Below are 250397 nucleotides of genomic sequence, written 5' to 3'. Positions count from 1 at the left end.
AACTCAACCAGAAACTTTATAATTTAGGACTTGAGAGCCTAGAACATTAACGTCTGAGTTGGAATGGTATTGGCTTCAAGGTTAAAAATAGAGGAACACGTTTTTATTGCCTGTGATTATGACATACTCCCTATGAATACCAGTAGGGCTCAAACGTGTACCGAAGACAGCCAAAGGGTAAATAAATTAACTGAAATGACTCAGAAAGCACCGAGGGAGCCCAAGTGTGTATTTGTAATAAGGGACTTTGTTCTTGAGAACAACCCTACTCAGAACTCAAGGAACAGAGCCTCAAAGAATTATAGCACTTAAATGAGTTTCATTTATAAGCTTTCTCCACTCCTATATACACATATGATGACTTAAAGGGACTATTATTATGTTTGGAAGTTCTGGGCACTTACCAGACATTCAAGCCAATGCACTTTTCCTTTTAACCCAACAGAATACCTGAGTCATGTGTTCTAAGAATGTTTCAAAAAATAGGGACTTTCCTGGCTGCCCAGTGGTTAAGACCTCACTCTTCCACAGCAGGGGGCGCTGGTCCCATCCCCGGTGAAGGTGCTGAGATCCCACATGCCGTGCGTGGCAAAAAAATAAAAAATAAAATTTTGAAAATAGATAAAATAAAAAGACTAAAATACATTGATGTAAAGACCTTGAGATTGTCTTCAATCCCTCTTGCCAGCTGACTGCTTGTAACAGCTTCCTGCTAAGGCAATGCACTACTACTGAAGCCCATCTTTGTAGAATATTTTTTTCTCAGTGATTTGTCTGCACTTAACCTGGCTGCATTTTTCTGTGCCAGGACAAGACCTGGTTGTCCATTGTCTTTCATGAAGGCATCTACGGAAGGTTTTGAAATCCACTGGTTTAGAGGAAAAAGTGCTTTCGTGTTTGATCAGCGTGTAGGCAAAGGACGATTGGAAACAATGCTGAGTCACACTCCAAACAACTGCATTTGCAAACAAAGTGAGAGGGTCCACCATAGGCTTTGAAGTCCCAAATCCGGGTTCTCGCGTTGGCTGCAATCAAGGGCACACCTCCCAGTGACTCTCAGCTTCACTTACCTTTTGGTTAAATACCAATATTTATCGAGCACTTACTATATACTAAGCACTTTTAGTCATTTAAACCTCACAACAATCCTGTGGAGTAAGCATTATTTTCACCCCCATTTTACAGATAAGTAAACTGAGGCTCAGAACGTCTATGAAGCTTGTTCAGTGTTACACAGCTAGAAAACTAAGAAGACCAACATTCAAATTCTCCTCAGTCTCATTTCAGAGTCTGAGCTTTTAGTCACCCTGAAATAGGTCTAATAACAACACTGTTATTGACGGTATGAGGATCAAAAGAGATAATGTGTGTAAAAGCACCAAATTCATATACACATGGGAGGTATTAAAATTGTTAAAATGAGGTCATTTAAGAAAAGGGAAAACTAAGAAACAGTTATATGACATGGTTGTGGAAAAATACTTTCAAATGCCTATAAACCAGAGCTTACTTGTTCCTTGTAAACCAGCTTAGAATTTCCTGACAGTACCCCATCAAAATATGAAATACGATATGTTACATAAATCAGGTATAATGAATGACCATTCCACTTAATTTTTTGTTTTGTTTTTTATTTGAAATTTGTTTTTTAATTGAAGGATAATTGCTTTACAGTATTGTTGGTTTCTGCCAACAGACCATTCCGCTTTAGATTTTATCTGTTTTTGAAAGCTGGGCAAGCTGAAAGACAACGAGAAGCAACTTTGATCCATTGTTAACTCCGAGTCAAGCTGCACTGGTTTGCTATTTTATTTAAGTTGTGAACACATTTGCACAGAAATTCAGCTCAGACACCCAGGAATAATAACATAGGTTACCAGTATTCTAAAAAGTATTATTTGTTGCTTATAGGACAAAAGAGGATCAGAGTCTATGAGACGAAGACATAATGTTCCTTAAATCACCACCACAATCCCAAGTTCTTTCACTTTCAAATAGAAATTTAAAAGGACCTCAACAAGCAGTAAATTTAGAAACACAGTGATCAAGATGTTTTGTAGACATCTTGTAGTTAAAAACAACCCAAACAACAACACAAACCCCCAAGGATATTGAAAAGATTTATTCACGTTCCATATGCTCTTTCTCAGAAATATATAAAAGCCAAGTGTTTGGACTCCAAAGCCAAAATATACTTCCCCCTCCATGGGATCTGTAGGTTCCTCAGATCTACAAAGAACTCGGCTTTTGCTGCATGAGCCTGTCTTCTGTAGTTAGAACTCTGTTGACAGGTGTTGTACGAGATGTAAGAAAAGGCTCAGACCCTTGTCCGTTCCTTCTCTGGGTCAGGAACTCGTCAAGAACCCTTCAGCCATCGGTAGGACAGTGATCATCATTAGGACATGGCCCAACTAGATGGAGTCTCTTGTGTGAACCACTTCTTAGAGTCCAACAACTGGCTTGCCTTTTCCTAGTTCCCATAGTACTGATAGAATTGATTAAAGTGATTGGTTATTTTAGGGTTATGCAGACAGATATGAATGTAGAATAATAGGTAGATCAAGAGTAAAGGAACTGTGGTCACACATATGTCACAAAATGAAAATGAAAACCCCTGTTACCGGATACTGCACCCTTTGGGGAGCCAAGGACTGAAAATTTAGAATTCATCTTTATATCCCTTACATAGAATTTTTTCCAACTTCTTAAGCTTGATGGTAACAGTAATTCCCTACCTTTTTAATTGGGGATATTTTACCTGATGTCTTTTTTTTCTAAATTATGAGTCCATAGATAGAAAATACCTTTCAGAGCTATAAATTTACATCATATTTAGTGCATGTCTAATAATTCATTTTTATTGAAAAGAATAGCAACTTATGAAATTGGGGCTATACCAGAAAATCCACACTGAATGCTTTCCATCCTTATGGGTTATCCTAGCTGATCTGCTGGGTTATAAAGGTTTCTCTTCTGAAAATCAAAGGTTTAGTTGAGTCACAGCACCAGTTATGTAGCTGGTGCTGCAATCGTACTCCTTTTGTCCAAAAATAGGAAAGGGTATGCACCCTAAACAATTTGGAGTGGTTTTGTAAAGTTGTACGTGCTCTGTCCTTGGAGAAGGTAAACCAGAGATGGGTTATCCTAGGAAGGAAGAAACAGGATGAAGTAACTGAATGCCCTGTACAGTGTTCGAGGGACAGGGAATTTTACACTCTTACTGTTTTAATCCCTAGTGAACTCTGTTAACTTCTCAGAGCCCTTGGCCACCAACTAAACGTTTATTATCTGAAGTTGGAACTTCACTTTCATCCTATCAGTGAGAATACTGAAAATCCATTGTAGGATAAATAGAAGAGGATATGTGATGAAAGAGGTGACCAGATTTTATAAATGAAGATTTGCAACTCACTGATGGAATCTGCAATGTTTTGAAAAGGTGCTATTGCAGACTTACTAGCCTAGTGTCCTTTCACCTGAATTTTACTAGTTCATGCACTTTGAAAAGAAAAGAGGGCATGAATAAGGAACCATCATATGAGAAATGAAGACATGAATCCCCTTGAGAAAAATTTTTTGGAGGAGAAAGGCTTATAAAAATTTATCTAGGTACACCCAAACCAAAATGGTTTAATAAAGGACCATTTTGGAAAAGGCAGTCTCATGAATTTTAACATCAAGAGGAAATCAAACAGTTCTACAGGGTATGTGATTAAATCCTTTTCTGTTTTGAGTATTTTTTTTTTCCTTTAGGTTAGCTCAGTTTCTTTAATAGTGAATAGATGCTATTTGTGATGTCAAAAAGGTACTTTGTGGGTTTCAACAATAACAGTAAGGAAAATAATATTGCTAGAGTCATGTTTTAAGATCAACTGATTAACAAAATTCAAGGCCTTGTATGGTTTTTGGATCTTGTGGCTACATCTTTACCTTCCAAGTTTTATTCTGAAGTGAGAGTATAATTTATATTAAATGGCTGAAAATAAAGAATTCCATGCAAGGTCTTGTTTTATCAACATAGCAATAGCAATTGTTTGAGCTGTAAGCTGACATTCATTAGAACTTCTGAATCCATCATATTTTTAAAATTTTTATTTCTTTTTACTAGTTTTCTTTTTCAGTTTTATTGAGATATAACTGACATACAGCACTCTATAAATTTAAGGTGCACAGCATAATAACTTGACCTACATACACTGAAAAATTATTAACAGTAAGTTCAATGACTATAGTTATAAAATTTTTTTTCCTTGTGATGAGAAATTTTAGGATTTATTCCTTTAGCAACTTTCAAATATATTATACAGCAGTGTTAACTGTAGTCATTATGTTGTTCCTTACATCTCCAGTAATTATTTATCTTATAACTGAAAGGTTGTATCTATTGACCACCTTCATTCACTCACATTTTAAACTCTTTTCCAGTCTATTAGCCATCTGAAAAAATGATGATTAAAGATTCAGATTTTTTTTTGCACATTCTTCAAACACGATTTTTTTAAAGTCGCTTGATCCATAATGTTTTCTAATACAGGGTTTCAGCAACATATAATCGAACAAATCTGTGTCTAACAAATTAAACCATTGCTACATTGTTTCCTTTCTCAAAAAAACAAGAGTCCTTCAGCAATATGTTGTAAAAAACCACAAATACAGACTTTTTCCTTTTATATAAAAGAGTAAAAACACTTTCATTTGTTCATGAAAACTGGGTGGGGGAGGAGAGATAATTTATATTTTCCTTCATTATAAGTGCCTCATGAAGAAGATCTGAGTTGAATTTTTAGAAGAGAAAAAGCAGAAGAGACCCTGGTAAGTTTTAAAACCATATATATAGGATGAACACTTAAAACTTCACAAGCTTTCTGGAAGGCCTCAAATGCAAGCATTCAGGGGGGTTACACATGGAAGATAGTAAGAACTACAACTCAAAATGCAGTCTTAAAAATTCACGATCCTTCCAAGCCTTATTCAATCTAGTTTCCTGTCTAGACTTGCAAATTGAACTGGAGAGTTGAAGCAATTATTCAGATAATTCAAAGGAAAAAAATCCCCTCACTGAAAAAAAATTTTGAGGAGCCTAAACTATCTGAATTATTTGTCCTCACTGATCAATTCACCAGATAATTGTACTTCAGTCTGAGAATTTGAAAAGCGCCTTAAGATTTGAGTCAGTAAGAAATTTCATGAGCATTTTTTTTCCTGTGCGTTCAAACTCAATAAAATGTGTATAATTTATAGGAAAAGAAAGGGAGCTCTCGGAGAATCCTCTTTCAAGAAAATTGGAAGCTATTTTAATGAGGGATAGAAAAATCTTGTATTTGTAATGACCCCCCTCTCCCTACTAAAAAGTTTTCTTAAGTCTAACCTTCTAAGTACCTTTCTTTTTCAGATGAGATGACAAGATTTAACCAGAAGACAAAAGACATTCATTAAGCTATCTTCAGCTGGATTTGATACCCTATAGTTATGTTTACATGGTATTTGTATATTCTTGTGAATTACACTTTAAATAAAGGAAGGAATTATAACCAGTGTTTAGTACACATTAATATTTTTTATTGATAGATGCTAAAGTAACAGCCAAGCTACGAAATTGTAAAGGTTCAGAAGTTCAAAAGCAATTGCATTGATCCAGTCAGATAAAGGTAGATAATATTAAAAAAAAATTTTTTTAAACACATTATAAGTATACTTTAAAAATTTAAATAAAATGTTCACATAAAACTGAACTGGGCTGTAAATTTCAAAGTAAAAATTGAGTAGATTAATAGTCCATGAAATATATCAGATATTTAAATTATTTGAAATTTGAAACCCATTCATGCCAGAAATTACTACTGCAAAGGCCTTTCATACACCCTATTAGAAAATTAGAAGCATAATCTTTAAACCAGGAATAGTTAAATAAGTGTTAAAAGGAAGCTTATTATTTATCCTACTTTTTTCAAATATAGACTAATGGAATACATTCAACAGAATCACATTAATTCCGATACTGCTTTAAGGAAGGTTCGGGCACACACAAAATTTAAAAGACAGTTCTACAAACAAAAACATTATCAAAACAATGATTCCAAATCATACATGAAATGGCTGTTGTCTATTCACAAAAAGCCTAAAGTTTATGAAGCTAGACTGATAACATATAAAAAGAAAGCAAAACCCAAAATTAAAACTTCCTCAAATTTAACTTTTAGGGTCTTCCATTACAGTTTTGTCATATTTGAAGTTTTTTTTTCAAGATGGCATGATTAAATATTTTAAACTTTTTTTTATAAAGCTTTTATAAAGCCTGTGGCAAATGCTGGCCTTAATCCCTAAATGTTAAACTAATAGCAACTGTTAAAATGATGTACATATTTTTTTTTAATTTCATGTATTTTCAGAATTAAAGTAAAAATAGATAATTCTAAAATAATCTGAAAGATTAAATTTTGTTTATTAAGAATCAGTTTGGCAATTGTTTTATAATTTAGAAAAAAAGAAGATAGGACTAAAATATGTTTTGTTGGGAATCATAGCTTAGAAATATGTTGAAAGCATGTAAGACATTTTATCATATGTTTACGTGAACCTTATTTTAAAGGAAAGAACCAAATTATAGAAAGAAGATGTTATCCTTGTAAAGTACATTGCTATAATTATTGCTAAGTTGGAACATTTTTATGAAATCATAATTGATAACTATAGAAATTCACTGTCAACATAGTCCTGAAATCTGTCTTTAATAATTCAAAAAATATTTTAAAAGACCAAAATTAACAAGTTTGGACTGATAGTTAACATATAATACTGTTAAAAAGCAATATGATTTTGTATTTTCTTCCATAAGAAATCATTAGTAATTTCTAAATGTTAATACAAATTATTTTTAATTCATAAACCTTTTAGTTTAGGAATAACATTATTGTAAATATTGAAAACTCTTCCTCTGCTTTTTAAAATTTTAAATTCTTGATATTTGAAATACTAATATTTGAAAGGAAGATGAGATAACTTCATTAAAGTTTTATTTCTATGAAAAGCAAGGAGTTGCCAAGAAAGTATTAACTGCTTAAGATTTTTTAATTTCAAGTTTTGAAAAACTGAAATTAAAAAAACTCTGCATTGTATCTATTTATAAAACAAAGGGAAAGTATACATTCTGAATAGAAATTCTATTTAAAACACTTACTAAATACCAAAAGCAGTTTTAACAAGATATATAAAATTTTTAATTGTTTTAGTCAAGCTCTTTTTAGATTTATAAAGCAGAATAACAAAGTTTTATTCTGAGTGCCAAATATTTAATTTAAGTAAGTTGATATTTTATTGCTCAGATTTTTGTAACCTTTAGTTGGAATATAAACCTTCAACTTACTTCAATTTATTTATAAATTCTAAATATAAAGTATAAATTCTAGAATTCATCACATATTTATTTATTGGTTTTTTAAAATGCAAGTAAAAATAATGCATTTCTGTTTTTACAGATAAATCAACTAGTAGCAAGAAACAGAAACCATATGGCATATTGAAGATTTCTTGCATTTTATTTTTTTTAATTTGCTAAAACAATAATTTCAGAAGAAAAGGTTATTTTCATTTTATCTGAAAGTAAAATAAGTAACATTTTCAAAGGAAAATAATACCATTATTTTTCAACTTTCTATTTTTCCAGTTCTTAGGCTTAAATGAAACAGATACAGCAGATTACAATTTTGATGCAAAGGGTAACTCAAAACATGGTTCATAATCTTATCTTACTAAACTAAGTATTTGCATTGCTATAAAAATAAATATTACATGTTCTATGGGGTGAAGATAATAGTAAAATGGGTATTACACAGAATGTAGGAACTGCCACAGAAAGAATCCATAAGGAGGGAAATTTTAATACAGTTTTAGAACCTTCAAATCTATGGCTAACCAGTTGCATTTACTTTGCTTTACTTTCTTAATGAATTAATCTCACGATTTTGAAAGTTACGGAGGGAAAGCTTGGTTTTAGAAGATGCACAAAGGTTAAACAACTCGGTTCTCAGCTACCTGACGCTTACAAACATCCGGTTGTGAGGCTTCATGCAGGCAACAGAGTCCTGTGCAGATTTTTGGTTTTCATACAGAAATACTGACATTATAAAAACACAATAACTGGTTTTATAGTAATTGTATGAAGTTATACCAACATTAAGAAAAATTTTAGGGATAATCCCTATTATCTCCTGAATTTCTGTTTAAGTATTAGTCCTTAATTTGAAAACAAAATTGACTCAATTACAATGAACTGTATTTAAGAAAAAATAATTTAGGTATGTTTTTGAGTTAAAATAACATGATTTAACAAAGTATTTATAATGATATAGAATAAGGACCATAGAGAAAACTAAAATGGCAATTAAAAAATAACCCTAAAATGTCATTTTACTATTTTATTATTTACTATTATGCCTTTATGAAATACCAAAAACGTTTTTAAAATAGTAATGCTATATGTGTTAGCATATAATTTTTAATTAGCTTAAAAATTTCATAGTATTAAAAAAATCTGTATTCTGGTCTCAGAGTAATTGCCAATATCAATGAAAGCTTAATAAGTAAATTGCATCTCTTTCTGAAACATAATTTCAGATATTCTAAATGACTTTCCTCTCTAGATTTTGATCAAACAATTCTGACATAATTCTAACCTTTAGACTCTTGATCATGATAAATAAATCTTTAAGAAGTTTTTTTTAATCAATTTATTTTTTAATTGAAGGATAATTGCTTTACAGAATTTTGTTTTCTGTCAATAAATCTTTAAGAAGCTTTAATTTTGCCTAATGTTAAAAAAATCTTATCTGTATTTTCAAAGTATTATTAGAAAGAATTGAAAAACAGTGGCAAAAAAAAAACAGTGGCAAATTTTTCTTTTTGCCAGTTACAATATAGGTAATAATAATATTTTAAAACTCTCAATGTTAGTCCAGAAGTTTTTGTGTTTATGACTTTTTTTACAAATACCACATAAGAAGAAATACCACATCAAAGATTTACTGTATAACACAGTGAACAATATTTAATACTTTATAATAACCTATAATGGAAATAATCTGAAAAAATAATATATGTATATATAACAGAAGCACTTTGCTGCACACTTAAATCAAAACAATATTATAAATCTACTTTTAAAAAGAAGAAATATAAAATTATGGTTTAAAATGTCTGCAACATACCACATAAATATTACAAAGCAATGATTTTTTTTAATAACTAGAGAAATTAGTTCCCATTCAATACAATTTTCTTTCCTTTTTTAAATAAAACATTTTAATTTTCTTTTTTTATTAGGTTCTCATGTTTTGTTTTTATAGTGATATCCCATTTTACTGAAGAACTTTCTGTTCGAAACTTACCCCGAATAAAATAGATTTGAGCATTCTCAGTGATATTATTGGTTCAAGCTTAGCAAACTATTGACTACATTTCTTTTGCTATCCACATGTTAATAAAAACAGCAACAAGCAAACCCTCTGGTCTTGATCACTCTTCATTATCACGATTGACTAGAATTTTAGAAGCATTTTTAATTCTCAAGATGTGTTAGGCATTCAGATGAGCACTGGCTCATAACTCACAGATAAAAAAGAAATTGGCTACACAAAAAGAATACATTGTGCAAATATAAATGTTAATAAAAATGGACAAGAAGACCACTTCACCGTCTTGCAGTTTTTCAGACTTCGACTTAAAAACATCGTGTCCTAATACACATTTGGCTAGGTTAGAACTAGTCTCCAGAGCAATGTTAACTTGCTAATCCCCCCTCCTTTTTTTAAAAAAACCTGTATTATAACCATAACCAAAGAAATAACAAATGAATAAATACATGGATGCATACATGTATATTCTTTTGGTTTTGTATATTTTATTGTATTCATGGTTGTAACTAAACTGTGATACTACGTTATGCCATCTGTAGACTATCCCAAAGCTCTTCTAAAAAGCTCCAAGATTCATCTAAGTAATTTTCAAACAAGTATTGTTGACTTTTGCAACATCGTTTAACTGGCTTAATCAAAAGTATTACGAGCTATCTAAATGAGCATCTAAGAATGTCACTTATCTTTACTGATAATCCATACCATTAATCTCATAATATTTCACCTGATGTCTGGGTTTACTGTTGCAAATGTTATAAAGTAGTTACTGGGCCAAACATGATCCCAGCCCTACTGTTGTTTTTTTTTAAATGTTGATAGAATTGGAAGTTGATTTACCCAGGACTATTTTTCTGGAGAAACACGGATAATGGGTGGAGGATGGGAGGGAGGGGAAAGGAAGAAATGTCTTTATTCCTCTCTATCTACAAACCTGGAAAGATCTAATAACTGCCAATTCTGACAAAGCCTATTTGCAATCTCTTTGCATCGAACAAATGACCTAGATTTCTCAACAAAATATAGTAATTTTTATAATATTATAGTTTTGCGAATGAGCAGTGTCAAGTGATTCTAATGGGGTCCTGTAACATCTTGGTATTCAAATTGTGATCTTATGTGGTCTTTTTTGTTTATTTGTAACAGGAGTAAGTCTAGTTCATTATCTCTAAATGTACCTTGAAAAAGCTACTATTATATTTTTATTTGTCCTTCATATTTGTACAGTTTTCTCTCTACGTTTTTAAATCTATTAGGTCACCCTAACCGATATAAAATTATACTGTCCTCAGAAGAGTTGACCGGCAGATGATCCAAACCCTTTGGGAATCCCATTCTTGGAGTTTGTGGAGCGTGCCTGGTGCAGTTTCCTCCTCTCTCTTCCTCTTCTCTCTTCCTTATCACTTTTCTCTACATCTTCTGAGAAAAGAATCTGTAAAAGAATCTGTCTGCAATGCAGTAGACCTGGGTTTGATCCCTGGGTTAGGAAGATCCTCTGCAAAAGGAAATGGCAGCCCACTCCAGTATTCTTGCTTGGAGAATCCCATAGACAGAGGAGCCAGGGTTGGGAGGTAGGGGGGGCTACAGTCTGTGGGGTCGCAAAGAATTGGACATGACTGAGCGGCTAACACTTTCATTTTTTCAGCATGGAAGGACATACTCTCTCGCCTACAGGCTTGATAGGCTTTATACCAGTTTACTTGGTGAATTTCTTGTGACTGCATGTTCTTTTCTGTATTAAAGGATCACTATAAAATAGGAAAGCCCATAGGGTTGGGCTTCCCAGCCATGGCAAAACCTGCTGTGAGACCCAGAGGAAACTTACAAATCAATACATTCTCCATAACTGTTTAGTAGGGATGTTGTGTGTTAGTCACTCAGTCGTGTCCAACTCTTTGCAACCCCATGGACTGTAACCCACCAGGCTCCTCTGTCCATGGGATTATCCAGGCAACAATACTGGAGTGGGTTGCCATTTCCTTCTCCAAGTAGGGATGTTGGAGTGTTGAAATTCTTTTTTTTTTTTTTTTGAGGGAATATTTGTATTTGTCTGCTCTCCAATTCAAACAGGATGTTTTTAATTGTTAGCTTTTTTAAAAAAATTGGAATACCAAAGAAAAATCATAATATGTGAAGTTCAAATGTAGACAACAAGCAGAAACTATTGCTTTCAGTTGTCAGTTAGGAGAGCATCTGATTCTGTGTCCAGGAGTGTTAGTCCATCAGTCACGTCCGACTCTTTGAGACCCCATGGGCTGTAGCCCAGTGATGGGCTTCTCTGTCCATGGGATTCTCCAGGCAGGAATACAGGAGTGGGTTGCCATTTCCTTCTCCAGTGTGTCCGGGAGATCTGACTTGAATTCTGAGTCTGGCAGTGACTCTTGGTGTAAACTTTTACAGTAATTTCTTTGTCTGGAAAATGGGGATAACTCTATCAGCCACAGAGGTTTCCTTACAGGATTAATTGAGGTAATGGATAGTTAAACGTTTTGGAAAGGTGAAATCCAGGGCATAGAAAAGAGAACCGGAGAGGAGGAGGAAGTTCTGGATTTTTCAACCTGCTGGTCATGTCACTGTGGGTGCTGTCCTCTCCGATCCCAGTCTATTTATAAGATGTGCAAAGTGAGCTGGTTGAGTTTAAGTCCTCTAGTTACTTTGACAACTTGTCTTTGGGGGTGATGAATGAACCTTAGGGCAAGTGTCTATTGACAAGATAGCAAGGGTCCGAATTACCCCCAAAGTGGGGGTTTCCAGAGTGCTTTTAATTTTTTTCAGCTCTCAGCTTAATGTACTACATTTCTATTTGCTTCTCATGCTTCCATTTTTTTTAGGGGATACTGTCCTGAAGGGTATTAAAAATCACGGGAAGCCCCTGAGCACAAAGGTATCTGTGACAGCCAGAAGCATTTTTGTCTAAATGCCGTGTATTGAAGAATCTTGCAGCAGAGTGGACTGTGGGGGAAGGTTGGCTATTTGGCTGCCTCAACTTCTGTGTTTCTGTGAATTTCATCTCCTTGTAAGAACCTAACTGGATAGCTAACTGAAGGGGTAAAAGGCATGAAGGTTTAAGATGGTTGAGGTTTTACTGCCTTAATTAATATATCACCTCTACTGAAGTTTCCCCAGCATTAGACTTAATGCCCTGTAAATGAAATATTAATCATCTAATAGCTTTCTTTTCTTAAAAAAAAAAATGTACCTTTGCCTTTCTAAAGTTGATTGCTTGGACACATGACTGAGACTACAAAGGAGTTTTGAGTTTTGGTGCGGGCAGCAAGTAGATGGTGGGTGGTTAGGCCAGGGGTAAAAAAATAATAATAATAATAATAAAGTTTTTTGAACAGATTGGGTGGGAAGTAAGGGAACTCAAGTGTCTCTTTATAACTATTTAATAAGAGAGCTCCAAGTCCTCTTGTATCAAGAGGACGTTCTAAAATATATTTTAGAAATAAACACAACTTACTTGTTAAGCTTTCATTGTTATTGGCAACTACTTTAAGAGACCAGAATATAGATTTTTAATACTACAAAAAATTTCTAAGTTAATTAAAAATTACATGTTAACAGATACAGCATCACTATTTTTTTTTTTAAAAGAAGATCTTCCAAACATTTTCCCTCAAAATTCCTAAAGGCAGTTTGTACTTTGTCCAGAGACTGGTTAGTCCTAATAGGTACCAACCGAGCTCCTTTCGACCCATTCAGTAAAAGGAGACTATTAATACTGCGAAACAATAAGGTTCCATATCAGGAGACTGAATGAAAAACAAAAAAATGAGTTTTTTTCCCTCTCTTCTTCCCCATTCCTTTCTTTCATCGTAAGAATTGTTCTCTGTTAAACCCTGAGCTGCTCTGCCCTATGGTACCCTGCAATGAGCTATGGGTTCTCAGAGAAATGACCTACCTTATCAATGTGTGATGGAGAGCTCAATCTGCAGGGATCCTGCCATTTTCCTGAGGCATGGTTTGGACTGCGTCTTGGGTAGCCTCTCTGTCTACAGCCAGCGTCCTGTGCTCCCCTCTCATCTCTCCCTCTCACCATCCCGGGGGCTGGAGAGCGATCGGGAGGCAGTGGTTGGTCACTGCACAGCATGGCGCTGGGGCTGGCTGGGTGTGTGTGTGTGAGGGGCTGGGAAGTGAGAAAGAAGGGATGAAGAAAACGACCAGAGCTTTTCCTTCTTCTGAAAGGTTGTCCGAAGGTACAATTCTTCTTCATCTTTTAGTTTTGCTAGCTGTTCTCTATTATGTCCCTGGCAGTTCCTTGTTTTGAGCTTTTTGCATCCTGCTGAAGAAGATAAGCAGTTCAGAAAGCTGTATGACCTCGGTAAGTCATTTTACCTCTCTCGTCTTTCTCTGTAGAGAGAAAAAATTGAATTAGATGATCTTTAAGGACCCTTTCAACTTCAAAGACCAATGTCTTATTACCGGGGATGCAGTGAGAATTAGTAACACTTATTAGATGAGTAAACGATGCTAACATCCTGTTTCTTGGACATGCTGTAGAGGATGGCATAATATAAGACTACTTATACTGTAAACTTCACTTAGTTACTCTGTGCAGGGGAAAAAACTACCTTTTTTGTGAGGCCATTAATGTTTTTTGATGTGTGTTTTAAGGTTGTTTCTTGTAACATCCCATTGAATGAGGGTAGGAAGGTGTCGAATGTGCCGACCACAGGGGTAAGGGTAGATGCACAGCCTGTCTGTCCATCCGCATGTACACTGACTGGCTCTGCAGACAATGTCACAGGTCAGGCATGGATGTCTGCGTTTTTAGATCTCCTTAGTTCCTTTACAGCATTTTTTTTTTTTAACTTCTTGCACAGTTTCCATGTTTCTTGCCTTTAAATTCAGAAGAGTGGTAAGGGGAGGTAGCCAACTATTAAGTGGTTTATTTTTCTGGAAAGATTTTTATGACTAAAGGAAAAAATAAAAGATTGTCTTTGGATTCTGGTTTCCCATACTGTCTATTGGCCCCTTCTTGGTAGTAGTTCACTTTGATTTCCTCCACCTAAATTATCATATCAAATGTAAACATTTCCACACATATATTTTTGTAAATGTACACGTGGGCATATTGGTGTGTTTTTTTTTTCCTTGTTGGTTATCTACTTTATTTTTGGCGTGTCTTTTCGAATGAGGTTCTTGGGGGGAAGGCACGTGGCTGAGTGTTGCTGAGCATGCCTTACTCAATTCTGATACTGTCAGTAAATCTTTTCTACTTCATATTTTTGCTGTAGTTCCCTTATTATAAAAGAAAAAAGAGAAAGTATAATATGGTACACTTTGGTTACAGGGAAGGGGAAGGTATTTTTATCTTTTCACCCAGTTTTACCTCTGAGAACAAACTAAAATTTGTATTTCCTTAACTAGTTCGGTCATAGGTAAACCAAAAGAAAAAAAAAACTAATTTAAAAAGAATAAGAGAACAACATTTTTAAGGTGGCTTTGAGGCTTCAGGGAGAAGGGGAAGATGCCAAAAGTAAAGGTTGAGAAAAGATGCGGTTTAGCTGTTACAAGAAATGCTCTCACTGAGAATAGCATGGAAGAATAGCCTTCAAGTGTCGGAACTTGCAAAACCCTCACTGACCATCTTCCTTTGTTTGTGTGAGTTCTTGAGAAACAAAGATATATAGATATGGATAAAAGATGTGATCATTTCTAGAAAAACAAATAGTTTGCTGATGGTAGAGAAAAGATAAACTTAGGTAGGTTACTTATTTTCTTTATTCTTCTATGTCCTTCAAAAGTACAAGAGAGGTCTTTTGCCCTAGTCTTTATGACAAAGCACAACTCAAAATTTATGTCAGGTTAATTTCCAGCCTCCTCCCTGAATCCTTCGAAAAGCCTATTTATTCCTCACTCCAAGAAATCCAGATAATCCAGTTGTTCCATCCCTCTCATGGATTATTATAATTTTACTTTTACCAAATTAACCAAATAATTGAAGGAAAAGTGAATTTTTTCCTCTGAATTTCAAAGAATTTGACTGTATAGAAAATTACCACCTTAGCATCTTGTGTGGATGGGGCTATACAGACCTATAGTGAATGATCAGGCAAAATAACCCTATTTTAAGCTATGTCACTATATTCAGGGTTTATGGTCCCTTGTCCCACTCTCTTTGCTCACCAGTGTCCACTGATTAGTGAGGGGAGATATCTATTTGAAATTTCACAGAATCTTTTATCCAGTTCTCATCAGTGTTTGATGTAACGTAATATCGCCATCAGACAAAGGGAGATTAGATGGTGCGTGATGGTCAGTCAGGTAACGGGTGTGGAGCAGTCAGGGTGGGCATTGCTTTCCCAGCACAACTGGTTGGAATTAGCTTCTTTAGAGAGGGCTTTTAATTAAGAACGTATACACTTTCACTGATGACAGAATAAAGACTTAAAAGATATTATCAAGAAAATTATATTCCAAGTAGAGAAATGAGAATATGGCCTGGGTAATAGGGAGTTATTGTTATTTTGGTGGGAGTGATAATGGCATTCTGATTATGTGGGAAAATATCCTTACTTTTTAGATGAACACGGTGAAGTATTTGGGAGTTAAATGCCATGATGTCTGTAATTTCCTTTAGAGTACCTCAGTAAAGAAAAAAGGGAGATGAAGCAAATAATGATTAAATGTTAATAGCTATTTAAATAGAAATGATGTATGCATGCATATTTATTATACTATTTCTATTTTTCTTTGAAATTTTCCATAATAAATAATTAGACCCCCCCAAAAAAAAAACCTTTAGGGATTCACTATTTTGATGCCAAAAATACCACACATTTGATAAAATAAAATTTCATTGAGGTAATATTTTTGTGCACATATAAGAGGGAATAATACACTTAGAATTTCTCTGGTCTAAGGGAAAATTTAAAGTTCTTGGTGATGTTTTAATTCTTAAGAATACGATTGCTGCTAAGTCGCTTCCGTCGTGTCCGACTCTGTGCGACCCCATAGACGGCAGCCCACCAGGCTCCCGTGTCCCTGGGATTCTCCAGGCAAGAACACTGGAGTGGGTTGCCATTTCCTTTTCCAATGCAGGAAAGTGAAAAGTGAAAGTGAAATCGCTCAGTCGTGTCTGACTCTTAGCGGGTGACCCCATGGACTGGCTCCTCCATCCATGGGATTTTCCAGGCAAGAGTACTGGAGTGGGGTGCCATTGCCTTCTCCGTAAGAATATGATTAGTAAGACATAAATTGGCATAAAAAGAAAATCCTGTACAAAAATGTTATTTAATGTTTTTTAAATGCATTTAAAATCCTATAATTGAAACTACAAGAAAAGCACAATAGACACTAAAAAATGAAGATGTGTTTCATTTTATTTACTTGAGCTAACTGATGAAAAGTTAGGTTTCTGACCTTGGGGCAAGGTGGAATGTTGCTTGAAGAAGGTCACAGAAATAAAACTTGGATTCTCAGAAAAGAACTTGAGAGGAAATCAAGGTAGTCAATATCACCGTATAAGCTAACTGCAAATCTGATGTTGATGATATAAATTATGAAATTACAAATTATACCAAGATATTTTATTTTAATTGTCTTTAGAATTGCCAGCTTTATGTAATTCTTTAAAATGTTTCTTTTACCTTTTGAATAGTAATGACCACAATAGCTATGTTGTAACCAAGTAATGTAGTACTTTTATGGTATATTAGTATAGCATTTGTTTCTCACAAAATGTGTGTGTTTGTTTATTGCCATGAGGACACAAACAGAAAATATACCTCCAGTAGTGCAGGGACTGTTTCTACATAAAATTCTAGAGTGCGCAGCTCAGCTTCACCTGTGTTGATGTCAAGCTCTTTGATTCTTTGCTGTACACAAATGCATGACAGAAACTACTACTACCATATTTAATATGTCACATTGATTTAAAGATGTAAATGGCCCCAGTTTTGTTTATACAGGTAGGGAGATCTTTCCTTTTGAACACCTTTTATCTTTTTTTTTCAGTTAATACATATAAAATGGGCTCATTTTCAAGTATAGGGTTCTGTGAGAAATACATTTCATCAAATCAGTATCACCATTTGAAAACACTTTAAACCTGTATTCAACATGGAGGCCAGTTTTAATAGATGTGAAGGGTCTGGTAATCTTGCTCTTCCCAAAACAATCACTGCCGACTTGCAGGTTAACAAAGCTCAGCTGAGCATCAGGAGATGAAGACAGGCAAATCTAGACTTGATTCCCTGAAATTCGCTCCTTAGCAAGAGCAGTGTGGTTCAATAGATAAAGTCCTGGACTAAGAAACACGAGACATGGGATATTTTAAAGTCTTAAAATTTGTGTCTTTTAAGTTAGTCTTGCATTAGTAAATAGTATTTAAAAAAAGAAGAAGGAGAAAAAGTGGGTGTGTTACCCCTGGTTTCCAGTCCTAGACTTTTCCTCTGACTTCTGAACTTAGTGTGTTTGTTAGCAAATTGAGAGCTCGCCCATTAATAACTGCTGACATCTTCTCAAACTGTTTACTCTGTGCCGGGCACTGTTTAGAGTGCTTTACATTAAATTTCTTTAATTCTCACAATCTTAAAAGAGATATTCTGATTATGCTTAATTCATCAATTAAGAGATTACATATTCTGAGGTAATCAAGTGCTGGGTAATCAGAGGATTTTAGAGGTGAGACGGCCCATGGAAATCATTTAAGCAGAGAGGCAGTGCATCATGGTGGTTAAGGGTACAAGCTCTGTCCCCATAATGCATGGTTTTCAAACTTGGATCCTTCACTCATTAGGAATACATCTTGGCTTAATGACTTCACCTTTGTTTGCCTCAATTTCCTCATGTGTAATATGGGGATGATAATAGGTCTGCATTAGAAGATTGATAGGTTAAGTGAGCAGTGTTTAGTCATCTGTCATCTAGGAAACTCATAAATGGTATAGATGAGGAGGATATGAGGAGGATGACGCTGTCAACAGTAGGGTAAGTAAACACTTGTTTTACTTAGAAGAATGTGTTACAGAGTTATTAAGAGATCCTCAGTTAGGTCAGAAAAAGGCAGCTGGTGGCAGTGATGGTCTTGATGGGAAGGATGGAGTTAAGAATATCAGTGATATAGAAGGTTTCTTAGAGAAAGAAAATAAATAGTTTGAAGAAGCAAATTGAAGAGGGGACTGTTAGCCTAGAAAGGCATGAAAAAATGTGTGTTATATTGTAATTGAGCAAAAAGTCTACAGAAACACAGTGACAGCAGTAACATAGAAATGAGGCCCCAGTTTGGGTGCTCATGTGGAGTGAGTCCAGTTTCTCTGGATCATCACAGACACATATAGAAATGTTAGAGCTAAATGGGACCTTGGAGATTGTCCTGTACAACCCCCTCATTTTACATTTCTATGAGAACAGAGTTTGGAGAAATTTGGCCGGGATTACATTACAGCGATGCCAGGGAAATTTGTGGTATGTTTAAGAGAGATTTCAAGTAAGGATGAAGGAAAAGACAGAGGAAGTTTCTTGAGTTGTAAAGTGATACACAGGTAACAGAGCAGAGAAGACAGTGAATTTTCCCAAATTAATTTTAAAAAAGAGGGAGAGAAGGAGGAAGAGAGAGAACTCTAATTTTATGCTAAACGGTGTTCCATTGGATTTGTGATTAATGTATAAAAGTCCATGATAAAGAAAATTCTTTTTTTTTTAAATTATTTTTAGGAACTTGGCTTCTAAAATGAAAAGGAGGTTTTGGGGAGAGTCTGGCAGTGTCGATGCTTCCAGCAGATGAAGAATCAACCCCACCTGCAGCTGGTGTTGAAACTGGTAAGCAGTTAATCTGTTACTGTTTAGGATGAATATATCTTGGCTTTTTTTTTTTTTTAATCACTTTTAACTAAGTTTAAGCTTAGTGCTTTCTTTTAAATAATGAAGAATCTCAACAGGATTGAATGAGTCAGATTAATTTGGCGTGGAGTTCTGAACAGGGGAGGGGACAGAAATCCTCCTAAACACTAACAATGCTTTGCTGCGTTTCCTTTGCAAGGCACTGAGCCAGTGTTGGGTGGAGGGAGTTTCTCTGAGGGGTTTAAAGGCTCCTCACTGTGCTCATTCCCAGTTACAAAAGCATAGGGTTAGTGAGTGAGGACTAGTTTGTCTGTTTACATGGAGAAAAAGCCAACAGCACTGTGTTTCAGTCACTCAGTCATGTCTGACTCCTTGCAACCCCTTGACTGTGGCCCACCAGGCTCCTCTGTCCATGGGATTCTCCAAGCAAGAAGACTGGAGTGGGTTGCCATGCCCTCCTCCAGGGGATCTTCCAGACCCAGGAATCATTCTTTACCATCTGAGCCACCAGGGAAGCCCAACAGCACTGAGGCTGGAGCAAAGATTTTTATGGCTCTGAACCCACTTGTGTTTTCTTTTTTATAAAAAGCATTTACTGATCATGTCAATATTTTAGTAAGAGGCTTTTAGTCTGGCTTTTATTGTTATTATTATTAAAGAAAGAAAACCTTTGCTGTTATTTCTGGCCATATCACTGCCTGCACTGGTGTAGGGTTTGGAGATTTTGGAGGCTGTCCATTTCATTCCCTCAAGCTCACCCAATGCCACAGCCCACCTCCATTGCTGGGATGCTTCAGGAAAATGGGTGGAGTTGAGGAACAGACGCCGGGTTAGTTTAAGTCCCTCTGCTTTTGGCCTGTTGATTCTGCCTTCACTGGCTACTCCCACATCAGCATCGGTTTGGTATACTGAGTCAGAGAATGAAGCTGGAGATGAAGAAACTGAGGCACGGTGTAGTTGTATGCTTATTTTCAATCCCTCAGGAGCATGTGACAGGCAAACTGAGAGGCAGAACTCGTGTCTAGTCTGGGTGGAAACCTTGGAGGTCAATGTGGCTTCCGTCCTAGAAACTGGTTGAGTCTATGGGTGGCCAACTATCCTATCCTCAAAAGAAACCTTTGCTTTGTGTATGCAAATTATACCACAAAGTTCACATCCTTTGAAAATAATGGCTTAAGAAATCAAAAATAGCCTAGGGTCACCTAAGGAAAGGAATTTTTTAGTGCTTGTGCACGTGAATTTTTAAACCTGTACAGTATCGAGGTAGTTTGAGCAAGATTCTTTCGGTGATGTGAATAGTGATATCTGTGGTTGGCATTCTTTCTTGTGGATCTAACTCACCTGAGCTCTCCAACTTGATTCATCCATATGTGAATCCCACGTGGGACGTCCTGGTGAAGAACAAGAAATTGCTGCCTGTCTAATGAAAGCCCACACGTCTCTAATGGGAAGTGCACTTATTTGTATTTAGCGTATGAAGAGGTACCATCAGCCAGACTGTGAAACGTGCATCAAAATGCAACAGAGAAAATTAGAATATGCCCTCAAATGTTGGGGAAATAAATATTAGACAAATTGTGTTGGTGTTTGAAAAAAAAAGAGCTAAGTTAGAGTATGGTAGAATCTTACAGAAGGAAGACTTAGAAAACAGGTCTAGGAAAAGAATTTCAAGGGAGAAACAGAATAATTAATACTTAATTTGAAGTATTAATAGTAGATCCTTCTGTGAAATTAAAGGGAAATGTAAGGAATCTGAAAATTTTCCAAGAAGAAGGTAATTTTTCTTTGGAGAAAAGGCATGATGTGAGTTAATGAATGTAATCCTGAATTAAAGTGGAGAAAAAATTATCAGCACAAAGAGGAAGAGGGAGGAGCAGGATAATTGTTTTTAAAAATTCAGCCTAGATCTTACTCTGTCTTAAAGTATTAGTATTTTTACCGTAGAGTATGTAGTGTTTCACATATCTCTTTTTGCGGAAATTGATTTGTAGTTAGAAAAAGCCTTTTGAAAGTTAGAAAGTTTCGAGTTTGGATTTTTTTCTTTCACATATTGATTTGATATTTAGACTATAGAAAATACATATAAAGGAGGCATTATTATGTATTAGAAAAATCTTAAAATACATAAAGATAGTTAATGGCTTCAATATATTGAAAGGGTATTAAAACTACTGAGCCATATGCATAAGAACAAGATATATCAGTGGCAGAATAACAGAACAAGTAAGGATAGGAAACTACTACCCTGTGATGGTTCTGTGATAAAATTTAAACAGTAAAACAGGATGACTTTTTAATTGACAGCATCTATTTAATCAAATTATATTTAGGCCTTGCTGTCTAAAATTATGACTAAAAAGATTCAAATAGCCATCATCCTATTATGATTTTTTACAGAGTAGAAAGTGATCATATTCATTAACCTGTATCTTTTTCATTTCCATAGGAAAACCTAAAAAGTTTTATCTCCTCATGAACCATGAAGATTCTTTTCAAGTGTGAAACATATCATCTTTAGGTAAGGAAACGTTTTTCCATTGTTTATCCATCTGTTGGAGAGATAGCATTTCAATTAGAGAAAAGAAGTAACACATACGTAAGCTTTGCTTATCCTAACTGATGCCAAACATTATGAAGAGGAGAGAAAGCAAGCTTTTTAAAATTAAATAAAACAAAGTAGTTGGAAAACTTTGATTTAGAAAGATCAATTTCCTGGAAAAAAAGGAGACCCTTTTTTTGCACTTTCTCACAGACTAACATGATAATAGAATTGCCATCATTCCAGCTTTCCTAAGTATTTAGACATAAAGTTAAAATTCTATTTAGAACAATCAGAAACTAGAGATTTTTCAGACAGGTAGAATATTCCTAAACATAAATGTAAACATATATGGAAATAAAAAGTAGACTATTTTGATAAATTTGAAAGACTGGTCGCTGTTTTAAAAGCAGGCCAATGAATTAAAGGTAATTAAGGTTTGAGAGAGAAGGTTAAATTCTGGGAAAGACTCAAAATACTGCTTTGTAGGGTCATAACATAAATATAAACAATTACTTTAAATCAGGCAAGAACTCATCATTTGTGTGTGACCTCTTTTCAGTTTTTGCTTGTGTAATACTGATAGTGTCAGAGAAGAAAAGACAGACTAACTTTTTGAGCATAATAGAATATTAGCAGCTCATTCTATTTTGGGGAGAAATTCTATTAGTGCAGTTTACTTGTATGAACAGTATAAATTACATATATGAAAATCAGATGTTTTAAGGTAGATAAACTAAAAATGCAATTAAAACGTCTAAACATTTAGAGATGCTTCGAAGTATTTTACGGGTTAAAAGAATTAAAGAAGTAGTTACTGAAATTATATATAGAATTTGTTGTAAGATCTGCAATCTGTACATTCTAGCTTTGTCACCGATACCACATTTGGAAAAAGAAATAGATTGCAATGTTTGACGTCTATTAACATATATTCTCAAGAATAAACAAGATTTCCCCTAATTTTAAATAGGTTAATATAGTTACATGTGAATATTTTAAAAATCACAGTATAGAGATTTAGAATTTTAAGAAATACACGTAAAAATTCATGTGAAAAAACAGAACCTAAAAACTTCGGGAGAAAAATAGTAAATTTTTGGTATGAATTTGAAGAATTTATTTCTAGAATATATTTGTTTCCTCCTTAGGAAGAAACTCATGTTAATATTAAGTCTATAGGTTAAGACTTACTTAAATTACTTAATTAGGATATACTAAACTGCTAAGTTATTTTTAAAAGAAGAATTATGGTAACCTGAAAAAAACCAAAATTACTTCTATTGTAATCTTTAAATACATCTTTCTAATGTACCAATTTTCAAATCTCATATTTTAAAGGATAAAAGAAAAGAAAAAATGACTAATCTCCTAATGGAAAATATGACCTCATAGCACTGAGAAGAGAGTTGTAAGCATGTAATACATATAAGAAGAGATAAGTTTCATTTCTGACTTGATTTTGAGTCTTTCTTATGAATCATATATTTTAACATCAGGAGAGTAATATATAAAATATGCATTAAATTTTTATGGTCTGGCAGCTATTAAAAATAGGAGAAAAAAAATGCAACTTCTTCTAGCTAAATTCTAACTAAAGTGTTAAGTGAAAATTAGAAAAATACAGAAGCTAAAATAGTATAATGAACTAAACTTCAAAATATCTATGTATGTATAATTTTTTATGTCTTGGTATGTAGCATTTATCTCAGTTGTTAATGAAATGACATAGTGTAACATGAGTGAAAAAAATAAATGGAGAAGTATTTTCTCATTGCAGTTTACTAGACCAAAACCTTTACTAATAAGCTAAATGTAACATGAAGAGACACGTTTAAAATAGAATATGGTAGAATAGTTTTGCTGAGGACCTATCTTAACAGCAAGGCTTTGTGTTTTTGTTTATGTATTAGGATTTCTGAGTTTTGGGATTCGAAATTCATGATAGATTTTGAATGCCCTTTCAAATGGCAAAATGTTTCAATGAAAAAATCAGATATTGTGTACATTTTATTTTATATTTGAGTACGAGAAAAATGGCAGATACTTTAGGGGAATTCTAGGTGTTGTTTTGCTGCACGCATCAAATTCCAAGCAATTATTTTGTCTGTCAGTCAGTTAGAGGTCTGAGTAAGCTCCTTTGTGTTAACTACAGCTTAGGCATTTAACTAATATTGATAATACAGTGATCTCTAGTTGTGATTGTCATTTTTTTCTGAAATTATGGGCAATATACTTAAAAGAAATGTATTTTAAACCTCATTTTTAATTAAAATGGAAAGACTTTAAAGGAGTTTTTTCGTGAGTAAAAGATTTGCTGTAGTTTTCTGAAAGAATGAAATCTTCGTTCATTTTTCAAATTATATTAAAATGTTTCTTTCCCTGTTGTTTGCTGATATTTTAAATTCAGAAAGAAATAAAGCAACGGTTTATGCTGTATCTGATTATCCATATAGAAAAGGGAAAGCAAAGTATGTTGGCATATAAGGTTTTCCCTTAAAAAAATTACCTTGAAATGTAAAAGATATATTGCCCATAACTAATTTGCCTTATTAGGACTTATTTAGACTCGCATGAATTTATTTAGTCAAATATTTGAGGAAATTCGTCTTTATAAAATAGAGAGATGTAGAATATCATGGTCAGTTATAGGTTAGTCTTTCTTGTTGCTTCCCAGAACTTAGGAAGCAGGTTTTAAACTAATAAAGTTGAGTACCAAAACCTCTAGGCTATTTTAATTTAGAAAAATGCCAGAAAGTTAGAGCGAAGGGGAAGATTAATTGAAGTTAAGTGTCCCCTTGATTGACAAAACATTTGGCACTGTGAGGAGAGCTCTGGAGATAACAAAAAGTTCTCTGTCAGGGATAATTTTCTGGGCAGTTGGCGTTGTTTGTGTGATAAAAGAAGGCGCTGAGATAGTATAACTGTAGCAGCTTGACAAAACTTCCAAAGTTAGTTTCAGATTGTGAGGGTAAAAGTAAGTGCAACAACTAGCAGTTGGGATGGGCAGAAGAGCAGGGTTCGTCAATCCCGGCGCCACGACAGGGTTAACCATGGCGCCGCCCGGTGCACTCTGGGAGTTGTAGGCCGCAGGCATTGTGGGAGTTGTCGTAAAAGTTCGCTTTTTCGCTGTGATGGCCGCCGCTGAGGCAAGAGTTTGGAGTTTCTGCTGTTCCGGACGGCTTGGGGGGCTCTCTGTATCGTTAGAGGGCCCCCAGCAGCCCCCAGGTTGCCAAAGGCCTGTTAGTTGTGTGTTTGGGAGGTGGGAGAGCGGTCTGACGGTTAATTTGGTGGCCTGCTGTCGTTAGATTGGCCAGGGGGGCCTCTGGCGGCTACCGGCTCTGTGAGGGGGGGGTCTCAATCTGTAGGACCCTGGCCGTTTGGCCTTCTGACTTTGAAATTTCGCTGTGGCTAGTGCCTGAGAGTTTTTAGAGTCTGCTTTATTTTGTTGTGGTTTGTGCCCTGCGCCCCTCCCCACTCTCTTACAGCGTTCCACTCTGTCCTTGTACTCGTTGATGCTTACGACCCTGTTTGGGGTTAGATTGGGCTCGTTTTCGTGGGTCTGGTGGGATTTATGCACGAGCTGGAATTTTGGAAAGGGTGGACAGCAGTAGCTTGGGTGTTGTCTCTTTTGTTTTAGGTGTAAGAAGTTGCATGAGTTGTGAGTCTGTCGTTGGTGAGTGTGTGATTCACTTTCTCTTGCTTTTGGTGAACTTTGCCCTTGTTTGCTAACGCTGCGAGGCAGTGGCCGGCCGTTCCTGCTTGTGAAATGCTTTTCTGTTAGCTTGAATGTGTTGATAAATCTTTGAAACCTTCAGAGGAGTGTTTGCAGTTGTTTGTAGTAAGGAATTGTGTGCAAAAATGGATATAAAGCAAATGTCAGTATCACAAGTTCCTTTAGTTCTAGGAAGCAAGCCCCTGTGGCTTCTCTGGTGCCCTGAAGTTGTTTGGAAAGTTTTGTGGGAATCCAATATACTTTTCCTTTTGTTAATATTACTCTTGGCTCATAAGATTCCTCTGCATGTTGGGACAGTTTGACTTCTCAGTACCGGGCAAAAGGAGACACTATGCACTGCCGTTTAACCGCACCTATCCGGGGTAACACCAGATTGCTAAGCAGGTCTTCATCTGCCTTACCTACTGTGCAAACTTGAACCTCACTATTTCTGGTGTCTAGGAAGTTCTTTCAAGTTTGGTGAAGTAGGGGATTTCCAATAATGTACAGTAGATGCTTTGGAAGTCAGGTATCAGTTTTTAGATTGGAAGAGCAGGCCACATTACAGAAATTATTTATAGAGAAAGTCAAAAAAGTATGTTCCATTTTTTTCTTGGTATAAGTGAAAGCATCTGAAACCTGTTTCTGTGTCATTGCATTAACCACTTCCTGTATAATTGAAAAGCCCTTTGATGTTTTGTGATGAAGTGGATTTTCATAATTTTGCTCTTGTCTGAGTTTGCTTAGTGCTTGACTGGTTGAGAGATACTAATGGTAGAAAAAGGAGGAGCAAAGCTAGATGGGTTTGTATGTGTGTTTCTTTTGAAGCATGATTTCAGGTTTAAATTGGGAGACTGATATTGTTGGCTTGCTAATCAGGTAACTTCAGTTCTGCTGCTGATGTAATGTGTGTTTTGTAATCCATAAAGCCCTATCCTTTCCTCTGACCTTACCCCAGTGTGTCTCAGAATATTCGCTAACTTTCCATTTGCAAAAAGATTGAGACACTTATTTTTAAATGATCTGTATTGTCCATATTGGTTATGTTTTGGTGATTTAATAGAATAATGAGTGAGTGAGTTTTGTATCTTAGGAAAACTGGATAGCTGGAAGTTATAGATTTGTAGAATCATTCAGAATTAGTCAAAACCAAGCACAATTTTCTTTGAAAAAAGATACATAAGTTTTAAACTGCCAAGTTACCTCTGACTTGAGTTAAGCAGAACAAACAGTTCATAAGAAGGTGCTCTGAGAGTGGATGGATGTGTGTAAGTTTAGAGATAAACTTAATGCATTTGCAAAGAACCCTCGTTCTTGGGACATTTAACTAGTAGACACATTTCTTCACTAAATGGGGAGAGTTTATACCCAAGAATTCTAACATTTGGCCTCTGAGTTCTTTATTTTGTACCCTGATTTCCATCTCTACTACTCTAGTTCTGCTGCTGGTGTAAAATGTGTTTTGTAATACATAAAGTCAACAGTAGTTTCAGAAAAAAATGTATCAAAATCCACTGCCTAGTGGGGAAGATAATCCCTAAGGTTTTGTATTACGTAGATGTGTCAAAAGCTGTCTTTTTGAAATTTAGGTTTGCATGGGTTTGATGAAACTTTTAATGAGACATAAGCCAAAGGGTAACTTTGAGACATAAGCCAAAGGGTAACTTTCTTGACTTAGACGTTATAAGTGAAAGCCTTTGTTTCTGGTGTTCATTCAAAAAAGAGACACAAACTTAGTTTCAGGTGCAGGCATACTTTGTTTTATTGTGCTTTACTTTGTTGCACTTTGCAGCTTTTGCACGGTATTTGTTGGTTTTTGCAAAATGAAGGTTTGTGGCATCAGTACCATTTTTCCAATACCATTTGCTTACTTTGTGTCTTTGTGTCTCATATTTGTAATTCTCACACTATTTCAAACTTTTTCATTATTATATTTGTTATGATCAGTGATCAGTGATCTTTGATGTTACTGCTGTGACTTGCTGAAGTTTCACATGAGGGGTAGCATTTTTTAGCAATTGAAAAAATTTTTTTTTCTTTTTTTGGCCACACCTTGTGGCATGCAGCATCTTAATTCCCAGGCCAGGGATTGAACCGGCACCCGCTACAGTGGAAGCATGAAGTCTTAACCACTGGCCCACCAGGGAAGTCCCAATTAAGCATTTTTTAGTTAGCAATGGCACCCCACTCCAGTACTCTTGTCTGGAAAATCCCATGGATGGAGGAACCTGGTATGCTGCAGTCCGTGGGGTCACGAAGAGTTGGACACGACTGAGCGACTTCACTTTCACTTTTCACTTTCATGCATTGGAGAAGGAAATGGCAACCCACTCCAGTGTTCTTGCCTGGAGAATCCCAGGGACGGGGGAGCCTGGTGGGATGCCGTCTATGGGGTCGCACAGAGTCGGACACAACTGAAGTGACGCAGCAGCAGTTATAGGTCTGTACATTGTTTTTTTAAGGCATAATGCTATTGCACACTTAACAGACTACACCATAGTGTAAATATTACTTATATATGCCCTGAGAAACCCCAAAATTTGCATCACTTGCTTTATTGAGATATTTGTTTTATCATGGTGTCCTGGAGCTGAAACTACAATATCTCTGACCTATGCAGCAATATAGAATTTGGGAGATAACAAAAAATTGTTTTCATTTTAAATGGTAGCCAGAATTTGGAAACACTTTTGTGGGGAGGAGTAGAATATCTATTTGAGGCTTTATTTAATTGTTCACTTTGCTGAAAGTAAGCATCTCTTATTAATGTGTTTCTGTATCTGTGAACATTGGTGAGTGGTAAAACTGCATGTACAAGACAACAAATGATGCGTTCAGAATTTGGCCCTTGTTTTTTGTTTACATTGTTTGAGGAGGAGGAATTATTGATTGTTCTTTGTGCACTTGCGCATGTATTTTGTCTTCTCCAGTTTCATACATTTGTTTTTAGATTGCAATACTCTTAACCATGGGCGTCCCAGGTGGCTCAGTGGTACAGAATCTGCCTGCTAGTGTAGGAGATTCAGGGGATGCAAGTTTGAGCCCTGGGTGGAGAAGATCCCCTGGAGGAAGAAATGGCAACCCACTCCAATATTCTTGCCTGAAATGTCCCATGGACAGAGGAGCCTGGTGGGCTACAGTCCATGGGGTCACAAAGAGTCAGACATGACTGAGTGACAGCACAGCACAGTACTCCAGTGCACAGAGTGTACTGCCACCCCTCACCTCCGCCTTTCTGGGAGCATGAGGAAAAGTATTTAAATTTTTTCCATGCTTGTCAATTTTATTTTCTGATTTTTTTTCTACATACATTTGTTGGATGACATACGTTATTTTTGCTTGCTGGGCCTCATTTTTTGAAGCTGGAGTATTAGTCATATGATTTTTATGGGCAAGACACAGCAAACCAACAGTTATTTCAAAATACTATGTCTAAAGTAAAAGACATTAATTCATTTCCATCTGAAAGAAAGCAAAATCATTAGCGTATATCCTGACACTCAAAGGATTCTAGCTGTATCTTAAAGGTTCAGAAGACCCTTAAGAGATCATTTTGCTGTGTCCTCTCCCTTCCTTATTTTTGTTTAACTTTCTTAGTGTGCCCTTGTGGTTCTAGAGCTTAAATGACATTTGTGTTTAGTTTGGAATTTGTTTTTCCAAGTTAATGTGCTTCAACTTTTAAAACCATTTTTTTAATCTGAAATATTTGTGATAAGGACATTTTCTTAATAAAGGATTCTTGTCATGTTATAGTTTTATAGTTAAAATGCTATGCATATTATATTTCTGTGTGCTAGGGAATATTATATTTCTATGTAGTAGAGAAAAATGAGTTGATAATTACCTTAAACCTTAGCACAAAGTGCCAGAATTTGTCATCTAAAAAAATCCAGGGTATATAGCTTAGTTTGCTTTTCTGTTATTAGCAGTCTTTAGTTAATGAAGAGATGAATGACTTGTCATTTTCAGACAGGTTTCACTTGAAGACAGTATTACTTCTTGCCCGACACTCTCATGAAATACATATTTTTGAAAAGTTTTATTAGGAAAATATTAGAAGTCCTTAAATTCACATGATAGAAAAAGCAGTTCTGTGTGTGTTTACTAACCAAAAAAAAAAAATTATTTGTAAACTGCTCTTGTAGTTTGTTTTTTTAAACTCTCTAATAAATTTATGTTTCTGGGTTTTAAATTGTTTTTAAAGAAGTCTTTTTGAGGGAGTGAGGACCCTATTGTCATTGAAGTTGTTTTAAAAGAGTGGCCAACTTTTTCCTTTTTATTTTAGTATTAACCAAAGGTGTAAAGTATGTGCAGTTCTTGGTGAGAAATAAAAGGCCCAGTGTATTAGAAAGTAAAAATGTAGACATCAGTAATTTTAAACTTTTTGTGCCACTCATTATAATTGTATCATATAATTTGAATTTTTAATATTATGGGGTTAATTTAAAGATGTCTATGAAATGGCTTATTCTTTGATAAGATCCTGTAATATATATCATTAGTTGTTTGAGATACATAGTGTTAAGTAATTTTTTCATCCTAATAAAAGATTTTTAGAAGGAAACTTAACAGTGAAGTAAATGAAACTGTCTTATATTCTATCTGAGGAGAAAAACTTGTAAAAAACATAATTTTTGTAAATGAAACATTTTGAGATATGTAATATAAAAAGTTTTTATAAATCAATTGGAAAAGATGGAAGGACTAAGCCATGGTTTGATAATTCACAAAAGGAAAAAATCAGTTAGTAATGTGGCAGACTCTCTTTTCCAAAGTCGGCCACAACAGTATCTCCCAGCTCATGTGTTCTGCAGCATATTATTAGAGTGTCATCAGAAGGTGGCATCTCTCCACTTCCTTAAATTTGGGCAAGGCTTTTGAGTTCTTAGACCAAGAGACTATGGTAGAGGTGCTGTGCTTAGACGCTCAGTCGTGTCCGACTCTGTGTGACCCCTTGGACTATAGCCCACCAGGCTCCTCTGTCCATGGGGATTCTCCAGGCAAGAATACTGGAGTGGGTTGCCATGCCCTTCTCCAATGGAACTTCCCAACCTGGGGATCAAACCCAGGTCTCCCTCATTGCAGGTGGGTTCTTTACTGTCTGAGCCACCAGGGAAACCCATGGTAGCGGTGATGATGTACATTTCCAGATGTTGCTGTTAACTTGCCCGACAGCTTCTGCTTCCTGCCTCTTGGAAGCCAGCCACTAAATAAAAAATGCAATTCCCTGAAATCTCTATGTTGTAAGAAGCCCAAGATCATGAAAAGAGGCCCTGGAAGATGAGACAGCAAGTAGAGAGGTCAAGGAGCACCAAGGAACCAGAAGAAGTGAAGTGTAAGTGAAGAAGCCATTTTGGAAATGGATTCTCTAGCCCCAGCTGCCTTGGCTATGTAAATCAGGGGAACCACCCAGTGGTGCCTCTCCCAGTTTTTGATCCCCCAAATATTGAGCAAAATAAAATGATTTGTTTTCAGCTTGTGAGGTTTTGAGTGCTTCATTATTCAACAACAGATCACTGGAAAAAAGTCCTGAGAAAAAAGATTCATTAATTTATAATAGATAGCAGTATTGGAGAATATATTTTCAAGTCTAAATCCAACAAGGAACTAGTACCTACAGTACAATAAATACTTAGATCATTAAAAAAAAACAAGTTACCAATAGAAAAATGCACGAAGGTTATAATCATGCTCACAAAACAGAAAGATATGCTCAAACTCATTAGTAATCAGAGGGGTTCATGTGAAAGCAGCAGTATAATCTCTCTCTACTTAGTAGACTAATAAGCAGAAGGATGAGTAATGTCAGGTATTAATGGAGATGAGGGGATACATACACTGGTGCTGAGAGTATAAAGTGGTAGAACCATTCTGGAGAGCAGTCTGGCAGAATTTAGTTAAATGAATATAAATATTATTAATAAATTGTTTCTGGGTATGTGTCCTCAAGAAGTCTTAAACAGGTCTCCAAAGAAACAAAAACAAGGATATTGATCTCATTTTTTTGTTTGTCTGTTTGTTTTTTGGCAGTAGTTTAGAGTGAATCTGGGATTCTTTTTTTTTTAATTTATTTATTGGCTGTGCAGAGTCTTAGTTGCAACATACGGGATCTATAGTTGCGGCATGTGAACTCTTGGTGTGGCATTTGGGATCTAGTTCCCTGACCACAGATTGAACCCGGCCCTGCTGCATTGGCAGCAGAGTCTTAGCCACCGCACTACCAGGAAAGTCAGAACCTAGGATTCTTAATCCCTTTGGGGAGGTGGGGGAATAGGTAAAATATAGTGGAAACACATGTATAGTACTGTGCCTTACACAGAAGCAAAGGACCACATATACCGACCACATATGCACATATTTTTAAAAATGCAGTGTTTAGTAAAAGTAATAATGAAATCTATAATACCATTTGTATACATTTAAAATACATGGACACAAAAATGTTTTAAAGAAAATACTCAAAAACATGTCAAATACAGGATGATTTCCTAAGGACAAGAAGAAGGTTGCCCATAGAGCAAAAAGAGAGAACAGGAGCAGGAAATGAGGTAAAAAGATACTAAATTAAAAGAACAGTGATGATGATGTGCTATAAACCAAGGCATATGATCAAACTTTCTGTGGCTGAGATCCAACGATAAATCTTCCCAAGAAGAGAAAATCGTATCTGAGAGAAAAAAGTTTAAATGAGATAACTACTTAGAAAAGTGTGGTCAGACAAGCATTCTTATATTTTGTTAGATATACAAACTGGTATGACCTTTGTAAAGGACAGTGTTTACGAAGAACCTTAAAAATGCTCATCATAGCAACAATAATTGTAAATTGAAGTTAAGAAACAAAAACCATGTCAGTAGCACCAGTAAACATGAAATATTGAAAGATACATGTAGCAAAGTATGTTCAAGACCTGTATTCTGAAATTGCTGAGAGAAACTAAAGGATACCTAAATAATGAGAAAACACATATGGAGTAGAGAAAGGCTTATTTCAAGGGGCATACAAGGAAGATGGGTGCTTTTGCTCAAAAAACCTGAACTCCCTAATGTTTTCTGGAGAGAAGTCTTACAGGCAAAATTGGAGTTGGTGGCTGCAGGGTGTGTGTAACTTTCCTCTGATTTTCTGGTGGTAAGATAACAGAGTGGTGCTCCAGCATTGTGCTCAGCCTGAACTTACCATCATCCTCGTGTTTCAGCAGGAACTTCAGTTTTATAACCAGTCAGTCAGAAGTACGCTTACAACCCGGATTTGCATTTGGTGCCTGAAGTGGGGACAGTCTTGTGGGACTAAGCTTGTGGTATCTGATGCTATTTCCAGTAGTGTCAAGACTGAGTTAATTGCTCATTGGTGTTGGAAAACACATTTGGAAATGAACTAAATAAACTTGCTTTCATTTTACTATGACCCATTCTTGAAATCTTTTCTGCACGAAGCCACAGATCCTCTTTTGGTGGCGTACCCCAGAACTCCTCTGAGACCTGGAACGTGAACATCCTCTTGTGCCCAGTTTTCCTACAACAGAACCATAAGACTTCTAGAAGAAAACATAGACATGTGTACTCTTTCACATTGCTCTTACTAGTATTTGGGGGGGGATATGTCACCTCAGGCAAAGAAAACCAAAGCAAAAATAAACAAATGGGACTACATCAAACAAAAATGCTTCAGCACAGCAAAGGAAATTATCAGAAACACAGATTGTGTGATGAGTTTAAGGATTAAGGATTTTGAGAGGAGGAAGATTAGAAGGCCTAATATAATCACACAGTTCCTTACAATTACAGAACCTTTCTAAGTGGTCCACTGGAGAAGGGACCACTTCAGTATTCTTGTCTTGAGAACCCCATGAACAGTATGAGATGGCCAAAAGATAGAACACTGAAAGATGAACTCTGCAGGATGGTAGCTGCCCAATGTGTTACTGGAGGTAAGTGGAGAAATAACTCCAGAAAGAATGAAGAGACAGAGCCAAAGCAAAAACACCACCCAGTTGTGGATGTGACTGGTGATGGAAGTAAAGTCTGATGGTGTAAAGAGCAACATTGCATAGGAACCTAGAATGTTAGGTCCATGAGTCAAGGCAAATTGAAGGTGATCAAACAGGAGATGGCAAGAGTGAACATTGACATTTTAGGAATCAATGAACTAAAATGGACTGGAATGGGTGAATTCAACTCAGATGACCATTATATCTACTACTGTGGGCAAGAATCCCTTAGAAGAAATGGAGTAGCCATCATAGTCAACAAAAGAGTTTGAAATGCAGTACTTGGATGCAATCTGAAAAACGACAGAATGATCTCTGTTCATTTCCAAGGCAAACCATTCAGTATCACAGTAATCCAAGTCTATGCCCCGACCAGTAATGCTGAAGAAGCTGAAGTTTGACAGTTCAGTGAAAACCTACAAGACTTTGTAGAACTAACACCCAAAAAAGATGTCCATTATTGGGGACTGGAATGCAAAAGTAGGAAGTCAAGAAATAACTGGAGTAATAGGCAGATTTGGTCTTGGAGTACAGAATGAAGCAGGGCAAACTCTTAACAGAATTTTGCCAAGTGAACGCACTAGTCATAGCAAACACTGTCTTCCAACAACACAAGAGAACACTCTAAACAGGGACATCACCAGATGGTCAATACCAAAATCAGATTGATTATTTTCTTTGCAGTCAAAGATGGAGAAGCTCTAGACAGTCAGCAAAAACAAGACCAGGAGCTGACTGTGGCTCAGATGATGAACTCTTTACAGCCAAATTCAGACTTAAGTTGAAGAAAGTATGGAAAACCACTAGACCATTCAGGTATGACCTAAATCAAATCCCTTACAGCTATACAGTGAAAATGGCAAATAGATGCATGGGATTGAATCTACTAGACAGAGTGCCTGAAGAACTACAGATGGAGGTTTGTGACATAAGGGTTAGGGTTAAACAGGAGTCAGTGATCAAGACCATCCCCAAGAAAAAGAAATGCAGAAAGGCAAAATGGTTGTCTGAGGAAAAGACAAAAAGCTATGAAAAGAAGAGAAGCAAAAGGCAAAGGAGAAAAGGAAAGATATACCCATTTGAAAGCAAACATCCAAAGAATAGCAAGGAGAGATAAGAAAGCCTTCCTCAGTGATCATTGCAAAGAAATAGAGGAAAACAACAGAATGGGAAAGACTAGAGATCTCTTCAAGAAAATTAGAGATACCAAGGGAACATTTCAAGCAAAGGTGGGCTCAATAAAGGATAGAAATGGTATGGGCCTAACAGTAGCAGAAGATATTAAGAAGAGGTGGCAAGAATACACAGAAGAACTATACAAAAAAGATCTTCATGACCCAGGTAATCACTATGGTGTGATCAGTCACCTAGAGCCAGATATCCTGGAATGCGAAGTCAAGTGGTCCTTAGGAAGCATCACTGCGAACAAAGCTAGTGGAGGTGATAGAATTCCAGTTGAGCTATTTCAAATCCTGGAAGATGATGCTGTGAAAATGCTACACTGATATGCCAGCAAATTTGGAAAACTCAGCAGTGGCCACAGGACTGGAAGAGGTCAGTTTTCATTCCAATCCCAAAGAAAGGCAATGCCAAAGAATGCTCAAACTGCCGCACAATTGCACTCATCTCACATGCTAGTAAAGTAATGCTCAAAATTCTACAAGCCAGGCTTCAGCAATATGTGAACCATGAACTTCCAGATGTTCAAGCTGGTTTTAGAAAAGGCAGAGGAACCAGAGATCAAATTGCCAACATCCGTTGGAACATCGAAAAAGCAAGAGAGTTCCAGAAAAACATCTGCTTTATTGGCTATGCGAAAGCCTTTGACTGTGTGGACGACAACAAACTGGAAAATTCTTTAAGAGATGGGAATACCAGACCACCTGACCTGCCTCTTGAGAAATGTGTATGCAAGTCAAGAAGCAACAGTTAGAACTGGACATGGAACAACAGACTGGTTCCAAATTGGGAAAGGAGTATGTCAAGGCTATATATTGTCACCCTGCTTATTTAACTTCTATGCAGAGTACATCATGAGAAATGCTGGGCTGGAAGAAGCACAAGCTGGAATCAAGATTGCTGGGGAAATATCAATAACCTCAGATAGGCAGATGACACCACCCTTCGGAGAAAGCGAAGAAGGATTAAAGAGCCTCCTGATGAAAGTGAAAGAGGAGAGTGGAAAAGTTGGCTTAAAGCTAAACATTCAGAAAATGAAGATCATGGTATCTGGTCTCATCACTTCTTGGCAAATAGATGGGGAAACGGTGGAAACAGTGGCAGACTTTATTTTTTGGGGCTCCGAAATCACTGCAGATGGTGACTGCAGCCATGAAATTAAAAGATGCTTGATCCTTGGAAGAAAAGCCATGACCAACCTAGATAGCATATTAAGAAGCAGAGACATTACTTTGCCAACTAAGGTTCATCTAGTCAAAAGCTATGGTTTTTCCAGTAGTCATGTATGGATGTGAGAGTTGGACTGTAAAGAAAGCTGAGGACCAAAGAATTGATGCTTTTGAACTGTGGGGAAGACTCTTGAGAGTCCCTTGGACTATAAGGATATCCAACCAGTCCATCCTAAAGGTAATCAGTCCTGAATAATCATTGGAAGGACTGATGCAGGGCTGAGACTCCAATACTTTGGCCACCTGATGGAAGAACTGACTCATTGGAAAAGACCCTGATCCTGGGAAAGATTGAAGGTGGGATGAGAAGGGGATGACAGAGGCTGAGATGGTTGGATGGCATCACCAACTCAATGCACATGAGTTTGAGTAAACTCGGGGTTAGTGATGGACAGGGAGGCCTGGCATGCTGCGGTTCTTAGGGTTGCAAAGAGTCAGACACAACTAAGTGACTGAACTGAACTGAACTTCTCAGCTTTGGTCAGAAAGAGAGATGTGACTGTGGAAGAACAGTCAGAGAGATGCAGGGATGCTGGCTTTGAAGATGTAGGAAGAGGAAGGATTCCATGAGCCAAAGAATTCCTGTAGCCTCTGGAACCTGAAAAAGGCAAGGAATCAAACTCTTCCCTAGAGCCTCCAAAGTGAACAGTTTGATTTTAGTCCAGTAAGTCCCAGGTTGTGATTCTAACCTATAAAACTGTCAGAAAATAAGTGTGTGTTCCTTGAAGTAATTATAATATCAACAATAGAACTCCTACTATTTCTGCGTGTGTGCATGTGTCCTAAGGAAGCATACCTGGTTGCAGCCTCTCTTCTTCACTACACTCAAGCGATAAGGGCCTTCTCTAAAGTCTGCAAAAGCACAAAGATCCATTTGATACCAACAATACTTTAAGCACTGTAAAGGTTTGTCTATTCACTGGAAAAGACCCCAATGCTGGGAAAGATCGAAGGCAAAAGGAGAAGAGGGAGGCAGAGGATGAGATGGTGAGATAGCATCACCGACTTAATGGACATGAACTTGGGCAAATTCAGGGAGTTAGTGGAGGACAAGAAAGCCTGGTGTACTGCAGGCCATGGAATCTCAAAGGATTGGACATGAACACAACGAAACAACAGCATAGTTCTGGTAAACGTATAATAGCCTCTAAATTAGTAGTCATTAAATGAATGAATGGATCATTATTATAGGAGGAAAAATGTAAAAGTTAATGGCAGGGAGCAATAACTTCCAGTTGGAAAGTAAAATCAGTCACATATTTTTAGCTATATAGCTCATCTGTTGGTTCTACTTTTCTCTTAAGTTATAACTCACAGGATTTTCCTTTATTAAACCAAGAATTGGAAAGAAGCTACACTTTTTTGTCTCACCTGGCCCAAATAATTTTTTTTAACTGTCTGCCGGAGGAGAAGCAAGCTGTTAAAGTTCAGTTCAGTCACTCAGTCGTGTCCGACTCTTTGCAACCCCATGAATCGCAGCACACCAGGCCTCCCTGTCCATCACCATCTCTCAGAGTCCACTCAAACTCAAGTCCATCGAGTCAGTGATGCCATCCAGCCGTCTCATCCTCTATCGTCCCCTTTTCCTCCTGCCCCCAATCCCTCCCAGCATCAGAGTCTTTTCCAATGAGTCAACTCTTCGCATGGGGTGGCCAAAGTACTGGAGTTTCAGCTTTAGCATCATTCCTTCCAAAGAACACCCAGGGCTGACCTCCTTTAGAATGGACTGGTTGGGTCTCCTTGCAGTCCAAGGGACTCTCAAGAGTCTTCTCCAACACCACAGTTCAAAAGCATCAATTCTTCAGCGCTCAGCTTTCTTCACAGTCCAACTCTCACGTCCATACACGACCACTGGAAAAAACCATAGCCTTGAGTAGACAAATGTTTGTTGGCAAAGTAATGTCTCTGCTTTTGAATATGCTATCTAGGTTGGTCATAACTTTCCTTCCAAGGAGTAAGCATCTTTTAATTTCATGGCTGCAGTCACCATCTGCAGTGATTTTGGAGCCCCAAAAAATAAAGTCTGACACTGTTTCTACTGTTTCCCCATCTATTTACCATGAATGTTACCAGATGCCATGATCTTCGTTTTCTGAACGTTGAGCTTTAAGCCAACTTTTTCACTCTCCTCTTTCATTTTCATCAAGAGGCTTTTGAGTTCCTCTTCACTTTCTTCCATAAGGGTGGTGTCATCTGCACATCTGAGGTTCTTGATATTTCTCCTGGCAATCTTGATTCCAGCTTGTGCTTCTTCCAGCCCAGCATTTCTCATGATGTACTCTGCATATAAGTTAAATAAGCAGGGTGACAACATACAGCCTTGATGTACTGCTTTTCCTATTTGGAACCAATCTGTTGTTCCATGTCCAGTTCTAACTGTTGCTTCCTGCCCTGCATATAGATTTCTCAAGAGGCAGGTCAGGTGGTCTGGTATTCCCTGCTGGGGTCCTGCCCCAGTTGGATCCAGGGATTCCCCCGGGAGGATGGCGTCGGCAATTAAAAGGATAGATAAAGAGATAAGGAAAGAATTTTGCGGTTAAGAAAAAAGAGGAGAGAAAAGAGGCTGATATTCCTTGGTTTATGCAGAAAGCCAATAAAGCCCCAGCACGGGACTTGCTCTGTTCATGTGGGCTGCAGACGCTCTTTTGAATTGTGGAAGGTGCCCCACCTTAGGCACCTTCTCGAGTGGGTCTTAGAATCCCAGGCAGGAAAGTGAACGCAGAGAGCCCCTGCGCTCCAAGGGATCAGCCTGAAAAGGAAAAGGAAAGAGAAAGAATGACATGGGGAGACCAAGCCTGATGAGCAAGGCCCACACTTTATTTTCCAAAGTAGTTTTTATACCTTAAGTTGTGCATAGAGGATAATGGGGGAAGGGGTAGAGTCATGCAAGGTCAGCAGTCCTTGATCCTTATTGAAGCCAGGCTTTCTTTCTGCAAACTTATCATATGCAAAATTTTAGGTGATTTACATCATCTGGCCAGGAGGCCTGCTAATGTTTTATGACCCTTTCTTCAGAAAACCTATTTTTCTCTAAAGGGGATTATTCTAAAGTCAGGCGCCACCCTCCAAAAGTATTAGATAAAGTTGCATTCCTATAGGGCAAAAGTGTAGTGGGCTATAGCAAGAAAAGAATTAACTCAAGGGTCCAAGGTTACAGACATTAAAGCTACTACTTACATTTCTATACACCAACTATATTAATCAATACACTCCCAGGGACACAGTAGGTAAGGGACATGGAAATTTGGCAGCAAGCATTAGCTCAACAAAGAAATCCTCTACTAGTTCTATTTTTAACAATTTTAACTCTCTGAGAAGCTCTGAATTGTTAGAATATCTTAAGTTTCCCGTGCCTCTCGTGGTTGGGAGGCTGTGAATCTGAACAAACCTGTCAGGCAAGCTAGAAAGTCATCAGAGGGGTTTGAATTGAAACACTCCTATTATGCCCAGGAGATTTATTAACTAGAGTTTTAAGTTGATTTTCTTACAGAGAAAGGTGGTCGGGGATAGCCCCCCATTAATGTCAGAAGAGTTGGTGAAAGTCGTAAAATAGTAAAACAGACAGATTTTGGTTTTGGGGTAGACACTCAGGCAGGTCCGGGGGAGCCCCCTTCGAGCTCTGACTTGCCTTGCCCATCAGAGTTCTCCCGCATGACCTTGTCATGGGTGGGGACTCCTGTGCTGGCTCCCGGCAATTCCCATCTCTTGAAGAATTTTCCACAGTTTATTGTGATCCACACAGTCAAAGGCTTTGGCATAGTCAATAAAGCAGAAATAGATGTTTTTCTGGAACTCTCTTGCTTTTTCAGTGATCCAGCAGATGTTGGCAATTTGATCTCTGGTTCCTCTGCCTTTTCTAAACCCAGCTTGAACATCTGGAAGTTCCTGGTTCATGTATTGCTGAAGCCTGCCTTGGAGAATTTTGAGCATTACTTTACTAGCATGTGAGATGAGTGCAATTGTGCGGTAGTTGGAGCATTCTTTGGCATTGCCTTTCTTTGGGATTGGAATGAAAACTGACCTTTTCCAGTCCTGTGGCCACTGCTGAGTTTTCCAAATTTGCTGGCATATTGAGTGCAGCACTTTCACAGCATCATCTTTTAGGATTTGAAATTGCTCAACTGGAATTCCATCACCTCCACTAGCTTTGTTCATAGTGATGCTTTCTAAGGCCCACTTGACTTCACATTCCAGGATGTCTGGCTCTAGGTCAGTGATCACACCATTCTGATTATCTGGGTCGTGAAGATCTTTTTTGTACAGTTCTTCTGTGTATTCTTGCCACCTCTTCTTAATATCTTCTGCTTCTGTTAGGTCCGTACTATTTCTGTCCTTTATTGAGCCCATCTTTGCATGAAATGTTCCCTTGGTATCTCTAATTTTCTTGAAGAGATCCCTAGTCTTTCCCATTCTGTTGTTTTCCTCTATTTCTTTGCATTGATCGCTGAGGAAGGCTTTCTTATCTCTTCTTGCTATTCTTTGGAACTCTGCATTCAGATGCTTACATCTTTCCATTTCTCCTTTGCTTTTCGCTTCTCCTCTTTTCACAGCTATTTGTAAGGCCTCCCCAGACAGCCATTTTGCTTTTTTGCATTTCTTTTTCATGGGGATGGTCTTGATCCCTGTCTCCTGTACAATGTCACAAACCTCAGTCCATAGTTCATCAGGCACTCTATCTGTCACATCTAGGCCCTTAAATCTATTTCTCACTTCCACTGTATAATCATAAGGGATTTGACTTAGGTCATACCTGAATGGTCTAGTGGTTTACCCTACTTCAATTTAAGCCTGAATTTGGCAATAAGGAGCTCATGATCTGAGCCACAGTCAGCTCCTGGTCTTGTTTTTGCTGACTGTATAGAGCTTCTCCATCTTTGGCTGCAAAGAATATAATCGGTCTAATTTCGGTGTTGACCATGTGGTGATATCCATATGTAGAGTCTTCTCTTGTGTTGTTGGAAGAGGGTGTTTGCTACGACCAGTGCATTCTCTTGGCAAAACTCTATTAGCCTTTGCCTTGCTTCATTCCGTATTCCAAGGCCAAATTTGCCTGCTACTCCAGGTGTTTCTTGACTTCCTACTTTTGCATTCCAGTCCCCTATAATGAAAAGAACGTCTGTTTTGGGTGATAGTTCTAAAAGGTCTTGTAGGTCTTCATTAGAACCGTTCAACTTCAGCTTCTTCAGCATTACTGGTTGGGGCATAGACTTAGATTACTGTGTTATTGAATGGTTTGCCTTGGAAACGAACAGAAATCATTCTGTTCGTTTTCAAGCTGCTAAAGATAGTGTACAATTAGTTGGCTACTATTTGTTGTGCTTTGGAGGGCTCATCTGGTAAGTCTAACAAGATCATTGTCATCTCTTACTCAAGAATGATTGGGTCTTAGGAATACCACCCCCTGTTACTCAGTTTACAGGGGGTGTTGAAAAATTGAAATGCTGGTTATGTCTCTGTGAAATAGATATTGCTAGTGAACTATGTTCACATTATCGATATAGGGGATCTAAACATATTTTCCTATCTCTAGCTCCCTTCTGTTTTTTTTTTTTTTTTTTAGTTTTGCAATAAGAGAATTTTAATAAGCCTCCTCAAAATCTTCTAAATAAGATAGGGAATAGAGAAATAAATAGCCCCTTCCCTGCTGTCCAAGCACCCAGGTATGAAGGCAACTGAGGAAGGAGCATGCCTAAAGGCTGCAGGCTGAACTGTTGAGGAAGGAAGAGAGAGCAGCATGCTGGCGTGCAAGGGGAGTCAGGCAGAAAAGGAAATGGTAGAAGGTGAGTTTAGGCGCCTGTTGGCTGCATTAAACTGTAAAACTTTGTTATACGATAAACTGCATTTATTCCTCACTCCCACATCCGTGAACCTGCTGGTGGCTCAGCAGTAAAGAATCAACCTGCAGTGGAGAAGACCTGGGTTCAGTCCCTAGGTCTGGAGGATCCCCTGGAGGAGGAAATGGCAACTCACTCCAGTATTCTGGCCTGGGAAATCCCATGGACAGAGGGACCTGGAGGGCTACAGTACATGGGGGTCACAAAAGAGTTGGACATGACTCAGCGACTAAACACCACCAACAACATGTATTACATCGAGTATATTAGGAGGTTCAAGGTCTACTGGAAGTTAAATTTCTTGCTGTGTCAGGTTCAGTAGGTTTTAACCAGTTTCTGTTGTTTCCTTAATGGCTAATGGTTGTGCACTGCCCCCTTCCCTCCTTTCTCACTTTCAGGCCTTAACATTTAAGTCTTTAATCCATTTTGAGTTATCAGAAAGTATTCCAGTATAATTCTTTCACCGGTAGCTCCATGGGGCTCAGCAGTGTGTTCCTCTGGTCATTAGAACTGTATGCCTTAGTTAAAGTGTAAGTCACTCGGTTGTGTCTGGCTCTTTGTGACTCCACAGACTGTAGCCCACCAAGCTCCTCTGCCCATGGAATTCTCCAGGCAAGAATACTGGAGTGGGTTGCTATTTCCTTCTCCAGGGGAACTTCCCAAGGATTGAACTTGAGTCTCCTGTATTGCAGGTGGATTCTTTACCATCTGAGCCACCAGGGACACCCTAGGGGTGCCCCCATGTGAGCTGGGCACACCCTCCTGTTGTGGTGGGCTTGACTCCTGTGGGTTCTCTGGTAGGTAGGGCTGACCCCCAACCTGACTGGCTGCAAGGTTGTGCTTCCTGCAATGAATATGGGCTTTCTGGAGCCTGGGGTAGTCGATTCTTGAGGCTGTTTGGCTCAGAGTTACTGGGCAGCTTCTGCTGCTGAGGGTGGGGCCAGGTGCCTGGTGCTAATGGTCTGCCTGGAGGATTACAAAATGGCACTTGCCACACCCGTGTTATTGTGGAAGAATGAGCTCCCCAAAATGACTGGCACCAATGTCTCTTTTCCCAGGGCGTGTTCCAGTTGCCTCCTGCCTTTCCCGGAGCCCCAGTGGGTCTGACCCAGGCTCTTTTCAAACTACTGTTCTGTGCTGGGGTTTGTGAGATTTTTGTGCATAATTCTGTTTTTTTTTTTTTTTTTAAGGAGTAATTAATCACCTTGCTGTTTGTTTTTTAATTGTACATGCTCATTACAAACAAACAAACAAACATAAAAAAGCAGAAAATGATTCCAGATCTTACCACCCAGAAGTAACAAGTATTAATATTCAAGGAACATTATTTTAGACATGTGCATGTATATAGATATACAGGTTGGAGCAAAGTGTCCACAGTGAAGATCCTTCCACAGTTAGTACACACTTTAAAAAAATTACTTATTTATTTAGCTGAACTGGGCCTTAGTTGAGGCACATGGGAACTTTAATCTTCGTTACAGCCTGTGGGATCTTTAGCTGTGGCATGCGAACTCCTGCTGAGGCATGTGGGGTCTAGTTCTCTGACCAGGGATTGAACCTGGCCCCCTGCGTTGGGAGCCACTGGACCACCAGGGAAGTCCCTGTGCACCCTCTGAAGAGCAGAGTCTCTGTTTCCTATAGCTCTCGACCTCCTCCCAAACATAAGCCCTGCTGTTTTCTAAAGCCAGATGTTCTGGAGGCTCATTTTCCTGGAGCAGGAGGTGTGCAGCCTTTGGGCTAGGGAGCCCAAAGCGGGTCTAGGGCCCTCGTGCTTCTGGGAGAGGCCCTCTATGATTATGGTATTTCTGGTGAGTTGCCCACCCAGGTGTGTGGGTCCTGACTATATTGCATCTCCATTCCTCCTACCTGTCTCATTCTGGGTCCTTCTTGATGTCTTCAGTTGTAAAAAAAAAAAAAAAAAAAAATCTTTTCTACTAGTATTCAGGTCATTCAAATAGATAGTTGCTGTGTCAGATCAGATCAGTCGCTCAGTCATGTCCGACTCTTTGCGACCCCATGAATCACAGCACACCAGGCCTCCCTGTCCATCACCAACTCCCGGAGTTCACTCAGACTCATGTCCATCGAGTCAGTGATGCCATCCAGCCATCTCATCCTCTGTCGTCCCCTTCTCCTCTTGCCCCCAATCCCTCCCAGCATCAGAGTCTTTTCCAATGAGTCAACTCTTCGCATGGAGTGGCCAAAGTACCGGAGTTCCAGCTTTAGCATCATTCCTTCCAAAGAAATCCCAGGGCTGATCTTCTGAATGGACTGGTTGGAACTCCTTGCAGTCCAAGGGACTCTCAAGAGTCTTCTCCAACACCACAATTCAAAAGCATCAATTCTTCGGTGCTCAGCCTTCTTCACAGTCCAACTCTCACATCCATACATGACCACAGGAAAAACCGTAGCCTTGACTAGACGAACCTTTGTTGGCAAAGTAATGTCTCAGCTTTTGCATATACTATCTAGGTTGGTCATAACTTTCCTTCCAAGGAGTAAGCATCTTTTAATTTCATGGCTACAGTCACCATCTGCAGTGATTTTGGAGCCCAGAAAAATAAAGTCTGACACTGTTTCCACAGTTTTCCCATCTATTTCCCATGAAGTGATGGGACCGGATGCCGTGATCTTCGTTTTCTGAATGTTGAGCATTAAGCCAACTTTTTCACTCTCCACTTTCACTTTCATCAAGAGGCTTTTTAGTTCCTTTCACTTTCTGCCATAAGGGTGGTGTCATCTGCATATCTGAGGTTATTGATATTTCTCCTGGCAATCTTGATTCCAGCTTGTGTTTCTTCCAGTCCAGCGTTTCTCATGATGTACTCTGCATAGAAGTTAAATAAACAGGGTGACAATATACAGCCTTGACATACTCCTTTTCCTATTTGGAACCAGTCTGTTATTCCATGTCCAGTTCTAACTGTTGCTTCCTGACCTGCATACAAATTTCTCAAGAGGCAGATCAAGTGGTCTGGTATTCCCATCTCTTTCAGAATTTTCCACAGTTTATTGTGATCCACACAGTCAAAGGCTTTGGCATAGTCAATAAAGCAGAAATAGATGTTTTTCTGGAACTCTCTTGCTTTTTCCATGATCCAGCAGATGTTGGCAATTTGATCTCTGGTTCCTCTGCCTTTTCTAAAACCAGCTTGAACATCAGGAAGTTCACGGTTCACGTATTGCTGAAGCCTGGCTTGGAGAATTTTGAGCATTACTTTACTAGTGTGTGAGATGAGTGCAATTGTATGGTAGTTTGAGCATTCTTCGGCATTGCCTTTCTTTGGGATTGGAATGAAAACTGCCCTTTTCCAGTCCTGTGGCCACTGCTGAGTTTTCCAAATGTGCTGGCATATTGAGTGCAGCACTTTCACAGCATCATCTTTCAGGATTTGGAATAGCTCAACTGGAATTCCATCACCTCCACTAGCTTTGTTCGTAGTGATGCTTTCTAAGGCCCACTTGACTTCACATTCCAGGATGTCTGGTTCTAGATCAGTGATCACACCATCGTGATTATCTGGGTCGTGAAGATCTTTTTTGTACAGTTCTTCTGTGTATTCTTGCCACCTCTTCTTAATATCTTCTGCTTCTGTTAGGTCCGTACTATTTCTGTCCTTTATCGAGCCCATCTTTGCATGAAATGTTCCTTTGGTATCTCTGATTTTTTTGAAGAGATCTCTAGTCTTTCCCATTCTGTTGTTATCCTCTATTTCTTTGCATTGATTGCTGAAGAAGGCTTTCTTATCTCTTCTTGCTATTCTTTGGAACTCTGCATTCAGATGCTTATATCTTTCCTTTTCTCCTTTGCTTTTCACTTCTCTTCTTTTCACAGCTATTTGTAAGGCCTCCCCAGACAGCCATTTTGCTTTTTTGCATTTCTTTTTCATGGGGATGGTCTTGATCCCTGTCTCCTGTACAATGTCACGAACCTCAGTCCATAGTTCATCAGGCACTCTATCAGATCTAGTCCCTTAAATCTATTTCTCACTTCCAATGTATAATCATAAGGGTCATACCTGAATGGTCTAGTGGTTTTCCCTACTTTCTTCCATTTCAGTCTGAATTTGGCAATAAGGAGTTCATGATCTGAGCCACAGTCAGCTCCTGGTCTTGTTTTTGCTGACTGTATAGAGCTTCTCCATCTTTGGCTGCAAAGAATATAATCAATCTGATTTTGGAGTTGACCATCTGGTGATGTCCATGTGTAGAGTCTTCTCTTGTATTGTTGGAAGAGGGTAGTTGCAATTCTTGTGGGTCCTTGGTAAGAGGTGAGTTCAGGGTCTTCCTACTCCACAATCTTGGCTACCTCCTCACAATTTTTTTTTTTTAACTTAAAGTATGTATGTTGTATATGTCATATAGCTTAATACTTACAGAGAAAAATAAAGAGAAGATGTACTCCCAATTGCCAGCTGCAATTAGTGGGAATAGGAAATGAGGTGGGATACTTTCTTATATACTTCTGTGAGCTTTTGAAACTAAAAAAACAAATATCAAAACTATATTTTTATATCATTTGTTTCAAAATGACTGGTTTAGTTTTTTTTGTTTGTTTACAGAAGGTCTCATGAAATGTCTGTTCTCTTATAAAGTAGATGATAGAGTAGAAAAGAGCCCTGGGTGTCTAGAGGAGCCCCCTTGGTTCTAAAAACAGGCCTGCTGCACCAGAATAGCTCTTAGGCCAGAAGTTCACCTCAAAGGGTTGAACTTCTTGAGAGCTGAGTAAGTAGCAGAGACTCGTGCTGAAACATGAGAGTGTTAGTGTGACGTTTGCATGGATAATGTGAAGTCACTTTGAATGCGATAATGCAGTATTGAAGCATGCACATGTTAACACTCAGATCTTATGGTAATATTGTTTGTTACAGTAAAGTTTTACTCTTTTGGAAACCTCCTAGTTTCTAACGTCAAAGGCTTTTTAATCATGGCACTATTTCTTTTTTAACCTAGAACTGAACACCTTCTCAACTGAACTTAAAGGAGAAAATAAGTGCAATATTGGGAACTAGATTTAAATGAAGATAAGGTAGAAGACAGAACTGTTACAAGTATGTAAGTTTTATTGTACAGACAAATGAAGGCTTCAGCTCTGTTGTATTCTGAAAAATTCCTAGCTTCTATGTAATTCTCTAATTATAGAACTTTATTTCATTATGTTGAACTAGTCCTGATTTCACCATGAAAATCTGACCTGAAACTCTGTTTACAGTAATATTGAAAATGAATTTAAAATTAAATGTGAATATTGGTATATTAAGAGATACAATTTGGTTGATTCATATTTTTTCCATGTTAAAAATTATTCTCAGCTCTAAATATTTTAAATAAATGAGACTGAAATCCAATGTGGTTGTGTCTGACTATGTTATCTGTGTAACAACCAAATATTTCTAGAGACTATTCTTCATTAAGCATATTTTAAATGCTTTAATTTAATTGGAGTATAATTGATTTACAATGTTGTGTTTCAGATGTACAGCAAAGTGATTCAGTTGCACATATATTAATAGAGATATTAATTCTTTTGTAGATTCTTTTCTCCTACCAGTTATTACAGAATATTGAGTAGAGTTTCCTGTGCAGTATAATAGGTCCTTGTTGGTTATCATACATAGTAGTGTGTGTTCATCCCAAGTTCCTGATTTATTCCCTCCACCGCGCCCTACGTTTCTCTTTTGGTAACCACAAATTTGTTCTCCATATCTGTAATTCTGTTTCTGCTTTGTAAATAAGTTCATTTGTAACTTTATTTTTAAAATTAGATTCCACATATGAAGGGAGAAGGAAATGGCAACCCACTCCAGTATTCTTGCCTGGAGAATCCCATGGACAGAAGAGCCTGGTCAGCTAGAGTCCATGGGGTCACAAAGAGTTGGACACGACTGAGTGACTAACACATGTCCACATGTGAGTGATATGATATTTGTCTTTCTCTGACTTCACTTAGTACGATAATGTCTGAGGTGAAGTGAAGTCGCTCAGTCATGTCCGACTCTTTGCAACCCCATGGACTCTAGCCTACCAGGCTCCTCCATCCCTGGGATTCTCCAGGCAGGAATACTGGAGTGGGTCGCCATTTCCTTCTCCAGGAGATCTTCCCAACCCAGGGATTGAACCTGGGTCTCCTGTATTACAGGCAGACACTTTACCCTCTGAGCCACCAGGGAAGCTTGATAATGATAATGTCTAGGTCCATCCGTATCACTGCAAATGGCGTTATTTCATTCTTTTTATGGCTGAGTAATATTCCATTGTATGTTTGTACCACAACATTTAGGTCGCTTTCATGTCTTTGCTACTGTAAATAATGCTACAATGAATATTGGGTGTGTGCATGCTCAGTTGTGTGTAACTCTTTGTGACTCCATGGACTCTAGCCTGCCAGGCTCCTCTTGTCCATGGGATTTTTCAGGCAAGAATACTGGATTGGGTTGGTATTTCCTCCTCCAGCAATGAACATTGAGGTGCATGTATCCTTTTGAATTATGGTTCTCTCAACTACAGGTTTTTAATTGAAATTTCAGTTCTATACTTAGTTTCTATATGCCCATGAGAAAAGTTACTTAAATGTTTTAAGCCTCCTTTTCCTCATCTTTAAGTATAAGAGTAGTGCCAACCTCACTGAACACTTAGTATCTGTGTACCAATCACTGCTTAAGCAGTATTTCCGTATTTTACAGACATAGAATTTGAATGCTTAGTAGTTAAATCCACCCAAGACCATTCAGCTAGTAAGAGGTAGAAGTGGGATCTTGTCCCGGATATCCCAGACACTGAAGCCCAAAGTTTTATAATATTGCTCCCTCTTTGGAGAATTTTTAATTATTTCATATGCTTGGAGGTATGGCTCTACCAGTCTCAGGAACTATGGTCTACATTAAATTTGAGCACAGAATACTGCTGAAGAGGAGTAGACCACCACAGTTCAGTTCAGTTCAGTCGCTCAGTCGTGTCCGACTCTTTGCGACCCCATGAATCGCAGCACGCCAGGCCTCCCTGTCCATCACCAACTCCTGGAGTTCACTCAGACTCACGTCCATCGAGTCAGTGATGCCATCCAGCTATCTCATCCTCCGTCATCCCCTTCTCCTCCTGCCCCCAATCCCTCCCAGCATCAGAGTCTTTTCCAATGAGTCAACTCTTTGCATGAGGTGGCCAAAGTACTGGAGTTTCAGCTTTAGCATCATTCCTTCCAAAGAAATCCCAGGGCTGATCTCCTTCAGAATGGACTGGTTGGATCTCCTTGCAGTCTAAGAGACTCTCAAGAGTCTTCTCCAATACCACAATTCAAAAGCATCAATTCTTCGGTGCTCAGCCTTCTTCACAGTCCAACTCTCACATCCATACATGACCACTGGAAAAACCATAGCCTTGACTAGACAGACCTTTGTTGGCAAAGTAATGTCTCTGCTTTTGAATATGCTATCTAGATTGGTCATAACTTTCCTTCCAAGGAGTAAGCGTCTTTTAATTTCATGGCTGCAGTCACCATCTGCAGTGATTTTGGAGCCCAAAAAAATAAAGTCTGACACTGTTTCCACTGTTTCCCCATCTATTTCCCATGAAGTGATGGGACCAGATGCCATATCTTCGTTTTCTGAATGTTGAGCTTTAAGCCAGCTATTTCACTCTCCTCTTTCACTTTCATCAAGAGGCTTTTGAGTTCCTCTTCACTTTCTGCCATAAGGATGGTGTCATCTGCATATCTGAGGTTCTTGATATTTCTCCTGGCAATCTTGATTCCAGCTTGTGCTTCTTCCAGCCTAGCGTTTCTCATGATGTACTCTGCATATAAGTTAAATAAGCAGGGTGACAACATACAGCCTTGATGTACGGTTTTTCCTATTTGGAACCAGTCTATTGTTTCATGTCTAGTTCTAACTGTTGCTTCCTGACCTGCATATAGGTTTTCAAGAGGCAGGTCAGGTGGTCTGGTATTCCCATCTCTTGAAGAGTTTTCCACAGTTTATTGTGATCCACACAGTCAAAGGCTTTGGCATAGTCAATAAAGCAGAAATAGATGTTTTTCTGGAACTCTCTTGCTTTTTCGATGATCCAGCGGATGTTGGCAATTTGATCTCTGGTTCTTCTGCCTTTTCTAAACCCAGCTTGAACATCCAAAAGTTCCTGGTTCATGTATTGCTGAAGCCTGGCTTGGAGAATTTTGAGCATTACTTTACTAGCATGTGAGATGAGTGCAATTGTGTGGTAGTTTGAGCATTCTTCGGCATTGCCTTTCTTTGGGATTGGAATGAAAACTGACCTTTTGCAGTCCTGTGGCCACTGCCGAGTTTTCCAAATTTGCTGGCATATTGAGTTCAGCACTTTCACAGCATCATCTTCCAGGATTTGAAATAGCTCAACTGGAATTCCATCACCTCCACTAGCTTTGTTCGTAGCGATGCTTTCTAAGGCCCACTTGACTTCACATTCCAGGATGTCTGGCTCTAGGTGAGTGGTCACACCATCGTGATTATCTGGGTCGTGAAGATCTTTTTTGTATAGTTCTTCTGTGTATTCTTACCACCTCTTCTTAATATCGTCTGCTTTTGTTAGGTCCATATCATTTCTGTCCTTTATTGAGCCCATCTTTGCATGAAATGTTCCCTTGGTATCTCGAATTTTCTTGAAGAGATCTCTAGTCTTTCCCATTCTGTTGTTATCCTCTATTTCTTTGCATTGATAACTGAGGAAGGCTTTCTTATCTCTCCCTGCTATTCTTTGGAACTCTGCATTCAGATGCTTATATCTTTCCTTTTCTCCTTTGCTTTTCACTTCTCTTCTTTTCACAGCTATTTTAAGGCCTCCCACAGCCATTTTGCTTTTTTGCATTTCTTTTCCATGGGAATGGTCTTGATCCCTGTCTCCTGTATAATGTCACGAACCTCAGTCCATAGTTCATCAGGCACTCTTTCTATCAGATCTAGTCCCTTAAATCTATTTCTCAATTTTACTGTATAATCATAAGGAATTTGATTTAGGTCATACCTGAATGGTCTAGTGGTTTTCCCTACTTTCTTCAATTTCAGTCTGAATTTGGCAATAAGGAGCTCATGATCTGAGCCACAGTCAGCTCCCAGTCTTGTTTTTGCTGACTGTATAGAGCTTCTCCATCTTTGGCTGCAAAGAATATAATCAATCTGATTTTGGTGTTGACCATCTGGTGATGTCCATATGTAGAGTCTTCTTTTGTGTTGTCGGAAGAGGGTGTTTGCTATGACCAGTGCATTCTCTTGGCAAAACTCTATTAGCCTTTGCCCTGCTTCATTCCATATTTCAGGCCAAATTTGCCTGTTACTTCAGGTGTTTCTTGACTTCCTACTTTATCCAGGGGCAAATAATTGTTGTTCAATCCCAAAAAGGTATTGTTGTCTGAACTAGAAAGGGCTTAAGTCTGGCGTGTACCACTTCACTCTGCGAAGTCTCTATTTTTTACTTTTAGTCAATAATTAATATTCCTTGAAGTTGAGGTGATCAGAATAAATGTGTGCATTGTTAATAGAAATTGTTCCTGTTAACTGTGTGGGTCATGCCCAGATTTTACAGAGAAAACAATGGATACCAAAATGAGGTGGTTTCAATTTTCAATATTCTTTGAGTTAAAATAACATAATGTGATTTCTAACAGCAATGGAAAGTATGTTTTTATAGTACCCATCCTTATTTATTAAAAAAAATCCAATTTTGATTCCAAAATCAAAATTATTTTAACTGCGTTTAATTTTATGTCAGGTGCTATGGGAGGTGCTGGAGAGATATATGTGTGTTCTTCAAAATCACAGCAAAACCATTAACAGGTATTTGTTGCTCTTTCCTCTTCTCTACTCCACTCCACTCTTCGCCAAATTAATTTGTACTTATTACAATTTTTACCCTATAATCAGTTGGACGTTTGCTTAGTGTCTGTTGCTCCTGCTAGACTATTTTCCTTCCTTCGTCATTCATTCATTCAGCAGGTATTTATTGAATACCTACTAAGTGTCAGGTACTCTTAGATGCACATCTGAGGTGAAGATATGATGTTGAACAAGAAAAGGTCACTGCCTCATGAACTTACACTGTACTGGGAAGATAGACAAAAATCAAATAATCAAAGAATCTGAAAACATTAAGTGTTATAAGGTAAACAAATTAGGGTTATGGGATAAATAGTGACAGGGCAAAGGACACAAGGCTATGTAGTTTATTTATGTAGGACAATCAGTGAAAACCAACCCTATATGGTTAACAGAAGTCTAAATAATGTAATGGACTGAGTTTTGGGAAACAGGAGGTAAAAGGTTCCAGGGGGAGGGAATAAGAAGTAGAACTGCTTTGAGACTGGAATGAACTTGACTTATTTGAGAAACTGCAGAAGGTATGGCTGAAATCAAGTGAACATAGGAGAGCCTGGTTGATACTGCTGGGGAGGTTGGGGTGGACAAACTAATATTGGAGGGTTTTGCTCTGAATGTGATATAAAGTTCGTGAAGGGATGTAAGCAAAAGAATGATATCTAATTTACTTAAAAGAAGTTCTAGTTGCTTCATGGAGAACAAACCCCAAGACAGGCTTCAGGGAGACAAGTTAGGAGGGTACTGCCATATTCCAGCTAAGGATGTTTGTCATTTGGATTAGGTCAGTAGTAGCAGAAGTGGGGGAAGTAATCTGTCAAGTTATACTTTGGAGGTGGAATGAAAAAGACTTGCTGAAGAATTGGATATGGGAATGCAATAGAAAGGAAAAAGAAATTAAGATTGAGTCCTATATTTGGGGCTTTTGAAAGAGGGTGTATAGTGGTGCCTTTAACAGGGGCAGGTTTGGGTAGAATTCTTAAACATGGTAAGTTTGTCTATTTTTATTGTATATCTGAGTGGAGATGTTGAGTAGGGTGGTGGAGATTAAATGTGTGTGTGTATTTATATATATGCAGGTGAAAGTGTTGGTGGCTCATTTGTGTCTGACTCTGTGACCCCATGGACTGTAGCCCTCCATGGAGTTCTCCAGGCAATTCTCCAGGGAATCTTCCTGACACAGGCATCGAACCCAGGTTTCCTGTATTATAGGCAGATTCTTTACCATCTGAGCCATCAGGGCAGCCAAGATGTATATATGTATCCAGAGTCCAAGAAAAAAAAATATATATGCACTTATATTAATAAATGTCCAGAGACATTTGGAAGTTATCTGCTACAGTTGATATTTATAAACAAGGGACCATGGAAGTTCCCTGGTGGCTTAGTGGTTAGTATTCAGTGCTTTCTCCACTGTGGCCCAGGTTGAGGTTGTGCCTCAAGCTGTGAGGCTTATTTAAGATCAAACAAAAACAAATAACCCTCTCCCTCCCTAAAAAAGCAAGGGACTACATTAAATGTAGAGAAGTAAAGAGAGCTGGGAGCTGAGCCCAAGGGCACTGCATCATTTAGAGGGCAGCAAGAGCAAGGGAACAAGCGTCTTTTAAATTCATGGCTGCAGTCACTGTCTGCAGCGATTTTGGAGCCCAAGAAAATAAAATCTGTCACTGCTTCCACTCTTTCCCCTTCAAGTTTCCATGAAATCATGGGACCAAATGGCCATGATGTTAGTTTTTAAATGTTGAGTTTTAAGCCAGCTCTGTTACTCTCCTCTTTGACCCTCATCAGGAGTCTCTTTAGTTCCTCTTCGCTTTCTGCCATAAGAGTGGTGTTACCTGCATATCTGAGGTTATGGATATTTCTCCCGGCAGTCTTCCAGCTTGTGATTTATACAGCCCAGCATTTTGAATGATGTACTCTGAATATATATATATATATACTTTGCATAAGTTAAATTAGCTGCGTGACAGTATACAGCCTTGACATACTCCTTTCCCAATTTTGAACCAGTGTATTGTTCCATGTCCGGTTCTAATTGTTGATTCTTGTCCTGCGTACAAGTTTCTCAGGAGACAGGTGAAGTGGTCTGGTATTCCCACCTGTTTAAGAATTTTCCACTGATTGTTGTGATCCACACAGTCAAAGGCTTTAGTGTGGTCAATGAAGCAGATGTTTTTTTCTGGAATTCCCTTGCTTTCTCTATGATCTAAAGAATGTTGGCAATTTGATCTCTGATTCCTCTGCCTTTTCTAAACCCATCTGTTCATCTGGAATTTCTCAATTCAAGTACTGCTAAAGCCAAGATTGAAGGATTTAGAGGATAACCTTGCTAGCATGCGAAATGAGTGCAATTGTATGGGAGTTTGAACTTTCTTTGACATTGCACTTCTTTGGGATTGGAATGAAGACTGACTTTTTCCAGTCCTGTGGCCACTGCTGAGCTTTCCAAATTTGCTGACATATTAAGTGCAGCACTTTAATAGCATCATTTTTTTAGGATTTTATACAGCACTACTGGAATTCTATCACCTCCACCTGCTTTGTTCTTAGTAATGCTTCCTAAGGCCCACTTGAGTTTAACACTACAGGATGTCTGGCTCTAGGTGAGTGACCACACAGTCATGGTTTTTTGGGTCATGAAGACCTTTTTGTACAGTTCTTTTGTGTATTCCTGCCACCTCATCTTAATTTCTTCTGCTTCTGCTAGGTCCTTGTTGTTTCTGTCCTTCACTGTGCCCATCCTTGCATGAAATCTCCTTGATATCTCCAATTTTCTTGAAGAGATCTCTGCGTGCATGTGTGCTAAGTCAATTCAGCTGTGTCCAACTCTTTGCAACCCCATGGACTATAGCCTGCCAGGTTTCTCTGTCCATGGGATTCTCCAGGAGAGAATACTGGAGTGGGTTGCCATTTCTTCCTCCAGGATCTTCCCAACCCAGGGATCAAACCCGAGTCTCCTATGGCTCCTGCATTGCAGGCAGATTCTTCACTGCTGAGTCACTGGGGAAGCTCCAACAGGTCTCTAGTCTTTCCCATTTTATTGTTTTCCTTTATTTCTTTGCATTGTTCATTTAAGAAGACCTACTTATCTCTTCTTGCAATTCTCTAGAATTCTGCATTCAGTTGGGTATATCTATGTAAGTTATGACAAACCTAGTCATCATATTAAAAAGCAAAGATATCACTTTGCCTATAAAGGTCGATATAGTAAAAACTATGGTTTTTCCAGGAGTCATGTACGGATGAAATGAAAGTTGTACCACAAAGAATGCTGAGCGCTGAAGAATTGATGCTTTTGAACTGTGGTGCTGGAAAAGACTTGAGAGTCCCTTGAACTGCAAGGAGATCAAACTGGTCGATCCTATATACTGGACTACCAGGGAATTCCCAGAATAGTGTTTGTTGAATGAATGAATCTTTACCTCTACTTATCTATTAGATAATTGAGTATCTCTAAGTTCCAGGTACTGTTCTATGTCCTATAGATTCATAGTATAGTATTCCCAATAATCATAAATTGTACTGTGAGTATATATGCATAAAATATATACATACATAAATGCAGCAAGATATGTATTTTTAGCTTATATAACCCTCTTCCCCTCCTTCTACCCTATTCTAAGAAGGATGGAATTGAATATGTGGAGGGCCCTTTGTTGGTGAGCAATGATGATTGGGATATATAAATCTGGGGCTATTCTATAGGTAAAGGTTTTGACAAGAGAGAAAGAGGAGGAAGGTGAGGTAGGAGAGAGTAGTGAGATTTCAGTTGAATTGGACAGGCATCTCCAACCAAAGTTACCAGATTCAATTAAAATAAAATATGATGCCAGCTTAACTCACACTCTGTTGGGCAACTGACAGTTTATGAAGAACAGTAATTAATCCTCTAGGAGAGAGTGGAGAAATAATATATAATCCAATACAAGATTATATCTAATTCATCAAAGATGGAGAAGCTCTATATTGTCAGCAAAACCAAGACCGGGAGCTGACTGTGGCTCAGATCATGAACTCCTTATTGCCAAATTCAGACTTAAATTGAAGAAAGTAGGGAAAACCACCAGACCATCCAGGTATGACCTAAATTAAATTCCTTATGATTATACAGTAGAAGTGAGAAATAGATTTAAGGGACTAGATCTGATAGAAAGAGTGCCTGATGAACTATGGACAGAGGTTCATGACACCGTAAAGGAGACAGGGATCAAGACCATTCCCATGGAAAAGAAATGCAAAAAAGCAAAATGGCTGTCTGGGGAGGCCTTAAAATAGCTGTGAAAAGAAGAGAAGCAAAAAGCAAAGGAGAAAAGGAAAGATATACCCATTTGAAAGCAAACTTCCAAAGAATAGCAGGGAGAGATAAGAAAGCCTCCTCAGTGATCAATGCAGAGAAATAGAGGAAAACAACAGAATGGGAAAGACCAGAGATCTCTTCAAGAAAATTTGAGATACCAAGGGAACATTTCATGCAAAGATGGGCTCAATAAAGGACAGAAATGATATGGACCTAACAAAAGCAGAAGATATTAAGAAGAGGTGGCAAGAATACACAGAAGAACTATACAAAAAAGATCTTCATGACCCAGATAATCACGATGGTGTGATCACTCACCTAGAGCCAGATATCCTGGGACATGAAGTCAAGTGAGCCGTAGAAAGCATCGCTACGAACAAAGCTAATGGAGGTGATGGAATTCCAGTTGAACTATTTCAAATCCTGGAAGATGATGCTGTGAAAGTGTTGCTCTCAATATGCCAGCATATTTGGAAAACTCAGCAGTGGCCACAGGACTGGAAAAGGTCAGTTTTCATTCCAATCCCAAAGAAAGGCAATGCCAAAGAATGCTCAAACTACCACACAATTGCACTCATCTCACATGCTAGTAAAGTAATGCTCAAAATTCTCCAAGCCAGTCTTCAGCAATATGTGAACTGGGAACTTCCAGATGTTCAAGCTGGTTATAGGAAAGGCAGAGGAATCAGAGACCAAATTGCCATCAGCAAGAGAGTTCCAGAAAAACATCTATTTCTGCTTTATTGACTATGCCAAAGCCTTTGACTGTGTGGATCACAATAAACTGTGGAAAACTCTTCAAGAGATGGGAATACCAGACCACCTGACCTGCCTCTTGAGACACCTATATGCAGGTCAGGAAGCAACAGTTAGAACTAGACATGGAACAACAGACTGGTTCCAAATAGGAAAAACAGTATGTCAAGGCTGTATATTGTTACCCTGCTTATTTAACTTCTATTCAGAGTACATCATGAGAAACGCTGGGCTGGAAGAAGCACAAGCTGGAATCAAGATTGCCAGAAGAAATATCAAGAACCTCAGATATGCAGATGACACCATCCTTATGGCAGAAAGTGAAGAGGAACTCAAAAGCCTCTTGATGAAAGTGAAAGAGGAGAGTGAAACAGTTGGCTTAAAGCTCAACATTCAGAAAATGAAGATCATGGCATCTGGTCCCATCACTTCATGGGAAATAGATGGGGAAACAGTGGAAACAGTGTCAGACTTTATTTTTTTGGGCTCCAAAATCACTGCAGATGGTGACTGCAGCCATGAAATTAAAAGACGCTTACTCCTTGGAAGGAAAGTTATGACCAATCTAGATAGCATATTCAAAAGCAGAGACATTACTTTGCCAACAAAGGTCTGTCTAGTCAAGGCTATGGTTTTTCCAGTGGTCAAGTATGGATGTGAGAGTTGGACTGTGAAGAAAGCTGAGTGCCGAAGAATTGATGCTTTTGAAAGGTGGTGTTGGAGAAGACTCTTGAGAGTCCCTTAGACTGCAAGGAGATCCAACCAGTCCATTCTAAAGGAGATCAGCCCTGGGATTTCTTTGGAAGGAATGATGCTAAAGCTGAAACTCCAGTACTTTGGCCACCTCATGCGAAGAGTTGACTCATTGGAAAAGACTCTGATGCTGGGAGGGATTGGGGGCAGAAGGAGAAGGGGACGGCAGAGGATGAGATGGCTGGATGGCATCACTGACTCGATGGACGTGAGTTTCGGTGAACTCCGGGAGTTGGTGATGGACAGGGAGGCCTGGTGTGCTGCTATTCATGGGTTTGCGAAGAGTCGGACACGACTGAGTGACTGAACTGAACTGAATCATACAAGAGGAGGAGGTTTTGTAGGGAGCAATAAGTTTCTTAAATATTACAAAATTATGACTTTAGCTTCAGTATATATTGAACTGTTGACCTTTAGAATTATTACGCTTAAGTCCCTGCCTTTTAGGAAACTCTCAAGTCTTCCTTCAGCAGCCCCTACTGGTTAAGAGATATAACAGACCTGGATCAATCCCTTGGTCAGGAAGATCTGAAGGAGGGCAAGGCAACCCATTCTAGTATTCTTGCCTGGAAAATCCCATGGACAGAGGAGTCTGGAGGGCTACAATACATAGGGTCTAAAAGAGTGAGACGCCACTGAAGGGACTTAGCACGCACTGGATCAGAGAAAACTTCAGGTATCTTATATGATTTACAAATCCCTGCCAGAAAAGGAAACAAAAATGCGTGTGAATCACTGGACAGCATCATACAATTTCTTAAACTTTGTGGTTCTACTCTGTAACTTCATCGAGGTGGTTTTCGTACCCCTCCTTGGACTGCACACTTTTTACACCCTCCCCCCCCCCCCGCCCCCACCTCCCCGCAACACACACACCAAAAAAACCCCGGAAATACAAAAAGAAAGTAAAGGAAAAATCTCAACAGTCCTTTAAATCCTGTTAAAACATGGAGCCTTTCCCTCATCTCATTGTTCATCAATCCATGTTCCCATAATATTTTCATTTATTTTATAGTTCTCATGCCATTGTGTATTGTAATCATTCGACTCCATGAAGTTTATTTGCCTTGAACTTCATCCAGGACTCTGGGAACTTTGTGGTTTAATGCTGGGCGCGGGACGGAGGTCTGGCATTTAGAAGGCCCTTTACCCACTCCAGTATTCTTGCCTGGAGAATCTCATGGACATAGCAGCCTGGAAGGCTACAGTCCACGGGGTCGCAAAGAGTCGGACACGACTGAGCGACTTCACTTCACACACGGATGTGTAACCGCAGTGAAGCTGTGTCGTGCAGTCGCACGCAAACAGGAGAGGCAAGCGTTTATTCGGAAAAGCTTCAGGGAACAACGACAGCACATTTGACAATGATACCGAGTTGTTTAATGAAGATGTGAAAACAAAACCACGGCTCCGCCTCAACTTACTACTACCATCTTGCTATTCACGAGCGCCATCTCTCCTTCCATTGGGTCCTCAAACCCGAGCTCAAACCAGACTGGGTCTGATTGGCCAATCGGAGCACAACCTCCAGTAGTCTCGAGGACTCCTCCCGCCAATGAGAGACTTGGGCGATTGGTGGGGTGAGAAGTCCTCCCGACCCGCGAAGGAATCCTGGGGGCGTGGTGACGCGTTGGGCGAGGCTGAAGTTTGATTGGCAAGTGAGCGATCAGCAGCTTAGAAAGGATACGCGGTCGGGTGGGAGAAGGGAAGGTCGTGGGCGGGGCAGTGGAGCTAGAGTCAGCCAATGACTGGCGCGCTGCTCGCAGAGCGAACGATAGGTCACCAATGGCGGCACGGATATGGTGCTGTGGGCGGGGCTTAGGCTCGAAGGGGCGACGGAGGCGGGGGGGCAGCGCCTATTACTGTCGTGCTCACCGTCACTGCCGGCACCTCTTCCTGGATTCATTCATTCGTTTTTTTTTTTTCATTCACGAAGGTAGTGAGGCCTGGTTGAAAGGCATGGAGAGCTTTTTGCCTGCCACCGGTTTCCTGTACTGGGTGGGCGTGGGCACCGTGGCCTACCTGGCACTGCATATCTCATGCTTTCTCTTCACGGCCGTTCGGGTCTGGGGTTTGGGTAACGAGTCGGGGGTCGGACCGAGGCTCGGTGAATGGGCAGGTGAGTCGAATTCCGCGCCGCCTTCCCCCGACTCCTGCTGCGGCTCGCACGGCTCTGGGCCTGGCCTGGCTCGCGCTGACTAGTTACGGGCCCGGCGCTTGGCCTTCGCGTCCCCAGCTCCCCTCTCCTTCTTTCTGAGGCTCCTGCGTCTTGCGTACCCGCTTGTCCCTCATGCCGTCGCCTGCCTTGCTTAGACTTGTAGTAGAGTTTTTAAACGGAGAAGGCAATGGCACCCCACTCCAGTACTCTCGCCTGGAAAATCCCATGGATGGAGGAGCCTGGTAGGCTGCAGTCCATGGGGTCGCTAAGAGTCGGACACGACTGAGCGACTTCACTTTCACTTTTCACTTTACTGCATTGGAGAAGGAAATGGCAACCCACTCCAGTGTTCTTGCCTGGAGAATCCCAGGGACAGGGGAGCCTGGTGGGATGCCGTCTATGGGGTTGCACAAAGTCGGACACGACTGAAGCGACTTAGCAGTAGCAGCAGAGTTTTTAAGTACTAAACACACTGCTGGCTTAATTCAGCGAATCTAAAGTGCCACTTGGGTGCGGGAGAAATCTGGCCTCAACTCGCTGGGGCTTATGCCTTTTAAGCCATTCCGGGTCCAGGGAGTTAGTTGTCTTGCTGGTTGCTTCCTCAGTCACAGGCTACCTCTTAGGAGAGTTTTTGAAACAAAAAGTCTCTGGCTTGAATACAGGTCCTGTGCCCAGGATGAAAAGCATTCTGTTGCCTTTTGGGGGGCGAGGGTGGAGAAAGGACAGAATTTCAGAAGTCTTTCTGCTTTTTGGAACCTTGGATTCGGCCTATTTCATATAATTTAAAAATCTTTTTTTTTTTTTTTTTAATTCTTGGCTAAACTATCCTGGAGTCCTAATGACTAGCAAGAATTATTGTTTCTTCAAGACGGTAACTCTTCATGTAGAAGTCAGAAATGCCTTCTGCAGAAGGAGATTTGCAGGAAAGAGTATTCCCACAGAGTGAGTTAAACAAACCTAATCATAGTTTCGCGTGTTAGGGTGTCTGGTTTACCATTCCCTCTACGCAAGAATTCTGAAGATGTAAGGGAAAGGGCAGATTAGAGAAGTTGGGAAAATTCCACAAGAAAGTTTTGGTTTTTTCCATTTCTGCCTTTTTTGTTGATTTTCTTTCCCTTTGTTTTGTTTTTATTAGCTTTTTTTTTAAAACCAAGTGATATTGCCATTCTCCAGTTATTCATTCTGCTGTTTTATAATTGATTTTTTAAGTTATGATTGGTTTTATATATAATTCACAGAGCATTTTGTTGAATTTTGGGCTGGTTAGGGGTTGCTTTCAGGCTAGGCTCAAATAAGGTATATAAATAATATTACTCCGTATTCTTAACTTTATTCACTCAAACATTTCAACAACTTAGTAGGAAAAACATAAATTAACCTTTTGGAACTGCAACAAAAAACATCTCAAGTAGGAAAGAATAAGCATCTATTAACATAATACATATTTTTAAAACTTACTGTTTTTTCATCATTGAAAAAGCAAGTGAAGTGCTTAACGTTGTTATAATCAAGATTATAATTTCACTGTTGATAAGCCTGAGTTCTTGGTTGTCTGGTTTGGAAAACTTGTTGACTTTTGAAATAGTGGAATAAGACTCCAGTGTCTTAGAAAATCATATATGAGGATGAATAAGTTTTATAGTTTGTAATTAAAGACTTATGGTAATTTTTTTTAACTATCTAAAATTGACGACAGTGGCTGGTAACTTAAAGGATCTAAGTTATCTATATAATAATCCATAGGAAAAGCCAAGTGTTGTGACCTTGTCATTTCATGAGTAATATTTATATTGAAAAGATTTGACCTCAGAGGAAGGTTTTTGATAAATTAAGGGCAGTGTTTAAAAGATTAGAAATGAGATTTGAACTCGAACACTGGTAATCTAGCAGAGAGGATCATAAAGTGAAATATTATCCAGTTTACTTGTTGGGAAATTTCTCTTTTTTAAATACTTACGTAGAAGAAATGAACAAGTTGTTACTTGTAACATTACTTACATGTGGTGGCCTGAATCTTAAAATACTTTGTCCTTTATCTCTCCAAATTCAGGGAGTGTTTGGAAAACAAAAACTGAAATGATTTGGAAAACAAAGCAGCAGACATGATACTTGAGTAATTAGGGTTAAGTTGTAATTAAAAACAGGTAATTTGTTCAACCGAGTATTAGGGTAACCATGTCAGGGCTCCTGTGCCTGTGGCCCTGAAAGCCAAACTGACAGCTGGTGTTTGCAGCACGATGAAGGTTTATCTGGGGCTTCCCAGGCAGCGCTGGGGGTAAGGAACCTGCCTGCCAATGCTTGAGATGTAAAAGATGTGGGTTAGATCCCTGGGTCGGGAAGATCCCCTGGAGGAGGGCATAGCAACCCACTCTGGTATTCTTGCCTGGAGAATCCCATGGACAGAGGAGTCCAGCAGGCTACATAGAGTCACGAAGAATCGGAGGTGACTGAAGCAGCTCAGCAAGGAAGCAGCAGACCGGTGTGGGAGACAAGTCTCAGATCCACTCTGACTTTGTGTTTAGAGTTTTTCTGTTTGTTTTTTTTTTTTTTTTTTTAAGAGGCTGGGATTAATCATCATCTAGTGACGTTTCCATAACATTTCTTAATCATAGTTTTGGGAGTCAGGGTGACTTGCAGCGACCCCATGGACTGCAGCCTACCAGGCTCCTCCATCCATTGGATTTTCTAGGCAAGAGTACTGGAGTGGCTTGCGATTGCCTTCTCCGAGGAGCAGCAGCAGCAGGGTCTGGTTTACAATTCTCAGGCCAGGTGGCCCATGGCACAGGAGTCTGTGAGCTCTCCTTGCCCTGGAGGAACAACTTGAGTTTGTACATTAATGATATTGACAACAGCAGTTTCAGTATGTTAATGATGTTAACAATAGTGATCGTAGTCTTCTGATTCTGGTTGATTGGTGTTCTGTTAGCACAGGATTGAGGTAGAAGGGACCAGAAAAGAAATAAAGTTTTGGATAAAGAGATTAATCATAAACTCAGTAGGGGAGTTTGGTTTTAGGGGGTCTTGCTGTCATTAGAGAGGCATTGTCTGCTTTCTAATACTGATGTTTAACATCTTCCTCTCCTTAACCAATTATTTTTGCCTTCTAATACTGATGTTTAACATCTTCCTCTCCTTAACCAATTATTTTAAGTATTATATAATAATGTGTGTTGAGTTGGTGGTATATTTTTATACTTGTCATGCTTAAGTCTCTGCATGTGAGTATGTTTAATTCCTCTCCTCCCCCTCACCTTAGATTTTAGAATCTGAGAGGCAGGGACTGTGGGTCCTCCTTTTTTATTTTTTCCCACAGTAATTGGCACATTGATCAGATACCAGGTCTTCTAAACTTAAAAGCCTGGAAAATCCTTGAAATACAGTTGGACTTTGCAGTCCATAAAAATACTCCAGACCATAGATTCCTTAGTCTAGTGGGTTTTTAAGACCGCCCATTACCTGGCCCATCCTCTAGCTTATCAAGAGCTGGGTCATCCCTTCCTTCATTCTCTCCGGTTACAGTCCCATGCAAGTAAATTACTCTGATTTCGCTAGGTCTCTAGTGGGTGAGTTTAGCCGGTTTAGTAGGTAAGTCTCTCTTGCCTGCCATTGTCATGTGACACTTTCTGTATTCCTTCCAAGAACAAAGTCCTGTGAAAGTAGAGTTTCAAGTTGTTTGAAAATCTCTGTAGCAAGTTATGAAAAGAAGATGGCAAACAAAGGTGACCCGGTCTATCAGTTTCCTGAATGTCAACAGGGAGTTTATTACACTTCCCAAGCTGAACCTCCAGAGAGTCAGTAAACCCATTTGAGAATGCCAGAGTGATAAACCTGGCACTTTGACCAGAGTGAAAATGAAAGTAATGCTGGGTATTTTTGTTTGTTTTGTCTTTTTTTTTTTTTTTGGAGCAGGGCAGGTGGTAGAAGGCAGAGAAACAGATGAACTTAGTCATAAAAGTTCTTAAAAATATTTATTCATTTTGCATTTCAGCTCTGAAAAGGAAGTCTGTAGGCCTAAATGAACACAGTCTCCAGATGGGAGTTGGCAGGGTGCTGTGTGCTCAGTCGTGTCCACCTCTGTGGGACCCCATGGACTGTAGCCTGCCAGACTCCTCTGTCCATGGGGTTTTTCGGGCAAGCATACTAGAGTGAGTTGCCATTTCCTTCTCCAGGGAATCTTCCCTACCCAGGGATTGAAAATGCATCTCCTGTGTCTCTTACATTGCAGGCAGATTCTTTACCTGCTGAGCCATCCAGCAAGCTCGGGGGCAGCCTTAAAGCCCTTGGGCTCCAGCTATGTAAGAGATGGCAGGTGCAGCTGGAGGATGGGACCTAAAAGCATGCCCTAGTCTTATTTGGAGGAAAAACCAGAGAGGATGGTTTCCTGGAATGAGAAATTCAGCCTCTGTACTCTGAGCTATTTCCTCCAACCTTACACCGGTCTCCATTGTCTCCTGCTTTGTGTTTTTTTTTCTTTTTCCCTCTTGTTCTTCCTTTCTGTGCAATATTAAGTTTCTTCTAAAGGGTCAAACGTGAGACCTCAGAGACTCAAACCTGGACTTGGAGTCTAGCTCCTCCTCTGTACTTACTAGAGGGTAGCATTGAGTAAAGTAGTAGATATCTGAATCTCACTTTCCTCATCTGCAAAATGGGGATAATACTGGTGCTGTTTCATAGTATTGTTGTAAAGGGTAAATGAGAATACTTGCTCTATGTAAAGCAGATGGTGCAGTGCCCTTGTATATAAATGCTTGATAACTTATTGTTACTAGTCCAAAAGTCATGTATGGATCTGAGAGTTGGACTATAAAGAAAGCTGAGTGCAGAAGAATCGATGCTTTTGAACTGTGGTATTAAAGAAGACTCTTGAGAGTCCCTTGGACTTCAAGGAGATCCAACCAGTCCATTCTAAAGGAGGTCAATCCTGGGTGTTCATTGGAGGGACTGATGTTGAAGCTGAAACTCCAATACTTTGGCCACTTTATGCGAAGAGCTGACTGATTTGAAAAGACTCTGGTGCTGGAAAGATTGAGGGCAGGAAGAGAAGGGGATGACAAAGGATGAGATGGTTGGATGGCATCACCGACTCAATGATGAGTTTGGGTAAACTCCGGGAGGTGGACAGGGAGCCTGGCGTGCTGCGGTTCATGGGGTCGCAAAGAGTCAGACACGACTGAGCAACTGAACTGAACTGAACTAGTAATACTGTTAACCTTAGCAGCATTATGTACCTATCACTTAAGCTAATTGACAATATAAGGCTTAGTAAGAAAAAATTAATAGCTGGTTGACTCCATCTTCAGAAAACTGAGATTACCTTTGCTACTGCAGTTGAGAGTGTTGAGCTTCAAAACTAATTTTCTGTTTATTTTTGTTGGTTGAAGAAATTTATTTATTTCGGTTTCAGAAAAAAATTATTGAAAAATTTAGTGAATAGAATATATGGGTAAGTGGATTTGAATCAGTCAATTCCATTGTCTTTAAACTTTGTAGGTAAAGGATGAGTTCAAAGAAATTTAATAGTGTGTCTTTAGGCTGCTATACCAAAATACTGTAGACTCAGTGGCTTAAACAACGAACATTTCACTCACTTCTGAAGGCTGGGAAGTCAGATCAAGGTGCTGGCAGATTCTGTGTCTGGTGAGGTTTATAGATAGCTGGTTTATAGATAGCTGTCTTCTTGCTCTATCTTTCCATGACAGAAGGGGCCAGGGAACTCTCTGGGGTGTCTTATAAGGGCACAGATAGCATTTGTTAGGGCTCCACCCTCATGATCTAATCACCTCCCAAAGACCCCCACCTCCAATACCATCACATTCAGGGGTTAGGATTTCAACATACATATTTTGTCCCTAACATAGGAATTCAGTCTGTAGCATAGATCCTTCATTCCATTTCTCTCCTGCTCTTTGATCTTGAAAATAAAAATACTGAAATATTATAGCAATTTGTATCTCTGCCTTCTGGCATAGATGGTGATTATGGCAGGGAGGGTGGGTGGAGAGTGTGATCCAACACTATTCATTTGTCCATCCACTGCCCAAATCCTCTTGAGTTCTGGCCAGGGACCAGGAGGATGGCCAGCAGGAACGAAGAGCAAACTGCCCTGTAAAGTGGTGAAGAGCAACGCTCTTGGTTCTATGGCACCTTGCGCAGGAAGGTCAGAGTGGTGTCTGACCTGAGAGCTGAAGGGAAGTGAAGAGTAGCAGACAGAGCAGGGGGATCAGGAGGTGCTAGGCTCCTGAGTGGAGAAGGAGCAGGGTCCTCTTAAAATAAGACCTGAGTTCCTGGAGCCAAAAAAGCGTAGGCCTGATTTAAGATGGGAGTGGAGCTGGGTGAAGGGGCCAGTGACCAGGGCAGTTTAAGAACATGGAAAACAATTGTGGGGATTTTAAGCAGAAGGGTAATGTTGAATTGCAACTTTATTTTTTATTTATTTGGCTGTACCAGGTCTTAGTTGTGGCATGCAGGATCTTTTTTTTTTTTTTAATTTTTAACTTTACAACATTGTATTGGTTTTGCCATATATCAACATGAATCCGCCACAGGTATACATGTGTTCCCCATCCTGAACCCTCCTCCCTCCTCCCTCCCCCGTACCATCCCTCTGGGTCGTCCCAGTGAACCCGTCCAAGGATCTTTAGTTGCAGCATGCACACTCTCAGTTGCCACACGTGGGATCTAGTTCCCTAACCAGGGATCGAACCTGGGTCCCCTGCATTGGGAGCGTGGAGTCTTAGCCACTGAACCACCAGGGACATCCCTGAGTTGCAACATTTAAACATAAATTTTTGCGTCTGTGATCTTTCCAAAGCTGTTGTATTGCCACAGAATTAGATCAGTACAAATTATTCAGATAATTTCCGTTAAAATTGCCTTTAAAAAGGCAAAATCATACTTTATAGTCAGGGAGGCCATTTCTGTGCACTTTCTGGTTATCATCTTTCAAAGACTATGTCTCCCTGGGGGATATCTAATCACCATGGTGTGGAAAGTGCTACTCTTAATCAGGGACCAGATGATAAGGTTGTTGAATGAACCTGGAAACCAGGTCATTGCTTTCTCTAGGTCACTCCATAGAACTGAGGTGTGATAGTTGAGAAGCCTGCCTCACTTTGTTTTGTTATTGATTTTGTCTGGTGAAACAATGCGTTTGCCCAGTCTCTTAACTGGCAGTTCCAGGGAGACTATCCAGTTTCTGAAAAGTTATCCTTACTGGTGTTAAGTGAAGTTATTTCTAGTTAAATGATGCCATCATTGCAGGAAGAGAGGAAAGGCAAGAAAAGAGGAAAGTCTTAAAAAAAAAAGAAAGATTTGAACCATTACTGCCTCTCAAGAGTGTGGCGGTGGGTAACAGTAGTGCTAAGGGGAAGTTTGGCTTTGGGGTCAGAGCAATGTGAGCTTTGCTACGTGCTAAGCTGTTTGACCTTGGGCAAAGATTGCTAACCTCTGAGCATAGCTTCCTTCATCTATTAAATAGGGCCAATAACTTTTCGGGATTATTATGACAATAAGATGATAATGAGGGTCTCATGTAACCTTTTGTGTGTTTTTATGGGTATCAAGGAACACATATTTAGGGTATCTTTATTTGTACACATTGTTCTTATTTGATAAAAGGGGATTGTTGAAACCACGAAATAATGTAGTTCACTCAGCAGGTAAACTATTGGACATCTGAAGCTGTGAATAGATCAGTTACAAGGTGATTCATGCTACTGCAGGAGAATTCCTTGTTTTATGGAAAGATTTACCAAAATCTTGGTTTACCAAAATATGGTTCCCATTAGTGAACCTAAGCTATGATGGACTTAGAAAAATCTGGTCCTATGCAACTTTTCAATGACATTTGTAAAAACCTTAGGTCATCTTCAACTCTTCTTCTGGGACCCATGTACAGTCTGTAAGGAGACCTTGTTGACTTTAACTTCAAAATACCCAGAATCCAGTTTCTTCTATCACTTTGCTGTAAGCTACCAAAATCTCTTGCCGTGATATAATATCAACCTCTTGTCTCTGATTTCATCTCGCTTCCCCTATAATCGTATCTTAAAGAGCAGCCAGGGAACCTGAAAAGCTCTAGTCAGATCATGTGATCCTTTGCCCAGATCCCTCCAATATCTTCAGATGAAAATGCAAAATCCTTCCTGTGGTTGACAAGGCTTTTGACCACCTGCCTCCTGCCTTCTTTTACCTCTCCTCTCTGCCCATGTTTTGTCTCTTTTTCCCTCCCTCCCTTCTAGCTGCACTTTCTCCTTGAACTCGATTCCTTAAACATGCTTGGCCTTGCTGCCTTGACCTTTGGTTATCTCCTCTCCTTGAACGCTCCTCCCCAGATGTCCATTTGGCTAAGCCTTCTTCCTTCCTTCTAGTCTTTACTCAGATATCACCTTCTCAATGAAACCTTCCCTTCTATCTTTAAACCAACAATCCAATCTCCTTCATGCCTCTTCTGACCCTGTTAGCCTGCTCTACTTGGGCTTTATGTCGTTTGTCACCATCTCCCATTCTGCAGGTGTTGTTCATTTCTGATGTTTCGTGTTTGTCTACTCCTATTAGAGTGGTGGCAGCACCATGAAGACAAAGATCTTTTTTGTTCGCTTTTGTATCTCCAGCACCTAGAACAGAGCCTGCACATAAACACTAATACTTAGTTATTGAATGAATGAAAATATTCAGGTACTCCAGTATCTTTGAGGGATAATGTATTTTTTTGTGGGGATTCTCTTCTCTTTCTACATTCTCTTTTTAGTTATAAATCTAAGAGCTATTAGTGGTCTTCCCACCTCTAAAAGTGAGATTATTTAGTCTAAAAACAAAATATAGACTATAACCTCAGGGAGGTGTTCTCATAGTAGAGACCCTGGAATCACACTGCCCAGTGTGGCTTTCTATGTCCCAGACACGCCTGTACTCACCTGCTTCTTTCTGCTTCTGTGTCCTTTTGTTCTTGCAAAGACGTTCAGCCGCTTCAGCGGTTGGTGAACGTTGTTCTCTGCCTAGAGTGACCCTCCTTCTGTTGTTCACTCTTCCTTATGCCTCCTGTTGATGAACTTCTACCTACTTTTCAGAGTCCACATTCTGAATGTTTCTGTGCAGCTGCCCAGATGGAAGCCATCATGTACTTCTGGAATTCTAGTAGCTCTAGTTTTATCCTTTTTTGTGGGCTTTTCCAGACTTTACCTTCTTAGTTGTTTGTGTGTTTGTGTGCACCTGTGCATGCACACATGACTTTGTTCTTAACTATAAACCTGTCAAGAGTGTACAATAAATTATATATAGTGAATGAATATATTTTCTTTGAGATGTATTTTGACGGGGGTGGGATGTTTTCCATTTTGTGGGTTATATTTTGCAAAACTAATTTGTACACCTTTTTTTCTCTTTGTTTTAAAACCTGAAGTGATGCCTTAAAAGCTGGTTGAAATTAAACCTAGGCTGACTAGACAAAGATGGGTTATTGAATTACTGCAGCAGAGCTGGGACAACAGTTTTGAAAGTATGAAATGCAGTGAGAGCAAAAAGATGTCTTTGTGTGTGTGTGTGTGTGTGGTGCTCAGTTGATAAATCATGTCGGACTGTTGTGACCCCATGGTCTGTAGCTCGCCAGGCTCCTCTGTCCGTGAAATTTTTCAGGCAAGAGTAATGGAATAGGTTGCCATTTCCTCCTGCAGGAGATCTTTTCAGTTCAGGGATCGAACTTGCATCTCCTGCATTGGCAGGCAGATTCACCACTGAGCCACCAAGGAAACCCATCCTGTGTAGCATAGGTAATAAGCTAATCTTTTTTCATACATGTGTTATAAAGCCAACCACTATGCCAGTTTAATAAACATTTCAGTATTAATAAAAATTTGGTAATATATTTAGTATTTAAACCCAAGATTTTTTTTTTAACCTCCTTTTGTCTGCACCACGTGGCTTGTGGGATCTTAGTTCCCTGACCAGGGATTGAACCTAGGCCTTCAAGTCCCAATCACTGGATCACCAGGAAAGACCCCTCAAGTCTTTAAAAATTGTTACAAGTAGACTTTGCTTTCATAAGAGAGTCTTTCCCAATGAAGGTTTTAGTAAAGTTTGCTAATTTGTAAAGCTGAGATGAATTAGTGAAAAAATTGAATTCCAGGATGTATTGACCAAAATGTAGTTTTGTTATTTCAAAGGCCTGATAAAATGAACCCATACCTTCTAGAGCCTTCAGACCTTTTGGGGGACATTGGGCTAAATTTCCTGGAATATCTCTTTGGTAGTAAAAGCATTGAGTGGTCAGTGTATATAGTTAATAACTGCTAGAAAGTTAACCACAGAGCATTGAGTATATGCATTTTTTTCCCATTATGGAAAGAAGTGAATACTGCAGTTGGTTGATCATCTACAGAAGTTGAGAAACTTGAGAAAACTGAAAAGTCATAAGAGACTGATGAGAGAATGCCAAAACTGGAAGGACCTCTTCAGTTGAACTATTAGGGAAAGAAGCTGGAAGAGGTGAGATGATAATGCAACCTTTTGTGCGTGTTTATGGGTATCAGGGAACATGACAGAGAATATCTAGGCAAGAAGATCAGTGGCAAAGAGCAGAAAATGGGGGACGCGTCAGTGGTGGGTTGATTAAAAGCAGTGGTAGGAGAGGGGCTTCCTAGTGTCCGGTGGTATAGACTCCACTGCAGGGGGCGAGGGTTTGATTCTTGGTCGGGAAACTAAGATCTGACATGCCCAGCCTCCAAAAAACAAAAAAAAAGTATCTTGAAAAAACTAATGGTAGGAATGATGAGCAGCAGACTCTGACAGCAGAACAGATTTGTGAGGGATGAATTAAGAGAGGAAAACTAGTAAGGAGGGCCAGCAGAGGCGATGGTGGTAACAGCAAGGAAGTTGGCAAAACCGAACTCCATCACACATGCCCACCGCTGGCATGGCGCATAAAGCCTTCTCCCTACAAGAGCCTGAACTCTGAAGAAATGCCGCGTCTCCGTAGCCCCAAGGATACCATCATTTCCTGTTCTTGGTACATGCCTACATGGACATTAAGATCGGGGGACTTCCTCATTATATATGGTGCTTTAGGCCAAGTGAATCGATCCAGTATGTCTTATCTATAGCCGTGGCTGCGCCTATAGCCTTAACTACAGATGACGTTGATGACACTAAATTGCCAAGGAAATATTATATAGGTTTTAGGATATGCGTCTCAAGATGGCCAGGAAAGGGTATACAGTCTCCTTTAGAAATTTAAATTCTAGTTTTTAAAGTTCCCTTAACCCTCCTGGTATGTTAAAAAAAAAAAACCCTAATTCTCCAGATTGATTTTACTGTAATGCCTGGTGGTAATTGCTCACTACCAAGCTCACTTCCAGTGGAAATGTTGCCAAGCTTGCTTTAATGATCACTGAAACTCCCATCTTGTCACATCAACGGAGCTAATAAAGTAAACAAGCTCCCCTAATCTTGCACATTCAGTCTAATAATTTTGCTGTGGAACAGGGAGCAGCTGCTTATCTATGTGTTTCAATACCTGTCATTGCCTGTCTTGAGAAAGGAGGGGATGATCTCCTTATAGATAAGGGGGAAAAAAAAAACCCACAGCAGGTTAGATAACGATGTTCACACATTCTAAATTAGAGGAGGCTGGATTAATGAAATTTTACCATAATGATCACATCTCAATTTACAAATTGCTTTTGTAAGTTTTCTCAGATGATTTCCATAACCAAGTCATATACCAAGACCAGAGGGAGCGGCAGTGACTCTAAGGAGTGGTACACAGCTAGTAAATGACAGAAGAAACTGAATCCATGTGTTCTAACTCCAGGCTCCTGCGAAAGCTCCTGATGAGGAAGTTTGCAGTACCTGTCCAAGAGTCTATATGTCCTAGACTTCCTCAAATGTTACCTGAAAGTGAAAGGTCTATTTCTACCGTATTTTTGTCATGACAATATCCATGGGACATAAGAATCAATTGGAGGTGCTTGTTAAAAATAGAGCTTAGGGCTTCACTCTAAACCCACTCAATGAAAATCTCTAAGAAAAGAACTTGGGGAAATGTATTTTTTTTTTTTTAACAAATTAAGTTGATTCTTAAGCTCATGCGTTTTGGGAAGCACTGGGCTGGGATCGGGCTAGTCTTGGAAGAAGGCAGTGGGTTATACATGTAGGCTTTTTAGCCAGATAAGCTATTCTTAGTACCAGGGCTTGGTTTATAATAGTGTTAAAACTTCCCAGTGATTTCTGTACCAAATATTTACATGTAATTTTGACAGTTAAATGGAGATTCTATTTTAGGCTACTTCTGTGTTTGTGCATTCAAAATAGATTATGAGAAAAGCAAACAAAACTTGAAACTTCTGTATGTTGCTATGCAATGAGAACTACAAGCAGCATACCCAGCCTTTACTAATTGGAGATCAGGTGAGGATAGGGGGCCAATAAGAATGGGTTTTGGTAGATGCAAATAATGGAAAGTTTACTTTGCTTTTGGGTAAGACCATAGGAAGAACAGCTGAAGACTCTGAAAGCTTCTTCACTATAAAGAATTGAGAGAACAGTATGTTCTTATTTTCTGTTTGCAGTTTTTTTTGGTGGTCCCATTTTTTAGTTTATATTTATTGCATTTATAGACAAGAACATTTAAAATCTTTCTTTAAAGGTGGATTTTTACAAAATTGTCTTTATTTATTTTACAAAATTAATGTAAGTGATACTGATTGGGCCAATAGACAGGAGAGGATATTCATTTTCTTAAAAAAAAAAAAAAATTTAAAGTCCTCCAAATGATGAAGAAGCAAAATGGGCTTGGGTTTAACCAGAAGAAATTCCGATTTTAGTGGGCCATCTCGTTGACATTTGTAGTGATTAAACAGTGGAATCAGTTTGTTCATTCATTCAGCAGATAATATGCATTATGTGCTGACTATATCCTGGGCATACAGCACTGGAGCTGGGGATTAGTAGAGAGTAAGAAAGTGTTGGCCTGTACCTTCTTTGTTCTAGGAGAGGACACAGATCATTACAAAAGCAGCTCCAAAAAGTTTATTGGGAGCCAGCTATGGGGGTACCTCTTCAGAGGTTTAAAGGTTTTCTGGAAGAAGTAACATTTAATCCAACATGTGGAAGGAAAGATGATGATGATAGTAATGGTTAATAATGGGAATAAGACAAAATGAAAAAACTTACCACGTACCAGATGCTCTTCTAAGTGCCTCAGTTAATTCAGTTGCTCCAATCAGGTAGGTCTCATTAATACCCCCATTTTACTGAAAGAAAGCTAAGATAAGAGAGTTGTTGTTGTTCAGTTGCTAAATCATGTCTGATTCTTTGCAGTCCCATGGACTGTAGTATGCCAGGCTTCCCTGTTCTTCACTCTATCCCGGACTTTGCTCCAACTCATGTCCATTGAGTCAGTGATGTCATCCAACCATCTCATCGTCTTTTGCTCTATTCTCCTCCTGCTTCAATCTTTCCCAGCATCAGGGTCTTTTGTTGGGCCCTTCTCATCAGATAGCCAAAGTATTGGAGCTTCAGCATCAATCCTTCCAATGAGTATTCAGGGTTGATTTCCTTTAGGATTGACTGGTTTGATCTTCTTGCTGTCAGAGGGACTCTCAAGAATCTTCTCCAGCACCATAGTTCAAAAGCATCAATTCTTTGGTGCTCAGCCTTCTTTATGGTCCAGCTCTTACATCGGTACTGGAAAAACCATAGCTTTGACTATATGGACCTTTGTCAGCAAAGTGATGTCTCTGATTTTTAATATGCTGTCTAAGTTTGTCAGAGCTTTCCTTCCAAGGAGCAACCGTCTTTTATTTTTTGTGGCTGCAGTCACTGTCTGCAGTGATTTTATAGCCCAAGAAAATAAAATCTGTCACTGCTTCCACTTTTCCCCCATCTATTTGCCATGAAGTGATGGGACTGGATGCCATGATCTTAGTTTTTTGAATACTGAGTTTTAAGCCAGCTTTTTCACTCTCCGCTTTCACCCTCTTCAGTTTCTTTTCTGCCGTGAGAGTGGCATTATCTGCATATCTGAGGTTATTGTTATTTCTCCTGGCAATCTTGATTTCAGCTTGGGATTTATCCAGCCTGGCATTTCACATAATGTACTCTGCATATAAGTTAAATTAGCTGGGTGACGAAATACAGTTTCAAAATACTCCTTTCCCAATTTTTTTTAAATTTTATTTTATTTTTAAACTTTACATAATTGTATTAGTTTTGCCAAATATCAAAATGAATCCGCCACAGGTATACATGTGTTCCCCATCCCGAACCCTCCTCCCTCCTCCCTCCCCATACCATCCTTCTGGGTCGTCCCAGTGCACTAGCCCCAAGCATCCAGTATGGTGCATCGAACCTGGACTGGCATCTCGTTTCATACATGATATTTTACATGCTTCAATGCCATTCTCCCAAATCTTCCCACCCTCTCCCTCTCCCATAGAGTCCATAAGACTGTTCTATACATCAGTGTCTCTTTTGCTGTCTCGTACACAGGGTTATTGTTACCATCTTTCTAAATTCTATTTAAATGTGTTATTATACTGTATTGGTGTTTTTCCTTCTGGCTTACTTCACTCTGTATAATAGGCTTCAGTTTCATCCATCTCATTAGAACTGATTCAAATGTTTTCTTTTTAATGGCTGAGTAATACTCTATTGTGTATATGTACCACAGCTTTCTTATCCATTCATCTGCTGATGGACATCTAGGTTGCTTCCATGTCCTGGCTATTATAAACAGTGCTGCGATGAACATTGGGGTACACGTGTCTCTTTCCCTTCTGGTTTCCTCAGTGTGTATGCCCAGCAGTGGGATTGCTGGATCATAAGGCAGTTCTATTTCCAGTTTTTTAAGGAATCTCCACACTGTTCTCCATAGTGGCTGTACTAGTTTGCATTCCCACCAACAGTGTAAGAGGGTTCCCTTTTCTCCACACCCTCTCCAGCATTTATTATTTGTAGACTTTTGGATCGCAGCCATTCTGACTGGCGTGAAATGGTACCTCATAGTGGTTTTGATTTGCATTTCTCTGATAATGAGTGATGTTGAGCATCTTTTCATGTGTTTGTTAGCCCTCTGTATGTCTTCTTTGGAGAAATGTCTGTTTAGTTCTTTGGCCCATTTTTTGATGGGGTCATTTATTTTTCTGGAGTTGAGCTGTAGGAGTTGCTTGTATATTTTTGAGATTAGTTGTTTGTCAGTTGCTTCATTTGCTATTATTTTCTCCCATTCTGAAGGCTGTCTTTTCACCTTGCTAATAGTTTCCTTTGATGTGCAGAAGCTTTTAAGGTTAATTAGGTCCCATTTGTTTATTTTTGCTTTTATTTCCAATATTCTGGGAGGTTGGTCATAGAGGATCCTGCTGTGATGTATGTCAGAGAGTATTTTGCCTATGTTCTCCTCTAGGAGTTTTATAGTTTCTGGTCTTATGTTTAGATCTTTAACCCATTTTGAGTTTATTTTTGTGTATGGTGTTAGAAAGTGTTCTAGTTTCATTCTTTTACAAGTGGTTGACCAGATTTCCCAGCACCACTTGTTAAAGAGATTGTCTTTAATCCATTGTATATTCTTGCCTCCTTTGTCAAAAATAAGGTGTCCATATGTGTGGATTTATCTCTGGGCTTTCTATTTTGTTCCATTGATCTATATTTCTGTCTTTGTGCCAGTACCATACTGTCTTGATAACTGTGGCTTTGTAGTAGAGCCTGAAGTCAGGTAGGTTGATTCCTCCAGTTCCATTCTTCTTTCTCAAGATCGCTTTGGCTATTCGAGGTTTTTTGTATTTCCATACAAATTGTGAAATTATTTGTTCTAGCTCTGTGAAGAATACTGTTGGTAGCTTGATAGGGATTGCATTGAATCTATAAATTGATTTGGGTAGTATACTCATTTTCACTATATTGATTCTTCCAATCCATGAACATGGTATATTTCTCCATCTATTAGTGTCCTCTTTGATTTCTTTCACCAGTGTTTTATAGTTTTCTATATATAGGTCTTTAGTTTCTTTAGGTAGATATATTCCCAAGTATTTTATTCTTTCTGTTGCAATGGTGAATGGAATTGTTTCCTTAATTTCTCTTTCTGTTTTCTCATTATTAGTGTATAGGAATGCAAGGGATTTCTGTGTGTTGATTTTATATCCTGCAACTTTACTATAGTCATTGATTAGTTCTAGTAATTTTCTAGTGGAGTCTTTAGGGTTTTTTATGTAGAGGATCATGTCATCTGCAAATAGTGAGAGTTTTACTTCTTATTTTCCAATTTGGATTCCTTTTATTTCTTTTTCTGCTCTGATTGCTGTGGCCAAAACTTCCAAAACTATGTTGAATAGTAATGGTGAAAGTGGGCACCCTTGTCTTGTTCCTGACTTTAGAGGAAATGCTTTCTATTTTTCACCATTGAGGATAATGTTTGCTGTGGGTTTGTCATATATAGCTTTTATTATGTTGAGGTATGTTCCTTCTATTCCTGCTTTCTGGAGAGTTTTTATCATAAATGGGTGTTGAATTTTGTCAAAGGCTATCTCTGCATCTATTGAAATAATCATATGGTTTTTATTTTTCAATTTGTTAATGTGATGTATTACATTGATTGATTTGTGGATATTGAAGAATCCTTGCATCCCTGGGATAAAGCCCACTTGGTCATGGTATATGATCTTTTTAATGTGTTGTTGGATTCTGATTGCTAAAATTTTGTTAAGGATTTTTGCATCTATGTTCATCAGTGATATTGGCCTGTAGTTTTCTTTTTTTGTGGGATCTTTGTCAGGTTTTGGTATTAGGGTGATGGTGGCCTCATAGAATGAGTTTGGAAGTTTACCTTCCTCTGCAATTTTCTGGAAGAGTTTGAGCAGGTTAGGTGTTAGCTCTTCTCTAAATTTTTGGTAGAATTCAGCTGTGAAGCCGTCTGGACCAGGGCTTTTGTTTGCTGGAAGATTTTTGATTACAGTTTCAATTTCCGTGCTTGTGATGGGTCTGTTAAGATTTTCTATTTCTTCCTGGTCCAGTTTTGGAAAGTTGTACACTTCTAAGAATTTGTCCATTTCTTCCACGTTGTCCATTTTATTGGCATATAATTGTTGATAGTAGTCTCTTATGATCCTTTGTATTTCTGTGTTGTCTGTTGTGATCTCTCCATTTTCGTTTCTAATTTTATTGATTTGATTTTTCTCCCTTTGTTTCTTGATGAGTCTGGCTAATGGTTTGTCAATTTTATTTATCGTTTCAAAGAACCAGCTTTTGGCTTTGTTGATTTTTGCTATGGTCTCTTTTGTTTCTTTTGCATTTATTTCTGCTCTAATTTTTAAGATTTCTTTCCTTCTACTAACCCTAGGGTTCTTCATTTCTTCCTTTTCTAGTTGCTTTAGGTGTAGAGTTAGGTTATTTATTTGACTTTTTTCTTGTTTCTTGAGGTGTGCCTGTATTGCTATGAACTTTCCCCTTAGGACTGCTTTTACCGTGTCCCACAGGTTTTGGGTTGTTGTGTTTTCATTTTCATTCATTCCTATGCAAATTTTGATTTCTTTCTTGATTTCTTCTGTGATTTGTTGGTTATTCAGCAGCGTGTTGTTCAGCCTCCATATGTTGGAATTTTTAATAGTTTTTCTCCTGTAGTTGAGATCTAATCTTACTGCATTGTGGTGAGAAAAGATGCTTGGAATGATTTCTATTTTTTTGAATTTACCAAGGCTAGCTTTATGGCCCAGGATGTGATCTATCCTGGAGAAGGTTCCATGTGCGCTTGAGAAAAAGGTGAAATTCATTGTTTTGGGATGAAATGTCCTATAGATATCAATTAGGTCTAACTGGTCTATTGTATCGTTTAAAGTTTGTGTTTCCTTGTTAATTTTCTGTTTAGTTGATCTATCCGTAGGTGTGAGTGGGGTATTAAAGTCTCCCACTATTATTGTGTTATTGTTAATTTCTCCTTTCATACTTGTTAGCATTTGTCTTACATGTTGTGGTGCTCCCGTGTTGGGTGCATATATATTTATAATTGTTATATCTTCTTCTTGGATTGATCCTTTGATCATTATGTATTGACCATCTTTGTCTCTTTTCACAGCCTTTGTTTTAAAGTCCATTTTATCTGATATGAGTATTGCTACTCCTGCTTTCTTTTGGTCTCTATTTGCATGGAAAATCTTTTTCCAGCCCTTCACTTTCAGTCTGTACGTGTCCCCTGTTTTGAGGTGGGTCTCCTGTAGACAACATATGTAGGGGTCTTGTTTTTGTATCCATTCAGCCAGTCTTTGTTTTTTGGTTGGGGCATTCAACCCATTTATGTTTAAGGTAATTACTGATAAGTATGATCCCGTTGCCATTTACTTTATTGTTTTGGGTTCGAATTTATACACCGTTTTTGTGTTTCCTGTCTAGAGAATATCCTTTAGTATTTGTTGGAGAGCTGGTTTGGTGGTGCAGAATTCTCTCAGCTTTTGCTTGTCTGAAAAGCTTTTGATTTCTCCTTCATACTTGAATGAAATCCTTGCTGGGTACAATAATCTAGGCTGTAAGTTATTTTCTTTCATCATTTTAAGTATGTCTTGCCATTCCCTCCTGGCTTGAAGAGTTTCTATTGAAAGATCAGCTGTTATCCTTATGGGAATTCCCTTGTGTGTTATTTGTTGTTTTTCCCTTGCTGCTTTTAATATTTGTTCTTTGTTAATTTGATTAATGTGTGTCTTGGGGTGTTTCGCCTTGGGTTTATCGTGTTTGGAACTCTCTGGGTTTCTTGGACTTGGGTGATTATTTCCTTCCCCATTTTAGGGAAGTTTTCAACTATTATCTCCTCAAGTATTTTCTCATGGTCTTTATTTTTGTCTTCTTCTTCTGGAACCCCTATGATTCAAATGTTGTAGCATTTAATATTGTCCTGGAGGTCTCTGAGATTGTCCTCATTTCTTTTAATTCGTTTTTCTTTTATCCTCTCTGATTCATTTATTTCTACCATTCTATCTTCTAATTCACTATAATCCTATCTTCTGCCTCTGTTATTCTACTATTTGTTGCCTCCAGCGTGTTTTTAATTTCATTTATTGCATTATTCATTATGTATTGACTCTTTTTTATTTCTTCTAGGTCCTTGTTAAACCTTTCTTGCATCTTCTCAATCCTTGTCTCCAGGCTGTTTATCTGTGATTCCATTTTAATTTAAAGATTTTGGATCAATTTCACTATCATTATTTGGAATTCTTTATCAGGTAGATCCCTATCTCTTCCTCTTTTGTTTGGTTTGGTGGGCATTTATCCTGTTCCTTTATCTGCTGGGTATTCCTCTGACTCTTCATCTTGTTTAAATTGCTGAGTTTAGGGTGTCCTTTCTGTATTCTGGCAGTTTGTGGAGTTCTCTTCATTGTGGCGTTTCCTCGCTGTGTGTGGGTTTGTACAGGTGGTTTGTCAAGGTTTCCTGGTTAGGGAAGCTTGTGTCGGTGTTCTGGTGGGTGGAGCTGTATTTCTTCTCTCTCCTTTCGAAGAGTTGGGTTGCTTTTCTGGGTGCCTGATGTCCTCTGCCGGCATTCAGAAGTTGTTTTGTGGAATTTACTCGACGTTTAAATGCTCTTTTGATGAATTTGTGGGGGAGAAAGTGTTCTCCCCGTCCTACTCCTCCGCCATCTTGGCTCCTCCCTCCTTTCCCAATTTTGAACCAGTTCCATGTCTGGTTCTGCCTGTTGCTTCTTGACCTATATACAGGTTTCTCAGGAGACAGGTAAATGGTCTGGTATTCCCGTCTCTTTAAGAATTCTCCACAGTTTGTTGTGATTCACACAGTCGAGGCTTTAGCATAGTCAATGAAGAAGAATTAGATTTTTTTTTTTTGGAATTCCCTTACTTTTTCTATGATCCAGTGGAAACAATAGAGAGGTCAAGTCATTTGTCTGAAGTCACATAGGTGGTTACGTGGAGGAGCCTCTGGGGTTGGAACTCCTGTGACCTGTCTGCAGACTGCATTGATGAATGAGGAATCGGTGGGTGAGGGGAGTGGGAGAACGGGAGAGTTTTCCAGCTGAGAGAACACTTTGGGTGATGACCCTGAGGAAAGTAACACCTTTCAGAAACTTTGGGCAGATGGTCCTTGGGAGAGGAGAGGCAAGAGATAAGACTTAGAGAAAGGGGCAGCGGGCCAGTCCTAAAGGACCTTGAGAGCCTGTGAGGGTTTTGTTTATCCGAGGGCAGTGGGGAGTCACTGAAAGATTTCCAGCAGTAGATCTCATGATCAAGTGTGTATTTTGAACAGTTTACTGCGGCAGGTTGGAGACTGCATGCAGAGAGAGCCACCCAGGAGATAGGGAGCCCAGCAGGAGACCAGTGGTTGTGTTGGTGGTCAGCCAGGCGCTGAATCATGGTGGTTTGGATCAAGGTCATGGGGGCAGAGACTGAGTGAGGGAGTCAGACAAGAGAGACACGGATACAAGTCCTGGGCCCTCACCGTAGATGTGTCCTGGGCCCCCACCATCACCACCGGGCAGATGGTGATGCTGACCTTGGAAACACAAAGGAAAGGACCAGGGTTGGGAGGAAAATAGTGATTGCTCTGTGGCTCTGTGTGGATGTCCGGCAGTCTTCCTATAGATTAGCACTGGACTGAGCCTGGGTAACTTACCACAGTCCTTTGGCTCAGCAGTCATTTATAGTTGTAAGAAATTATATGCCATTAATACATCTTGTATTTTACAGAAAATTTAGACGGACTTCTGTGGTGGTGCAATGGCTAAGACTCCATGTTCCCAGTGCAGCGGGCCCAGATTCAGCCCCTGGTTAGGAAACTACATTCCACATGCTGCAGCTAAGACCTGGCACAGCCAAATAAATAAATTTTAGAAACCATTATTAAACTTCAACTTTTATTTTTAACTTATGTAAAAGCTGTGATTAGGTATCAAGGGTTAAGGATATATTTAAATTATTGATATTGAAGTGTCATTTCGACTCTATTGTAACTGGAAGACTCTCAAGTCTGACATAACTGCTTAAAGTTCCATTACTATATTATAAGTGTTACTGTAAGAGGTAATTATAAGTTCCTGTCATTTCTAATCCAATAGCCCATTGTTTTTGTCTCCAGGTTTAAAGATATTCAGAGAGTACTTTTTCTTTAGTTAAAAGTTTTCTATTGCAACCTTCATTTAAGCTAGATTCTCATCACTTATGACATTGATGACATAACAGTACTTTCTAGATCTCTATAGTGAAAGTATTATCTTTGATATGAGGAAATAGTTTTCAGGTGTACTTTGAATCTAATTTTAAAAACTATAGCAAAGATTAGGACTAAATATGAACATCCAAATCTTCTAAAAATATTTGCTTCAAAATATATTACTTTTTAAAGAAATTGTGAATTCTTTTTTGTGGGGGAAGCTTCTTAATATTTCTTCAAATGGAAACACTAACTTTTCTCTCCTTTTGCATTCCTGTCCTTGGGTTCTCCCAGAGGTAGATACTGAGAGACAGGGAATCAAGTGCAATCAGTTTTTTGGAAGGTGATCCTAAGAAACACCAGTAGGGAGGGAGGCAGGAAAAGGAGCACAGCCAGTACAGGGGGTATTGTCGAGGCTCTGTGATCACCCGGAGCTAAGGCAGAGCTCAAGCTTCAGAGTTTCTTCACCTGCACGGTCTAGAAGCTCAGATGTTTATACCCCCATGGCCATTAGTCACTGGTTGAGGGCTGTTGGGAGGAGCATTAATCTAAGAGCACTTAGGTCCACTGTGCACTTGCTGGCTTCAGCTACCAGATAACGCGGTTGGGCAAAGAGATACACTTGGAACGTGCTCTGCAATGGTGTGGCCAGAGTGGATGTGGACAGGGCATCACCAGCTTAGCTCTAATTCCCATCATAATATTTCCCCTTGGTTTCTTTCTTTTTTTTTTTTTAATTTTTTTAAAAGTTTTTTATTTTAAGGTCTTTGTTTTTTATGTGGACTTTTTTTTTTGGTCTTTATTGAATTTGTCACAGTATTGTTTCTGTTTTCTGTTTTATTGTTTTGACCCTGAGACATGTGGGATCTCAGCTCCCCGATCAGGGATCAAACCCGCACCCCTTGCATTGGAAGTCAGAGTCTTAACCACTGGACTGCCAGGGAAGCCCCTCATTTTCTATAAACAAAACAACGAATAAAGCCCAAGAAGGAGGAGTTATTTCCTGGAAATAATAAATACAGTAGATGGGAGGCAGAAGTTGATTTATGTTAGACTCTTTCATTGTGGTTGAGGGTTTTGCTACCTGTCCGGGTGGTTGATGGATTGGCCTATGTTAAGTGTTTTTACACTTTTTATAAATACAGATGACTGACTAAATATTGAATAAACCTCATAGGCTTATGGTTGCATTAAGGTATGACTTAATCTCTTCCTCTCCATAATTGAATTCTGACCTACTAAACCGGACATGATTTCCCCAAGGTCAGTACAGGGGAGGGCAGCATTTGAGGAAGTTGTGGCAGATATGGTTGGTTGCATGTTGACAGAATGCCAAATTTATGTAGGTATCGGACAGCCATACACTTCAGAGGAGGTTGGGCCTCTCCTCAGCCCCAGGGGCCCAGTGTTGAGTCGTTTACACTCATCTTGATGATTCCTCTTTCCTTGCCACAAGTTGGGTTACGAATGGGCATGAGCACAGTTCTGGCCACTGAGATGTGGGGGATGTCCTGCGGGGAGGGCTTCTGAGAAGGCTTTCTTCCCCTTTCAGAAGAGGTAGAAAGAAGGGTATTTTTCTCTGAGGGTGTGATGCCTGTAGCCGTCCTTGGGACCAGAGGGGACAAACCAAGGAAAGAACCAGCACACTGAGGTCTTCGAGCAGAAAGAAGGAAAGCATCTGGGTCTTCGATTCTGTCCCTGCGCTGCTGAATTCATCCATTCTGGAGTGGCTGACACTTCCTGTTATTTTGAGTTGACACATCCCATTTTTCTTAAAACTATTTCTGTTACTTGCAGCTGAAAGCATCCTAACCTACAGATTTGGTAGAAAAGGAGGGAGATTTTCTTCTGTGGAGTAAAAATTTTATGATTGATTTAAGGTCCTGTAGACTTGGACAGGGCTTCCCTGGTGGCTTAGATGGTAAGGAGTCTGCCGGTATGCAGGAGACCTGGATTTGATCCCTGAGTCAGGAAGATCCCCCGGAGAAGGGAGTAAGATACTCATGGAATTCTCCAGGCAAGAATACTGGAATGGGTTGCCGTTCCCTGCTCTAGGGGAATCTTCCTGACTCAGGGATCGAACCTGCCTCTCCTGCATTGCAGGCAGGTTCTTTATCATCTGAGCCACCATTTGGTCTAAGTAACTGTTTAATTTTAGGGAGTACCTAGTAATCTGAGGGCTTTGACCCAGTGTGGTTCAACTAAATTGGAAAAAGATCAAGACAGAGGGTGAAGAAGTGAAGGTGAGTTGGGTATATGTCTGTGTGGATCTTCTCCTGTCCTTAGTGCTTGTGCTGCGCTGTGCTTAGGCACTCAGTCGTGTCCAACTCTTTGTGACCCCATGGACTGTAGCTCCTCTGTCCATGGGGATCCTTCAGGCAAGAACACTGGGGTGGGTTGCCATGCCCTCTTGCAGGGGATCTTCCCAACCCAGGGATCGAACCCAGGTCTCCTGCACTGCAGGTGGATTCTTTACTGACTGAGCCACCAGGGAAGCACATCTTTAGTGCTTACTTCTCTCTAATTGCATTATAAGAAGCCAATAAGAAGTCAATAGTATTCATCACCCTGGCAGTGTATTCTTAGCTTTGCCATTTTCCCATATTGAGCTTCCCCTGTAGCTCGGTTGGTAAAGAATCTGCCTGTAATACAGGAGGTCTGGGTTTGATTCCTATTTTGGGACGATCCCCTAGAGAAGGAAATGGCAACCCACTCCAGTATTCTTGTCTGGAGAATCCCATGGACAAAGGAGCCTGGCAGGCAATGTACAGTCCATGGGGTTGCAAGAGTCAGACATGACTTAACGACTAAACCACCACCATGACATCCATTTCAGATATTCCTGATTCGGGACAGCAATCAAGTATAAGGTTAGAGAGTCAATGTTATTTAAATTCTCTAATTTTTAAAGTCTAGGGAACATTCCTGGCAGTCTAGTGGTTAAGACTTAGCCCTTCTACTGTGGGGGATGTAGGTTTGATCCCTGGTCCAGAAACTAAGATCTTGCATGCCACTTGTGGCCAAATAAAATTACAATAAAAAAATATAGATCAAATGGGGAAATACACCATTCGAGTCACTGAAAAGCTGGAGCAAAGATACAAGGAGCTTAGGAACATGGATTCTGCTTTATATCCCAGGTGGGAATATGGCCTTACTGATGCTGAGTTTAAGAACCAGGAGAACCTGCTGTGTGAATCTAAATACTATTTTAAAAAGAAGGTATTGTTTGAGTTCATCTTGAATAGCAGTAGTGCAGAAACCAAGTCTAAAAGGACTGTAGTACAATAAGTAATTCAACCTCACAGGCCCACCAAGACTCAGGTTGGCCCTGCACCACCTCTGGGGCTCAAGGGAAGCTGCACTTCTTTGTGTGGGTATGTATGTCCCTTCTGATAAGAGAGATTCAATAAGGTACTCAGATCTTGCCCTGTGAATGAAGATATGTGTGTGTTCTTTCCCTGCCTTCCTCTTTAAGAGGTGAAACATTCATTGGTTTTTTCGAAAGATGACTATTTTTTTTTTATTTTTTAAGGTAAGATTTTATGGCTGATTAGTAAAAGAATCTGACTCTTTGATAATGGATCAAAGGCAAGTATTAGAAGACTAGGACAGCTAGTATTACTGGTTTTAATTTCGTAGTCTTTATGCTTCTTTTTCTTTCTTCTTACATTTTTATATTACCACTGTATCTGCTCCTTACTTGGTACTGGCACGCCATATCAGGCATAACAGTTATCATGGATAGTGTATCATCTGTTGTCCAGCTGTTTCCATACTCCCTTAATTATTCTTTCATTTAATTGATTCAACAAATATTTTATCATCTTTGGCATGCCAGATACCTCGCAATGTGCTGAGGGGGTTGCTGCTGCTGCTGCTAGGTCACTTCAGTCATGTCCGACTCTGAGGGGGTTAGCAGTGAACAAGTCTTGCCTTTCATGGAACTTGCATTTTAATAGGGAAGAATGGACAGTAAACAAAAAAATAGATATTTGGTAAGTCTTGTGGTGAGATAGACTAAGAAGAAAAGTAAAGCAAGGTAGATGATGGAGAATATCAGAGGAGCAAGGAGAGGAAGTGTGTTGTGCCTGCTAGTTTATATAGGGTGGTTCAGTCAGGTCAGTCCAGTCGCTCAGTCGTGTCTGACTCATTGTGATCCCATGGACTGCAGCACGCCAGGCCTCCCTGTCCATCACCATCTCCCAGAGTTTACCCAAACTCGTGTCCATCAAGTCGGTGATGCCATCCAACCATCTCATCCTCTGTTGTCCCCTTCTCCTCCTGCCAGCATCAGGGTCTTTTCCAGTGAGTCAATTCTTCACATCAGGTGGCCAAAGTATTGGAGTTTCAGCTTCAGCATCAGTTCTTCCAATGAATATTCAGGACTGATTTCCTTTAAGATTAACTGGTTTGATCTCCTTGCAGTCCAAGTTACTCTCAGGAGTCTTCTCCAACACCATAGCTCAAAAGCATCAATTCTTTGGCGCTCAGCTTTCTTTCTAGTCCAACTCTTGCATCCGTACATGACTACTGGAAAAACCATAGCTTGGACTAGATGTACCTTTGTCGGCAAAGTAATGTCTCTGCTTTTTTAATATGCTGTCTAGGTTTGTCATAGCTTTTCTTCCAAGGAGCAAGCTTCTTTTAATTTCATGGCTGCAGTCGCCACCTGCAGTGATTTTGGAGTCCCCGAAATAAAGTCTGTCACTGTTTCCATTGTTTCCCCATCTGTTTGCCATGAAGTGATGGGACTGGATGCCATGATCTTAGTTTTCTGAATGTTGAGTTTTAAGCAACTTTTTCACTCTTCCCTTTCACTTTCATCAAGAGGCTCTTTAGTTCTTCTTCGCTTTCTGCCGTAAGGGTGGTGTCATCTGCGTATCTGAGGTTATTGATGTTTCTCCTGGCAATCTTGATTCCAGCTTGTGCTTCATCCAGCCCGGCACTTCACATGATGTGCTCTGCATTTAAGTTGAATAAGCAGGGTGACAATATACAGCCTTGATGTACTCCTTTCCTGATTTGGAACCAGTCTGTTGTTCCATGTCCACTTCTAACTGTTGCTTCTTGAGCTGCATACAGATTTCTTAGGAGGCAGGTTAGGTGGTCTGGTATTCCCATCTCTTGAAGAATTTTCCACAGTTTGTTGTGATCCACACTGTCAAAGGCTTTGGTGTACGTAGTCAAGAAAGCAGAAGTAGAGGTTTTTCTGGAACTCTCTTGCTTTTATGATGATCCAACAGATGTTCACAACTTGATATAGAGTGGTTAGGCAAGGTTTTCTCATGAGGTGACATTTGAACTCAGACCTGAATGGAATTGCCTGTCTCCACTCCAGCCTTGCTGGACTCCTGGCTGTTCCTTGTGCATCTACAGTACAAACTTAGAACTAACTTTCCCTCTGCCTAGAATATTCTTCATACAGATAACCAGGATTTAAATAAATGGGGGAAAGGATTTGGAGTGACCAACTGTGTTGTCAGGCAAATGGAATTCCTTCTTCTCTTAGAACTGAGGAGGATTGGTCTGGCTGCCACTGAATGGTGTAGAAGACCCTAACTGGAACTTTAAGATTTCTTTGGTGAAACACTTAAAATAACATGAATAATTTGTTTAAATATACATGGTATTTAGATGATCTTTTGAAGACTTAATCCCACCCAAGTTATTTTGCCCAATTGCTACTTTAAAAAATTGAGTCTATCTATAATAAAAAACTTGGTGATAATGCTTTGTCATTTGACCTAATAAAATGTGATTCCCTAGGTAATACCCATGGTCTTCCAACACTTTACTTTCGACACAATAAAAACTTAGAAAACTTACTGATAAGTTGAAGCCTAGCAACAGTTTTATTCAAAAGCCATTTTTAAAACAACAAAGGACTGTTGTTTTATTAGCTCCTCTGAAAGCTGTACATTTATTAAGTTTATCTAGAAGTGCAGTATTTATGTGTTTCTTTACTGATCTTTTTCTTAAGCGTATTGAAACTACACCCTTATGATTGATTGGGTCTGTAAAGAAAAGGCAGCTATAAATGAATTGCTGAATAGCATCCCTTGTGGGTTTATCTCTAAAATGATAATGCAAAAAATAGAAAAATTTAAAAAAACCTGTTTTTGCTGAGCATATGATTTATGTTATTGCAAAAGAACTGAGCAATTCATTACTACAACCTCATGGTGATGCCTTGTTGGGACTGTTGTTTAGTCACTGAGTCGTGCCCAACTCTTTTGCAATGCCGTGGAATGTAGCCCACCCGGCTCCTCTGTCTATGGGATTTCCCAGGCAAGAATACTGGAGTGGGTTGCCATTTCCTTCTCCAGGGGATCTTCCTAACCCGGGGATCAAACTGACGTCTTCTGCATTAGCAGGTGGATTTTTTTTTTTTTAACCACTGAACCTGGGGAGCCTAAGGGACTGTAGTAGTCATATATATGCTTATTGAAGAGGAGAATTTCTGTTTACACTTACTCCTTGGATTACTCTGTACCTGAAGTGGGTCATTTTCACCATTTCTAAAAATCATTCTTTTCTTTCCACCTCATCTTTTATTTATACATTATAGATAGTGGTGTTTTGGAATATATTTTTTTCTTTTAGCTGTTAGCCAATCAGTGATTATCTTTTATAATGGTTTTCAAGGAGAACAGAGATAAGTAAAATTCAGATATATTACTGAAACATCCTTTCTGAGAGCAGCTTTAACCTCATTTCTCACCCATACTTTTTTTTTTTTTCCTGAAACTGTAGAACAGACTAAATTAGGTTTCACCAAATTTTCTTTTAGCTAACTGTGCCCTCCAGTGGAGAAAACACAGGGCAGTCAAATAGCCCAGGTAACAAGCAGCAGAGAGTTGATGTAACACATCCAGGTCAGAGCAAAGCTGCATAACTCTTTCCTGCATAAAAGAAAGAGCTTGTTGTCACCCCCATAAGCAAGAATATGACACATAAGTCCTCCTCTTCATGAGTTTGTTGAACATTCAAAGAGGAATTTATTCTTTGTGCTTTGACTTCATTGCTTTAAAAAAAAAAGTAGTTGATGCCAGGCTTTGCTGCCTTTTGTCTGTGTTGTGATGCCATATTCAGTTTATGAACCGTCAGGCAAGTTTAGCAAAAATTGAGAGGAGGTAATAACTGGAGATTTCTTCCTAGAATGAACTCAAACAATGATTTTTTTTTTTTCTTAATTTTTGAAGAAGATAAAAGAAAACCCAGAATTAATTTAGTGGATGTAAATAATCATTGGAAGGACTGATGCTAAAACTGAAACTCCAATACTTTGGCCACCTCATGCGAAGAGTTGACTCACTGGAAAAGACTCTGATGCTGGGAGGGATTGGGGCAGGAGGAGAAGGGGACGACAGAGGATGAGATGGCTGGATGGCATCGCCGACTGGATGGACGTGAGTCAGTGAACTCCAGGAGTTGGTGATGGACAGGGAGGCCTGGCGTGCTGCGATTCATGGGGTCTCAAAGAGTCAGACACGACTGAGCGACTGAACGGAACTGAAACAATAAACATCTTGTTGCTGTACGTACATATGTTTAAGGCATTCAGAGAGTTGGGAATTGACCACTGCTCCCTTTTTTTCTGAATAAAAGGGGCTGCTGCCTTGCGCTCTGACTGCTGGCCTGAACGTGGTCTTCAGGTGTACAGGCTTCAGCAGCGGGCGTGGTAACCGCACGTGCCTGAGCCCCTGAGCGCATTGCAGAGGCGCATGCTCAGAACGTGGGCTGGTACATGTGCCGCTCTGGGCTAGCGGATCTTCAGCCTTCAGTTCAGCTCAGTTTAGTCGCTCAGTCGTGTCCGACTCTTTGCGACCCAATGAATCGCAGCACGCCAGGCCTCCCTGTCCATCACCAACTCCCGGAATTCACTCGAACTCACGTCCATCTAGTCGGTGATGCCATCCAGCCATCTCATCCTCTGTCGTCCCCTTCTCCTGCCCTCAATCCCTCCCAGCATCAGAGTCTTTTCCAGTGAGTCAACTCTTCGCATGATATGACCAAAGTACTGGAGTTTCAGCTTTAGCATCATTCCTTCCAAAGAACACCCAGGACTGATCTCCTTCATAATGGACTGGTTGGATCTCCTTGCAGTCCAAGGGACTCTCAAGAGTCTTCTCCAACACCACAGTCCAAAAGCATCAATTCTTTGGCGCTCAGCTTTCTTCACAGTTCAACTCTCACATCCATACATGACCACTGGAAAAACCATAACCTTGACTAGACGGACCTTTGTTGGCAAAGTAATGTCTCTGCTTTTGAATATGCTATCTAGGTTGGTCATAACTTTCCTTCAGCCTTAGGGGGTGCTGAATTCTCCCGCCTGATGGACAGATGGTGGCCACAGGCTTCCTCCATGTCTCTGCAGTTCTAGGGTCAGAGAACTGGATCACTCACTTGATGGGAAAACATAAAAAGAGATTTGATGGTAGTTTTTGTGTTAGTGGAAATTTTAAAGATATATTTCGAGAAAGTAAGTTAGTGGGTGATATCTGAGAAATCGTAAACATGGGTTTTCTTTTTCTTAAAAAACCCAGGCCAATTGTCTTTATAGTGAAGTTTCATTTAGTATTTTCAACATATTCAAGAAATAATGCTTCCTTTATCTTATTTTAATTCAGTATGTATTATGTAAACTTTTTTTTTGCACGAGAGTGATTCTTAAAATTTAGGCATACGGAGGACAACTAGAAATAAAGATACCTGACTTAAAAATCTTAAAAATGCAGCTCTTTGAGCAAGGATCTTTTCATAGTAAACTTCAAAAGGCATGGTGTCTTTCACTTGAACTATCCTTGTGTGAAACAATATAAATACCTTAAAGCAACACTGCCAAACTGAACCATTTTTTTAAAAAGTATATGTGGATTTTTAGAGGGAAATTTGCAAATTTGGAGGGAAAATTTTGATATGACTGTGATTTGACATGACATGACTGTGATTTAAGTTCTTTATTAAAAATTATGTTTATTTTATCCCTTTAAAATAATGAATTACCATTTTAAGATCTGGTTCACTTTGAACTTGGAGAAGGCAATGGCACCCCACTCCAGTACTTTTGCCTGGAAAATCCCATGGACGGAGGAGCCTGGTAGGCTGTAGTCCATGGGGTCGCTAGAGTCGGACACGATTGAGCGACTTCACTTTCACTTTTCACTTTCATGCATTGGAGAAGGAAATGGCAATCCACTCCAGTGTTCTTGCTTGGAGAATCCCAGGGATGGGGAAGGCTGGTGGGCTGCCATCTATGGGGTCGCACAGAGTCGGACACGACTGACGCGACTGTAATAACTGATTCTAGAGGGTGCTGATGAGCACCAAACACTTGCTAAAAATTTGTATTGATTTTTATTAAAATGAAGTTTCCTTTGACTTTTAATCCAGTTCAGTTCAATTAATTCGCTCAGTCGTGTCTGACTCTTTGTGACCCCATGAACCGCAGCACGCCAGGCCTCCCTCTCCATCACCAACTCCTGGAGCCCACCCAAACCCATGTCCATTGAGTCGGTGATGCCATCCAACCATCTCATCATCTGTCATCCCCTTCTCCTCCTGCCTTCAGTCTTTCCCAGCATCAGAGTCTTTTCTAATGAGTCAGTTCTTCACATTAAATGGCCAAAGTATTGGAGCTTAAGCTTCAGCATCAGTCCTTCAATGAATATTCAGGACTGATTTCCTTTGGGATTGACTGGTTTGATCTCCTTGCAGTCCAAGGGACTCTCGAGAGTCTTCTCCAACACCACAGTTCAAAAGCATCAGTTCTTTGGCACTCAGCCTTCTTGATGGTCCAACTCTTGCATCCATACATGACTACTGGAAAAACCATAGCTTTGACCTTTGTCAGCAAAATAATGTCTCTGCTTTTTAATATGCTGTCTAGGTTTGTCATAGCTTTTCTTCCAAGGAACAAGCTTCTTCTAATTTCATGGCTGCAGTCACCATCTGCAGTGATTTTGAGGCCTCCCAAAAATAAAGTCTATCGCTATTTACATTGTTTCCCCATTTACTTGCTATGAACTGATGGGACTGGATGCCATGATCTTAGTTTTTTGAATGTTGAATTTCAGTGTTGGATTATTAGCCCCATTTTTCAGGTGAGGGAGCCATGATTTAATCAAAGATTTAAGACTCCTTCAACAGACATTTATTGTTCATTTATGATGACCCCACTCCAGTACTCTTGCCTGGAAAATCCCATGGACGGAGGAGGCTGGTGAGCTCCAGTCCATGGGGTCGATAGGAGTCGGGCACGACTGAGCGACTTCACTTTCACTTTTCACTTTCATGCATTGGAGAAGGAAATGGCAACCCACTCCAGTGTTCTTGCCTGGAGAATCCCAGGGACAGAGGAGCCTAGTGGGCTGCCGTCTATGGGGTCGCACAGAGTCGGACATGACTGAATCGACTTAGCAGTAGCAGCATGATGATATGTAGATTTCTAGGTTAAAAATAGAACAATGGCCCTTCCCTGGAGGAATGAGCAACCTAATGGGAAAAATTAAATAAATAGGAAATTATATGACATGTTTGATACTATACTGTATGTATGCAAAGGATGCAATGGAAGAGCCAGAGAAGCAGTGACTGATAAGGGCGATGGGATCCTCCAGGTGAAGTATGTGGGGAAGGGCAGGAGCAGAGGTGGGAGAATGTTTGTTATAATCAGGGAATATATTTAGTACATTGAAGATACCTGAAAACTGAGGCGTACAAAATTTACTAGCGGTATTACATCTTGTCCTTGTTTTTCTTCTCGCTCAGCCTGAAGAAGGGCTGGGCTAAAAATAGCTCCTGGTACAGTGATAAAGCATCCTAGTAACAATTCCAGGGAGAAAGGTAAAACTAGACTTAGTTATTTAGCAAACACTAAGTTACTTTACTGATGTGCTAACTAGCTGTGATTTTATTTATTAAAACAGGTCCATAAAGATCTGTCCTTGTTTCCCCTCACTTGTCCCCACTTTTACATCTTTGCTTCTGCTGTTTCCCCGGGGCTTTAATTCACTGCTGTCTTCCCAGGGCCTAGAACAGTGCCTGGCACATATTAGGTGCTCAGTAAATATTTGATGAAGGAAGAAATGAATCCTAGGTTATTATCCTACAATAATGTTTAATGTTTGTATGTTTAATGTGAATGTGAATGTAAATGTGAATGTTTAAAAGTATTAAAAGGTGTTTTTTCAAAATTGAAAAAATTAAGAGATTTTTAATATTCAGACTGGCCTTTTTTTTTTTCTCCCCAGTGCTTCAGTTACCTATTGTATATAACCAGGGCTTACTGCATTGCAGGCAGATTCTTTTAACCACTGAGCTACCAGGGAATCCACATTGCATATAGCACACTGTCCTTAAACTCAGTGGTTTAAGAAAACAGCCAAGTGTGTTATTGCTAATGATTCGTGGATCAGGAATTTGGGCAGGGCCCAGTGGATGAAACTTTATTCCACATGATAATGGCTGGGGCGACTCCACTGGGGCTAGAATGTTCAAGATGGGGCCTTGATACTCATTGAGGGGCCAGTTCTCCTCTGTGTGGCCTCTCTAGATGGTCACTCCTCATTCTCTAGACTGGATAGAGCTTTCTTCCATGGCAGTGAGATTACTGTTCCAAGAAGGTGAAAACAGAAGTTGCAAGATGTCTTAAAGCTTTGAGCTGCAATCCTACAGTGTCACTTTTGCTACATTGTGTTGGTCAGAGCAAGTCATAGGACCCAGCCAGAATCAAGTAGAAAGGAAGAGATTCCACCTTTTGATGGACTAATGGCAGATTCTCCTAGCAAAGTGGCCCAAGATGGGAGGTATTGTTGGAACCATCTTGGAAATGATCTACTGTGGTCAGCCCTCTGAGCATAAGATCAGTTTATATTTCTTCTACATGCAAAATATATTTACCCCTCTCTCAGAGGTTTTGGAGAAGTTTTATCCCATTTCTTCAAGTTCAGGATCTTATTATTTAAATAAACTTCAATGGTGGCTCAGATGGTAAAGCGTCTGTCTACAGTGCGGGAGACATGGGTTCGATCCTGGGTCAGGAAGATCCTCTGGAGAAGGAAATGGCAACCCACTCCAGTACTCTTGCGTGGAAAATCCCATGGACAGAGGACTGTAGTAGGCTACAGTCCATGGGGTCGCAAAGAGTCAGACACGACTGAGTGACTTCACTTCACTTCACAGATGCATGTAAAGTTTCTCAGGCATCTCTGCTCTGGCACAGCTTCTTCTTAGAGGTCTGTAAACTCCATACCCACCCATGCCCAACATACACTGGTGGGCCAGGAACAGGAAAACTGTGATAGCTACTGCCATTTAGAAAAAGGAAGAATGCCCAGGGATGCCCAGGGAACTCTACTCAATATTCTGTGATAGCCTATAGGAGAAAAGAATCTGAAAAAGAATGAACATTTGTATAGGTACAGCTGTACACTCTGCTGTACACCTGAGACTTACCCAATGTTGTTAATCAACTATACTCCAATCTAAAATTAAAATTAAAAAACAAAAAGAAGAACGAGAAGAACATAGCCATCACAGCAGTTCTGAAATCCAGCTGGGGATTCCGTTGCCAGTTTTCTTACTCCACGTTTTGGAAACATTCCATGATCTGTGCCCATTTCTGCTGCCTGGGAGTTGTCCCCTAATACACTGTTTTCTGAGGCTGTTAGCTCTACCTTTGGGGTTTTGATTTTCTCTTCTTGCTGCTTTTCTTATTCAGAAGAAATGAGTTATATTCGCAGCTGAGTAGTTTTGTCAACCTATTTCCCATCTGTATGAAGTTGGGACCCCCAGACACTTTTTTTCATTTTGAACTGTTTTTTTTTTTCTCTTTTAGTTCAAGATGGTAGTACTTTTAGCATTACAGTTTTCTTAAAAGCATTGAGGGTTTTCTGTGAATTTTATTGGGGGTTGATTCTAAATCCCCAAAACTATATCCATAATTTTTTTTTTTCTAAGACCGTCTTGTCTTTGGTTTCCATCTATAAGACAAGGGAGGTCCTATGATTCTTACATGTCCCTTTGTGTAGGTGAGAAGAATCTATTAGATAATACCTTAAATATTTCCAAGATCTCAAAAACCTTTAGGGGCAAACCCTTGGCCCACCCTAAGACCATTTCTTAGTTCGAGAATCTTTGGCCAATCCTGTGCCCTCTATGTCTTCTCTAAATTCTGCTTGGAAATTAAATTGGTCCTTATTTAGTTTATTTCTCTCTGAAAAATTTCATCTAGGAGGTTTTATATTTGACTTCTCTTGAATAAGAGTAAGTGATTGTACTCGGTCTGCATCTCCACATTTTCCCTTCTCTAAGGATCGTCCCAACCCAGGGATTGAACCTGAGTTTCTTGATTGTACAGATTTTTTACCATCTGAGTCACCTGGGAAACCCTGCTAATGCTGCATTTCTAACGTTAGCTGGTAATTACCAGCTTTACTCCCTTATTGTACCTGTCTGGTTCCTTTGGAATTTGAGTTTGTATTCTTTGCTGCCACAGATGATTCATTTATACTGTAGTTTTTTTAGAATAAAGAGGATAGAAAATTACTGGTATGCACATGGTGTAGTGGTGGGGATATTTTAGGTAGGGTGGTCAAGAAGGCCTCTCTGAAGGCATGATATTGAGTGGTATTAATGATGACAAGAAGCCAATCTGGTGACGAGTAAGAGTGTTCCAGACAGAGGGAAAAGCAAGTAAGACGACCCACAGGTGGGACTGGGCTTCGTGAGCTAGAGAAAAGGGAAGGCCTTTGGCTGAGCTGTGTGACTAGGTGTGGAGTGTATGGGGGATATGGTAGTAGAAGAGTTCGGCATGGATGAGGCCATGAAAGATCCCACAGGCCCTGGGAAGGACTTTGGCTTTTATGCACTGAGTATTGGGACATCATGGAGGAATTCAAGAGTGGGGTTGATGTCCTGTGAAGCCATTAGGTGTGATCACATGCCATGTGATTTCATAAAGGTGACTCTGGCTGCTGTGTGGTTAGTAGACTGTAGTGGCCAAGGATGGAAGCTGGATGGGCTCTGAGGAGCTTTGCAGTCATCTAAGGGAGATGTGAATGGTGGTGCCTTGAACTGGGGGTGGTACTTTAGGGCAGGAGTCCCCGACCTGTGGAATCTAAGACCCGATGATCTGCGGTGGAGCTGATGTCATAATAAGAGAAATAAGAAGTAGTGCTCAGTTGCTCAGTGGTGTCTGACTCTTTGTAGCCCCATGGACTGCTGCCTGCCCGGGTCCTCTGTCCATGGAATTCTCCAGGCAAGAATAACTGGAGCGAGTTGCCATTTCCTTCTACAGGGCATCTTGCTGATCCAGGGATCAAACCTGCATCTCTTGCGTTGGCAGTTGGGTTTTTATCACTAGCACTACCTGGGAAGCCCAATAGAAATCAAGTGTACAATAAATGTAAGTGCTCGAGTCACCCCCAAATCGTCCTCCTGCCTGCCATCCGCCGAACAGTTGTCTTCCACATGAACGGTCCCTGGTGTCAAAAAGATTGGAGATCCCTGCTTTAGGGGGTGAGAAGTACTCGTGCATGGTATGTATGTGAGAGATAGAATAGACAGGTCTTGTAGGTGGATTGGATACAGGATGTGGGAAGGAGAATCAAAGTGGACTTCTAGGCTTTTGGCTCGAGCAGCTGAATGGGTGGTCCCATGAGGAATCTGAAAAGAGGAGCAAGCCTGAAGTGGGAATCAAGAGTTATTAAGTTTGTGATACCTACTATGAAAAAGAGATCGCTGATAAACACTAGCAATGAAATTGCTTTTATCTCATGGCTGTTTGTGCTTTTTTCCTTCCTTAATTAAGAAACTGCCATTATCAGATCGAGATGCGAGTTTATAATGAAGCATGTGGATGTGTATTGGAGGATATAGGTATTTTAGTTGTTTACTGTGAAGTGAGTAGCACAATCAAATACTTTCAAGAGTCAGGCATTGTTTGTTATTATTATGTTGTGAAAACTTCATTGGCCCCTGAGAAAGATATCCATTTTTCCCCCCTATTTATCCCAACTGGATGTGGTTATAAGGATCATGTGTCATTTGTCATTTGTGTGTGATTACGGAGAGTTAATTAATTTTTACTGTTAAAAATAGTGGCATGATAGTAGTATTCTGGGATAACCTTCTAGAGGTGTGTACCTTTTCGTATTGAAAGCAGCCTTTAGCTGAGACCAGAATCCTGACGTCATAAGGCAGGAACCAGGAAGTTGGATGGCTTTGGTGAATTAAAGTGCTGCTTGTGAAGGACAGTAACTTCACTTTTCTATTGAGCTCACAGCTTTTTATTGTAGAATTCCGATACAAAATGAGATAATGGGTTTTTCACCCCATCTCCAGAGTCATTTGAAGATACCATTTTGACTAGATCTGCCATTTAAGTCAGTGGCCTTAGAAATAATTCATGATTTTATTTTCAAATTGCGATTTTAGGCTATTATCACGAGATGGTCATGATGCCACTGTGTTTCACTGTCGTTGAGCTGGGAGGAAATAATCTTTTGTATAAGATGAGTTAATAGTTTATGGCTATTACCATTGATTTTACCTTTTTTTAGTAAATGAGAATCATTTAATCTTAAATTCAAATTCAAATGGATATGTGTTAGAGAGCATAACTGATTGAAAACTGCATAAAATATGTTCTCTTGCTAACAAAACGTTCAGTTTTTCCTTCTTTGTGAAACCCTGAGTAGAAATGTGCTAGTGAGTGAGGGTGTTTGTATTCCAGTGGTGTAGCTGAACCAGACAGGTCTGCAGCACAAGAGGTTATTTTTAGACACTGGGTTGCCATTTTTATCCTGCAGAAATATTCATTAGTGTCTTGCTGACAGGCCCTCAGTTTTATAAATGTGTCACACAGACCAGATTTTGTTCTTTGTCTCATTTTTCCCTCCAGCTCTTTCCTTTTCCCTTTGCTTTGTTCATATAACCATTTGGAGGACGAGAATTTTTTTTTTTAATTTTAATTCATGTATTAGATACTTCAATTCACAGATTTTCAGCATCACTCAGTTCATTCATCTCTCTGCAGCTGCTTACGCATTTCTGCTTATTATCTATGGGCAAACTATTGTAGATCACTGAGCTTGTAGGCAAGAAAAAGAGGTGTGCGTGCATTGGAGGTTCTCTTCCTGGGCCCATTCAGCTTTTGGCTGCATTCTCCAGAAGTGTTATTTTATGTGTGTATTTGTATGCAGTGTGTGTATGTTTACTTATTTGTCTTGACCCAACTAGGGACTGGCATTATTGTGCATGAGCAATAGCTGCCTAAGGGCCTAGGGGTTACTCTGTGTGGCAGAAAGCCTATTGGATTCTGTTGAAAACAAGTCCATCATTATCTCTAAATATGTACATTATCATTTAATTTGTTAGGAGACCCTTTTTTTTTTAATTCTAGATGGTTGAGTAGCAGATACAACCACAGCAGAAGGAGAATCCCTGCAATCAAGAGAAAGCAAGGGGCAACTCATAAATATAGTAAATTTGTTGTTTAAAAACAAAGTATGCTCATGTCTCTCCTATTTGAAAAAGACGTATTTCTTTATCTGGCTGCACTGGCTCTTCGCTGCGGCACATGCAGCATTTAGTTGTGGCCTGCAGGATCCACTTCCCTGACCAGGGACGGAACCTGGGCCCCCTGCACTGGGCATGTGGGGTCTTAGCCACCAGACCACCAGGGTAGGTCTCATGTCTCAGTTTTATAAAAGTTTAGATTTATATCAAACATTGTTCTCAATAGTAATAATAATAAAATATAATGGCTGACACATATAATGAGCACGTATAATGTTGATTATGTGCAAGGAGCTGTTGTAATGATTTGATACCCATATTCATATCCTAATCTCTTGGTTACATACGATGACTATTGCCATTTTATAGTTGAGGTTGTTGTGTGGCATCGACCAGGGTTATTTGTTTTTAAGAACAAGAGGCAACCAGGGAGACAGCATCGCATTCTCTGGTCCAGAGGACTGAGTAGCTGAGTGTAGTGCTAATGGGGCAGAAATGCTTAGTGGAACCCCTAAAGCCTCAGCAAAGGAAGGAGGGGGAAATCCGGGACATGAGGTGGGCCTGAGGTGGCATGTACAAACACTGGCACCCCCGATCTCTGCAGCTTGGTTTCACCGTTAGGTGTGATTTGGTCCAGAATTCTCTCATGCTGCACAGACAGTCGTCCGATGACTAAGCCTCGAGCATATACCCTCCTCGTCAGGTACCATTAGGATCCTTTGCTCCTAGAGCATGTGTGTGCTGCTTGCTCAATCGTGCCGGATTCTGTGACCCCGTGGACTGTAGCCCGCCAGGCTCCTCTGTCCAAGGCAGGGATACTGGTGTGGGTTGCCATTTCCTCCTCCAGGGGCTCTTCCTGACCCAGGGATCGAACCTTTATCTCCAACATCTCCTGCAATGGCAAGCATTTTTTGTTTTGTTTTGTTTTGTTTTCACTTGGTTATCTCTTAAATTAAATGAAAAATGATTTTCCTAGCTTCAGCATTGGCCATCTAACAGACTGAGTTTCCAAGATGAGGCTCATTTAGATAGTGTCTGAATAGCTCTTTTCGAACAAATGTTATGACATTTCCATCTGGTTTCTTGTACACATGCTGTCCCAAATTAGAAGCTTGCCAATCTGTCAGAATACAGGTGTGGTCCATTCTTAAGGAAACCTGGGGTAAGAGAATATAAATTTACAAAAATTAGCTAAAGTAGGAGGGAGGATGTTTGCATTCCAAAAAGATTCTTAAGGCTTCTATTAAGTTAATTGGAGAGTTTGCTTTACATAATGATTCAAAGAACAGATTGTATTTGTACAGTATATAAGTGTGAGACCACAGTTATTACCTAAAGGTAAGCTTACACATACGCTATATGGAGGACTAGGTTATGATACAATGTCTTGCTTATTCTCAGCGAAGGTGATGGTTGTGTAATCAGGTGGAATATGAAGAGAAGACTGTAGCCCGTTAAAGGCCAAGAGGCAACAAATTCAGTGTAAAATATTGCAGCAATTCCTCGATTATTTTCAGTAGAGGTGTTGCCTTCATTATTCTTATGTTATATGGTATCAGCTGACTCACCAGAAGTGGCTCTCTCTGTATTTAGTTTTTATTTTGGCTCTATTGTCTTTGAAATCTGAGTAGAAGGTTCCAGGGAAGATCCTGTTTAGAGGCAACTCTGTGGGAACTTTGAGTCTATTCGAATCTTGAGCACAGCTAGGAAAGTGACTCCTGATTATAAAGTATTTTGTTGATATAAATTGTTGTTGTTGTCCAGTTGTCAAGTCATGTCCGACTCTTTGCAGCCCCATGGAGTGCAACACGCCAGGCTTCCCTGTCCTCCACTGTCTCCTGGAGTTTGCTCAAATTCATGTCCATTGAATCGGTGATGCCATCTAACCACCTCATCTTCTGTCACCCCTTTCTCCTTTTGCCTTCAGTCTTTCCCCGTATCAGGATCTTTTCCAATGAGTCAGCTCTTCACATCAGGTGGTGGAAGAACTTCCCTCATAGAATAAACCATCATCTCTTGATGCTGAATTTTACAACTCTCTTTCTCCAAGTTTTTGGTATTACAATACACAGTAGAAAACCCGCAAAATTCTCCTCTCAGTATGCTCTTATCCTTTTTGGCCTTTGATCAGTCCTGTTTCTCTTTGTTTTCCCTGCTATACTTCTGGGTCTCAAGTTGCAAGAGAGAAACTGAAGCAGGGAGTGTACAGTGGGCATGGCTGTCCTCTTCTCCAGAAGTGGTAGGATAGGTTCAGTTCTTTATTTTGTTTCATTTCTAGAAAGCTTGAGCTTGTTACGTGTTTTTCTAGTCTCGGTTTTAAATGCTAACTGAATTAAACAGACCATCTCACTGTGGCAGTAAGCACATAATAGAGTATAGTGACTTGCATAGTGTAATTCTGTGTAAGTTAGCACCTACAGCATGTAATTTTATTTGAATTTTAAACTATAAAAGCATTACATAAGAAATACATTTAATTATTATAGAAAAATTAGAAAATGCAGCTAGGTAAAAAGAAGAAAATAAAACTTACTTACAGCCCTCTACGTAGAGACAGCTACTGTCAACTTCTCGGCCTATGTATGACCTTTTAGACTTTCAAGACTTTTTCCAACATACGTACGAACATACACATGTGTGTGTAAAACTTTTTTTTTATACAAAAGATAGTGATTGTACTTGTCATTCCTACTATTGGGAATTGACTTGTTTATAAGTTAGGATTTTGAGAAGCTTCTTCTGGCTCATCAATAGATAGTGGTCATTAGAAATTCCATCTAAGGGTCTTCAGGAGAAATAAACGTTAAAACAAATACAGTCAATTTTGCTCCTCATGTTTTTCTCTCCATTTCACTTAGAAACATATTGTAGACACCTTTCACTGCCAAAAGCTGTTCTTTGGTGCTATAATTTTTGATAGCTGCATTGTATTTCCATTATATGGGTATATTATCATATATCATAGATATTATATATAGTAGGCATATATATAGATATACTGTTATTATACATGCCATAATTATATACTGTATATAGTAAATATGTTATATACCCTATATATATTCTTCAATTATATATTCTGTGTAATTTATTTGTTGTTGTTTTTGTTAAGTCAGTAGATCATATCCTACTCTTTTGCCACCCTACAGACTGTAGCCCACTAGGCTCCTCTGTCTGGGATTTCCCAGGCAAGAATACTGCAGTGGGTTGCCATTTCCTTCTCCAGGAGATCTTCCCAACCCAGGAATCAAACCTGCATCTCCTGCTTGGCAGAAGGATTGTTTACTGCTGAGCCCCTTGGGAAGTGATTTATTTAATGGTCCTTTATTGTTGAATGGTTTTGATTTTGCTATTGCAAACAGTGCTACAGTATACCAGCATCTTAAAGGTCATGTTCATTCTGAAAAACTAAAAAGGGAAGGCAATTGAGCATTAAGTTAGTTAGAGGCCAGCAGATGGCATGGAAAGGCGTGACATTTAAAGAATTGCCTCAGATGCCCTTGGTTCTTAAGGATCAATGACTAATTAAGAAAACCAAGGGCTACTGTACATCTATTAGAATCTAGTAGAATACCGAAATCTTCGAGTTGAGCAGTGAGGAATCCTAATCCTGTGAGGAACTGAAAGGATTTTCAAATCATTAAGTAGCAGGTGATACTCATCCTTCCAGCTTACATGTAAGGTAGATAAGTCAGTAAACAACACAACTTTTAACATTAGGCACCAGAGACCTTATTCTTTCTCTTTTCCAGCTCAGTTCAAACAATGAGGCTTTGTTAAATAATTTATATTTGAACAAGTTGTGGAAACTTTAACTAGAGATCAGTGAGTTTCCACGGGTCCTCTGCAGAATAAAAAGGGATATAAGTAAATAAATGGGACTGCTGGAAAATACATGAGATTGCATGTTAGATCAGGCTTTTGTTAGAAGCTCTGTTTGTAGGAGGTAGCTTCTGGAAGGGAGGAGAGTATGTTTCCTCTGATTCCATAATGCTCCCGGACAGCTATACTTGCTACCTAATTGCATCTGAGACTAGGGCTTATCTATGAACTTGAATAAAGCAGACTTCAAAGGACAAGCAGAAAATCATTTCACTGGTCTTTACCATTTCTGGAACCCCAGTGGTTCACAGGTGAAATAAAGTTATAAAACAAGCCTCAAGTTTTCTACCTTTCTTGTTAACTGTTTTTGCAAGAAAAATGAAAAGTTAGAAAGAGTTTTTGATTCAGTTACTCATGTTCTTTCTTTCTTGACTTCCTAAAGATGAGCTAGCTACAGGTTCTACTTTATTATTGTAAGTCATAACTCTGACTTGATGTCTCATGTTTCTAAAACTTGTGGATGTGTGTTTGTTTCAGTAGTTAAAGGTGAGAAAGAAGTCATGACCATAACTTCATATTTATCATAGTCGTGGAACCATGGAGTCCTGGCTATTCATATAATATGTGACTGCAGTTAAAAAGGACGCTTGCTCCTTGGAAGAAAAACTATGACAAACCTAAACAGCATATTAAAAAACAGACATTACTTTGCTAACAAAGGTCAATATAGTCAAAGCTGTGGTTTTTCCAGTAGTCATGTGTGGATGTGAGAGTTGGACTATAAAGAAAGCTGAGTGCCAAAGAATTGATGCTCTTGAGCTGTGGTGTTAGAGAAGACTCTTGAGAGTTCCTTGGACTTGAAGGAGATCAAACCAGTCAATCCTAAAGAAAATCAGTCCTGAATATTCATTGGAAGGACTGATGCTGAAGCTCCAATATTTTGGCCATCTGATGTGAAGAGCCGACTCATTAGAAAAGACCCTGATGCTGGGAAAGATTGAAGGCAGGAGGAGAAGGGGACAACAGAGGACAAGATGTTTGGATGGCATCGCTGACTCAATAGACGTGAGTTTGGGCAGGCTCCAGGAAATGGTGAGGGACAGGGAGGCCTGGCATGCTGCAGTCCATGGGGTTGCAAAGAGTTGGACACGACTGAGTGACTGAACAACAACAACAACAACACTTAAAAAAAAGCTGAAACTAGGCTCAGAAATCTTAACTAGTGGTCTAGATTCACTAAACTAACAGAACTAGGACTAGAACCAAGGTTTCCTTACTGCTAGTCAACACACCCCTGTTTTATGTAGACTAACATCTCTGTGGGATAGCTCCTCTAGGCCCTCCTGTGCCTGCGCAGCCACGGCTCCTTAGATGTGGGGTTGGTCCTCCGGGCCACTGCCCCTGGCCTCTGGCGTGGGGGTGTGGGGTAGCTCCTCCCTCCCGGCCACCGCCCCTGACCTCCGACACGGGGTAACTCCTCTCATTGCCGCCCCTGACCTCGGACGCAGGGTAACTCCTCTCATTGCTGCCCCTGGCCTCCGACGCTGGGTATCTCCTCTCGACTGCCCCCCCTGACCTCGGACGCGGGGTAGCTCCTCTCGGCCGTTCCTGTGCCATCGCAGTCTGGTACTCTCGGCCGCTGCCCCTGACCTCGGTTGTGGTGTAACTCCTCTTGGCTGCCGCCCTTCGGGCATGGGGTCCTCCCGGCTTCTGCCCCTGACCTCGGACATGGGGTGGCTCCTCTCGGCTGTGCTATGGTGGCTATGGCGGCTATGGTGCGCCCGTTGCAGCCGCCTGTGCTATGGCAAGGAGCAATGGCTGCGCTTGGCTGGAGCAGCTGTGAAGATATACCCCACGCCCAAGGTAAGAGAAACCCAAGTAAGACGGTAGGTGTTGCAAGAGGGCATCAGAGGGCAAACACACTGAAACCATACTCACAGAAAACTAGTCAATCTAATCACACTAGGACCACAGCTTTGTCTAACTCAATGAAACTAAGCTATGCCCATGGGGCAACCCAAGACGGGAGGGTCATGGTGGAGAGATTTGACAGAATGTGGTCCCCTGGAGAAGGGAATGGCAAACCTCTTCAGTATTCTTGCCTTGAGAACCCCATGAACAGTATGAAAAGGCAAAATGATAGGATACTGAAAGAGAAACTCCCCAGGTCAGTAGGTGCCTAATATGCTACTGGAGATCAATGGAGAAATAACTCCAGAAAGAATGAAGGGATGGAGCCAAAGCAAAAAGAATACCCAGCTGTGGATGTGACTGGTGATAGAAGCAAGGTCCAATGCTGTAAAGAGCAATATTGCATAGGAACCTGGAATGTCAGGTCCATGAATCAAGGCAAATTGGAAGTTGTCAAACAAGAGATGGCAAGAGTGAATGTCAACATTCTAGGAATCAGAGAACTGGAATGGGTGAATTTAACTCATGACCATTATGTCTACTACTGCAGGCAGGAATCCCTCAGAAGAAATGGAGTGGCCATCATAGTCAACAAAAGAGTCGGAAATGCAGTATTTGGATGCAATCTCAAAAACGACAGAATGATCTCTGTTCGTTTGCAAGGCAAATCATTCAATATCACAGTAATCCAAGTCTATGCCCCAACCAGTAACGCTGAAGAAGCTGAAGTTGAACGGTTCTATGAAGACCTACAAGACCTTTTAGAACTAACACCCAAAAAAGATGTCCTCTTCATTATAGGGGACTGGAATGCAAAAGTAGGAAGTCCAGAAACACCTGGAGTAACAGGCAAATTTGGCCTTGGAATATGGAATGAAGCAGGACAAAGACTAATAGAGTTTTGCCAAGAAAATGCACTGGTCATAACAAACACCCTCTTCCAACAACACAAGAGAAGACTCTACACATGGACATCACCAGATGGTCAACACTGAAATCAGATTGATTATATTCTTTGCAGCCAAAGATGGAGAAGCTGTATACAGTCAGCAAAAACAAGACCAGGAGCTGACTGTGGCTCAGACCATGAACTCCTTATTGCCAAATTCAGACTGAAATTGAAGAAAGTAGGGAAAACCACTAGACCATTCAGGTATGACCTAAATCAAATCCCTTATGATTATAAGTGAGAAATAGATTTAAGGGCCTAGATCTGATAGATAGAGTGCCTGATGAGCTATGGAATGAGGTTCGTGACATTGTACAGGAGACAGGGATCAAGACCATTCCCATAGAAAAGAAATGCAAAAAAGCAAAATGGCTGTCTGGGGAGGCCTTACAAATAGCTGTGAAAAGAAGAGAAGCGAAAAGCAAAGGAGAAAAGGAAAGATATAAACATCTGAATGCAGAGTTCCAAAGAATAGCAAGAAGAGATAAGAAAACCTTCTTCAGCAATCAATGCAAAGAAATAGAGGAAAACAACAGAATGGGAAAGACTAGGGATCTCTTCAAGAAAATCAGAGATACCAAAGGAAGATTTCATGCAAAGATGAGCTCGATAAAGGACAGAAATGGTATGGGCCTAACAGAAGCAGAAGATATTAAGAAGAGATGGCAAGAATACACAGAAGAACTGTACAGAAAAGATCTTCACGACCCAGATAATCACGATGGTGTGATCACTGACCTAGAGCCAGACATCCTGGAATGTGAAGTCAAGTGGGCCTTAGAAAGCATCACTATGAACAAAGCTAGTGGAGGTGATGGAATTCCAGTTGAGCTATTCCAAATCCTGAAAGATGATGCTGTGAAAGTGCTGCACTCAATATGCCAGCACATTTGGAAAACTCACCAGTGGCCACAGAACTGGAAAAGGGCAGTTTTCATTCCAATCCCAAAGAAAGGCAATGCCAAAGAATGCTCAAACTACTGCACAATTCCACTCATCTCACACGCTAGTAAAGTAATGTTCAAAATTCTCCAAGCCAGGCTTCAGCAATATGTGAACTGTGAACTTCCTGATGTTCAAGCTGGATTTAGAAAAGGCAGAGGAACCAGAGATCAAATTGCCAACATCTGCTGGATCATGGAAAAAGCAAGAGAGTTCCAGAAAAACATCTATTTCTGCTTTATTGACTATGCCAAAGCCTTTGACTGTGTGGATCACAATAAACTGTGGAAAATTCTTCAAGAGATGGGAATACCAGACCACCTGATCTGCCTCTTGAGAAATTTGTATGCAGGTCAGGAAGCAACAGTTAGAACTGGACATGGAATAACAGAGTGGTTCCAAATAGGAAAAGGAGTTCGTCAAGGCTGTATATTGTCACCCTGTTTATTTAACTTCTATGCAGAGTACATCATGAGAAACGCTGGACTGGAAGAAACACAAGCTGGAATCAAGATTGCCAGGAGAAATAGCAATAACCTCAGATATGCAGATGACACTACCCTTATGGCAGAAAGTGAAGAGGAACTAAAAAGCTTCTTGATGAAAGTGAAAGAGGAGAGTGAAAAAGTTGGCTTAAAGCTCAACATTCAGAAAACGAAGATCATGGCATCCGATCCCACCACTTCATGGCAAATAGATGGGGAAACAGTGGAAACAGTGTCAGACTTTATTTTTGGGGGCTCTAAAATCACTGCAGATGGTGACTGCAGCCATGAAATTAAAAGACGCTTACTCCTTGGAAGGAAAGTTATGACCAACCTAGATAGCATATTCAAAAGCAGAGACATTACTTTGCCAACAAAGGTTCGTCTAGTCAAGGCTATGGTTTTTCCAGTGGTCAAGTATGGATGTGAGAGTTGGACTGTGAAGAAGGCTGAGCACCGAAGAATTGATGCTTTTGAACTGTGGTGTTGGAGAAGACTCTTGAGAGTCCCTTGGACTACAAGGAGTTCCAACCAGTCCATTCTGAAGGAGATCAGCCCTGGGATTTCTTTGGAAGGAATGATGCTAAAGCTGAAACTCCAGTACTTTGGCCACCTCACGCAAAGAGTTGACTCATTGGAAAAGACTCTGATCCTGGGAGGGATTTGGGGCAGGAGGAGAAGGGGACGACAGAGGATGAGATGGCTGGATGGCATCACTGACTCGATGGACGTGAGTCTGAGTGAACTCTGGGAGTTGGTGATGGACAGGGAGGCCTGGCGTGCTGCGATTCATGGGGTCACAAAGAGTCGGACACGACTGAGCGACTAATCTGATCTGAACATCTCTGTAACTGAGAAAAATGGAGTTGGGTTACATGAAGCTCTTTTGAAAACATGAGATTGAAAATGTATCTCATTGAGTGTTCATTTTGAGAAGTGTGATAGTTGTTAAGTTGCTTAGCATAATTTCCTTGGCAGTTTTGGTTTTTCCTAGACATTAGAAGGAGAATTCAGTTAGATCTCTGATGGGAGGAAAGTGTGCTTCCATGGTTTTGTCTCTACAGAGATAAGGAAAAAAAAAAAAAAAAAAACATTGGAGAGAATAAATTCGCATTCTTCACTTCCTTCCTCAAATTTGATGTTGATGCTTGCCAGTCTTCAAGGTATATCATAAATTGTTTACCAAACTATCTTTTGGGGAAGTGGTTTTTAAGTTCTTTTTTATTTTTATTTTTTATTGAAGTGTAGTTGCTGGTAGTGTTTTGAAGTTCTTGACCAGGCCTGAGTCAGTATGAACTTGGTTTCTCCTAGGTGTAAAGTCCCTAGGGATGTGGTGAGGCCTCTTTGGCTGAAACATGAACACTTAGACCTAGGGAATTATTTAATCCTCGAAGAAGCAGAAATTATTCACTAGGAGACTCTGGCTCAAAATATGAGTTTACTGCAGTTACTGTGATAAACCCAGTTTGAAAGCAGGATAGCTTCTTAGTTGGGAGGGACTTAATTTATCAAGGTGACTAAAATTTGCAGTTGCTTTGTTTTGGAGGAATTTACCCATTTCTCATACGAAGAATATGGTTAAAAGCTTAAATTGGGGATTTTCCTGGCAATCCAGTGGTTAAGAGTCCATGCCTTCAGTGCAAGGGGCACAGATTTGATCCCTGGCTGGTTACCGACAAAGGTCCTTCTAGTCAAAGCTATGGTGTTTCCAGTACTCATGTATGGATGTGAAAGTTGGACTGTAAAGAAAGCTGAGCGCAGAAGAACTGATGCTTTTGAACTGTGGTATTGGAGAAGACTCTTGAGAGTCCCTTGGACTGCAAGGAGAGCAAACCATTCAATCCTAAAGGAAATCAGTCCTGAATATTTATTGGAAGGACTGATGGTGAAGCTGAAACTCCAGTACTTTGGCCACCTGATGCAAAGAAGTGACTCATTTGAAAAGACCCTGATGCTGGGAAAGATTGAAGGCAGGAGGAGAAGGGGACGACAGAGGATGAGATGGTTGGATGCCATCACTGACTTGACGGATATGAGTTTGAGCAAGCTCTGGCAGTTGGTGATTGACAGGGAAGCTTGGCATGCTGCAGTCCATGGGGTCACAAAGGGTCGGACACAACTGAGCAACTGAACTGAACTTGGGAACTAAGATCCAGAGTGCCAAGGGGTCACCCCTCCTCCAAAAAAACAGTTAACCTGGATGAGTTAGGTTGAAATAATCAAATAATCTACACTAGACCGTACACACACACACGCACACATACACACATGTACCTTGGGTTGTAAGAATGCAGACCATTCAAAGAAGTTAATTATTGGAATTCCCCAGTAGATTTCAGCATAACTCACTTTTATCAGGCCTGAGTTACATATTTAAAAAACACTCATGTAGTAGACACTATTGTCGTACAAGTGTACTGCTTTGTTACTAAGTGTGTTTAATCATAAGATGTATCAAGACTAATATGTCTTATTTTGAGGTAAAGGACTGTTCCGGTTTTGACTTGTTGAAGTAACTTCCAGCATTGTCGGCATTTACAAGATGTGCATTTCTTACATAGGCGTAGAGGGGATGTTATGCATTATGTTGAAGATAAAATACTTACGTAGATTGGACAGTTGTCATTTGAATGTTACCTACTCCACATGAAGAAGAAAATGGAGCCAGGATTACATAATGTAATAGAGATAAGAATCTTGTAACTTTGCCGTCAACTCATTCTTTTTCTTGCCTTATTTTTGTGCAGAATGTGAGGTCTTAGTTCCTTGACTAGGGATTGAACCCTGACCCTCAGCAGTGAAAGTGTGGAGTCCTAACTGCTGGACTGTCAAGGAATTGCCTTCTTTGGCTTATTTTATGATCTAATTAATCATTAGTATTAGAAGCGGATTAAAAAGTCAGAGAACTTCAGTTCTGTTTCTTTGCTTTCAGTAATTTTGAACTTGTGAGCAGTATTTAGGCTCAAATAATAGATTATCAGGGCTTTGACATCCCAGAGGCTACATAGTCAACCAGACTTAATGATTGTTGTGGTCTGTAAAGCTTAGAAGTTCAGATTATTGGGTGGTGGCTGATGGGGGTGGGGAGTAAAGAGAAATGTCCGTCTCAATATGAGAAGTGACTGGGGCATGACATGCAGTCCATCCCCTGGCATGTTATGTTTGGGTAACACCAGACAAACTGCCTAGGGTTAAGGGGCTGGTTAGGAATAATGAAAAGTAAAGTTGGATTCTGCATCACCGGAAGCCCTTTGGACTCTGTGTGTGTACATGCATTGTTGCTAAATGTGACTGTTTTAATTAGTTCCAAGTGTGTAAGTCAGTGTTCTGTTGTGTAATGGGTTCATGTTCTGGGGACAGATAATGTTGTCTTCACTTTATAGAGAAACTGAGACAATAGAGGTTAACTGTTGATAGCTTGGGGAAGGCAATGGCACCCCACTCCAGTACTCTTGCCTGGAAAATCCCATGGACGGAGGAGCCTGGTAGGCTGTAGTCCGTGGGGTCACGAAGAGTCGGACACTTACTGAGCGACTTCACTTTCACTTTCATGCATTGAAGAAGGAAATGGCAACCCACTCCAGTGTTCTTGCCTGGAGAATCCCAGGGACGGTGGAGCCTGGTGGGCTGCCGTCTGTGGGGTCGCACAGAATCGGACACGACTGAAGCGACTTAGCAGCAGCAGTTAATGGCTTTGGACTTCCCTGGTGGCTCAGCAGTAAAGAATCTGCCTGCGGTGCAGGAGACATGGGAGATGTGGTTCGATCCCTGGGTCTGGAAGACCCCCTGGAGGAGGAAATGGCAACCTACTCCATTTTTCCTGCAGGGAAAATCCCATGGGCAAAGGAGCCTGGTAAGCTATCGTCCATAGGATTGAAAAGAGTCCCGACACGACTGAGCAACTGAACACACTCACACATTGATAGTTTCTGACAGATGGCAGACTTGAACCCTGCTGCTCTGATTTTAGCACCCATGTTCTTAACCCGTTCACTTATGCCCTTTGTACTTACATGGCAAAAGCCTACAGCCTTTCCTCGCTGGTGTCTTACTAGGCCTGTAATTCCCAAGTCGTTACCACTTCGTCTCCAGTCACAATTCCTACTCTCAAGTCGGGAAGCCCCTTCCCTGTCACGTTTTGGGAACTCCCAAAGGAAGCCATGAAGCAGTTTGAATCTACAAAATCATGCTGAAGCACACGGATTGATGGCCTTTTAATTCTTCTACGAGAGTTTGCATTTTTGAAGATGTGGTAGTAACTGAAATAAATCATTATCTGTGAAGGTTTTCAGTTAACCAAGTAAAGTGAAAGAATCAGGCAGAAGATATTTTGGGGTTTTGGTGCTACCAGAATGTATCACACGGCCTTGCCTGGAAGTCAGCCCAGGGGATTAACTGACTTAAGCGGATTCTGCTTTTTGCAGTTTCTTCATTTTCTCTATTCTGAACCTCTGGGTGCTTGGAGTCTTTTGTTCTGTTTTTGTTTTGTTTGTTGGTTTTTTGAGTGGCAAATTATAACTGTCTGCAGTATTTGGTTGGGTCAAGAGAAGAGAAGGGACAGGTAGGAGAGAGGCCTGTTCAGTAGGGAATCCAACAGGGCTTAGTGGGATAGGGGCCTGTATAGACCTGGGATAGCATGTTTGTAAACTGGGCCTTTTCCTTCCGTAGTAATAGACTGTGCTTGAGAAGATGTCCGTTTCCCCAAACCATGAGGTTAGGGGAAATGCCCACAGTATCATGGTTGATGTATAATCTGATATTTTTTTCCTATAAGATTCTTTTTTGTTAAAATATGATGAGGAGAACAAGTTATAATTGTCCTTTCTTATTTTGCATCACTTTCACTGTTTCTCTTTAATGAAAAATGCAGAAAGTTGCTGCTGCTTTCTTAACTTGCAGGCTGCATGCCTCTCGTCTTTGTTCTTTGTTAAATATGAGCTGGCATGTGTTAGACTATGTTTGCATTTGCTCTTCGGGACTTCAGTGGTTTCTAAATTCAGCCCTGGCTAAGCCAGTTCTCTGTTTGCCTGAATCAATTGAGACTGCTATTTTTAGCAACAAAAGGGAATTGAAATAGCAATTTTCTTCCCATGTAATAGATCCCCAAGAGGAATACTGATGTAAGCTCTCTGTCATTTTCTATTCTCCTCACCCCCCAAAAGCACTCAGTGGAACCGCAGCTGTCATGGTTTGCGGCAGTATTAATCTTTAATCAATCCAGTGTTCTCTGCATTCAGGTGTTAGTAGGGGAGGGTGGGTAAGGGTCAGGAGAAGGAATCTGCCTAGAATAACTAAGCTCTTAAGCTTGCGCCCTGCAGTCAGAGTTGGGTGGGTAGTGGCAGGGAACAGAAGAAGCTAAAAATAGCACCTTTGCTTCCAGTGTTCCTCTAGTCTATTTTTGATGTTTGATATTGGTAAGGTTGATTGGATTCTTACTAAAAATAACTGTTCCTGGCAAGTTGAGGACAGAAAGAGTAGAGTATTTTTAACCTACACAAACTGAAGCATTTTTGTTGACTCTCTAAAATCTGGAGGCTGAGCCCTGGCCAGTTGCCAGTATTTTATATAATCTGTAACAAGCAAGACACTTCTGGGTGCCAAGTTGGGATATTCTTTATAGTTGTCAGTTTCCGTCTTCTCAAAGGCTTGCGAATTTGGTTTTGGGTGTTATATTTATATATGAAAACATAAGCCTTTTAAAATCTCCTTCCCCCAGACTGCCCCCACCTTCTTCCTCTGACTTCACTTCTGCCCCTGGCCATCATAAAGACTCTCACAACCCATAGGGCTGTGGGTGATACCTGAGGCCATTGGATTATGGGGTGGGTGACACCTGTAGCCTTATTCTGTGTATTGTTGAAAACTCCCTACTTATTCATAGCAATATGGAATCTGAGAACACCAAGTGTTAATTGAAGAAGCCAATCTTAATGACAAGAACAGAGATCTGTCACAACTTTGGTAATTTGGCATGCTTTACTAAGCCCAAGTGATTCATCCTCCCGCCCCCTCTTCCCCTAATCTTGCTTTGGATCTGTTCAGTTCACATCCACCCTGGCACATTTTGAGTGAAGTAGTTCTCTCTAGCATTGAAAATCATCTCTTTTCAAGGACTCCCTCAGAATCCTTTGAAAATGTATGTCTATAGATTTATCATAAATGAAGTTAAACTTCTGAATGTGACATTTCTTAAATTTTATTTTAGACCACTGATCCTTGATAATGAGAGGGGCTGAAGAGTGCTGGGGATTCTGTGCAGTGGATGGTTGGGCATTATTTATGAAAAAAAAAAAAAAAATAGGTGAAGCAGTGGAGAGTGTCACAAGAAGATAGTCCTTCCTTCATAATCTCCTTTTTATCATTCACTCATCTTGTGAAACATCATCTACTTTTTGCCAGACCCTATGCTAGCCTTTAGACTGTGGTGACCCAGACCTTTATGGAAGTCTGTATGATGCATGTCAAATAGGGTAAGTACAGAGTACCAGGGGGCCAGGGAGCTATGAGATCCTGCTGGCCTAGAGGTCAAGGAAGGTCTAAGGGAGAGGAAACGTTTAAGTCAAACCCTTAAGGATGGGAGAGAGAAACTGGTGGAAGTAATTTTGGGAGTAGTGGAAACCGCATTTGTGAAAAGAGAGCATGTTAACTTTGTAGGAATTAGACAATTTTCAGCATGACCAGGGCAGTAGGTGGTAGGGGGACAATGATGGGAGGTAAGGTCAACTCATGGAAAACCTTGTAAAGAATTAAGGGCAGTGGGAGACCATTGACAGGTTTTTGGCAGGGAAGTGATGTCACGTTTGCCCAGTGGACCAATAACTTTGGTTGTAGTGTGGAGAGTAATTTGGAGAGGAATAAGAAAGGGAGCAGGTGAGTGAGTTAGAAGTCTGTTGCAGTGGTTTTTGTGGGAAGTGAATTCTCGTAGCCTGGGTGGTGGCAATGGGGAGACATGAATAGATTTATGTTCCAGGTTTTGTATAATTGGCTATAGACAAACATTGTCATTTCTTGATGAAGAATGAGATCATAAAAATGGTGTTTGAGTCCATGGGACTCTCAAGAGTCTTCTCCAGCACCACAGTTCAGAAGCATCAACTCTTTAGTGCTCGGCCTTCTTTATGGTCCAATTCTCACATCTGTACATGACCACTGGAAAAGCCATAGGTTTGATTATATGGACTTTTGTTGGCAAAATGATGTCTCTGCTTTTTAATATGCTGTCTAGGTTTGTCATAGCTTTTCTTCTAAGGAGCAAGTGTCTTTTAATTTCATGGCTGCAGTCACCATCCGCAGTGATTTTGGAGCCCAAGAAAATAAAATCTGTCATTGCTTCCACTTCTTCCCCATCTTTTTGCCATGAAGTGATGGGACCAGATGCCATGATCTTAGTTTTTTGAATGTTGAGTTTTAATCCAGCTGACCGCACTCCAGTACTTTTGCCTGGAAAATCCCATGGACGGAGGAGCCTGGTAGGCTGCAGTCCATGGGGTCGCTAGAGTTGGACACGACTGAGCGACTTCACTTGCACTTTTCACTTTCATGCATTGGAGAAGGAAATGGCAACCCACTCCAGTGTTCTTGCCTGGAGAATCCCAGGGATGGGGAAGCCTGGTTGGCTGCCGTCTATGGGGTCGCACAGAGTCGGACACGACTGAAGTGACTTAGCAGTAGCAGCCACCACTTTTGAATTGGCTGGATAAAGGGCAGAAAGAAGCTTCTCCCTGCTGAGTCACTCCTTTAACACAGCCTTTCTCAAAAAGTCCCTCACAACACTACTTGCATTTTATTTCCTGAATTTAGTCACATGGCTGCACCTAGCTGCTGGGGAGGTTGTATTCCAGGCCACAATTGCTACCAAGAAGGAAAGGAAGGATGGGTACTGAGGAAGACAGTTAGCAGGCTCTGGCCCCTATGTGTATATAACGTAAGAAGGATGGGTCCCCAGGGTTGTTATTGCATATTTCATCTTCTTTTGGTGTGGCTGTATTTAATTTTTTTGTTTTAAGAAAGCACAAAAAGCAAGCAGTACTTCTAATGTGGGTGATTTGGAAACTGGTCTTTGTTTCATTTGGTTTTCATTGCAAAGTGGTAGAAATATCAGGGTTAATAGTGCTTAGATGGTGCTTCCCAGAAGACCAAACAAGAGATGATCTTAGGTACTGCATTGATGAATACTTTAAATTTTTAATAGTTTTCTGTATACATATTTTCTACTAATTTTCTATTTATGTTAATTGAAACTGGTGGTCTTTAACCAAATCAAGTAATTAAGTAAATATTAATTCCATTTTCTATTAAATTTAATTTTTAAAAAATCAGTTTTAAGAAAGTATTAAGTGACCTTAGGAAACATTGATGTAAGCAATGCTATGCTGATACTTCGGAAACTAGAATAGATGGAGAATTTGTTGGATCAGTTTACACCATCTTTCTATTCCTGGTAGGAAAAGACTTCTTTTTTTGGAAAGGCAATACACACACATGGTTAAAAAATACTGACAGTAAGAAGAGTAAAAAATAGTAACCTCTTTCCTGTATTTCCCCAATGTCCTAGAACAACTGCCAAAAGACTTTTGATTTCAGATGTGCTTTATTTAGCTTCCTAAAGTGAATGATGAAGAGTTGACTACCCAGACAATATGGAGCATCTAGTGAGACTCACACTATTATTTTATAAAATTAAAAAAAAATATTCAACTTGGGTTAAGGATTTTTTTCTATCCAACCATGAGCTGCTATCTCTGCTACTACTGTTGCAATATTGCTTTAGCTTTAAAGCAAAGAATATATCTTTAAAAGCAAAGACATCCTTATCCCCATCCTCCCTGCCTTAAGTAGATAAATTTAATCTTTTTTTTGGCATAAAGTAAAACTTTTGCAATTGACTTAAGTTTGACAGATGACTTGGTCATGTTTGTACATTATTTCAAGCATGTTACCTGTCATGACTTAGAGAACTAAAGAATTTGTCATTTCCTTTGATGGGGAAATTATACTTGATCCCCCATTGCCTGGCCATTGTACATGACTCTGATTATTATAGATCTGCAGTGGTGCTTATAGAGATGACGAAGAGAGGCTCTCAGTTTCCAGTTTTATGTTTTGTTTCTTTGTGTCTATAAAAATAATTTTTATAGTTTTCTATTTTTGCAGGAAAAAAATGCACTTGTGAGGCAGTGTCTGACTTTTGTGTAACTATATAGTGCTGTATTTGGTTCTGAGAATTCTCTGAATAGGGGAAAGTGATATTTTTTAATCTATCTAAAAAGATCAGAGGCTGAATTTTTAATACTTATGCAATTTAAAGTCATATTCATTTCTACTTAATAGTTAAAGCAGTAAGCATGAAATGGGTGCTTTATAGAATACCTAATATCCACAGTGGGTCTTATGCATCATTGTAGTCTCTGTAGTCATACACATAATAGTTTCTAAAAACTGTTAATTTGATTTAAATTTGATAGTTAATAGGAGATGATAGGAAAAAAATGTTTTTGTTGGGAGCATAAAGCCAAATCTTTTTGAGAAGTGTGTTTAGTATCTTATTCTCAACTTAGTCTACTTTAATATGTTTAAGAGGGACCTTGGGGAACTTCCAGTTTCAAAATAGGCAAGTAACAGTATTTTCTAGCCTTTTATCTCTTGGAATGTGTAGGAGAATAAGAAATAATAAGAATAATTCCAAATGGTGCTTTCTGTTTCTTATTCTCCTAATAATTCTCCTAATTATTAGGAGAATAAGAAACAGAAAGCACCATTTGGATGAAATGAGGGAACTCCTGAAATCCTTGATTCGTAGTCACAGAGAGTAAAGTTGGAAGAACGACAACTTACTTCACAGAGCAGCTGTCTAAGAGCTCACAGATGGTCCACCACTGAGAAGCAAGCAAGTTTGCTATGGACCCCAGAAAAGCACAGGAATTCAAAAGACAAGGATGAGGAAGGGCACTGAACCAGATGTGCTTGTGAGTCCAAAAAACTGGGCACAGAAGAGAGCAGAGGAGACCAGACTGAGAACAGAGGTTAAGCGATGAGGCTACAGACTGACAGCTGCCCAACTACTCAGCAGCCAGAAAACTGGAATTTGGGGAATGAAGAGATTTTATCAAAGAGTCCTGGAGAAAATACAGATACTGTTATCTGTATTTGGAAGAGTCCTTTTCAACTCCATGTTGGATCAGTTTTTTTGACTTTAACCTTTGCTTTTTGTTGCTATTGTTATTATAATCATACATAATGGCCTGCCTCAGGTAACCCTGTCCCTCTGCTTGACTTAAACAGAAGTGTCTTTGTTCAGCTCACAGAGAGACAATCTGACCCAGCCCATCTGTGAGGTGAAAGTGAGTGAAGTCACTCAGTCGTGTCCAACTCTTTGTGACCCCATGGACTGTAGCCCACCAGGCTTCTCCATCCGTGGGATTCTCCAGGCAAGAATACTGGAGTGGGTTGCCATTTCCTTCTCCAGGGGATCTTCCCGACCCAGGGATCAAACCCAGGTCTCCTGCATTGCAGGCAGACTCGTTAACCTCTGAACCACCAGGGAAGCCCCTTCTGTGAATGGCTGCAAAAACAAGAAATTGACACCCTCCCACTGCCCCGCCCCCCACCTCCCACCACTGGCCATTCCAGGAGGTATTTGCAAGATTAATAGTCTTTTTACTTTACTTCCTTACCTCCTCCCACTCTGTTCAGATTCTGTAAAAGAATCTGGCATCTAGATCCCACAAGATGGTTATTTTGAGACATTAGTCTGTCATCTTCTTGGTCTGCTGATTTTCTGAATAAAGTCGTATTCCTTCCCTCAACACCTCGTCTGTAGACTTTTTGGCCTATCATGTGGCAAGCAGAGCAAGCTTGGACTCAATAACAATACTGACTTGTGGATCCCCTAAACAAAGAGCTGGTTTGCCCAATGATTACCCTGTAGTGGGGGCCCCAATATAGTCACCCCACCCATACACCCTCATTGCCGTGTTATTGTCTCCAAGATGAGACAAACCAAAACAATCAAAAATAACTTAGAGGAAATAGAATAAAAAAGTAGAAGAAAGTATAAATATATAAACAAAGTCTAATTAATGTCCTTAGAGATAAGATAATGAATGTATAGTAGGAACAAGCTGCTGCTTTAAAAAGAGAGCAATCAGAATAGAGAAGAGCTCTTCAGTATTAAAAAATTGACAACCTAATTTTAAAAGTCAATACAAAATTTGGAGGATAGAAGTTGAAGAGATTTCCAGGAAAATAAATAAGAAGAAAAGTAAAATTAATAAAGAAACTGTTATGTCCAAACTCTGGTTAAAGGAAATTCTAGAGGACAATGTGAGGAAGAAATTATCAAATAATTAATATTTAATACATAAGAAAATTGCCAGAATTGAAGACCATGAATTTGGAGTCCCATCAGTGCCTAGCACCAATGAATGGAGAAGCACCCACTCCAAGTTCTATTACCATCACAGAGTCCTAAAGATGAACTAAAAATCCTAAAAGCCCCAGTGACAAAAAAGCAGGTCATTTGCAAATTGGAAATGGCAATCCACTCCAGTATTCTTGCCTGAAGAATCCCATGGACGGAGGAGCCTGGTAGGCTACAGTCCACTGGGTCGAAAAGAGTTGGACACGACTGAGCGACTTCACTTCACTTGACTTCTTGCAAATTGTAACTAGAATGGTGAAACATTCTTTTTAAGCAATACTGGTGCAGTGGAGGGTTGTTTTTAATTTTTTGTTGAAAATGATCTCCTGTTTCAAATCCAAGTGTAGACTTTAAAAAAATGCACAACCAAAAATTTGAGAATTATGTTTTATTTGGCAGACATACTGAGGGCTTAAGCCCAGGAGACAGCCTCTTAGCTCTGAGTGACTGTTCCAAAGAGGTAAGGGAGGAACCAGGATATATGAGTTTTTGCAATAAAAAAACAAGTAATCAAAAGATTGCTGTTAATTAAAGAAAAGCAGACTTCTCAAGTTAATGAATTTAGTGCTTTTTCATGTATGGGAAGATGCCAGAGTCTGGGTTTATTGAAGTCATTCCTTTGATATGCACCCTAACAGGCCAGTATCCTGATTTTCTCCATCCTGAATCCCCTGAGGGTGCACAGTTGGGAGCAGCTGCAGTGGCTGATGGCCTGATGACCTCATGACCTCAGCATCCTTTGTTTACTGATGGCAGGCAGCATTCTTTGTTCATACTAGTTAAACTACTACACTTGAAGTTAGAATATAGACTATATTTTTAAAGATACAAAAGATTAAAAAAATTGCCTCTTAAACTGTCACATGAAGAGATGTGATAACTAAATTTAAAATTCTGGATGGCATCCTAGAACAGAAGGACACTCAGTAACAAGATTGCCTGAAAAAAATATGAACTTTAGTTAATAATAATATATCATTATTGGTTCATTAATTGTGACAAATTTTCCATACTAATGTAAAGATGTTAGTAATAAGAAGAACTAGCTTGGAGTTTGAGGAACACTCTGTATAATCTTCAGATTTTTTTTTTTTTTTTTTGGATAAGTCATACTTTAGCCACCTGATGGAAAGAGCTGACTCATTGGAAAAGACCCTGATGCTGGGGAAAATAGAAGGCAGGAGGAGAGGGGATGACAGAGGATGAGATGGTTGCATGGCATCACCAACTCAGTGGACATAACTTGAGCAAGCTCCGGGAGATGGTGAAGGACAGGGAAGCCTGATGTGCTGCAGTCCATGGGGTCACAAAGAGTTGGACAAGAGTGACTCAACAACAAAAGCGACTTTAAAATTTAATAATTACTTTTCAAAATGTTTACAAAATGTATCTAAATGCCTCCTTGTTTGTCAACTTAGATGTGCTCCATAATGAGGGACTAGAACAAGATCTAAAAAAAAACAAGAGCTTCAACCCAGGAGAGAGAGTCCGAGAGAATTCCCAAGATTAGGTTCTAGAACCACAGCTGTGCCCACAGAGTATCTATTCCAGGTTGGAATAGGATGAAAGTTGGAGCGCTCTGTGAAGGTGATCTTGAAGGGAAAGAAAACCAAAAAAAAAGAAACGTGGAACAAACCGATGGGGTTGATTGTGTGGAAAATTATACTGAGAGGCCTTTAGAGATAGGGGGAACATTTAAAAGGAAAACCATGTAAATGCAAGAAAAAGGCCATTTTAACTCCAGATCAGATCAGATCAGATCGGTTGCTCAGTCGTGTCCGACTCTTTTCGACCCCATGAATAGCAGCACGCCAGGCCTCCCTGTCCATCACCAACTCCTGGAGTTCACTCAGACTCACGTCCATTGAGTCAGTGATGCCATCCAGCCATCTCATCCTCTGTCGTCCCCTTCTCCTCCTGCCCCAAATCCCTCCCAGCATCAGAGTCTTTTCCAATGAGTCAACTCTTCGCATGAGGTGGCCAAAGTACTGGAGTTTCAGCTTCAGCATCATTCCTTCCAAAGAAATCCCAGGGCTGATCTCCTTCAGAATGGACTGGTTGGATCTCCTTGCAGTCCAAGGGACTCTCAAGAGTCTTCTCCAACACCACAGTTCAAAAGCATCAATTCTTTGGTGCTCAGCCTTCTTCACAGTCCAATTCTCACATCCATACATGCCACAGGAAAAACCATAGCCTTGACTAGACGAACCTTTGTTGGCAAAGTAATGTCTCTGCTTTTGAATATGCTATCTAGGTTGGTCATAACTTTCCTTCCAAGGACTAAGCGTCTTTTAATTTCATGGCTGCAGTCACCATCTGCAGTGATTTTGGAGCCCCCCAAAATAAAGTCTGACACTGTTTCCACTGTTTCCCCATCTATTTGCCATGAAGTGATGGGACCGGATGCCATGATCTTCGTTTTCTGAATGTTGAGCTTTAAGCCAACTTTTTCACTCCACTTTCACTTTCATCAAGAGGCTTTTTAGTTCCTCTTCACTTTCTGCCATAAGGGTGGTGTCATCTGCATATCTGAGGTTATTGATATTTCTCCCGGCAATCTTGATTGCAGCTTGTGTTTCTTCCAGTCCAGCGTTTCTCATGATGTACTCTGCATAGAAGTTAAATAAACAGGGTGACAATATACAGCCTTGACGTACTCCTTTTCCTATTTGGAACCAGTCTGTTGTTCCATGTCCAGTTCTAACTGTTGCTTCCTGACCTGCATACAGATTTCTCAGGAGGCAGATCAGGTGTTCTGGTATTCCCATCTCTTGAAGAATTTTCCACAGTTTATTGTGATCCACACAGTCAAAGGCTTTGGCATAGTCAATAAAGCAGAGATAGATGCTTTTCTGGAACTCTCTTGCTTTTTCCATGATCCAGCAGATGTTGGCAATTTGATCTCTGGTTCCTCTGCCTTTTCTAAAACCAGCTTGAACATCAGGAAGTTCACGGTTCACATATTGCTGAAGCCTGGCTTGGAGAATTTTGAGCATTACTTTGCTAGCATGTGAGATGAGTGCAATTGTGTGGTAGTTTGAGCATTCTTTGGCATTGCCTTTCTTTGGGATTGGAATGAAAACTGCCCTTTTCCAGTCCTGTGGCCACTGCTGAGTTCTCCAAATGTGCTGGCATATTGAGTGCAGCACTTAAAACACTGATTAGGAAAGAAAATGTAATTCTGCTATGCAGTTTGGTTCACTAGTGGATGATATATTTTTCTAGCCACAGTAATTGTTGAATAATAAAGGATTTGACAGACTTTGTTCCTGCTCTCTGGGAGGGAGTATCTAAATCCTTGGAGTTTCCTAAGTGATAGGGGTGTCTTTGTTATTCATGGTGGGCTCTGATAACGTATGCTAGTGAGATCCCTCATGGTGGGAGCCTATGGAGAGCTTTGAGATGGGGGCTGGTCCTGCTGGAAACACCAACCTTGAGTGGGATCCAGCTGAACCTTCCAGCCTCTATGGAGGGATGAGGAGGTTCGAGTCTGAGTTCAGCCCGTGGCCAATGATTCAATCAACCACACCTTTGTAATGAAACCCAGTGAGAACTCTGTATTCCCATGATGCTCTGCTCTCCTCAAGAAAAAGTAACCACTCCTGTGGATTTATTCTCCATTTATACTGGATCACACTTGGAGAAGGAAATGTGACCCAGAAGGAAACAGTGGCTCACACTCCAGTGTTATTGCCTGGATACTCCCATGGACAGAGGGACTGGCGGACTACAGTCCATAGGGTCAAAAAGAGCTGGACACGACTGAAGTGACTTCTGGATCACAAGCTAGTACATCGGCTATTTTACTTGCTTTTGAAAATATATCAATATTTCTAAAAGTCTGTGCAGTAGGGCTTGATTTCCTTCATCTACCAAAAGCAGCTGCCTTGTGTAAAAGTCCCAGAGGCAATGCTGCTGTGTAAAATGATGATTTAAGTAACATTAAGCCCTTCTTGCAAAAATCATCTTGCTGTTCCTAGTGAGTGAACACACTGATATTCTGGGGCGGGGCTGGAGGAGTGACCTCCCCTTATTCAGAGAGGTTCTGGAACCTCTACACAGGGGAACCCCCCTACAGTTTGCCCTCTGTGGCTGTTCACTTGGTTGGTCCTGATTTGTATCCTTCATTATAAAGCTGTAATCATGAATTGTCTAAGTTATCCTGAGTTCTGTGAGTCATTCTAGTGAATTCTTGAACCTGAGAAACTGTGAGAACCTGAACCTTGTAACCAACTAGTCACAAGTGTGGGTGGCCTAAGGCCGCCTGAACTTGTGGCTGGTGCCTACCGCGTGGGCAGTTTCGCTGTCTTTAACCTGTAGGATCTGTACGCACCCTGGGTTAATATCAGAATTGAGTTACAGTATTATAATAACGTAATGACTAACCGTTGGCAGAATCTTGTGACATAACTTCATTGGAAGGATGGGGAAATTTAAGGGGGTGGAGATTCTCTTCAACCCTAATGAGTTAAGTAATATAAAAATAAATGAATCAGGGAATTAGAGTATAACAGGCTTTAGAACATATAAAGACAAGGAGATGCAATTAAAAGCAGTGAAAATTGTTGTTTCTGGGGATAGAGTAGGAAGGTGCAGAAGGATACAGATAATATCCCATTTTTTTGTTTGTTTGTTTGTTTGTTTTTTGGTCTAAAACCTCTTGAAGCTAAGTTCAAAAGCTAAGGTCTAAAACCTTTTTCAAGCTAAGTTATGTATTTCTTAGATTTAAGTAAAATCACTTTTAAAAAAAGGGAGCGTGACTTGTAGGCTCTCAGTAGTCCATCAGGAAATAGACTTGGACATTTGTGATGTGTGTATAGGGGAGGTATGTAGGGGGATGTTTTTAGAAATGGTACCTAAAAGTGAGTAAGCAAAGGAAGCAGGGTAGGGCAGAGGGAGAAGTCAAACTGATGCTGGAGTCACACTAGATCCCATGGGATGGCCCCATGAGCCCATGGCCCATCAGAGATCCCTAAGTGAGGTCAGGGAGCTGGACCTTGTGTGAACGGGTTAAAATCAGGCACGTATTACCCAGGGGAGGGCTGTAAGCTTGGGCAAGGCAGCCGCCTTTGACTGAGGACCATGCCTGGGAGTGCTCTCTTGTGCGCTGAGAGCAGATGACACTACTCGTGAGAGAACTGGCTGAAGACCCCTGTCCTGGATGGTTTGGTACTCTTAACGGTGCCCAGTGCCCACTACAAACTCCAGAAACTGGAGAGTCTGATGAAGTGTTGATACCCATCAGACAAATTTTATAATCTCTATCCTGGCATATTCTAGGCTTGGCAGGACTGTGTTTAAAGTGTGGTATGCTGGTTGAGGGCTTCCCAGGTCGTGCTAGTGGTAAAGAACCTGCCTGTCGGTGCAGGAGACTTAAGAGACATGGGTTTGATCCCTGGGTTGGGAAGATCCCATGGAGAAGGGAATGTCAACCCGTTCCAGTATTCTTGCCTGCAGAATTCCATGGACAGAGGAGTCTGGTGGGCTGCAGTCCATGGGGTCACAAAGAGTTGGGCACGACTGAAATGATTTACCTGAATGTATGCTGGTTGAGGTCAGCCTGGAGTTCACAGTTCACACACACAGACACACCAGAGTCACCTGTATTCTTTTGAAATTTGTATATTACAGCCAGAAATTCTAGATGCATTAGTTGTGGTGAATTTATTGTCTTTTATTTTTTGAGTTTTTCATATTAAGGGACTTAAAAACACCTAATCTGAGAAAGTCTGATGTTGCCAATGATTCAGTGCTGTAATCACATCTAGGATTTGCTTGCTCCACAATTGTTGAGCATAAATAGAATAATCTAGGTACCGAAGGCTCTGTGAGTAGACAGGTTGAGTGGCAGACAGATTAGGAGAGTATAAGGTATTATACTTGTATCATGAAGAACTTTGAGAAAGCAGGTTCTCAGGGAAATCGTCTAAGCCTTGTTTTGTAGTTTGTAAGAGCAGCTACCTGTGAGCATCACTTGCGCATTCAGCACATGTCTACTGAGCACCCACCTTGTGCACCTCACACAGCAAGGAGCCTAGAATCCAGCAGGAGAATTAAGACGTGTGAGGAAACGCATTTCCAAGTCGAGAGTGGTAAGTGCTGCAAGAGAAGTGCATGCAAAGATGTGGAAGAGAGAAAGGGTTTGTTTGAACTGATCTGAACAGTGGAGTTGGTTGGTGGAGTCTGAACAAGCTATGAAGAAAGAGGCATGGAGATGAGGTTCTGGACATCTGGGAGAGAGCAGGAAAGTTTATCACAGAGAACAGGAAAAGGAGGGAATTGGAAACAATTAGAAAATGTTTATCCTTCTTGTGTGAAACATTAGTGCATCAGTGACAGGAATACAGTGTAAAATTTGGGTCCCCATACTTCCAAAATACTCAGAAGATGAAAAGTTACAGAAATGTGCAACAGAGTTGCTAATGAGGTTGGAGGAACTTTCATGTGATACTTAATTTCCTATAGGTGGATTCCACTACAGATGTTTAAAAGCATGAGTTAATAATGTTTCTTGTAAGCAAAATCACAATCATAAAAACACATGAGTTACCTTTGAAGAGGTATCAGAGAACCAATTTATTTTGAAAACTGGTAAGTAAAGGAAAAAAATCCAACATTTATCTCGTGCTTCTGTGCAAACTCTGTATCATTTGTAATCAAATAACTGATAAGGAGTTGTTTCTCTATGAAAATATTCCAGCTAATAAGTTAAAATGGGATGACAGAATTCAAGTATCAGTTGAGTTCAGTTCAGTTGCTAAGTCGTGACTGACTCTTTGCAACCCCATGGACTGCAGCACACCAGGCTTCCCTGTCCAACGCCTGAACCTTACTCAAACTCACATCCATCAAGTCGGTGTTGCCATCCAACCATTTCATCCTCTTTGTCCCCTTCTCCTCCTGTCTTCAATCTTTCCCAGCATCAGGGTCTTTTCAAGTCAGTTCTTAATATCAGGTGGCCAAAGTATTAGAGTTTCAGCTTCAGCATCAGTCCTTCCAGTTAATATTCATGGACTGATTTCCTTTAGGTTTGACTGGTTTGATCTCCTTGCAGTCCAAGGGACTCTCAAGTCTTCTCTAACAGTATAGCTCAAAAGCATTAATTCTTCAGCACTCAGCTTTCTTTACGGTTCAACTCTCACATCCATACACGATTACTGGAAAAACCATAGCTTTGACTAGATGGACCTTTGTTGGCAAAGTAATGTCTCTGTTTTTTAATATGCTGTCTAAGTTGGTCATGGCTTTTCTTCCAAGGAGTAAGCATCTTTTAATTTCATGGCTGCAGTCACCATCTGCAGTGATTTTGGAGCCCCCCAAAATAAAGTCTGTCACTGTTTCCATTGTTTGCCCATCTATTTGCCATGAAGTGATGGGACTGGATGACATGATCTTAGTTTGCTGAATGTTGAGTTTTAAGCCAACTTTTTCACTCTCCTTTTTCACTTTCATCTAGAGGCTCTTTAATTCTTCTTCGCTTTCTGCCATAAGGGTGGTGTCGTCTGCATATCTGAGGTTTATTGATATTTCTTCTGGCAGTCTTGATTCCAGCTTGTGCTTCATCCAGCCCAGCATCTCTCATGATGTACTCTGCATGTAAGTTAAATAAGCAGGGTGACAATATACAGCCTTGATGTACTCCTTTTCCTATTTGGAAACAGTCTGTTGTTCCATGTCCAGTTCTAACTGTTGGTTCTTGACCTGCATAGATTTCTCAGGAGACAGGTCAGGTGGTCTGGTATTCCCATCTCTTGAAGAATTTTCCACAGTTTATTGTGATCCACACAGTCAAAGGCTTTGGCATAGTCAATAAAGCAGAGATAGATGCTTTTCTGGAACTCTCTTGCTTTTTCCATGATCCAGCAGATGTTGGCAATTTGATCTCTGGTTCCTCTGCCTTTTCTAAATCCAGCTTGAACATCTGGAATTTCCCGATTCATGTATTGCTGAAGCCTAGCTTGGAGAATTTTGAGCATTACTTTACTGGTGTGTGAGATGAGTGCAATTGTGTGGTAGTTTGAGCATTCTTTGGCATTGCCTTTCTTTGTGATTGGAATGAAAACTGACTTTTTCCAGTCCTGTGGCCACTGCTGAGTTTTCCAAATTTGCTGGCATATTGAGTGCAGCACTTTCACAGCATCATCTTTCAGGATTTGAAATTGCTCAACTGGAATTCCATCACCTCCACTAGCTTTGTTCGTAGTGATGCTTTCTAAGGCCCAGGATGTCATTCCAGGATTGTCTGGCTCTAGGTGCGTGATCACACCGTCGTGGTTATCTGGGTCATGATCTTTTTTCTAGAGTTCTTCTGTGTATTCTTGCCACCTCTTCTTAATATCTTCTGCTTCTGTTAGGTCCATACCATTTCTGTCCTTTATTGAGCCCATCTTTGCATGAAATATTCCCTTGGTATCTCTACTTTTCTTGAAGAGATCTCTCTAGTCTTTCCCATTCTGTTGTTTTCCTCTATTTCTTTGCACTGATCACTGAGGAAGGCTTTCTTATCTCTCCTTGCTGTTCTTTGGAGGTCTGCATTCAAATGGGTATATCTTTCTTTTCTCCTTTGCCTTTAGCTTCTCTTCTTTTCTCAGCTGTTTGTAAGGCCTCCTCAGACAACCGTTTTGCCTTTCTGCATTTCTTTTTCTGGAGGATGGTCTTGATCACTGCCTCCTTTACAATGTCACAAACCTCTGTCCATAGTTCTTCCAGCACTCTATCAGATCTAATTCCTTGAATCTATTTCTCACATCCACTGTGTAGTCATAAGGGATTTGATTTAGGTCATACCTGGTGGTTTTCCCTACTTTCTTCAATTTAAGTCTGAATTTGGCAATAAGGAGTCCATGATCTGAGCCATAGTCAGCTCCTGGTCTTGTTTTTGCTGGCTGTATAGAGCTTCTCCATGTTTGGCTGCAAAGAATATAATCAATCTGGTTTCAGTATTGACCATCTGGTCATGTCCATGTATAGAGTCTTCTCTTATGTTGGAAAAGGGTATTTGCTATTACCAGCACACTCTCTGACAAAACTCTGTTAGCCTTTGCCCTGCTTCGTTTCATACTCCAAGGCCAAAGTTGCCTGTTACTCTAGGTACCTCCTGACTTCCTACTTTTTCATTCCAGTCCCTTGTAATGAAAAGGACATCTTTTTTGGGTGTTATTTCTAGAAAGTTTTATAGGTCTTCATACAACCGTTCAACTTCAGCTTCTTTAGCATTATTGGTCAGGGCATAGACTTGGATTACTGTGATATTGAATGGTTTGCCTTGGAAATGAATAGAGATCATTCTGTCATTTTTGAGATCATATCCAAGTACTGCATTATGGACTCTTTTGTTGATTATGATAGTTATTCCATTTCTTCTAGGGAATTCTTGCCCACAGTAATAGATATAATGATCATCAGAGTTAAATTCACCCATTCCGGTCCATTTTAGTTCACTGATTCCTAAAATGTCAGTATTCACTCTTGCCATATCCTGTTTGACCACTTTCAATTTGCCTTGATTCATGGACCTAGCAATCTAGGTTCCTATGCAGTATTGCTCTTTACAGCATCAGACTTTACTTCCATCACCAGTCACATCCACAACTGGGTGTTGTTTTTGCTTTGGCTCCATCTCTTCATTCTTTCTGGAGTTATTTCTCTACTGATCTCCAGTAGCATATTGGGCACCTACCAACCTGGGGAGCTCATCTTTCACTGTCCTATCTTTTGCCTTTTCATACTGTTCATAGCATTCTCAAGGCAAGGCTACTGAAATGGTTTGCCATTCCCTTTTTCAGTGGACCACATATTGTCAGAGCTGTCCACCATGACCCATCCGTCTTGGGTGGCCCTACATGGCCTGGCTTGTAGTTTCATTGAGTTAGAAAAGACTGTGGTCCATGTGATCAGTTCGTTTAGTTTTCTGTGATTGTGGTTTTCATTCTGTCTGCCCTCTGATGGAGAAGGATAAGAGGCTTATGGAAGTATCACCATTTTGCAGTCTAATTAAATAATGTATCTCAGTGGTGAACATCATTGGCTGCTTATGTAACAAAAAGCAAAATTAGCAAATATGTGCCTCCTGATAGAAGTATGTACTATTGCTTATAAAGTATTCTTACCCAAAAAATTAAACCTGCATTTGATCACCTAACTATTAGTGGACAGATGAACATGTTAAATGACATCAGGAGGATGCAATCAGCCAGTGAAAGGCTGGTTAAGTTGAAGTGAAGTTGCTCAGTCGTGTCCGACTCTTTGTGACCCCATGGACTGTAGCCTACCAGGCTCCTCTGTCCATGGGATTTTCCAGGCAGTAGTACTGGAGTGGATTGCCATTTCCTTCTCCAGGGAAATCTTCCCGACCCAGGGATCGAACCCAGGTCTCCCTTTTGTAGACAGACGCTTTACTGCCTGAGCCACCAGGGAAGTCCTTAAGTTAAATGTATGATCTAATATATTCAACAGATGCCAGGGAGGGGAGAAGGAGGGAGGCAGAGGGAGAAAAACAGAAGCTGATAGAGTAGATAGAAAATGGCAACCCACTCCAGTACTCTTGCCTGGAGAATTCCATGGATGGAGGAGCCTGGTGGGCTACAGTCCATGGAGTCACAAAGGGTTGGACATGACTGAGCGGTTAAGCAGAGAGCTGATAGAGGGGGAGAGACAGAGATGGAGACAGACATAGATATGATTTCATAACCTGTTTTATTATTTCATATATGATTATGAAAGATATGACTAGGAAGAATTTAGATATGTTTGCCATATTTCTGAATAGTAAAAGTAGGGAAAGTGTTAGTTGCTCAGTCATGTCCAACTCTTTGTGACCCTGTGGACTGTAGACCACCAGGCTCCTCTGTCCATGGAATTCTTCAGGCAAAAATACTGGAGTGGGTAACCATTCCCTTCTCCAGGGGATCTTCCTGACCCAGGGATTAAGACCCAGATCTCCTGCACTGCAGGCAGGTTCTTTACCGTCTGAGCCATAGGGAATCCCATTTCGGGATGCTACTCACAACCATGCTATGAATTTGTTAATAAACGTGATTCCAGTATTTTAGAGGTAAGATACCATGGTGTGGTCTGAACCGTTATCATTTTCAAATGTTTATGCTACATAAGGTTTTAGAGCTTTAAAGAGTACAGGAGTAGGGTGCCATTGCCTTCTCCGATAATAGGCAGAATGTGTACTTAATTGTACAGCTCCATGCATTTTTACATACACACATACACATCAAGATATAGAATATTTCCTACATCCTGAAGATTCCCTTAATGCCTTTTCCCTGTCATCTACCCCATTACCCAGGAGTAGCCAGTATTCTAACTTCTATCATTATAGATTAGTTTTTCCCTTTTTGGAATTGGATAAATGGAATCAAAACAGCTTGTACACTTTTATTTCAGGATTTTTTGGCTCAATATAATGTCTGAGATGGAGAAGGCAATGGCACCCTACTCCAGTACTCTTGCCTGGAAAATCCCATGGGCAGAGGAGCCTGGTAGGCTGCAGAGCATGGGGTCGCGAAGAGTCGGACACGACTGAGCGACTTCACTTTCACGTTTCCCTTTCATGCATTGGAGAAGGAAATGGCAACCCCCTCCAGTGTTCTTGCCTGGAGAATCCCAGGGATGGGGGAACCTGGTGGGCCGCCGTCTATGGGGTCGCACAGAGTCAGACATGACTGAAGCGACTTAGCAGCAGCACCAGCAGCAATGTCTGAGAGATCTGTTCATCTTTTGCATGTATTAATAGTTCTTTTATTAAAAAATTGCTATTTAGTATTCTGTTGTGTAAATATACCTTAATTTACTTACTCATTCTCTTGTAGTTTAATATTTGCACAACTGTGCATCAATAAAGCTACCATGGACATTGTTTTGATAGACATGATGTTTTTATTACCTCTTGGAAATTGTTAGGTCATAGGTAGGCACATTTATTTCTGGACGTAATGCAAAGTCATTTTTCCAAAATGATTGTGTCAATTTATAGTGCCACCGCATTGTATGAGAGTTGTAGTTGCTTTACATCCTTGTCAGCCCTTGGAAGTGCAGTTTTTTTATTTTTGCTTTGTGCTGGGTATTCATTCCTAATATTGAACCACTGGTAACTGCTCCATCTTTTACATCAAAAGTATAGTTGACCTGTCAGCAGCACGGTCGGTTAGGGTCACGGACCCTCCATGCAGTTCAAAATCAAAGTATAACCTGACAGTTGGCTCTCAGTATCTTGAAATTTTGCTTCTGAGGTTTCATATCTGTGGATTCAACCAACCTTGGATCGTGTAGTACTGTACTATGTATTTACTGGAAAAAATTCGCATGTACATGGACCCTTGGTGTTCAAAGCCATGTGGTTCAAGGGTCAGCTATATTACACAGGCCCTTTTGTGTCTAATTGGTGGGTCTTAACTATGATCAGTTTTACATCGTGATTCTGAAACTAAACTGTTACTTTTTTCTTCTCTCAGTTGTCACAGGTAGTACTGATGGAATTGGAAAATCATATGCAGAAAAGGTAAGTAATTTTCAAGACTTCTTTTGGTATAAAAATATAAGAACAAATATAGAATGCTCTCTTACAGTAATTTTGATTTTGAAGTTAAAAGCACCAATAGAGCATTATACAATATAATAGAGGTACTTTGTTTCCACCTTGTTAGCAACACTATGCTTAAACACAACTTTAAAACAACTTTTGGGGCATAATGTGTGTAAAACGTTTTGTCCTGGTTAGTTGGAATTGTGAACATTTTAGTGTAATTTTATTTTATATTGTGTAACTATGGACCATTCTCAGTCTTTAAAGTTAATTGCTTTGGATTATTTTCCAAAAGGTAGATAAAATATTAGAGAGTGATTAAATCTGCAGACTAGCCCATGGTATCGTTTTCACAAGAAGAACTGTGACTGGCAGATATTGACAGACACCCTCAGAGGATTCCAGTTGTCTGTAATGTAACCCAAGGGGAGGACATCATAATAGTTCGAACAAAACTATACAGGCCAGAAGCATTGGCCATGCTGTTAAGGCATGCAGTCCTGGTTCCACAGAGGCACCGATATCCTGAGATATTGTCTGATTGTGGTGGAGATCCTGGTCAATCCATTGACTCTCTCATTTATCCTTTCAAAAGTGTTTTTTAAAAAAAATCCTTTGGTTTCTCAGCCTTCTGTTTTTAATGCAAAATCTACAGAAAAGTTTCAAGAAGAATATAGCAAGCACTCGTACACCTTTCATCAGGATTCACCAGTTGTTAACATTTTGCCGTTTCACTTTATCATTATAATTTGGTGGGATCATTTGGGACTTACAGACATTGTAACAACTCACCCTTAAAGATTTCAGCATGAAGCTTCTGAAAACTAGAATGTTCACTCTTGTAACCACAGTCCAGTGATCACACATGGGATAGGAAATTTAACTTGACACCATACTACTGTACAATATACACTCCATATGCAAGTTTCCCTGTTATCCCAGTAGTGTCTTTTATAGAGCTTTTTGTATTCCAGAATCCATTTAAAGATTATGCGTTGCATCTAGATGTCATATTTCTTGACAAGGAGAGCTCCCTAGCACCCTTCCTCGCAGCCCCCTCCCCGCCCCCGCCAGCTTTTTTGCCTTTTTTCTTTTATAACAGTGGCATTTTGGAAAAAATCCAGGCCAGTTGTTTTGTAGATTACTCAGTTGGATTTGTCTGATTGTTTCCTCGTGATTGTGTACGTGTGTGCTCAGTTGCTCAGTTCCTCATGATGCGGTTCAAGTTAAATTTTTTTAGCAGAAACGCTGCACAGGTGATAAACATTTTTTAGCAGGAATGTTACACAGGTGGTACTGTATTCTTTTGAGTTTATCTTATCAGGAGCCACAAGAAGTCCATTCGTTCCTTTATTGATTATGTTGAGATAAATCACGTATTAAGATGCTCTCTACCATAATTTTCTATTATAAAAGTACCTTTTCCCCCTTTGTAATTAATGAGGAATCTGTAGGATGATTCTTTGTATGCATACCTCATTTCTCAACAATCTTCCACCGCAGCATCTGTTGCTGATTTTTGCCTAGTTATCACTAGGGTAGTTTTAAAATGGTGATTTTTAAATGGTATCTTTCCTTTTACAATTATATTAGATGCCGTTTTTCTATAGATAGGATCTTTTCCTTGTTCTTCCTCTCTCCATTAATTTAAAAAAAAAAAAGAACTCTCGTATATATTCATGGGTTTTTTTTATAGTGTTTTTATAAGAGATTAATTCAGCAAGTTATAACCAATCTTAATTATTTTTTGTAAAAAAATGTTCCATATCTTCTCATTTGCTATACCACTTTTTTACTTAATAAAAGCTGACTTTAGGATTTAGGACTGGAAAATTAGTTTACTAAATCATTTATAGTTCAAAGCACATAATTTATTCTCATTTATATACTGTCTGTAGTAGTTCACTAAAAATTCTGTGTATATCAGTGTTTTTTCTTCTGCCCCTATATTTATGGGTGTCTGGGAGTAGAAACCACGTTCCTGAAAATCTTATTCATTTTGTGCAGTACTTATACAGCGCTGGGGAAGTACATGGAAGGTACTCCTCAGGAAATGCTTTATTAAGTCATCCAATTAACTGTCTTAGTTTGCCTTTGTAGTCCATAAAGTATAGTATTTAAATAAAAACCTTAAAATTGATTCTATTTTTATGCATCCCCAACATTTTAACTGTGGTTTCCTTTGCCAGTTCTACAGTCTTCATCTACCCAGTCTAAGACAAAAACTTTTAAAGCTAATTTTTAAATTAAAGAAGTAATAGATACTTATGATTAAAAAAATTAAGTATGGACAGGTACAAAATAAAAGTCTTCCTTTTTCTAAAACCCATTGACTTTTATACACTGCTTGACTGAGAAAGATAGTTCTTTGGGGAATCTTTTTGTAAAGTCTTCATTTTGGTTTGCCCATTCATTACACTCGGGGGTGTATTTGTTTCTTAACTTGAATTATCTGTGGGTCAGATTTTCTTAAAATGAGACTATATCTAATTTACATTTTAAAGTGAAACACACAGATGTGATTCAGCTGTTCAGTGTCTTCTTTTATTGTTTCAGTTAGCAAAGTGTGGAATGAAAATTGTCCTTATCAGCAGATCACAGGACAAACTGAACCAGGTTTCCAGTGAGATAAGTAAGTCTTCACATCACCCTTCCCCTTATATACCCTTCACAAAAGGAGTACAGGTAGCCTAAATTTAATGTTTTCAAGCAGATATCTAGCATTAACATATTTATTTATGGTTCATAAAGCTTCTTTTTTTGTTTTATTTTTTTGCTGTTAATGGGGTGTTTCAAAGGTGGATCAATTTTTTCAAATTAATGTAGTACCATTATAAGTTGCTTAAAGTGTATTTTACTGACTCATTTAAGTTCTTTTGTGAAGAATCAGATTCTCTGATTATGTTCTCCTTAAACATCAGCATTCTTTTTCTGTTGCTCCTTTTAATTATTCTAACATTTTTGTTTTTTTGCTCTTTGACTTCAATGTCTTTATTTACTGGCCATGCGATGTGGCATGTGGGGTCTTAGTTCCCCAACCAGGGGTGGAACCTGCACCCCCTGCAGTGGAAGTACAGAGTCTTAACCACTGGACCACCAAGGAGGTCCCTGACTTCACTGTCTTTCAATGTATATCATGTACGACTGAGGAAAAATGCAAAAGGCTAGCATATGTACACGTGAGAGAGAAACTGTTTTGGACTTTTTTCTTAGACAGCTGTGCTTGAGACCTGAATTATAATATGGCAAAAACTCTTTTCATCTGACATCTCGTTAACCAACCAGATGGTTAAACCAATGCTGTGCATTTCCTTGGTACAATGTGTTAACTCATCTTCCTAATATGCTGTTTGTGGCTGGTAGGCTTCTCAGTATGATGCTTGTGTACTTTTATTCCTATGGGTCTAATGGTTTACCTGTTAACAGTCAGTTTTATTTGTTTTTAGACTTATGCCGGGTGCATTTGTTATTAAGCATTCTGTACACTGATGAGTTACTAGTGTAAAAGGGTGAGCACGATAACCAAGTTGAATGCTCTGAAAAAAAGTGAGAAAAGCAAGTTCTTTTAGAAATTGCCTGTTAACTTAGGGGAAAACAAGAAAAATGCAAACTATTGGGGGAAAAACGGTTTGGACTGTTTCATATGTGTTGAAGTTTTTGCTGCATTAAGAACTGAAACTGCAATTATAGATAATGCGTTCTGGGTGTGGGGGTGTTGTATATGTAAGAAAGACTGGAATTCCAGACTGCAGATCTAAATTCAGATAAGGACTTGGTCCCCTACACAGAGAATTGGTGAATGAATTGTACTTACTCATGGTGTAAGTAATTTATAACTTACATTTAGAACCCGTCAAAATGGTTATGTGTGCTTATCATTTTCTAGAATTCCTTGCTTTAACTGACTTCTCTGAGTATCCAGCTAAAAAACTGCCCTAATTCTTTCAGAAGAGAAAAGATTTCTACTGTATTTTTCTGTTTTCCCAGCTTTATTGAGGTATAATTGACATATAACATTATGTAAGTTTGTATATACCATATTATTATTAACATTGCTATCTACTACTAACATTTATGTAGTATGTTATTATTTATTTATTCTCTCACATGTATTATCCTCTTTGATCCTTCAAGCAACCTTGTGAGGTGTATATTTTGTTATTATTTCTACTCAGACCATAGCTGGTCCTTTTGGACAAATTACACGTTGAGACACTTTTGGTGAAAAACAGATCTTTGTAATATAAAGTATATTAAAAAAATTTTAAAGCCCTGTTGAGGGCACAGATCTTTGCAAAAGTGAGATATCCAATACGTCTTTGGTATTTAAGGATTTTAACTTTCAAAGTTTCAACCGTGTAAATGCAACCTTGAAGGTCCAAGACATACAGAATCTTGCAGTTTTGCTGAGGTGTGAATTGGAATTAAGGCATGCTCCTGTGACACTAAGGAGCTGGAGGTATTTACTTCATGCAGTAGGTGATGTCAACATACTGCCTGGATCTTAGTGCTGCTTCTTACTTAGTCACTTGTAGTTAACTGTGTGTAATAACTCTTACAGTGATAAAACATTGTGTGTATGTTTGTGGGGAGTGTATGTAAACCTGTTAGTGAAAGCACTTAGTAGTTGCTAGAAATAAACGTTCACAGGCTGAAAATAGAAGCTTTTGATTAAACGGAACATTGAATTTTGAAATGCTATACTATGAATGACTCCACCCTCTATTTGACACAGAAGCAAGAAAAGCTTCCTCATGACACTCACAGCAAGTGCTCCAGGCTGTACAAAAGTTGCCCCATGAGTCAGAAGATATACTTTAATGGCATTTGAGAATTTTGTTAACTTGTGATATGAGGTGACACCTGACTGTGGGCAGAAATGTGATTCTGGAAAAAGGCAGGATCCTGTTCAAACATTTTTCATGCAGAAACAGATTGTGAAGGCACTGAAATGACCTTTATTGTGAGCAAAAAATTTTTGTTTAGTTCTTGAAAATTTTGAAAAATATTTTTCTGGGCATAATATAAATTTACTGGGAGAGGTGATATCAACAAACCAGGTCATCTGTTCTAGGCTGAAAAAATAAAATACACAGAGGAGATTTATAAGTTTGTACAAGTTTTCAACTCAGATGTAAATCATCTGTGAGGGGATCATATTTTCCTGAACGTATGTATTCCAGAAGAAGGAAGGACCAGAATTTAATGTTGGCAAAGACGGACTGACTCTGTTTATGCCTTCAGCAGATCTGTATTGAATGCCTGTGTACCAGGTACTATGTTAGGCAGTCAAGATACAGTAGTGAACAAGGTATATGCGGTCATTGTGCTCGTGGAATGATATGTAAGTGGAGGATACAGAAAAAAAATAGGAAAAAATAATAAAACCAAAAAAAGACAAATACTTGCAGTTTGTGGTAAGCACCATAAAGGAAATAAATAAGGGGCTGGAGAAAGAAAATAGGGAGTTCTTACATTGTAGCAACACAGTGAATTTTATGACTGGCAGACTAATAAAGGGCTACACTACTGACCTCTTGCCCATATAATAAGCAAGTTGGTGCTTCACTGAAGAAATATCTGCTGGGCCCTCTTGGGGGTGTGGTGGTGGAGGGATTGTGTGTGGAAATTGCCATTATAGATCACTCCAACATTTCTACTTCCTTAAACCTTTGGATTCTTGACTCTACATTATGCCATGAGAAGTTGTGGCCTCTGTAGTTCAGATGGTAAAGAATCTGCCTGCCATGCAGGAGACCAGGGTTTGATCCCTGGGTCGGGAAGATCCTCTGGAGAAGGGAATGGCAATCCACTCCAGTATTCTTGCCTGGAGAATCCCATGGACAGAGGAGCTTGGCAGGCTACAGTTCATGGGATCACAAAGAGTTGGACACAACTGAGCAACTAACACTACTACTACTACTATTTTATTAGCTGAGCTATTTAAAATCTTAAAAGATGATGCTGTTAAAGTGCTGCCCTCAGTATATCAGCAAATTTGGAAAACTCAGCAGTGGCCACAGGACTGGAAAAGGTCAGTTTTCATTCCAGTCCCAAAGAAGGGCAATGGCAAAGAATGTTGAGACTCCATGTAATTGTGCTCATTTCACATGCTAGCAAGGTAATGCTCAAATCCATTAAGCTAGGCTTCAGCAGTACATGAACTGAGAATTTCCAGATGTACAAGCTGGGTTTCTAAGAGACAGAAAAACCAGAGATCAAATTGCTAACTTTCCTTGGATCATGGAGAAAGCAAGGGAGTTCCAGAAAAACATCTCCTTCTGCTTCATTGACTACAAGAAAGCCTTTGACTGTGTGCATCATAACAAACTGTAGAATCTTCTTAATGAAATGGGACTATCAGACCACTTTACCTATCTCTTTAAAAACCTGTATGCAGGACAAGAAGCAACAATTAGAACCTTACATGGTACAACTGACTGGTTCAAAACTGGGAGAGGAGTATGACAAGGCTGTATATTGTCACCCTGCTTATTTAACTTCTATGCAGAGCACATCATGCGAAATGCCAGGCTGGATGAATCACAAGCTGGAATCAAGATTGCTGGGAGAAATGTCAGTAACCTCAGATATGTAGATGATATCACTCTAAAGGCAGAAAGTAAAGAGGAACTAAAGAGCCTCTTGATGAGGGTGAAAGAGGAAAGTGAAAAAGCTGTCTTAAAACTCAACATTCAAAAAACTAAGATCATGGCATCAGTTTCCTTCACTTCATGGCAAATAGAAGGGGGAAAATTGGAAACAGTGACAGATTTTATTTTCTTGGGCTCTAAAATCACTGCAGACAGTGACTGCAGCCTTAAAATTAAAAGATGCTTGCTCTTTGGGAGGAAAGCCATGAACAAACCAAGACAGCATATTAAAAAGCAGAGACATCACTTTGCCGACAAAAGTCCATATAGTCAAAGCTATGGTTTTTCAACTGGTCATGTATGGATGTGAGAGCCAACCACAAAGAAGGCTGAGTGCTGAAGAACTGATGCTTTTGAATGGTGGTGTTGGGAGAAGACTCTGAGGATCCTTTGGACAGCAAGATCAAACCTGTCAATCCTAAAGAAAATCATCCCTGAATATTCATTGGAAGGACTGATGCTGAAGCTGAAGTTCCAGTACTTTGGCTACCTGATGCCAAGAGCTGGCTAACTGGAAAAGAAGATTGAGGGCAGAAGGAGAAGGGGCGACAGAGGATGAGATGGTTGGATGACGTCACCGACTCGATGGACGTGAGTTTGAGCAAACTCCCGGAGAGAGTGGAGGACAGAGGAGCCTGGTGTGTTGCAGTTCACGTGAGAGCAAAGAGTTGGATACAACTTAGCAGCTGAACAACAACAGCAATGTTATTAAATGTGGACCATCATGGAGTCAAAGTTAACTCTTACAGCTCTTTTCAGCTGTAGAAACTAACCTTTATATCCTGAGTCTTTCACAAGTGATTCATATAACCGATCCCTGGGTTGGGACAATCCCCTGGAGAAAGGAATGGCTACCCACTCCAGTGTTTTTGCCTGGGAAATCCCATGGACAGAGGAGCCTAATGGACTATAGTCCTTGGGGTTCCAAGAGTCGGACATGACTTAACAACTGAACTACCACCAGTCTGGTGCTACATTTTGTTTTCCTTAGTCTAATACCCATAGAATCTGTTCACACCCAGATTTTTCCAGATCTCTACCAATACATTTTTCCATATTTCTACCAATACATACCAGATCTATACCAATTGTATATTAAAAAAAAAAAAAACTTGACAGTTATTTTTGTGTATAAGTTTTGCTTTGTGGATTAGACTTTGTACTTGTGCTCCCAGAGAATTTCAGTATCTAACCCTGTTATGGAGAAGGCAATGGCACCCCACTCCAGTACTCTTGCCTGGAAAATCCCATGGACAGAGGAGCCTGGTAGGCTGCAGTCCATGGGGTCACTGGGAGTCGGACATGACTGAGCAACTTCACTTTCACTTTTCACTTTCACCCATTGGAGAAGGAAATGGCAACCCACTCCAGTGTTCTTGCCTGGAGAATCCCAGGGACGGGGGAGCCTGGTGGGCTGCCATCTATGGGGTCTCACAGAGTCGGACACGACTGAAGGAATTGCTGGGTCATAACACAGTTCTGTTTTCAGTGTTTTGAGAATCCCCCATTCTGTTTTCCACAGTGACTGTGCCAGTTTACATTCCCACCTATAGTTTAGGAGTGCTCCCTCTTCTCCACATCCCCACCAACATTTGTTACTTGTGTTCTTTTTGATGATCACCATTCTGACAGGTATGAGATGATGTCTCCATGTGATTTTGATTTGCTTTTCCAGTCTTTGTAGTCACTGTTTCTTCCAAACTGAAAGGTCTGTGCCAAGGAGCTGCTTGGTCTCTTAAGGCACTTCTTCAGTAGATACTTGAACGATGGGCAACCACCATTAATAGTGATGCTGCTGCATGAAATCAAGCCAACATAAAAGTGTCTTGAGGTCTGTATTTTGGGCTTCCACTCCTGATTCCAATTTCTGTACAAGCCAGAGTTCAGTCAGGAAACAGAAGTCAAGCAGGTTTGTTTAACTAGGCTAGCTTGTCTCTCTTCATGCTCACGCTCAGTCGTGTCCGACTCTGTGACCCCATGGACTACAGCCCACCAGGCTCCTCTGTCCGTGGGATTTCCCAGGCAAGAATACTGGTTGTTGTTTAGTCGCTCAGTCGTGTCCGACTCTTGCAATTCCATGGACTGTGATCCACCAGGTTCCTCTGTCCATGGGATTTCCCAGGCAAGAATACTGGAGTGGGTTGCCATTTCCTCCTCCAGGGGATCTTCTCGACCTAGGGATCAACCCTTGTCTCCTGCGTTGCAGGTGGATTCTTTACCACTGAGCCATTGGGGAAGCCCTCTCTCTCCAGCTTTTAAACTCAATCCAGTGGGTAAACTCATCCTTCTTTCTTCCTTGTCTCACTGGAGAAGTCTTTCCTGAAGACAGGAAAGGAGGAGACTGAAAAAGAAACCAAGTGGAGAGAAATAGGGCCCCTCTTACCATCTAACTCTCTACTGTTATTATGTAAATTTGGGGATTCTGTGCCTTGAGATGTAATTGCTTGTGTACGTGGAGGACAGCCTACTCATCAAAGCTCTTCAGAAAAAAATTTTAAAGGATTATATATAATATTGTAGGGAACTAAATATTTCACCAGCAGTGGTTAAATGCTTTCCCAGGATTGACTGCTTTGATGAAATTATAGTTCTTTGTAAGGATACCTGTCACTTGTTGAATTAAGTCAAGCTGAAAGTCATCACACATATAATAAGCTTATTTTATTATCATTATTAGCCAGGATTATGAATATATTAAGTATTTTTATTGATTTTGATTTGTCAAAGAAAAAAGACTCCTGAATAAATGTCAAACTCTGAGTTGAGTTGTGCTTTACTTGCAATAAAGCACAGTGCAAGAGAGACTGGCTTTCAGAGCAACCTAATGGTTCATAGAATATAGAGAAGGAAATGTTAATAGTTCATGTTATTATGCAGCAGTCGATAATTCTCATTGCATACAGTTTAATCAACTTTGATTTCAAAAGACATTTCTGTCTTTTGATTAAAGAAAGTAAAGAAAGTGAAGTCGCTCAGTTGTGTCCAACTCGTGGCGACCCCATGGACTGTAGCTTGCCAGGCTCCTTCTGTTCATGGGACTTTCCAGGCAAAAATACTGGAGTGGGTTGCCATTCCCTTCTCCAGGGGATCTTCCCAACCCAGGGATTGAACCCGGGTCACCTGCATTGCAGGCAGACTCCTTACCGTCTGAGTCACCACAAATACGATGTCTCTTGTGTGTGACTTATGTCAGGGTGAAAACCTTTAGGATGGTCCCAAAATTTCATGACTTTATTTCTTCAAATGTAAAGCTTTTAGAAAACTTACTGGTAAATCTTCCTGGTAAATAGTCGACAGAGGAATAGGTTAAGGTGAACAATATCAGTTTCACTTTTTTAATCTTTAACTATGATCGTATCTGTGCAGTTAAAGTGCAGATTTGACCCAACATGTTGGACCCATGTTTTTTTGATGTGCCATCAGTATTGTTCAGAGAAGGCAATGGCACCCCACTCCAGTGCTCTTGCCTGGAAAATCCCATGGGCAGAGGAGCCTGGTCGGCTGCAGTCCATGGGGTCACTAAGAGTCAGACACGACTGACCGACTTCACTTTGACTTTTCACTTTCATGCATTGGAGAAGGAAATGGCAACCCACTCCAGTGTTCTTGCCTGGAGAATCCCAGGGACCGGGGAGCCTGGTGGGCTGCCGTCTATGGGGTCACACAGAGTCGGACACGACTGAAGCGACTTAGCAGTAGCAGCAAGGAATATAAAACATTCTTGAACACATAAAGATCTTTTTGTTTTATCTTTAATAAAGCTAGAACTGTATGATTGTAGGAATAGAGTTAATCTCATGTATCCCCTAGAGTCACATATCTCTTTTATCACTTCTCTAGTACCAAAAATATCTTTATTGCCCTTTGAGTTCACCTATTTCAAGGTCATAAGCCATCAGGAACCAAGAAGACCGTCCAGTATGCCTCTACCAATTTTGCCTATTGGTAAGATCATATTACCTATGGTCTTACTCCAAGTTCCCCAAGTAACTCAGTGCTGTTGGTCTTCAGAAAGCGACATTCTGTGCTCCCTGTAAGACTCCCTTCAAGTCATAGAGGAGGTACCAGGATGGTTTACTGGGAGGTCTTTGAAACTTTGTTTCCCCATACGGAAATGTAATCCTTGTTCCTTCCTTGTGGGTTTGTCATGCCTAATTAAGTGAGATGTACTGTTAAATGAAACATTTCTGGCATGGATAGTTATAAATTTGTTTTAATCTAATTTATATCCTGGTAGGAGAAAGGTAGATTCCTCCTGAGCCTATGCAAATAATTACATCACCATGTAAAGTAAAAGGACTCAGGACCTCACTAGTGGTCCAGTGACTGGGACTCCATCATGCTCCCAAGGCAGGGGACCTGGGATTGATCCTTGGTCAGGGAACTGGGTCCCACATGCAGCAACTCGGGACCCATGTTCCACAATGAAGGTAGAATATCCCGCTTGTTGCAACCAAATAAATATAAAAAAAAAAAAAAACTCAGTAAAGACATGTGTAATACTTGACCTTTGTTCTGATTATTTTGCAGGCAAGGCCAATGAGTATGTGTTGTATTTTCTATACGATTCCCATCTTTAAATTGACCTAACAAATCACTAGTTTATATTCAAGTTACTATTGCCACATAACAAACTACCCAAACTTACAAGTGTAAAATAGCCATTTGAGATGCTCACAAATTGTGCTAGTCAGGAATTTTGCCAAGACTCAGGGAACAGTTCTTTTATGCATCAGGGCATCATTGAGGTCACCCAGTGATAACTCAGTTGTCTGGTCTGGAAGATCTGAGACGGCTTCTCACAGTTTGCTGCCATGGCAGGATGTGACCGAAGACTAGACATGGCTGGGACTGTTGACTTCAGTGCCTCCATGTAGCTTCTCCAGCATGTTCATCTCACGGGAGTTGGATTTCTTACATGGTAGCCATTTTTCTCCAGAGTGCATGTCCTAAGAGAACTAGGCGGAAGCTGATGTCTTTTTGGAGACCTACTCTCATAATTCATACGGTGTTACTTTTGCTGCACTGTGTTGCTCAAAGTGATAGTGGGCCGTCTCAGATTCAACCCAGGAGGAAAAGATGCCGCGTCTTAGTGGGGGAGTGACGTGATAACTTTGGAGAACATGTGGGAAGGGAGATATTTTTTGAAAATAAAATCTTGATTTGGAAAATACAGTCTGCCACATTTTATAAGCTATATGAAGATTTCTCAGAGAATTATTTTTTTTTTCCCCTGAATCCAGAGGGCTTGGTTGGAGCAATATATCAAAGAGTGTTTCATTTCAGTATGCCCAAGTATAGCCAGACACCATGAGAATTAGTGAGAAGGGGAGAAAGAGGTTTTGTCAAAACCAATTAAATTTCCCTCATGGGTTCCATTCAGTCTTGCAAAATTAATTCTTTTTCTGCTGGATCTTGGGTTAGCAGCCTGGTTTTACAAGGTGTCTGATTTTTGAGTAAAATAGAGTCTTACAAATACTGACTTAGGTCCCTGGTACATTCTGTCTGAGTCTGCTCTTGGTGGTGCTGTGGGGTTACGCTGGACAGGAAGCCTGATCCACGAGGCCACAATAGTCAAGGCTTTATTGTTTGACTGTTTCATCCTAGAGACCCAGTTTTTTCACCTCCAGCTTATGGCTTGGCCTTTCAGCATTCTTGAAGGAAAAGTAGAAACCACCTGTTAATAAGACTGATGGTCTCTGGTTAATTTATTACAGCAGTTAACAGTGTCAGAATGGAATCCCCTATTGGAGTATAATATACAGCCACTTAATGATTCAGTCAGTGATTATCCTGAGGGCATGAGCCTTATGATGGACACTAAAGGCATTGGTAAATAAATCTCCAGGGACCTTTATAAAGTGTGTTTTAAACCTGTCACCAATTAATAAGAGTATTTAATATTTAGAAATCATATTGTTTGCATTGTTGTGCCAGTCCTTTTCACAAGATCTTGAATATGTTCTGTCTACCCTGGAAAATGTACAAGTGTTGAGCCATACTCATTATTAGTTACTTCATGGATCTGCCCATATTATGGGTTTAGTAAACAGGGCAACTCTTATTTAGAGTTAAGCTAAATCAAAGATACAGAGTATAATATATCTAGTTCTTCCTAATAGCCCCCTTGCTCAATAGTGCTGCCCAGTGGCTATCTGGGAAACACCAGAGATAGTTTGGATATAAAATATATCTTAAATAATTTTATTATTTTTAATTTGAGGCTTATGTTTACACAGGCAGTATCATGAAGAGTTGCCAGGAGACTAGTGATTACAGCAAAATATAAGCATAAGCCATAGGTGCCCAAGACAAGAAATGATTACTGTCCTGGTTTGGAGTGACAGTAATTCAAACAAAGCATAGCTGCAAGAAATAGTAATTATGAAATCTGGCCTTCTCAGAAGCAAGAAACTTTTGTTAAAAAAATGTTTCAAGGGCACAACAAAAGTCAACACAAAAACTCAAAAAGTTAACTGGTTGTTCGAAATTAAGAGTGTTCTGGGTAGATAAGGAACCTGGCCAGGTTAGGAACTGAAGGCACGGAATAGCTTGTTTTTAGAGTCTTCTTCAGTGGCACCCCACTCCAGTACTCTTGCCTGGAAAGTCCCATGGACGGAGAAGCCTGGTAGGCTGCAGTCCATGGGGTCACTAAGAGTCAGACACAACTGAGCAACTTCACTTTCACTTTTCACTTTCACGCATTGGAGAAGGAAATGGCAACCCACTCCAGTGTTCTTGCCTGGAGAATCCCAGGGACGGGGGAGCCTGGTGGGCTGCCGTCTATGGGGTCGAACAAAGTCGGACACGACTGAAGCAACTTAGCAGCAGCAGCAGCAGCAGCAGCAGAGTCTTCTTATAAAGAGAAGATTATATTATCAAAGATCAAGTTTCTTTGCAACAAGTGGTTTCTAATGGCTTAATTCATAAGCTTTCCTTGTAGATTTTAATATGTTTTATAAGCCCATTTATATATAGGTATGTGTGTATATGCATATATATTTAGATGACAAATTAACAGTTTCACTTATAACTTAGAATGTATTAACTGTATTCTCTTAGTAGAAGATGATGCACATAACCACACTGAACTTGATATCCTAATTAGAGTTTTTTTTAGGGATTTTAGTATTCAGAAATTGGCCAGTTAACCAAACATTCCTCATTATTTAACTCACCATGATACTAGTATAGTATCTTAAGGCCAATTAAGAGTTTTAGAGGTTTATTTCCAATGACATTACAGAGCAATACAATCATTTTTTGACACCAGGTTCGTCAGAGATGGCGTTTGAAAGTTTTACACAGGAGACAGGAAGAGTGATTAAGATAAGATGATTTTCAGCATTGTCTGTAATGTAGAAGAGCTAATAACCCTTTAATAAAGACATCAGTTTTCATGACTTTAAATTGTGTATGGAAACAGTGATAATGCATCTAACTGGTAAAAGCTAGGTAGAAAATTTAAAAGCTAAAAGAATGAAATGTTACAGTGCATTATTTTTTGTACTGCGATATGATCAGCAAGAAGACGTATTTTAAAAAACCAGTTCTAATTTGGCCAAGTATTTACCTTAATTAGAGGTTTATGGAGAAGTTGGGTTCTTACCAATTATTACAAATATTTCATATTTTAAGTTTATATTAGTACAGTTTTAAATAACTATTAGTTGCCAGTCAAATGTCTGCTGTTTATCCCTCACTCTTTTCCTAGGACTTCAGTTATAGTATATTAAACTGACTAAAGTGGTCCCGCAACTCACTCATAGTGTGCTCTTTCGTCTTTTTTCAATCTCTTTTCTCTCTGTATTTCATTTTGGATGGTGTCTCTTGCTTTATCTGTACATTTACTAACCTTTTTTCTGCAGCGTCTGATCTGCTGTTAATCCTATTAGTGTATATTTTTTTATCCAGAAATTGTGTTTTTCTCTCTATATAAAAATTTAGATCTTTTAAATATCTTCCTTATCTCTTTTTAAAATAGTCACCCTCTAATTTCTAGAATGTGAAGATTACAGCATGTTCTCCCTCTCTTGAGAGAGAACAACACGGGTTTGAACTGCTCAATGTGTACTACATGATCTGTAGATGCGCACATGCAGATGTGGAGTGCTCCTGTAAAGTCATATGTTGATTGTCAACTGCGCAGGCGGGTCAGTGCCCTGACTTCCGAGTTGTTGAAGGATCCACTACATATATATATATATATATAAAAATCTTTCTTACTGTTGCTCTCACTCACTTTTTCTCTTTACTCTGCTAACTCTACAGACTCTGTGTTTCCCAAGTGCTCAAGTCTGTTTCCTTAGTTCAGGAGACACTGCTGGTATCTATGTGAGTTCTCTCTCATTCCAGTCCAGGAAACCTAACTGGGCAGTAAGCTAGGGCAACCGTAAGGGTCACCTTATTTATTTCCCTTTTATTAGGTATTCCTCTCCTGAACTGCCTATTGTCCAGTGTCTAAAAACCATTGTTTCATATATTTTATCATTTTTTTTTAAGTGGTGGAGTAAATCTGGTTTTTGTTACACCATCATGGCTATAAGCAGAAGATCCCCTCCCCATTTCCCCCCCTACCATTATAGATTTCCTGGTAAGCATAATTACTATCTTTGCAGATGTCTATAAATGTTTGGTCTATATTAAACTTTGAAGAGAAAAAAGGACTCAGTTCTTTTGCAGATGTTTGCATGGGGCCTGGCATAACTTAAGGCGGGTATTGCGTCCACTTAGCAAGTATTGTTTTGTTGGCTGAAGAGTCATTATGAAACCTCATCATATTCTTAATATTGAACAGAAAGATGCTTTTGACATTTAGCTGACGATCCAATTATGGCACAAGTGTTTTTCTAAGCTAATGCAGGATCATGTTCTAAAGCTGTCCAACTAACAATTTCACCAAATGTAGCTGATTTCAACTTCATTACTGTTTGTTACCAATCGTTTACTCCAGCAGAGAACAACATCTGTAATATGGGTGGATATTTTGTTAGAAATGTAGCATACCTACCAATTAGTTGGCTCTGCCAAATTAGCATGTGTTGGTCTGCATCTCCAATTAAGGCAGCTGCTTGAATGCTGCTATTCTACAGCTGGCACTAGGCATGTGGGAGTGTACTGCACCATGGCCAGACACTAGCTATACCTCTTAATTAAAATATTTGCTTATGTTTGTGTGATTTCTTTAAAACAGTAAGTGGTCTTTCCAATTGTGTTATTGATGGTTCCATGACTTTTGTATGAAACAGTTTTCTTGGTTACGGAAATGTGGGTCCAAGGTGTTCTGAAATGGCTCCCATTTAAATAGATAATTGGTGTTTCTCCTCCCACTTCTAAATTGTTAGTTGTTGTTTTAAGTGGATAATTGTAATTTGGGGTACAGCCTTCAGCTTTAATAAAAGAATTTGTAGAAAGCCATATTCTTTAAAACATAAAGTTCAGTAGACTTATATAGGGATTGCTTTCTTTTTCATCACAGAAAGAAAGTATTTTTGAAAGCTTTATGGAAAAGGTTCATTTTATCTTGATTTTTCTGGCAAATGAAGTTCTGTGTTTTCTTGTCAATTATCTATTGTTTTAATAATCTTTTTATACCATCAGTTATTAAATGTATAATTTATGTTATATGCTGATCTTTAAAATAACTACAAATCAAATTTAGAGAATCTACTGCTGTATCTAATACTGGAATCAAAAGAGGAGATGAGTCCATTAAAACTGACAGGAAATTTCATAAATTTTGAATTACTTTATTCCTTTGTTATTATAAAACAATAGAATTAATGTTTTATGACATCAGTCTACTCGTAATAGAATATTGATATAGAGTCAGCTTTTATTATACATTCGTTCTGTTTAATGCTGTAGAGACGTATAAGATCTAAAATGCAATCACTTTTCAGTAGCTGATTAAAATATTAAGCCACAAATATAAATATATTCACTTTTGTGGAATACATAGAATCATGTTTAGGGATCAGATCAGATCAGATCAGTCGCTCAGTCATGTCCGACTCTTTGCGACCCCATGAATCGCAGCACGCCAGGCCTCCCTGTCCATCACCAACTCCTGGAGTTCACTCAGACTCACGTCCATCGAGTCAGTGATGCCATCCAGCCATCTCATCCTCTGTCGTCCCCTTCTCCTCCTGCCCCCAATCCCTCCCAGCATCAGAGTCTTTTCCAATGAGTCAACTCTTCGCATGAGGTGGCCAAAGTCCTGGAGTCTCAGCTTCAGCATCATTCCTTCCAAAGAAATCCCAGGGCTGATGTCCTTCAGAATGAACTGGTTGGATCTCCTTAGGTATATGTAGTTTGAAAAGCACACTCCACACTGTTTTAAAAGGGCATCTCTGTTGATGAACAACTGATGGATTAAAATCCTCATTTTATTAATATGGAAACCAGCTCTGAGAAGCCCAGTCACAGCTAATTAATGGCAGAGGCGGACAGGGCTCAGATCTTTGGCCTCTTGCACTGTGTTTTCCATTACCCCCATGTTCTTAAATATACTTTGAATGGTGTGGCTGAGAACTGAATGATAACCTTTGGGGAGGTACGCTTCAAAAACTTAATGTCAGAATAACCTAGCATCAAGAGAAAAAACAACAGGCTAAGCTAAATTTGCATTATGACTATTTTTGAATGCAGTTGCCTATTACATTTATTATCATTGGATCATTTAAAGGATGTGTGAGCATTTTGATTGAATGGATGTATTCTTTTTCTTTAAGATAAAGCCATGTTTAACTGTGTATTTAAGGAGGACTTTGAATTAGGAAAACCCTAATGTAACTATATAAAACCGTTGATATTAAAACAAGCTTTGACTAAAAGCAAATAGTCTTCTAGTAATGTTTGAGATATTTCCTGAATAAGTAGTGAAATAAACATTCATAATTGATTGTTAGAACCATATGAGGACACCCTACTAGCTTACCCAAGGTCACATAGTAGGCAGTGTGAATATTAATTACAGACCAACTAACTGCAGGTCTGGAGAAGGCAATGGCAACCCACTTCAGTACTCTTGCCTGGGAAATCCCAGGGACAGAGGGGCCTGGTAGGCTACAGTCCATGGGGTCGCTAAGAGTCGGACACGACTGAGCGACTTCACTTTCACTTTTCACTTTCATGCATTGGAGAAGGAAATGGCAACCCACTCCAGTGTTCTTGCCTGGAGAATCCCAGGGACAGAGGAGCCTGGCAGGCTGCCGTCTATGGGGTCGCACAGAGTCGGACACAACTGACGAAACTTAGCAGCAACTGCAGGTCTCGTTCTCTTTCCACTCCTAGGTAACACTTCTCATTATTCACCCCTTTCCTCCAAGTTATCCTTTATGGTATTAATATAGATTCTCAAGGTGTCTTAAGTATAGAGAGAATCCATGTTATGGGCTTCCATTTCTGAGTGGCATGGAAGGTTCTAGAAGGCTGTTATTCATCCTTTGTGTGTCTTTAGTCGTGGTCTGTGGAGTTGGATATTGGACTTGCAGTAAGATAGGGGTGCCCTCATGGGTGGGACTCCAGCTTTCCTTCTGCTTCAGTGTTGGCCACCCTGCTTTGATGGCTTTTGTACGTGGAGTTCTGTGGACTTTTGATAAAAGGGCCTGTTGAAAGTGAAGTTTGGAAACCATTGCTGGAAACCCACACCTTCTCTGCTGTTCCTTATTGTTTCCTTCTACCAAAGGACCCAATTACTCAGCATATGTCTCTATATACTTAGACTTTTTCCTTTTCAGAGGAAGAAATGTTTTCTTCCCTAAAAGTCAACCTTTTGCTGGTATCTTGAACCCCAATCTGACATTGCTTGCTAGTACCATAAGGACTTGTTCCCATAATAAACTTCTCTGCTATCTCCAACAGGTACCTTTTAGATGAGTTTTCTTGGGCTGGTTTTTCTTTTAAAAAATCAGTGTTTGTCACTTAGTTACATAAATCTTAATTTATGTCTTTGAAAATCCAAATGATCTGTTAACCCTAGGCCCAGCATTTCTGTAGAGCAGCTGTCAACTGAGTTGTGACCTGCTTGCCTTTAGGCGGGGACGGTCCTGTCCAGTGAGTTCCATCCCCTCTGCACGCACACAGTGCCTGCACAATGCCTCTCACACAGCTGGGAAATGTCTTGGTCCCTGAGGATGTTTTGAGTTTGCAGCCTCTATTAACCTTGACAGTCTTTCTAAGCAGCACATCTGGAGAGAAATTCTGTTTCATTTGCAGGGTGTGGTAGAACATTTGTATCACTTGGATATGCCTCATCTTCAGAAAAATATACTTCTGGTATGGTATAGGTACACTTTTCTAAGTATTCTTAGGGCTTCCCCTGTGACTCAGTGGTAAAGAATCAGCCTGCAATGCAGGAGACCCAGGTTCGATCCCTGGGTAGGGAAGATCCCCTGGAGAAGGAAATGGCAACCCACTACAGTGTTCTTGCCTGGAGAATCCCATGGACGGAGGACCCTGATAGGCTACAGTCCATGGGGTCGCAAAGAGCCAGACATGACCAAGAGACTAACACTAAAACTTTCACAGAGGTACACTTTATAAATATTCATGAATTTTGCTTTTGTCTTATAAGAGAAAAGTGAAAGTGGAAGTCGCTCAGTCGTGTCTGACTCTGCGACCACATGGACTATACAGTCAATGGAATTCTCCAGGCCAGAGTACTGGAGTACTCTGGAAAGGGTAGCCTTTCCTTTCTCCAGGGGATCTTCCCGACCCAGGAATCTAACCCAAGTCTCCCGCATTGCAGGTGGATTCTTTACCAGCTGAGCCACAAGGGAAGCCTTGTAACAGAAACATACCTATAAATATTAATACTGAAAAAAAAATATAAACTTAGGATACAGAAAAAACAGTAAAATACTCATGTACAGGTTAGTGAGTGAACACGAAGTTGAGGGAGTCACATGCTCCCACCCGATTATTACTCTTTCTTTCCTCCCCCAAAGTAACCACTGTCTTAATTTCTAATATTATCATTTAGCTTTGACTTCTTTGGACTTTCTGTACATATTTTTTTTGAGTTTCGGCTTCTTCAACTCAGCATTATGCTTGTGAGTTTTGTCTATATTTTTAAATGGAGCTATAGTTCATTTGGAGAAGGAAATGGCAACCCACTCCAGTACTCTTGCCTGGAGAATCCCATGGACGGAGGAGCCTGGTGGGCTACAGTCCATGGGGTCGCAGAGTCGGACACGACTGAGTGAATCCTTAGTATAGTTCGTTTATTTTCATTCCTTTGTGAATATACCACAGTTTAGTTGTCTGTTCCAATGGTGATGGACATCTGGGTTGTTCCTGTCGGTGATGTTACCGGGAACAATCCTGTATGTGTCCTTTTGGAGCACGTGTGCGTGTGTGTGCATTTCTGTCGCATCTCTGTTATGAATGGACTCATATTCTTGATAGCTTCTTTGGCATACACATAGCAGGGCTCTTTCTTACAGGGTCTTTGATAAAGATATATCAAGTACATTTTTTTAAGATCATGTTGCAAACGTTATACATTAGCAGATTCAGAATTGGCACCTAAGACCTTAATTCCTTCTGTGCCATTTTCAAAACAAAACACAACAAAGTAAAAAAAATAACATTTAATGAGGCTGCAAGCTACCTCTTTATTTTTATGTCTTAACTTTTAGTACTTTTATGAATTTATATATATAATTTATATGTATTATATATATATATATATTGCTGAACATCTAATCTTTTTACTGAACTGCTTTAACATTTTTCAGACTTAACAAAGATTTTATAAGTTGTTTCACCTGGCAGTTTTCTTTTGCTTGGCATGGCTCCACGTTGCCAGAAGTTGTAGTGAGGAGACTTAAAGTACACTTTAAAGATCATGTTAATGGTAGTGGAGCCTGAATATGGTAGATTACTGCGTTAAATGGGAAATCGATAGTGTAAACTCCCCCATCGCACCCCACCCCTGTTTTCTCTTAAAAGTTCATTCTTAAAAATGTTACAGAACAGATATGTGTACTCATATAAGTTCACATGGCCCTTCGTAAGCAAATCATTTATTAAAGTACATTTTGGCTTTCCCTCCTTTTCATCACCCTTTCACACAGTTAAAATATTATTAATTGAATTTTCTCTTGGCGTAACTACAAGATGATTTTTGCAAAAGGGCTTAATGTTACTTAAATCATCATTTTACACAACAGCATTGCCTCTGGGACTTTTACACAATGCAGCTGCTTTTGGTAGATGAAGAAAATCAAGTCCTACTGCACAGACTTTTAGAAATATTGATATATTTTTAAAAGCAAGTAAAATAGCCAATGTACTAGCTTGTGATCCAGTGCTAAGTCACTTCAGTCGTGTCCAACCAGTCCCTTTGTCCATGGGAGTCTCCAGGCAACAATACTGGAGTGTGATCCAGGGTTTCCTTCTGGGTCACATTCATTTCCTTCTCCAAGTGTGATCCAGTATGAATGGAGAATAAATCCATAGGAGTGGCTATTTTTTCTTGAGAACAGTGCATCGTGGGAACATGGGCTGTTTCTAAATCTTTTTGTGAATGGGTTTTACGTTGTCAGATGCTTGTTTGGAGGGAAAGAAAATACTTTCAAGCCTTTTTGAAGATGTTTAAAAAAATTAAAGACTATTTTATGGAGACGATTTTATCTTACTAGATTTAAAAATATTTTGTAGTTTTAAAAAATAAGCTTTATTCTTTAGAGGTGATTTTAGGTTCACAGCAAAATTGAGGGGAAGGTGCACAGATTTCCTGTGTACACAGAGCGTCCCATGCTGTCAAAATCCTGCACCAGAGCATTAGCATTCCTTACAGCTGATGAATCTGGGTGTTAACCCAGCATTATAACCCAAAATCTGTAGTGCAGGATAGATTTTTCATACTCTTGGAAGGAATATATTTAAATCTCAAATTTGTTTTTGTTGTATACTGCTACAAAATGTGTCTTAGATGGCTCTGTTTGGATTCCTTGGCTTATACTCTTTTGGCTTAAAAAAAAATGGCATGGAAAGTAAAATTTTTGCTTTCCACCAGTTAAGTTTTTTAAGTTTATCTTTGTTTTCAAAAAAAATATTTTACTACATGCCTATCTTTTCTGTGTCTATATTGTTCACTGGACATAAGCTGAAAGGGATGAGTTTAGGTCTCAGGTTAGAAATGCATATGCTTCTAGAGACCAGGAAGGTAATGAAAATGAGTCAGCTGGGCTAGAATGAGGCAAGAAGGAGTGGTCAGGTCTGGAGAGCCAGAGAGTTCTGGCCCTGTGTAAAGACGTTAGCTCTTGCCGAGAGTTACTATGTGGCAGTTCAAGCCTGAGGGTCCCACTATTTCTAGTTATTTTAAAAGGATTATAAAAAGAAACCAAGATATCTTAAGTAAAACTTAGCAATTTTACATCAACTTAACTCTAACTGGGGCCAGATAAAAGTGAGGAGGCCCCAACAATCTATGGGCAAGTATTTTATTTCCTTTTATCAAAGTGTTATTGGCCATTCAGGTATGGCCTAATCAAATCCCCTATGATTACACAGTGAGTGTGACGAATAGATTCAAGGGATTAGATCTAGTAGACAGAATGCCTGAAGAACTATGGACAGAGGTTCATAACATTGTTACAGGAGGCAGTGACCAAAACCATCCCAAATAAAAATGCAAGAAGACAATGTGGTTGTCTGAGGAGACTTTATAAATAGCTGAGGAAGAAGAGAATCGAAAAGCAAGGGAGAGAGGGAAAGATATACCCAACAGAATGCACAGTTCCAGAGAACAGCAAGGAGAGATTAAAAAGGCCTTCTTCAATGAACAGTGTAAAGAAATAGAGGAAAACCATAGAATGGGAAAGACTAGGGATCTCTTCAAGAAGATTGGGGATAGCAAGGGAACATTTCATGCAAGGATGGGCATGATAAAGGACAGAAATGGTAAGGACCTAACAGAAGCAGAAGAGATTAAGAAAAGGTGGTAAGAATATGCAGAAGAACTATACAAAAAAGGTCTTAATGACCTGGATAACCACAACGGTGTGGTCACTCCCTGGAGCCAGACATCCAGGATTTTGAAGTCGAGTGGGCCTTAGGAAGCATTACTACAAACAAAGCTAGTGGAGGTGATGGAATTTTAGCTGAATTATTTAAAATCTTAAAAGGTGATGCTGCTAAAGTTTTGCACTCAGTATGTCAGCAAATTTGGAAAACTCAGCAGTGGGCACAGGACTGGAAAAGATCAGTTTACATTCCAATCCCAAATAAGGGCCATGCCAAAGAATGTTCAAACTGTCATATAATTGTGCTCATTTCACATGCTAGGCAATGGCACCCCACTCCAGTACTCTTGCCTGGAGAATCCCATGGACGGAGGAGCCTGGTGGGCTGCAGTCCATGGGGCCGCTAAGAGTCAGACACAACTGAGTGACTTCACTTTCACTTTTCACTTTCATGCACAGGAGAAGGAAATGGCAACCCACTCCAGTGTTCTTGCCTGGAGAATCCCAGGGATGGGGGAGCCTGGTGGGCTGCCGTCTATGGGGTCACACAGAGTCAGACACGACTGAGGTGACTTAGCAGCTTAGCAGCACATGCTAGGAAGCTTGTGCTCAAAATTCTGCAAGCTAAACTTCAATGGTACATGAACCAAGAACTTTCAGACTTACAAGCTGGATTTAGAAAAGGCAGAGGAACAAGAGATCAAATTGCCAACATAGTTGGATCACAGAGAAAGCAAGGGAACTTGAGAAAAATATCTACTTCTGCTTCATTGACTATGAGAAAGCCTTTGACTTTGTGGATCACAACAAATTGGAAAATTCTTAAAGATATGGGAATACCAGACCACCTTACCTGTCTCCTGAGAAACCTGTATGGGGGTCAGGAAGCAACAGTTACATCCTTACATGGAACAACTGACTGGTTAAAAATTGAGAAAGGATTATGACAAAGCTGTATATTGTCACTCTTTTTATTTAACTTATATGCAGAGTACATCATGTGAAATGCTGGGGTGGATGAGTCACAAGCTGGAATCAAAACTGCTGGGAGAAATAACAATCTCAGATATGCAGATGATACTACTCTAATGGTGAAAGCAAAGAGGAACTAGAGAGCCTCTTGAGGGTGAAAGAGGAGAGTGAAAAAGTTGGCTTAAACTCAACATTAAAAAAAACTAAGATCATGGCATCTGGTCCCATCACTTCATGGCAAGTAGTTGGGGAAACAGTGGAAGCACTAATAGATTTTCTTTTCTTGGGTTCCAGAATCACTGTGATTGCTGACTGCAGCCAGGAAATTAGATGCTTGCTTCTTGTAAGGAAAGCTGTGACAAACCTAGACAGCATATTAAAAAGCAAAGATATCAGTTTGCTGACAAAGGTCTGTATAATCAAAGTTATGGTTTTTCCAGTAGTCTTGTATGGACGTGAGAACTGGACCATACAAATTCAGCTGAGCACTGAAGAATTGATCCTTTTGAATTGTAGTGCTGGAGAAGACTTTGAGAGCCCCTTGAACTGCAAGGAGATCAAACCAGTTAATCCTAAAGGAAATCAACCCTGGATATTTGTTGGAAGGACTGATGCTTGAAGCTGAAGCTCCTATACTTTGGCTACCTGATGCCAAGAGCCAGCTCATTGGAAAAGACTCTGGTGCTGAAAAAGACTAAAGGCAAAAGGAGAAGGGGATAACAGAGAATGAGATGGTTGGATGGCATCACCGACTCAGTGGACATGAATTTGAGCAAAGTCTGGGAGACAGTGAAGGACAGAGAAGCCTGTCCATGGGGTTGCTTGTCCATGGGGTTGCAAAAGTGGGACACAACTTAGCAACTGAACAACAGCAATTATTTCTCTGATCATTAAATGTGCTGGGGACTGTTCTCAGAGCTTTATAGAAATCAACTCATTGAATCAAGGAACACTGAAGTTGGTACTGTTGTTATCCCCATTTGAAAGGTGATATAAGTCAGATACAGAGGGGTGCCTGTCTGAGGTAAGCAGAATTTAAGATGCTCCTAAAGATTCATGTACCGTAGTGCACAGACACCATAGAATCCCCTCCCCTTGAGTGTAGGCAGGACATCTTGTAACTAGGTTATATTTTATGGCAAAGGTGAAGGGAATTAGCAGATGCAAATAAGGTCTCTCATCAGTTGACTTTGAGTTCTTCTAAAGGGAGATTGAGAAATCTGTATGCAGGTCAGGAAGCAACAGTTAGAACTGGACATGGAACAACAGACTGGTTCCAAATAGGAAAAGGAGTACATCAAGGCTGTATATTGTCACCCTGCTTATTTAACTTATATGCAGACAGACTGGTTCCAAATAGGAAAAGGAGTACGTCAAGGCTGTATATTGTTACCCTGCTTATTTAACTTCAATGCAGAATACATCATGAGAAACGCTGGACTGGAAGAAACCCAAGCTGGAATCAAGATTGCCGGGAGAAATACCAATAACCTCAGATATGCAGATGACACCACCCTTATGGCAGAAAGTGAAAGGAACTAGAAAGCCTCTTGATGAAAGTGAAAGAGGAGAGTGAAAAAGTTGGCTTAAAGCTCAACATTCAGAAAACAAAGATCATGGCATCCGGTCCCATCACCTCATGGGAAATAGATGGGGAAACAGTGGAAACAGTGTCAGACTTTATTTTTGGGGGCTCCAAAATCACTGCAGATGATGACTGCAGCCATGAAATTAAAAGACGCTTACTCCTTGGAAGGAAAGTTATGACTAAAATAGACAGCATATTCAAAAGCAGAGACATTACCTTGCCAACAAAGGTCTGTCTAGTCAAGGCTATGGTTTTTCCAGTGGTCATGTATGGATGTGAGAGTTGGACTGTGAAGAAGGCTGAGCACCGAAGAATTGATGCTTCTGAACTGTGGTGTTGGAGAAGACTCTTGAGAGTCCCTTGGACTGCAAGGAGATCCAACCAGTCCATTCTGAAGGAGATCAGCCCTGGGATTTCTTTGGAAGGAATGATGCTAAAGCTGAAACTCCAGTTCTTTGGCCACCTCATGTGAAGAGTTGACTCATTGGAAAAGACTCTGATGCTGGGAGGGATTTGGGGCAGGAGGAGAAGGGGACGACAGAGGATGAGATGGCATCACTGACTCGATGGACATGAGTCTGAGTGAACTCCGGGAGTTGGTGATGCACAGGGAGGTCTGGCGTGCTGCGATTCATGAGGTTGCAAGGAGTTGGACACAACTGAGCGACTGAACTGAACTGAAAAGGAGATTATCTTTGATGGGCCTGACCTCATTAGGTGAGCTCTTTCCAAGCTGGCTCAAGCCTTCCCTGAGGTGAAGAGATTTGAAGCAGCAGAATTTTGGCCTCGAAGAAGCAAACTGCCTTGTTATGGGGAGGACCATGTGACAGGGAATGGCAAGTGGCCTCTAGGACCAGAGAGGCCAAGTTTTACAACTGCAAGGAGCAGTGTTCTGTCCAACAGCCAGTGAGCTTGAAAGCAAAGCCTGAACCTCAGGTGAGATCACAGACTTCTGAGACTCTGAGTGGAGGACTCAGCTATACCATGCCTAGATTCTTGACCTACAGAATCTGGAGGCTGATGAATGCCTGTTGTCATTTAATGTGCACCAATAGGGAACTTGTATCTGTTCTCTGTTTCACATTGCTGAGGTCACACTGCATATCTGGGGGGTGGATCTTGGCAGCACAGGTACAGAGTACACCGCCCCATGTCACTAATGATCCTAAGAATGTATTTTTTAAAGCCTCCACTCTGCCCTTCATGGCCACAGGTGTATATTCTATTATGATGTTTTCATCAATCGACTTTTGTGGGCAACTCTGCAATTTATTACTCTAAGTTCTCTGTTTATCTTCCCCCGCTAAATTAAGAACTGTATAAATATATACATATAAAATTTATTTATGCTTGGAAATATTCTTTACATAATATATGCAAATCAGTTTTTATTAAAAAGCAGTATTTTTTCTGTATTGTGAACTAGTGCTAACCCTAATCTCTTTGGTATGAAATTATAAAAAATGTGCATTTCAGGGTATGCAGATAAAGTATTTGCTGAAATCCCTTTGAGGTGTAGAAAGTTTATTTTCATTGATTCAAAGTTTTAAAAGATGATGGAATATTTTACAACTTGTAATTGAGTTAATGACGTTCATCCTGAACTTTCTGACCTTCAGAACTTACAGTTTATCTCGTATTTTAAAATCGTGACATGGAACTGATCATTTTTTACTTCACCCTCATGTACTTTTAAGCATGTGGAACTTGCCCAAAGTAGTGCAAAGTACATGGCATGGAGTATAATCTACTGTGTGGGTGATAAAAACTCACTAGTTCTTATTGTAGGTATCAATGATTAATGGGTCTTAATTATTAAGGATTATCAAGGTTCTTAAACGAGCTGGAATCCATACCTTTTTAAAAAATGTTCCATTTTGGAGTGTGCAATCAATTGACAACATTGTTTTTAATCCAGAATGCTCTATTAAATACCGAGTACTGTTAACAGAACATGGTTCTGTGACCATGGATTGACTGTTGGGCGACCTGGCTCCATCTCTGGTCTCCCCTGAGGACCTTTGCCGCCTGAGACACCTGGTTGTCTGTTGCGCTTTGTGTCGGACAGATGTATTCACATCTGTGATGTTGATAATATCTGCTTTCTGTAACTTAGAGGATTATTGTAAGGATCAAACAAGATAATATACTTGAGAAGTTTCTGAATGTAAGGGGAAAGCTTAAATTTCAGTATTTGTCTTTCCCAGTATAATATGTTAATTGCTTTCTTGGGAGCTAAGTGAGAAGTATAATTACTGTTGTCTTCCCTGGTGGCTCAGCAGTAAAGAATCTGCCTGCCAATGCAGGAGACACAGGTTGAATCCCTGGGTTGGGAAGATCCCCTGGAGGAGGAAATGGCAACCCACTCCAGTATTCTTGCCTGGAGAATTCCATGGACAGAGGAGCCTGGCAGGCTACAATCCATGGGGTCCCAAAGAGTCAGACACGACTGAGCGACTTTCAGTCACTAAGTCTTATTTGTTGGTGGCATTTGATAATGAGGAACAGGAGAGGATAAAAGGGAGATAAAAGATCTCTTGCTCTTCAAGGTAACTCTTCATGGCAGTGACCCTGTGGTCATTACTGAAGCTTATAAAGCAAAAAGGAAATGTTGCTACAGAAGGATATTGGCTGAGGTCCCAGTTCTGTGACTGCCAGGGGTCTGCCTGAGTTTATTACCTTTAGGATACATGAATTGATTTCCTCAAAGTGGCCAGTGAGACTTCCTAAAAATTTGGTTGAAATACATATAGAGAGACATGGACTTTATTAATGATAGACACATTATGTTTTTATATTTTACATTAAATTGTATGACATTCGTCAGTTGGAAAAATTTCAAGTACTCATTTTTTGCTTAGAAATAATTGAAAAGTATAGTAAATACAAGTAAATAAAGTTTACTTCTTGAGCATTCAACATTCAGTCAGTTGTCTAATTCAGTCCATTAATTACCTGTGATACTACGATTTTATCATAGACTAGGATTGGCATGGAATTTAAACAGTGTTCTATCAGTTTAACACATTAGGAATAGAATTTCTTAGCTTCAAAAAATAGTCTCATTTTAAAAGAATTGTTGTTCAGTCATTCCCTGTCCCTCTCACCTTGCTTTTATTTTTTTCCCGCATGGCATTTATTATCAAATATGATGAATTATATTTTTGCTTGTTTCTTTCCTAGTTCCCCCTACCCTGCAATAAACTCAAAGCTCCAAGCTTTGAGGCAAGCAGATTAGTTGGGTCATGGCTAATATTCCCACATATAAAAGGCACTCAAGAAATATCTGTTGAATGAGTGAATGAATGTCTGTAGTATTAACTGCCTTATAAAGAGACTTTGGAGGATATGCTTTATTTATTTATATATTTTTTTGCTGCTGCTAAGTCGCTGTAGTCATGTCAGACTCTGTGCGACCCCATGGACAGCAGCCCACCAGGCTGCCCTGTCCCTGGGATTCTCCAGGCAAGAACACTGGAGTGGGTTGCCATTTCCTTCTCCAGTGCATGAAAGTGAAAAGTGAAAGTGAAGTCGCTCAGTCATGTCTGACTCTTAGTGACCCCATGGACCCTAGCCTACCAGGCTCCTCTGTCCTTGGGATTTTCTAGGCAAGAATACTGGAGTGGGGTGCCATTGCCTTCTCCGATATTTTTTTGAGGATATGCTTTATTTTTTAATTGGAGTTTATAATTGGTTTACAATGTTGGATTAGTTTCTGCTGTACAACCAAGTGAATCAGCTATGCTGCTGCTGCTGCTAAGTCACTTCAGTCATGTCGGACTCTGTGCAACCCCATAGACTGCAGCTCACTAGGCTCCCCCTTCCCTGGGATTCTCCAGGAAGGAACACTGGAGTGGGTTGCCATTTCCTTCTCCAATGCATGAAAGTGAAAAGTGAAAGTGAAGTCACTCAGTCGTGTCCGACTCTTAGCAACACCATGGACTGCAGCACACACGTCCATGGTATTTTCCAGGCAAGAGCACTGGAGTGGGGTGCCATTGCCTTCTCCGAATCAGCTATAAGTATACATATATCCCCTCCTTGCACCTCCCTCCCACCCCAGCACCCCCATCCCATCCATCTAGGTCAACCACAGAGCACCAAGCTGAACTCCCTGCACTATCCAGTAGGTTCCCATTAGCTATCTGCTTCACGCAGTGCAGATACCTCAGTCCCGATCTCCTAATTCTGGAGGGTATGCTTTTTAGATGATTTAACCTACCCAGTTTTGAATAACATCATCAACAGGAGACTAGCTAAACTCAAGGTGTGGCGGGCCATATTTCCAGATATTCATACACTGAGAGTTTCAAAAGTACACTTATGGGTTAAGTGTAGCAATAAACCTCAGCATGGCAAAAGTCATCCTAAAACTGAAAAAAAAATGTTGTTATTTTGTTCCTCACAAAAAATGTGGATCTAAATGGAAGGCTTAGCAGCCTCAGTTAATCCGGAAGCAGCATCTGATGCCATCAAGAGAGAGTGGGACTGGGAGTAAGACGCCTTCTCCAGCGCTGCGTCCCACCCGGTCTCTGACAGAACTCTCTGGTCTTGGACGAGCTATTTCACTTCAGTTTAAAATGGAGGCAGTCCTAGCACGGTGTTCTAGGATTGTGGTGCGAATTCAATCAGATGATTCATGGAAAACCCTTGGCACAGTGCCTGGCACGTGGCAAGCACTCAGAGGTCGCCGCTGTGGTTTTGTTAGAGGAGCGCTGTGAGATGAGAGAAATAGAACACGAGAGTTCCAAATTGTCAGAGGAACGTATTCAGCTCTGCTACTGAATATGGAATCGGTTGTAGCCAGACCTCAGTGGCCAAGGGGCAAGGTACCTGGAGTGGCTCGCAGCAGTGCGTTCATGATTGCTGCCAAAGGGTGCTGGCCAGGGTAGGGGGCGGAGAGAATCCGTGTGCACGTGTGTCTAAGACAGAAAGCTTAAACGCAGTTCCAAAAGAAACTCTTGGAGAATTGACCCAAGATTTAGAAGCCGAAACCTGATTTTGTCTGAATATTCAGAGTAAATACACCTTTCAAGGGTAAACTTGCATGAAATCAAGTTTAAGAGGCTGGTAAACAAAAACGACAGAGGATGAGATAGTTAGATGGCGTCACTGACTCAACGGACATGAATTTGAGCCAACTCTGGGAGATGGAAGGACAGGGAAGCCTGGCATGCTGTGGTTGCAAGGAGTTGAACACAACAGAGAGACTGAATGACAGCAAACAAAACTGAATGTCCAGTTTTATTTGATTATTTGTTATAGGAAGTATAACTATGGTGAAGGTAGCATACTTATCAGTGTCACTGCTTCCTGTTGGCAGATGTAGAGAGGAAGGCAAAATAAAGCCAGAAGTTCCCTTCGTGAGTGTGCCGTCTATTGCCCAGAGAGTCTGTGTGTTTAGGGGCATCAAGTGAAAAGTCTGGCATTTCCATTTCCATGAAGGGAGCAGCCTTGCCAGGATACCTCACGTTTGCTGCCTCTGGCCAAGCTCCCTCACCCTGTGCTGGATGAACCTTTCCAAAACTCATCTTCAGTTCAGTTCAGTTCAGTCGCTCAGTCATGTCTGACTCTTTGCGACCCCATGAATCGCAGCACGCCAGGCCTCCCTGTCCATCACCAACTCCTGGAGTTCACTCAGACTCACGTCCATCGAGTCAGTGATGCCATCCACCCATCTCATCCTCTGTCGTCCCCTTCTCCTCCTGCCCCAAATCCCTCCCAGCATCAGAGTCTTTTCCAATGAGTCAGCTCTTTGCATGAGGTGGCCAAAGTACTGGAGTTTCAGCTTCAGCATCATTCCTTCCAAAGAAATCCCAGGGCTGATCTCCTTCAGAATGGACTGGTTGGATCTCCTTGCAGTCCAAGGGACTCTCAAGAGTCTTCTCCAACACCACAGTTCAGAAGCATCAATTCTTGGTGCTCAGCCTTCTTCACAGTCCAACTCTCACATCCATACATGACCACAGGAAAAACCATAGCCTTGACTAGACGGACCTTTGTTGGCAAAGTAATGTCTCTGCTTTTGAATATGCTGTCTATTTTGGTCATAACTTTCCTTCCAAGGAGTAAGCGTCTTTTAATTTCATGGCTGCAGTCATCATCTGCAGTGATTTTGGAGCCCCCAAAAATAAAGTCTGACACTGTTTCCACTGTTTCCCCATCTATTTCCCATGAAGTGATGGGACCGGATGCCATGATCTTTGTTAGTGACTCTCATTTTCCTACATGCAGGTCTCTCGAGCATTCCCCTCTCTTCCGCCCAATGCTTTATTTCTTTATATGGTATACTGCTTGCAACTTGGCTTTCTTTATAATTCTTGTAGACCTGGGAGCCAGTCTTGACCAGAGGAGTTATTTTTTTCTTTTAAAATGACAGAAATGCTTCTGGCTTTCTGAAATTCATGAACTAATTAATTCACACTAAAAAAGCCAAAGTTGTGGAGAAGGAAATGGCAACCCACTCCAGTACTCTTGCCTGGAAAATCCCATGGACAGAGAAGCCTGGTGGGCTACAGTCCATGGGGTTGCAAAGGGTCAGACATGACTGAGAGAGCAGCCAGTCATTTTGAGGGGAGGAAACAGCCCCAGAAAATTTGAGGTGCTCGCCAGAGGCCCCAGAGCTTTTGATGGCAGAGTCAGAACTATGGCAGAGGACTCCCAGCTGCCAGGCCTCTTGATCCTGGCCTCTCTCACCAGATACCCAGGTGGAAAACTAGAATCTAAAGTATGCCCGAGGGCTTCCCTGGTGGCTCAGTGGTAAAGAATTTGCCTGCCAGTGCAGGAGATGCAAGTTCCATCCCTGGTCCGGGAAGATCCTACATGGCTTGGAGCAGCTAAAGCTACTGTGCCACAGCTGCTGAGCCCATGTACCACAACTGCGGAAGCCGAAGCACCCTTGAGCCCATGCTCTGCAATGAGATGCCTCCAGTGAGAAGCCCACACCGCAACCAGAGAGTAGCTCCTGCTTGGCACAACTAGAGAAAAGCCCACACAGCAGTGAAGACCCTGCACAGCCGTCAACAAATAAAATCATGGAAAAAGAAAAAAGAGCCGAAGTTGATTCCTTTTTTTCCTGTACCCAATTTAAAAACACAAATACCCTGACCATTCTACATCTAGGAATTTATCTTACAGAAAAACTCAGGTAGCTAACTGCACGAAGATTTAGGTGCAGGATATTCAGCACACGTTGTAGTAGTGAGATATGAGAAATGGTCCACATGTCTGTCAGTGACTCCCTAATCCACTCTTCTGTTTGATTAGAGACAGGGCCCCGCCTCTCAGCGGAGATGGTAGGCCCTAGATGGTTCTGTGTTAACAGACCAGCTTAAACGCAGGGCAGTGGGAACATAAGCCACCTCCTCTTGGTCAGTGACTCCTTCCAGACCTTGATACGGACGGCCAGAGCAGCAGTCATGTGATTCATTGCCTGTCTTGACTGCAGTTCCAGAAGTAGAAGAGGTGACCAGCGCCCATAAATAGTCTTGAATGCTTTGACTCAGTAGGGCTCTTTGATGTCTTACTCAGGTTTTTCTTTAATGACTTCATGCCTTTGTCTGTTGCCTGTGTTACAGTCTTTCCCGAATCTCACCCAGACCGTTCCCAAGGTGGCCTTAACTAGACTACAGATAACCTTGCCTTGGATTTTGATTTATTCTGCATACTTCAGTAGTGCATGTATGTTTTTTCCTCCTTTATTATCACGGCTTTAGCCTGGGGAAGGGTCTTGGAAGCGGGGACGGGCGTATGTGAGGGAGCAGCCTTAGTTGCAACCGTCACTTCTTGTGGTCAAACTGCTTTTGGCTTTGGTGCTAACAAACATGAACATTCTGTAGTTTCCTAGGTCCTTATTTTGTCTCTTTCTCTTTTTTTTAAACAAAGCCTTGGTGACCTATAAAATTCCTCCACATTCGTTGGCTTCTCACATTCTGTTTCTTATAACTTGCCAGGTTACACTCCCTCTCTCTAAGACAATGAATTCTTCTTTAGATCTGTGCCCGCTCATACTGTGTTTTGAATGGCTTCTTAAATTACGGCCCAGAAATTCTATGTAATTAAAAACATCTCTCAGTAGGTACTGACCTGAAAGGCCATCTTTATTTAAAAAGCATTTAGAGAGTAACATATTTAGATAAGGCCTGGTCTTACTGTTGTTTAAAACAAAAAACAAAAACCAGAAAACCCAGCCTGCCAATGCCACATATGTACAAATAAAAAAATAACAAAACTCAAGAACCAACTCTGTGTGTGTATATGTCCATATGCATCAAAAAAAGATCTATAGGATAACAGACCATTCACAGCAGTTATTTCTGGGGAGCTGTTAAACCAAGAACATTTATTCTTTTGAGGGTAATGACTGCTTTGTGATTCCAAATAAAAATCTTATTTCTATAAAAAATATGTATATATACAGAGTATTTTGCCTACAAATTTATGGAGTTCAGGGACTCTTCTAATAATTTTTTTGACTCAACCCGTGTGTTTTGATATTACAGTCTAATATCCATCTTAGTTGGTCTGTTTTTGCTGCTGCTGCTGCTAAGTCACTTCAGTCGTGTCCGACTCTGTGCGACCCCATAGACGGCAGCCCACCAGGCTCCCCCATCCCTGGGATTCTCCAGGCAAGAACACTGGAGTGGGTTGCCATTTCCTTCTCCAGTGCGTGAAAGTGAAAAGTGAAAGTGAAGCCGCTCAGTCGTGTCCAACTCTTAGCGACCCCATGGACTACAGCCTACCAGGCTCCTCCCATGGGATTTTCCAGGCAAGAGTACTGGAGTGGGTTGCCATTGCCTTCTCCATGGTCTGTTTTTAAGTACTGAGAAAACACTTCGTCTTTGCCTTTATGATATATACATTGTAATAATATGTATTGAACTTCTACTATATTGCTTTGAAGCAACCATAAGGGTAATAGAAATGATATTGTCTCTGTCTGCTGCAGAGAAACTTGTTAATTAAAGGTTTAACTCATACCTCCTTGAACTTTTTTTTAAAGGTCCATTCTACACAAATCATTCTAAAGTCTAGGGAGCCAGTTTTATTGTATATTAAGTGGGACCAACATGTTTTAAGACCAAATTTATGATATGATAGTTACATTTTTTACATGTTAAATACATACTTTAAAGTAAATTGGGTCCTTAAGGCAATCAATATTTAGGGGCATAATTTTACTGTTTTAAATTATTATAGAGGCTAATGGTATTATATGTTTGTGTATTTATGTTACATTATTGGGCTTAGCTATGATTGATTTTGGTACCAGAAATTCCAATTATAAAATTGTTTCTGTGGGCAAATGGGATCTATTTTTCAATGTCTGTTTAGTGTACTTTCTGGAAATACTTTGAGCAAAGTATGTGGAGTTGCTTATATGTTTTTAGCATGAAACTCCATAGGTAACCAAGAGTCTGTTTTGCCCTTCACAGCTCAAATATTACTTCATACTTTAATCTACCAAGCAAAGGCCCCAAATAAAGCTACCCCTTCTTAAACTAAGACTTAAACTACAGTGTTTCATCGGCCTTTATTTCACATTATGTATCAAAGACATTTGTGTATCTAAGATGTTGTTGAGTTGTTAAGTTGTGTCTGACTCTTTTGGGATCCCATGAACCATATAGCCAGCCAGGCTCCTCTGTCCATGGGATTTCCTGGGCAAGGACACTGGAGTGGGTTGCCATTTCCTTCTACAGGGGATCTTCCTGACCCAGGAATTGAAGCTGCATCTCCTGCATTGGCAGGTGAATTATTTTCCACTGAACCACCTGGGAAACCTGTATCTAAGATACTTGGATCCGTTTACAGTGTTCCAGGCTTTGGAGAAGAACCCAAGGCCTGCCTGCAGCACCTTTGGCTACTCTATCAAAGTAGAGTAGTGTCTCTCATCTCAGCAAGTGTCTCTCAGTGGCAACTAAGTCCCCTGGGGGCCACTGCCCAGTATGTATTCATATCATGCCTGTGACACTGTAAAGTGGGTTGCCAAAGCTTATGTTCTTTGCTGGGAGCAGCTACACTCCAGTCATAATGAGTAAACTCACCACTCATATCTTGGTTTCCAGATACTGTTTTCTAATAAAGGGTGCAGTGCTCCTTGGAGACATTGCTAGTTCCAGGGCTGGGGCAGGGAAAATAGAAGGTGAGCCTGGAATATTTTATTGTGCCAGAACGCAGGAAAGTATTCAAAGAATAATGAGGATGCTTCAAAAAGACACAGAAACTAGTTTGAAGAGACTCCCTCTCATTAGTCAAATCTGGATAAATTGAACATTAAAATTAAAATGATAGACATGGTAATTATTGAATAAAATAGGAAGTTATGAACCCAGACTCATAATAATAAAGGCATAAATTGAAATTTTAATGAGAAAGGAAATTTTATGTAGTCTCAAAATCTCTCCCCACAAAAAACCCAAAATATTTGTAATTACAAAGGGGAAAATAGTAACTTTACAGTGGAAGAGCCAAGCAGTTACCATTTTAAAAAGAGATCAAACGTATCTTCATGGGTAATAGGACAGTTGATAGGGTACAATGAGAAATACAGTTTCATGTCTATGATATTCCTGCCAAGGATGTATAACCCGAATCTAATAATGAGGAAACATACAAACCTAAATTGAGGGATGCTCTACAAAGTAATTGGCCTGTGATCTTCAAAGTGTCAAAGTCATAAAGGTCAAGAAAAGACCGGAAAACTATTCCCAGGTTGAAAGGCTAAACAGACACGGCAGCTAAATGCAATGGGTGATTCTGGTTTGGATCCTTTTGCTGTAAGGACATCGTTGAGACAATTGATGAAATTTGAATAGATTCCAAGAATTACAAGGCAATACTGTATCGAGGTTAATTTCTTAATTTTGATGCTTATATAATATTTAGGAGACTGTAGGAATTAAATATGAAAGGAACATTCTTAAACTTTTTAGTCTCAGGACCTCTTTATACACTTAAAAAGTGTGGAGAGTCCCATAGAGCTTTCATTTATGTAGGATACAGCTGTCAATGTTTATTGTATTAGAAAGTCAAGCTGGCTAATTTTTTAAAATAATTTTTTAATTCATGTAAAAGTAATAGCAGTAAACCCATTCTATGTTAGTGTAATGTATTTTTAGTAAGGATAATAGCTGTCTTCTGAAACAACAAGATTCAGTGAGAAGAGTGGCGTTATTTTACATTTTTAAAACTCTCTTTGATATCTGACATAGAAGACAGTTGTGTTTGCAGATCTGTTTCTGCATTCATTATGTGAAGATATGTTCTTTTGGTTGAAGTTCAAAAAAAAAAGGGTTTCCATGGTAGCTCAGCTGGTAAAGAATCTACCTGTTTGATTCCTGGGTCAGGAAGATCCCCTGGAGAAGGGATAGGCTACCCACTCCAGTATTCTTGGGCTTCCCAGGGGGCTCAGATGGTAAAGAATCTGCCTGCACTGTGGGAGACCTGGGTTCAATCCCTGTGTCGGAAAGATCCCCTGGAGGAGGGCATGGCAACCCACTCCAGTATTCTTGTCTGGAGAATCCCTGTGGACAGCGGAGCCTGGTGGTCCATGGGGTCACAAAGAGTCAGACATGACTGAGCAACTAAGCACAGCACAGCAGATAAGAAGAAAATCTGGTTTACATGAATATGTAGTAGGAGAAGAGAAAGTGATTTGGGTAGCCTCTTCAGATAATGGTGGATATTTTTTTTTGGTTACTACATCAACATTCCTTAAGTGAAAATTTCTTCAAGGTTAGTTGTGATATGGAATCTGAAAATATATCAATGAACTTTTCATACTCCATTACCTTAAAATCCATATGTCTATCTCCCACATTGAATAGGTCTTTTGTCCATCATGATTTTTTAACTTTATGATTGGTCTTTGGAAAATATTGGTTCCTGAGTTTTGCAAATCTTATAAATGTTGACACTGTTCCCCTCCCTGTGCCCCACCCCCCGCCAAATTACAATTACTAATATCAGTCCTAATCTCATCAAAAAAATATTTTCTTTCAGTCTCAGGATGGTGGATACAAGTTTTACAGGATTCTAATTTTCATTTAAAATCTCCGATTTTACCATGGACAGTAAATCGTGTTGCTTTTCTTGAAGTGCCAGGCTAGCTTCACCCATTCTTAGGATATGTCTGCCAAACCTGAATAAGCATAGTTTTTCTGTCAGTTGTTCTTTAAAGTGAAATGACGCTGCCTGAAAAAGGGCAGCTAATTCAGCCCACAGCTCAACGGTGCTTGCTTTTTCTCAGGACGGCCACTGTCCTGGGTACACAGAAAAAGTGTCTTATGTAGACTTCCCGTTTTGTCACATGGAACATTACAAAGATGTATCCACAAGGGTAGAGATTTAATAAAAAGTATTTTACTGCTTCTTACAGGAGCCATTCTTTAACAAAACTGACTTTTTTCTTTTTTACTGCTGGTATGTGAAGAACACAGTGACTTTTAACATAGTTAGGTTTCTTGGGAAGACTCTAGCAGTTTTACCCACCATTACTTTTGTGCTATTGGTGCAGTTATCACCAACTAAAAAAGGCAAATAATGTCTTAGTAATTTTGACTCTAAAGAGCCATCAGGGTCATGGGTCACTATTTGAGAACGGCTACACTGAAGTCCTTATGGATGATGGAATCTGAAGCAACTGAATGAAGCATGGTTCAGGAGAAAAATTCCTTGTACAGTATTTGAAACTTTGAGATTATTTCAAAATTAAAAATAAATAAATAAATGATAGCCTTTCAAATGATGAAAACTGAAATTTACGATGATAGTCACTTGTGAGTTTCAGCAAGATGCCAGTAAATTCTTCTGCAGATTAAGTGGCATATGTCATTTAGTAAACTTTTTGGCATCTAGTTGATTCTTAGTAAATGATAACTTAAGAATTATTACTGTAGTAGCTGTTATCAGGTATTACTCCTGTTCAGTTGGTAGACTGTTAATTGCAGCCCTAAACATTTTACATGGTACCTCTGAGTTCTTTAGGACATCCTAGAGTCTAGATGAGTGGCGTCAGGTCTGTATTCTTAGTTCCAATAATACAGGAGGAGACTGTAAATCAGCACTTTTGCTTTTACTTTGGTTTAATATGTAAAAACTGTGCTTTAAAATATGTAAAAACTGTACTTTAAGTGAAAAGTGTTGTTTTGTGTTGAATAGAAAAATGGTTCTACTTTTGGCAAAATGTTGAACTATATTGATCTTCAGATTATTAATTGCCAAAAGTAGTTATTTCAATAGCTAATATTTTAAATTTTATGGTAATTTTTTCAAAAGTTCCTGGATTGGTTTTGTTTTGACTTTAAAGAAATAAAAGCAACTGTTAAGCTTCCTTTTTCTAAATACCTAAGTGAGAGACCTAGATCTTGAAAAGAATACTTTTTCCTGTGGTGAGATTTCACAAAACCAGAATGGAATCTTGTAAGAACAAAGTAACAGGTTGAAATAAAAAGAGGTCACTTAAAAACAAAAGCAGCACAGTCAGCATTTTTAGAAGAAAGGTACTGTGTAATGTTTGACTTCTAATTAATTCTAACTATCTTTTTATTTGAAAGAAGAAAGAAATGTTATGGAGGGTTCCAAAAATATCCCTTTTGCTTTCAAACTTGATTTTTAGTTCATGTATCCTGCATGGGAAATTGGTCAACTCTGGCCCAGATCTTACTGGCAGTACTCACTACCTTCTGTGTCCATGAGTTCCACGTGGTGGGTTCAACCAACCCCAGGATCACGTGTTATGTTTACAATCCTGGGTTGGCAGAATTAGTGGATATGGTGGGCGAATACAGAACTTGAGCCTCCGTGGATTTTTATATTCACAGGGCGTCCTAGAAACAAATGGATACCAAGAAATACATGGATACCAAGAGACGAGTTTAATTTCATTTCTCAAGCCAACAAAGAGAGGTGCCTCAAGGGAAAAAGTTGCTTTTCAAAAGGAAAAAAAAAAAGTATTTTATGTGATTTAAAAAAAAATGCTGAGACATAATTGGAGGAATTGTTATATATCTTTATCCCACAGCCCTTAGGGTATTGATTTTAACGTATCAGAGCTTCTACCTTGGAAGAAAGACAATAGAGGCAGTCATGTCGTGGACCGTTGTGGTGGACAAGGATCAGGGTACTCAGAAGTATGTCTCCAAAGCTTCGGTGAAGTTCTTACTCTTCTCCAGTGGTGGGCTGTTGCTGAGCTGTAGACTGGTAGTTGTATGAAGAGCCTCGGGTAGGAGACGTGAACGTGGAAATGAAGATTATATTGGGGTGGCCCAAAGGTTCGTTCAAACCTGAAGATGATGGTCCCCACTCACGGTCCAGGTGCTTGTTGCAGCCTTGTGCTCGTGTTTAAAACGGAAGTTTCCTGTTCATCTGCGTTGGCTTCTGTTGGCAGGGCCAGATGAGAGCTGATAGGCTATGGGAAGCGGGGAGATGCCTAGATTTATTTCCACAGTTCCTAAGGAAGCCAGCTGTCTCCCACCCCAGCCTTTTAGAACATCTGTCATTATTCTCTTCTAAGGGCCTTGGCCCAGAGAGCGGCATCTCCTGTCCTGTTTTTATGTACATGCTTCTATTTTTGACTCACACAGCTTGGTGGTGGTGGTTTGGGGGGTAGTTCATGGAGCCCTCAAAGCTGGTCCACAGACCTGGTCAAGAGCATGCATAGCCGATAACCTCGGGAAAGGAAATGTGAGGGAAGGCTCCTGGATTCTTCTGGGGGAGTTTTCCTCACTATAAAAGGGACCTAAACAGGAAGTCCCGTTGTTGATTCTGAACGTTGCCTGCGTGGCTGTTTGGAATGGCAGTGGCCTTCTTGAAACCAAGAGAAGAGCCAGTCTAGAGGAATAAGAGAAAGGGTGGAAGGACCCTGGAGCCTTGTGACATTTTTGAGCAACTGAACAAAACAGACCCAAGTCCTTGTCCTCACAAGCTTAATTCTGGAGGGAGCGGAGGACAATAAACATGTACATTAATAAGGTACATAGATTAGAGAGGGGTAAGCACAATGGGATGGAAAAAAGCAGAGAAGGGGGAGACGGAGTGCAGGAGAGGAGTAGCTGCATTTTTCAAAGGCTGGTCAAGGAAGACTTCTCTGACCCAACAGAGACGCGGGATCTGGAACAGCATTCCAGACAGGGCATAGAAAGTGCAAAAGCCTTGAGTGTATTTGGAGAAGATTCTGTGTCTACAGAACTGCCAGGACCCCTGTGAACAAGGCTGAGGAGTGACCGGAGAGTAGGTGGGTAAAGATGAGTTTGGTATCAGGCTGTTGCTGAAGACTTTGTTTCTTCCTGGATGTGAGATGGCACCCTTTGGAGGTTTGCAAGGAGGGAAGTGACAGGATCTGACCTATGTTTTAAAAAGAAGAAAAGCCCACAATAGGGGCAGTGAAGAAAAGTTAAGAGAAAGAAAACAGTGTTAACTGGACTAGAGCAGGATTCAGAGGAATTCAGGTATAAGTTCAAATTTTTATGTATCTGGAAAAACTTGCATCAAAAGCCATGACGACATAAGAAAACTTACTTATGCCATATGCATATAAGGCTGTGCCATGTAAGTACACTCACCAAATCTTCTGAGATCTAAAAGTAAATTTGATTCAGTGGCTGTTAGGTGGCTTTTATTAGTAGAGAGAAATTTTCCTAAATGTCAGCGTATAGTGCTGGTGTGGAAACAGACTTTGCTTTTCTTAAATAAATAGATAAATTTTATCTTATTTTACCTCTGGAATAAAGTTTTACTTTCCATAAAACGTTTCTTTCAGCCTTTTGATTTTAGTCTTTTTTCTTGTGAATCGGTGGCTCTAATAAAGGCAAGAGTTCTTTACTTACTTGTGGTAAATTCTGTGAACCATCTGTGATAAGACATGTTGGACCAGCTATGGGGAAAAACCCTGTATCTGGCTGTCCATTACATGAACACATATCATAACTCATTTATATTCGAATCGTAGGTATACCTTTAACACTAGATAAGGTGTTTTCCAAGTCAATTATTATCCTCTCTAGTTTATTCATAGATTCCTATCTAGGGTCGATAACTTTTCATTGAGTCTAACTAATAATAAATCTGTCGTGAACCAGCTGTTTTAGTTTCAGACATAAATCCTTTTAGGTCAAGAACAGAAATCTCTGTGGATTAATGCTGTATATTCTGTGATGAGCCGGCATTGACTTCAAAGGAAGAACATTTTATTTTTGGAAGTAGGGTTTTTAAGTTAAGTCTTTTGAATTCTCATCCAGTTCCAAAGAATAAACATTCTTAGAGACTTTATGGACTGCCTCCTGTATGCCAGTACATAGTCGTATTGATAGTAATAAGGTCATATTTTTGTACCTTTGTGTTGACAGCACTAATGAGTATTAGTGCCTTCATTTTCAAAAGAGGCTGCAGAGGCCCATAGACTTGCTCAAAGTCAAAGCAAATAAGTGTGGAAGAGAAATTGGTAGCCGTGTCTCGTAACCTCACCGTTGATGCCATGCTGTCAGAGCAGCTCACTGGTGAAGGCAGAAATCAACATGACACTTTCCTTCTCATGAGGATGCTTTCTCCAGTGTGTCTCACTTTTCAGTTTGTTATTTCCCTTAGCTCTGTTTAGACCTGAATAGTCCTGAACACAGGTCTTTCTTGTGTCACTCTCTGGCTCCATTACTGTGCATTTTATGTGGGCTTTTTAAATGTAGCCACTATTTATCATTAACCAAGTTTCCAAATTCTAATATCATATTCTTTTTATTTCCAGATTAATAATATGGGTTTTTTGTTTTAATAGATCACACTTTACAATATTTTGTGACATAGAGACTGAAGAAAGAATGAAGTTACCAATTTGCAATTAAAATCATAAAGCCAGAGATACTTAAAGAGTATATAGCATGATGATATGAACCATGTTTTATAGTTTGTACCTAAGGGTCTAAAAAGCCATCATTTTGATTTATAGGAGAACTGATTAAGGAACATTCAGGCAACTCTGATAACACTGGAATTTTTATTTCAGAACTATTGTGCTGACTCTATAGCATCTCTTAGATGGTCTCACGATTGCTTAAAATTATCCTGATCTAAATTTCATCTCAAGTTGGGGTGGGGAAAGTGTTTGAAAGAGTAATGTCATCAAATGCTTGAATCTCATTTGCCATATATTAATTTTCCTCTCTCCATTTCTGTTTTTTTCCCTAGGAGAAAAATTCAAAGTGGAAACAAAGACCATTGCTGTTGACTTTACGTTAGAAGATATTTATGACAAAATTAAAACAAGCTTGGCAGGTCTCGAGATTGGTGTTTTAGGTTTGTATCTTTGTCACATTTATAGATTCTTCTTATATCTATTGATTAGTACTGTTTTCATTTTGAATGTTAGGTGTTCAACTGGTGGCCTAACTAGTGAAAAGAAAATTGTCTTGTTAATACAAATGATCATTAGATGATATTAATTTATATATGCGTGAATCTTTATGTTTTGTGTTGTATTTTAATGATGACTACAATTTAGGTTGTTTTCTTGGCCTGCTTTATTTCCACTCTTTAATTCTCTCGGTATGTATTTAATATAGCTATGTTGTTATAATCGTTTTAGCAGGTGATGCTGACCCATTTTTATAGTTGAGGAAATACAGGCTTAGAGGGGTATTTCTTAGCCTTTGTTCAGTATTACCCTCTCCCCAACAAGGAGTCTTTTTAGACATTGTTTTCCACTAGTCTTCCCTCCCATGAAATTTTAGTACCACAGGTACACTGTGGATCTTGTTTACGTGCTGTACCTATACAGAAAGGTTAAGAGCCCACACCACGCCCCCAAAACAATTTTTGCCCACTGAGGGGAGCTATCACCCCAGTTGAGAAGATGTGACTCAGATGAATGACTTGCCTGAGGTCACACAGAGGCTGAGAACTGCACCTGGGTTTTAGCCACTACAGTAAATCCCCTACCCAAAAACGAGTTCCATTCTGAGAGCGTGTTCCTAAGTCCAGTTAGTAAGTCCCCCAAAGTTAGCCTAGGTCCCAGCTAACACAGCTGGCTATGTGATACTGTACTGTAATAGGTTTATAATATTTTTCACACAAATAACACACAAAAAACAAAGAACATGTTTTTAATCTTATACAGTCCATACAGTACCTGAAAAGCTCTACTGAGCACTGTTGTACTTTGGTACTTTGCAGCAGTGTACTAAAAGTACCGTCGTCCTTCTCAGCAGTGATGTACCAGCCCCGTCACTGCTGCTTTAAGCTCGCTGCCAGACGTCCTGGGCTTAAAATAAAGATACTGCACGACCGCACTCTGTGCAGTTGTTGTTGTTGTTCAGTCGCCCAGTCGTATCTGACTCTTTGCAACCCCGTGAACTGCAGCATGCCAAGCTTCTCTGTCCTTCACTGTCTCCTGGAGTTTGCTCAGACTCAGGTCCATTGAGTCGATGATGCCATCCAACCATCTCATCCTCTATCAGCCCCTTCTCCTCCCTCCTTCAATCTTTCCCATCATCAGGGTCTTTTCCAGTGAGTCAGCTGTTCGCATCAGGTGGGCAAAGTATTGGAGCTTCAGCATCAGTCCTTCCAATGAATATTCAGGGTTGATTTCCTTTAGGGCTGGAGTGTTATAGAAGGCTTTCTTCAGCTGTCTTTCCCGACCCAGATATAGAAAGTCTATAGCGTGAGTTTAGGCACAATAGGTAGATCTATGAAGGATGAGGTACAGGGTACCCACTTCCAGAATCCTAGGACTTGTGTCAGTACGTAAGCATTAATATTTAGACATAAGAATTGATATTTTCCTGGGCCATGTATGCTAATGGAACCACTGCTTTTGTAGTCCAGCCCCTTAGTAAATTGCAGCCTGCGAGTCAGCAGTTTCCACCCTTCTTTATTCATTCACCAGTCAGTGAACTGGAGATACAACAATAAACAAGAAAGCACCCAGCTTTATGTAGTGTAATCTTCTGAATGGAAAGACAACCCTGATCAAAAATAGTTTTCTATGGGATAAGTGTTGAGACAGGGAGGGCGGGGTGTAATAAAGAGGATAAAAGGAATGGCAGAGTTGATATGGGAAAAAATAATGGTGACTTGGCCTAGCCGGTAGGGTAGGAAAAAGGATGATTCCAGAAATACGAAGGGAGTGGAGGAAGCAGGACTCTACATGTGGGCGATGCAAGAGAACCCTTGATGACCTTCAGGTTTCTGCCTTGAACATCTGTGTCAGTAATACCATCTAATAAAATGGGGAATCCTAGACAAGGAAGCTTTTTGGGAACAAGGATCGTTTAAGTTTGGGGTTCTTCTAGGATGCCCAAATGGTTTCTTTTTTAATTAATTTTTATTTGAGTATAGTTGCTTTACAATACTGGGTTAGTTTCTACTGTACAGCGAAGTAAATCAGCCATATGTACACATGTATCTCCTCTTTTTTGGATTTCCTTCCCATTTAGGTCACCACAGAGCACTGAGTAGAGTTCCCCATGGTATACAATAGGTTCTCATTAGTTATCTCTTTTATATATAGTATTGTATATATGGGCTTCCTGATAGGGCTCAGTGGTAAAAAATACGCCTGCCAATGCAGGAGATTACCTGCCAATGCCAACCCAGGTTTCGATCCCTGGGTCCAGAAGATCCCCTGGAGAAGGAAATGGCAACCCACTCTACTATTCTTACCTGGGAAATCCCATGGACAGAGGAGCCTTGTGGGCTACAGTCCATTGGGTGGCAAAAGAGTCAGATACAATTTAGCAACAAAACCACAACAGAAGTGTACTTATGTCAATCCCAATCTCCCAATTCATCCCCTCCCCACCAGGTGGGGTTGTCAAGTTGATAGTTGGACATATGGGTCTAGCTGTCAGTAGAGCTCTGAACTAGAGATAGAGCTTAGAGGTCAGTCATCTCTGAGTAGTCGTCTCATTGGAGAAAGGAGACTGGAGCTAATCCAAGGAGAATGGAGAGAAAGTAAAGAGGAAAACTGGAACAGAGCTCTGTGTCATCACGGGCTGCCTGGAACTAGTGTGGAGGAGGGGTAGTTTTTTGCACAAGTTCAGCACTGTCCACTGGAAATATAATGCAAGCCAGGTATGTGATTTTAACCTGTCTTGTAGCCGCATTTTTAATAAATGAAAAGGAACAAACGAAACTAACTTTAGTAATGTATAACCACTGTATCCAAAGTATTATCACTTTACCAAGTAATCCACATAACACTTTTGGAAACATTTTATATTCTTTTTCTCATACCAAGTCTTCAGGTCATAGGGTGTGTTTTACATTTATAACATTATCTCGGTTCGGACTAGCTACATTTTAGATGTTCGGGAGCCACCCATACCTAGTGAAAGTGTCAGTTGCTCAGTAGTGTCTGACTGTTTGCGACCGGGTGGACTCTAGCCTGCCAGGCTTCTCTATCCATGGAGTTCTCCAGGCAAGAACACTGGAGTGGGTAGCCATTCCCTCCTCTCCAGGGGATCTTCCTGATCCAGGGATCGAACCCTGGTCTCCTGCATTGCACACAGATTCTTCACCATCTGAGCCACACACATGCCTAGTGATAGACATCTATCTCCAGTTCATCTTGGCTGTCTCTCATCCTCAGTTTGTGTGGGAGAGCCATAAATATAACTGTGAGGTTTTCCTTATGCTTTGACATGGCTTTTAACCTGGGCAGTTTTGCAGTGTCTGGCAATATCCAGACAGACTTCTGGTTGTCACTAATTGAGGAGAGAGGAGGAAGCTCTGTTGGCCCCTGTGCAGGGCGGGAGGGAATGGTGGTAAACATGCTCAAATGCTCAGATAGACTCTCTCCGCAAAGGATGATCAGGCTGAAATCTCAGCAGTGCTGAGGTTGAGGTTAAAATCTTAACAGTGTGGCTTTGAAGTTATACTGTAATTAAACGATTTGATTGAATCCTTAGGCCCCCACACACATACATAGACAACTTAAGTTTTGATTTCTTAGGTTGGTTACAGCTCAATAATAAAAATAATTAGAGCTAATGCTCCTTTAAAGTTTATAGCAGCACTTTCACATTCATTATACTATTAATTGGCTATACACTTTGTTTTCTTCCTACTCTGTCAGAACTATCTCCTTAATCATGAGCTTTGTATAATTATTATTGACATTTATTAGCAGATATATTGCATTGTAATTTTAATTTGCCAAGAGTTTTGAGGAAAATATTAAAATGTCCTTATGAGCTAAATTTTATCTTACTACTAGGTCATATTTCAACCTAAATCTTATAGTTCTTTCTCTAGTGTGGGTGTAACCATCTAGAACTTGTGGGAGGGGTCTGGTGTTGATTTTTTATATTATTGTTATTACCTGAACATATAGCCCCTTCACTTTCTTCCCTCTTCCCCCACCCCAGTCCAGATCCCATTATACCCCCACCTCTGTCTAAGAAGGATAAAATAATTTATTCTCCTTCCTCCTCTGCTTAACGTCAGTCTCACCTTATAATATTACCTAAAATAACAAACATATACATTGATTTCTAGTAAGATTTAGCAGTCAATCCATATTAAGTCATAAGAAAGATTTTTTTTTTCTACTGAAAAATTTTAATGAAACCAGTAATGATAAAAAGAAATAAAAATCACCAAGGTATATTCCATTTGTTTGAATAGCATTGACCACTAAAAGCATAGTCAGTGCTTAATAGAGAATTCCTATTTTCAGAATTGCAATAGAAAATAAACGCTATGTGTTAGGAAAGAAATATTAATTTTTCAATAAGATAAGTGGGGAAAAAAAGGGCCATGAATTCTGTGAATTCATACTGAAAGCTTACCATAACTTGATCAGACTGCAAATGTGTAAGGTTGAGACGATGAACTCTTTACTCTGTTGTGTAAAATAAGCAAACATCTCCTGTCTTCTGTCAGGCAAATGCCAAGAAACACAGATTTAAGAAAACTTAAAAACAAACTCCAGCTATTTAGAGCAAATGACATCAGTCCTGCTTTCAGCAAGCAAACAATTGGTTAACAGAATGTGACTGTTATAATGCTCAGTTGATTCCTCAAGAGAGACGCTCATGTGTGTTCCAGGTCGGTTTGGAGGACTTCATGCACTACATCTCAGTCGGCGTACTTTACCAAGGCCAAGGGAGTAGACTTGGTTTTGAAGTATGCCACAGACAATACTTGTTTCAAATTCCACTCTGACTTTTTTTTTTTACTTTTAAACAGTGGCATTCTTTATTTTAGAGGCAAAAATAGAAAGGTCCTTCTGGAAAAAGATGCTTAGTTTGTGATTCATTTAAAAAAAATCAACCATAGCTTTTTTCAAGCTTTTAATGCATCCTGGACCAAGAGTTTCCCTATGCTAAGTGCTATTAAGGTCCTCTCCACCCATGTCATTATTTATGTAACTTGTAGAGTCCAGAAAATCTGTTGGTACCGGGTGTCGATCTGTAATGGCTTAGTACCTGTTGATTACCCATGAACTTTTTCTGTCTCTACACAGTGCCCATAATTATATTAAGAGGCAGCATTTAAATAACAACAGCATATATAGACAATAAGAGTCAGTTGATTGCAAAATCTGAGATAGATGTTTTTCTCTTTTCTTCCTACTACTACTACTAAGTCACTTCAGTCGTGTCCGACTCTGTGCGACCCCATAGACGGCAGCCCACCAGGCTCCCCCATCCCTGGGATTCTCCAGGCAAGAACGCTGGAGTGGGTTGCCATTTCCTTCTCCAATGCATGAAAGTGAAAAGTGAAAGTGAAGTCGCTCAGTCGTGTCCAACCCTCAGGGACCCCATGGATTGCAGCCTTCCAGGCTCCTCCGTCCATGGGATTTTCCAGGCAAGAGTACTGAAGTGGGGTGCCATTGCCTTCTCCACTTTTCTTCCTGTGCCCTTCATAAATAAATAATTGTTCTATTAATGTATTTGGTGGGTTATTTTTTAATTGGTATCTTCCCTTCTCAGCTGAATGCAAAAATATCTCTTGATTATCCTTACCTATGCAGCCTTATGGATTATGGGAAAAACATCAGAAGCATTTGTGTTCTGTTTTCCCCCTACAACTTAGTATTTGTTCTGGGATGGAAAATAGTTGAGTGTTGGGAATTAAGTATCTTAAAAGATAGTTTGAGCAGAGATTAATAGTTAAGATCAGTCCTGTAGCTCTATAACTGTTTATATTTAATTTTCAAAGCTTCTTAACAAAAGACCAAAAATATTATTAGCTACTTGGGGGAAAGGACCAGTTAGCTTCAAAATGGCAAACTCCCAGGGAATTAGTTTGGTTGAGATCTCTAGAAGGCTTTGTTGTACTTCAGTCCCCAAAGTGTCAGAGGAAAAGGAAACAGATGGCTGAGAGTGGGGACCACAGGGGGTAGGAACTGGGCTGAGGAAAACTTTTCTAGGAACCCTGGGAGGGGAGAAATCTTAAGCACTTTGGGAAGTTATTATGTGGCCTCTCGGTTCCCAGTTAATGAAGGAAATTACAAGTAGAAGAGTCTTGCTGCTTTTTCAGAGGGTTTTAAAATATGTAAAGCTACAGATGATCTTCTTGCCATTCTCAGGAACTTTACTATTTAGAAATTAGTTTTAAAGTGCCTTCTTTTGAAATGTAAATGTCTCTGAAAGAGCAGTGACATCTTCATTTTCATCTGATTGGTATTAGTGTGTTCAGTTTACTGTCTACTTGCTGGATGAGTCACCTTGAGGAATGACTATTTTAGTTAATGAAAGATGTGGAGAAATCATTTTGAAATGGAGCAGCGAGGCTTAAAGAGGAAACTGTAGTGGTAGGCTGATGAACAGTGGGGGTGCTTAGGTGCTGCTGGTGGTTTAGTTGCCAAGTCGTGTCCAAGTCTTGTGACCCAATGGACCGTAGCCCACCAGGCTCCTCTGTCCATGGGATTTCCCAGACAAGAATACTGGAGTGGCTTGCCGTTTTGTTCTCCAGGGGATCTTTCCAGTCTCCTGACTTGCATGTGGATTCTTACTGACTGAGCTACCAGGGAAGCCCAAGGGTGCCTAGAGAGGGGATGAAAAATAGAACGGCAAGATAAGGTTAGTTGAGAGAGCACCAGTGATAAACTTTGGATGTCTGGAAACACCCTTCTTCCTTTTCCTTTTTTTTCCCCTTGCCCTGTAGCCCAGGTATAAAATGACTCTGGCTCAAGAAAGGACAGAGGCTATTGTTTTAGTATGCAAGAAAGGATTAGAGGAGCATTGTAGGATGGTAGGATGATAGTTTGTAGAGAGGGTGAATTTACTCTATTATTCCAGGATATAATTTTCATGCCTTCTTGGGGTTTAAGACATTTCCAAAACTTCTCTTTTCTAATACAATCAAGTTCTGTCCCAAACCACCAGAGTTAGTGTAGATCCACAGGTACGATGACACAGTCCCCAAATAGACTGCATTCATTTCAGACACGAGCTGTAAGTTTGAAGGTCCCCAGGCCACCTGCACTTCTGACCCGCTGGCCACGAATTTGTGGTTTCCCGTGACCCTTTCAGGTTCAGCAACTTAAAATCAGGACCAGCCAAACGAAGAGACATAAAGGGCAAGTCCAAGAGGGGTCCAGACACAGAGTTTCTGTGCCCTTGCCTTGTGGGGTCAGGACTCGTCACCTTTTCCACACATTGGTGTGTTCACCCACCGGGAAGCTCCATTGACCTCAGGGCCCAGAGTTTTTATTGGGGTTTCATTATTTAGGCATGATTAATCAAACCTTTGGCCAAGTGATTCAACTCAATTTCCAGCCCCCATCCCTTTTCCACAGGCAGGGCTGGCTCAAAGCCCCAACTCTAGTCACCACTGACTGACCTCAGGTTTCTTGTCTGGTTAGCTTAAACTCAGATGTGATCCAAAGGCCCCACCATGATTAACAAAGACATTCCAAGGGTTTAGACATTTCCATTCAGGAATCTGGGACAAGGACCAGGCAAACTATATTATACAGCATTCTTTTTAATACAGCATTTTTTCATTTCTTAATTGTTTGTCTTCCTCTCCCACCCCACCCTCCCCATCCCCCTGCTACAGGCAGATCCTATTTTTAAAGAATAATTTTATTTACTTATTTATTTATTTTTGGCTGCACTGGGATTTTTGTTGCTCTGTGCACACTTTCTCCAGTTGTGGTGAGCAGGGGCTTCTCCTCTTTACTGCGATGCTGTTCACTGCAGTGGCTTCTCCTTATGCAGAGCACAGGCTCTAGGTGCACAGGCTTCCGTAGCTGTAGCACGTGGGCTCAGTAGTCGTGGCTCACAGACCTGGTTACTCCGTGGCATGTGGAGGCCTCTGGACCAGGGATTGAACCCTTGTCTCCTGCATTGGCAGGCAGAGTCCCATCCACTGTGTCATCAGGGAAGTCCCTTCCTGTTTGTTGATAGTCATGCCCCAACTCATTCAACAAGTAAAATTGCAGAGAGATAGCAGTAAGCAAAACTGATACTGTTTTTGCTTTCATGGAAGACAGCCACTGAACAAGTAATTAGGAATAGGTTTCATGTAATGAAAGGGTAAATTGCTGAGAAGGCTAGGAGTGTCAGAGAGGATCTCTCCGAGAAAGTGATATTTAAGTTGAGATCTAAAAGTTGATTAATCCTGCAAGAAAAGATGTTTCCAGGTAGAAGAAACAGGATGTATAAAAACCCTGAGGTGAATGTGCTTGGCAGGTTTGAGGAGCTGACAGAAGGTCTGTAAATCCAGAGCACAGATTGTACTGCTAGAGTCTGGAGATTAAGTGATGCCACAAAAGGCTTAGAAATCCGGGTTGATACGTTTGGACTTTCTTGGCAGGACAGTGTAGAGATTGTAGAGTAAGCAGTAAATTGATATCATTCTAGCACTTTAGATCATTCTGACTCCCGAGTAGAAGAGGCAAGAATTGATGCAAGGAGACCGATAAGGCTATTTCAGCAATGAAATATAAGATAAGGGTGGCTTATATTAGAATGATGGTGGTGGGAATGGATAGAAGTGAATTGACTGGAGAGATGTTTAAATAGAAATAGGACTAATTTCTGATGAGGTCCTCATCAGAGGTCTTGCCTGACTGAGGAGTCAAGAATAGTAGCAGTTTGCTTTTAATTATTATTGCCGAGATTCATTAAGTGTTTTTATATGCCATGCACCATGCTAATGAATCTCATTCAATCCCCAACAATCCTATAAGATAGATATTAATATTTCTATCCCACTTAACAGACAAGAAACAGACTTACAGTGATTAAATGCGTTGTCCAGGATTATTTTGTTGTTTAGTCGCTAAGTCGTGTCAGACTGTTTGTGACCCTGTGGACTGCAGCTCACCTGGCTACTCTGTCCTCCACTGTCTCCTGGAGTTTGCTCAAATTCATGTCCATTGAGTCAGTGATGCTACCTGACCATCTCATCCTCTCTTGTCCCCTTCTCCTTTTGCCTTCAGTCTTTCCCAGCATCAGTCTTGTCTAATGAGTCAGCTCTTTGCATCAGGTAGCCAAAGTCATTCAAAAGCAGTCCAAGATTATACAGTTACTAATTAGCAACTTTCAGGTCGACTTGAGTAGCTGGGAGCTATTTCTCTAAGACAAGAGACCATGGACCAGGAGCAATTCTGTAGAAAACAATGACGATTTCATTTTGAGTTATGTTAAACTTGAGAAGGGTGTGAGAAAGCAAAGTGGAGATTCAAGTAGACAGTGGGATCTTGTGTAAATGCCCTCCTTTGGGCTGAATGAAGCAGAAGCCTGATGCAGCCAATCATGGCAAACAGAACAGGTACATGGAATTTTTAGGAGACTAGTATAGTGCCTTATGGGCTTCCCTCATAGCTCAGTTGGTAAAGAATCTGGCTGCAATGCAGGAGGCCCCGGTTCGATTCCTGGGTCGGGAAGATCCCCTGGAGAAGGAAATGGCAAGCTACTTCAGTATTCGTGCCTGGAGAATCCCATAGATAGAGGAGCCTGGTGGGTAGAGTCCATACCGTCCCAAAGAGTAGGACACGACTGAGTGACTTTCACTTTCATAGTGCCTTACAGTTCCATCAGATGTATTGAACGAGATTGGATTTCTAAAGTGAGAAGAAGGTTGAATTCAAATGTATTTCCTTTTACTCAAAACCCACTAGTGGTATTAATTAAAGCAAAACCTTTAGCTTAAAACTGGGCAATTATCTGTGATTTCAGAAATGTAAGCAGAACCATCATTCATGAAACTGACACACATTCCTCTCGTTCACTGAGCTTTAACTACCAACCCTCTCCCATCCTTCTGTCCTCATTCTCTCTTCCAACTTGATGGATGGCAAATCTTACATGGTTTTGTAATGAGCATCACGTAGCAGTTTGTAATTAAACAGTGGAGCTGAAATGTTCTGTTGTGTTGCTTCTGACTCAATCTTAATTTTTCAATTTCTGAGTAAAAGCACTGTAGATTTAAAGCCCTGTAAACTCTCTTTTATTTAGAAATTGCTACTCACAAGTGTAGGAAAACTGTAAAGTTTGCAAAATGTTTTACTTGCTGTTCCAAATATCATCTGTCAGAGTCTGAACATGTGCTAGCTACAGCAATATGTTAAATAAGGCAAAGAAGGAATTTTCTTTGCATCACTTTCCAAACTCCGCAGACTGTAAGATTAGATTACTTGAATGAAGTAAAGAGGGAACAGGAGCAGTTAGGATAAATTCAATCCGTGTAAAGTTATCCTGGTTAACTCTTGCCTAGAGCTCTCTTTTAGATGGATCTTCCACTTCAGTGCTGGTTACGTACAATGAAAACAGGGACCTTGGCTATTGTGCTGCAGCCCCGGCACCTACCCTAGTGTTGGGTGCAAAATAGGAGTTCAATAAACACTTGTTGAATAAGTGACCACACAGCAATTAACAACTCTTTCTCCCCACTTATTAACAGACTAGTATATTCCAAGTGTTAGTTGCTCACCCAGAGTTGTGTCCAACTCTTTGTGACCCCATGGACTGTAGGCTGCCAGGCTTCTCTGTCCATGGAATTCTCCAGTCAAGAATACTAGAGTGGGTTGCCACGCCCTCCTCCAGGGTATCTTCCCGACTCAGGGATCCAACCCAGGTCTCCTGCATCGCGGGCAAATTCTTTACCGACTGAGCCATGAGGGAAGCTACCAGGGAAGCCCACCACTGCCACACTTTTGAGGGGCTTCACTTAGCATTCTCTGGTGGCTCAGATAGTAAAGAATCTGCTTACAGTGCAGAAGAGCTGGGTTTGATCCCTGGGTCGGGAAGATCTCCTGGAGAAGGGAATGGCTACCCACTCTAGTATGGGTGGGTAACCTGGAGAATTCCATGGACTGAGTATGTTCCAGGCATTGGGTTAAACATTTTATGTGTATTATCCCATTTAATGCTTAAATTGTTATGCCTATTTTATATATAAAGGTGATGAGGAAACAGGCTTACTGGAGTGAAATCACCTGCACCTTGTTAGGACCTGGTAGCTGCAGACTGAAATCAGGGTCTGTTGGACTCTGAGATCCATCCCCTCCTGGTTCGAGAGCTTAAAATAAGAGAAGTTTTTCTCCACTCATGGTGTTACTTGGGTCTGCATTTTTAAAAATTCAGTATCTTTTGCAATAAAGAGAGGTGGCAGAATTTTTTAAAATTCAGTTTTTTATGAATGAACTGCATTAGTGTATCCAACTACAAATGTGACCAAAATGTAAACTTAGTATCATGTTTTCTACTTTGATGTGATGAGAGAGAAATAGAGAAGACTGCATTACTTGTTATGTATTAGGAAACCGCATCATTAGGCAGTGTGTTTTTAAACTGCCTTAATGTCTTATGTGTGATTAATCTGGAAGAGGCAGCAGGTTGAAGGTGGTCTGTGTGTGGTTACCCATATCTGTTATTATTGTGTTCGTTCAGATGGACTTTTATTCTCTAGCAATTTATTGTCATTTGCTCCTCCCTCATGCCCAACCCAGATGCCAGAAATCGAATTTCCTAATGACATCATTATCTGTACAGCAGCTGGTTTTGATAAAGGATGCTAAGCCCAGTAAGGGTAGAAGGAGCAGAAAATGAATTCAGAAGAAACAAATCTTGTGTATGTTCTCATCATTTTTTAAAAGTATGATAGGTGGAAATGATTTTTAAGCAGCAGTATGGTGTAATTTAGAATATTTATATAACATTCAGAAATACTCTGTGGATTTTCCGAGTCTTTAAAATATAATGGTTTGTGGTTTCGGTGTTTTTGAAAGTTCTGGATAGCAGATGTGGAGAGAGCACTGTTGAGCCTAGCACACGAACAGCTCCTCTGCAGGGATCCGCCACCTCCTTCTCTTTCCACTTGCCTTGTCCTTGTTCTTGGCCTGTCTTCACCTCTCTTCTCCATCTGCCTCATCTCTTCCGTTGAGCTCTTCCCAATCTCAGAACTCCACTGAGAAATGGATGGGAAAGAGTTTCTGTTCATGGTCCTGTGATGATTGCTGGGGTAGTGCTCGGCATTCTGAGATTACATGTACATACAATACCTTGTTTTCTGAAAGACATGGTGTGTTACATGAGTTAAAAGGATTTTTCAGGTCATTGAACAAAAATGTTCAATCTGCCTCCGGTGCCTGACTTGAAGAATTCAAGGAAACTTACTAATGAACAGATATTTAATGCTAATTTAAAACACTACCGTTTAAAAGGGATTTTCAATTATCTGAATGATGTTAGAACAACTTGTGACATTGTTTGGTTTGGCGAATCCTGTAATGAATCCTGTAATATAAGAAGATGGTATTGCATGTACCCATTCTTAATGAGATTAAATTATAATGTAAATATTTCCACCCTTCCCTCCTACCCAAAGCCTGTTTTCTTCCTTTTCCAAGTCCCTGCTTGTTTGGTTGCCTTTTCTGCCTGCTGTTTGGTTGTTGCTGCCACCTGACGTCTCAAAATAAAATTGCAATGAGTTTACTTTTTCCAAAAGGTTCTCACCGTTGTGCAAGTTTATGGAAATAACATTTGAGAGCAACAGTTGTTTTTCTTGAACTCTTAAATAATAGCACTCTGAAGTGATTACCTAGTGTGGAGAGAATACAGGTAGCATATCTTCCACCAGCGAAAGGTCCGACTTTAAGATAGCAAGAGATTTAAGAGTAAAGGACCACTTGGCCAGTGTGACCTTGGCATGTATTTCAGCTCATAAAGTCAGGCTCAGTGCTCTGAAAGATCTAGTCCAGTTTTAAGACTTTTTTTTCCCTGTGTTTATTTTTGATTATAAAGGCATAGCCCTTATACATAATACCATTTATTTCTTTGGATTAAAGGTCTCAGTGTTGACTGTGTTTTCTTTTAGAATTGTATTAAATAGATGATCACATTTTCACCATGTGAGTGGATAGCTGTGATATCTTTCCTTTGCTCAATTAGCGAGACAGATCTGAAGTCTTTGTGTTGTAGATACAACCTTACCCAGAGTATCACTTCCTTGCTTAATTAGTTACGTATGAGCATCTTCAGCTTGACTTTGGCCCTTGTAACACAAGTTGGCAAGATGGCAAAAGTTAATGGTGCTGCTTACAAAGTTCCTGTTTTTTTTTTTTTTCCTTCTAAATCCAAATCGGGACTGTAAAAGATTTATAGTAACACTGTTCAGTTTTCTTCAGCATTTTGAAAAGTAACGTTAGTATTGCCATGGACTAGAAAGAGACCTAGAATCTAGGTCTAGATTCTAGATCCAGAGACCTACAGCTAGAAAGTTTTCTAGATACAAGAGAGTGAAGAAAGATGGAGTTCGCAGTGTGTGATGGAATCTTCTTTCCCAAAGAACATTACAATTCGGCAAAACCCTTTCCTTGAGGACTCCTGTAATCTAACACTGACTTCCTAAAGAATAGTTTAACATTTTAACAGATATTTTGGTTGTTGCTGTTTCTCTGTAAATAAGTCATTCATCCTTTATAACCTTGTGGATGGTCAAGGCAAAGTCAAATGAACACAGACCCGCGCCTTCAACTAGTTCTGCTGGTCTTTAAAGAATTGATTCCTAGAACCCCTGGTGGGCAGAGAACATTTTGAATAAAATAAAAATGGATTTGAACCTGCTATTATTTTTCTGTTTAGATACCATCCCTATTCAGATGGTCATGAATCTTAATTAAATACAGTTTGCTTTGCTACTGTCCTTTGCTTACAGATTTTTCAGACAGGTTTCTGTGATCTTGTTCAAGCCATCCTGACCGAATTGTACCAGTAAAATCTTGAGAGTCACAGCCTCAAGTGACTGGCTTGCTGCTAAATATAGAACCTTTACTGAGTTCCTTTGAGCCACTAATTTTGTTAGTCTGTTGAAAAAGTTACTGTTACTACTCTCAGGTTTATCTGGCATAATTCCTTATACGCTTGAGCAGAATGATCAGAATTTCGTTATCTTTTTGCTACTGAAACCTTTCTTTTCTGATACCTTACAGTTTTATTAAACATTGCTATCAGATTTCTGTTTATTATCTAATTATTACTGACATTTTTTTCCCCTGAGCTGAATAAGGAATGAAGTCATAGGATGGCTTTAAGAAGTGGTTAAGACACCTCTGAAGTCAAATATTCTCAGTTTGAATCCTAGCCTTACTTTGCTCTATGGTCTTGTGCAAGTTATTTAACCTCTGTGAATGTCAAACCTTCCCTCACCTCCCAGATGAGGTCTGGGACAGACCCCATGGCACTCTGTGCTTTGTAATGAAATAGTTGTTTAATTCTTTTTGTTTAGTGTCTTTCTCTTTCTACTGGATAGTTTGCTCCATGATGCAAACTATTGTTTATGGTTTTTCTGGTTCTTCACACGTGTCTTGCACACAATTGAACGGCAAATGTTTGTTGAATGATTAAAATGTGCTCTCATTTAAGAGGTGAAGACACTGAGATGCATATCATGCGTGACTTATCCCAAGTCACATATTTTCTGAAACAGTTGTAAGTAGAACTCAAGTTTTTAGTCTCCTATATAACTGTATCCTCCGCTCTTTTCTACTGTACTCTGGGCTTCCCAGGTGGCTCAGAGGTGAAAAATCCGCTTGCCAACGTAGAAGCTGTGGGAAATGCAGGTTCGATCCCCAGGTCAGGAAGATCCCCTGGAGGAGGAAATGGCAACCCACTCCAGTATTCCTGCCAGGATGATCCCACAGACAAAGGAGCCTGGTGGGCTACAGTCCATGAGGTCACAAAGAGTCAGACACGACTGAACACACACACACGGAGAGAGAGGTTAAGCAACATCTACAGATGTATTACAGAGGCGGAATGCACACATGCTCCAATGGGCTATGCAAATTGGGAGGCCAATAAAAAGTCCTTTTGCCAGGGGTTGGATCCGGAAAGGCTTAGTGAAAGAGGAGACATTTGAACTGTCCATACAGGTAGATTATGGATAGAGAGATCACTCAAGACATAAACATTTTATGTAATTATATGTATCATTTTAGTCTCATTATGTTTAATCTCTTTATGTCAAATCTACAAAATGTATAGTAGCTAGCTAATGATCTTGTTTTATTTCAGTGAACAATGTGGGAATGTCATATGAGTATCCGGAATACTTTTTGGATATTCCTGACTTGGACAATGTAAGTTGTTTTTTGTAGATTGTGGTCATAGAAAGAATGCGTGCAGGCATAGGTGAGGCAATATGGTATAATGTTGAGACTGAGCGCTGGAGTCCATCTAACAGCTGAGATTCACACCCTGGTCCTTCTACTCACTACCTGAGATCCCCAGGGAATGACCCAACCATCCTTAGTCTCCGTTCCCTTGCCTATAATATAGGCAGCTTTACAGAGATGTTAGAAGGATTGAATGAGAAAATATTTATCATCTCATCTGCACAACGCTACATTCAATAATAGCTCCAGTTTTATTATTATTATTTTTATTACATCAAAGCAGCCCTGTTTAAGTATCAGGATTGTAAACACCAATTTAAAAGCCATAATTGTGTTAATAGTATACAGCAATATAGTGGATTCAGGTAAACTAGCTCTACCAAAATGAAAGCTATATACTTGATGCATGTCTAATTCTTTAATAAAAACTAGAAAACGTATTATTGAAAGAATATGTAAATTTTTAAAAATTGTTGAAAATATTAGATTCAATAGTTTCATCTTTCCATGTTAGCGGAGAGGAAATTACATATTTATTTTAGGTTTAGTGTGGTTTTTTCACTTGCAGATTTCACTTGTACGTATACTTTGGATTTTGTATACTAGCATGAATCACTGCATTGTTGAAAAATACTGTAATACTGAGAGTAAAGTATAAGCTGCCTCTTTACCCCCAATCCTGTCAGTTTCCAAGGTCTATACTATATCTGGGGAAACTTTCAGTGCATCTCTGGATTATTTATATATCTCTATCTGTCTTATGTATAATATGGTCACTTCCATGATCAAATCTATATAAAATGATCAATATTTCTTTTGCAGACCATCAAGAAACTGATAAGTGTTAATGTCCTTTCTGTTTGCAAGGTAAGGAAACTTATAATAAATATGTCATCCTTATAAATAGCTTCTTTATAAGTATGTCACCTTTTTCTGGATCTTTCTATTTAAAAGCACTGAATCAGTTTGTTCACTTCAGTCAGCTCTTATTTTGATTCAAGTATGTATTCCAGATGAAAACAATTTATTTCCTTACGTTTTCAGAAAGTAGAAAGAACTAAATACCAAACAGATATCTATATAGTTCTCCTTTTTAGCAACTGAACATTTATTAAATGCCTCTTATATATAAACACTTCTACAAAAACATAGTGAGTCCTTGGAATATGCAGACTAACTTAGACTAAAGATTGATTCTTTTACAAAGCTTTCACCTATGAATAATTCATTGCTAATCTACTGTTTCCAGTCCATATCTCCTGTGGTCCACGTAAGCTGATGAGCTAAATGTTGTGGAAAAGCATTGTATGTGGGACCCCAGAGTAATGAGAATGATTTTTATTAGCCACACATGAAAATTACTCTCATTTCTAGTTGCTAGACATCCATTATAGCCATGTTACTTGTATATGCCAACAAAAGACACCACAGCTAATATATGCTAAAAGGAAGAATAGCTAGCAAGTATGAGCATTTCAGAACCATCCCTCCCTACCTCTCTTAGGATGAGGAATCTTATTTTCCCAATCTGGGATCGAACCTGTGCCCCCTGTAGTGGAAGCTTGGAGTCCTAACCACTGGACCACCAGAAAATTTCCATTTCCCCTTTTATTTTAACAGTAACTACAATGAGATAGCATACCTTGATTATACGTACCAGACCAGCAGAAAATACTGCTTAAGGCAGAATTTCCATACGTAATATCAGGTAGTTTAAATTTAAACATACTGATGGAACAGCAAAATTATTAATATTTTCATTAACTCATATACTAATTTAAGAACCCCCCCAAAAAAAAAGCTCAAAACTATTTGGACTGACCAGATAAATATAAATAAGAATGTAATTATATATATGGCATAGTCCTTTTTTTTTTAATTGTGAATATTTAAAGAAAAGTTCTCCTTGGGTCTTCATGTCCTGAGAAGTCATAACCCCTTACACAGTTGATTTCAAATTCAAGGACCCTAAAATCTTATTCCAAGTTCAGAGGAATAAAATCTTATTATGCCTTGTTCAACTTTTCATATATGGATAGCTGTGCTTCTCCCTGTGTAATGTATATGTTGCTGTTAAAGCGTGTAGTTAATTCAGTCTTTATGTGATTTTAGCAATATAGTTGGTTCAGGTCAAGCAGGTCCAGCAGAAGGAAAGCCACAGCGTTGATGCGTGCACACCATGTGACATCTGGCAGCGTGTTGCCTAAGGCACCTCAGATGAATCACATTGTAAGATGACAAATAACTTTATAAAAAAAATAGTTGCTCTATGTTTTTGTTGTGGTTAACCAAGATTTTTTCTCAAGTAAGATTCAATGTGAGGCAAACTACAAACAAGTGAATCTGTGAGTAGCTTTGGCTCAAGACACACGTGCACAAAATTAATGCTTGTAAAACATGGTTAATGTGCGTATATCTGTATAGTCTTAAAGGTATTTCCCTTGGCATGCTATGTAAATGTAATCATTCTTCAATAATCTGTGTAAGGTTTCAAGTTAATTAAATAACTCCATCATTTACTAGTAATACAGCCTTGAGTGAATTACTTACCCTCTGTGCTTCAGTTTTTCATCTATAAATTGAGGATAATTCTCTTTACCTTACAGAGTTGTTTTGGGAATTAAACAAGGTAATATGTGTAAATCTCTTAGAATAGTGCCCAGAGCATACTAAAGGCTCTAAAAAATGTTTCTGTTACTTTGTTAAACTCAGAGATGGTGAAGATGTTGAGTAAATGTATGCAGCTATTACTTTTTTAGCAAGCAAATTTTTTTATCAAAATTAAGATCACTGTGGTCTATAATTTGTTTTATGGTTTTTGCCTTTTGAAATGACTGTGTAATATGGTTTTGATAATCCTTTCTAATATATTTGGCCAAATGCTTAAAAATAATGAGTGTTGGAGAGGTGGTCTGAAGATGGCAGAGGAATAGGACAGGGAGACCACTTTCTCCCCCACAAATTCAAAAGATCAAAAGATCATTTGAATGCTGAGCAGCTTCCACAAAACAACTTCTGAACACTGGCGAAGGACACCAGGCCCCCAGAAAGGTAGCCCATTCTCTTCAAAAGGAGGTAGGACAAAATATAAAAGACAAAAAGAGAGACAAAAGAGTTAGGGATGGAGACTATCCTGGGAAGGGAGTCTTGAAGGAGGAGATGTTTCCAAACACCAGGAAACACTCTCACCGGCGGGTCTGTGGGGAGTTTTGGAATCTCAGAGGACAACATAACTGGGAGGAAAAAAAAAAAAAAACCACAGAATATGTGCCTAATTGCAACTCCCAGCAGAGAAGTAGCCCAGAAGTAGCCCAGATGTGAATCTGCCACCAGTGAGCGGGGGCTGAACAGGGAGGTGTGGGTGGCATTGAGAACTGGGCCTGAATGCCCTGAGGACAATCTGAGGGAGCTAATGTGAGACAGTAACCCGAACTGTGGGATAACCAGAGAGAAAAAAGAGAGAGAGAGAACTTTCCTGTGAAAAGCTCTAACCTAAGGCACAGCCTGGCCTGCTCACAGAACAAAGGACTAAGCTAATACCAGAGGAGAGCTAGCCATCTGCAGACCGGCACCTCCCCACGACCTAGAGGCAGAGAGGCAGGTGGGCGACAGCCAGAGCTGGAAGGTGAGGGACAATCTCGGCCCCAGAGACGGCATCCTCCACCAAACTGCGAGCAGGCTCCCAGTTGCTAAGCAAGTCTTCCTGGGATCCTGGACGGTTGACATCCGCCAGGAGGGTCGCAGAGGACACACACAGCACACCTGAGATGGTGCTCTTGCGACACGCCCGGGAAACTGAGCGGCTGGGACTGGGGAGGTGATAAGACGCACAGACCACCTGGGACAGTGTGCTCGCCAAGCACCTGGTCGCCTGAGCTGCTCAGACCTGGGAAGGGCACAAACCGCATGCACAGCCGAATCTGTGTCTTTGTGGAGTACCTGAGAACCTGAACCTGAGCAGCTTAGACCTGGGAAGCACACGAAACCCAGGGCCTGCTTTGGACAGTTCCCCTGCAGAGCAACCTGGAGGCTGAGCAATGTAGACTGGGAAGGCACACGTGCTGTGAGCTGGGGCAAAACCAGTGTGGTCCATACACTGCGAGCACTCACCACACATGCCAGTGATATTTGTTTGCAGTGTCCCTCCCTCCCCACAGCACAACTGAACAAGTGAGCCTAAGTAAGTGACCACCTTTGCCTCCTTGTGTCAGGGCAGAAATTAGACACTGAAGAGACTTGCAAACAGAGGAAGCCAAAATAAACAAAGAAGAGGGAACAGGTGCAACAGATTAAAACCCTTTAGTTAGCATTGATTAAGCATTGGAAGGGGCCTATAGACCTTGAGAAGTATAATCTGGAACAAGGAACTATCTGAAACTGAACTTACCCTACACTGCCTTCAACAGCTCCAGAGAAATTCCTAGATATATTTTACTATTATCATTTTTAAATTCTTTTAATTTTTTTAAGTTCTTTATTACTCCTTTAATTTTCATTTTTATAACCTACTATTACCTTGCAAAAAGACCTATTTTTAAAACAAATTATATATATATATATTTTTATATAATTTTTGTGATTTTGTTTTGTATTTTTAATATTGTATTTTTGAGAGTCTAACCTCTACTCTAGATTTTTAATCTTTGCTTTTTGGTATTTGTTATCAATTCTGTACTTTTAAGAATCTAATCTTCAGTACCTATTTTTACTTAGGGGTGTGATTACTGGCTTGATTGCTCTCTCCCCTTTTGACTCTCCTTTTTCTCCCCCAGGTCACCTCTATCTCCTCCCTCCCCCTTATCTTCTCTACTTAACTCTGTGAATCTCTCTGGGTGTTCTGGGCTGTGGATAACACTTAGGGAACTGATTACTGGCTAGATTTGTCTCTCTCCTTTTGACTCCCCCTCCTCTCCTCCTGGTCACTTCTATTGCCTTCCTCCCTCTTCTCTTCTGTATGTAATTCTCTGAACCTCTCTGAGTGTTCCTGACTGTGGAGAGCACATAGGGAATTGATTACTGGCTAAATTGCTTTCTCCCCTTTTGATTCCCCCTCTTCTCCTGGTCACCTCTATCTCCCTCCTTCCTCTTCTCTTCTCCATGCAACTCTGTGAACCTCTCTGGGTGTCCCTCACTGTGGAGAATCTTTTCACCATTAACCTAGATGTTTTTTCATCAGTACTGTATGGATGGAGAAGTCTTGAGGCTACTTTAAGAAAAAGACTGAAAGTCAGAGGCAGGAGGCTTAAATCCAAAACTTGAGAACACCAGAAAACTCCTGACTCCAGGGAACATTAATTGACAAGAGCTCATCCAAAAGCCTCCATACCTACACTGAAACCAAGCTCCACCCAAGAGCCAACAAGTTTCAGAGCAAGGCATACCAAGCTAATTCTCCAGCAACACAGGGACATAACCCTGAGCATTAAAATTCAGGCAGCCAAAAGTCACACCAAACCCACAGACACCTCAAAACTCACTACTTGACACTACATAGAGAAGAGATTCAGCTCCACCCACCAGAACACTGACACAAGCTTCCCTAACCAGGAAACCTTGACAAACCACTCGTCCAACCCCACCCACAGGGAGGAACCTCCACAGTAAAGAGGAACCACAAACTTCCAGCCTACATAAGAGCCACCCCAAACACAGCAATCTAAACAAGATGAAAAGGCAGAGAAATGTTCTGTAGGTAAAGGAACATGATAAATGCCCACCAAACCAAACAAAATAGGAGGATATAGGGAGTCTACCTGAAAAAGAATTCAGAACAGTGATAGTAAAGATGATCCAAAATCTTGAAAACAAAAGGGAGTAACAGATGAATAGACTGAAGACAAGGATTGAGAAGATGCAAGAAATGTTTAACAAAGACCTAGAAGAAATTCGGAGAAGGCAATGGCACCCCACTCCTGTACTTTTGCCTGGAAAATCCCATGGATGGAGAAGTCTAGGGGGCTGCAGTCCATGGGGTCGCTAAGCGTCAGACACGACTGAGCGTCTTCCCTTTCACTTTTCACTTTCATGCGTTGGAGAAGGAAATGGCAACCCACTCCAGTGTTCTTGCCTGGAGAATCCCAGGGACAGGGGAGCCTGGTGGGCTGCCGTCTATGGGGTCGCACAGAGTTGGACACGACTGAGCAACTTAGCAGCAGCAGCAGAAGAAGAAGAAATTTAAAAAGGGTCAGTCAATAATGCATAATGCTATAACTGAGATCAAAAGCACTCTGGAGGGAACCAACAGTAGGGAACCAACAGTAACTGAGGCAGAAGAGAGGATAAGTGAGACGGAAGATAGAATGGTGGAAATAAATGAAGCAGAGAGGAAAAAAGAAAAACCTAACCTAAATTTACACCTAGAAAAAGAAGAAATGAAGAACCCCAGGGTTAGTAGAAGGAAAGAAATCATAAAAATGAGGGCAGAAATAAATGAAAAAGAAACAAAGGAGACTATAGCAAAAATCAACAAAACTAAAAAGCTGGTTCTTTGAGAAGATAAAATAGATAAACCGTTAGCCAGACTCATCAAGAAAAAAGGGAGAAGAATCAAATCAACAAAATTAGAAATGAAAATGGAGAAATCACAACAGACAGCACAGAAATATAAAGGATCATAAGAGACTACTATCAGCAACTATATGCCAATAAAATGGACAACGTAGAAGAAATGGATGAATTCTTAGAAAAGTATAACCTTCCAAAACTGAACCAGGAAGAAATAGAAAATCTTATCAGACCCATCACAAGCACGGAAATTGAAACTGTAATAAAAAATCCATAATAAAAAATCTTCTAACGAACAAAAGCCCAGGACCAGATGGCTTCACAGGTGAATTCTACCAAAAATTTAGAGAAGCGCTAACACCTATCCTACTCAAACTCTTTCAGAAAATTGTAGAAGGTAAACTTCCAAACTCATTCTATGAGGCCACTATCACCCTAATACCAAAACCAGACAAAGATGCCACAAAAAAAGAAAACTACAGGCCAGTATCACTGATGAACATAGGTGCAAAAATCCTTAACAAAATTCTAGCAAATGGAACCCAACAATATATTAAAAGATCATACATCATGACCAAGTGGGCTTTATCCCAGAGATGCAAGGATTCTTCAATATTTGCAAATCAATCAATGTGATACACCACATTAACAAATTGAAAGATAAAAACCATATGATTTTCTCAGTAGATGCAAAGAAAGCCTTTGACAAAATTCAACATCCATTTATGATAAAAAGTTTCCAGAAAGCAGGCACAGAAAGAACATACCTCAACATAATAAAAGCCATATATGATAATTCCACAGCAAACATTATCCTCAATGGTGAAAAATTGAAAGCATTTCCTCTGAAGTCAGGAACCAGACAAGGGTGCCCACCCTCACTGCTACTATTCAATGTAGTTTTGGAAGTTTTAGCCACAGCAATGAGAGAAGAAAAAGAAATAAAAAGAATTCAGATTGGAAAATAAGAAGTAAAACTCTCACTGTTTGTAGATGACATGATCCTCTACATAGAAAACCCTAAAGACTCTACCAGAAAATTACTAGAGCTAACCAATGAATATAATAAAGTTGCAGGATATAAAATTAACACACAGAAATCCCTTGCATTCCTATACACTAACAATGATAAAACAGAGAAATTAAGGAAACAATTCCATTCACCATTGCAATGAAAATAATAAAATACTTAGGAATAAACCTATCTAAAGAAACAAAAGACCTATATATAGAAAACTATAAAACACTGATGAAAGAAATCAAAGATGACACAAATAGATGGAGAAATATACCATGTTCATGGATCAGAAGAATCAATATAGTGAAAATGAGTATACTGCCCAAAGCAATCTATAGATTCAGTGCAATCCCTATCAAGCTACCAATGGTATTTTTCAGAGAACTAGAACAAGTAATTTCACAATTTGTATGGAAATACAAAAAACCTCAAATAGCCAAAGCAATCTTGAGAAAGAAGAATGGAACTGGAGGAATCACCTGCCTGACTTCAAGCTATGCTACAAAGCCACAGTCATCAAGACAGTATGATACTGGCACAAAGATGGAATTATAGATCAATGGAACAAAAAGAAAGCCCAGAGATAAATCCACACACCTATGAACACCTTATCTTTGACAAAGGAGGCAAGAATATACAATGGAGAAAAGACAATCTCTTTAACAAGTGGTGCTGGGAAAACTGGTCAACCACTTGTAAAAGAATGAAACTAGAACACTTTCTAACACCATACACAAAAATAAACTCAAAATGGATTAAATATCTAAATGTAAGACCAGAAACTATAAAACTCCTAGAGGAAAACATAGGTAAAACACTCTAACATAAGTCACAGCAGGATCCTCTATGACTCACCTCCCAGAATACTGGAAATAAAAGCAAAAATAAACAAATGGGACCTAATTAAACTTAAAAGCTTTTGCACAATGAAGGAAACTATAAGCAAGGTGAAAAGACAGCCTTCAGAATGGGAGAAAATAATAGCAAAAGAAGCAACTGACAATTAATCTCAAAAACATACAAGCAATGCCTGCAGCTCAATTCCAGAAAAATAAATGACCCAATCAAAAAATGGGCCAAAGAACTAAATAGACATTTCTCCAAAGAAGACATAGAGATGGCTAACAAACACATGAAAAGATGCTCAACATCACTCATTATCAGAGAAATGCAAATCAAAACCACAATGAGGTACCATCTCATGCCAGCCAAAATGGCTGCTATCAAAAAATCTACAAACAATAAATACTGGAGAGGGTGTGGAGAAAAGGGAACCCTCTTACACTGTTGATGGGAATGCAAACTAGTACACTCACTATGGAGAACAGTGTGGAGATTCCTTAAAAAACTGGAAATAGAACTGCCATACGACCCAGCAATCCCACTGCTGGGCATACACACTGAGGAAACCAGAAGTGAAAGAGACATGTGTACCCCAATGTTCATTGCAACACTGTTTACAATAGTTAGGACATGGAAGCAACCTAGATGTCCATTGACAGACGAATGGATAAGAAAGCTGTGGTACATATACACAATGGAATATTACTCAGCTATTAGAAAGAATGCATTTGAATCAGTTCTAATGAGGTGGGTGAAACTGCAGCCTATTATACAGAATGAAGTAAGTCAGAAAGAAAAACACCAATACAGTATATTAACACATATATATGGAATTTAGAAAGATGGTAATGATGACCCTATATGCGAGACAGCAAGAGACACAGATGTAAAGAACAGACTTTTGGACTCTGTGGGAGAAGGCGAGGGTGGGATGATTTGAGAGAATAGCATTGAAACATGTATATTACCATATGTGGAATGGATTGCCAGTCCAGGTTAGATGCATGAGACAGGGTGCTCAGGGCCAGTGCACTGGGATGACCCTGAGGGATGGGATGGGGAGGAAGGTGGGAGGGAGGGTCAGGATGGGGAACACATGTATACCCATTGCTGATTCATGTCAATATATGGCAAAAACCACTACAATATTGGAAAGTAATTAGTCTCCAATTAAAATAAATCAATTAATTTTAAAAAATAATGAGTTGTATTATGTACATATGTTTCATAATGTATCATAATGAAGTAATGATGAAAAATATGTTCAAGTGTTTTTAAATTGTATTTTATAGAATTGTTAGTGCTAGCTCCACATTAGTCTCCTGATCATTTTAATTCCTCTGTCAGAGAAACAGTGTAAAGTTTTTGCTCTATATCCATTAATTAGTATCTTCTCCTGCAATCTCCATACAGACTGAAGTCAGAAAGAGAAAAACAAGTATCACATATTAACCACATGTGTGTGCAATCTAGAAAAATGGTACAGATGAACCTAGTTCCCCATCAGGGATCAAGACACAGTTGAAGAGCACGGACGTGTGGGCATGGTGGGGGATGGGGAGGGTCAGCTGAACTGGGAGACTCGGTTTGACAAAAACACACTACCAGCTGTAAAACAGGTAGTGGGAAGCTGCCATATAGCACAGCGAGCTGTACAATGACCTACCTGTGATGCTCTGTGATGACCTAGATGGGTGGGATGACAGGGCCGGGGGAAAGGAGGGAGGTCCAAAAGAGAGGGGATATATGTATACATGTAGCTGATTCACTCGGAGAAGGCAATGGCACCCCACTCCAGTACTCTTGCCTGGAAAATCCCATGGACTGAGGAGCCTGGTGGGCTGCAGTCCGTGGGATCGCTAAGAGTCGGGCACGACTGAGCAACTTCACTTTCACTTTTCACTTTCATGCATTGGAGAAAGAAATGGCAACCCACTCCAGTGTTCTTGCCTGGAGAATCCCAGGGACGGCGGAGCCTGGTAGGCTGCCGTCTATGGGGTCGCACAGAGTCGGACACGACTGAAGCGACTTAGCAGCAGCAGCAGCAGCTGATTCACTTCACTGCACTGCAGAAACTAACACAGCATTGTAAAACAATTACACTCCAAGGTAAAAGAAAAAAAAAATTGTACAAAAAAGAAAAAGAAACCCTGGCTGCCTCTGTCTCCCAAAGCATACACTTTGGGCTGGCAATCTACAGAGTAGTAGTGATAAAAAGGCCAAGGTCCTGACCTTGGTCTCTGAGAACCGGTCAGCTTGCTGTGCTCTGTGGTCACACACCTCATCCTTTGAGCAGCATCTGAGCACCGATCAACATGTACTGGTGGTCGTCACCTCATGGCCCTACTTACAGATGAGTAGTGTAGGGGCGGGAAGTGTGGATGAAGCACCACCAGTCCACCGCACTGGAGAGGATCCTCAGTTTTCTTTACCATGGTGATGAAATAATAACAAGACATCAGTCCTGGTATCTTGACAGATGATAAAATACTCCTCCCACCTCTCCATTCGTCTTCTTCCACTTTCTTTTTCCCACGGGCATAGATGCTTTTTCCCACGAAAGGAGTCAATGGAGACAAACGCCAGACTTACTAAACATCATACCCCATCATATTGTGAGCCATACTGATGAGAAGTATCACCAGCAGAAGAGATGGATATATGCTTTAAAAATTTGTCTGTTAACCTCTTTTTGCACGTCAAATCCCATTTGCAAAGCACTAAGGGAGTTTGCTCTTCAGAAACGCTTCTTTGTTCAGCCAAAGAATGAAGAATCTTTTAATTTATCTTTCATGTAAATATGTATTTTCCTGTCCGTTTGTGATGGGTGCTTTTAGTGGAAAAACAGTTCAAAATGCTTGATTTATTTATCATGGAATTAGTACCATCTACAGGACAGCCAGTCGGTTTTCACTGTACCGTAGGCAGTATCCAGGTCGTTTGTAGCACATTTGACTGACTGTTCAAGTATGGCCATAGTTTGACTCAAACAGCAGGAGGTGAGTGGTGTGCAGTGGCTTACCAGAGGCCAGGAAAGTAAGTTAGGACATGATTGTTCAGGTTCTTGAGTGCTGTGCTCAAGAGGGCAGAGAGCCTTAAAGTGGAAATAAGGTGTGATCTGGTGTACATTTTAGAAAGACAATTCTAGTGGCAGAGTGGCATGGCAGTGTGTATTTAAAGGCATGTGTTTTGATCTTGTTTATACTGAGAAGGGGCATTCACCTTGATGGAGTCGTGTGTCTGAAGCTCCCAGGTTTAGTGTTCTTTCGTGCTGCTGTGATTTGCCCTATAGTGTATTTTGATAAATTGTTTCTGTTGTCCTTCAGTTGACTGTGTTATGTTGCAGGTCCAGGACTACGTTTTCAGTAGCAGTGGCTGTTTGGATCTCCAAGTTAACTTAGAGATGAAAGTTGGTCTAGAATCTTATAAGGTTTTCTGGTGGTTGGACATCAGGGGACCCAGGGCATGGATGTCTATGGCCTAAAGCCTTAATAAGTGTGTTGAAAAGGTTTATATATGAAAGAGAATGACATCTTCTGTCCATCAGGGATGGTTCAAGTTATATCTCCTAGCAAACCACATGCTAGGGGCTGACTGGCTGAGAAACATGCCAGGAAAGGTCAGAGAGATGAGCTTGCCCTGTGACCTTGGGTTTGTGCCCCTAATTTAGAGATATTTGCTGGGTAGGGCCCAGCATCTGGTTGGAAGTCTTGTGCTGTACCATGAGCATTGAATGACCTGGCTTGACATTGCAGGATTAGTGCCTGGTCCATGTGTTCCTGTCCCTGTATCAATAGGTCAGATGATGATAAAAATCATCGAAGTCCCCCATTCCAACAGAGGAATAATAAAACTGCAATATCCTGGCCAAAAGATTTACAGGTCATCGCCGGATGAAGTGGCGATTAGTGATCCACAGAATATGGAGGAAGAAATGTTAATAAAAATAGTGGTGACTCTAGACCCCTCCAGTCCCATCTGATCGTTTCACTTTTCATCTTATTCAATAATTTAGAATCATTGCTTTTTTTCTCTCTCAGTGACTTGCTTAACTGGGCTTTCCCTTTACCAGGTTAGTTGAGGTAATCCAAGAGGTATTCAGAAGCCTTTCAGCCTTCAACTGGAAGAAAGGTCCTCCTGGCCAGGGCTTTCTTTGGTTTCACATATTCTGTGACTAAAATCTAAGGTTAAGGCTCATTTCTCCTCAAGATCAATGACCTTCAGACCAGAAATGGTAAGAGTTTAGAGATAATTAAACTTCCAGATATTAAACCACACACTTCTACGGTAGTTTGGGTTTTATGCCTGGAGGGGCTTCCCTGGTGGCTCAGACAGTAAAGAATCTGCCTGCAATGCAGGAGACCTGGTTTCGATCCCTGGGTTGGCAAGGTTCCCTGGAGAAGGGAGACGGCTACCCGCTCCATTATTCTTGCCTGGAGAATCCTTTGGATAAGAGGAGCCGGGCAGCCTACAGTCCATGGGGTCGCAAAGAGTCGGACATAACTGAGTGACTTTCACTTCACTATCCCTGGAAGAAGTTTCCATTTTGGAATACTGAAAGAGTTTGCAGATGAAATTGTGGTATTGCTATTGGTTATTATTAGAGAAATCATAGAAAAGGGGGAACACGCCACAACTCCAGAGGCAGGTATATATCAATCCAAGTCCACTTTCAATCAGGTAGCACACTCAGCACCAAATCCAAAGACTAGATCCAAAATGGATCTTCTCTGTGCTGTTTGTCACTGATTTGAGATCACTTGTTGTAACATCTGCCAAACTGAGAATTGTCTTCCTCCTCGAGGCCTGATGGTTCTTTGATTCCTTTAATGACAGTATAAGAACCTCAAGGACACCATAGACTCTTCACTCCTTTTCAAATGAACACAGCCCAAGCCCTTTCCATAGCTTATCTAAGAATGTGAAAGCCATCCCTTCTGAAGGTGCTGGGCCCTGAAGCTGCTGCTGGGCTTGGTGAATATGCTGGACAATAGGGAGTGGCCCTACCTATCACTCAGATCCCTTAGGAAATTTCCAGACTATCATTCTGACAAATACAGGGGCTGTCCTACTTTCTTTATTACCTTTCTCCGAGCAGAGAAATAGGTGGGTGGGGATCCAAGGTAAAATTTATTAACGATTTCCACTTACAGTGAAGTACCACTCAGTTTTGTTTTATTTGGGAATGGGGAGGAAGAGTCTTAAGCAGGGGATCAAAATTTAATTCTTCCTTCATCAGATTATCAGCCAAAGTGGAGTAGTTGAAAGAAGTAGAGATGTTTAGCGTGGAGAAGGGAAGCATGACATCACACACACACACGCACACACAATCAAGACCAGTTAACTCAACTTCCTAACTGTTTTGTAAATCAGCTCCCCCAATGATTCCTTCCAGACATCTCACACACACACACACACACACACACAACAAAAATCAAGGCCAGTTAGCTCAACCTCCTGTTTTGCAAATCAGCTCACCCAATGATTCCTTCCAGACATCTCTCTCACACACACACACACACACACACACACACCACAATAAAGGCCAGTTAGCTCAGCCTCCTAACTGTTTTGCAAATCAAGTCACCCAGTTATTCGTTCTAGATTCCAAGCGCCTTACATTTCTCAGTGAGAACCACTCAAGTACCCTAACCAGCCAGGTTATCTTTCTCCAGTCCAGTCTCTGTGCTCCAGCCAGTGTTATTATTGTACTCTGGGTCGTATCACACCACTGTTAAATCCCTCCGTGACTTCTCTCCCTCAAGTCCAGAACCTTTAACGTGACCTGTTGGGAAGGGCCTGCGTTGATTTGGCTCCTCCCCACGTCTCCCTTTCAACTCAGGTCTCTCCTGGGGAAGGGCCTGCGTTGATTTGGCTCCTCCCCACGTCTCCCTTTCAACTCAGGTCTCTCCTGCAAGTGCTGTGCTCCGTCTCCTGAACTAGTCTCAGTCTAGCGCCCCCTCAGGCTGGCCCCCCTGCATAGAAGACTCGCTCATCTCCCACTTTACTAGTTCTCCTCACTCTTCAGTTCTCAGCTAAAGGGTTGCACACTTAGTGTTGGGGAAGGGGCAGGGAGCCTCCCAGGCTCGATGAAGTCTCTCAGCTGTGCTATTTCATTGCGCGCTGTATGTTTCCCTTTCCCTTAGCATTTCTTTCTTCGTCGAGTGTCTCTAGACGTTGTAAGGTCTGGGACCAGTTCCTTTTCGTTCTCTGCCATTTCCCAGCCCTAGCTCTCACATGTGGCAGGTGTACAGCAAATGCTTTTTGAATAAATCAGTGAATACATTTAAAAACAGAAAATTCTACTCCTTTGGAAATAAGCATCACACTTACTTTGTGGGGCTCTGCAAGGTTGGCCTTAGATTGGTTGCTGATATTTACCCTGAAATGAGCTGTGAGAACTTCCTAAGCGTTGGATCTGCCAGAAGGGTAGTGGGTAGAAGGTAAGTTCCTTCTGATTCTGGGTCAGAGGTTACAAATCCATAGTCTGTGGGCTGGACATGGGCTACTAATACATTTTGGTTGGCTCCAGCAGTGTGTTCAAAATTAGGACATTTCCCAGCTCTCTAGCTTCTCTTGGGAAAATTTTGAAACGAGGGTGACACAGACCTGAACTGCTGCTTGGCAGCAAGTGATCAGAGCTGAATAGCAGCGGAGCGTGCTCCATAGCCGGGCCTGCACTCTTGCACTCTGCAGATCACCGCAGTCCCCACGAGCCCCTATTGTCTGATCCACCGCACTGTTCTGTGTCACCCACTTGGCCCTTTTAGGCATTTGAGTTCACGGTTCCCCCCGTTCAGTAACTCCAAGTATTCAGCCTGCTCAAACGGAATCATTGCTTGCTTGGAGAACTTGAAGAATTAGAATGGCTTTGACTTAAATCCATCTCTTCCATCCCTGTGATTGTCTGAAATCAAATCACTTGGAACATGAGACCCTTTGCCTGCTTTTGAAAAGCCAATTTTTTTTTTCTCATGATACAACTATGTATTCACTGAATATCACTTTAGCCATAATGCTATGTCCTGCCCATGGAGTAGATAATAGTAATAAATGTTTGGATGGACAGACAGATGAAAACATGCAAGAAAAATAGTTGTTTACTTTTTTAAAAAACATGTATTTGCCTCTGGTATGTCACATAGTACCAGTAGGGGGAGCCCTCTGTTAATTTGGAAATCCATCAGGAGAATCTGTTCAGCAGTCTGAAGTGAAGTCGCTCAGTTGTGTCTGACTCTTTGCGACCCCATGGACTGTAGCCCACCATGCTCCTCCATCCATGGGGTTTTCCAGGCAAGAGTACTGGAGTGGGTTGCCATTTCCTTCTCCAGGGGATCTTCCTGACCCAGGGATTGAACCCAGCTCTCCCACATTGTAGGCAGACGCTTTACCGTCTGAGCCACTAGGGAAGTCTGTTTAGCAGTCTAGTTATATTTAATTTAGGGATTATGCTAAGAAGTTATCCTCCGACTCTGCCCCAAGAATTCAAGTTAACAGAATAGGAAATTAATCAATTGTAGGAAGGAGAGTATGCTTCTTACCACTGCCCCTGCCCAGGGCTTTTCAGAAGAAACACATTCCAGGTTAATATCTAGAGCCTTTAAATCCATCTGAAAGTAGTTATCATTAACCTGTTAACAATTTCCAAATTGGGGAGCATATTTAGCCCTAAGAGTCTCAGAGTAATGGGCTGCTTCAGGCACAAATACAAAATAATGGGTTTGCCAAAATACAGGACCACCACTCTTTGCACGATTTTCATCTTTACAAAATGAGGCAATAGTTGGAGACGCCAAGGTTCTTTGTAGCTCCAGGTAAAGTTTGTTTAAAGAAGAAATGCATTATAAATGAGTGAGTGTGTAAAAATCTCTGTGAGAAACTTAGGGCTTCTTTTCTCCTCCAAATCTATCGCTTTTGGAGAAGTCAGCTTAGTTGGAGAAAAGGTCAGTAATAGAAACTCTCAGTATATTGGTTGAATAGTATCACCAACTCAATGGACATGAGTTTGAGCAAATTCCGGGAGATAGTGAAGGATAGGGAAGCCTGGTGACCTGCAGTCCATGGGGTCACAAAGAGTCAGACACAACTTAATGACTGAACAACAAACTTGGAAAAACAGTGTGTGATGGTATATATGTTCTTTTTATTTTCATTTTTGTTTAGAGTTTAAAAATTATGGCTTTAGATTCTTCATTATTAGTTGGCCTCCAGTTCTCTGTTCTGGAAAGTTCTTTTCTTTTTCTTTTGTTAAGTCATTAAAAAAAAATTAAACCAGAATTTATTATCAAAGAAAAAGTATTGTTTTTTATAGTATGGGGTTGAATTTCAAGTTCAGTAATATGGGATGCGGGAAATGGCAAAAGAGGGTTGATAACTTTGACAAGAAGAGCTGATAACTTTACAAAGACCTAAACATTGGTAGAGGAGAGGCAAATAATACTCAGATCTCAAAGCCGTCTAAAAACTTAGTCTCATTAAGCTTCTCACCCCCTGCACAGTAAGTATTCTGTTGGCCATACATATGAGATTCTAAGAATTTATAATTAAGCGGTATTCTTGGTACCAGAGCTCAAATTATACATTTCACCAAAGGAAATGTGTGCTGTGTCATTCTAGTATGACTTCCAGTAGAGTTACCACCCAGTTTCTCCAAAGCAGGCATTGTGTAACATCGCTGTTACTTTATGTAATTCTTTGCGCTATTATGTTGTGGTTTTAAAAAGTTACTGTTAATGATTCCAACTAAAAATGTGCTTCAGGCATTTGTATCTATTTCCTTTTCATTTGTGCGGGTTCATTTTTCAGTTGCGTGAATTCAGATCCTGTTTACTCTCTGCAGGTTTCTCTAGGCTAGAGGGCAGGGCAGCAGTGGACAAAGCGGCTGTTTGTGGTGTCCTAACTATTTGTACAAGAAGCCTGGATTCCTGGGGCTTTGCCCAGATTCTAGAGCAAGTTGTTACTTTACCTCCTATTTATATATAATGGTGATACAGGTGTCAATATTGTTTTCTTATTTTAACTCAAGTATCTTGAATTTTAATCTTTTCATTTGGGTTTTTAGTTATCTCTTTGAGCATTATGTGATAATGTTTTCTTTATACTGTTCTCTCCAAACAAATGACGAAACACAAGAGGTTACATGATATAAAAGTAATTTGCTTGTAGAATAATATGCATGATTCACTTGTGTAGGCATCGGTTTTCATACCAAACTAAAAAAGTGGGAAACTTGGATTGGCTTTTGAGTATAAAATGAGATTCTTCCTACAAATTCTTGATTACTGATGCCAGAGAAATGAAAAAGAAAAAAATTTATTCGTGTTAATTTCTTTTAGAAATAACATTAGTTGTGGGGGCTCTTCTGATTGCAAAAGCAATGCAAGCGATTGCCAAAAATAGAAGAAATATTTCAGAATACTAAGATGGATACACTTTAATATAACATTTTAAAGGACTTTCTAGGTCAGCCAGTGCATTTCTGAGTCAGGTTACCTCAACTGAATGATCTAATAATACTGATTTTGATTTTTGTATGAGCTACATCAGCCTCTTACTTATTTCCCAGCCAGAACATACATAGCTGTGGCAGTAAATATATAACTCTTGAAATAGAATATGTGGTGTCCCCAAGAGGAATTCTCAATTGAGCTATCATTGGTGAAGACTATGCCAGGCTTGCATGCAGAATGATATAATATCTTGGTGTGAAATAGCATGTATCGGCCTTTCTCCCTTTGAGTTAGGCTTCTGGGACTTTTTTGTGATAAGGATTGATGAAACTGTCCCTAAAAAATATGTCTCTATAAATAGGAAACATTTGTTTTTTTTCTGCAAGAATTTGAAGCTGCCATTGTTGTAGAGGTGCTATTATAGGACTTGTATTTACTTTTGAGGAAAGAATTAAATTTATATTGTCTGCTGTATACTTTTGGAAATAACGTAGAAGAAAACAAGTATAGAAGTCATGTTTACTACTATTCTTGATATTTTTAACCACTGAACTTACAAGTTATGGTAATCTTATTTTAGCAGTATCTTAAGAGGAACAAAATTTTTCCTGGTACAGCAATTATCACCTGCAGATGGCCTAAAATTAGCATATTGAGTTAACTCCAGAAACAGCTTGTAAGCTGTGAGATGGAGTTCAGATAGTGAGATTTCACAGAAACACTTGGTATATGGCATAAATAACCAGCCATCAAGATACCAATTGATGCATATAAAGTAAAATGAGACTACTAATAGCTTAATTTAAATATCCTATGTAAGACTTGACGTTAAAGAGAATTTAATTTGATGTTAACGTAGTGAAGCCTCTCTAGTTACACACAGAATATTAAGAATTATTTGTATGCACATACCCCAACAAAGAACACTTGAAATTGAATTTATTATGACATGTATTCTGAGTAGAAAGAAAGATAATTTAAGTATAGACGAAGGCATTAATCTGCCTTAGAAAAGCCTGCGGATTTCAGGTTAACTCTTCCTAGGCTTTTCAGTGTTGTTATATCTGACAGATCCAAGGAGATACTCTATTTTATGGCAAGGAGAAATAATTTAGAAACAGAATTTAAGAGGAGAAACCAATGACCAATACAAAAGAATTTAACCTTTTCATGCATGAATTTCCATCTTTGATGATGAATCATTTGTTCAAATGAGGATTGCAACAAGTATTTCTGGCCCTTTAATAGTCAGGCATTGAAAACACTGCTTCTTCCTTTGTGTTATTAAAACTTCTTGAGTTTTAATTCACTTGTATAAAGACTATGGAGAAGGAAGTAGCTTCCCATTCCAGTATTCTTGCCTGAGAAATCCCAGGGACAGAGGAGCCTGATGGGCTACAGTCCACAGTATCAGATACAACTTAGTGACTGAGTAACAAGAACAGAAAGACTTATTTCAGCAGCAGAGATACTTGAATTGAAATGATACAGGGAAGATTAGCATGGCCCCTGCGCAAGGATGACACACAGATAGTAAAGCATTCTGTATTTTTGCTGTTAACTAAACTTCATTGTGGTAATCATCTTACAATATATACATATATCCTTATGATGTATACTTTCAGTTCAGTTCATTTCAGTCGCTCAGTTGTGTCCGACTGTTTGCGACCCCATGGACTGCAGCACACCAGGCTTCTCAGAGCTTGCTCAAACTCATGTCCATTGAGTCGGTGATGCTATCCAACCATCTCATCCTCTGTTGTCCCCTTGTCCTCCTGCCTTCAATCTTTCCCAGCATCAGGGTCTTTTTCAAGGAGTCAGTTCTTCACATCAGGCGGCCAAAGTATTGGAGTTTCAGCTTTAGCATCAGTCTATCCAGTGAATATTCAGGACTGATTTCCTTTAGGATTGACTGGTTTGATCTCCATGCTGTCCAGGGGACTTGCAAGAGTCTTCTCCAACACCACAGTTTAAAAGCATCAATTCTTTGGCACTCAGCTTTCTTTATGGTCCAACTCTTACATCCATACATGACTACTGGAAAAGCCATAGCTTTGACTAGACGGACTTTTGTTGGCAAAGTAATGTCTCTGCTTTTTAATGTGCTATCTGGGTTTGTCATAGCTTTTCTTCCAAGGAGCAAGTGTCTTTTAATTTCATGGCTGCAGTCACCATCTGCAGTGATTTTGGAGCCCACAAAAATAAAGCATGTCACTGTTTCCACTGTTTCCCCATCTATTTGCCATGAAGTAGTGGGACCGGATGCCATGATCTTCGTTTTTTGAATGTTGAGTTTTAAGCCACTTTTTTCCCTCTCCTCCTTCACTTTCACGATATGTACCTTAAACTAGTAAAAAAAAGTTACGTAGATTATATCTCAAATGAAACTGGGAGAAAAAGTGAATATATTTTGAAGCTATCTACACATTAACAACCATCAGGACTGACTTAATGTTTAGCATGCTGTTGATATAATTTTGTAAATAAGATAATATCTTACAAGGTTTTATTTTGTCTCTGATTGTTTCCTGGGTAATTTTTACCATTCAGAAAGGAGACATTTCATAGATGACATGCACACAGTGTAAGGAAAAAAATAGCTCCCAAAGTGTGCATTTGTATTTCCTTAATAGCCCAGCTTAAAGTGCTATTTCTTATTGGACTGTATTTAAGTGTGTACATTTATGTCTTGGGGGAAAAAACTCTGAATTGAACTTTAAAACTCTGCACAACCAGTTATTAAATATTCAAGTGGTACTTAGATCCTTGGTCAGAATAAAGGACTCCATCAGCAGGTCTTGTAGACTTTCCTGGTAGTTCTCCAGATTGATCACTGCCTGCAAATCCCATCCCTCCTCCTCTCCTTTTGTTCGGTAAAGGTAGGTGGTCAGTGGCGCCCCCTGTCAACTCCACTTCGCTACTTCACACATAACAAGTTTCACTCCTCACCCCAAATGCACGTGTGCATGCGCACACCCCGACCCCTGGGTGAGAACATGTTTTATTATCAGTCTTCTTCTTTCTCATCTGGTTTCTGGGGATCTCAGGACATTGGGGGAACTGTTTAACAACTTCTCACAAAATGCTGGGAACCTCCTTATAATACATGAGCCTAAGCATTAAGGTCCCCTGATGAAATGTATTAAGTAAAGTATGTGTTCAGATACTGCTAAAAATGCATATAGTCTATCCCTACAAAGAAAAATCCCCCACAACTGTTCCCATGCCTGATGTCTGTCTGTACTAGCATGGGAGGCTATCTGTGATGCAGTATGATATGCAGATTGCAGGACAATATTGCTGAAACTGTCCAGAAACTGGAGAAGGCAGTGGCACCCCACTCCAGTACTCTTGCCTGGAAAATCCCATGGACGGAGGAGCTGGTAGGCTGCAGTCCATGCGGTCGCTAGGAGTCGGACACGACTGAGCCACTTCACTTTCACTTTTTCACTTTCATGCATTGGAGAAGGAAATGGCAACCCACTCCAGTGTTCTTGTCTGGAGAATCCCAGGGATGAGGGAGCCTGGTGGGCTGCAGTCTATGGGGTCACAAAGAGTTGGACACGACTGAAGTGACTTAGCAGCAGCAGCAGCAGTCCAGAAACTTCTGTGTGGTGAGTTGAACTGGATGACCTCAAAATGTGTTACCGTTTTTTGCTCTCAACTGTCAAGCACAGCAAGCTTAAGGGGGTCCTGGGTACTTAGTGGTGCTGTGTCCTGAAAGAAGAGTACACACTGGCAACAAGGGCCGCAGTTTCCTTTCAGGGCCTACTCTGTGCTGGCTGTCTGTGCTAGGTTCGTTATCTATATCACCTTATATGAGATTACAGTCCCTTGGACCACACGGAGATCCAACCAGTCCACCCTAAAGGAAATCAGTCCTGACTATTCATTGGAAGAACTGATGCTGAAGCTGAAACTCTAATACTTTGGCCACCTGAGGCAAAGAACTGACTCATTGGAAAAGACTGTGATGCTGGGAAAGATTTAAGGCAGGAAGAGAAGGGGATGACAGAGGATGAAATGGTTGGATGGCATCACTGAATCGATGGACATGAGTTTGAGCAAGCTCCAGGAGTTGGTGATGGACAGGGAAGCCTGGTGTGCTGCAGTCCGTGGGCTCTCAAAGAGTCGGACACGACTGAGTGGCTGAACTGAACTATATGAGATTACAGCATTACAGAAGGAGGAAGATTGGAGATGCTTCAGGACAAACTCTTTTCTTACAGTGTCTACTTTTTTTCACCTGGAAGATTTGGCCACATCAGATATTCTGGTGAAACGATCCTCCTAGGTTTTGAAGACACCACTTTGTCTGTTTAGAAGTTGGCAGTGTGTTCTCCTATTATGATGTGGTGTCGGTTCAAATTCACATCTTTCCTGGAAAAGTGTATGCAGCAGCTCCAAAGTTGACCTCTGAGTTGAGAGCTCTGCAGAGCAGGTTCTATGTTGGTGAAGGCTGGATGCTTTTTCTTTCTTTGAAGTGTTTCTAGGAAAAGAATGCTCTCTTTGTCAGAATGGTATTTTAATTAAGGCATAATGTTATTCAAGATAGAAAGTTTGAGATTCCTGTGCCTGGCATGCATGCAAAATTCTCTGTAAGAAAACAGCATTTGTTTTTTCCTGAACTGATGGTGTGCAGGAATCCAGAGTTCATGTTCCAACTTAGGTGCTTAACTGTGATGTGGCCTTGACTAAACCAGTGGATATCTTAACTTTTCTGAGTTAATAATATCTTAAAATAGAGTTTAGAAGTATTAATAGTTTCTCTCGTCGTAGTATATATATTTAGGCAACAGTCATGAAGTCCTTTAAAAATGAGGTGTCCACGGAATTCCTTGGTAGTCCAGCAGTTAGGACTCTGTGCTTCCACGGCAGAGGGCCAAGGTTCAAGCCGTGGTCAGGGAACTAAGATCCTGCATATTGCTTGGTTCGGCAATAAAAAATAAAAATGCTGGCGCCCCTTTTTTCATTGTTGGTTATTTAAGATGACAGATAATATCAACTTTCTTTAAGGATGCATTTTACTCACAATTAGCTTGAGCAGGAGAAGAAATGCATGTGAAGATAGACTTAATATTTGCCTACATGTCACTTTATGGCATTCTCCTAAAGGTTTTTTGATAGGAAAAAAAATTATTTGATCTGTTAAGATTAGAAAGCTTAAGTAAGTTTGGTAGGCAGGATATTTCTTGTAATGTATGTCGTTTTACTGAGAATGTATTTTGGGAGACATGGATTTCACCATAAGTCCTTACTTATTTGAAGATCTCCATGCCAGTATTACATTTCAGGCAAGACTAACTTTAGCCAGGTTCACTGAAAGTGTTTACAGTGTTATCTCCAGTAATTTCCTCAGATTCCTTTTTACGCACTCTTAACGTTCAGTCGGGGCCACTGTTGCTTTCTACAACGGCCCGTACTTCTGTGGAGTGTGTTTCCCCCGAGATCGCTCTTGCCTTCTGCTCGGCCCATACTCTGTCTGTGGAGTGTGTCTCTCTGTAAATAAATCCATCTCTTATCTATCAAAAAAAAAAAAAAAGAAAAGTTCATTCAGGTTTTTCCATAAGAAGGTATGGCAAAACCCAATTGAAATTTTTGGCCAACCCAATATATAAAGTCTATAAAATAAACTGCTGTCTGTAGAAGTGGCAAGCAGCTCGGCGATTCCCCCCTTGTTTGTGTGGGCAAGTTCTCTCCACTCTCAGTGGCCTGCATCCTCAGTCACCATGGATGTTTTGTTTTTCTCTTTCACAGATGACACAGCTGGTCCTGCCTGGCATGGTAGAAAGGTGAGTCATAAGCTCACACACAAACACTCAAGCTCATGATTATTTATAGGGAGAATCCTTTCTTTGAAAATTTCATTAAAGTGACTAATGAACCTCCCTTCCATGTCTTGGTGACAGAGTAATGTGCCAGGCGAGTCACACGGTAGGGCATGAGTCATCCGGTGGTGGAGGCCTTTTCCCCTCGATTCCCTTTTTATTTCCCTCGCCAGGGTGGTGGTGGTGGTTCCTTTACATCAGGATTAAAAAGCCTGCCTGAGTCACCATCACTAACTCAATTGCCTGCTCTTCTGAGGGGGTGGATAGAGTTCCTGGGATATTCCCGGGAATGCCTTCTTAAAGCGATATGCTGTCAGAGCCCAGCTCAGTGGAGTTTTGTGAAGCAAGACCCCCCATCCTCTGGTTTTTCTGTTATGGGAGAAAGGATGTATGAGGAACTTAGGCATGTTATAAAGTGATCTTAAGGGGTCAGCCTCCCCTACCCCTGCCCTTGGAGAAAAAAGGCTATGTCCTCTAGCTTCAGCTGTATTTGTATTGGGTTCCACTAGGATTTGCTAGATGTCTTCATTTCTCTTGAGAAATGTGTTGCTAAGTCCTTACATTAGGAATAGCAGGAAGTATAAGATGGGAATTAAATTCTGTTCCTCCCTTGGAGAAGTCTGAGTGATGGCTAAGCTTTCAAAGCAAACCTGTTGCAAAGGGATGGGCTTGCTTGGTCATTTGCTAAATTTAGGGTTTCACAGTCATCCTTGCTGTGCAAAATGGCTTTGAGTTTGGGAGAGAGCCACAGGAATCACAGCTTTGCAAAGAGCCAGGGACCCTACTTCCGTGAAGGAGTCTCCATGACCAGCTTCAGGCAAGGATTTACAGCTTATGTTTGTCGATTACGTATTCTTTGCCAGGTGTCAGGCTGAGAACCCGATAGGTGTTTGCTTATATAACTTTGATAGCCTCCCACCATTGTACAGATGAGGAAACTGAAGTTCGGAATCCATTTGGTTGGTAGCTACTTTTTAGTAAGGCTCTTTGTTTGTAATTGCATTTTATGTGTGATTTTTTAATGTCTCAATTGCTTTATTTTAGTAAAATTTCCCTTTAAAACCTTTTAACTACTTACTGATGGTCGAGCATGCCCCTGATGGTGATGATATGAAAGTGAAGATGGTCAAACCAGACCAGATTCCTGAAAGATTATAGAGAATTAGGGCAGACATAGTAGAACTCAAGACGCATGAAATTTGGGTCCAAAGCTTAATTCTAGTTGGATATCTACAAGTGACACAGAATAAATTCAGGGTAGTATTCTACCCATTAAAAAAGAAAATACATTCCACAGAGGAATTTTTAAGTGTGTTGTTAAAAACCATATCCAGAGAGATACTGGTTAGGACGAATCAGACTTGAAGAATCATGGAATTTCAGTACTTTAATTGAAACCAATCCCCCCTCATTTGACATAAAAAGTGAGATTCAAAGAACCTGAGTGCCATGAGGCTACATAATGAGTTAATACATGATACAAAGTGCTCACACGTCTCTGTAGACCTAGGAGCCACCATCACAGTTGTAGCTGAAGCCTTAGATAAAGAATGCAAAAGAAAGGATCCATCCATTTCACTGAGTAAAGTTCATCATATGGAAGATGAATTGGATCCTTGTCTTTAAGAAATCAAATTGATTTTACACCAAGGTTGTGAAATGATCTGGTGGAAAGCTATCACGGCTAAAGAACTAGTCAGCAATGTAAGGGGGTTTTATGAATTGGTACTTTTGGGATAGGAGAAGGAACAGGTCTGTCTGTTTGAATTGAAGGAGTTACTTGTTGTATTAGTCAAGGCAGGCTAACTGCTGTAACAGACCACCCCAGAATCTCAATGACTTAAAATTCTAAAGGTTGATCCTCCCCTCACATCACAGCCTGGTGTGGATCAGTGGTCAGGACTCTGCTCTACACAGTCAATGCAGGGATCTCAAGCTCCTTCATCTGGAGTTGAGGGGGGCCTACTCTTCCCTTGGGTTTCCCTGGTGGCTCATACGGTAAAGAATCTGCCTGCAATGCGGAAGACCAAGGTTTGATCCCTAGGTGGGGAAGATCCCCTGGAGGAGAGCATGGCAGTCCACTCCAGTATTCTTGCCCAGAAAATCCCATGGACAGAGGAGCCTGGTGGGCTAAAGTCCATGGAGTCGCATAGAGTTGGACACAACTGAGCGACTAAGCACAGCATGGTACTCTTTCCATAGGCCTTGCAGTTCTCTGCAGAAATATCTGCACCAGCCAGCAAATAAGGGAAGAGACAGGAAGGATGATTTTACAGAGAGTGTCATGGGTCAGGCCTGCAAGTGGTGTCCCCGTCTTCTGCGCTCGTTCCATGGTCTAGAACTCAGTCACAGGCTACAGCTAACTGCAGGGGAGACCAGAAGCGTTGTCATCTGTGTGCCCAAGAGGGAAGAAAGACTCCAAGTTCACAGATCATCTCAAAGCCTTCTTACTTACACATTATAAGTGATTTGATCATAGCCTGCCCTGTGAGCCATCCCCAAATGATCTATTTCCTATGGCTGGTTGCTGTAGGTTTCGTATCTCCATTGAGGAATAGCAGAGTTCTTTGTTGTGGTGGGTTTGTTTTGTTTTTTTTTTTCCTTTCACTGATGCTGCTTCTGATGTATGTGGCTTCCCACACTCTCTAGAACTATAGCCTAGGGCCAACTGACTATCACTAAACAAGTCTCTATAATCAAACTAAGGTATTATTATTACCATAGAAGTAGAAACTACAAAATTATGTTATGGAGGAACCTTGCTCTTTCCACTTCCCTGGAATTATAAACATTGTGTACAGCTGGAGCCAGGAGGTGGTTGCCATAACAACCATGGAAAAGCTAAAAATAGCCCCTTTCATACTGTATTACTTAAGGTGGAATTATGACATGTTATGGTGTTTTAGGGCAGGCAGTTCTCTTTCATGTGGGAAATGTTTGCAAACTTTCTTCAACAAAGCAATATTTGTATAATGTATTTGGATCACTGGTTCTAATTATATACCTGACCCCCGTGATCCAGGATTCTTTTCTGACATGGAACTCTGTTTTGATATGTTTCTCTGTCTTTTTGAGAACCTGTTAGAGAACTATCTGTACCAATATTCAGTGTTATGTTTCAGCTTAAAAAAAAAAAAAGTAAAGTCCCCCCAAGAGCAGACTTAAGTGCTCCCTAATAAGAAGTGAAAATATGAAGAACTGGGATGTAGTCTTTTTTGCCCAACCCTCCTTTTTCTGCCATCACTCTCTGTATCCTGTAAGCTGTCCACAGGACCAACTCTGTGTTCCAGTGCTTCACAGCAACATTTAAGCCTCCCTCTTCACGTGCAGCGTGGAGCAATGATGAGAGTCCTAAGGAAGGTGGAAATCAGAGACTTATTTCATGGGAGACCTGTCACTTCCTCCATGACAATACTGTTTAAGAGCTGTGCACAAGGATGCTACAGCTATCTGATAGAATAGTGGGGCATGTGTAGAAGAAAAGAGGCTTGGTAACTCTTTCATCCAAGTGATCATTAAGGAGAGTTTTCTAATTGGGAATTTCACCGAACTTAGGAAATTCTAGAAAGCATAATGATAGAAGGCTATAAATGCAAGGAACTGAATTTCATAGGGTTATATGTGTTTAATGTCTGGCTGGTGGGAGGGCTAGTCATTGAAGAGAATATTTTTAGATGAAAAAGTGCTTCCTTATCAGCAGTGGTGGTTTCTGCTTTGTCTTTGCAGTATTTTAATTCTAGCAGATCCTCAATAACATGCCACTGAGACACCATCGTGTGGCTGTTAGCAAGTAAGCAGCATGATGAATTAAGAAGGTTGTATCACAGAAAATATTACTGGACTTGTTTATTTGGATATTTGTCATAACAGACTGGAAATGTTGAGAAATATGAGCATTGGGAGTCTTCATTATGGAACTTCAGCAAATATTCTTAATGTACCTTCCAATCTTAGAATTGTTCCCCAATTCCCCAGAAAATGAGAGATTAGCCAGGGTTTGGTTTTATGTTTGTTTCTGTGTGCAATTAAGCTCAGCCCATTTTGTTCTTCTGCTTGATATAACAGAGTTGTCCTGAGTCTGGCTGTGCCATGGAAACTAGTTTGACGTCACTAATTCTGCTTAGATGGGGGATTAGCACTAGACAGAGTAGCTGATTTCAGAGGCTGGTCCTTTTCGTCTCTCGGTCCCAAATGTTCATCCCCATCTCTACGTAAAGAATAGATACTGTATACAGTACAGAGAGTAAGACCACTCTGCAAAGGTGCTGTTTGTGACCCAGACAAAACTAAGTTGAATATGATCGTCCTTGGAGAGAGAGAGAGACCTGTGTGCGGGAGGGCTTTTGCAAGACAAACGAATGACGTGTGCTGCTTTGCAGCGCAGCGCTTTTGTGGAAAGGGTGTTTTCTTCTCCGCGTCATTTTGGTCCAGTGATACATGCTCTCCGCTTCATGTTTACTTAGGTCTAGTGCATTCTCTCTTTATACTTTTTGATGCATTTTAGAGTGCAAATATTGTGTTTTGAATGAAGTATCTTTCAATTCCGACTTTTCACTTAAGTCAAACTAACTCTACCTCCTGGAAATTTTTAAATTAAGGTAGAATATTTGAGAAACAAAAATCTCACTTGCCTCAAGGAGTAAACAATTCAAAGCACATGCTTGCAGAATTGTGGCAGACCATATTTGACTATTGGTCTGTATTAATTTTGCAAGCAGAAACAAGGTTTTTATTATCTTGCAATGAACTTTCCTGTATTGAAATCATTGCTTTGGTGAGTGGCATTTTAGGAATCTATTTTGGTGAGGTCAAGATTTCCTTTTTAAAAATGGTGTTTTTTTTTTTTAATATTTATTTATTTGGTTGCATTGGGTCTTCGTTGCAGCACACAGGATCTTCAGTCTTCATGGAAGCATGTGGGATCTGGTTCCCTGGGCAGGAATTGAACCCTAGGCTCCCTGCATTAGGAGCTCAGAGTCTTAGCCACTGGATCACGGGCAACTCCCCAAAAATGTTTTTAATAACTTTTAAACTTTAACTTTTGCAAGACTTTAAATTGTATTTCACTTGTGAGAAAGGAAAGAAACAGAATGTAAGATTTTTGTTTGAGGGCACATGCCGCCCTTTTAGCCAAATTGAGTATTATCTAGCCCAGAGTCCCACTGATTGAACCAGCAGTGACCAGCCACAGTGAAAAACATCATCTTCTACAACCACTTCAGAATGGGTTTTCTTCACTTGCTGTGATGAGTGAGGATATAGCAGTTCCTGGTTATTTGAGAAAATGTTAAAATAAACACCACCTAAACTCGCATGGGTGCTTGGGGCTCAGGTGCAAAGATTCGGGCTTATTCTCAGAAAGCAGATTGTACTGCAGGAGATAGCTTCTACTTGATTGGGATCTGCTTTTAACTCAAAGGCAACACATTCCAATAAATTATAAATATATTTCACTCTCTTTATATATAGATTTATTGAGCTATATTTCACATGTCCTAAAATCCACTCATTTAAAGTGTACAATTTGGTGGTTTCTAGTATATTTACAGAGTGTATCATCACCACAGTCTAATTTCAGAATATTTTTAACACCTAATATATATATATATTATATATTATAATATATAATATAAAGATATTTTAAACATCATAAATTAATACTGTATTAAAAGTCTCAGTAACAAAGGTGGTTTTTAACCCCTTTTAATCAAAGGAATTTCTCACAAATATAGATAAAATGAAATTACTAGATAACTAATTGCTAATTCACCTGTTTTTATCTTAGAATAATTGGGTTCTAAGTCCTGATAGACATTCTTACTCTTAAAATTTAAAAAGAAAAGCCTTTTCTGTCTGTGTGAGAGACACAGGCAAAAACTACAAGAATGGTATAATTAATACGTTGACCAAATACTTCGAACTTTCTTCAGAAAATTTGAGATTTGATTTCTATGTCCAACCTGTTAATTGAGTCACCACTTAGGAAAGTGTATATTACTAATAAAGACTTCAGTTCAAAAAAACAGAAGCAAAAAAACAACTCATTTTCAGTGACTCATTAAGTGGAGGGTCCAGACTTCCATTTGATGGTTGAAGTGGCATCTTGCCTAGAGGCTGGCAGATGGACTGAATGACCTTTCGGGATTATTTCTTCTCAGATTTATGTCTAAAATAACTTAGAAGCCATTTGATCTTGTTTCTTTTATTATTTTGCATAAGAAGGGCCTATATAGTCCTTTTAAAAAATACGAAAAAAAAAAAAAAAGGCCTTGGGAAGTAAATTTCAGGCCAAGAATAATGAGAAAGTAAGCCTCCCTGATTGGAGAAGGCAGTGGCACCCCACTCCAGTACTCTTGCCTGGAAAATCCCATGGACGGAGGAGCCTGGTGGGTTGTAGTCCATGGGGTCGAGAAGAGTCAGACACGACTGAGCGACTTCACTTTTACTTTTCACTTTCTTGCATTGGAGGAGGAAATGGCAACCCACTCCAGTGTTCTTGCCTGGAGAATCCCAGGGACAGGGGACCCTGGTGGGCTGCCGTCTATGGGGTCGCACAGAGTCGGCCACTACTGAAGTGACTTAGCAGCAGCAGCAAGCCTCCCTGATAGCTCAGTTGGTAAAGAATCCTTCTGCAATGCAGGAGACCCCGGTTCTATTCCTGGGTAGGGAAGATCCCCTGGAGAAGGGATAGGCTACCCACTCCAGTATTCTGGAGCTTCCCTTGTGGCTCAGCTGGTAAAGAATCCACCCGCAATGAAGGAGACCTGGGTTCGATCCCTGGGCTGGGGAGATCCCCTGGAAAAGGGAAAGGCTACCCACTCCAGTATTCCGGCCTGGAGAATTCCATGGATGGTATAGTCCACGGGGTCACAAAGAGTTGGACACGACTGAGCAACTTTCACTTTCAAGTTGAAAGAAAGGCTTCCCAGGTAGCACAGTGGTAAAGAATCCATCTGCCAACTCAAGATATGCAAGAGACCCGGGTTTGATCCCTGGATAGGGAAGATTCCCTGTGAAGGAAATGGCAACCCACTCCAGTATTCTTGCCTGGAGAATCCCATGGACAGAGGAGCCTGGCGGATTGCAGTCTGTGGGGTCACACAGAGTTGGACACAGCTGAGCGACTGAGCATGAAAGATGAAGGACAGGAACCTGGTCTAGAGGGCAGGGGACAGGCAGGGTCAGGTTGATGTAGCTGAATAAGGGGACCAATTCCCCGGGGAGAATGGATTTGAGGACCAAAAGTTGGTTGTTAATTCTGTCTAAAATTCCTAAAACCCTAATTTCACACTTTACTCAAGCCATATACAACTGCTAACAACATGTGTATTTGCAGCATTGCTTTTCTCAAACTAATTTTTACTTATTTGTAGAACGAGTCGTTCCTGGTAACTTTCTGACTCTGAAATCTCACTAGTTTCTAAAAGTTACAGTAGTAATTGAGCTTTGCCTTTTGGCAAAAGAATATGATTTGGTGAACTATGGAGTAGCATGACTTTAGAGTCAGCTCTTCATTTAGCACCTGAATGCCTACCACCTGGGGAAGATAAGAAGGCGGGGCATAGCCATTCATTCATGTAAGTACCTGTTACATGCTCACCACAGGCAGAGTATTTTGAGGAAAAGCATAAGTTAAGAGCTCTGATGTCCAGAAGCTGATGGGTTTTATGAGGGATACAAATGTTGATAATCATAGAGTGATTAAGTGCTGCAGCATGATAGTATGTGATAAGGTGCCAAATTAAAGCATACCAGGAGTATGAGGGTGTTTTTAAGGGTGATAATTCTTGGTGCTATGGCCAGAGAAGACCTCAGAGGATAGAAATCAACTCGAGAAGACCAAAGATCTAATCCGGTCATGCTCCAGATTACTAAGACTGAGAAGTGAGCTAATTGCAAAGAAGAGCTATTTCTAGTTGATTGAGTTATGCCTCTTTGCTGACCAAGCATAGCACTTGCTGATGAAAGGCAAGGAGAGAGGTGGGTTAGAAAAACAGCCAGGTTATTCTATTTCAAATAGTTTTATATATCTCAATCTGTAACTTACAATTGTATATTTGATTTCACTCTGTTCACTTGCATCTTCTTTTTTTAGATCTAAAGGCGTAATTCTGAACATCTCCTCTGCCACTGGCAGGTACCCAGTCCCGATGTTGACCATCTACTCTGCAACCAAGGTGAACAGTTTTTTAGTAAATGGTGTCAGAAGAAGAATAAAGAATAGTTTTCAGTTTGAAAAATAAGAGATGGACTTTCTTGAAGTTCTCTCTTTAGCCATTTTCAAATGGACTGAGAAGAAAAGGAAAATAGCCAAGCCTAGTTTCGGAAGAGCTGGAGCTGGAGATAGCCTGATTGGTATCAACTTTACAGCCGAACTGAGGCGCCAAGATCTCAGATCCGCAGATGATATTTTTTTTTTCCCTCACAGTTCACTGGTTTTAAAATTGGTATTTGTACTTTCCAATAGAGAGCTGGTCTGAGCCAGTTAGCTCAGCTGATCAGAACATGGTGTTAGTGAGTCTAAGACTGGGGATTTGGTTCATGAATGACTCAGCATACAGCTTGAGTGCCAAGTCCGCAGAACTGAACAGTAGGATTGCAGCTAGTCAGCACATAGGTAAGCATAGCAGACACAACATAGATGCGAAACTGTGAATGTTTGGCAACATTATTCAAAATTCAGAGATATTTACTGCCACTTCTGAAGTGAGATAAGAATTTCCAGAGCTCTCTGTAAGATTCCATAATTCTATACCACACCACCATTCACCTCTTCACACTGCTACCAGGACAGTAGTGATTTAGAATGCATTTTATACTGCCTGCAGGTCAATAGCATGATTCTCAAATACATTGTTGAAGCATAGGATACATCTCTGAAGTAATGGTGACCACTGAGACGCTGCTTTTAGGGGAAAATGAGCAAAATAAAATGCACAGTAAGAACTTGCATTGTGCAGGGGGTAAAAAAGAGCAAAATACCTGCCCTCTTTTCCCTTGCCTTTCAGCCCCTGGAAAAACTGAAAAGTAATGTATTTTGAAAAGCTTGGCCCCACCCCCACCCTGGAATCTACCTGCTTTCTATATCTCTGAAACACACAGTAGGCATGTTTAAAATGAACACCATGTTTCTTGAAGTGATTGGTAAACTTCTTCTTGCCTGTTCTGCTCCACAGGCACAAGACTATTAATATTATTAACAGGGACTCTAGTAGAGTCATCATTGATACATTTCAAGCCTGAGATTGAGTCCACATTTGAAAAAATGGTATATTTTACAAATAGATTTAGAGTTGTTCTGTTGGAAGAAGATGGGCTGTCACGTTCATCTCTGCACTTCTTGGATCTTGCCATCCCAAAGGACAAAGAGAATGCTTGCTCTTTTCTTCTCTTTACTGACAACAAAATCCCCATAGAACAGACTTGAACAGAATTCATCCTGTGTTTCTGTTCGAATGGCAGGTGGGGAAGAGGAACGTATCCTTTGTTATATAATAAGAGGTTTTTTTTCTTGGAAAGTAATTTTCTGAAAACAGAAAAGATAAGAAGAGCCTTTTCCAGTTCAATCAGAATTAGATATTATATTTGGTGAAAGAATACTTAATTAAGTGGCAAATAAAGAAAACGTGAGGTTTTGAGGGTTGTTTTTTTTTTTAAAGGTCTCTTCATTTGAAGTGAAAAGAATGATTAGAAATTATAGTGTTAAATGGTTAGTTGATTATTTTTGTTTCCATGGCTACAGATCAGGCCGATTGATGTAATGTGTGTGTTCTTACTCCCACCCCCTCCCAGGCTTTTGTAGATTTCTTCTCTCAATGCCTCCATGAGGAATATAAGACCAAGGGCATCTTTGTGCAGGTGAGTAGAGTTCGTTTCAGTTAAGTATCCCTGTTTTTGTGTGGTTTCCACAGCAACTGTTGCTGTCTTGGCAACGAAAGAAAATCACATTCCTAGGTAAGTGAATGTGACGTTAGCACACCATTAAAGAGATGGTTTCTTTTCCTTTATGCCCTTAAGTCTAGATTTAAAACAGTTATTGTCTAGAATTTTAAATCAATGAACCCTAAAGTAGAACTATGCAGCATAAACAGTTGGTGCATAGTAATTGTAAGTGCTTATGATTTTATTTTGAAAGAATTAGACCATCAGTATCTCTTAGCTGCCAAGTATGCAAGGAGTGCCACTGTTTATTAATGATAGGAGAGGAAAGTGCTGAGTAAAGCTAACTTTTTACTAAAGTGAGGATGACTGCATTTACCAGGTTGATATAGGTATGGTAGTGATTTTTTTACTTTTTTAAAATTGTGGTAAAATATACACCAAAAACACCATTTCTGTAGCTTTTAAGTATTCAGTTCAGTGTCGTGAAGTACATTCACATTGTCTACAACCATCACTACCTTCCATCTCCAGGATTTTTTGCAGTTGTCCAAAACTGAAACTTTGTATCCTTTAAACAGTCACTTTCCATTTACCCTCCCCCAGCCTCTGACAACCACCATTCTCCTTGTCTCCGAATTTGACTACACCAGGTACTTGATAGGAGTGGAATCCTACGGTATTTGTCTTTTTGTGACTGGCTTATTTCACTTAACATGTCTTCAGGGTTCATCCATGTTATAGCATGTGTCAGAATTTCCTTTTTAAGGCTTAATGTAATTCTGTTACTGCTATATGTCACGTGTGTTTATCCATTCATCTGTTGATGGACATTGGGGTGCTTCCACCTCTTGGCTGCTGTGAATAATGCTGCTTTGAACGTGGGTTTACACCCATCTCTTTGAGACCCTGCTTTCAGTTCTTTTGGATATGTACACAGATGCAATTGCTGGATCATATGATAATTCTTTTTTGGAAGAATCACCTTCCTGTTTTCCACAGTATAATAGCTGCCCTATTTTATATTCCTACCAGCAATGTATAAGGGTTCCAATTTCTCCACATCCTCACCAATATTTGGTATTTTCTTTTTGTTTGTTTTTAATAATAGCCATTCTTATGAGTGCTTCCCAGATGGCACCGTGGTAAGGAATCTGCCTGCCAATGCAGGAGATGCAAGAGACATGGGTTCGATCCCTGGGTCCAGAAGATCCTCTGGTGGAGGAAATGGCAACTCACTCCAGTACTATTGCCTGGAGAATTCCATGGACAGAGGAGCCTGGCAGGCTATAGTCCATGGGGTCACAGATTCAGACAAGACTGAGCAACTGATCTGAGCTGATGCTTATGTGTATGGAGTGGTATCACATTGTGGTTTTGATTTTGATTTGCATTTCCTTAAGGATTAATGATGTTGAGCATCTTTTCAAGTGTGTACTGGCCATTTGTCTTATCTTCTTTGGAGAAGTATCCAAGTTCTCCACCCATTATTTCATTAGGTTGTTTGCTTTTTTATTTTTGAATTGTAGGATTTCTAGATATATTCTGGACATTAACCCTTTATTAGATATATGGTTTACAAACATTTTCTCCCAGTCTGTGGGTTACCTGTTCACTCTATGGGTAGTCTCCTTTGATGCTCAAAAGTGTTAAAGTTTGATGCAGTCCAACTTATTTTTCATTCCTGTTACCTGTGCTCTTGGTGTCCTAGCCAAGAAACCATTGCCAAATCAATGAGGCTTTTCGGCTGGGTTTTTTAAAAAAAATTTTATTGAAGTATAGTTGATTTTCCCCTTTATGTTTTCCTCTAAGAGTTTTACAGTTTTAGCTCTAATATTTAGGCCTTTGATCTATTTTGACTTAATTTTTAGAGAGACCTTTGATTTTATTATGTAGCTAACAGATACAATGCTGTGAAAATACAAAACGAATCCAGTGAAGGGGCTTTTATGGGTATCAGTCTCAAATCAGCTATCACTCAACACAAAGAAATGAAGGCTCACAGTATTTCCGTGGTTAGCCACATTTTTGTCAATGTCTTGGGAGATTGCAATCCTTATCTCATTCCTGCTCCTGCCCACGGCCTGCGCCCACCTCCTCACACACCCAGTCTTCATTATGGCTTTCCATTCTGTGAGCCTAGTATTTTCCTTTTTGTACCCTGAAGCCCCAGACGATCAATCACAATACAAATAGCTAATGTTAGAGGGAATACTTTTCAGGCACTGTGCTAGGCACTTCATGTCTCTGTGTGTTTCACGGCATCTCCTAATGATCTCAGTGTTAGTCACTCATTCGTGTCTGACTCTTTGTGACCCTACGGACTGGAGCCTGCCCGGCTCCTCTGTCCATGGACTTCTCCAGGCAGGAGTCCTAGAGTGTGCTGCCATGACCTCCTCCAGGGGGTCTTCCTCTCCCAGGGATTGAACCCACATCTCCTATGTCTCCTGCTTTGCAGGAAGGTTCTTTGGATCCATCTGGTCAGGCAGAAGGTGCTGGACTGCTTAGTTCCATTTCCTCCCGGATATCTTTAGGGTAAATATTTCCTCATCTTCCAGGGTCAGTTTAGAGCCTGTTCCTCTAAATGTCTCCCTCAAGGGATCCTTTGAAGGGATCCTTCCATATATAGTCCTTTGGTGTTATTCCAGTCTGCAGCTCCCCATGAATACAGGGTACCCTGGGAGGTCAGGGTTTTTAAGATTCCTGAATTTTATATGGTGCTACTATATGCTCCCCACTTCCCCGTCTCTTGACACCAGTTATTTTAATGCTAATAGTCTGAACCTGCTACACAGAATGTGTTGTATTTTGGTAACAGGAGATCAGTAAAACACTTGGGGAGGTCAGGCCTCATGTGCCACACTGTGTCATGCCATCTTCTCATTCTGATGAATCAATTATATTCAAGCTATTAACTAATAATTTTTAAACACTATGGAGACCCAGTAGGAATCTTAAAGGTCCATTGGTGAGTGACCTGGAGGCAGTGTGACCAGAAGCTGCCAAGTGTTTCAGTGACAAAAGGCAGTCTTAGGCCTTGTCAGTGCAGACGAGCAATTTCCAAAATTCCGTCAACAGACAAGGCTGTTTCTTCTCTTATTTCTAGGTCTGATTTCCCTCAAAGATCTTTTCTGCATATTCTCTGCCTGTTGATTTGTTGTGACCAGCAGCTACTATAGAAACACATTAGCATTTGTTTCGGAAATATTTTACTTTGATACACGTTTCTTTTTCCTAAAGATGAATTATCAATGATGTGATTTCATTGATCCCTGTGTTCCTTCATGAGAATTCTCTCAAAGTTTAGACTTAGGGTGAACTTGGTGAAAAACCAAAAACCGCAATGTTTGTGAGGAAAAGTAGTCATTTCTGCATGAACACATCAGAATGCTGAAGTAGAAGAGACTCTCATGTTAACTCTGACCGAAGGGATAAGAAAAAAAAATCCGGTCTAAATGCAGCTCCGTTACAGAGTATTGGTTTTTCTCTGGTGGTGTGTGGTCTGGGCAGTCTTTCAGGTGAGGAGTATTCATCAGCTGGTTGCCCTTCCACTCCTTCCCACATCCTGTTTCCTGGGTGATCTGATTCAAAACAACCGGGATGTGTAGCCTTCCTTCAGAGTCCTCCGGTGGCTGCCCATCAAGTTCAGGGTTGGATTCAGACCCCATGAGGCCATCGCCTCTGACCACTCCATCATCCCACCCTGAATTCCAGCCAGAGCGGACCCTGTCACACCTGTCATGTGCTGTGCGCTCAGCGGTGCCCGTGACTGGCTCCTCCGCTGCCGGCACGCCCTCACCCCCACTCCTCTGCCAGTCTCCTCTTCACACCTTCTCCCTGTCCATCTTTCAGGGCTTCGGCCTCACTTCACCTGGGAAACCTTTTGCTGTCTTCTTTCTTTCTTTTTTGAAAAATGGATTTATTTGGCTGTCCTGGGTCTCTGCTGATGTGCGGGCTTCTCTCTCGCTGTGGTGAGCAGGGGCTGCTCTCTCGCTGCGGAGCATGGGCTCTAGAGCATTCGCACTCCAGTAATTGCAGCCCATGGGCTCAGTCGGTGCAGCTCCTGGGCGCTGGAGCACAGGCTGTATCGTTGCGGTGCACGGGCTTAGTTGCTCGGCGGCATGCAGGACCTTCCCGGTCCGCGGGTGGAACCTGTGTCTCCTGCATTGGCAGGTGGAGTCTTTACCCCTGAGCCACCAGGGAAGCCCCTCTCTCATTTCTTATTACATATCTGTGTCTGATACTCTCTGGCCCCAAACTCCCCTATCCCCTCCCAAGCAGTGTTTTCTTGGATACACTGTATCCAGTGTACTGGGCTTTTCCTCCTGTCTGTCTCTGTTACGGCACCTGTAGTGTGGTGCACACCAGAGAGCTGCCTTCTGCTGGCCTCATGCAGCACCCTGGCTGTGCCTGGCTATGTGTGGTGATACACGGTCCTCTGTTTTTAAGGCCTTTTGAGCTTCTTCTGTTGCTCACATAGGCCTCTGGTCTTGAATTTTCAAATTCTCTATCTAGAGGGTTTCCAGGCTAATGCTATGATGTCACATTTCCATTTCTTCTAATCTTTGGAAGACAAGTTCGCTTTCTAGGTCTGTGTCCACGTGGAAATATGACAGATTGCTCTTTGGAGAGAGGGAGAGAGAATGTTTTTCAGATTCTGAATTGTTTTCTATTCATTCCTTTGTTATATTTTTTTTTCTTTGCTTTGCTCTCCTCATCTTTCCTTCAACTTCTTTCCTATAATTTTGTAAGAGCATTTAACATTTCCTTCATGAATTCAGATTTGCCAATAGATTTGGCAAAGCATTTCCTGGAAACACAAACAATAGCAACAACAAGTGATAAGAAACATCTTAGAGGTGCATTTTGACTCTGTTGACGTTAGAATAGAGGCTAAGAAATACATTCTTGTAAATCTCATTGAAAGTTGCTCTGTCAGTAAGAACGATCTGTTCTCATTATTACCCTATAACTAAATCCCAGTCAAAATTATACTTAACTCTTTCAGAGGACAAAGTCATAAGTGATCTAACTGGCCAGTTGGTGGGCCCCAGTACCAGGCTCCATCTCTTAATGCCAAGCAAGTAAGAAAGAGCTGAAACTAAGATGACATCCTTAAACTGTACTTCTTGAACACTTATTCTGTAAAACTTTCACAGGCTTTCTTGTGTGTGTGTTTTTCACCTTGGAAGTAATTTCAAATCTGTAGAAAGCTTGTAAGAATAGTACAAAGAACACCCCAGTATTCTTTGTGTAGATTCACTTGTGGTTAATATTGTGTTCCATTTGTTTTATCATTGAGAGGTGAGCTGCGTGTATCATGTTTCTTTACCTCCAGATCCTTCAATGTATTTTCAAAGAATAAGGATACCCTTAATAACTAATCACAATACAGTTACCAACTTTACCGTTAACATTGATGTAGTATTCTTATCTAACCTACCACCTGCGTTCTAATTTTTGATCTCATAGTATCTCTCATCTTGGCTGAGCTGCGTGGCTTATGGGATCTGAATTCCCCGACCAGAAACTGAACCCGGGCCATGGCAGTGAAAGCCCCAAATCCTAACCATTAGGCCATCAGGGAACTCTTTCTCATAATATTACTCACAAAATACTGAGAGGGAACTGCTGGGGAGGTGGGGCTGCCGTGGCAAAAAGACAGATGGAGTCCCTGCTGTGGCAGAGTTTATATTTAGTGGGAAGGAGACAGACAATAAGCAAGCAAACACACACATGAATGAGATGGTTTCACATAGTTGTCCATTCTATGAAGACTCTAAAGGAGGATGCTGTGTTGGGGGCATGGGGGAGGTATAGGGAATTTAGGAATTTCCCCCTCCGGATTGGTCACATGGGTTTGAGTAACGCCTAGGTCTGTGCTCTTTCTGCCAGGCCCCCGTGCTTCTCCCTGGGGTGTTATCCTGCACCATAGTCTTCTTGCTTGGAGCTGGAAAGCCAGGTCTCTGGAAATGTTCTCAACATGGGGATCATTTGCTAACTGAAGCCACCCATTAGGTTTAGTTTGAAAGGGAAAGTCAGTTGCTCAGTCACGTCTGACTCTTTGCAATCCTATAGTTTCCTCTGTCCATGGGATTTCCCAGCCAAGAATACTGGAGTGGGTTGCCATTCCCTTCTCCAGGGGAATCTTCCCGACCCAAGGATCGAACCAGGGTCTCCCTCACTGCAGGCGGATTCTTTACCGTCTGAGCCACCAGGGAAGCCCAGGTTTAGTTTACCTGACTCTTTACCAGAGGAAAGGTGAGGATGCAGGTGGAGACCATCCAGACCTGAAGAAGGTAGGTGTAGGTTTCAGCCGGTCTGGCCTAAAAACGAAGAGGGGGGCTTGTCGCACTTAGCACGAAATTACAAAAGAATGCTCCATTTAAATGTGAACTTATAATAATGGAGAAAATCTCAGGGCTCCATTCTCTTAGAATCCTGCCTTCCAGTTCTTTGTTTCTCCTCGGTGATGAGAGTTGGCAATTTTGCTAATTCTTTAAAAAACATAGTTTTTAGAATAAATTTAGAAAACAAGTCAGACAAATTGAAGTGAGGGAGCAAACAAGGTTCCAGTTTATTTTGTTAATGAAAAAAGATATTCTTTGTGTATATTTTGTTAAAGCATTTTATTGCTTAGCGTAATCAGACAGATCTATGAGGCTTCAACGAGCTAGAAAGCTCAATGTGGAGAAATAGGTGTTGGGAATGAAAATGTAAGTCCTCATACATTCTTCTTGTTAATTGCCAATGACAATAAAAGAAGGCAATGGTGGATGTTTTTAGTGCAAATGGAGTCTAAATACGGAGAACAATGAAGCAGCAGAAAGATTCTCACAGGAGATAGGTATATCTGGTCAACTGTACCAACTTTGAGAAATATCTTTAAGAATAATAAAATTAGTCCCGTTGGGATCTTTGGACCCAGACCCCTTCCAACTAGGTGAATCCTTATTTTTGTCAGTGATCATGGCTGTTTTTCCTTGGCTTTTTTAGTAACGTTGCACCACAAGAACTAAAAACCCAAAGTGTCCTTTAGTGATAGTGTTAGTCGCTCAGTTGTGTCCGACTCTTTGCGACACCATGAACTGTAGCCCGCCAGGTTCCTCTGTCCATGGAATTTTCCAGGCAAGAATACTGGAGTGGGATGCCATTCCCTTCTCCAGGGGATCTTCCTGACCCAGGAATTGAACCCAGGTCTCCCACATTGTAGACAGAGTCTTTACTGCCTGAGTCACCAGGGAAGCCCTTCTTTAAACACATTAAATCTGTATCCATAAAGGACTCAGATATCCAGGTGGTTATCAGAGTCATTTTTCTATAGCAAATGGTGTTCTTATACCTCTTACAGGATATTAAATGTTAGCTAAGTTTTTCTTTCTAAATCCATTATGAAAAATATAAATATTAGAAAACTTGGAAAATAATTGCTAATACATACGAGAGTTCAAGTCCCACACTTTCTAACTGACAATGTTTTATTTAATCCTTGTAATAATGCAATAAGGAAGATGCTGTATACCCCAAGAAAGAAACCTCAAAAAAAAAGCTCAATATTTTGCTCAAAATCTCACGACTAGTAAGTGATCAAGTGGAATTTGAATCCAGGTCTATTGATTTCAGAGCTGATGTTCTGCCCCTTGTATCTAGCTTATTCTCTCTTTTACACCCAAAATTCCATCCATCAGGAAATCCTCCTGACTTGAGTTGATCCTGTAAACACGTCCACTACCTGACCACTTCTCATGACCCACCCCTGCTGCTAGCCGGAGCCGCCATGACCTCTTGGCTGGGCCTTTTGCAGTCTCTTCCTGTGTGGCCTCCCCACTCCCTCCCCTGCCAGCCCCACAGTCCACTCCTGCAGAGTGATCTGTTCAAAGCATAATCCAGGTCGTTGTACTCCTCTGCTCAAAATTGTCCTGTGGTTTTTCATCTCTTTCAGAGTAAAATCATGAGTTCTTATGACCTGCCTTGTTCTGATTGCAAGCATTTCACATTAGCGTGCCCCCACCCCTGCTATTTCTGTATAACCTCCTTGCAGTTCCTCAGACGCTCCAAGCACACTCAGGACCTTTGCACTTGCTGTTCTTCCAGTCTAGGGCTCTTTATCCAGGTATCCTTTTGGCTCGCTCTCTCCCTTCATTGTAATCTTTGTTTATATGTGATATGATCACATATATGTTACCATGTCACAGAGGGCCCTTCTTGATCACCTGCAGTAACAGCCCCCATCACCTCCATCCTTCACTCAGGTTTATTTCCCTTCTTCCTTTTTTATCCTCACCTGCCAGTCTTAGACATTCTTTTACCGTCTGTTTGTAGATTCTACGCACCAGGCCTTCCCCCAACTAAGATGTAAGCTCAGTAAGGTCAGGGATTCTGTCTTTGTTCATAACTGAATTCTGAGGGCCTAAATCAGTGTTCTAGTAGGTGCTTAGGAAGCGCTTGTTGTTGAATACATGCTTTTTTTGGGTGAGATTACACTGTTTGTCCTTTGGTTCTCTGCATTTTAATGTACAAATTCCACATATATGGAAGTAGGTCATTTGTAAGATTATCAGCCAGCCAGTGTTGATCAAGGATCATCTTTGTGCAGAGCACAACACTTCAACTCCTTTCTTTTGTGCTTAGGTCCTTTGTAGCTAATGTTACTGTGGGGCCTTTGCTCATTGGCGTGGAATCAGGGATCTCTGCACCATCAGAATGATTCCTTTTTCCTAACATTTTCTAGAAAGTCCAAGGATTTGTTTCTGCCAATGAGATAATTAAGGGCCCTTTGGTGAAAATGCTTATCTCATGGTCTGCAAGTGAAATAGCCCAATCTCAGACAGCAAAGAGTCTGCCTGCAATGCGGGAGACCTGGGTTCGATCCCTCGGTCAGGAAGATCCCCTGGAGAAGGAAATTGCAACCCACTCCAGTATACTTGCCTGGAGAATCCCATGGACAGAGGAGCCTGGCAGGCTGCGGTCCATGGAATTGCAAAGAGTCAGACACGACCGAGCGACTTCACTTTCCTTTCCAAAACTAGGATCTAGGTATGTGATCATTCAGATTTTCTGGAGGATATAAGACCTGCGATGGAGGATGAGTACACAGACTTAAGGGAAGAGATTCCCTGAAACGCCTCCTAGGAGCTGCAGCCTCTGCCTTGAGAATGTGTGCCGACTTCCCTGGTAAACGTAATGCTCGTAAAAGACAGATCAGACCCCATATTGAGAATTCCATATTGTACAAACAGATGGGAGCCTGGTGTTCTCTGGATCCTTGTTTCCCAAAGCATAGTTGGGGGTTGTTATAGTCATCTTTAAATTTGAGAAGGCATGTTCGGGACATAGATGACGACATGAAAGATCACTACCTTGTGAAGTTAGAAGGTTTGGTGTTTGATTCTTGAACACTTGCTGTGCAGAGCTGGTCATCCATCTTTCTCCTATTCTATGACATTAAGTTGTATTTAAACTTCCAGTTCTGAATCGAGGGCCCCCTAAAGTGTTCCCTAAAGACCGGATGCCTCAGCAGGCTACTCAGTGGGTGAGAAAAAGGATATCAAATTTATCTCCAGGGATTTTTTTTTTTAATAGGCTGATGCAAGGATAAAACATCAACAGTTTTGCTTTATGGCCTAGTTAATGATTTTTGGTTTAAAGACCAGGGCATGTGCCTGCATCTATAGCTGTCAAGGGTCAAGCTGTTTCCAGGCTGACTGTATTTATCACAGCAAATTGTTGAGCTTAAGCAACTTTTAAAATTTGTTGTGTTCTGCCCAAAATACTTCCTATGAAAGTATGGGTATCTTCTTGACCTGTTCACTATAATGTTTCCTTGCATAGACAGGAAAGACAGGAAAGGTGGATTGATGATCATTTATTGGGTTTTAGTTTAACTGTTTAGATGACATTTTGACCTATCAGATATTTCCTTGTTGTTGTTCAGTCACTAAGTCATGTCCAACTCTTTGCGACCCTGTGGACTGCAGCACGCCAGGCTTCCCTGTCCTTCATCCTTCACTATCTCCTGGAGTTTACTCAAACTCATGCCCATTGAGCCAGTGATGCCATCCATCCAGCTCATCCTCTGTCATCCCCTTCTCCTCCTACCTTCAATCTTTCCCAGCATCAGGGTTTTTTTCCAGTGTGTCAGCTTTTCTCATCAGGTGGCCAAAGTATTGGAGCTTCAGCTTCAGCATCAGTCCTTCCAGTGAATATTCAGGGTTGACTTCCTTTAGGTATTTCCTTATACTGTCCTATGCTTAGTCACTCTGTTGTGTCCGATTCCTTGGGACCCCATGGACTATAGCCCGCCAGGCTCCTCTGTCCATGGAATTCCCCAGGCAAGAATACTGGAGTGGACTCCCATGATCTCCTCCAGGAGATCTTCCCAACCCAGGGATCAAACCCAGGTCTCCCGCATTGCAGGCGGATTCTTTACCATCTGAGCCACCAGGGAAACTGTTATGTGATTTGAAATACTGCTTTTGAAACTCTAGGTGAGCTATAGCAAAAGCTATACGTTTGCTTTTGTTTAGATAGATAGATAGATAATCTTAAGTGTCAGAATATCTAAAGTTGTGGTTTAAAATCTCATATCATGTTGTCAGCTTTCTGGTGTCATTAATTTTCTGGACTGCAGCAGTAGAAAGGGACCCCAGTAGTATATTCAGGGCTGTCCCGAGAGCTCTGCTGCTGATTCATTCAGTAGATATTCTTGGCACTCTTAACACATGTGCGGCACTGGCAGTGGCTAAGCATATAATGGTGAATAAGACCGTGCCATCACAGAACTTCCGCTCTGGAAATCAATACCGTCGGTGACTGGACTTCGTTTGCTGTACTCTTTAGCCTTCCTCCTGCCACCACTTCGTGCCTTTCCCTGTGTGGACCGTAGTGAATTGTTGCAGGTCCCTGAGAACGTCCTGCTCCCTGTGTCTCCTTTTCTTTGCTCCTGCTGTTTCCATTACCCAAAATGTTCTTCACTTATTCGTTTACCTGACAAATTCCCATCTCCGAATCCTTTCCATCCTCTGCTAGGCCATGTGAACTGCTTCAATTTTAAACCTTTGTAGAAATAAATACCCTTCCCAGAGTAGAATGTGTGTCTCTTGTCCCCACCTCCAGAGCCAGGACCTCCTCCAGACAAGCTGGAGCTGTAACTGGACGATGAGTTAACATTTGGCACCATCAAGTGGTTCACCCAGGCAGTGCGACTTAATTTAAGATCAGAACAGTCTTACTTATGCTGCCCCAAGAGGAGGGAGGCCGGGAGGATTAGAATAGAATAATGTAATTGGAACGTATCGTTAGTAGACCACCTTTATACTGAGAGGCTCAAACTTCACTCTTGATAGGTTTGTGATCTGTATATGAGAAAGGTTTTTTGTTTTTGTTTTTTAATCTTTCCTTTTTTGTAACCAAGAAACCCAAGGCACAGAGGTGTGACGACATTTGCTTGAGGTTCTTCACTACTGAGTCAGAGTACATGCATACATTCTCGCTGCTGTTTGCTACTCAGCTTGATGAACAAGCTTTCTTTCCCTACCCATTGTCAGAGCCTCCTGAGCTCTGCATTTCATACGGTGTGTTAGCCTGAGATCTCTCTTTGGTTTGTACTGTCATATACTGGATCCTCCTAGCAACATGGTGTTAAAAATAAGGATCTATTTGACCCCCCAAAAAATGCTTTTTAAGTGAAGAATAAGTGTAGAGTAATAATTTCAGTAAGTGTGTGTGTTAATCACTCAGTTGTGTCCGACTCTTTGTGACCCCATGGACTATGGTCCACCAGGCTCCTCTGTCCATGGAATTCTCCAGGCAAGAATACTGCAGTGGGTAGCCATTCCCTTCTCCAGGGGGTCTTCCCGATCCAGGGATCAAACCTAGGCCTCCTGCACTGCAAGCGGATTCTTTACCATCTGAGCCACCAAGGAAACTGAATTCCAGTAAACAAACTGTCAAACACCAAAAAGTCACCTGGTCAGAGTTGGCCCAGGTACTGAAGCACTTTGGGAAGTTAGTTTGCTCAGTGTCAGGTTTGTGATGGCAGGGAGTAAGAAAAAGCTGGAGAGGGACAGTGGTTAGGCCCTTGGCTTCCTGGTTCTGTTAGGTGGGTTGCAGTTTCAGGTCACCTGTTAAGGAGGGTGACTCATACTTGGGAGTGACAAAAAAATAACAAAAGACAGATATGGGAACTCCCCGCTCTTAGCAGGAAGAAGATCTAGAGACTGGAGCACATTTCAGTTTTGTTTCTGCCTTTAGTAATGACATTTTTGATTTTGACCACCATGTGCTGAAATAGATCCCCTTCCTTAATAGAAGTTTCATTGCAATTTATACCCTTTCCTTTCACACATTTCAGATAAAGAGAGTACATTCACTCCTTGGTATACAAGCATGCCCAAGTAATTTCAAAGTATAGAAGGGACCTCTTGTGTCATGACTCAAGAGTCATTGTAGTAGGGTTTCCTTGCGTTCTGTGTTGAAGCATATCTAAAATATAGCAAGCATCAGAAAGAATGAATTCCCCTAAATAATGAATAATAATAAAAAATTAATTCTCCTGAAAGGTAACGTCCAGGTTTGTCATCCCACACTAGTGCTGTCAAGTGTCTATTAGTTGCCCGAGCTGTTTCCATAATGTTATCCTGTCTCCCCCACAACAAAGCAAAAAGGAAAAACACAAAGACAGATGGTGGTCCTAGCTCATCAACAGCAAAGTTCATAAAACTCAGAAGCAGAATGGTAAGAGACTAGGGGAGAAAAGTGGGTAGCCCAAAGCTGAGAGTGTGAAATGTCTTTTTATTTTAGATGGGCCAAAGCTGATAGAGCAAGCTTAAAGTAGGGAGAAAGTTAATATTATCTCTATAGGGGCATAAAATGTCAAAAACCTCCTGTGTGGTGGTTCTGTAACCATGCTGTTTAATCAGAGTAGAAAGCATCCTATTCCAAATCTCTGCTCTAGATTTGTATAATGATTCTTTTTAAAGACCCAAAAAAGTGTGTTTCTGCTTATTTTTTAACTTTCTGTAGTCTCGAACTCTGTTGTATTGATCGGTCAGTTCAGTTCAGTTGCTCGGTCGCATCCGCCTCTTTGTGACCCCGTGGATGTGGATGCGCACGGCAATAAAGAAATTTTTCTTTTTTTTAGGGAAGGTTTTTTGGGTTTTTTGATATTTGTTTTATTTATTTATTTGTGCTAGGTCTTCATTGCCATGCTCGGGCTTTCTCTACTTGCGGTGAGCAGGGGCTCCTCTTCATTGCAGCATCCAGGCTTCTCACTGCTGTGGCTCCTCTCGTGGAGCACAGGCTCTAGGCGCTTGGACTTCAGCGGTCACAGCGTGTGGGCTGGTAGTTGCAGCTCCCAGGCTCTACCGTGCAGACTCAGTAGTTATGGTTCACGGGCTTCGTTGCTCTGTAGCTTTCTGTGTCCACTGCATTGGCAGGTGGATCCTTATCCACTGCGCCACCAGGGAAGTGATAGATTTTGTTTTGTTTTGTTTTTTAAACTTGTTTTATGCAGTCATTTCTTCTATCAAGGTAGCTTTAGATAGCTGCTTCTTTTTTTCTTCTGTCTCTCTCTAAAGATACAAACGTTATACTTTTTCAGAATGTTTCTGCTGTTAAGAGCAATCAAGCATCACAGTGAATTCTGAGTTTATGGCCTTGCTAACCAATGGCATGTTTTTTGTGGGGTATATTGCCTTTCTAGAGTGTCCTGCCCTTCTTTGTTGCAACCAAACTGGCTAAAATCAGAAAGCCAACTTTGAATAAGCCCTCTTCGGAGAAGTTTGTGAAGTGTGCCATTAAAACCATTGGCGTGCAATCCCGGACCAGTGGATACTTCATCCATTATCTTATGGTATGTCGATTTTTAAGTCCCGAATTAGTACTTTGGTTTGGGGTTTTCTTTCCCTTCGAGTCACAAAATTAGTATGTGATACATTAGCATATATACATTGTTTAGACTTACTAGCAAGGCCTCCATGTTCTCCACTGTACATCCAAGAACTCTTAAATCTATCTATAAATAAAATAGTAATATAGTAAGACATAAGATCCTATATGTCGAATGAATTCAGATTGCAGGCCTTAATTGCATATCTCTTCGTTTCTTTCCCTAGGCCTCAGTAGCCTCACTCCTGCCTTCCTGGTTGTATTTTAAAATAGTCATGAATATGAACAAATCCTTCCAGGCTCGCTATTTTAAAAAAATGAAGAAGAACTGAGCATGGTAACACCTTCAAGTAACTCGGCAGATGCGCCAGCCTAAGCGTGTCTGCTGCAAGGCACCCACCAGTTCCAAATCTTCAGTTGTCATGCTTATTCACAGTTACTGATAAAGCTAAATGTTGTCATAATTAGGAGGAAAACAGAGGTTGCTTTCAGAAGTTCCTGACATATGTTCTGGATGCCACTGGGAGTTATTTTGAAGTTTAACATAAATGCTCATATCAAATGGATATAGAACTAACATTAGCAAGAACTGCTTACTATTAATAGAAGGAACATGATTATAGCAAATCAGTGAATGATAAGAGTCAGACATAAGGCTAAACAGTTTCATCTGGTTGAAAATGCCAGTGATGATGATTCTTGTATTTGCGCTGAAATGTACTTTTTTTTAAATGCCCAGCTACTTTTTTTTTTTGGTTTTGCTTTTAACTTTTTAAGGGAGTGGGGATTCATTGATATGGGAAGACACACTGCAATCTGCAGAGCACACTGTAAGGTTTTCTAAAAGTATATTTGTACATTTATGTAGAACTTTCCTTTCACAAGGGTAGCTAATGACGTAAAAATAATGGAGTTATTTTTGACACATGATGCCCACTAAAATATGCTTTCCTCTAATACAGATGTCTTCTCAGTTTAAATGTATGTCAACACTGAATGCTCTGTGGTATGATTTCTAAAGGTAAACAGGTCAAAATGTACACCAATGGGCAGCCCTTCCAGTGCTGCTAAAACCCTGACCCAGGAAGGTGGCCTTCTTGGACCCCAGGATCTTTGTTTCTGCACCGCACCAATACCGCTCACGTGGATGACACCAGGCCACTCCTAGGGCAGTGATGATATTAGGGAAGTGGTATTACACTTTTAAATAGCTACCCTATAGGTACTGATACAATTAGTTTTAATGAAAGATGATATAACTGTGATGTTGATTGAAAATGTATTTCTTTGGTGCTTGAAATTAAGGCCATTTTTGCACTGGTTTAATATATATTAAGACTTTTCTCCTGTTACATACCTAACTTGTTTGGAGAACTTGCTAAGAAATTAATTCAGTGTTGTGGAATATGCAAGAAGGCGGATCTTTACCTAGGCTGTGGTTCCCAGATTCTGAGTTTTAAGCACCAGGAAATTTGCAAAACAAAACAAAACAAACAGCCATTTTAATCGGCATATTTAAAAGTGTTTTTAGCTTTTAAACTTGCCAGCGAAGGACATTGGAAAGAAAAAAAAACCCCAGAAAAACCCAAATCACCATCTGCCATTGGCATCATCATATAAAAGTAAAAAACTTTAGTACCCTTAAAATAGGAAGAGCATAATCTCAGAATAAAAAATAGTCATTTAAATTGAATAAATTTAGCTTTACAAAAAACACTTTGCCTTTCTTATACTTTGCCACCTTATACTTGTCAAAACTTTCAGATTAAAGAAGACAAAAGAAACATGCAAAAGACATGATCTTGGGTTGGATTCTGGTTGAAAAAAAAATTTTTTTTTTCTTCTACAAAGGATAATTTTGAGACACTTTGTGAGATTTGAGTAGTCTGAAGATTAGATAATAGCATTATATCAATGTTAATTTCCTGAGTTTGATCGTTGTCCTATGGTTACTTAAGAAAAAGTTCTTGCTTTTTAGAAAATACACACTAGAGCATCTATGGATAATGGGACATTATATATGCAACTTAATCGAAAAAGATTCAGAAAAAATATGTATACAGAAAATGATAAAGCAAATGCATTAGTATGTTAACATTTAGAGAATCTAAGCAAAAGGCAAATGGAAATTCTTTGTGCTATTTTGCAAATTTTCTGTAAATCTCAAGTTATTTCAAAATAAAAAGTTAAATCTTTTGTTGTTGATTTCTAAATAATTGCACTGTAATCAAAGAACATGTGAATATGACATAGTTTTAACCTTTCTCCACTTCAGTTTTGTGTTCTGAAAAATGGGAATAATAGTGCCTAGCTCATAGATTGTTTTGAGCACAAATTAATATTTTAAACTGCTCAGAATCCAGCCTAGCATAAGAATCCAGCCTGTATAGCTTCAACACATATATATATGTTCAGGCGTGTCCAGTTCATCGTGACCCCATGGACTGCAGCACGCCCGGCTCCTGTGTCTTCCGCTACTCCTGGAGTTTGCTCAAATCATGTCCATTGAGCTGGTGATGCTGTCTAACCATCCCATCCTCTGCTGCCTCCTTCTCCTTTTGCCTTCAATCTTTCCCAGCTTCAGGGTCTTTTTCTAGTGAGTCAGCTCTTCCCACCAGGTGGCTAAAGTATTGGAGCTTCAGCTTTAGCGTCAGTCCTTCCAATGAATATTCAGGGTTGATTTCCTTTAGGATTGACTGGTTTGATCTCATTGCTGTCCAAGGGAATCTTAAGAGTCGTCTGCAGCACAATTCAAAAGCATCAGTTCTTCAGCACTCAGCCTTCTTTGTGGTCCAACTCTCACATCTGGAGTCAGGCAGGACTGAGCAAGTAACACTTTTTGATTACATAGACCTTTGTTGGCAAAGTGGTGTCTCTGCTTTTTAATACGCTGTCTAGGTTTGTCTTCCAAGGAGTGAGTGTATGATAAAGAATGGTACCCAAAGATATCAGGTCTTAATCCCTGTATCTGTAAGTGTTACCTTATATGGAAAAGGGGCAGGTATGATTAAGTTAGGGATCTTGAGATGAGATTTTCTTAGGATATCCAGATGGACCCTAAATGGAATCACAATATTCGTAATAAGAGAGTAGCAGAGAAAGATTACTGAAGTAGGAGATGGCAGCCCACTCTAGTATTCTTGCCTGGAAAATTCCATGGACAGACGAGCCTGGCAGGCTGTAATCCATGGGGTCACAGAGTTGGACACGACTGAGCACACACACAACCAGAAGAGGAGAAAGTAGTGTGACCCCGAGCCCAGAGATTAGAATAATGCAGCCACGAGCCAAGGAGTGCCATCGGCCACCCAGTGTTCTTAGGAGCTGGGAATAGATTCTCCCCTAGTTCTGGAAGATACAGGGCCCAGTCTTTGGATTAGTAACTGAATTTGGACCTCTGGCCTCCTGAACTGTGAGAAGATAGTCTTAATGTAAGCCACTGAGTGTGTTACACACTGTAGGAAACTAATCCCTAACAAATGTAAACTTATTACCTAGTCTCAGAAGTTTTTGAGACTTGTGTCTAGGTATAGCCAATACTTTAAATGTGCCAAGTATGCTTAAGAAGAATGTCTATTTTCTAATAGTTATTTTTCAATATATGTCCTTTAAGTTGTTTGTTAATTGTATTCAAATCTTCTATCTTTACTAACTTTTAGCTGCCTGATCTGTCAGTAATTGAGAGAAGTGTTTTGAATTCTCTCACTGTAATGAATTTGTCAAATTCCCCTGTTTTATCCATTTTTATTTTATACATTTTGAGGCTATCTTTTTAGATGAATAAATTTTAGAATTTTGACTTTCTGGTGGGTTGAACTTTTTGGTCATGTACTAACATCCTTATTGCTAATGCTTTTGCCTTAAAATCTCTTTTCTGTGGTATCAAATTAGGTACCTCTATCTTTCTACATATTTATGTTTTGTAAGCAAAATAAACCTGGGTTGGGGGGGGGATAGTTTTCTTTTAATTTGGTAGTCTCTGCTTTTTTACAGGCAAGTTTATTTCATGTGTAACTTATGATTCTTAAAACATGAAGACTTCTATAATGTTATTTTGTTCTCTTGGTTTCTTTTATGCTTCTTTTTTTCTCACTTTTTGATTGGCTAAATTTTTTTTTCTTTTACTTCATTTTTCCTCCTGTACTAGTTTGGAAGTTTTACATTCTTTATCTTCATTGTCTTTACTCTTGAACATTTTCAGTGCATGCACAATGCAATTTAAAGTTATCTGGAGAGATTTCCCTGGTGGCCCAGTGGCTAAGACTCAACACTTTCACTGCAGGGAGTGTGGGTTCCATCCCTGGTCTGGGAATTAAGATCCACATGCCACCCAGTACAGCCAAAATTATATGTATTATTGTACATATATGTATATATATATCCCCTCTTATTAACATCCTGCATCAGTGTGGTTTGTTTTTTTGCAACTGATGAACCAATATTGTTACATGTGATTATCAACTAAAGTCCACAATTCACATTAGGGTTTCCCGGACCTTTTAATAATGTGTGTGATGTGACCGTCACTACAGTATCATAAAGAACAGTTTCACTGCCCTAAAAACCCCATGTTCCGCTTATTTATCCCTCCCTTTTCCTCCACCTCCAGACCCCTGCATCCATGATCTTTGTCTCGATAGTTTTGCCTTTTCCAAAATTCTATAGTTGGAATCACTATAGTACACAGACTTTTCAGACTGGTTTTTTTTTTCACTTCACATGCATTTAAGTTTCCTCTATGACTTTTCAAGGCTTCATAGCTCTATTCTTTTTATTGCTGAATAATATCCCATTGTACAGATACACCACAGTTTGTTTATCCATTCACCTATTGAAGGGCATACTGGTTGCTTCTGGTTTGGACAATTATGAATAAAACTGTTATAACCATCTGTGTGCAGGGTTTTATGTGAACAAAAGTTTTCAACTCATTTGGGGTAAATACCATGGAGCATGATTACTGGATTATATAGTAAGAGTGTTCAGGTTACTTCCGCTTAGCTTCTTTTCTATCAACTATCTTTTAAGTTCACTAATCCTACCATATTGAAGGTACTTTCTGCTGTTAAATCCATGTAATATCAGGTATTAATACATTTCACCTCTGGAATGTTCATTTGATTCTTTAATTTCTAGTCATCTATTTAAATACTCCCTTTTTCATGTTTTGCCCACTTCCTCTATTTTTATAAATATTATAATTGTTTTAAAGTCCTTGTCTGCTTAGTCCTATATTTGGATCATCTGTGGATCTACTTATTTTTTTCTTTTGAGAAGAGGTCACGTTTTTCTGCCTCCTCACATGTCCCACAATTTTTAAATACTGCATGCCAGAGATTCTATATAAAAGAACCAAGGCTGAAGTCAACGCTGTCTTTCTTTAGGCAGCCTTGCCTCCTACCTAGTAGATAGGATGAAGACTGATCACTTCAGCCCAGATGAGTCCTGAGCTGAGCTGGGGTTAGGTTACCACTTTCCTTATACTCATTGCCACTGGCATTTGACATGTCAGCAGAAGGAAACCTGGCATGTGTTTCTTGTGGGCTCATCTTTCTGAAAATTTAGCTTCTCAAGCAAAGTAAGACCATGAGAGGTTTCACCTTGTCTTTTCACCCCAGACTTCTACCCTTCTGTGCAGCCAGTGTACTCAGCAGATGCCCTGTCAGGGGAACTGGTCATGCATCCGAGAGTGCTTCTCCATCCAGGCCATCACGCCACCCCAGTGGCTGTCAAAAGATCTGCTGGAGCCTCTCCCCTTGTAGAAATACCACTGTCTTTGGCAATGCCAGTCATCAGTTGTCATGCTTGGAAAATGTCCCAGGGGAAGAACATAGCCAGCTCACCTAGGGAGGGCTCTTTCTTTAGAATTTTAGGTAAGCTAGTCATTGCATCCAAATATCTCCAGGGTCTTCAAAGAAAATTTATTTATAATTTTTTTTTTCCTGCTCTAATAGTGCCTGCTGGCTACTACCATGTCCCACTGAAAAATAGGGACTTCACTGAGTTTTTAAATTTAATTGTTGCATTTGGTTCTTTAAAAAAAAAAAAAGCTTTGAATTTTTTATGGTTTCAACTATACTTATGTCTTTAATTGTTTTTTTTATTTCAACATATTAAACACCATTATGTTGTGTTTCTTATAGTTCCAATAATCCAGTACTTTTTGTAGATGTTGTTTCTGCTGACTTTCCCCATATTTTTCATGATTCTTGTGAGTTTTTCATTAGACCTTTATTGAAATTATTCAGAATCTTATTGATTGTAAATTTTCCTGGAGATTTGTGTTTGTTTTCATCAGGTATGGGGACATTACTGATTTTCACCTGCTTTATATTAAAATTCTCAGCTTTGCAGCTGTTGGGTTTCTGTTCCTGGGTGTGGGGGAGGGGACAGGGAATTTGTACAAATGGTATTAATTCATCCTTACAGAAAGAAAAAAGTGAAGTCACTCAGTCGTGTCCAACTCTCTGTTACCCCATGGACTGTAGCCTACCAGGCTCCTCTGTCCATCCATGGGATTTTCCAGACAAGAGTCCTGCAGTGGGTTGCCAATTAAACCCATGGAAAATTAGGCTAGTGGCCATGAGTTCTCAGGGAAGAGTTCTTCCTACCCTTAGTTAATGCCAAGACAAAAAGGTTTTCTTGCTGTTGGCCTCTGTGAGATTTCTGCACCCCTTTCTGGTATTGACTCCTTCCTGGGTCCCAGCTTTACGCGGGTGTCTGCTATAACTCTCCTTCCTGAGCTTGGTCTCCATCCTGTCCCAACCCATCTGCCCCCTTCCCCAGGAATATACAAGCAGTTGGCCACCCAGGAGTGTGTATGTCCCAGCTTACTCATCTCTCTGGACTCAGATTCCCACATTATTCCTGGTCTCAGCTGCTGCTGCTGCTAAGTCACTTCAGTTGTGTCTGACTCTGTGCGACCCCATAGACAGCAGCCCACCAGGCTCCGCCGTCCCTGGGATTCTCTAGGCAAGAACACTGGAGTAGGTTGCCATTTCCTTCTCCAATGCATGAAAGGAAGAGTGAAAGTGAAGTTGCTCAGTTATGTCTGAGTCTTAGCGACTCCATGGACTGCAGCCCACCAGGCTCCTCTGCCCATGGGATTTTCCAGGCGAGAGTACTGGAGTGGGTTGCCATTGCCTTCTCCACCTGGTCTCAGAAGAAATCTTTTTTTGCACAGGCTAATTTATTTATTGAAAAGCATTTCATCTTTTATTAGTGTTTTATAGCAGATATCCCTCAGGATCTCCAACCTAATTTCTAAAAACAATCTCTACGTACTTTCACCACATGGAGCCAGATTCTCCTACCTAACGTTCTACCGACTAGCTCATCTCCCCGGGCCACTGCTCTGCTCTGGAAGAATCCTTGCAGACTCATACCTTATAAATGTAGTTTCTGCCCAGCAAGTGGTACTAGAAGGATGAAAAATATAAGACCACTTTTAACACACCCCATGCTGATAGCTTACTATGTTTTTTTCATTTATGCATCCACCCTTGTGCAGATGTTGGCTGCATTTGACAATTGGACAAGCCTACTGTGACTGGCAAGCACTACACAACCTATGGGGAAGTTATAAGTGAAACCTTGGATGAATACTCTATTTAAAGCTCTGTCATCTCTGGTTCTTTCCAGGAAAAAGACCTAGGCAGATCAATTTAACTTCTGTGCTTCTCTACATAATGGATTTGCTTCTACAAAGTGGATAATTTATTTCTAAAGCATTAAGGGACTTAGTCCACTAATCATTAACTTAATAATTTCAGGTACTTTTAATTTATTCAGTAATAAGCTTTTATTGACTATTTTCTGACCAGAATCCTAATCACTTGAAAGAAAACAGTCCCTGCTTTGGGACACATCTAGAAACAAAAGGGCCAATATTCTGGTTTCTCTTTAGATTGTATAAATCTTTCACCTTCTTAAAACATGTGGACTTTACAATCATTTCAAAGTTTTCTATGAGATGGAAAGTAAGGGAGGAAGGGCCCTTGAACATTTAATGTTAATCATATACTTCATACCATATATAAATTAATGTTCAGAGTTTGTTGTGCCTCTCAAGGCCTGCACAATCTGACTCCTTTCTGTGCTGTGCTTAGTTCCTCAGTCGTGTCCAACTCTTTGCAACCCCAAGGACTGTAGCCCGCCAGGCTCTTCTGTCCATGGGGATTCTCCAGGCAAGAATACTGAAGTGGGTTGCCATGCCCTCTTCCAGGGGATCTTCCCAACCCAGGGATCAAACCCAGGTCTGCATTGCAGGTGGATTCTTTACCACTGGAGCCACTACCTCATCTCAAAAAACTGCTTCCCTCACCCTCTCTTCCTGCAGCAACTTTCTGTTTCTCCAATATTCCCCATCATGGAGTGTGGTAGAATGGTTGCAAAAATGCTTCAGCACTCTTTTCCTCCCATTTTCCATACGCTTTGGGATGTGACTTTACAACTCCAATCAAGAGGTAAAGTCTATTTCCCCACTCTTTGAACCTGGGCTAACTTGCTTTAGCCAATAAATGAAGAAGTGGTTCGAAGCCTGGGACTGGAGAGGTCTTGTGTGTGTTTCATACTGTTCGTGGAGTTCTCAAGGCAAGAATACTGAAGTGGTTTGCCATTCCCTTCTCCAGTGGACCACATTCTGTCAGATCTCTCCACCATGAACTGCCCATCTTGGGTTGCCCCACACAGCATGGCTTAGTTTCATTGAGTTAGACAAGGCTGTGGTCCGTGTAATTAGATTGACTAGTTTTCTGTGATTATGGTTTCAGTGTGTCTGCCCTCTGATGCCCTCTCGCAACACCTACCATCTTACTTGGGTTTCTCACATTGGACGAGGGGTATCTCCTCACTGCCACCCCTCCTGACCTGCTATATGCTACTGGAGATCAGTGGAGAAATAACTCCAGAAAAAATGAAGGGATGGAGCCAAAGCAAAAACAATACCCAGTTGTGGATGTGAATGGTGATAGAAGCAAGGTCCGATGCTGTAAAGAGCAATATTGCATAGGAACCTGGAATGTTAGGTCCATGAATCAAAGCAAATTGGAAGTGGTCAAACAGGAGATGACAAGCGTGAACATCGACATTCTAGGAATCAGCGAACTAAAATGGACTGGAATGGGTGAATTTAACTCATATGACCGTTATATCTACTACTGTGGGCAGGAATCCCTTAGAAGAACTGGAGTAGCCATCATGGTCAACAAAAGAGTCAGAAATGCAGTACTTGGATGCAATCTCAAAAACGACAGAATGATCTCTGTTTGTTTCCAAGGCAAACCATTCAATATCACAGTAACCCAAGTCTATGCCCCAACCAGTAACGCTGAAAAAGCTGAAGTTGAACAGTTCTATGAAGACCTACAAGACCTTTTAGAACTAACACCCAAAAAAGATGTCCTTTTCATTATAGGGGACTGGAATGCAAAAGTTGGAAGTCAAGAAACACCTGGAGTAACAGGCAAATTTGGCCTTGGAATATGGAATGAAGCAGGGCAAAGACTAATAGAGTTTTGCCAAGAGAACGCAGTGGTCATAGCAAGCACCCTCTTCCAACAACACAGGAGAAGACTCTACACATGGACATAACCAGATGGTCAACACCGAAATTAGATTGATTATATTTTTGCAGCCAAAGATGGAGAAGCTCTATACAGTCAGCAAAACCAAGACCGGGAGCTGACTGTGGCTCAGATCATGAACTCCTTATTGTGAAAATCAGACTTAAATTGAAGAAAGTAGGAAAAACCACTAGACCATTCAGATCATATCAGATCAGATCAGTCACTTAGTTGTGTCTGACTCTTTGCGACCCCATGAATCGCAGCACACGAGGCCTCCCTGTCCATCACCAACTCCCGGAGTTCACTCAGACTCATGTCCATCGAGTCAGTGATGCCATCCAGCCATCTCATCCTCTGTCATCCCCTTCTCCTCTTGCCCCCAATCCCTCCCAGGATCAGAGTCTTTTCCAATGAGTCAACTCTTCGCATGAGGTGGCCAAAGTACTGGAGTTTCAGCTTTAGCATCATTCCTTCCAAAGAAATCCCAGGGCTGATCTCCTTCAGAATGGACTGGTTGGATCTCCTTGCAGTCCAAGGGACTCCCAAGAGTCTTCTCCAACACCACAGTTCAAAAGCATCAATTCTTTGGCACTCAGCCTTCTTCACAGTCCAACTCTCACATCCATACATGACCACAGGAAAAACCATAGCCTTGACTAGACAGACCTTTGTTGGCAAAGTAATGTCTTTGCTTTTGAATATGCTATCTAGGTTTGTCATAATTTTCCTTCCAAGGAGTAAGCATCTTTTAATTTCATGGCTGCAGTCACCATCTGCAGTGATTTTGGAGCCCAAAAAAATAAAGTCTAACACTGTTTCCACTGTTTCCCCATCTATTTCCCATGAAGTGATGGGACCGGATGCCATGATCTTCATTTTCTGAATGTTGAGCTTTAAGCCAACTTTTTCACACTCCTCTTTCACTTTCATCAAGAGGCTTTTGAGTTCCTCTTCACTTTCTGCCATAAGGGTGGTGTCATCTGCATATCTGAGGTTATTGATATTTCTGACCTAAATCAAATCCCTTATGATTATACAGTGGAAGTGAGAAATAGATTTAAGGGACTAGATCTGATAGAGTGCCTGATGAACTATGGACGGAGGTTCGTGACATTGTACAGGAGACAGGGATCAAGACCATCCCCATGGAAAAGAAATGCAAAAAAGCAAATAGCTGTCTGGGGAGGCCTTACAAATAGCTGTGAAAAGAGGAGAAGTGAAAAGCAAAGGAGAAAAGGAAAGATATAAGCATCTGACTGCAGAGTTCCAAAGAATAGCAAGGAGAGATAAGAAAGCCTTCCTCAGCGATCAATGCAAAGAAATAAAGGAAAACAACAGAATGGGAAAGACTAGAGATCTCTTCAAGAAAATTAGAGATACCAAGGGAATATTTCATGCAAAGATGGGCTCGATAAAGCCAGAAATGGTATGGATCTAACAGAAGCAGAAGATACTAAGAAGAGATGGCAAGAATACACAGAAGAACTGTACAAAAAAAGATCTTCACAACCCAGATAATCACGATGGTGTGATCACTGACCTAGAGCCAGACATCCTGGAATGTGAAGTCAAGTCGGCCTTAGAAAGCATCACTACGAACAAAGCTAGTGGGAGGTGATGGAATTCCAGTTGAGCTATTTCAAATCCTGAAAGATGATGCTGTGAAAGTGCTGCACTCAATATGCCAGCACATTTGGAAAACTCAGCAGTGGCCACAGGACTGGAAAAGGTCAGTTTTCATTCAATCCCAAAGAAAGGCAATGCCAAAGAATGCTCAAACTACCGCACAATTGCACTCATCTCACACGCTAGTAAAGTAATGCTCAAAATTCTCCAAGCCAGGCTTCAGCAGTATGTGAACCATGAACTTCCTGATGTTCAAGCTGGCTTTAGAAAAGGTAGAGGAACCAGAGATCAAATTGCCAACATCTGCTGGATCATGGAAAAAGCAAGAGAGTTCCAGAAAAACATCTATTTCTGCTTTATTGACTATGCCAAAGCCTTTGACTGTGTGGATCACAATAAACTGTGGAAAATTCTTCAAGAGATGGGAATACCAGACCACCTGACCTGCCTCTTGAGAAACCTATATGCAGGTCAGGAAGCAACAGTTAGAACTGGACATGGAACAACAGACTGGTTCCAAATAGGAAAAGGAGTTCATCAAGGCTGTATATTGTCACCCTGCTTATTTAACTTCTATGCAGAGTACATCATGAGAAATGCTGGGCTGGAAGAAACACAAGCTGGAATCAAGATTGCCAGGAGAAATATCAATAACCTCAGATAAGCAGATAACACCACCCTTATGGCAGAAAGTGAAGAGGAACTCAAAAGCCTCTTGATGAAAGTGAAAGAGGAGCGTGAAAAAGTTGGCTTAAAGCTCAACATTCAGAAAACGAAGATCATGGCATCCGGTCCCATCACTTCATGGGAAATAGATGGGGAAACAGTGGAAACAGTGTTAGACTTTATTTTTTTGGGCTCCAAAATCACTGCAGATGGTGACTGCAGCCATGAAATTAAAAGATGCTTACTCTTTGGAAGGAAAGTTATGACCAACCTGGATAGCATATTGAAAAGCAGAGACATTACTTTGCCAACAAAGGTCTGTCTAGTCAAAGCTATGGTTTTTCCTGTGGTCATGTATGGATGCGAGAGTTGGACTGTGAAGGAAGCTGAGTGCCGAAGAATTGATGCTTTTGAACTGTGGTGTTGGAGAAGACTCTTGGGAGTCCCTTGGACTGCAAGGAGATCCAACCAGTGCATTCTAAAGGAGATCAGTCCTGGGTGTTCATTGGAAGGAATGATGCTAAAGCTGAAACTCCAGTACTTTGGCCACCTCATGCGAAGAGTTGACTCATTGGAAGACTCTGATGCTGGGAGGGATTAGGAGCAGGAGGAAAAGGGGATGGCAGAGGATGAGATGGCTGGATGGCATCACCTACTCGATGGATGTAAGTTTGAGTGAACTCCAGGAGTTGGTGATGGACAGGGAGGCCTGGCGTGCTGCGATTCATGGGGTCGCAAAGAATCGGACATGACTGAGTGACTGAACTGAACTGTATGTGTTTACATACACCTCCCCTGACACCACTCATGCCTAGTGAGCTTGTTCAAGGATGAGAGACCATGTGGAGCCGGAACGAATCTGGACCAGCCAAGCACCAACTGCTGACCTACCTGCTGAATAAGATCCAAATCAGAACTCCCTGTCAACCCAGGACTCAGCATACAATGCAGACACTACTGACTAGGTTAGGTCCCCCATGTCTCATATAAAATACGACAACTGTAATATCTGTTTTTTAAGTGTCTACCTCCCCTGCTAGACTGTTACCTCCATGAGGGGAGGAATCAGGTCTATCTTGACCACAACTTTGTCCATCGCATCTAGCATGGTGCTGGCTCTAGTCAGTACTCATTATTAGTTGATTAAATGAGTGTATTAGTGAACGTATGAGCAAATCTTCACACAGTCTAACAGATGAGGAAACTAAGGTCGGAAGGGCTTAAATAACCTTTCTGAAGTTACTCACCAAGGAAATAGTGAGGCTGAGACACAGTTCATACACTTGAAATAATACAGTTCACACAGTTCTGGAGACTGCTGCTGCTGCTAAGTCGCTTCAGTCGTGTCCGACTCTGTGTGACCCAATGGACGGTAGCCCACCAGGCTTCCCCGTCCCTGGGATTCTCCAGGCAAGAACACTGGAGTGGGTTGCCATTTCCTTCTCCAACGCATGAAAGTGAAAAAATAAAGTGAAGTCGCTCAGTCGTGTCCGACTCTTCAAGACCCCATGGAGCCAACCAGGCTCCTCTGTCCATGGGATTTTCCAGGCAAGAATACTGGAGTGGGGTGCCATTGCCTTCTCCGGTTCTGAAGACTAGGTAACTCTAAAGAGGAATCTGCTAAGCCATCTAGATTAAGCCATCTAGATAAAGCCATTAAGAATGACCCATAACCCAGGGTCTGTTGGGAGATATTGCTACCAACCCTTTAGTTTTGTAATCACTGAACGAAACCAGCTACAAGGTCCTGGGAAACGGCTCCATGTATCGTTTGGGAACAGTCATGCCTTTGCTATTTGGCTTTCATTCTACTGTACATCTGTACAGAAGCAGCATGGTGGCATCAGGAAGCATGATGGTTCGGTTTTCTCCTTTGAAAATGGGACTATTTGGTAGTATTTTGTATTATATTATATATAAGAAATATGATAATATATATTACCTACATTATAAGATTGTTCTGAAAAGTATACTGGTGTAAGCATGAAAAAATTGGTGCAGTGCTTGACGTGGAAGATGCTCGTAAGATGTTTGGGTGGGTTAAGTGGGCACTTTGATGACATGGCTTCTCCTTTGGCATATTTAATTGTGATGGATAATGGACATCTTTGCAGCTTAAGATGACACTGTTAAAATAGAATTCTCTTCTAATGATGCCTGGAGCCTTGCCACTCAATGGGAGAATCAGCAGAACCTATAGTATCTTATTTGCAATTGACATTCTCTACAACAAAATTGTAATTTTGTTCCTGTTTTAAATTTTTTCTTGTTTCACTGGAAAGATGTTTCTCAGTTTTCAGCTTTAAAACTGTACAAGTAACTTTGTTACAATAAAAATAAATGTGTTTTTTAAAAAAGAACCTCTCAAGAAATGTCAACAAATAATATTATTTGCTACTATTTAATAACAAAGAGGGGCTTCCCTGGTAGCTCAGCTGGTAAAGAATCCACCTGCAATGCAGACCCTGGTTTGATTCCTGGGTCAGAAGATCACCTGGAGATAGAATAGACTACCCACTCCAGCATTCTTGCTCTTCCCTGCTGGCTCAGCTGGTAAAGAATCCTCCTGCAATGCGGGAGGCCTGGCGTTGATCCCTGGGTTGGGAAGATCCCCTGCAGAAGGGAATGGCAACCCATTCTGGCTTGGGAAAATGCCATGGACAGAGGAGCCTGGCAGGCCACAATCCATGGGGTCGCAAGAGCCAGACACAATGTAGCGACTAAACAACAGCAACAAATCATTTACACTGTGGTTCATATCTCCGGCGGTATCCACAATCATGCTGGGCACTGAACAGGAGGCATTCCTGTCCAGAGTTTGAGGAAACATCCTCTCTCCCTCATCATGGTGTAAAGTTGGCAGAGACCCGAAAAACTCCATGCGCACACCCTCCAGCCTCCAGCCAGGAAATGCTGAGCCTCTGGCAGCGGAGACAGGAGCTGGGAATATCTTTATGACATCTTCACTGAGAGCTATTAGTGTGTTGGCCATCATTTGCCTTGGACTGGATTTTCACAGAATTCAGCAGCAGGTACTCTACAGGCAGCACAGGACTAAATGTTTGGCAAGAGTCTGGGGTAACAATCAGCAACTGAAAATAAGCTGTGGTGTGCGGCTTACCCAGAATGATTTCTTCAGAGCTGCTGCTGCTAAGTCACTTTAGTCATGTCCAACTCTGTGCGACCCCATAGATGGCAGCCCACCAGGCTCCGCCATCCCTGGGATTCTCCAGGCAAGAATACTGACCAGCATTTAAACTACCTATCAGTTTTTCCATCCCGAGGCAAAGATAAATGTTGGGCAGAAAACTAATCACTTAAAGAGAGCACACAGCAGCAAAGGGTAAAGAGAATTTTTGAAAATTCTTACAAAATGAGACAAGGCACTGTTGAAAGTGCAAATTGTTGGGCCCTGCCCCAGATCCACGAACTCTGGATCTTATTGCAGGGGGCCTGGGATCTTCATATTTATAAGCATATTTATAATCTTCATATTTATAAGCATCCCCTACTGACTCCAGAGCAGATGGTCGTCTAACCACATGCTGAGAAATGCTGGTTTTGGAGTTCAGGCAAGCCAGTGGATTCTGCAAAAACCTACTGGGGCTTCAGGAGGGTTGTCTCCGGTGAAGAGACCCAAGAAGGGTAGTGCAAGAGTAAAGGGTCGGGGATGACAAGGATCCAAATCAGCGGCAGTTTTAAGGCCTGCCCTTACAGTGGAAGGCCCACCATGGAGCCAGCCACTTGCTAGCTATTGCTCCCACCCCTGCTATCACAAGCACACCACAACAGTCAGGACTCAAAGAGGAGACAGAAATCATATAGTGATTCGGAGAGGGAAACTGGGTATTACCTACAAGGGGTAAGACTTCCCTGGTGGCTCAGATGGTAAAGCGTCTGCTTACAATGCAGGAGACCCGGGTTCGATCTCTGGGTTGGGAAGATCCTCTGAAGAGGAAATGGCAATCCACTCCAGTATTCTTGCCTGGAAAATCCCATGGATGGAGGAGCGTGGTAGGCTACAGTCCATGGGGTCCCAAAGAGTTGGACATGACTGAGCGACTTCACTTTCACTTTCTTCACTTACAAGGGGTAAAGGAAAACTCTGATATATAGCCACTACCTACCTTGATGTTGAGGAGAACACGAAGCCAGGCACAAATACGGAAGCAC

At 40.3% G+C, this 250397-nt stretch overlaps 1 protein-coding gene, 1 long non-coding RNA gene and 1 other non-coding gene across 3 annotated transcripts; all 3 read left to right on the top strand.

The window, feature by feature from the left end:
• The first annotated feature begins 41531 nt into the window (after positions 1–41531).
• Positions 41532–51483, top strand: LOC138990939 (uncharacterized). Its single transcript, XR_011466973.1, has 3 exons — positions 41532–42821; positions 46636–46733; positions 51418–51483. It is a non-coding gene; the product is annotated as an uncharacterized lncRNA (long non-coding RNA).
• A 7687-nt stretch (positions 51484–59170) lies between these two features.
• Positions 59171–236562, top strand: HSD17B12 (hydroxysteroid 17-beta dehydrogenase 12). The gene is made up of 11 exons (XM_005905133.2): positions 59171–59443; positions 129138–129184; positions 131765–131840; positions 171574–171681; positions 186858–186922; positions 187781–187825; positions 210530–210564; positions 218696–218777; positions 220393–220458; positions 234182–234331; positions 234594–236562. Exons 1-11 carry the CDS (start codon positions 59284–59286, stop codon positions 234696–234698), a joined length of 939 nt encoding a protein of 312 aa, XP_005905195.1. The 5' UTR covers positions 59171–59283; the 3' UTR covers positions 234699–236562.
• Positions 206223–206325, top strand: LOC138991051 (U6 spliceosomal RNA). The gene has a single exon (XR_011467099.1). It is a non-coding gene; the product is annotated as a U6 spliceosomal RNA (small nuclear RNA).
• Positions 236563–250397: the final 13835 nt, after the last annotated feature.

The sequence above is a fragment of the Bos mutus genome, chromosome 15 (genome assembly GCF_027580195.1).
Source record: "Bos mutus isolate GX-2022 chromosome 15, NWIPB_WYAK_1.1, whole genome shotgun sequence".
Taxonomy (NCBI): Eukaryota; Metazoa; Chordata; class Mammalia; order Artiodactyla; family Bovidae; genus Bos; species Bos mutus.
Note: the sequence above shows the minus strand (reverse complement) of the source record. Positions and strands in the feature narration are given on the sequence as shown.

Excerpts from the sequence above, each read along its gene's own strand:
- HSD17B12 (XM_005905133.2), top strand. The coding sequence starts at position 59,284 with ATGGAGAGCTTTTTGCCTGCCACCGGTTTCCTGTACTGGGTGGGCGTG. Across the intron at positions 171,682-186,857 it reads TCTCGAGATTGGTGTTTTAG|TGAACAATGTGGGAATGTCA; the intron begins GTTTGTATCTTT and ends GTTTTATTTCAG. Across the intron at positions 210,565-218,695 it reads CTGCCTGGCATGGTAGAAAG|ATCTAAAGGCGTAATTCTGA; the intron begins GTGAGTCATAAG and ends TTCTTTTTTTAG.